This window comes from Mesocricetus auratus, unplaced genomic scaffold (assembly GCF_017639785.1).
Source record: "Mesocricetus auratus isolate SY011 unplaced genomic scaffold, BCM_Maur_2.0 Super-Scaffold_100013, whole genome shotgun sequence".
NCBI lineage: Eukaryota > Metazoa > Chordata > Mammalia > Rodentia > Cricetidae > Mesocricetus > Mesocricetus auratus.
The window spans coordinates 72,933,983-73,180,092 of NW_024429196.1; the positions used below are offsets into that span (position 1 = coordinate 72,933,983).

Genomic DNA, 246,110 nt, shown 5'->3' on the forward strand with positions numbered 1-246,110 from the left:
TCCATCTCTGCAGCACCCTGACTTCAGGAGAATACCACTCTGCCTAGCTTTCTATGTGAGCTCTACAGATGGAACTCAGATTTCCATACTTGCGAGGCAAGCGGTTTACCAACTGGGCATCTCCTTCTAAGCCCAGAGCCCTCCATCTTGGCCAAAGTTCAGGCATGGTCCAGCTTCAGGAGATGAAAACTGGTTTTCTGCACAGGGCTCACACAATGTCCATTCGCTGAGGCTTCCAGCGCGTGAGAGAAGAAGCCGTCCCAGATCCCTCAGCCAATGGTGGAGAAGTGACGCAGCTTAGGCCACTGCGCCCTCCGCACGACGGCTGTCCTGGAGCACCTTGTGTGGGGAGACGCCCCTCTTCCTGCATCACAGCAAGAGCTAACGAACTGCGGATAATTAGCAGATGACACAGCACCCTTCAGGCGTGACAGCGCAGCAACCCTGCTCCAGGGGATTTCCAAACACCAGTGACTTGATGAGCCTTACAAGATACACAGACTGTGCCAGAAACCATCTAAGGGGCTGATGCCAGCGCCAGCCAGGCGAAAGCAGGCCTGAGCGACTGTAGATCCTTATCTCTCCCAGCAAGAGCTGTGCTGCATCCAGGGGAGAGTTAATTAGTGATAGAGAGAGAAGTCTAGTGTAATTAGAGAATCCTTCCTCCTGCCTATATGTCATGCCTCTCCACTAATGAGGCAGCCACTTGCCCACAGTCAAACCATGCAAACACTTCATCCCTTCCCAGTCCTCAGATGGACTCACGGAGACTCCATGGGACCGTATCCCAGAGGGTGACATCTGTTAGCAGTGAGACTCAAACCATGACTCTGTGGCCATTGAATGGAAATGAGAACAGGTTAAAAATACAGTCACCCACATTTCTATAGGTTTCACTTTCATGGGTCAGTCAGCCAACGATAGTTTGCAATTATTAGAAGAAAAAAGGCCTTGTCACTGAATGTCTAGTTTTTTGTTTAACTAAAATCGCGCGTGTGTGTATGTGTATGTGTGTGTGCACTGCAAGCATATAAGCAAGCATTTGCATATCACAGTGCACACGTGGAGGTCAAAGGACTACTTGAGGGAGTCAGTTCTTGGCTCCACCTTGATGAGGCAAAGTCTCTCTTGATGTTTCTGCCACTGCCTGAGGGATTCCAGGCTAGTTTCCCTCCTATCTCACAGTAGGAGCAATGGGTTTACAGACCACACCAGTGCATCGGGCTTCTCACTTGTGTTCTAGGGATCAAACCCAGGACATCAGGCTTGCTAGGTTAGTGACTTTACCCATTGAGCCATCATGGATTTGTTTCTCGTCATTTTCACCCAGACAATGAAGTAAGTCATTGTAAGGCATTTGTAGTACGTTAAGTTTTATAAGTAATTGAATGGGGGCCAAGTGTCAGCGTGTGTGGAGATATGTGTTGGTTTTGCAAACGCTTGAGCATCTGCAGATTTGGGTGGCCATAGGTGGAGGTAGGGGCTCCTGGAACTACTCCCATGTAGGGATCACTAGCTATAGTTCCCAGAGTGCTGACTAGGATGAAGCCAAAGTGTGGTGGGCCATCAGTGCCCACCCCCCAGTAGCCCACATGTGCCTTGGTTAGCTGCAGCACTCCAGAGAGAGGCATGTTGCAAGGAGCACCAGGTGAGCCATCCTAAGGTGGTGTGGGCAAGCCTTCTCCCACATGTGATATTCTGCCAGAAAGAGCTGAGACGCTCAGAGACATGTTCCCTGGCTGAAACATCCAAAGGAGATCTGTTAACAGGCCAGGTCTCCGTAGCACCAACTGTTGCCTTCACAAACCTTCTATGAATGAAAGTCCTAAGGGCAGCAGGAATATGAAGACAGGAAAAGACGGAAGGAGGAAGAAATTCCATGGAGTATCAAAGCAGTGACCAGGACCACAGGGGGTGCCATCGACTCTGATGATGTTGCCATGCTACCCATCAAAGTCTAGAGGGAGAGTGTGGACCACTGGTCAGGCCCACTTCCACACTCGGAACTCACAGTGGGTGAGTTTCACTGCTCCAGGCTTCACTGTCTTATCCAGAAGAAACCTTCTTTGCTGACATTCCAGAAAGCAGTGCCCAGTAGCTGTTCATGAAGTCACAGATGCCTTTGTTTTTCCTTCCCTTGCCCTCTGTGAATATTCATATGTGCCAGATGAGAACTGTTTTGTTAGCGTCTGTGCACCAAGTCCCACTTCAGCTATGTGGGTTGGAGTGAGCAAGCTTGGCTGTGGTCAATGGCTTGGGTACATGCTGAGGAGCCAATACAACAGAAATGGCCTGCTTTCTTCTGCCATCTTGTGGAATGAATGGTGCATAACACCATAGGATACCAGAAGTTTAGTGGTAACTTCTTGTCCAGGAAGCAAAATACAGCAAACTAAGGGGTCAGGGGAAGCACATGATGAAAACATCTCCATACGTTTGTTTACCACACTTGGATTTTTATTCCATCCCCCCCCCTCAAGTTAGCTTTGGAATGTTCTAGACCCCCAAAGCTGTTTCTCTGCCTGGGCCCTGACATTCAAACCCACTGACTCCCTGTCAGTGTTGTGTTCTCTGAGTGGCCCAGGAGCTCAGTCACTCAACCCCGATTGAACTGAAACGCTTGATGAGGCCCAGCCTTAATAGGAGCCATATCTGCTAATGATTTCTGTGGAAGACAGGACAGGACTCAGCCAGGGCTGTGTTTGTTAACTGCTGTGTCAATCACTTTTTTTTAAACTTTTTTTTAAGATTCATTTTCTTCTATCTGTAGGCCAGAAGAGGGCACCAGATTTCACTACAGATGGTTGTGAACCATCGTGTGGTTGCTGGGAATTGAACTCAGGACCTCTGGAAGAGCAGACAGTGCACTTAACTACTGAGCCATCTCTCCAACCCCTCAATCACTATTTTTGTCCAAGAGTTTCTGTGCATTCTAACCAAACCTGCCAGGCAACACTTGGATGCTCCAACACAACAAACTCCAGTTAGATGAGAAACACTCACTGCTTTACGCGGACAAACTTTAGCCAGGGTAAGATTCCCCATGAGCCTCCATCTCACATGTAATCATATGTTTTGCATCTACTAGCCACAATGTAGAACATCACTGTGATTTATAGGTTTATGGTACATGTACTGCATTTGATGTATGATGTGCTGTACAGGCTATTGTCTATTGCAGAGCTGGGCACACTGGATCAGCAGGGAAGAGACTTTATTTTTTTCAGTAAGGACACGCAGCCTAAGCAGCAACTTCTTAAGCCTGCTGCTTGCTACAGCAAGAAAAGTCATAGATAGTATATGGGTGAGGGGGTGTGGCTTTCTTTACAAAAGAGGGTGAGCATCTCTGGTTTTTCACTTGTTAACTAATATACTTTGTTGTAGTCTACATTTACAATCTATTACCACATGCTGAATATTTGAATATGTCCATATGCATGTATACACACACATACATATTCACATAATACACATATCCACATATACATACATGGATACACATAATGTATACATTCATGCATATACACACTCATGCAAGCACACATGCCTGTGTACACACATATACACATACATATACTCATACATGCATACACATACGCATGCATACACACATGCACACATTTCAAATAAGAAATCTAGAGTCAGCGGATGAGAAAAGAGAGAGAGGAATAAGACATGCATTCTAGTGTGCAGTCATGTGGGGAATGCTGATGTTCCTTAGCATTTGCTCCCGTGTCTTAACATTTCTCTACATGGCTGTCAGGCCTTGGTCCAGTCATACATGGTCCTGTCTTGCTGGGCACCTGAGTGACTGAAAATAGTGCAACTGAGTGTTTCAGAAACCCCAAAATACTGCAGTGTGGCTATGACCCCCAAAGCTGAGGAATTGTGAGGGAAATATATAAGCCTAACGGTCCCTTCCTGCTCCAGGGTTCTGAAACTAAGCGACAACACAGAGTTAAGCATCACTACTCAGGCAGCATTATCAGAGCGATAAGACATGGAGTCTAGTGCTGGGTGGGCATGGCAGAATACTCCTTTAGCCCTAGCACTCAGGAGACAGAGGCACAAAGATCTATCTCTGTGAGTTCCAAGCTAGACAGGGCTACAGACAAGCAAACCAAAGGACATGGAGTCTAGAGAGTTTATGTCACTTCACAGTGATGGAGCCTGCCAGTGCCAGCAAGGCTGATAATAATAGGATTTCCCACCCACATGGAGTAATGAACTATCACACTCTCAGAAACGGACAAGGAGTGTTAAAAGGTCTTTGCTGCTGGACTCAGTAACACACATCCTTAACTTCGCTCAGGAGGCAGAGGGAGATGGACCTCTGTGAATCTGGGTCTACAAATGGAGTTCCAGGCCAGCCAGGGCAACATAGTAAGACCCTGTCTCAAAGAAAAACAAAATGAGACAAGAACACAGGTCCCTTGCTGTTCTGAGTTCGCACCAATGACCCTGAAGGGGGCCTGTAGGCTCACAAGCCTGCCCCTAACTCCCACGTTACCTCACCCTTATTTCTCTGATCCCTTCTCTTCCCATCCTACAGCCACGGAGGACTGGAATGTTCTAGAAACCCTGACCAGGATGCACAGCCAACCAATGTCTTGATTTCCTTCTCTCTGAGGAAGTAAATTCCTCCTCTTGGCCAATCATACTCCCTGGGCTGTTATGGTGATCACATGATTCCATGTGAGTCCAAACTTTAAGAACCATTTGTTAAGGAGCTGTCACAACACTAAGCAAGATCACCTGATCTCAGTCTATAATGTATACCTGTTTCTATGTAAACAGTGGAAGCGTGGGGTGGTGTAACATGGAGGCCAAGGAAGAGGAAGAGCGGAATGCAGGCTAAGGAGTTGTGCAAGGGGACGGTGAATCGCTCTTCCTAGTTTTCTCACTCTATCCTGTTTTTTTTCTCCTTTTTGTTGGGGCAGCAGAGGATATGTGCAGAAAAATGTAATTGATGATAAGTTGTGAAATCTAAGTGATGTTCCAAGGCTGAACTGCCATTCTAACTGTATGGAGGGTCACTGAGATGGGTGGGGCTTGGGAGTGGGCAAGTATCTATCTGTGGTGCCTGTGCCACGAGCAAGTCTAATGTATCAGGAGAAAGCCTGGAGGGTTAAATGAAAGACAAGACATCTGGATGTTTATGCTAATAGAGTGTGTGTGTGTGTGTGTGTGTGTGTGTGTGTGTGTGTGTATTGCAAGGAGGGAGCAGCCTTATATACAGACTTACAGCACAGTGGAGAAACCCCAGGTGTAAGAGTTTGTATTTTCATAATTACAGGTTGATGCCAGTAGGGCAAGGCCGGGGCTGTAAGCCAGCTCTAGAAAACAGGATGCACCTGTGGTTATTGGCTGACAAGCAACTCACAGAGACCCCGTGGGGGTTGGGGCCCAACATCTATCCATGTGGGGTTTCTGTTTGTGAGTTCATTGTGATGTAGTGATTTTGTACAGTAAGAGAAGCACTTTTCATCATGTGTCCCAACCCCTGTCTGAATCTGAAAACACTTGGCAAGCATCACCTTCTAAATCCCCTTCTACAACAGTGTTACTCCATTCATCAAGGAGGAAACAGAGACACCATCGGAGAGCAGCACCAGGATTTTAACGTGGCTCAACTTAGGCCCAAATCTGGGCTCCTCCCATTCCTTTATGACTCATTTAGCTTGGACAGAGGCAGGGAGGGCCTTGTGGGAAAGTGGAACAACACACCCCTGTATTAGCCAGCTTTCTGCTACTGTCAAAGTTACCTGAGACAAATCAGCCTGATGACAGAAAAACTTTACTAGGGTTGATGGCTCTGGAGGAGCCAGGCCATGGTCCCTGGGCCCTGTTGCTCTGGTGATGTGGCGGGGAAGCATACTGTGTCAAAGGATGGTGGCAGCTTTTTACATCATAGCAGTCAGGACAAAGACGTGACGGGCAGGCAAGGGTACTGCCATTTCCTTGAGGGCATCTCTCCAATGATGTGACTTCAAAAAATTGTTTGTGTGTTTGTGCATGCGTGTGTGTAATGTTTACATATGGACACACATCTCACGGAACACGTGTACTTTTACATGACTTCCAAGAATGAAACACAGGTCACCAAGCTTGAGTGGCAAGCTGTGCCATCGTCACTGGTCCCTGACTTGACTTCTGGCAGCCTCCTACTATACGCTGCTATTAAAAATGCCACTACTTCCTTGGAGAACCACAAGCTGAGGACCAACCCTTTCACATACATAAACCTTCAGGGGACAGTTGTCCAAAACAAAGTATCTCAGATATAAAGCTCTTGAATTTTGAGGGAACTCACCTAAAAAACTGTTTATCAAGGAACTAGAAACATAGTATAGGAGCTGCTACTAAAGACATGTACAGTTGTGCACACACACACACACACACACACACACACGAGAGAGAGAGAGAGAGAGAGAGAGAGAGAGAGAGAGAGAGAGAGAGAGAGAGAGAGAGAGAGGCATGTACATATACTTACACATACCACTGGGAGCTGAAGCCAGGCTGGTGTGAGTGGTGAAGCATGCTCTGACAGTTGTAAGATGCTGGAAGGATTTAATTACACTGATGCATATCTGTTGGAAGCCTTCCCAGAGACTCTCACACCCATCAACAGTCTGTAGCCAAATTAATCAACAGATTGTTATCAAGACACAAATCTGCTTGCAAAGATATTTTTGTGAAGTTTAATTCCACAAAGAGAAACATTGCTGCTTGCTAATGTAAAAGAAAGACATAAATACTAAGAGAAATCACGTGCTTGGCAGTTCCCAGAGCCATCAGGAAAGATTAGGAGTTTAGATGACAAGGGGACTCTGGAATTCTGGGAGTAGGATCTACGGGGGGGCTAGCAGGCTTCTTTTCCTAGTTTGCTAAGCTCAGCATGGGGCTTACTCAGCACAGGGTGTTCTCTCTGGATCCACCCCACTGCTTCAGAGTGTCAATATTCTCCATAGCATTTGTGTGTGTGCATGCATGAGTGTGCATGAGTGCGTTGAGTGCGTGCGTGCGTGCGTGTGTGTGTGTGTGTGTGTGTGTGTGTGATATCTATGCCGATGGCTAGATTATCTGGGATCTTCCTGTCTGCTTCCTTGGTGCTGGCATTACATGCACACACCACTACACTGTTTTGTTTTGTTTTTCACATAGGTTTTGGAGCTCAAACTCAGGTCCTTGTGCTTGTAAGCTAAGTGTGTTACAAACAGGAAACAACAGGAAACAAGGCAGAGGTTGCCGGCAGCCAAGGGTCCTTGGGAAACTTTTGGTCTATGGTCATCCAATTCTTCCTGTTCCCATCCAAGAAGGCACAGCGGTGGCTAGCACGACTCAGACCATCCAAGAAGGCCGCTCTCCTTTCAGGGGTGCCTTGTCTGACCCCAACCCCCACCCCCACCCAACGAGTGCCGAGGCATGTCAGCGGCATTGTCTCTTGCTGCTTCCCTGCCTCCTGGCCGTGTGGTCACAGTCACAGAATGACACTGTCGCTTGGGAAATGTCAGTGCGGGCTCCGGGTGGGCATGAGAGCCACAGGGCAGGAGGATGAAGGTGCTGATCCAGCAGCCGTGTCCATCGCTTTCTCCCCTTCCCCCGCTCACCTTGTCTGCGGCTCCAGTGCGTTTTCCTTTTTTTCAAGCCATTTTTATTCTTTTATCTTTTTAATAACATCTTAATAAATTTTGATCACGTTCCCTCATCCGCCAACTCCCCACTGTCCACCCTCAACTCCCTATCCGCCCTACTTTGAGATCCCCGCTCCCCTCCCCACGAGACTGTGTTCCCTACTCCTCCTGGGAGTGGTGCCAGCCCTGGGCTGTGATCACCCCACCAGGAGTCACAGGTCATTACAGAAAGTGGACTCTCCTTCTGCAGCTGTCAACCTCCAATGGCTCCCAGGTTCCTGCCCCCTTCCCCCACCCCTCCTCGCTGGGATTTTTGTCTGGCTTGCGCTCGCGCAGGTCTTGTGAATGCTGCTGCGGTCACTGAAAGCCCAGTTACGTCTGGAAAACACAGACACCCTCACCTGGTAATGTGCAGAGATTAGAAACCGTGTGGTTCTCAGTCCTAAATGGGACACACGTGTGACTAGCTTCCCCAGACCCCAAGGCTCAGAGAGCTTCCCGGAAGAGGGGGCAGGAAGTTTGTAAAACCCAGAGGTGGAGGATCATGTCAAATTATATTTTTAAGGGAGACTTTGAAACCACAAAGCTGTGGAAGGGGTGAAACTGAATGCTTAATTAATTGTCAGTGTGTGTAGTAGAAGCTTAAACAGCTTCCTCCTCAAAATTCAAGGTTCATCTCAACTGTTCCTTCTATATTTTCATCTATAATATATGTGGCTTTGCCAAACTAACTTTTGGTCTGCATGGTATTCTAATGCATGGCCACACCTTGTTGTACGTAAACCACATCACTAGTGAGTGAAAGATGAAAATGTTTCTAACTCAGACCTCAGACACAATGCTGCAGACCTGGCTTGCTCATCCTTGCTCCACCCAGTAATTCCATGACAAGAACTCCTAGAGCTTAAGTGGCCCCAAGGGTCACCATATTTTTATTTGTTTGGTTATTACTAAACTGGTATCCAAAGAGTGATCTTGCCCATTACCTTGCTACAAGCACTCATTCAGCACACCCTTGAACACAAGGTTCTGTTAGTGCTTGAAATCTCCTCTGGAATGTTCTAGGACACAACAGCACCTTCCTCTGAGGTTCACAGGTTATTTGTACAGAGCATAATCTGTCATAATCTGTGTATGGTTCCTGTTTCGATTTTCCTCTACTTCCTTGAACTCTCTCTCTCTCTCTCTCTCTCTCTCCCCCTTCTTTCCTTCCTTCCTTCCTTCCTTCTTTTCTTTTTCAAGACAGGGTTTCTCTATGTATTTCTAGCTATCCTGAATCTCATTCTGTAGACCAGGCTGGCCTCCAACTCAGAGATATGCCTGCCTCTGCTTCCCAAGTGCTGAGATTAAAGGTGCGACACCATGGCCTGACTGATTGCATATGTGATGGACCATGGAACAGAACCAGTATTGCTAAGTATCAACTGTGTTGGCCTTCCTCTAAGCTTCTGCATTCTACAGCCTACCTGGTAGGAAGACAGCCTATTCTTTGTAGTGCTGATCACTGGGGTTTAATTCCTTGGCCCTTCTGGAATTTGTGTGTGTGTGTGTGTGTGTGTGTGTGTGTGTGTGTGTGTGTGTCCCTGAAAATAATCTAAGTTGTTTTGCTCTGGACTGACAGTCTTCTCAATTAAAAAATAAGTCTGTATTGTTCTATATTAACATAAAAAACAATTATCACATGCTAAATGTCCACACTTAGGCCACTGTAATTGTAACTTTCTATAATGCTGTTTTAAAGCCTTCGGATGTATAGAGACCATGACATTTTCAGAGAGAGCAAAGAAAGGTCCCCAGCACATCCCAGCTTCTTCCTATGACAACATAAGAATAAGGAACTTGGCATTGAAAGGAGTGTGTCACTTTACCATAGGAGCATTTTATAGTTACTATTATGGTTCAGAAAGAGTATTCCCTCCTTGTAATAACCTCCCTCATGCTGTTCTTAGAGTCACACTAACCAGCATTCTTCAGTCCTGACAACCACTCGTATCTTTCCCATCTTGGTAATTTTGTCATTTCAGGGTTGTGACACAGATGAGATCACAACGTGAATTCTTTTGGCACTGTCTGTGCTCTGTGTAATGCCCAGGCATTGAATGCCAAAGCCATTACTACCTAGTGCACGAGTGGTGTGTTTTACTTGTTCCTAGCCAGTCACCCTGTGAGGAGTGCTGTAGCTGGTCCAAATGAAGTTGCTATCCACAGTTATTCCGTGGTTCTTGCAAGAATCCCAGATTTCGCTGAGTGGAGTAAGATGAAGGCTCAGGGCATAGTGTTGGGTTGTAGCTGTGTGCAGTGTGCTGTGTGTTTTGCCTTGCTGGTGACTAAATGAGACCATCACCCACTTTAGGCGAGGGCTCTGCCACTCGGCAATTCCCAGTGGAAGTTTCTACTTTTGAGAAGCCACTAAACCACTTTGTACAAAGTATCTGCATCATTCCACTGCCTCACCCACAAGGTACATATTCCCCTGACCCTGCAGCAGCATTTATGGTTACAACCACCATTCAAATTTAATTTTAGCTTGTCTAATAGATACAAAGTGATGTCTAACATCCTCTTCTTTCTTTCTTTTCTCTTTTGGTTTTGCAAGACAGGGTTTCTCCATTTATTCCCGGATATCTTAGATCTCACTTTATAGACCAGGATGGCCTCAGACTCACAGAGATCCTCCTGCCTCTGTCTCCCAAGTGCTGGGATTAAAGTCATACACCACCACCACCCAACTCATTTTTTTCTTAATAATCTGACAATACTGAAAATCCTTTCAATGAGTATTTTCCATCTTCATATCCTCTTCTTGCCTCCTGGCCACTTTCTAATGTTTCTTTCAATGTTGACTTTGGGTGTTATTATTCTAGGCATGAGTTCACATCAAATACGTGGTTTGTGAATACTTAATCATGGTAAGCAGCTTGTCCTCCCACCTTTCAGAGCAGAAGTTTTAATATTTTATCACGTTTAAAAATTTATGTGTATTTTGCATATGAGAGTCAGGGAGGGTGCTTGCCCCACTCCGTGTGGAGGTTAGAGGGCAATCTGTGGAAGTTTGCTCTTTCCTTCTGCCATGTGAGTCCCGGGGATCAAACTCAAGTCACCAGGCTAGGTGGCAAGCACCCTTGCCTGCTGAGCTGTCTTGCTCACCCCAGAATTCCAACTTTTGGTCTGAAGTCCACTCTCCCATCTTTTCCCTCAATGCAACACACTTTGATTTTACGAGTGGGATACTTTACTGATCATGGTCCCCCAAAGACTTCCCTCTATGTTCTTTCTACTTGTATAAGCTTTACATTTTATTTTTAAAATGTGGTATACTAGTCAGGGTTCTCTAGAGTAACAGTACTTACAGAGTAAATTCTCTCTATATGGAAAGGGTGATTTATTAGAATGACTTGCACACTGTGGTCCCGCTAATCCAACAATGGCTGGCTGTGAATGAAGCAGACATCCAAGAATCTAATAGTTCTTCAGTCTGTGGGGATGGATGTCTCTGCTGGTCTTCGGTATTACAATAGGATCCAAAAGAAGTGGGCTCTAAGTCCAGTGGAGGACTGGACTTGCTAGTAAGGCAAAGTAAAGCAGGCAAAGAGCTAAAGTTCCCTCCTCTCACATCCTTACATAGGCTTCCAGCAGAAGGTGTGACCTCCTGCCTCAAGATTTGGATTAAAGCCATGTACCTTCATGCCCCATGACCCAGATTAGAAGCAGACCTTCCTACTTCAAACAAATTAAGCAAAAATCCCTTACAGGTATGCCCCCAGTTTTTGGATTTTTAGATAATTCCATATGTGGTCAAGTTGACAATCAAGAATTGCCATCACATATGGGATCTATTCTGAGTGGGTGTGGGATTGAGGTATGAGGTTGAGGTTGAAAAGTCTATCCTTCCTCCATCAAACCACTATTGCAACTCTATCAGAAGTCACTGGGCATCTGGAGATATGGCTCAATTGTCAGAGTACTCACTTAGCAAGCAAGAGGGCCTGGGCTTCACACCCAGCACAGCACCCAGATAGGCATGGTGGTGAGCATTTGTAATCCCAGCACTCAGGAGGTAGAGCAGGAAGATCAAAAAGTTAGAAGTCATTCTTAGCTACAAGGCTAGTTCAAGGCTAGCCTGGGCCACACATGATCTTGTCTCAAAACAAACAAACAAGCAACTCCCCAAACAAACAGACAAACAAAACAATTGTTCTTGCTTGGGAGATTATTCATGGGCCAGTCTTTGTTCAACTAATCTAAGTCTCCCCCTGAGCAACCACATAGGGTTGACGACTGTGACTCACAGTGAGCACACAAGCCCAGGTAGGCTTTCCCAAACCCAGTTGACTCTGAATGGCTGTAAAGGATATAGCAACTTAAGCCTGGCTTGCCACAATGAGTTTGACTCATATATCAAGCTAATAATATGAGACACTGTGAATTCACTTATTAGTTCCAAGCACTTGGGGGTTCTATAGCCTATTGGTCATTTATTTTTAATCTCCACTAGCTCTCTGCTAGCCATCATGCCATCTACAAAGAGGAATAATTTTACATCAGTCTTTCCAGTTGACCTGACCTGTAACGCCTTTCCCACCTCCTCAGAGAGCCTGGAACTCTGGCGGTGTATTGAATACAACAGTGAGAGGGGGCCCTTGGCTCACCGCAAGTCACAGAAGCTGATAGGACTTGCCCCACTCTGTGCGGCTCTAGCTGCCAGGTCCTTGCTCCTGTCCCTCATGAAGTTAAAGATGCTCCTATGATGCCTGGTTTCAAAGATATTTCCAGAACCACTGGCAACTGCCCAGCCTTTTCAGCTTCTTCACTTGATGTGATCACGTGGTTTCCCGTCTCTATATCTGGCATCAGATGACTCCAACTTTCATTATCAAGCCAGCCTTGCATACCTGGAATGACCTGTGTATTTAAGTTTATATATTGAAGGATTCTGATCACTAGCAATCTCATTAATAAGGTTTGCCTCTTCAGGAGAATATGTGTTTGTATGCATACAGTCTCTGTGTGTATAGACTGCCTATTTATCTGCATGTAGGTATCATGTGTATGCAGATGCACACATGTGCTATGGCACATATGTGATGGTTAGAGGACAAGTTCTAGTATCAGCCCTCACCTTCAACCTTGTTTGAGGTGGGGTTCTTGCAGTTTTCTGTTACATATACTATACTGTTAATATGTTTGACTCTTATGTGGGTTCTGGGTACTTTCTGGCAATTTTTTCATGAACTGTAAGTTATCTATAAGTGTGTCATTCAGACCCCAAGAGAAGCATCTGTAAAAGATAAATTGCCAGCTATCTCTGTTGTTTATTTCTAGTTTAATCCTAGAATGTCCAAGATCAGTATCTTTTTTATTTATTTAAAGTATTATTTTACATACCAAACCGAGTTACCCTCCCACCTACCCTCCCACCCCCGTCTCCCCCTCTTCCAGTTCTCAGTGGAGGTAAGGCCTTCCTTAGAGAGTCCACAAAGTCTGGATTACCAACTTGAGATAGGACCAAGCCTCTTCCCCGTATCAAGGCTGAGCAAGGTATCCCACCATAGGGAATGAGTTCCAAAAAGCCAGTCCATGCCTCTGAGTTAGGTCCTGGTGCCACTGCCAAGGACCCCCCCCCACCACCACACAAAACGATGAACTCACATAACTGTTACCTATATTCAGAGAGTCTAGTTTGGTCCCATGCAGGTTCACCAAGTGTCTGTCCACAGTCCATGAGCTCCCTCTTGCTCAGGTCAGCTATCTCTGTGGTTTTCCCCAACATGATCTTGACCCCCCCACCCTGAACATAGAAGAACATATCTTAGGGTTTCTATTGCTGTGAAGAGACACCAGGGACACAGCTGCTCTTATAAAGGAAAGTGTTTAATTGGGGTGGCTTACAGTTTCAGAGGTGTAGTCCACTGTATCATTGTGGGACATGGCAGCATGCAGGCAGACATGGTGCTGGAAGACCCCAGTTTTACATCTTGCTCTGCAGGCAAGAGGAAGCGTCTGAGACACTGGGCGTGGCTCGAGCATATATGAGACCCCAAAGCCCACCTCCACAGTGACACACTTCCTGCAACAAGGCCACACCCACTCTAACAAAGCCACACCTCCTAACAGTGTCACTCCCTTCGAGGGCCGTCTCTATATAATTGCAGTTGCTTTAATGTGCTGAAGGGGGGCTGGCTCAGCTAAGAGTGCTGCCTCGTGTCCACTCTTCCAGAGGATTAGGTTTCCATGCCCAGGACCCACATCAGGGGATTCAGAAGCACCCATAGCTCCAGTTCTGAGGGGATCCGATGCCTCTGGCATCTGTGGTCACCTGTACTTGTGTGCACATACCCACACATACACACAATTTAAAATAATAAAAAATAAGCCTTAACAATTGCCCAGGCTCACTTTATGGCTCAGAGTCTGATCTCTCTAGGGTGTGTTCTCCATCTCTAAAAGGAAGGTATACCCTGCTGCTGGGAATGTGCTGGGTGTCAGTTAAACCCTGGTGGACACTGCAGAAATTATTCTGTCTTTCCTATCTTTGAGCCTAACTCTTTCTCTTACTCCAAGAGGAATGTCAAAGCCTCCAACTGCAAATGTGAAAATCACCTATTTCTCTTTTCAGTTTTTTTTAACATTTGTTTTATTGCATGATGTTTGCACTAGAAAAAGCAGTCTTGGCAAGGCATCCTGCAGTCACTGGTAAGATTTTAACCGTACACAAGATAGGTGACAACAGAAAGTTGAAAAACTATTTTCATAAAGTACATAAAAGCTTCACACAGTGAATTTTTAAGTATGGTTTATATTTGTAGTTTCACACGATTAAAAAGTGCTTCGAATGTACCACTGGGAAAGTGATCTTTATAAGCGGTGACAAGCTGATGTAAACTGTAGAAACTGTCAGTATGGAGTTAGACAGCTAACATTGTGACATTCAGACTTACATGAATCGGCTTACAATTTCCACTCAGGTAGATATATTAATAATCTAAAAAGCGTCTATTCTGAAGCCAACAAAAGTCTATTGAATTCAAGTAATGCAGGCTGGGGATGGATCTCGAAGACTTGGCTGTGAGTGGGCAGGGCCTCTGCTAATCAATGTTCTGTTCCATCCAGCGCAAGCCTTCTCCATAGCTTTGCCTTTTCAGGACACTGCCCACAAACACTTCCGGAGGCTGGACATTCAGCTCCTTCAGCGCCACACCGCCCTTTCCTGTTCTCTGACCACACAAACCAGACATCTCTCACTCTAACCTCCTTCATCAATGGCTTCACGTGTGCTGATCTATTTCCAAGAATTAGCACAGGCACATTGCCAATGGTTTCATCTGTCCTTAGTGACTCAAGTTCTTCTTATAACTCTAAAAGTCTTCCATGGTCTGTACAACCCACAGAAATAAAATGCTGTTGGTGGCAGAAAGGTAGTTTCTCCATGTTCTTGGGTTTGGATGTGTCCACCCAGATCAAAGGTTATAAAAGTCATGCCAGCAACAGTGAGTTCTTCTGAAGGGGAACATAGCTTGGGGAACTGCTGCCGATGCCTGTCATCTGTGGCATGTGTAGCAACATTGCTTCCCCTGCATCCAATCCAAGGCATACCAGTTTACCGATTTGTCTGTTTGTTTCTACACATTCCTGGGAACTGCAGCACACTGCTGAAACCACTGTAAATCGAGTCAAATGAAGGACAAGTCCGGATCTTACAGGGTCTGTGCTCCCCAACATGCTCCCGAAAGGCTCTGCAAAGTGCTTGGGCTGCCCCCCCCCGCTTCCGTTTTGTCCATTGCTTTCCTCATGGATTCTGTAGCTGTCTGGTGTGGTTTATTCAAGCTTAGAATCATTGTTTCTTTTATATTAACTTTTCCATCCTAGGCAATATTTTTTCCTGCTCGTGTGGCATTTTCTTTGCTCTAAAGTCCACTTTATCTTATACCAACCCAGACATTATTTGTTGTCTTTGATATTTTCATGTATTTTCTGTTTTTAATTCCAACCTAGATCTTTATATGTAGTGATATTTTGTTTGTGATCAGACAAAGTTTACCTGAAGATCAGAGTGCAGAGTCAAGCCACTAGTTAGCTATAGAGGCCAGGCAGTGGTGGCACACTTTTAATACTAGCACTGGAGACAGAGGCAGATGGATCTCTGTGATTTCAAGGCTACCCTGGACTACACAAGACTGGATCTGTCTAAATGAGTAACAGAGCTCACACAAAGGTGACGCCAGCACTTGAGATCCTATGCCTTTAATCCCAGCACTGGGGAGGTGGAGACCGGAGTGATATGGCTGGGCAGAGAGAGGAACATAAGGCTGGAGGTGACAGGAGCTTAATGCAGTCAGAGGATTCAGTCTGAGCATGCAGTCTGAAGATTCGTAGAGACTGAGTCAGTCTGAGGAGGCAGACTGAGGACAGGATCACACTTTTGTCTGAGCATTGGTAGAGGTAAGGACTCTAGCATCTGGCTGCTCTGCTTCTCTGATCCTTCAGCTTTCACCCCTGATATCTGACTCTGAGTTTTTACTATTGAGACCAATCAGGATTCATGCTACAATTATATGTGGAGAGACTTTTTTGAAGACTACATAGTTGGGTTATGATTGAAAAGATTTGTTTTTTATTTTTTTAATTATGTGTTTGTGTATGGGGGATGGGGATATAAGCGTGTGTGAATATGGGTACCTCAGAAGCCAGACAAGGACACTGGGTTATAGCTGGAGTTTCTGTTCCATCTGGTCCCACAGCCGGTTAGCCCCAAATAAACACACAGAGACTTACATTAATTATCATATTAATTATTAAACTGTGTGATGGCTTATGCTTCTCATTGGCTAGCTCTCTCTCTTAATTATTAACCAATTTCTATTAATCTCAGTATTTCCATGTGGTCTTATTTTACCGGAGAATATTGCTCCCTTAGTAGCTACATAGCGTCTGCCCTGGCGACTTCTCTCTGCGTCCTCTCCCAAGAATTCTCCTCATCTCATAGGCCTGCCTACACTCGATTCCCTGGAGATGGAGTTATAGGCTCTTGTGAAGTGTCCTGGCTTAGCCCCAACTCAGTTCTGCTCAAGAGCCCTACAGGGTCTCAATGCTAAACATCCTCTCCAGCACCTTGGTTCTGATTTTAAATCCACCCTGTCAATCTCTGTCTTTTAGTTGATGTACTTAAAACATCTACATTTAGCTTTAATCTCTTTTTGTTTGTTGGAGACAGGGTTTCTCTGTGTAGCTCTGGCTGTCCTGGAACTCTCTTTGTAGACCAGGTTGGCCTTGAACTCACAGAGATCCGCCTGCCTCTGCCTCCCGAGTGCTGGGACTAAAGGCGTGCGCCACCACCGCCAGGCTGACAAAGTCTTGATGATATGTTGGGACTTTCATCTGGCATTTCTTCTTTTCTTTCTTCAGTACTGGGACTTTAGGCAAGCTGCAGCCCCGGTCTCCTTTGTATCTTTCATCCACTCATCTCCTACTTTTATTTTTCTTGGCTTTCGTGGCTGTTCGACTTCTTTTAGAACTTGGTTTTATTTACTCACGTGACTGTGTTGTGCTTTTACCATCTGTTCCAGGTGTGACTTCATATACCTTAACTTACTGGAGTCTACTAATGTTGTTTTTGCCCGAGTCAGCTGAAGTGAGGACAGTTGACTTTCCATGCTGCAGATGCAGCTTGGTGCTGAATGGCTCAACTAGAAGGTGTGCAGTCTTGGGTTTGATTCCCAAAATAGCGAGAAAAGAAGAAAAAAAAGTAAAGTTAGCATGCTTTTCTTTTTACCCCCTTTCATCTGTGATTCCCACCAGGACACTTAGGCAACCTGGGCTACTTAATAAGTTTCAGGCCAGCCTGGGCTATATAGCAAGACTCTGACCCTATGGGTAGGAGACAGAGCCACAGCTTCTTCAGTGGTCTAGCCTTTGTCATCCAGCTGTGTCTAGTAGAAGAAGGTCTTGAGGCAGACCATTTGTGTGGGGTGTCCTTGTTGAGAATGATGTCTAGACTCTGACTGTCGCTGGCTTTCTTTCTCTACAAAAGGTAGACCAAGATGAGCTGGAGACACAGGTCAGTTGGGGGAGGGTTTGCCCAGCACATACCCCGTCATCACATACAATTAGTGACAGTGGTTGCCCTAATTAGCATAAACTGCCAACTTGACACAGTCTAGAGTTACCTGAAGAGAATATCCTAGGTTGAACAATCGTCGTTATCAGAATGGTCTGTGGGCATGTCATAATTTATGTAGGGTGGCCCAGCCCACCATGGGGGCTGACATTCCCTAGGCAGGTTACCCTGGGCTGTATAAGAAAGCAGTGGAAACATTCCTCCATGGTTCCTGCCTTGACTTTCTGTCATGCCTTCATGGACTGTGATGTGGATGTGTGAGACAAATAAAGTTGCTCTTGGTCAGAGTGGTTTTTGTATTGTTTTGTTTTTTATCACAGCCAAAGAACGAAACCACAATCTGGGCATAGCCTGTAATCCTAGCACCTGGGTGGCAGGAGGATCAAGAGTCATCTTTGTCTTTATAACTTGAGATACATGTGATCTGGTTTTTAAAAGAGAAAACAACAGAGCAGGCATGACTTTTTACAAACCGAGCAAACTGGAGCTTCCTGGTGGCAGGGCGTGTCAGCATTTGCACCTCAGGGACGTTCATACAACTCACTTGACAGGGAATTGCTGTCTCGAGTGCTCTCAGGAGGAATGCCACCTTTTCACTTGCTTCTTCCGTGAGAATGTGACAGCAGGAAGGAGGGGGGTAGTGACATTAAACTCGTAGTCATGACCGCGAAGGCAGAAAGAACATTTTTGGACAGATGTCAGAATGGAGAATTTCTGGTCTGGAGAGCCATTTTTATTTAAGAGAATATAATTTTTTTCATTGAAATTGGGAAAGGCAGGATTGTTTATGCCAATGTGTGACTTTCAGATTCAATGAAAAGTGCATCCTTCTCTCCACAACATGGCAGCAGTGTGGGCGGAGCCTCCTCTCCTACCCACGTACACAGTCCATCTCAGCAACAGTGAGGGGCACACAGGGAGCCTGTGTCCAGGTGTTGGGCCACACTTCATTTCACACACACCTGTAGCATGGCCTGATATGACAATGTCCCGTTTCACTTCTTTTCATTAATACATGAAATACATATCAGATGATAACATGCAAACACTCCTGGGAGTCTTCCCATTGTCCTTTCTAGACATCTGAAAGGAACTGACTGGTTGGAGAGCAAGGGACCCTTTGGTTCAATTACACACAGGCAGTGACAGCGGCTGTTAGTAGGTTTTCTGCTCCGCCCCCCATGGTACGTTTCTCCAACAACAGGTATATTCAACAAAGCTGCTCCCCGGCAGGTTCACTGGTCTCCAAGAAGGAGGCCAGAGAAATCTCAAACCCAAGCTAAGGCAGGGAGATTTTAGAGCTTGTAGGGGAGGGGCGATGTCCTGTCAACCACAGCTGGGTTTGTGCCCAAGTATGGTCAAAAGCCAAGCACTTCGGCAGGGACTTGGGTAGCTGGTAGCATCAGGGGAGGAAGTTGCAATAATTATCAAAAATATAGAACTTGACTTTTTGGTACCTTTCCTATGTTTTGAGACTCTCTGAGTGGGTGGGGTTTGGAGAGAGACAGACAAAGGAATGGGGCTTTCCAGACCATACAGGGGTGAGCCAGAGGCTCCAACTAAACATCTGTTCTCTAGAGGAGGACACTGTATGCATAGTGACTTACTGCTTAATCTAGTTGAATTTGACAGGGGTGCTCCCAAAGTTTCAAAAGAAAACCTATTTTCTCTTTTGTCTTAAGATTCTTTGGAAATGATATTTGGACAAAAGCATTTACTTGAGTAGAATGCCGTGGGTTATATTGAGGCCCCCCCACCCCCTCGTCCCAACCTATTTGGCATTCATTTGTTGTTGTTGTAATCTCTAATACAGTCTCAGAAGTGACTGTGTTAGCAGTTAAGGGGATCTTCAAAAGTATGGAGTAAAAATGAGGTCCCTAGAGAGGGCCTGGATCCTGTTATTGATCAGATAAAATCAGGATGCAGAGAGACTAACTGGGGGCAGACGCGTCTACTAGACAAGGAATAGGCCTCAGACTTCCAACATCCAGAACTGGGAGAGAATACCTATCTACCTATCTGTGGATCCAGGCGTTCACTCTGGGATGTTTTATTATAGCACCCTGAGCTGACTGATGCAGGAAGCTGACTAATTGCAAAAATAAATGAGCTTTAAAAATAAATTTAAGTTTATAGACGAAGAACAAAGAAGTGAGTCATTCCTTTGATATGGTGTCATCAGTTTGGGGAGATGGCTCCATTGTTAACGTGCCTATTGTGTAAGCATGAGGACCTCAGTTCAGATCTCTGGCACCCAGATAAAACCTGGAAGTGGTGACCTGTGTCTGAAATCCAATGTAGGATGGACACAGGGGCAGAGACAGGCAAATCCCTGGGGCTCGCTGGCCAACCAGCCTAGCTGAATCCATGAACTCCAACTTTCTTAAGAAAATAAGGTGAAGAGCAAAAGTTGAATCCTGCTTGACCTCTGGCCATCACATGTGTACACACTCACTTTCCAGTGCACATGCACACACACATACATACATACACACACACACACACAGAGTGCACATGTACCTACCGCCAAGCATACATACACTCACAGGTATGTGTATACACCTATGGATACATGTACATAACACACATGCACACACACACACAGACTGCATATGTACCTACCACTAAGCACATACACACTCACAGGAACATGTATATACACCATGGGAACATGTACATCACACAAACAGACACACACACACACACACACACACACACATCAAACATCTCACGCTAGCATCTTCCTGGGATTTTCATGCAGAGCATATTCCCTGTACTCTGCCTGGCATAGACAGCCCAGATCTTCTCAGTGCCCTTTTTGGACAATGCTGATGCTTCACCATGGGGGACCTGGCACAAACCCAGATTACTGTTCTACTTCAGATTGTTCCTGGCACCACGGCACTCTCTATCAGCAACTTTCCCACAAGACTCCAGGAAATCAAGTCCTGTATTTGGGTACCACATTCTCAATGTTGAGCACAGTCACTCGACTCATTAAAATATGTGTACCTCCAAAATATTGGGTGGGAATTGGGTGCCGTTGGTGGAGTGCTTGCCTGAGCCAGCAGACACCTGTCATCCCAGCACTGCATAGACAGGACATGGTGGCACACCCTGTCATCCCAGCACTGCATACATAGGACATGGTGGCACACCCTGTCATCCCAGCACTGCATAGATGATAGGACATGGTGGCACACCCTGTCATCCCAGCACTGCATACATAGGACATGGTGGCACACACCTGTCATCCCAGCACTGCATAGATGACAGGACGTGGTGGCACACACCTGTCATCCCAGCACTGCATACATAGGACATAGTGGCACACACCTGTCATCCCAGCACTGCATAGATGACAGGACGTGGTGGCACACCCTGTCATCCCAGCACTGCATAGATAGGACATGGTGGCACACACCTGTCATCCCAGCACTGCATAGATGATAGGACATGGTGGCACACCCTGCCATCCCAGCACTGCATACATAGGACATGGTGGCACACCCTGTCATCCCAGCACTGCATAGATAGGACATGGTGGCACACACCTGTCATCCCAGCACTGCATAGATGATAGGACATGGTGGCACACACCTGTCATCCCAGCACTGCATAGATGATAGGACATGGTGGCACACACCTGTCATCCCAGCACTGCATAGATAGGACATGGTGGCACACACCTGTCATCCCAGCACTGCATAGATGATAGGACATGGTGGCACACACCTGTCATCCCAGCACTGCATAGATGATAGGACATGGTGGCACACCCTGTCATCCCAGCACTCAGGAAGTGGAGGCAGGAGGCTCAGAGATAGGTCATCTCTGGCTACACAGTGACGTCAAGGCCAGGATAGAATACATGAGATCCTATCTCCAAAAACAACTTTGTAAGGTCTAAAAATTAATTGATAAATAATGGGTCAATTACATGTAAGTCGATGCATGCTCCTAGAAATGAAAAAAGTAAGAGATCTTGGGCATGCCTCTATTTGTACTCTCCTACTCTTGATGAGTCTAATGAGCCCAGAAAGACCTTGTGTGGCAGAGACAGGAGGAAATGCAGTCCACATACTCTGCAGGTTACACCAGAGAGCTCATCTCAAATGGCAACCCCATACCAGTTAAATGCATGCTTTCTAAATAAGAACTGGGGAGAGCCCCTCCCTCCAATATGCTAAAAAAAGTGGGTGTGTCCAGAGAGACAAAGCATCTGGATGGTCCCCCAGAGAAGGGAATACCAGAGAAAAGGGAATGCCAGACACCGAGTCTAGAATGGTTAGAAGCCATCAGAGACAGACTCCATCCTGGGAAAGTCATTCGGCTAACCAGGGCATAGCAGTGTTGGCATCATTTAGACTATGTGGTAACTAAGTTATAAATAACCCATTGCCTCACTGGAGAATTATTACAAATTTCAAGGCAACATAGCAGCCCTGGATACTTGACAAAGATTCCGTAGTCAGAGGCCATTAACTACACGCCTAACAAACCAATCATAAAAATTCTGCCTTGATGCTTATTTCTTCATCATACAAACCACAACTTGTTGGATTTTGTTACAATCAAAATTAGCATAATTCAATTCTCAGCACGCGTCTCATTCAGTTTTGACCCTTGTTTACTTCTGGCAAGCACGTGTATTTAATGAAAAAGACTCTGTCAGTTCCCTCGTTATTTCTTAATTTCCTAGAAATGACTAATTCCAGTTAAGTGATGCAGTGGAGAGTGTGGATCATCATTCGCCTTTACAGAAGCTTGGGTTTCCTGCATCCGGTTATTAGGAGGGATCTGCTGTCCCCTGAGCTTTGCAGGAAGCCGTCTCGGCTTTCTCCCCACTAGCCCCCCTGCCACAGAATCCTACAGAAATCGGAGTTCAAAATCTCCCTATGCTGGCCCCTCTGTGAAATCCAACAGCTCGAACTCGGCATCTTGTTCACTTACTGTGACAGACTGGGTCTGGTGTGTGTTAAGTTGCCTTCCGTTGCCATGACAAGTTCCTGCGCTAATCAGTTTGCCAGAGGAAAGCCCCATTTGGCTCATGGTTTCCGAGGCTTCTGTCATGGTTGGCTTAGTTGTTTGTGGGGGGCTGGGGTGGGGCTGACCAGCACATTGGGGGTGTGTGGTAGACCCACAGCTCCTCCCAGGAAGGACATGGTCCCTGGAGCCTGCTGCCTCCTGTGAGCTGGACCTCCTATGTTTTGACCACCTCTCCACAGTGCCTTTAAGCTTCAACTTCATTTATGGGTTAACCTATTCATGAGATAACAGCCCTCAAGACTAAATCACCTCCCAGAGTTTACGTCTGGACACCGCTGCAGTGAGGCTGTAAGATTCCAGCATATGAGCATAGGTCCTGGTATATTTCTACTGCTGTTTATGATGACCGACATAAGGAACACCTGGGAGCACCTTCCCCACACATCCTCAGTCACATGTCACTGCCCCTCCCCGACCATGCGCCACCCTGCCTTCAGCCCTCCACAAAAGGAGACCTGGCCATAGTCAGGGACAGCCACACCTTCATCCCTTAGGTCACAATGTCCAAAGCGAGGGCTGCTCTGCTCTTGTCTCCACACCATTGGCTGCCTTAGTCTTTGCCTTTTTTTTACTTACCTCCTTAACCTTTTCATGTGAATATTGTATGTGGCACATGTCCCTGCTTATTCTTCTGTCGACGTAGACCGTTCCCATCTACTTTCTACTGTGAATAACACGTCGGGGGACACTGATATGCAGCTATCTCTGTGGTACTGACTTCCTGTTTCTTTAGAAGAGCTTTGCTCTCTGGGCCCCGTTTCCTTCTCTTTGTGAGGGTGTAATATTCCCTCCTGGGTGATGGTGCTGTTCATCAGGAGGCAAAGCTAGTCCTGTACAGTCAGCTGGTACGCCCCACTCCATCCCCATGCGACCCGGACCTTGTCTGTTGACCTTTACCCACCTAAATCAGGTTTGGGAATTGTTGGGCAGTCTTTTGTTTCCTTTCTGGCACTTCCCTTCATACCATACCCACCGATGAAGAATCTACTGCAACCAATCACCCACCTGGGTCAATTCTGAAAAGAGCTAAGGACTTTGGGCATAAATACAGCTGCACAGTGGCGAGGACTCTAGCGCCACCTGCTGCCCACACAGGTACTTGCAGGGGGCTAGAGGAGCCCGAAACACGAACTTCTGGTTCCAGTGAGCTGCAGAAAACATCCCTTTGAAGAGATCAGTGTGCACAGGAAGGAATTTGCCCTCCTACTAAGGACACGAAAATATTTATATGTACATATATAGGTCTTAGCAATAATATGCATATATATATAGTTTCCTATAAAATATAGATGCTTATACAAACACATGTAAAGAGTACCCAGGATGACCAACTACCAGCAGTTAGCTGGCCATGGGCTCTTCTGTTCAACCTGGACAGAAATGGTCCAAAGGCAGATCTTTAACCTCAGGTGACGGGCCGACCGCAGTGAACCTCCCAGCAGGCCGGTGGGAAGAGCAGTGAGAGGCTCCCTGAGACACAGGAGGGCCTGTGCAGGGCGTGAGTACAGGCCCCATGGCCCGTGGCGGAGGCCATCGCTATAGCGCGTCCTGGCACTGAGATCCTCTCTGGAGCTCTTCTGCAGATCCTCTTCATCATCTAACCCCACCCTATTCCATCATTTACTGCACTGTGTACTCTTCCGGCCAGCCGCCTGGGGATCCCGCCGCTCAGTCCCCAAATAACACAAGAGACACTGTATTAATTATGAAGCTGTTGGCCATTTGCTATGGTTTCTCATTGGCTAGCTCTGACTTATTAACCCACAATTACAAATCTTAATATTTTTACAAGGACTTATCTTACCGAGGACACAGACTCATGTGTCCTCTCTACCTGAGATCACATGGCTGCTCCTCTCTTGACTACATTTCCCAGGATCCTCCTCGACTCCTAGTCCCACCTATATTGCTTCCCTATTGGCCAACAGTGCTTTACTTATCAACATATACACAGAAGGACTTTCCCCATCAATCTACTCCTTCACACTCCTGCCCTGGGTGCAACTATTACACCATGCACAATCTGCTAACAGCCAGTCCAACAGTTGAGGGAGAGGAGTATCCAGGGGAGGATACCCCCCCCCCAGCAGGACCACTCAGGAGAGGCCAGGAGACCGGGGAGCCTACTGGAAGTCTGGCCCGAGTCCTCAGACTTCTTGGGGCTCCTCGACATTTCCCTTGCAGTTCTGCAAGCTGTTTGTCTGCTCTAATAGTGCCAGCCATGTTTGCTCTTTTTCCTCTCTGTGGCTGGTGCGTCTTCCTTTCCTGTCCGTCTGTCCCTGTTGCTTTTGCTTAGGGACCTTTATGATTTCTGCTACTCACTCTGGGGTTGCTTTTGTGTCCCTCACCTCATCTCTGTCACCCTCTGTCAGTGGCTCTTCTCTCTTCAGCTTGTCACTTCACTTTAATGTGCGAGTGGGCTTTCCAGGACCTGCAATTCCATCTATGGATGTCATATGGCTAGAACACACAAGTACCCTTAGACAACCACACTTTCCCCATCCCCGTCTCTACTGGGACGGCATGTGGGAGTCCGGCCCTTGAGGAATGTGCTGGAGCAGGGACGATAGGTGCCATTAGGATCGCCCTGGCAGTCAGGTGTAATCCTCCTCCTGGGAGGGCAATGCCCCAGGTGGATGGGATTGCTAGGTAAGATCAAAGACAGGGATAGGAGTGCTGTCTCACTGGGTAAAGTGTATTTTACAAGCACCAGGAGGACCTGAGTTTGGATTCCCAGCACCCACATATTAAAGCTGTTGAGACGTGTCTATAACCGTAGAACTTTGGTGTTGGGGACAGGGACAGGCATGTGGATTCCTCTGCTGGTTATTGGCTCAGCATGCACTATGGAAGGTAGACCTGACACTAAGTGCCAGGACAGGAGGCACAGGGGAGCATCTTCCCTGAGTGGGTCTGAGCAGGGGTGTTTGGACCAATTGAAGCCGCTTGTTTGGCCAATCACAGCTGTTCATTTTGAACTAATCAGCCAAAAGGTTTCAGGCTTTGGACCAACCACAGCTTTGCCAATGGTCACAGTAGTTCAGTGACCAGGGCGTGTGCTTCTCATTTGGGTCATTGGGATTCATGATTGCAAAGGGCCTGGTACAAACTGATCCAACAACACCCTTGTCTCCAAAAACAAACAAACAAACAAACAAACAAAGAAAAAGGTGGAGAGCAATGGAAGAGGACAAGGTCAGCCTCTGGCTTCATTATTACTTTTCAAATTCAAAATATTCCTAATGAAGGCAATCCCCAAAGTCCTCATTACTGTCATGGTGCAACATATCCCCAGCTTTTACCATATACATTTAGGACTTACTTATTATAAGGAAAACAAACTGGAAGCTGTGGAACTTATTCCCCAGTTGCCACTTTGCGACCTTCTCCCTTCCTCCCCCTCCAGGGAAGACAACTCCTGGGTGGGTGGGGTGGCTGGAAGGCTCATTCTTTCGCTGTGTGAACATGTTCCTGTATTTCACTTTTGTCTAAGTCGTATCACATTTCATGCCACCTCTGCAAATGGCTTTCTCTGTCAACATGAACAGTGGTGATATTAATTCATTTTAGTATTCTGAAATCCAGCTCACTCATCTTAATGGCTGTGGTATAGACATTGCAACGATATGAATGAACTGCAAATTATCCACCGGTTGTCGGTTGAGGCTCCTGGGACTTTGCCAGTTATTCATTCATCATTCTGGAGCTCCATTTAGATGTCAAGCCAAGCCCTGACATCTTGTCAGGTAGACGCCCGGCTGCAGAGAAGTGTGGACATAATGGCAGCCCAAGCCGCTGAGCAGACAGAGGTGAGTAACCGAGAACAGGGACACTTGACCTTGGGTCGGAACGCCTCCTCTGAGAATTCTACTAAAGTTTGTAAGCCTTGCTTTGTAAACCCCTTCAGGTAACTAGTTAACCGGACAGTTATCAAACTTTAGGAGGTAGCGCCTTGCTGGAGGAAGGAGGTCACCAGGAGTAGGCTTTGCAAGTTTGTCGACTCACCCCACCTCTTGTTCATAGCTGAAAATGTGATCTCTCAGCGTTTTGCTCCAGCTGCCTGTGGCCACGCCTCCTTCAGCACTGTGAACTGCCACTCTGGAACTGTAAACCCAAATAAGTTCTTCCTTATGAGTTTTTACAAAGGTGTATTTTTTTAATTTAATTTAATTTATTTATTGTGTATACAGTCTTCTGCCTGCATGCCAGCAGAGGGCACCAGATCTCATTCAAGGTGGTTGTAAGCTGGGAAATGAACTCAGGACCTCTAGAAGAACAATCCGTGCTCTTAAGCACTGAGCCATCTCTCCAGCCCCCCCAAAGGTGTATTTTTTTAAAGTGCATGTGTGTCTGTGTGTGTGTGTGTGTGTGTTACCCTCAGAAGGGGGGCATCAGATTCCTCGGAGCTGGAGTTAGTGATGGCTCCATCCACCAAGGATGATAAGTCCTGAATGCAAAGACGATCCTACTCGGGGGCCCAGAAACACGTCTTATTAAATGATGCTACCAGTATTGTTCTATTAGAGAAACATATCCCCATCAGGACCTGAGCCTTCTCCATGAGGAGGAGCACCTGGCTTCTGGCTAATCCAGAGCCCATTATGAGTCCTCCTCTGTATTTTTTATGGAAAGAGCTTGGGCCAGCTCCAGATAGGAGCCAGATAGCAAAGGACAGGATGGTAGTAGGTATTCCAGGCAAACCATATGTCAATTTCTGTAGCCTAATTTTAGTTAGTTTACATCTCTGAAATGAATGATGGGTTTTTTGTTAACAAATTCCTATGGCTCCGCATTCCTGGTAGATTAGGCTGGCTTTCCTCCAAAGAGGTAGCTCCGGGCGGTTTTACAGTAAAGACCCCCACCATGCTAAGGAGAGGACAATTTTTACAACTCAGTAGAGTCTGGTGGTCCACACATGTGATCGCAGCACTTATGAAACCGAGATGGGAGGATTAAGAGTTCTACAGCCTACTGGCTTAGTAATAAGGCACATAGAACAGGTCTCAAGACACACACCAACCAAGCCTAGGGAAGAACGCCTACATTAAACACTGGGAACTGTTCATGGCCCGTAGAGGTGACACGACAAGAATGGAGGGGCGGCTGCTGACAGTGGCGTACATAACCCGAAAGTGATGGGGAGGAGCTAAGACTGTTCAGTACAGAGATGGCATATATGGGCAGTGGGGACACACGTGGGCAGCCAGAGCCTGTGGGGAAGAGGACAGCTGTCCCTGTCCTGGATTGTCTCTATCTGTGTGGGTGTCATTTCCTTCTGTCTATACCTGCAAGCCATCAATCATACACGAAGGTGACCAGTTGACCCTGATACACCTCAACTGAATAGTCACAGGGAATGGACAATTTTGGAGCATTCTGGGGAAGGGGTGTAAGTAAATAGTTGATATAGACTTACATTTCCTTTTTGTTTTAACTTTTCCTATAAATGCCCTTCTGCCTTTCTCTTCCCACTGAGCAGTGAGTCTTGCCCAAGCCTAGGAGCCCTGAGCTCTTTAAGGGTCTGGAGTAGAGATGAGACAGACACAGGTTCTCCACAGCAACACTGGTTATGACAGCCACAGAGGGAAGGCACCCAACCTATTGTTGCCTTCTGAAGTTTCAAAGAAATGGTAAATTTCCTGGTCCCTCTCTGGATTCTCCCAGGTGTCCCAAGAGCCTCGCAATACAAGACTGGTTTTGAACTTGTTTGTTTGTTTGTTTGTTTGTTTGTTTGTTTATTGATGGGGGTAAAATTTCTCACTGAAACCCAGTTCTTGGGAGAATGTGAGAACAAAGCCAGCATGCTTATCTGGCCCGACTTCCTATATTACGGTGTGTACTCGGGTTGAGAGTTCAGGCATCTCCAGGCCCCTTCATGCACCTCTGCCTGCAGGCCGAGCCCCATCCCAAGCTGAGAGGATAAGTGCTCTCCATACTCACACACCATTGGTTTCCTGGGTTCCCACTTTCACAAGTGAGGGCAACCCCAGGAATGTCTCCACAGCCCCACAGATCTGCAGGAGGCGGGGACAGGTTCTCCACAGCAGCACTGTTTATGATAACCACAGAGGGAAGCCATCCAAGCGTGCAATGGGTCAAGTCAACCAAGAGTCACTTCAGCCTCAGCTTCCTAAGGTCATGGTAAGACTCAGAGCTCCTGGCCATGCATAAGACTCACAGCTCAGTGGGAAGAAATAGGCAGAAAAGAATTTATGGGGGGAGCTGGAGAGATGGCTCAGAGGTTAAGAGCACTGACTTCTCTCCCAGAGGTTCTGAGTTCAATTCCCAGCAACCACATGGTGGTTCACAACCATCTACAATTCAATCTGGTGCCTTCTTCTGGCAGAACACTGTATATGTAATAAATAAATAAATCTTAAAAAAAGACACCAAAGTGTCTTTAAAATGTAAAAAAAAATAATTATGGGAAGAGTTACCACAGAAAAGAAATATAAGAATATATTAACTAGTTACCTGCTTGTGTAACGTATTATTTATTACTTATTTTAATTATTTCATTATGCTATTATATAATCACTAATTGCTAATTAGCAGCTAATATTAATATGTGAACTGTTTACTTGCTTGGGCCTACAGAAGCCCTGGGAAGATCCCCACATAACAGTGGTGTCCGTTATATGAAAAAATGTGGCAGGAAGTCTGGGAGTGAAACTCACTGCTCCGTTGCATCTCTGGGTACCGGAAACGCACCTGTGACTCGGTGGCCAAGAGAGTCAAGCCAAGCCAATGACATGCAGCGGCAATCAGACTCCCCTGGCCTCAATGCTGGTGTCTGGCAACTAGGTCTGGTCATTTGCAGACTTTTCTCCCCCAGCAAACGTTGCTGTTTCCCTTCCGGTGTCCCTCCCGGGGGACTCATCCACTAACGTCAGACACTCAAGCCTCAGCAGCTGTGGGGAATGACGAGGGGAGGACGCGGGTGGGGCGGAGGTGGCCCTTAGGAAGCTCACTGACTCCAGCTGTGGGGCTGGAGGCACAGACACCTCAAGGGAGGTCACTGGCCTCGACGCACCCCAGCCCCCACGCCCACCTAAAACCTCGCCTGAATGACATCTTGTTTGCTGAGATGGTGGCCCCCTTGCTTTGCTCAGGCTGGTCTCAAAGGACAGGGCTTCAGGTCATCCTCTTGTTTTAGCGTCCTTGTCACTGTATCTGGCTTCCAAGGGACCTTGGATGTTAAATGTGAGTTCTCATACACACTCACAAGGGACTGGCGGTTTTCATGACGCCTGTTTGAGACAGTTGTAAACCCACAGACCGTCCCCGAATTGCTACTGCAGCATTTCCAAAGTGAGGCAGAAGTCGTGTCTTACAGAGAACAAGATGGCCCTAGGTAGGTAACCCTGGCGTGTACTGTAGTCACCCGCCATAAGTCAGTACAGGAAAATGTATCCAGTGCTTGGACAGACGGCTTTAATAATGGTGGCTCACTCAGAAATGTGAGGTGCCGCTCTTGAGCTGTGAGAGCATCAATCTGGTGGGCACGAGCACAGAACAGTTACCCACCAGTGGCATTCTCCTGAACTGAGTCCATGGTTCTAGAATATTCCAACTAAACCACCATTGCTCAACCACAGGAGCTTTCAAAGGTTGATAGCCTTTCCTCAAGTTTCACACTGAGTTTATGATTAGACCAAGGGGAAATGAACATTTTATATTTAACCTTCATGAAATCCCCAAACACGTCTCCCCCACTGTGACAGAAATACCTCCCAACGTTTCTGTAGAACTTCTGCTTCCATGTCCCCACGGCACCGGCGGTGGTGGCCAGGCTCGGTCGACTGAAGTGGCTTCCCTGTTTGTGGAGAAGCACAAAACGTCGTTTCCCATTTTCACCCTGGGGTCTCCACACTACAGTTAACCCACCAGGTGTTCAAGTTAGAGACGAGGCTGAGTTCCTCTTTCAGGCAATGTCACTACCCTCCTGAAGGCACCTTCAGACCCGCCAATGCCCCTTGCGGACACCCTGACCCACGCCGGCACCCCATCCACACCCCAGTCACATTCCTTCTTTCCCCCAAAGAACCACCCACGCTGACATCAGGGCACACATTACAGCTCCCTGCTTCTGGGTGGATTTAAGCAGGACTTCACTGGGACAGCAGAGTAAGGGGAGAACCAGGGCTGGGGTAAGGACTCGGCTATCCCATCAAGGGCACTCTGGCCCCTTCTGCCTCCCCATGCCTATCTCCCATGGGCAGGCCACCAAAGAACTCTCCAGACTTCTCTGAGGCACAGAATAAGACGCCTGTACTAGAGGGGATCACTTTATACCTAGAGGAATGGACATGCTTGTCGTGGAATACCAGGAGAGCCTGGACCCCTCGCTGACCCCAGCCTCCCACCATAAGCCCACACACCTCTACCTACTTCTACACCTGTGCATACATCATAGAAACAACAAAGCAATACCCTCTGGCCTTTCATTCCAGACGGTTCCCGGGTAACCTACCTTACTTCTGTTGAGGAACTCTGAGGTTTTTGTGCAATTGTGACTTTTGTTATTATTTAGTCCTCAGCCATGGTCTCTACACCAGTTATCCCCTGCTTAGTCAAGAAGACAGGAGGGGCTGGACAAGGTCAGTTCTATGATCTAACACAAGGCAGGGGGCTTGCTGCTAAAAGGTGGTTTCTGCATAAGAGTTCTTTCCCTCAAAAGTGGTTAGACAATCCCCGAGGCTCTGTAAGGCTCACAGTGTGAGTTAATCCAAGCCCATGTTTGAATCTGTGCAGTGAAGGAAACTGGGGGGTGGGGTGGGGGCTAATCCAAGGCAGAGTAACGGATATAATGGTAGAGACCTGGTTCAGCATGTGTGGAGGGAAGGAGGGGGAGGCGAGAGGAGAGGGGGGAGAGGGGAGGGAGGGGCTGAGGTACTTGGCACCAAGTCTGATAACCTGAGTTCAATTCCTAGAGCCTGAATTGTAGGAGATAACTGAACCACACACACACACACACACACACACACACACACACACACACACACACAGTAACACAAACTGAAGGAGAAAAAGAGCAATGAGAACTCATCTCTGTCATTTTCCTGTCCTTCATTCTCATGGAGCCGCTGGTCCTAGCTGTGGGAACAACAGACCTTGGCCGGAGGCCCACTTTCCCATCAGCCTGGGAGCAGGCAGCTGTAAGACAATGTTTACTAAAAACACATTTACTAAAAACAATACAGTGCCCTAAGAAATGTTTACCGGAGCATTAAGCTCCCGATAAGGGCTCGCTCACTGGAACACCCACATTTTGATCTTTCCAATGGCTAGCCGCCTCTTCCTGACATCCCCACCCCCTACCCCACACCCGCCCCCTCGCCAACTCTGGTGTCAGAGCAGAACCAGCCAGGGGTAAGGAAGGGAATGGAAGCTTTTCTTGAGGGAAGCCTTTCTTGGGAAGTTTTCTTGAGCCTCCTTGGTGCCGGTTAAAAGTTTTCTTTGCACCACTGACTGGTCTCTGTGTCATCAATCCGACATCCTCCGTACATTCTCGGATACAGGCAGCTCAGAGGGCGCAGCACCTTGCAAAACTGCAAATCCACAAAAAGGCTCAGCCCAAGCCCTATTCAAGTCCTCCCTCATCCAGCAGGTGCCTGCTTCAACACAATGCCCCTCCAACCTGCAGAAGCGCCAAACAAATATTCATTTATTGGGTACTCCAGGCATGAGGCCTAGAAAGGGAACTGACAACATGCGCCAGGCAGCTGACCTTTCGTGGCACTCCGAAAGGAACGAATCTCACTCACATGTGGCAGAACGAAGCCAGACACGTCCCTAATGTGATGACATCCAACATAATACGCACAGTTAAATTACTAAGTCATTATTTAGGATCAAAATACTTCCATGAAAACTGCACACAGAAAACCATATAAATTACATTTAAGGTCTGCACATGATTCTTTAAAAAAACAAAATTAACAATACTGTTTTCTGTACAATGTTGCTTCCTTTTGAACATTCTAAACCCAGGAAACATTTCCCCTTAAATTCCAGAAAATAAGGCAAAATACATACGCAGTATAGTTAAACCCTTTGCAAAAATACAAAATTCTGTTGGTTTCTGTAAAGGCACATTTTTTTCTTGAATACAAGGCACTCGCAACTGTTTTTCTGAAGCTGCTCTATCTCTGGGCGCCAGCAGGTGGCAGCATCCCGCTACTGTTGGCCCTTGGCTGTTACAAAGAACGCCGTCAGCCAGCCGGAGGCTCACTGGGGGGGGGATGTCTCAGTACCAAGGTGCCTCTCTGCTGCCCATTGCAGCCCTATTTTCCCTGGTTCCTGAGTCCTCAGTGAAGACACAGCCTGTTTCTTTGCACACCATCCCTCACTACCTATCTACCATCAGGATGCCAAAGCAGGGGGTGGGGTCTCCCTGTCCCGTCTCTGAGGAGGTCATGCTGCTGGGACGGCTGCCTGTGTTAGACTGCTGTCTGAAATGCCGTCCAGCCAAGCCGGAGCTGCAGTGGCGACTTTAAGGGCCCAGAGTGCAGGAGATAGTGGAGGATTTCTCAGTCTCAGGTGGGCAGGCTCAAACCAGCTTGCCAGTCCCTGGGCTCTGGTGATGGGACGCTGTTTGCGACTCCTCAGAGCCATTCTGAGGGTCCCCATTTGGTCACATCGGGGACTTCTATCCTGGTGCGCCAGGCCCGGAATACTCGTCAGGCTTCAAGCTGGACATGGGGCTCGTTCACCTGGAGAGTGTCGCTGTCTCCCAGGAGCTCAGTCTCTGGGACAGAGCCCTCCTCCTCCTCTGCCGCTTCCTGAACAGGACTCTGAGCCACGTCTTCCGGGATGTTCTGTGCATCCTCAGTGCCCTCGGCCAGCAGGGCTGCCCTGTCCGCCACGGATGTGTTGGAGGGTGCCGTGGTGACGTAGCCTGTGCTGGTAGAGCCACTGCCACTGTGGTGTGAGCTTGGCTTGGGGACCATCTGGGGGGGCACTTGCTGTGGGGCCATCTGCATGGGGATTTGGACCGGGTAGAAGTTCGGCAGGTAAGCACCGTAGGCTGGTACTGGCTGGTAGCCATTGACTGGGATATACAGCTGAGCTGGGGGCACCAAGGGTCTGATCTGACCCTTCACGGGAATGAACTGAGGCTGGGGGAAGGGCTGGGCCTTCTGCTTGGGTGCTATGTAGCGGGCATTGCTCACATTGCTTACGGGGCTGGTGCTCAGGGAGCTGGTCTGTGTGGTGTTGCTGGCTCCCGAGGTCTGTGCTGAGCTATTGTAGTTGGATAGGTTGCCCCAGGCCCGGAGGCGGCTGTGGATGTCCTTAAAGCGGGGCCTCCGGCTGGGGAACTCATTCCAGCATTCAATCATGAGGGCATAGACCCAGGCGGGGCAGTCATCCGGGCAGGGCAGTACCTGCCGGCCGCGGATCATCTCCACCACGTCCTGGTTGGAGTACCCACAGTAGGGCTGCAGGCCGTAGCTGAAGACCTCCCAGAGGACCACACCATAGGACCAGATGTCAGAGTCGATGGAGAACTTGCCGTACATGATGGCCTCGGGTGACATCCAGCGGACGGGCAGCAGCGAGTTGCCCATGAGTTTGTAGTAATCTGCAGAGTACACCTCCCGGAAGAGGCCCAAGTCTGAGATCCTCACATTCAGCTTGTCGTACACCAGCACGTTGCGCGTGGCCAGGTCTTTGTGGACCACATGGTGGCTGGACAGAAACTCCATGCCCGCAGCAATCTGCGCCACCACGTGCACGAAGTCAGGGGGCTCCAGGGCCGACTTCACCGTGCGGTCATCATCGGTGCTGCCCACATCCGAGTGTGGTGAGCGCATGACCAGGAACTCGTGGAGGTCACCGTGTGAGCAGTAGCTGAAGATCATGCTCAGGGGTTGGTCCTTGGTCACCACACCTAGCAGGCAGACGATGTTGGGGTGCTGCAGCCGTGCCCTTAGCATGGCCTCTTGCCGGAACTCCTCCCGCAGGGGCCCCTCGGCCTTGTCTTTCAGCGTCTTGATGGCCACTGCTTGGGTTGGTTCTCCTGGGGCGGGCCCAAACAGGTGGCCTTTGTAGACTTTCCCAAACCGGTCCTCACCAAGCTCCTCCATGAACCTCACCGTGGACAAGCTGATCTCTTTGAGTTTGGCCTGCCAAAGAAGAAAAGTCAGACATGATCGTCAACGCAGTACCAAAGCAGAGTGGATGGGATTATCACCATTGCTGGCATGGGCTCGCTGGTCCTGTCTGCCCCTAATTACAGCTCCCATGCCATGAGGCCACCTCCATCTGAAACCCTCCCGAGTCTCATCCCAACTACAAGTTAGGTCTCTCCAAGTGTGAGCACGCCTTGGTGTCCCCGCCAACACCTCATGCACATCTGTGCACACATCGTTCGCACACATAGCTGAGCCCGCAGCCCAGATTTCCAGTCATCCAGGGACCCTACAGAAGTCTCGTCACACCTCTCCCAGCAGGCCCACATCATGGCAAGACGCTCTGTTTTTCCCACAGGCCTGTGGTGCCCCGCCCTTAACTTTCTGCCTGTTGGAACTTGTTTAGTTCAGGGCCTAGCACTGTGTTCTACAGAGCCCGCCCCATGTCAGTCTCAAGCTGTCCTATGTAGTAGATAGATAGTATTCTTTGGGTAGAAGTGACGGACCCCGCCTCTCTCTCCTCCCTGCCTACTCCTTCTGGGTGAACTGTCTGCAGGCCCCAAGCCTTGTGTAGCTGCACTCCAGCTAAGGGCCTGTGACTTCTTCAAAGCCAAACCGTAGCAAGCATTAGGAATGCTTGACCGAAGGGCTGAAGGAGCAGGCTCTGTCCCCGGCAGCCCAAGCACTCCCTTCGAAGTCACCTGCTCCCCAAGCCAACCGTGAGCTAAGTGTGCATATGTGTGCGTGGTGAGGCTGTCACCAGGCATATTTATTTCAGTGTCTCCTCTCACTTCCCTGGCATCTAGAACTCTCTTAGTGGGGCCTGCCATTCCCCGATTAAAGGGCTGGCAATCTCCTGAAAAACAGAACAACAGGAAAATATCCCCACTTTCAAAAATGCCGTGTAAATCCTCAAATGGTGGAGCAGTCTGAATTCTCCTTTGTCACCCTGATGGCAAAACTGGGGCAGCTCTCTGGGTCAGGGAGGTCCTGGGGCAGGTGGAGGGGTAGGGCTGCAGTCTCAGGCGGTGACCGTGGACACGCATGTTCCCAACTATTCTAGAGAAGCAGCTGCCGAAGCTACACTCCCTTCTCAACTCCAGGCCACCTACTCCCATCCCTCCCCACCCCCAGGAAAAGTATTCAAGTATGGTCGGCTGTTCCTGGTTCTGCTCTTTTATTTTTACCTAGGGCGCCTCAGTTCAATGTGTGGAGGAAATTCAGAGCCCGGGGTCACAGCTACCCCCATCCCTGAGCTCAGACTAGGGCACACCAGAAGGCCTATGTATGCTGGCCAACTGACACCCCATGTTAGTGCAAGGCTCTATCGGAGCTGCCTCCTAGGGTCCTCCAGGAGGACTTGTTTGGGCTGGCTGATACTCCATCCCGAGCCTGGCCGGGAAAGAGCTGTCTAGCTAGGATACTGGTCGGAGGACCTGTTTGTGCTGGCTGATGAGAGGCATCTCCATGTCCTGGCTGGGCGAGGCCATCAGCTGCCGGCGCTGTGGGGTGGAGGCTGAAGCCTTCTGTTTGTTGCGGCACATGCAGACCAGGAAGAAAAGGCAAGCGATGACCAGGGGGATGGCGATGCTGGGGACCAGGATGTACAGAATCCCCATCTTGCTGCCGTCTCTGGGACCTGGGGGACCACAGTGGGGATCCCATCAGTTTTCAGAAGACACCCCTATTTCAACTGTAGGCTCCCCACCCCACCCCCTCCCACCACCAGGTAACGTATTCAAGTATGGCCGGCTGTCCCCACGTTCTGCTCTTTCATTTTTACCCAGGGTTCCACAGTTCATTGTCCTTGATAACCTTTCCCCTACTTAACATCTTGACAAATGTGACACCTTTCAGGATAACGATTATAGATGCAGTTACTGTGCAAGGAAAAAGAGTTAAAAGGTGTCCCAAGAGCTTGTCCTCGCCACAGTATGCAGCAGGGAAAAGAATTCTGCACAGACAATTTGGACCAACAAACAAGGGCTTTCTGATTTTCCCTTCACTCTTGTCAAGGAAGCCTTTTCTCTCTGTAGAGGACTTGCAGGAAGGTACAGAGGGGCACACAGGGAGACAGACTGAAGGACAATAGCGTTGGCAGAGGGCTGGTTGTCCCCCCCATGGCTTCCCACCCCCACTGAATTTCAAGAGTAGCTGGTGGGTTTTGAGAAATTAAGGCTAACCTTACCCCCTTAAAAGGTGAGGCGGGCTGTCCAGAGGGACAGGCTTGGGAACCATGGGGTTCCTCCACTCCCTTGAGCCCCATAAATAATGACATCAGACTTGGGTGCTCTCTAGTCAGGAAGCAATGAGCTCCGTGTGCAAGCAAACCCTTTCTAGAGACTGTGGTGTCTGAAGGAGACCACTCAGTGCGCGACACAGGCTCAGGTGTCACCTTGGGAAGGAACAAAAATTACCACGTCCCAAACCCAGTCTTGTCACCAGGCCTTCTGAAACAGCCAACATACAGTGAGATAAAATCACGGACAACACCCTCCTCTGAACTTATGCAGCAACTTCCCTCGAATGTTTCAGAAGCTGGGGGCGGGGCAGAGAAATCAGACTTCAGTTCTGGCTTTACTTTTAGCATGGGTGTGACGGTTTGTACTGCCAATGGATACGTAGGCTGCAAGCCTCCAGGCACGCCTGTGAGACCATCAGATTAAGGGACTGTCTTGGTTAAGATAACTGATGTGGCAGGACCCTTGCCTGGGTTGGGACCCCTGGTCTGAGCTGAGAGGGTGAGCTAAGCACTTGCTGATCCCTCCCTGCTCCTGCTGCATGGGATGCCCTGTTACCTCGACCTCCCCGAAATGATTGACTGACATGGGATTAGAACCCAGAGAAACCCACTCCACCTTAAGTAGCTTGTGCTAAGAGTATTTTATCATAGCAACACAAAACAAAACTAAGAGCAGTGTGTGGGGGGGGGGTTTCACACCCCTCCCCCAAGAGCAGATACATGCATCCTGAACATTGTTTTATGGGTTCATTTGTTTTACCATCATCATTTAAAACTTACCTTACCAACACAGCACACACTTACTAGGGAAAAAGACTGTACTAGAAGAAGGGGGAGGGGCTGGAGAGATGGCTCAGCCGTTAAAGGCTAGGCTCGCAACCAAAAATACAAAAAAAAAGGGAGGGGGGGGGTCTTTTTCATAGAGATGCTTGTCACCAAAGGCTGGCTGGCTGCTGAAGGATTGGTGCCCAGCCTTCCATGTGTAGTTTCAGTGGAAGAATACAGAATAACTTGTACTTAACTATTCCAGCATACCGAAAGTTCACTTTCCTAAGGTGAGTTTGGAAATGATTTTAAATAGAGGCATGAAATCTATACTCTCCTGGCTTTGGAGCAGAGTAAGATATTTTGGTCTCTTCCTGTCAGAACAGACAAATCTGAGCTCCTTTAACTGCATCCCATCCCCCGCAAGCCATCCTGGCCTCCCTGAAGCCTCCTCTGACTCCCAAGGTGCTCAGCTACCTGACTCTCATTAGCAAGTCTTCAAGAAGTCTCTTGCATTTCTGTCCCATGAGTTTGAACCTTTCTGTAACTCATGATTCCAGGTCCAATAACCTATATATTTTTCTTTAGTTTTTTTTTTAATTGCAGGAGGAAAGACTTTACAGTATGGAAGAATCCCCTCAGAACTAGACTTGACTTGGACATGGCATCATAAATTTCCGTCCGCAAGGCGCATTCCGGCACTGAACACATGCTTATTAAGAGGTGTGGCTCAGTGACCCCAGATTGGTGATGGATAATGCCTGTGGGTAAGGGCTCCTTAGAGGGGTGGGGCGTGCAGACATAGCTGACTATAGATGGTTTTAAATTTTTTGTATGATTCCTTTTTTATAATAATTTTTTTAATTTTAGAAATACTCTTATTTTACATAACGATCCTCCCATTCCCTCACCCTCCCATGATCCTCACCTACCCTCCCCACCCACCCCAACCACTCCCCTAGGATAGTGAGGTCCTCCACGGGTGGGCATCCAAGTCCGTCACATCACTTGGGGGAGGGCCTAGGCCCTCTTTCGTGTATCTGGGCTGCAGTAGCATCCCTCCACAGGGAATGGGTTCCCAAAGTCCATTTGTGCACTACGGATAAATACTGGCTCCACTGTTAGAGGTCCCATAGACTTCCCAGGCCTCCTAGCTGGCGCCCACATTCCGAGGGCTTTGTATGATTCCTTTTTACTTTTTTATGTGCATTGGTGTTTTGTTTGCTGTTGGATCCCCTGGCACTGGAGTTATAGTCAGTTGTGAGCTGCCATGTGGGTGCTAGGAATTGAACCAGGGTTCTCTGGAAGAGCAGCAGTGCTCTTGACCTCTGAGCCATCTCTCCAGCCTCAACTGCTGATGTTTTAAACCAGTAATTGCACATCCGTCTCTCATTCATGACATAAAAAAACACCTTGGGGGGGGGATGTTGAGACCTGAAATCTACTGTCTTCTTACTCTACTAGATCTATGCATACGAGGCAAGAAACAGGACAAGGGATATGGAGAATTCCTTCTACCAAGCCTAGAAGACCCCATGCAGTCACACTGACGCCTTAACTCAGGTGCGAAACTGAATGTCCCAGGACCACACACATAGGGACCTGATGGAAGGAAAGTTCTAGAATGCACGCAGCAGTCATCGTTGGATGGTGAGATTAGGAATGCCTGGCATAGTGTTCAGACTTCTCACATCCTAATACATCCTATGATGATCTGCTATTACCACTGTATTCAAAACAAATGATTATGACGGTAAGATGGGACACCAGGGTCCCCACTGTCCCCTGGTAATACCCAAAACTCTTACTATAGGCAAACTCAACAGTCAACATTTTAAAAAAATATATAGAGAGAATACATACTACACGGGGGTACGTCACACAGTTCCATGCGTACGTTTTTATTCTGCGTAAAGCACCACGGGCCTTCCATCTGGCCCCCAGGGTTCCGGCAGTAGGCGTGGCCTCCTCCCAGCTCTGGGAATTCTGTGCTGGACAGGTGATGGCTGTGGGGGTGCTGCAGTGCCCAAGGCTGGCACTGGTGGCCGGACTTGGTGGTACTGGCCATGCCCCTGTAATCTGCTCCGGAGCCGTTGTAGCACTGGTGGTCTGAGACAAGCAGAGAGTTAGGGGCCTGAGGACACGGGGCACTGGCAACGCTGCACGCAGAGTCCTCCTGCCCTCGGGCTTTCCAGGAAGCAACAACAAAGGACATCCAAGAGTCCATGACCTGGAGAAGCAGCACTGGAGGCACAGAACCAAGTCCCAAGCCCGCCAGTGGCACAGGTGCAAAGGGACTCATGGGAAGGAGAGTTACTGCAGCTGCTGCATCCCCGAGACTGCCTACGAGACCCACCAGACGCCCACACCCAACCGCCAGGGCGGAATGCCGATGCCAGCAGCAGCCTCCTGCTGCCTTGTTCCAGAAGCAAGATGGAACTGTACAAACAGCTGGTCCTGCACCCTCAGAGGCCACCTCTGCTGCCCATCCAGAGTCTGCTCAGCCACATTTGAGAGCGCAGTTCCTCCACCTCGACAAAGGAGCTACAAGCCAGGGTGTGCTGAGAAGCTTCACCTGTGTTTGTTGCGGATGCTGTCCTAACCCTGTCTAATTCTTAATTCAGGCTCCATCCAACTCCACAAGGCTAGTGACGTTACCATCGCCCATCGGAACAGAGAATTTGTAAGTTTCAGCCTCTGGCTTGGGTCACAGCATAAAGTCAAGGTGAGGGCGTATACCACCCTGGGCCACAAGCCTGACCACCCTGGTGAGGAATTGCTACTTCTATAACACCCAGGTGAACTACAGATATTAAATATTCCTAGGGTCCACAGGAAAGAAGCCTCAGGCCTGGGTCTCCCCCATCTGCTTTGGCAGCACCTGTGAAGGCTTCAACGCTGTAAGGAAATGGCTTCCCTCACTGATGCTGGCAGAGCCATGCTACACATACTCTGGCCGGCCTCTGTGTCCCCTGCCAGGGCTTGTGGAGCTGACTAACCCTCCAGAGCCCAGGGGTGGGGAAGATGGGGAAACATGAGGCATGTTCTCATGGAGGAGAGAGGGGGGCATGCCTCTGCCCTGTGCAGACCCGAAGAAGGGCCACCCCCAGGTCTCAGTGCCAGAAGAATGGATAGTCGCCATCTCTGAGGTCAGATGTTCCGAAGACAGGCACCTAGGAAGGCTGCTCAGCCCCAACTCCCTTCTCTGGGGGTGCATGGACTTTCTGAGCTCTTGAAAGTTGCCCAATGCGAGGAATCCTTGGGGTTCAGGAGACTGGGGGCTGCAGGACCCTGGAGGATCATTAAACAAGCTGGGAGGATGACCCTGTCTCCCCAATGCTCCCAACATCGCTTGGAGTAGGAATCAAGATCACTCTCTTTGGAAATCCCAGGTTCAAGAAGAACCCAGACAAGGAAGGACTACATACAGCTGGAGTGAGAGGCTGGGGCCGTTTAAGCCCTAATCTCTTAGTTCCCAGCTAGAGGGCTGTCCTGGGACTGTCTGCGCTGTGGGCTCTGGCTGCCAACCTGGGCCTGTTTAGCAGGGCACAGAGACCTTAAGAGGCGGAGAGGAGGTGTGTAATTGTTTTGTCCTGTACCCTCAGCTCCGCACCCTCGGGACACTCACAGCGACCCAGCCTCTCGGCGGGGATCCCGATCCGCATGCAGTTGGCCGCGTCGGGGCTCTCGGGCATGGGCAGCGCTTCGCACTTGGGCAGCTGGAGCCGCATGAGGATGAGCGGGTTGGAGCGGGCGATGGTGTACTCCTGGCGGCACAGGTCGTTCTCCAGCACCTCGCACTCATCCCGGCACAGCTCTCGCGGCTTGGGCACCCGGGAGCGCGCGTCGCAGAGAGGGAAGACAAAATGGCAGAAGGATGGGATGGCAAATTGCGAGCACTGGTCTGACAGGTGTGTGGAGGTGCCAATCATGGTGAAGGCAGCTGGGGAAAAGAGACCACGGTGAGCGGGAGCCTGCCCGGGGTCAGCTCAGCCCCGCCCCTGCCCAAGACACCCCGCCTTCAATCGGTCTCCCTCCTGGTCTCTGATCCGCCTCGCCCCTCAGTCCTGCTCTTACCACAAACACCAAATCCAGACACACCTTCCGACAAACTCTGGCCCACACCCGTGCCCTAACAGAATCAATACCCCAAGCACACACACCGGCCCGCGCTTTGCCCAAACCACAACCTCAGCGGCCTGCTCTACAACCTCGAGCCCCGCCCCCATGTCTCGCTCCCATGGGTACCCTGTGCCCTGGACACCTTGTCCTTCACCTCATTCCAGCCCTGGAGCCCTGGCTGGGCTGGGGAGCCCTGGCTTCACCCCACCACACACACACCCGGCTCTAGAATCTGTCTCCTGTGTGTGGTTCTGCACAGTGTGGGCTACACAGAGCCTGGAGTTGTAAGGTTCCGGAACACAGCACGGAAAGAGGCAGGGCTCTAAGTGAGGTCTTCCGGGTGCACCGGGTTCACCCCAGAGGCCCAGGCAGAGAACCCACAGACAGTAAAGGGGATGGGCAAGGCGGGCTGGGAAAAGTCAGAGGTGAGACCAGGCATCCAGAAGAAGCGGAGAAGAAGCAATAGGGTCCCTCTGTCTACACATCCTGTAGAGGCTGTGTTCTGGGCAAAAGCTCAGAGACAGAGTCCCTGGGGTGCTCACCCCTCTGGTCCACATTTGTGTGTACTATCACATGTAGCCAGCAGGTGGTGCTGTTGTCGCTTCTTTATTCCCAGGCTCCAACTGCAACTGTTAAGTCTGGTTCCAGCCAATTCTCATTTACTATATGAAAGTGATAGTTTGTCCCTCCATCCTTTGTGGGCCTGTATCTATATAAGGTGATTAGCTGGGACCACGCAAGGAAACAAACTAAAGTTCGTGCAGTACCTAAAAGATGGGTGGGACATGAGTAGCCCCGGTGACTGGCTGGCCGGGGGCTGGAAACCACAGGTTTTGCCCTTGTATGGGGACCAGAAGTCAAGGAGTTGGCTTAACTGAGGAACGAAGTACCCTGTACAGACTTGGCAATGAAGGAGACGGCAGGTAGAAATGTCAGCCTCGATGCCAGGCAAGTAAAGCCGAAGAAAGGCAGGGTCGGCATTTCCTCCAGGGAACCAGCTTATGACGTCATGGCTGTGTTTGCAGGACTCTACCTCCAAGTGCATCATTTGAGGGCTAAACAGCTCCAGGGAGGGAGGGAGCCTCCACAGTCCCTGCTCATAGTCCAAATGTCACCCATCACCGCCCTCCACACAGGATACAGCCATGCTAATGTGGTGCTCTGTAGGCAAGCCTGTGGGACATTTTCTCGATTAGTAATCAATGAGGGGAGGGCCCAGCCTATTGTGAGCGGGGCCATCCCTGGGCTGGTGGTCCTAGGTTCTGTAATAAAGCAGACTGAGCAAGCCATGGGGTGCAAGCCCGTAAGCAGCTCCCCTCCATGGCCTCTGCCATCAGCTCCTGCCTCCAGGTCCCTGCCCTGTGTGAGCTCCTGCCCTCACTGCTTTTGATCATGAACTGAGGAACTGAGACCCTTTCCTCCACAAGTTGCTTCTGGTGTCTCGTCACAGCAACAGTACCCACGTCTAAGACACTCGGTCTGCACAGTTGTGTTTTCAGAAGTCAGAAAATCTAGAGTGACATCACAGTTCTGTGTTTCAGGCTGGGGGTAGAGCCAGTGACACGGAGAGCTTGCCCCGCACAAGCCAGGCCCTTTTGATCATCAGAACAGCAAAAGGATCTGTCCCTCCCCCAAAGCCACAAATCTAAAGACCCCCTTATTCTACACCACCCTCCTCTGCCGTCCAGAAAGGATTAAGTTCCATGGCTCTGCTGGTCCCTCAGACTCTGGGGAGGAAGGCACCCTGCTTGGAGCAGGTAAAGAAAGGGACCGAGGGCTGAAGGACTCGGTCTGACTCATTTTCTTTCTGGGGTTTCTTCTAATGAAGACCCCGTCAAGGGACCCAAGGTGGGATGTGGAGGCCTCACGGCCCAGCCCACAAAGTCCTGAAGAGACTGAGGAGAGCTGCTTCACTTCCTGTCTGACCTACTCCACCACACAGACCCAAAACCCGGTCTCCGAAACCCTGGCTTTGTTCTCTGGAAGCTAAGGACTGAGGCATCCCTCACTGCTTCATCTCCGCTGCCCCCCCTGCCTCCCTCCCCAAGCAGCTGGTGCCAGACTGTGTACCCGGGGGCCAGGCATGGCACATAGATGACACAAGAGTCTGGGAAACTGGGGCTGGAGAGATGGCTCAGAGGTTAAGAGCACTGACTGCTCTTCTAGAGGTCCAGAGTTCAATTCCCAGCAACCACATGGTGGCTCACAACCATCTACAATTCAATCTGATGCCCTCTTCTGGGATGTAGGCAGAGCACTGTATATGTAATAAATAATAAATAAATTAAAATCTTTAAAAAAAGAGTCTGGGAAGCTACAGAGCTACAAATGTGACACCCCCGGCCTGGTGTCTGCACATGTGTCAAACAATCTGCATTTGTCAACTGTGGCTTACAAGTGGCCTGTCCCCTAGGGTTCTTGTGCTTACTTTCCAGTCTGGTGGTCCTGAGAGACAGGGGCACAGGGGACAGGGCATAGTATTGGTTGCTAAGTGGCACTCTTAGAGTAAATTGAAGCAGTTTTCATGCTCTGTTCTCACAGGGTTGTTGCGAAAGGACAGGTTTGCCCGTCACCCCATGGTGTACCGTTCCAGCCTTCTCTCTTGCCAAGTGACTTCCCCTTCGCCTACGGGCTCCCACCATGACGCCTCCCACTGTGATGTGGTGAAGCCAGGGAGGCCTCAACAGGCTGGTGCCATGGAGCTTGGGATCTCAGTCCTGAAACTCTGAGCCAAAGAGACATTTCTTTATGAAGTGTTTAGCTCGGAGTATCTCATTATTATAAGGGAAGAGAGACTAACACACTAACTTTAACACACAAGCTGGGGGTATTTTAGGACAAAACCCGTTAGCAAGTGCAACGGCTTCTAAGACCTCGTAATTCCTACTGCAAGAGATGGCGGAGGGGCTTGCTGCCTGTGCCACTCACTGACAGAACACTAGTGTGGCGGCCATCTGTGCACACAGGTGCCTGCATAGGTGTTTGCCATGTCCCGAGGGACCTGTGTGCTCCCTACCTGTGATTCGGTTTTCAATCTCCCCCTGCATCTGGAGAGAGTCCACGTAAATAGTCCGGTTCCCAATGAAGCGTGCACAGGCGATCCCCCGGTAAGGCTGGCAGAAGCCATCTTCCTGATAGTCATCCCTAGACAGAGAGAGACAAACCTCTGTAAGTGATTGCACAGGACAAATGGGTCACGAAGCGTCTCTAATCCAGAATTCTACAAGCCATCAACGTTTGCTTTACTCTGATTTATTTGTTTATTTCTGTGGCAGGGCCTTTCTGTTTAGTCCAGGCTGATTCTGAGCTCACTCTGTGGTCTAGGCTGACTGTGTGAACTCTCGGGGATTGTCCTGTCTCAGTCTCCCAAGTACTAGGATTACACTGCCAGCAAATTTTTTACTTGGTCCAAAAGTTCAGTCAGCATGAAAAGCAGCACACAGTGGCTTTGTTTGCAATTACCCAGCTTTGGAAACAGATAAACAGAGAGGCACTTCCACACAACAGGACGCAAGCCAAGGAAAGGATGTGACGGTTAGCAGAACAAGGAACCCATCCCCAAAGCTCTGCACTGCGCGTGCGCCCCCAACTCTGCAATGCTCTGGAAAAGGCAAAGTCCAGAGCCAGGAACCAGATCTCAGGCTACTGGGTGCTGTGGGGGAAGAAGACGGATTTGAGTTCCTAAGAGGAGTCTGAGGACTGGAAATTTCTAAATGCTGACATCGTTCTGGGTACATCTGCCTAAACCCATGGAAAGGGAAACTTAAAAAATGAACCCTAATGCACACCGCCCAATTCACTCATGTTGGTCTGTTGATACTGGTTCCATCAATGTGTGGAGTGAGAGGAGGGAGGAGGGATCTCTAATGTCTAGTCAGGCTTGCTGCAAACCTAAAAGGAGCTATTTACAAACATACTAGTTACTTTGTAGAAGCCTGGACTCAAGTAAATGTGACTCATGGAAAGATGTCTTATTTCCTTTTGAGACAGGATCTCACCGTGTAGCTCTGGCTGGCCTGGAATTCGCTATGGACATCAGGCTGGTCTCAGACTCACAGGGATCACTGGTCTGCCTCTACCTCCCAACTGCTGAGATCAAAGGCGTGCACTACCACCTCTGGCCCATGGGAAGGTTTCTTAAGGATAAGGAGATGTGTATGCTTGGTGTTCAGGCCCCTAGCATGCGGACATTACACACCCAACACGTTTCTCTCTCGAGCTACATCGGAGACTTTGTGGCACTCCCTGAACCGTGTTCTTTGGAAACAAGGATGTTATGAATGACAAAAATCCATGAGGTGTGTTCCAGAACTGAAAGCTGGGGGTAGACTTTGAGAAGAACAAAGGTAGCCCATATGGTACCCCTGCCTTATCTATGGCAATGGAGGATATTTCAAAGGTCTGTCCCTGAGAGACTGGCAAGGTGGTCTCTACACATGACCCAAGAGGTGTGGCCTGGGGCCCACCATGTGGCTGACACGGATGATGCTGACACCCATGAAGGGATAGAGAGGGCTCAGGATGGTAGTCCGTCCTCCTTTTGCCACAGCCTGGTCTTTCTAGAACTCGGAACCGTGATAAAACATTGGACAACAGTAATCTGAGGAAGGGGGTTTATTCTGCCTTGTGGTATGAGGGTTCAATCCACTGCACAGCGAGGAAGTGATGGCTGCAGGGGTGGGAGGGGACGGTCACACTGTATCTACAGTCAGGACAAGAGCGGTGCTGCTGCTGCCTTGCTGTTTTCTTCAGTCCTGGACCCCAGCCCGTGGGATGGACGGTGCTGTCCACATTCAAGCTAAATCTTCTCACCTCAGTTCACTTTGTAGAAATCCCCTCCTGGACACACCCACAGGTATGTTTCCATGGTGACTCTAAATCCCTTCAATGCTGCATCTGGTGACAATGAAAAGTAGGAGATGCCCCGGAGGTGTCCTTGAAGGAGGCAACTCTAGTGGGCTGCAGCAGGACTATTGGGGCTGCTGCTTTGGGGCGGGAATGGGGCAGCAGAGGAGCGGGGCTTCTAATCAAGCCTCTGATGTGATCCCAGGCCTGTATGTCAGGAGCATGAACAAAAGTAGTGTGTTCCCACCTCACAGAAGATCCTCAGAGGTGTGCAAAGCCTGTTATAACCCCCGCTCTGCCTGACACTGCCAGGCTCAGACAGTGCCTAGCCACGCTGGAAGCCGGAGAAGAAACAGCTACTGGGGGAAGCTACAGACAGGACGGGAGGCGACAGGCGAGCTAGAGCTACAGGTAAGGAGATCCAGACTAGAGACTGCACCAGCATGGTGGCTGTGTGTACAGGGGGAGGGGATCCAGGAAGAGGCCCGGACTGGAATATGTAATGCCCAGGCAATGGCTTGTAGCTATTGTCACATAACAACCTTCACAATTACTTTTAAAGATTGAGTTATTATGTATATAGTGTTCTGTCTGCATGTATGCCTGCTGGCCAGAAGAGGGCGCCAGATCTCAATACAGATGGTTGTGAGCCACCATGCAGTTGCTAGGAATTGAACTCAGGACCTCCGGAAAAACAGCCAGTGCTCTTTAACCCCTGAGCCATCTCTCCAGTCCCTAAGACACAATTTTTATTCACTACAGGAGTTAAGGATTTTATTCACTACAGAAATTACCTCTCTTTTCCGTGTGTACGTGTACTCCTGTGTAGGAATATGGGTGCATGCATCTTTGTCCTCCACCTGGTTTGGGACCAGATCTCTGCTGCTCACCACTGTGTCCTCCAGGCTAGCTGACCCATCATCTTCAGAGCTTCTCCTATCCTCTCTTCCCATCTCATAAGAGCAACGGAGTGCAGATACACACACTACCATGTCTGGTTTTCATATGGGTTCTGGGGATTTGAGCCTCAGGCTCTCATGCTTGCGTAGAAAGTGTTTTTATTCACAGGGCCATCTCCCCAGCCCAAGAGCTACACTTCCTATGATAACAAGGTGACTTTGAGTTAAAAGCTGAGACCAGTGTCCCTCCTTCAAGTTCTAATTGAGGTTGAGCTGAACTTCTGAGGACCGCTGGTCTAGGTTGCATTAGCATCAAATGCTAAATTGATACTTGGTTGAGAACGCCCCTTATGATGGATCAGCCTGACTTTTCCTGAAGTCATCTTTAGTCACTGGCTTGTCAATGGCAATCTAAATCGTTTTTATCCTGTTATCTTCCTGTAATTAGGAAAAAGTCTGGACTTAAGGACATTTTCCTGAAACAGCAGTGGGGGAACTGGGGGAGAAGCCAGAAACACTCGGCTTGGACACAGTGGAGCACTTGTCAGCCAGGCACAGGGAGATGGACACTCATTATTCCACTGAGGTCCCAGGTATGCAGACCACCAGGTAAGTTGGACTTGGTAATGGAGATGCTTGGGCCACAAGTGTTAGTATTCAGGCATTTGTACTGGCCTGTCCTTGGGGTTCTGACAGGACACGCCCTCAGCTGCAGCCACCAAGAACACTACCTGTGCACATTCACTATGTTCCCTTTTAAAAGGGCCCTGCCCACCTCCCATCCTCTCTCTTTTTCTTTCTCTCTTTCTGTCTGTCTCCCCTTTTCTCTCCTCCTTTCCTCTCTCCTGTTGCTCCAACCCCCCAGTCTCCCGTTTTTATGATTCCTTTCCCTAATTAAAAAAAAACCCTCTGCTTGAACCCTGTCGCATGGCATCTTTCTCTCGAGAGTCACTTTTCTTTAATTACACAACAAGCATGCAGCTGGAGAATAAGGCGGTAGTCTTGGACGTGCTCGGTGTCCAAGTAAGTCAGAAAATACTAGGGCTTACTACATGGCTCCGAGAAAGATGACTTTCAAAGTACCAAGAACTTTTTAACGACTCAAAAGTACAAGGAGCTTTCTTGAAGCAGATACACACGCGCGCACGCGCACACACACACACACACACACACACACCAAGATGGGGCTCTCTAATGCCGAGGCTCCGGGAAGCACTGTACTTTGCCATGCTGCCTGTTCCTAACCGTTTGTAGTTTGGGGCATATGGCCTGATTATAATGAATGTGAGCCACCTCTAAATTAACACAGCAGAAACAAAGCTACGCCCACATGTAAAATGTCAGGCATGTGTGATCCTCTGGGCATCATCCCAACTGCTACCTGAGGGAGCTTACAAGAAAGGGAGGCGCCGCCCTTTCTTAAAGCTTTTGTTCCCTGCATGCACCCCCCTTCCCACTAATTGAAGGCAGATAGAGGATGGCAGTAAATCCCTTAATCACCCAAGGCACCCACCCGCCTGGCACTGCACAGCAGCAGAAACCAGGGGCTGCCAGCACCAACGTGTGCTCTGAGGGCAGAAGGAGGGTGGGCACGGGGCAGTCAGTCACACTTCTGTGTAAGGACCGACAACCGTGCCCCCCCATCACTCCAGGATGAACTCAACCTCCTCTTGTTGGTCACCACCCCAGCTTGCTACCCACACCTGCAGGGGGCCAATTGACCAAGGAAAGCTTGGAAGGCCACGCCTCTGCCAAGGAAACAGACCCACAAAGGAGTCCCCTAGCAGGACGGACTGGTCATTCCTAGAGCACAGGGAGAACCAAGAGGTCATATACTGTAATAGGTTCACCATTTTGCTTTTTGAGTCTTCAATTTGCTGAACTCCAGAGACGTTGCTATGAAGGTCAGTGTGAGGCTGTCAAGAGCAATAGGACAAGCTAAGTCCTGGCCACAGAAAGGCCTGTCACTTCGGTCTACGGGGACATGACCAAAGACGGTCCTCTGTCCATCTTTGGCGGCCACCAGAGTCTGGAGTCAAACAGCTTGAGGGACTGAAGAGCGCAGCATGAAAGATTTAAATTAGGCATGAGGATAAGCCTAGCCCAAGCAGCCTATTTATAATACTGAAAGTATAGTTAAGAACAATGTATAATCAAGAATTACTAACAGATAGATTTTACCTGTTCTCATCACAAAAAAAATAAAGATAATGCATATGTTAATTAGCCCGATTAGGTCATTCTACCACAAGAATCAATATATCAAGACATCATGCTGCTTTCAGTAAACATACGTAAGTTTTTGGTGCTGACCCCAGGGTGTTTTGAGTAATAACACGTCTACTGTCGAGCTACACTCTTAGACAATACACAGAAATTTTACTGTTTACTCTATTTAGTCATTGTTTTGTGTGTTGTATCTGGAATCCAATCTAAGGCCTGAGAATGCTAAGCAAGGGATCTGTTTGTTTCTTGTTGTTTTGTTTATTTTTTAGAGTCTCAAGAAGTTGCCCAGGCTAGCCCTAACTCATTCTAAAGTTCAGGTTAGCTTTGAACTCTCCTCCCCCACCTCAGCTTCCTACATAACAGGGATTTACAAACCTGCACTAAGAGGCCTGGCTGTACAAGTTTTCATTTGGCAATTTAAAAGTGAATTAATTAAATTCAAAGCCAGCAGAGTCAGGTTAATCCAGCACCAAGTTAGATGAATAACTCACTACTAGTCTCAGTCTGTGACGTCGTCTCACAATAGGAAATCTGTTAACATGTGAAAGCAACAGTCACCTTTGTGTCTGAAACTGTGTCTATAAGGACTGGGGCCTCTGTTGCTAGCTGTAAACAAGATACATTGTAAACACTGAGGATATCCACACTGGTGTGTTTTGGGATGGATAGGGGTGGTGTGAAGCTGTCTGTAACATACTGCGAAGTAAGTAAGAAGTCAGGTGGATGGACAGACGGATGGATGGACGGACAGACAGGCAGACGGATGTTGCTAGGAAGACACGCTCAGGCCAGCAGAGCGGATTGTGAGTGCTTGGTTGTGGCTGGTAGCGCCTGGATGCTTACTCTAAAACTCCTCCCAACATTTCATGCTATGTTTGAAATATTTCATAATAAAACGTTGGGAGGGAATACTTTAGAACATGCCAGAAGTGGTTCTAAGAGGAAAACTCACTCCTCCCCCATTTACCTGTGAATTCATTACTAGTGCAGTCTAAACAGTACCAGAGTAATTCAAGGGCCTGGGACATTCTGTGAAAAGACACCACACGAAAAGCCCAGGAATTCTCATAAACAAGGAAAACTTTTATTTCCACCTAGGAGTTGGCTGAATGGCTCAGTGAACAGAGGCACTTGCTTCCAAGCCTGACCGAGTTCTAATCCCCTAGGACCCACATGGCTGAAGAAGAGAACTAACTGTTCCAAGTCATCCTGTGGCCTCAACATGTTCATTATCGGTGGGTCCCAAGGCCACCTGGAAATGGGAACCAGCGAGAAAGTTCTGCTCTTGCTCAGAAATCCAAAGGGGCCTTGTTGTAAAGGACACCCCCACTCACAAATGCAGACAAGGGAAGGAGTTCTCCAGGCAGAGAAAAACCTAGCGAGTCACAGGGCAGCGACATGCCAAGTGGCTGGACTGTGGAGGAGCGGTGTTTCACTGGGAAACAAAATCCTACGCCAGAATCCATCAAGGGTTCCCCTAAGGACCCGTGAGCCTCAGGTTCCTCCTCACGGTGGACTGGAGAGCCTGCAGCCGAGGGTGTCCTGAGGCTCAGTGGGTGTGTCTGTACACGGCAGGTGCAGGTGACAGGGATACAGTCCAGGGACACAGCTCAGTGGCAGAGCCCGTGCAAGACCCTGGGTTCAATCTTTAACACCAGAAAAAAAAATATGAACTGCAGATTGGTGGTGCTGGGTGGCAAAACGAGCATGACTTCCACGTCAGTAAATACTCCCATGAGAATCGGGCGAGCAGGCTTAGATAGCCCATTTCTTAGCCCTGTGCAATTATGGGAGCTGAAAGCAATTAACATCCGTTTTTATGATACTCTAAGTTTCCCAACTCCAATTAAATGCCTGTTCAGCTGAGTGCCAAGCCAGCTTCCAGAAAACTCAGTATAGACACAGCCGTTTTAGGGTTCAAACCCGGCATTCTCATGTAAAAGAAAGGCTGGGATGTCAGTCGAGTGACTGGAGACAGATACTTACTGAAAGTTGTGGTTTGGGCTGTGCGTCGGACCTAGAAACGCGGAACAAAGAGACGTTATTAATGTGGCCAGTGGTAAACATGGGCAGTCCAGCAGCTACTCCGTGGTCGGCTGTCCTCAGGATTCGGACTCTCCTCTCACCCATGAGGACATGCCAGTGACACCAGACACCCCAGAAAGAGAGCTTTCGGAACATGAGCATGTGTGGGCTGCTTTCTTGTCTCTGCTTGCTCCTCACCTAAGCTATATGCACAAAATCTGCTTTGCTCATTAGAGCTGGCTCGACTGTGAGCCCAGCTCACAGGACCAAGGTGCTCACTGCCGGGACCTTCCCCTACTGGGACAAAGTGGGATGATTGACTTCTGCCATTTAATCCTTTTGTCCCATGTGTCACAAACAGAAACTGAGCGCTGGACCCTGTGTTCCTGCCCAGTCAGGGTAGCTTTGCCCACGAAGGACGGGTGTGCCCCTGGGACAGAACCACGGAGCTTTAAAGAGCAGCAAGTTGAGTCCTGCAGTGAGGTGGAGCCACGGATGGGTCTAAGGCTCCGGCCCCTGCTGTCTGCGGCACGCCGCCAGCATCCTGCGACCTGGCCTCCTGCAGCGTGGCATTGCTGTGCTCGTCCCGGCTCACCTTGCATAGGATGCTTTTCTGTGGCCTGGGTTTACAGGCTGCTCTGTTTGCCACCATTTTCCTTCATTAGCTGTCAACAACTCGGGAGCTCTCGTGCTCTACCGGAGAGCCCCCGGGGAAGGTTTTCTGGATTTTTGCTGACCTGTGCACGCTCAGCTGCAAATACCAAACATGCCCCCTGCTCTGCACTGTGAACACTATCTTCTAGCATAACGCCTCTGCCGTCCCCACTCACCGAGCCGCACATACAGGACTCCAGTGGCAGTGATGGTCTTCAGCCCGTTGGTAGCCACGCACTGGTAGTAGCCCGTGTCTGTTGTGTCCAGATCTTGGATCCGCAGCCTAGAGCCATACTCTGTCTTCCGGATGATGACTCTCCGTGGCTCCTGCACAACTGGGGCATCGTTCTTCAGCCACCGCACGTTGGGGGGTGGGTTTCCTGCCACCTTGCAGTGTAGGATTGCCGTCTGGCCCTGGACAATGGTGATATTGTTGACTGGCTCCAGAAAATTCAGAAAGTAACCTGCAGGGGATGGGGTGACAGAGTGCAAACATGGTGAGGTCAGGAATGGCCTGGGCTCCCGCACGGGTCACCTCGAGGGACGGTGTCCCTCTTCATTTGCATGCAGCGCATCCTAGGACACTGCTGGGGACACTGAGTCAGTGAACTCAAATGATGGCTTCCAGTTTGAGAGCCACTGGCCACACTTTACCAGCCTGCCCGCAGATGGCGGTCTTAGACATGGTTTCAGCATCTGTGTTTTCCTTGAGGCTGTTTTACTGACAGTTCTTACCCAATAGCTGGAGCTGGCCCGGAACTCACTATGTAACTCAGGCTGACCTCGAACTCACAGAAATCCTCCTGCCTCAGCCTCCCAGGTGCTGGCTGGAATACAGGTTTGGGTCACCACGAGTGGCAGGTGGTTCTGATTTAGAGGGCCTGACTGAATGCACATGGCTGGGGCAGTCATGTTCACGTCCTGGTCACAGCCCCGGGACTCCTGCCTGGACAGAGCCTCTCTGATACACACCTTTGCTCTAGAGGGCACACTGCAGCCCCTCCATACTGTCTGAGGCCCATTTAGGTTTGTTTTATTTGTTTGTTTGTTTGCTTATTTATTTTTTGTTATTATTTTGAGACAGGGTCTCATGTGTCCCAGGCTGGACCTGACCTTCAGAGTCTCTGTCTTAAACTCCAGAGGCCTGGGATTGCAGCCACATGCTGCCATGCCTGGCTGGGGACCCCTTTAAGCAGGAAAATCACCGGCACAACCCACAACACTAACTAGGCCACAGTGCGGCTCCTCGGAAGGTGTTCCCTGGCTGCCGTCTCTCCGTAAAGGGAGATCTATCATTCCGCCACCTTCCTAATGCCCATTGCTGTGTCGCAGCACATCTGTAAGTCACGATGAGTCACGCACATGTTGACAGCAAGAGTGACAGCTGCTACTTTGGGAGCATTCTCTCTTAGATTAAATTATGGATCACCTTATTAAGTTCCCTGTAACAACGGGGCTCTGATGGAGAAGGGCCTGCAGTGTGGGCACGGGTCAGGGCTGAGCCCCAACGGCACTGAAGCAGTACAGTCCAGGTTTCCTACTTTAGACCTCATCTACTCAGAAGAGAGCTATAGTTTTATCCACACAGATCTTCCTGTTTTACTTTGCCAGTAGGTCACCTGCCACTCGGTAATTTTCCTTAGTGATGCACATCATTTTTTATTCTTATTGTGTTTTGGTCACATGATTAAAGGTTTGTAAGAAAGCTACAAGGTAGCAATCTTCCATGGAATGTTCTCGCTTCCTATGATCATTCTTAGCAAATGTCTAAAATGTGACGGTCTGAAACAAGTTTGTTACTGCACACACAGGAGGGGCACAAAGATAAAAGTCAGGGTGTTGGCGAAGCTGGCCCTGTCCTGAGGGTCTGAGTGTGAATCTGTCTGCCTTTGTCCCTCACCAGGGAACACCCTTATGCCTCGGCTCCAGGCTCCATCCTTGATTTTGCCTTCAGACTCCTCCTACGGACTCTGGTTCTTCCGCCTCCCTTGTGTAAGTTAGGCTCCTTGGTTACCCAAGGACCATCTGGACCAGGGTGATCTCCGCATCTACAGTCCTTAATCACAACTACAAAGGCCTTGTGCTATGCAAGGAGATACAGTCACAAGATACAGAAATTAGGGCACAGTGAACTCTGAGGGTGCCTTTACCATCCACTGAATCCACTTTTCTCTCGAGCCTTTATCGTTCGGTCCTATTGGCCACAATAGTTTCTGAGCTGCTGTCTTGGAATTTTACACAGCTCCCAACTTCACTAACAATCAGTCTTTTGTTGTGAATCCCCACCTCTCTCCTGCCTTTTTGACACTTGTTTTGTCCATTATTCTGGTAGATTAAAAACCAATAAAAGCTGAAATACTGCAGCACACAGAAATCAGGGCGAGACATATCTCTACAAGTAACGTAAAAAAATTGACGGCAACCTTTTGCCCTACTTGACCTGGAACATTTACGACGTCTGGAAAACAATGGAAAGCCTCTGGTCCCTTGTTCCCCCCTCCAGGGAGTGGCCATCCATCATCCCGTTTGTATTATTTGATAGTTTCGGGAACTGTCTTTTGACAGGCCACCTTCTCTAGCTGCCTGCTTTCACTCAAACTGGTTTATGTTGGTACCGTTCTTTAGTTATTGTGTAATAGTCCACTATATAAACACACCATGGCTTTGTTGCTCATTTCCCAGTGGAGGGGCAGTGAGCTGTTCCCACATTTGGGCTTTGGAGGGTTCACTGACCTTCTGTGTGCACATCTGGTCCTGCATGTGTTCAAATGTCCTCCAAAGGTACCTGCTCGATGCAGAGGCAGAAGTCCCGGGAGCTATCGCTTGTGCACGTCTCTGCAGATGAGTGCTCTATGAACATCTGAGTTAGGGTGCCCTCCACCAAGACTTCAACAACACTTGGCCTTGGGGGGACGTCGGAGTGTCTGTCATTCTGCTGCATATGGCCAATTCCATATTGCTGTGTGCAGTTAGTGTTTATAAAAGTCCTGGTAAGCACCAGAATGTTTCTTGGACATAGAGTGTCTATTCATCTTAAGATCTCTTGTTTTTTTCCCCTTCTGCAGTTAATTCCCTCACTATTAACAAGTTCTTTAGCCACACAGTAAATCACTTTAATCCTCCGCTATTTGGTCAGACGCATGCGGCTTGTACTTCACTTTAAGATTCTTTTTCTTTTGCCTATGAGTTATTAAAGGTGTGCCTCTTTGCATTTGTTATTTTATTTGAGTGTGCGTGTGCACACACGCCAGTGCATGCATGTGGACATCAGAAGAAAACGGAGTCAGGTCTTCCCGTCATGTGGGTTCCAGGGACCAAATTCGTGACATCTGGCTTGGCCCACTCACCAGCCCTAAATTTTTGTGGGTTTTTGTTGTTGTTGTTTGTTTGTTTTTAAGAAAAACAAGCTTTAGGGACTAACGCTTAGGGGATTGAGGTGCTTGCCACCAGTCCTGATGACCTGAGCTTAATACCAAGGATGGGGTATTACACACACACACACACACACACACACACACACAGAGAGAGAGAGAGAGAGAGAGAGAGAGAGAGAGAGAGAGAGAGAGAGAGAGAGAGAATAAATAATAAACATAATTTATGAAATTGTAAAAACAGGCCGGAGAATTGATGCAAGTACTGGCTGCTCTTTTAAAAGAACAAAGTTCAATTCCCAGTACCTACACAGAGGCTCACACCTATCTGTAATCCCAGTTCTGGGGCATCCAATGCCCTCTTCTGGCTTCCATAAGCATCAGTTATACACATGGCATACGGATAGGCATAAGGCAAAATGCCCATTAAAAGAGGAAGGCATGACAAAAGCATCCCAAAGACAGCCTGATTTTTTTTGAAAACAACATATTTTATATAATGTTGATTCTTTGAGGCCAACCAGATTCTCTCCACAGCCCAGCCTGGATTTGGTTCTTGTAGACAGTCCATGTATGTTAGGTAGCAATGTGTTTTCACTGCCTGTTCCAGAAGCCCATTCAGTCAAGCTTTGCCTGCTGGTTGTTGGCAATTTTTCTGTGAGTTTCAGTTGTTTTGATGAGGTATTTGCTCACTGATTCTCTGTTGTCAAAGAGCTACCAGCAATTCTCTTGACTTCCATTCAACTACTAGAAACCTTGTGGCATCGAACTTCAAGTTTAGTCTTTAGGCCACCGTGGAATGCATTCACCTAGAAAACACCTTGTGATTCATCAAAGGCATCCCAAGGTACTTCTGGTTAAAATAACTCTACTTTTATCTCCTTAGTAGTTTATCATTTTATCATAATATACTGTTTATGAACCTTATAAATTATATATAATTTTACACATAAACTTACTAAGTTTTAATGTATGAATTTTTAATCGATTTTAACATTTTCATTTTGCCTCTGTATTCTTATTTAATTAAAATGAATCTTTACAAACTCTCCATTTCTCCGCTTAACTAGGTTGACAGTTATAGTTTATTAATTAGTTTAATTAACTTTAATCAGCATCATGTCTTATTTGACAATGCTTCCCCAACACAAGAACCTTCAAATGCTGAAATACAAAACCTGTCTCCCTCTCTCCTAGACCTTGCTCTCATGAGAGAAGCTTTGGAGTCACTTCTGTTTTTAATCATAATCTGGCTTTAGTTGCTCAGTTGTGATCGTTAGTGTTGGTTTCTACTGTCAGAGTTCCTTGGCACCAGCCAAATTATTATAAACTTTCCTCACCATCACATCTTGTCTCCTTCCTTCCTCTTAGGTTTGGCTGAATTTCCCCAGAATCACATTTATGCCTTGGGTGATGGGTTGAGGTTGTAAACACTCTTATTCTTAAGTGTAAAAATATCTGTCCCTTTTACTTTGAGGAGTAGTTTAGCTGGGTATAGAACCCTAGCTCAGCAGTGATACTGTCTTTTGCCTTATTCAGGAAATATTAAAAATTCTGCCAGTTCCCATTGCTTGCAGGCAATCTGAACTTACTAATTATTAATGTTGTTCCACTGTCTTTGCCATCCTAGGCAAGTGCTACTACAGCCACACAATTACTTTTATGTTAGCCTCTTCAGATCTTAGTTCTCCTCCTTAATTCTGAAAACTCATGCATTTATCAGAGCAGTAAATTTATCTCCTAAGGTCCAGTCTAATTCCTTCCCCTCCATTTCTCATCTGGGATAGTCAGTGTATATACTGGTACTCCTCCTATGTATCACTGAGGTTGTTTCTAGACTGTCCAAACTGCTCTGTTGCCTGTCTACCCAGTTTACTTCTACAAGGTCTGCTTGGTTCCTCTTAGAATCCATCACTTGCTCTTCTGTGTGGGTTTCATTCTTTCCTTAACAAAGAAGTCCCCTGGCTGCACTGTTTACTGGCCAACCACTCACCCTGTGTCTCTACCACTGTGCTTTGCAATTCTTCAATGTAGGATAACTTTTCTTTGGAAGTAGCTTAAGGATGGCTGTCCTCAATTAGACTGTGCCGTGTTTTATTTTAACTCTCTCTGACTTTGGGTTTCCCATTACATCCTTGGCCACAGGACTCTGATTCCCAGAGGTACCAGCTCAAGTTTGCTTGGGTACCTTCTGGGGAATTCCCCAGGCTGAGCTGAGCTCTTCTTGGCTGCCTGGCTGGGAGTGTCACAGGACAGGAGTTCTTAGCTTTGTGTGAGAGGCTTGCACCCAATGCCTCAGTGCTGTGGGCCCTGTGGGTTTATTTTCTGGCTTGATAGCGAGACTCAAGACACTTGATGAAACTGAAGCAGCGTAACTCTCCCCATAGCTGGAAGAAGATTTCTCAACCCTGACATGGAAATTTCTTTATTTTGTCAAAAGGTCACTTGATTTTTATCTTGACCCATGACTTCTCCTTGAAAGTAAACGTTTGAGATTCAGATCCGAGTGAATCAGAAACGTTACTGCACTGCTTCTCATCAGGACCTTCTACTGCTGTGTAGCCTCCACCACGACTACTTTCTGGAGCTGCTCGGCCCCACGGCTTTGGCTTTCACTCATGGGTGCTCTTTGGCCAGGGCACCTATGTCTTCCCGGAGTCTATCTGCTGAAGCCCACAGGCAGGTCAACTCTGCAGCGTGGCCACAGGGCTGCCCCATTCTTCACCACGTGCCCCAACCACGTGGCGGCGTCAGAATCGAGTTTCCTGTCACAGGTCACTGAAACCCGAGGGCCCAGGAGAGTCAGGCTGCTCTCCAAGGCTGCAAATGTGGAGAGCTGCTTAGAGCTGGCAGACTTGGGCTCTTGCTTTTAATCCTTTCTCTTTCTGGCTCCTGGGCACCGCTCCATCTTGCTTGTACATTTGCCAAAGCATTTATATCGTTTCCCAATGTTTTACCAAGCACGTGTGTCGCTGACCCCAGAGAACGCTCTCCCCAATGTCAATTCTCCTGAGGCCAGAAGTGCAAGCTGGAGAGGGATCTCCTGAAGACTGCCCACAATCGCGCTTCCCCTCGGGGTTGAGTCTGCAGCCTGCCCCTAACCTCTCAGCTTTGTTTCCCTGGCATGCGAAATACGAGGCTGGCACTAATCATTTTCTAAGCTCTCCACCAGCTCACAGAAATTCCTCTGGGCAGCCCCAAACTTCTCTAGACAACTGATCAGGCTATAAAAGAGCCAGGCAGCACCGGCTGAGAATTGCACTAATGTGGACCCGCCTAGCACTGTGCACGGTTAGGAATAGAAATCCCCCACTTGGATTCATCCAGATGAGTTCCCATTCTGCAGCGAGGCAGCCGTAACTGCTGCTACAAAGGGTCTCCTCTCTGCAGTGGCCAGACTGACCCTGCAGGGGCAGAGTCCTAGCATAAAAGACCCCAGAGACTAAAGGAGAATCACATCACCAGGCAGCTGCTCCCCTCTCCCAGTGCACACAGATCAATGATTAATGATTTTTTACAACTCAATCAACTGCCCAGATAGTCACCAATGTTGTCAAGTGAGTTAGGAGACCTGTGGATTGGCTTCCTGACCAGGACAACCTGGTGTAGGAAGGAAATAAAGAAAGCCTTCTGTGCTTGGGGTCACAAGGTCACGGGGTTTCGATTGGTGGGAAACAAAACAGACAATTTCCTGGAGGGACAAGTGAGGAGACCCAGAGGGTCACAGGAGGGATGTAAAGCTGCCAGCCCCAGAGGGAAATATTTACAGGTCAATAAACCAGCCAGAGGCCAGAGCAGGGGCCTGGGTTCAGACTTCCCTGACTGAGCTACCTAGCAGTCTGCACAGAGCCAAATAATGGGGGAAACAGAAGGGAATCAGGGATGCTGGGGAAAGTCAGAAAACAAACGGTGGGTGTGGGGGCTTGAGAGAGTTCAGTGGGTGAAGTGCAGGAGGAAAGCGGCAGAGTTCCACCCTTGTACCCCAAGATACCCCAAGACACACTTATAACCCCAGCACTGGGGAGGCAGAGACTGGGTGACTCCCGGGGCTCACACTGCCCAGCCAGCCAGCCAAATCAGTGAGACCCAGGTGAAAGTGAGAGAAACTGTCCAGAAAACAAGGTAAATAAATGGTGTCCAAGGAACAAACACTGAGGGTTTTTTTCCCTTTGAGCTCTTCATGCACACATGCATGTGAATGTATAACTCCATGGGCAGGCTTCACATGTGCATACATACATGTGCATATATAACCTCCCACAGGTACACCTGCACACACATGAATGTGTAAATATGTAATACACACACACACACACACACACAGAGAGAGACAGACAGAGAGAGAGAGACAGACAGAGAGAGAGAGACAGACAGAGAGAGAGAGAGCTCCTGAGAAATAAAGAAAAAATATAAGAAACACAAGACTGCATTTTAGGGGGCAATGGTGTTTTGCTATTGTTATTCATTCCTTCATTTAGAGTGGGGGTTGGGGGCTGAGTCTCTAGCCCTGGCTGATGGCAAATCATTTATGTTGCTAAGAATGACATTGAATTTCTGCTCCTCTTGCCTTTACCTCCCAAGCGCTGGGATTACAGGCGTGGACCTCCCTGTCCGATCTATGCAGTTCTGGAAGTTGAACTCAGGACTCTGTATGCTGGAAATTACTCTTCATCTGAACTACAGCCTGAGCCCACTCCCTGACCCCAGGTAATTGTGGGTGCAGTCTTATCTGTGGTCCCTCCACTTAAGACAAGCTGAGTGGACTCTGAGCAATGACCAGTGTCCTGCTAAGCAGGGGTGAAGCTGGACACAAACCCAGAGCAAAGGAGTCCAAAACTGGAACACTGCTACCCCAAGATGAGAAGTGCCAAGGGATGCCAAAGGTCACCTGCAACTCCTAAAGCTCAGAGAGACAAGGGACGGACGGATAAGGTCCCTGGAGCCTCAGAAGAGACCGATGCCACCGACATCTGGATTCTGAGCCTCTAGAACTGTAGACAATGCAGCTGTGCTGTGCTGGGCTGTGTTTCAGAGTGTGGGGATTTGTTACAAGACCCTGACCTTTGTTCAGCTTTCCTCATCTTGGGCCCTCAGCCTGACGACCTGAAGATGAGGAGAAGGAATATGGAGGGAAGATGGGCCTGCAAACACAGTTGACACCCACGTCCTCACAAAGGGCCATGAGCACAGGCTCGGGGACAGACTAACACGAGCAGCCTGCTGCTGCATGGTGTGGACCCCAATGGCGTGAAGAAGCAGCACTGTGGTCTATGCCCCCTGAGGTAAGTAACGTCAGGAAAGACAGGGGCTGTGGTGACTCCACTCAACTGAAATTCCATCATTCTGGGGACAATTCTGCCCATCAGGCAGGAACTTTACTCAGTGTGTCTCCCTAAGAGTCACCTGAGGGTGGGCGGCACCAAGGCCCAAGACACACTCATATAAGTGGACAGGTACCTGAGCACTTGGCCTAACCTTCTGGGGAGTGTCACACTCAAGGGGACAGCTAGCCCATGACAGTGCCAGAGACTAACAATCGGGGTGTAAGTTGGGTAGAGTAATCTTGGGAGTGGCACTTGGAAGATGCTCGAATGGTAACTACCCGCCAGGAAAGCATGAGGACCCAAGTTCTGTTCCCAGCACCCACATCCAAAGCCGGGCACAGCAGCACACAGCTGTAATCCCTGCTCTGGAGAAGCAATGAAAGACAAGCTCTGGGGCTGTCTGGCCAGCCAGCCTAGCCACACTGGCTACCGCCAGGATCTATGGCACACTGCTTCTCAAAAATAAGGTGGGAATCCAGAGGAGCTGAGGTTGACCACCAGCCTCCATGAGCAACTGTACACTAAAGTCCGCACATGCACACACACACACACACACACACACACACACACACACACACACACACACAAACACTATGCGCAGCACACTCACACCCAGAAAGAACCCAGAGCCTGGAAAGTCTCAGCAACCTCTTGGGAGTGGTTGGTTTTATAGGTGCAGTTCAGAGCTGAACATGGAGTCCATGTTCTCAGTGCTCACACACAGGCTACTTCTGCTTGCAGTCAGAATCCTATTTTCTTTCTCACCTCAGTGGAACCAGGGACCTATGCTCCATGCAAAAATCTAACGAACAATAACATACACAGACTGTCACAAACCCTACAAGGTCCAGAAGCAACCAGAAACAGACTCAATACATTTGCATGCAGGTCCACACGGCCTACAAGAACCAGGAAAGCCACAGCGGCCAGATAGCAACCAGCATCACCTCCATGGCAACCCAGTGTCTCAAGTTCTATTGGCAAAAAAAATTTGGTTCTGCCCTGGCCTGGTCTGTTGCAGCAGTGGGACAGCCCCATCAAGCAAGGGGTAGATGGAGAGTGAACTTTTCAACCTGTTATTTAAAACTCACCTGCCGTCCTTAAAGCCACAAGGTGAAGAAACGGAGTTAGGAGCTCCCCTAGCCTCAGCACAGAAGCCAGCAACTCTGCTGACAGGACACCCAAAGGCCCTTGTTCATTTTATCTGAGCCAAAACCAGGAGGGTAGGACCCCTTCACCCCAGCCCTGTGTTTCCACCCCAAAGAACTAATGAATGGAGCATGAGCTGTGGGACACACATTTGTAGCACAGCCTTGCTACGGAGCATGGGTAGTTCCCAGGCTAACCAAAGGCTTTTGTAAGCAATGACCAAACAAACAACAACCAAACAAACACACTGAATATATCTATGCACACAGGGGCCTTGTCTCTCATGACTGAGGATATACAACTCAGACTCGACATCTGCTCCAAGTTAACTCGAGCTGGCTCAGACCTGACAATGACAGCACCTGCCATGTGGAACCTGACAGCAAGCTCCTCATCTGCAAGTCACAGTGTCCTCAAGGGGCCACACTGTCATCTGCACTGGCTCTATGCTGTGCGTCACCCATATCTTACTTGTCTTCCCAAACCCCTCACCCTGCTGCAATTTTCCATTAGCATCTTCAGAAGAAGGGCTCAGGACACCCCCACCCCAAAGCTCTGGACACTAAGTCCTGTACTTATTTTTGCACATGTAAGTATGTGTGGTGTTTAAGTATGTGTGCTTACATGTGTGTGTGCCTGTATAGGGACACCCAAGGTTGACCACATGAGTTTGATCAGAAGGACACTGCCGTGGAAGGAGAGGACAGATTCCTGCAAATTATCCCAACTTCCACAACTGTGGCATGCCACACACAACCCCCCGCCCCAAGAAAACAATTGTAATTTTAAAAACTAAAAACAAAAACCGTAATGCATAAATGGTCAAAATGCAGAAAATGAGAGACAGCACTTAAACTAACAGGACACCAATATCCATCCGCACATGTATATCCTTCCCTTCCCAAGGCATCACTGCAGGAGTGAAACAGACGTGATAGGCAGAGGTTGGGGAGAGGGTGCAATGAGGGCTGCCTTCTGGATAAAATGTGACCATTATACTTGTGACCAAAAAGTTCTCGTCACCCGCTGCAGCCCTGTTCTACAGCAAGACAGGCGAAAGCCCAGGCCAGACAAAACAGCTGACCCCAGGCCCCTCCCTTGACTAGGGAGCTACCGGCAGTTGACAGTTTCTAGGGGAGAATAATTCTGTTTTGAAGATGTGGCTACTAGTTGGGTCCATATGATCATATTTCATTGTATACATGTATGAAATTTTCAATAAAGAAATAATTAGGATCATAGAAAATAACCAGTATTCATAACCCAGAGAATCATAACGCTTCTATTTTCAATCATCGTTACTGTTACTATTGCTTTTCTTAATATTAGTGTGGAAAGGGCTTCCTTTTTCTATGGTGGAGCACTTGCTGCCTGGTTGGCAATGCTGCTTGGGAAGTCGTGGGATCCGTGGAAGGTGGGGCTAGTCGGGAGGGTGGGGCTAGTCGGGAAGGTGGGGCTAGTCGGGAGGGTGGGGCTAGTCGGGAAGGTGGGGCTAGTCGGGAGGGTGGGGCTAGTCGGGAAGGTGGGGCTAGTCGGGAGGGTGGGGCTAGTCGTCGGGAAGGTGGGGCTATTCGGGAAGGTGGGGCTAGTCGGGAGGGTGGGGCTGTGGTGGGGGAGACTCCAAAGCAATGCAACCAGTTGCCTCTCATGCGACTTCCCAAGCCACCAGCCAGTCCCACCACCATGCTGTCCCAGGATCCTCAGCGGCTGAGCTAAAACAGAGCCTTGCTCCCTCAAGTGGTGTCTTCTCAGGCATTTGACCTTGGCAATGACAAAGTAATGAATGCAATTCTTGGAGACAGAATTGGGGATCCACGTTGGGTTTTGCCCTGTTGGGACTGCCTGTTTCTTGTTTTGACTTACAAGGAGCTATTATGAGGAATGAAAGACACCTGTCCCATGCAAGGCACCGACTGCGACTGAGTTCCGTTCTTATCCTGTGATGCTGTTGGCTGGCTGGGGGTTGCATTTCAACCTTGTATATTATTGACCTCTTGGAGCCAGAAGGCAATGTCTCCCTTGTACACAGAAAGCACAGGGATTTTATCCAGGGAGCTTGGACGCATTCATAGATGGGTGGGTTCATTTGTGAGCACGCTCAGTGGAGGAGGACACGAAACTCCTGAGCATGCGCAGTTTAAAGCCACGGTGCTCATGCTTAAAAGATTTGTGATGGGCAGAAATCGCTGTGGGCACACTCAGTTTGAACTGTAATACTGGTGCTGGAAACAGGGGAAAGGACACTGTAGAGGTGTGCTGATACAGAAGTCGGCCACAGATGGTGCCTGCCTGGCTTTGTGGCTGACAGTGCCACAGTGGACATTGAGCTAGTATTGCCACTGCTGGGGCACAAGGCTCACAGTTTGAGGTATGAGCAGCCATTTCTCCTAGACTTCACATTCAAAAATCACTAGTGATCCATGACTATAACACTCCCCGAAGCTAAGAACAAACTATAGTTAACACTACCAGGAGGTTCTTAGTGAAAAACAACAGAGACCGTCAAACTGTCATAGTTTGTGTCCATCGTGTCCACTATGGTGAACTGGACTTCTGAACTGAAACAATTAAATGTTTCCTGTATAAGAGTTGCTATGGGCCTGGCAGTGGTGGTGTACACCTTTAATCCCAGCACTTGGAAGGCCGAGGCAGGTAGATCTCTGTGAGTTCAGGTCAGCATGGTCTTCAGAGTGAGTTCCAGGACAGTCAAGACTACACTGAGAAACCCTGTCTCAAAAAATCAAGAGTTGCTGTGACCATGGTGTCTTCTTAATAAAAACCTAACTAACATAACACACCTACCTTGTGAAAATTACAGGCACCAACTGATTCAGCAAACTGGTCTGAATGGATAGGTGCAATGTGCCAGGCAGAGTGGGAGGTCTGGTTAAACTACAATAACCAAGATGCTATCCTATTCAGAAACCAAACAAGGCTGAGGATGCATTTTAGAGGTACACACACTAAACATACATGGGGTCCTAGGAGTCCTGAGCACATGTGGACCTTAGTGTGTGTGTACAAGTACCAACACACAGAGAGATACACACACACACACACACACAAATACACATAAGCTCACATACACAGGCACACACAGGCACACACAGACACACACACACAGAAACACACACACGCAAGCACACAGACAGACAGACAGACAGACAGGCACACACACACACACACACACACACACACACACCAAAGCAGGCATTCCTAGTGAAGTCAGGGTGATTCTGAAGTACCATTTGGAGAAAGGAGCTGCTGCAGACTGCAGAGCCTCACTTTCCTCTTTGGTGCTGGTGACCAAACAGAAGGCCTTTCGTGTGCCAAGGACACACCTTGTCACTTTGCAAGTTTTGTTTACGTTTGTTTGGAAACATGCTGCTCAGGCTTGCCTTGTACTCCAGGATCAAGCTGTCTCCCCACCTCATCCTCCAAACTATCGGAGCCCACGGCCACACGCTATCCCACCCACAAAAATGCTCTATGGTTACTTTTAAATTTAATGTGCATGGGTGTTTTGCCTGCCTGTGTCTGTGCACCTCTTGCACGCAGTGCACACAGATGCCAGAAGAGGGCGCTAAACCCCTGGGACTGGAGTCCTCCCTCTGTAAGAACAGCCCGTGCTCTCAGCCACTGACTCATCTCTCTAGCTACAACTCTTCTTTTAATAGAATTTTTATATCATGCCTCATTCCTTGAAATGCTTAATCTTTTAATTTCCCCTACAGAATCTTCTTTTCTTTTTTCTTTTATTAGTGCTGGTGATCAAACTCAGGTCTAACAGTCTAGACACACGCTTTACCGCAAACCTACATAGCCGTTCTTAACCTTCCCCTCTCAGCTTTCAGAACTGTTCGCAAATGAATGCCTGGCATTGTGCCTGCCCCGTCTGTGGGATTCTGGCCTGGCAGCCACAATGACTAAGATACCTATGGATACATGGTAAGGATGTGAATTTAAAATGGCATAATTGCCCCAAACCCCTCTTCTGACCTAGCCTCCCAAGGGATATCTAACTCTGAGGATGTCTGGGAAAGGCATATGGAAACCTACTATTTTATAACATATGTAAAACATACTTTGTTTTCATATAGAAGAGCTTAATTGAAATCACCTTACTTAGGGGATTATGCTCACCCCAAAAGCCACAGGCTGCCAAACAAAAAAGCCAGTGACAAGTTTGGGTTATCTCCCTATAAACTGTTGGTCAGAAATTCTAGAGATCCCCAAAATAATACAGGCAACTTGATAGTAAGACCCTATTGCTCAAGGTACCACATACACCGAACACACTGAGAAATTGAATAGGCACTGTCCAGGAGGCCTCTTCCCTGCTGGCTAGCTCTCTCAGTACTGGAAGGTGCTGTGCAGGCCGCTGGCGGGGGGGGGGGGGGGACGGGGGAGGGGAGTCAGTCTTCAACAGTCTCACCCAGCTGTGAACCCCGGAACTGCACAGCAAGATAAGCCCATGGGTGTAATAGTGGCATCAATGTCATGGGTGCAGCCAACCACTTTCTGCTTGGATTTAAGACCTGCTCCACGATAGGAAGCATAGGCCTCATACTGCAAATCTGGCCGAGAGCCTATGTTGGGGAGTTCACAGGCCTCATACTACGATTTGCTAAATGGGTCACACAGTCCTCTAAATTCTTACTTCTGTATTCCCTGATTAGTGCAGCTATCAGACTCCACCAGAAAAAAAATTTCTTTGTGCAGCAGGTGGTGGTTAACACAGGAACTCAGAGCTGGCCAAAGTGCAGAGAGTAAGCGGCTGTGGAGTGCTTGGCCACAAATGAAACATACACATCGTACCTATCTATGATGGCTGCTCTTGGTTAATGACCTGACTGCAACTGAAATAAACTAAAACCCAGGTAGATGGGTACACATGGAGGGCTACTCTTGAACTGACTCATTTGAAGTAGGAAGACCCACTCTTAATCTGGATCTTTTGAGGTGGGAGAATATACCTGTAATCTGGGCCGTATTTTCTCGAGGTAGCCCATAGGACACAGAAGAAGGAAAACTTGCTTATTATTAGACAGTCAGACCATGACCTGGTGTGTGTGTGTGTGTATGTGTGTGTGTATGTGTCTACACACACACACACACACACACACACACATACATACATACATACATACATACATGGGAACCAATATAACATCCCTCTATAAGGCTCAGGGACCATGGCAGAAGAGGGAGGTGGAAAGACTGTAAGAGCCAGAAGTCAGGTTGACTGCAGTAAAACTGTGCCCTCTGGACATAGCAGAGTAGCTGTAGCCATGATCAGCTGTGGTTGCCTGCACGAGATCAAGCTGGACAACATTCCTGCACAGGACAGGAAGGGGTTCATGAGCCTCTGCTCCCAAGGAGCTATGAGGGGGGTGATGACTTCTTGGAGAGGAGACTCAGTCTTCTTTAAGGATGTGGCTCCTATTTGGATAACTGATGTGGGATAATGCTCTTGTTCACTGTAAAGATTTGTCACTCGTATTGGTTTAATAAACACTGATTGTCCAGTAGCCAGGCAGGAAGTATAGGTGGGAATACCGACTAGGAGAATTCTGGGAAGAGGAAGGCAGAGAAGCAGTTGCCAGCCAGATGTAGAGGAAGCAAGATGAGAATTCCTTACTGAGAAAAGGTACCAAGCCACGTGGCTAAACATAGATAAGAATTATGGGTTAATTTAAGTTGTAAGAGTTTGTTTGTAATAAGCCTGAGCAATAGGCCAAACAGTCTATAATTAATATAAGCCTCTGTGTGTTTATTTGTGACTGAACAGCTGCAGGATGAGGCAGGACAGAAACTTCCATCTATAGTCAACCACGTTCCAGTGGTTGGCTCACATCCAGAAGCATATGGACAGTGCAAATTGGAGATGATGATTATTTAAGAAAAGAAAAGCTACTGCTTCTTCCAGAAAGTAGACCACATTGGTAACACTTGTTGTCAATAAGGCATGTCTAATGCCTATGAAGTATGACAGGTAAGCATGGTACCTACAGCAAATTTCCAGGAAGGACAGGAGCCACCATGAAGGAACAAGAATCCTCTTTCAGATAGCAGCACAGGGAAGTGTCACTCGCTGAGACACCGCTGCATGGCTATTTCATTAAGAAAGATGTGGAGGAGAGACGGTTTCCTGCAACTACTTAACAAATGACCAAGATGGGAGTCTCCGCTCAGAACCTCTGAAACCCTAAGACCCCTTCCTCCCAGCCAGCTGCATTTCCTGCAGCTTCATCTGCTGGTTCCCACCAGCCTCATCATTCCCCAAAGCCTTTCCTGGGAGGTAAAAGAATCCAGGTAGGGATCTCACCTGCCCAGCGATGGAGCAGCCCCAGGCCATGGGGCCCCATTATCTGCTCAATCAGTCAGGTCCAGCCCCCATCACAAGGGCAGAGCAACCAGACTATGACATTCCATAACCACCACAATGGCGGCTGCCCTATCTTACCTTTCAGAGTGGGAAGTGGGCTGTCTGGTCCATCAAGTTGTCCCAAAGTGTCAATTGCATCCGAATCCTCCACTTCACCTGGGAGAAGAGCACAAACACATGAGCCGTGGTTTTCCACCAGGCAGACCCTGTGAGCACAAGTCCATGCAGCACCAGCTAATGCACAGGGAGAAGGTGCCATGGCACTTTCTATTGACCTCCCGAGAATCCGATTTCATGCCATTGTAAAAGCGGTTTTTAGTTTAATTCCAACCACAGACCGAGAGGACTTGGAAGAGAAGCCCTCGATGTCACCAGGGAGGAGAGGGAATGGGGGAAAGGCAAAGAAAGGCAGGGACTGGTTATGAAGGCTATTGAGCTAACTTGCATGGAGGTTCCAGGCAGGTAAGAGAAAAATCTGAGGCTTCCCCTCTTTTTGTCTTCCTGGGCCTCAAACTCACTATGTAGCCAAAGGCAGCCTTGAATTCTCGATTCTCCTGCCTCTGCCTCCCAGGTGCTAGGATGATAGGTGTGTGTCACCACACCAGGCTCTGAGAATTAAAACTTTCTTAAGCAACTCATCCCTTCCAGGTCCCCAGAAAGACCTAGTGTGATGTCTTAAAACTGTAAATATGTTCCTTTCTTAAGGGCAGTTGAATACCACCTCTGATAGGACAACCATCTACCCCAGAAAGCACAGAACATGCTTGTTGGGACAGCCACCCAATTTCTCGGACACTAAGGACAAGTGTAGATTCAGTTTGTCTGGATTGAACCCTCATCTCCAAACACAAGCAGGAAGAGATTCAGTGCTACTCATTGAGGGGCAGGTGCACTACCAAAGCAGGAAGCCACAAGAAGCTCCTACATAGCCCCCCAATCTCCAACTGACCCCCAATCCATCATGTTTACTTCCTGCCTACACGCAGGATCCAGGAATCAACAGGGTCCTGATGGCTAAGGGTAAGAAATGGTGAGGTTTGGGGTGACTCGTACATGTTGTATTCAGACATGGATTTAAAGTATCAAAGACAACAACAGATCTGCCAACATAATGGTCTTCAAGGGGTGACTGTGACACACGGTGCCGTATGGTGACCCTTGAGGACACTGTTGTAAGTAGGACAGACAGGCACAACAGGAGGAATTCAGTGTGTCTACACTCATCTGAGATCCCTAGAGTTGCCAAAGTCATGGAAGCAAGGAAGAATGGTGGATGCCAGGTTCTGGAGTTACAGAAATGGTGGAGCCAGTATTTAGTAGATACAACTTCAGTTCAGGAAGAAGAAAATCGTTCTGGAGAGAGATGGTGGCGTCTGCATGACACGGGATGTAGCCGACACTGCTGCGGTGCAGTAAGAATGGTAAGGACGGCTCCTTTCACTTTAGTATACTGACCACAACTCAAGACAGCCGCTCTGCAAGGCACTGAAAGCAAAACGCCCCCCACAGGCTCAATAGCTGAACACCCGGTCTCCAGCAGGTGGTGCTGTTTAGGGACCTTACGGAAGCTTTAGGGGAGAGAGGCAGCCTTGACAGAGGGAGTAGAGTTTATAGTGTTACTCCACTTCCAGTTTGCTTTTTTTTTTTTTTTTGGTTTTTCGAGACAGGGCTTCTCTGTGGCTTTGGAGGCTGTCCTGGAACTAGCTCTTGTAGACCAGGCTGGCCTTGAACTCACAGATCCCCCTGCCTCTGCCTCCTAAATGCTGGGATTAAAGGCGTGCGCCACCAACGCCCAGCTCCAGTTTGCTTTGTATGCTCCGTGCTCGCGGTTAAAGGTGATTGCTCGGCGTCCTGCTCTACCCACCTGCTGCCATGCCTCCCCCGCCCACCTCCTTGCCATTATGGACTCTCCTCCTGGAACGGTGAGTCAAAATAAGACCTTTCTTCCACAGGCCACGTGCACCTGGCCACGGGGAGTTTATCACAGCAACAAAAGGTAGCTGCTGCAATATCAAAGCTTCTAATTTGGTGTTGGGTGACTTCTGGTGAGTATGGGAGTCAAGAGCTCTGCAAACAGCTTCACTTCCGAGACCCTGTAGGAGGGAGCTTTGCCTGGCAGAATAAAGGTCCGGCTGTGACTGAGGCAGGGCTGGGGACCAGGTTCTTCAGCTTGTCATACTGTGGAAACAGTGGCTCACTTATTCTTGAAGGCAGAGTCCCTAAGCTGGTTCTTTCATCTCTCCGCTGGGACGATGGCCATTATGCCACAGGGCATCCAAAACCCATGTCAAACTGTGGTGCCCTTGGCCTCCATCTTCCTGCCTGCCAGTACAATAGACTCATGTCACCACAGCCCGCATGGCAGATTTGTGTCTGACCAACTCCATTTCTAATTTTCTTCCCACCATCCCTGGTTAAACTCACACACACCAATTTTCATAAACTATTTCCGGCCTACTATTGGGAACTAATGTTTTTATTCTTTGACACCTTCCCACCCGCAACCCTACACATCCCTTGGAGAAGTCAGGTGGATCTCTCTGGACCAACAGCAGAAACTCTGATCTCATAATCGCTAGAGGCAGCAGGTGCTGAGTTAGGGAGGAAGGACCAGTAGGGTTACCATTGGAACCAAGATGGGGCATCTGGAGAGATGGGCCCTTAAGCACTTTATCAACTGAGCTGAATCCAATCCCCAGAATTCACAGTTAATATTTTTTTAAATCCATCTAAGAAGCCCATGTCCCATGTCTACTGCCCGTATGTAACATGTAATTGATACATTTATTTTTTTTAAAAAGAGACTTGATAGAGCACTTGCAACCCAGTATTGGAGCAGTAGAGACATGCAGGTTCCAGGGGCTCATTAGCCGGCCAGCTGTGCTTATTTAGGGAGTTCCAGGATGGTGAGAGACCCTGTTGTAAACATCAGGGTGGAGGGCACCTGATGAATGAATGGTGGTCAAGGTTTGTTCACCGGTTCCCGCAAGCATGCATTTACAAACACGCATGCGTGCATTAGTGCAGACATAATTTTTAAAAAGGCAGAAGTGGAAAGGACATAAGATGCCAACAAAGGTCTGCCTAAGAACTGCACGTCAGCTTGAAGTTTCAAACTGGCACACTCCACAAACTGTCACTTAGCACTATTTAGACCACATGAAATCAAACACACTGACGCTGTGTACACACACACACACACACACACACACACACACTCATGATGAAAGAGGCATAGAAGTTATTAACTTCCTAGAAATCCACAAATGGTATGAAACAGTCAAATAAATATCCACCCTGGTGCAAAAATGAGGGCTGGTGCCCAGCTCCACCGGTAGGGGTGGGGAGTCCCAGCTTCTTTTGGTGGGACTTTGGATGGGGAAACAGAGGCATGTTCCCCAGTGGATGCCGCCTGCAGAGTGGTGGCTCCTGAGCGCAAAGTCACAGCTGTCACTCAAGGCTGATCTCTGGGACTGTTCTGTCCTTAGCTTGTACACTGAGGTTTGACTCTTGTCCCTTTTGACCTCATGTACTACGCCAATGAGGACATGTAAACAATCAAAAGCATCATCTAAAGTATCAACGTAATTAGAAAACTGGGTGCTGGATCTGTCATGATCTAAACAATTAGAAAACTGGGTGCTGGATCCGTCATGCTGAATATAGACACCACTCCCCCCAACACACGAAGCTCTGGGACTCAGATGTGAGAGAGTCCAGGGGTTGCTTCCTGTGCAGCTACAAGAAGCCAGTATTTCCCACCTCCCCCCTTCCCCCTGCCGCAGAAGAGGTGGACACTGGCTGGGCAGGAGCCTGGAGGAAGGCGGCTGTCCGGCAGCTGTAACTTGGACACATGTCACCTGTACCTCTCCCTTCCCCTCTCTCCACGCCGAACCACACAGCCTAACGGGCAGGCTCTGCTCATGGCTTGATAGCTTTCTACCAACTCGATGCAAAGAACCTGCAGTAGTCACCGATGCTGGCCCAGTTAAACTGGTGGCTGCTCACAGTCCTTCCCAATAAGTGTTCCCGCGTGCCCATCCTGAGTACAACACTCTTTTTCTTTTCCGTTTTGAGCTCCGCATTTTGAGCCACCTACAGTCAACCGGTAGAAAAAAGTTGCTCAAACACTCCCCGCACGAATCTTTCGTATGTTTTAAATTGTGCCCAGCTGTGACCAGTGTGATCCCATCTCGAGCTATCACGAAGATGTCCTCCCTGCCATCAGTTAGCTGTGGAGGACTTAGTCATCATACTGCCTGCCTCTGTAACACTCTACATCACGATGCCTTCCTCGTTCCCTCACTGTATCTCGCCGTGCAGACCTCATACCATCTCCGATCAACACCAGGGAAGTGACTACAACACAAATGATGAACTCATGAGAAGAGAGACCCTGCACAGAGTTCCACGGCACTATAGTAATCATTCAAGCTGCCCGCCTGACATTAGCCTCTCACTGCACCTAGTTTATAAACTGAATGTTTTCACAGGTACACAGGCATGGGAACAAAGACGTTCTACAGCAGAGCCTGCTACCATCTGTGGGTTCAGGCATCTCTTGGCGTCTTGGAAGATGCCCTCCCCAGTAAGAGAAACTGTTTGGGCTTTACATCAAAAGCCACGTGGGCTCTTGCTGTTCAAAGACTCTGTCCCCAGCCAGCCGGCAAGGTTATGAGGCATGGCCTGTGCCGCGTTACTCAGGTGGACATAACTGATAGGGTGATGCATTGGTTAAGTCACTCATAGTGGGAACAAAAATACCAACTTAAAGCAACTTAAAGAAGAAAGGGTTACTTAGTTCAGTTTGGAAGTGCAGTCCACCATGGAGGAGGAAGGGACGGTGGTGGCAGCATCCTAGTCCAGTTGGCCACACAGCATCAGTTTTGAAGGCAATAAAAGATGAACAGTGGTACCCGTCGGTACAGAAACACAGGCCACGGGATGGTGTCACCCACATGCAGGATGTGCCTTCACGCTTCAGTTAACTCACTCACTGGAACGGGAGATACGCTCAAGAGATAAGAGCACTTGTTCCTCTTACAGGAAACCTGGGTTTCAATTCCCAGCACCCATACGGTGGCTCACACTACCTGTAACCCAGTTCAACACTCTTTTCTGATCTCAGGCATGAGGCACATATCTGGCATATATACATGTATGTAGAGGATCCAACACCCTCTTCTGGCTTCCAAGGGCACCTGCACTCATGTTTATATACCCACATCCAGGAGCACTTAATTTAGAACCTTTTCAACTTTTTTTTCCTTAAAAAGAGTAATGTATCAGCCAGGCACTGACTCGTGTCTGTTGTTCCAGCACTTTGGAGGCTGGGGGCAGGCTGCTGGGAGATCCAGGTCAGAGCAGGTTGCATAATGAGATCCTGTCTCTCAAAAGAAGCCCCCAAACCCAACCAAACAAGTGGGATAACATGTCCACATTGTGTGACAAATGTACCACGCTGATAGAAATGCCAAGGAACGGGGGCTGGGGGTGGCAGGTGTGCGGGATATGAGTGTTCTACCCAGCTAGTCACACACTCCCTCACCGTTCCAGCCGCGCAGGACACAGCGAGCAGTCTAAAGCATCCTGCCTCCCAACATCTTACACACTCCATGCAGCGCCCCTGGAAAATGATCCAAGCATGAAGCTAGTAGGCAGAACACAAAGACCCACATGCATGGGTTTCATTTGTTACTGTCTGATTCCCAGGGCATTCCTACAAAAAACAAAATACTCAGGGGACTGCTGAGGGTCTTAGCTGAACCCCACCCCAACTGCCATTGGCTAGGTGGCGGCAGTTTTCAGGCAGGAACCTGTGGCATATCCTGACAAACACATTAGCAATGGGTGTCCTTTGCATTCGGGACTGGACAAATCACTATCTCTGTGTCACCACAGAGGATGCCAGTAGCAGGCAGTGTCACACGGGAGCACCCAGTAGCCGGAAGCCCTGATCAAGTGTGTGTGAATTTTGAACAGACGAACACTGTCTTCTAGTCAGGCAGCACTGTTCCGCAAGTCTTCCTGCAACATGGCCTCTCATGTAACACTTTGATTGGCAGCCTCAATGAGAGATTCTCGGGCTCTCCTCTTCATAGCGCCTCGCTCTCATCAAGGGCAGAGTCAGAATTTTCTAATGAAGCTGAGCCTATACCCTCGATGCCAGCCTAGCTCTGGTTTGTGCTTCTCTCCAGCACATTTCGTTGGCAGCCTTTTCAAGCAGGACTCTTCACCTGGTGATCCGAGTCGGCGTGCTCGCTGGGATGTGATTAGAGGCTGTCTGCAGAGGACCCAGCACACTTCAAAGCTGCCTCCTTTTAATTAGCGGAGGGTTTTATTCTCAAGGCTTGACGCTCTTGGATCTGGTCCCCATGAAAAAGGTAATTTCCAGGATGTGAGAAAGGAATCGGTGCAGAGACCAGAGTGCCGCCCGCCAGCAAGACCCTTGGAGCGCAAGGACAGCTCTTACGATGAGCTAGGCTGTGTGGAAATTCAGACAATGTAGCTTCCTGCCAACCTGTGACAGAAACACTAGCCACACGTGGCAAAGTGATGCTATCTCAACAACAAACAAAAACAATCCAGGAGTATGCACAGTGCTGGAAACGTAACAGTTAAGAGGAAAGAAATGACTACCTAGAATGAGCAAGGTCCAAAGTCTTGAAATGGTGGGTGGCTAGGGACCGTGTTTCCGGGAACACTTATTAAGTGTGACACCGAGAGTTTTCACTGCCAGCTGGAAGCCCACACAGCACTGGCGGTGAGCTGTCAGTATCTAATCGGTAATGGTCTTAATGGTTTGTAATGTTTTATTTTCATTATGTCTAACTTTAAGTTGGGTAAATATTAGCCTCTGGCTCTATATTCCTTAAAGGGTTGCTTGCCTCTGGTTTAGAAATATGATATAAAATTCAGCAACCTGAAGATAGAATAACCAGTGTCTCTTGCTGGCCTCACCTTGGCTTTGATCCCGCTTCTACAGCAAACATACTAAACTCCCAACGAGTCCACATACCAGCTCAAATCCCTTGAATATTGCTTTCATAATGTTTCTTCTACCTTCTGCCTCTTGCAGCCCTTAGTCCCCCAACAAAAGCCTACTGTCAGGGGTCCAGTGAATATGTGGCTGAAGGGAGAGAGGCTGAGAGCTCCTGAATTGGGGCCTTTCATGAACTTTCTCTCTTTCTGACACTATGGTTTCTGGCAGTTAGGGGCAGGGGGATTGGCCAGGCATGCCCCACTATGTACTTGGGGAAGGTGTGACTCCATCCTTCACAGGGACATGGACTCGGGGGCCTGCTTTCTGTATGGCTGCTTTCTACACCGGAAAGAGTAGAAAGGGGGCCAGCAGGAATGCCGACAGCACACTCCGAGCTCATTGTGTTTTCCCACTTTGTTTTCATAGAGAGGTCATTTGAAAATGAGTCATTGCCATCAACTTACCATTTGGAATCTCTGGGAAATTTCAATTAAAGGTGGAGAAAGACATTTAAAAAGCAAAAGATTGAAAATCAGGAACTAAGTTGCCTTGTTCCATGAAAAGAACATTCCTTCATTTGTTTAGTGGAATCGTGAAGCTAGGTGACAGGTGGACTCCCTCAAGGATCAGTTGAAGGTATCAGGCTTGACATGGCTCCACCAGGAATCTGTGGCCTGCCTTGTAGGGGGACAGTACCTCTCTACCCAGAGTCCTAAGCCAATTCAGGCTCAAAGTTCTCTGACAACCATGACCTGAGTCTAGAAATGCCATCAAAGGCAGCAGTTTCAACTTAGAAAACTATTTTTATTATTATTATTACTGATTATTATTATTACTGAGACATGGTTTCACTATATAGCCCAGACTGGCTGGAACTTGGTATGTAGGCCAGTAGTCCAGGGTGGCCTCCAACTCATAGAGATATACCTACTTGTGCCTCCCAAGTGCTGGGATTAAAGACATGTTATATTTTATTTATTTATTATGTATACAATCTTCTGCCTGAATGCCAGCAAAGGGCATCAGAGCTCATTCAAGGTGGTTGTGAGCCACCATGTGGTTGCTGGGAATTGAACTCAGGACCTTTGGAAGAACAGTCAGTGCTCTTAACCGCTGAGCCATCTCTCCAGCCCCTAAAGCCATGTTATACCACAGTCAGCAGCAATGACTTTTATAAGAAGTTCCTGTAGGGACTGGAGAGATGGTTCGGCAGTTAAGAGCATGTGTTGCTCTTGTGGAGAACCCAAGCTTGTTTCTCAGCACCCATATAAGGTGGCTTACAACTGCCTGTAACTCTGGCTCCCAGGGTTACAAATCTACAGTCAAGGTCAGAGACCCAGAGGTGAGGATCCACCAACACAGACATTCCGTGCTGATGCAATTCAGATTGTAATGGGTATTGGTATTTATCCCCATTGCATTATTGGAGCTGGAGTTCTTGGACCCAGAAATGGCAGGACCAAGACAGGACTCAAAAAGTTTTACTAGGACAATCCACTCAAGCTACATCTCTGTGAAGCTCTGACCAAGAAAAGCAAGTCAGGAAGGCAACTCCCCATACAGGGGACAAGGGGCACCTTATATGGGAAGAATTCCCACTCTGTGTTATCTCAAGCAAAGTAGGCATTCAACCACGCAGAGGTCGGGTCCTGACTGCTTCAATGTGAGCTCAGCTGGGGCTCAGCTTAAGATTCTCAGGGTCTGGCAGAGTTTCTGGCGCTGGCCCTAACTCGACCCTGACTGGCGTGCACGTGAGAAAGGCCACTGAGGTTCTAATTCTGGCTTGCATGGGGACCATCAGCTCACACTTAGGTCCTTGTTTGGCGTTGCCTTGGGGAAGACAAACAGGTGAGACTCCTGTGGGAACCCCTTTCCACACCCTATCATTTTATTCCCCTTTGGGGTGGTTCCAACTGTCTCAAATGAGATCTTTATAATATTAATGTTGGCTTCAAGCAACTTAGATGACAGACAGGCTTGGGTGGACAGAGAAGCCTCCATGTCCCAGGAGGCGGAGCAGTCCTTGCAACTGATTGTCTCACTGACTGCCAGCACCTGCTGGGGACAGAAAGACCCTCACCCTGTCTTTGGACGCCAGCTTCTTACAGACGGATGTCACTGCCAGAAAGTCCAGCCCCCAGCAGTTGGGGCAGGTGTGACCCACGGTCCTCCTGTGGCATTTCCGGCAGTAGCTGGTGTGACCCCACATTCCTCCTGTGGCATTTCCAGAAGTAGCTGGGCATTGCCACTTGTCCCAGTCTTGTGTCCAGATGAATTCCTCTTTCCTTTCTCCCTGCCTGACGTTCCTTTTTCTCATAATATTTACATGACTGCCATTCCACTCTGAAGAGCAGCATGCCAGGCCGTGGGCACTGCGTGGGGCCCGGTCCGGCACGGCCACACTGGCCATGTTTGGTAATCTCCTTGTTGGACACTCATGCGGTCCATGCTTCCCCGTTTATGCACAAGGTCGTCACAGCTTCCTGCACCGAGCTGCCTCAGTCTCCCTCACCATTCTCCTCTTCCGCAGTCCTCCACATAGAAAGGCTTCCCTCCTCTAGCCTTAATCCTTGGATGGCTCACTTTGAGTGACATGAAGATACCCTCAATCCCCGAAGCTAACTTTGCAGACCAAACGGCTCCCTGCAAAGGTAGACAGGTACCATAGCCCGCTCCCTCCTCCACGCGCATGTCTGAGAGATAAGTCACACTTGGCTTGTCCACACAGGAACAGGCCTCCTCTCCAAGTCTGCCCTCGGCAGCTCTTTGACTTTCTAGACCTGATCTCCACTCTGCTCCTAGCTAAGCCCCAGACACTGAAGTTTTATCTGATTCCTTTTGCCTCAAATTCACCAAATGCAGTACCCAGTGCACTTTGCACCGTCTCCCAACCACTTCCAGAGCCCACCCCTTCACTCTGATAACACCAGGTTCCAGCTATTCTCCTTTCTGCAAGATTTCACTAGAACTGCCTCCAGCGAGGCCTCTCCACAAGACCGCTAAACCAGCCCCATCTGTGGCCCTCCACACAGGCAAGGCATCAAGTGCCAAGACTGAAGTTCCAAAAGCAGGGTGAGAGCGCGCAGGAGTGCTACAGTCCACTCAGGCCCAGGCAGGAGGAAGTCTCTCTAGAGGTCCTCAGAGGGTGTTCCCTGAAGTCTTGCCTGGGTAGAATCCTGAGGAAACACTCCTTCTTTGTGAGATGCTGGGGAGGCCGGTAATTAGGTGAGAGTGCACACCCCACAATATACAGCTGGAGCTTAGGAACTTTGAGCATATAAACAACACTATGTACAATATAAATGAAATTTTAAAAAAGGCTCACAATGCCACTTCCTTGAGCAAGGCTCTCCCTGATCCCACAAAACAACCAATGCTCCCCTTCCCACGTACACGCCCTCACGACTCTAGCGACCTCCCTGTTTCATTCCATCCCTTGATGCCTTCTTTTCTTTGTTCTGAGGCAGCTCAGTTGGCAGGGTAGCCTCACTAAGCAGCCAAGGGTGTTGACCTTGAACCTCCCCGGTGCTGGAATTGTGGGTGTGGACCACCACACCCAGTTTATGTGCTGCTGGGGCCAGGTAAGCATTTTACCAACAGAGCTAAGGCCCTAACCCTTCCTTGACACTTTGGAAGTGGCTGCTCATCTGATTAGGTCCCGTCTGCTCTTCGAAGCAGTAAGAGGGTCTGTGTCTTTGCGTATTGCCTGGCCCAGAACCTGGGAAGTGGCTCTGTGGGTGAATGAAGACTGAAGTGAAAAACAAAGTAAAATACACCAACTCAGTGTCTTCCAGCATCTTCTCATGTATATGAGAGCCAAAGCCAGAGCCCTGTGAGCGCCTGCGCGCACACACACACACACACACACACACACACACACACACACACACACAGAAAGACAGAAACAGAGAGACCAATCGCCTCTGCCCTGACCCTGGACGCACGTGTCTCAGTCTCTCAGCTCCAGCCTGCAGCCTCGGAGTCTGCAGCCACTCTTCCTTCTGACTAAGAGACTTCAGATACCAGGAGGACACCAGGCATCCGTAGTCTCCTCCTTCCTTCTTCCCGATCTTAGCTCATTCTGGCTGCTGCATTTCATATGATTTGGCCAGCTTTACTGACGATGTATGCAGGGTGCGTGTGTGCGCGCGCGTGCGCACAGGTGTGCAGAGCGCATGCACTCATTTGCCTCTGTCTTGCATCAGATAAGGCTAAACTTCAGAGGGCAGTGTCTGGTCACTGTGTGGTGTGTGTGAACTGGGAACTGTATGCAGCTGACCCCAGTCACTGGGGCAACAGCTAGCTGACAGATAAACTTGCCCTAGTGATGACAGATCCTATCGCAGCAATTTCAGAAGTCTCTGAGCTGGAGCCAGAGAGATGTTTTAGCCAATAAAAGCACTGTGTGAAAGCTTGAGACCCGAGCCCAATCGCCAGAACCCACGTGAAAAGCTGGATGTGGTGGCCCACATTTGCCATGGTGGTTTGCACCCGTGATCCCAGCGCTCCTACTCCAAGACGGGTGGCAGAGACAAAATCTCCGGCACGCTCATGAGCCAGCCGGCCAGGAGCCTGCAGTGGAAACAACAGAGACCCTACCTCAACCAGGACCCTGCAAGACGCCAGCTCCCAAAGTCATTCCCAGACCTCCACACTCACTGCCTGGCACAGATCTGCCCTCAATACGCATATTAGGCGCATGGGTAAAGATAGAGATGAAGAAAATAAAGCAATGGGTACCAGTGAGATGGCTCAGCAGGTAAAGGGACCTGTCACCAAGCCTGACAACCTCAGCTTGATCCCAGAAACCACATGGTGGAGGTGTTACTGCACAGGGCTCTTCATCTAGTTTATTGGTTTTCTCTAACAGTTAAGGTATTAAAAGGGAGGAGAGCTCTCAAATACAACAGGGAGCAACAGGTGACAAACTTTATTAAGAGTGAAGAATCAGGCATAAGTATGAGTGTGAGCACGCACAGAGAGAGAGAGAGAGAGAGAGAGAGAGAGAGAGAGAGAGAGAGAGAGAGAGAGAGAAAGAGACAGACAGACAGACAGACAGACGTCCCCACAAACTGGGAAGAGGATCTGGAAACCCAAATCCAAGTTCCCCAGGCGGGCCTGGGACTTCTGAGTGTTTTGGTAACAGAGGGCAGCTCTCCTTCCCCTAATTTTGGATCAGTCAGCTTGAACGAAGAAAGGGGAGCAGATAGTAGGCCTGCAGCCTCAGGCAACCATGATCACGGCCAAACCTGAGCACATCTGACCCATCAGGACTCCTCAGCTGAAAGAAGGCTCTGCTGTCGAGAGAAAAAGCCCATCAGGCCTGTGTCTGGTCAGGAAGGCGAAGAAGCTGCAAATTAGACATCATGTTTATTTATCACTGGCCCGTTCACCTGTGTGTGCCTGCCAGGGCCCTATCTAGTTCCTGGTCCCTCAGAAGGAGATGGAGAGAGCCGACTGCCATAAGCTGTCCACTGACTTCAGCAACCACGACACTCTCAGCCTCACCCCCACACTAAGTCAATAAACAAGTTTTCCTGTTTTTCTTTTGTTGTTTTTAACTAAACCACTACCACTACCACCACCAACAAAGAGCTTCCGAGGCTCTACCAGATCTAAAGTCAGGATTCACACGTGCCCTAAGGTGGAGTAGCCCCTACAAGCTGTGTCCCCTCCTCTCCCTAGGGGCACGCCTGAATCTGCTGAAAGAGCTCACTTGTACACTGCCCTCCCCTCTGGGGCTCCCCCCACTCCTCAGCAGTTCTACCTGCTGAGGCGCCACGGCCTCCCGGAAGAGTCTTCCTTTACAATGCCCACCCAGACCTCCCACACATACAACTGCAAATGGGTAACAAGCAACGTTACACTTCAGACTACACCAGATGCCCCTCAACCATGGACCGCAGCGCCTCTGAGGCAGAGACCACATGCCAGCGTGTTACAGATGGCTTTCACCACAGAGAGGACAGGACAACCCGACTCTCGCCCTTCGACAACAAAAACACACAGAAAACAACAAAAATCAACCATTTTATACCTCAGAGCCACGGAAGCAGAAAATCTCCAATCCGACAGAACCCTCTGCGTCTCAGGAGGCATGTGTGGCTTGGCACAGACAGCTCCCAGCAGCCCATCTACCCACTCCCAGTCGAGAGACTTAAGCTCATCTGTAACACCCCATGGCACACATCATTTCATGTTTAGACTTTTAGCTTTCTGAGCTCTCTCTGGGTCTGACCAGCTGGGGTACTTGGGGGTAGCTCGAAGAAAAAGTGGCATTAGCTAAAACAATAACGTCAGGGCTAACCTCAGGGCCTCGTTCTGTGGCTCCAAATGTAGGAGAGATGAGCTTGGTCCAGACTTAAAGGGAAGTCTGAAGAATTGGTGAAGGGACACTGGTCCTTTTGAGCACGTAGTTCTGGCAGGCCTTGTCCTTGACATTCCCTCTGCCTTGCTTAAAAACCATTAGACGACATTCCTGAAGCCAGCCACCAAGGTCTATTCCCTTATTTGGCCAATCCCTCCTCCTGAGGCTGACTACCAAGGTTCAGCTATCAAATACTGAAGTCCAGCAATCAGAAGCCCCCTTTGGCTCACCTAATTAACACGCCCAATTAAACACCTCATCCTAACACGGGGGTTTTCCACTTTACCTTTATAAGCTGCCATTTCCCTGTGGGCCACGCCTGTCTCCTCTCTATCCAGAGGCAGTTCTTCCTTCCTCCGGGACAAAGACCTCGGCTCAATTTCCCTTGTTCCCTTCCCTGTCTCTTCCTCCTCCATCTCCTGTCCTCGACTCCTATTCCCTGCCCTCTGTCCCTCTGGCGCACATACATCTCTTTTGTGCTGAGAACTTGGTCTTGGGGGGTCCTGAGCCGACTTCGAGTTTCCCTACATTCGTGGGGGACGTGAAGAACAACAAAGACTCTCCCATTTGTGGGGGAGAAGAGATGGATACCAAGCGGAGACTATTTGTGTATGCAGCAGAGACCTAGGACGGAGAGCAGGCCACGCAGACTGGGCCACCTTCAGGCCTTGCTGGACCATCAGAAACTGGGGCCTCAGGCTGTGCTGTAGCAGATCCCCTGAGACTCAAAGGCCTGCGACGAAATCCGATCAGCGACTGGCTAACCAGACAGTGACAGATTCAGATATGGCCCTGGGGAATCGAGGCTTAAAAATAAATAAAAAGAACTTGAAAAAGTATATAGCAAGCAGGTCAGTGCTCATGCATTCGTCAGTACAGAAGCCAGAAGACTAGGCAAGGAAAGATGCTAAAAAAATGAGTTTAGGGGGATGTGGAGGGGAGGGGACAAGAGGAGAGGGGACAAGAGGGAACAAAAAAGCTAATCAGAGAAAAGAATCACTGAGTAAGCTAAGACTTTGGACGAAGAAAGACTTTAAGTCATTGAACACATTCTGTGCTAAGAAAGCCATACGGACTCACAACAGCCTTTTCTTCCCAGAAGGAGTCTATATCAAAAGGAATGAATAAGTCACAGGAAACTCTGAGTTAAAGGGACCAGATCTGACACTTAACAGCTAAGACAATGACAATTAGAACAGAACCGAAGAAAGAAAAAACAGGCAAAGATTTCCCAGTGAGAGGAAAAAGGAAACAAAAGTATGAAGAAAACTCACCACAGCCTATGAGACTGTGAGGCATGACCAAAAGACCAGCTCGCCAGTGCTGGATCCAGAGGACACCAAGGTGGGCCATGCATACTGAACCGCTCCTGCCGTCCACAAACCCAGAACGCTGAGGCTGGAGCATCACTGCAAATGCCAGTCTAGCCAGGGCCTTATAGCAAGACTGAAAACAACGACAATTCTTAAATGAAGTAATAAGCAAAGGCTTAGCAAGCATGACATACTCTGATTTCCGTATTTAAGGCACTCAGAAGAGCTCTACGTAGGATAAACTAACTGCACGTCACAGTTAACCCCAACACAGTCTACCGAAAGACCAAGAGAGACAAGCCAGAAAAGCACACGAGGGACAGTGGCACCGTTAGGAATTCCTTTAGAACCCAGAGAGACAGAGCACTGGCCGAGCTGGAGAGACTGAGGTTATCAACACGGAATTCCACAGTAGGTAAGGGGTGGGACATTTCAGGACAAACAGAAAATTAGAAATGCTTGTCGTTAGCAGAGTGCCCTCGAAGAAAGATCAAAGACCCGTGTGAGATGAAAGGACACCGAATAAAGGAAATAAAGAGAGTCATTAAAAAGAATTGTGCAGTTGAGCTGCTGGGGGAGGGGGACATTTTTCTTTGGGGGCGTAGCCATTTAGAAGGCTGCTCATGCTTTGTGAGCGGCCCTACACTGATTTGCAAATAACCTGTGCCAATTAAGTCCGACGGGCTATAAAGAAGGGGGGAGGAGAGGAAAACGAGGACGAAGAGGAGAAAGTCAGAGGGCTCAGAGGAAATAATACTAAGTATTAAATATATGTGATTATATATCAGTCAGCAAAAGAGAAGTAAGAGGCACTGCATTGACAATTAAATTAGGCGTAAGTGGTTTTAAGAGAGCAAATCCAAACCCAAAGGCTAGCAGAATGGACCATCCCTAAGAGCATCACCCAATCACACCACAGCTGCAAAGATCCGCATCAGAATCAAAACACAAAAGAGCCAGAGAGCTACAGCAGAGAATAACTACCATGAGAAATGCAGAGTGGCCACCCAAGAGGCAGACAGAAATAAACTCTAAGGGGGAAAGTCATTAAAATCAAAGAGAGGCACTTTACAGTAAGAGGGCCAATACATCCATAAACATGTATGACCATAACATCAGAGCTCCTCTGTGCTTGCAGCAACAACAACAAAACAACTTGCAAAACTAAAGGGAGAAACAGATAATTCAGCGACAGCAACCCAGAATGTCAGTACCCAGTCTGCGAGCAGACTAACACACTCGGACATCACAAATGAGCAGAGCTAACACTGCAGGAATAGAGTACTCCTGCCCAAAGCAGACACACATTCTTCTACAGGTCCCACGGATGGAACACGCTTCAGTATGCCAGACTATAAAATGAGCTGCAATAAACATGAATGGACCAAAAATCCTAAGGTAACCTCTCCCGTCAGAGTGGGATGGCATAAAAACGCACAACCAAGGAAAACCTGGGAAACTGGCCAACATGCAGAAAGAAAACAAGCATCTCCAAGTGACGGTAGGTGGGGAGATCACAGGACACCCCCAGGGAGCAGCTGAAGCAGGGCTCAGGGAGTAATTTATAGCTTGACATTTTTTGTCTATATTGAATTAGATGATTTCAAACTGATAAGCTTTATACCTCAAGAATTAGAAAAGGCTTTGTGAGTTACTTAACTCTTGACACTGTGACCCTGCCATGTGAAGAAATTGCTGTTGTTTTTGGGTTTGTGGCATAAAGCTCGTTGGTGTGTAAGGTACTGAACACGGCAAAGACAGATCATGAGCAATCATGGTAAGAGGAGATCCCACGACTGTGGCTTGCCCCGCTGGCCGCTATGCACACCATCCGTGTTACTGACTGAGCAGGGCAGAGAACCAGGCCAGCGGCATCAGGATAATTTCATCCCTATGAAGGATCTCCTTTTCTTTTAAAAAAGATTAATTAACTGATCTATGTGTATCATGAGGGTTTGCCTGTATGTGTGTGTACACCACACGCCTGCAGCTGCCTACAGAGTCTAGAAGCGGGAGCTGGAGTCCCAGAACTGGAGGAAGAAGCTGGGAACAGAGCTCGGGTCCTCCGTGGGAGCAGCAAGTGCTCTGTAAAAGCTGGGCCATCACTCCAGCCTAGGCATTTCCTTGTCAAGTACGAGGAGAGCATCTTCCTTGATGTTTAAAAAAAGACGCTGAATACTTCACATCGGGCAGTGTCTAACAAGATGAACTCTGCTTCTGATGATGCTAAAATGTCAAGGACATGACTCAAAATGTCAACTACCCCAAAACAACAGGCTGCTGCTACACTCAGACTCACTGTCCCACCCATGTAGTGCGACACCTGGAGGACAGTCCTGGGTCCCAGCTCCTGAACATCCCCCCATCGCCTCAGGAATTATGCCTGCTTTCTGCAACATGAATCACAAGGACTGGTCAGAGACAACATAGGCACTTGTGTCTTACAGTGACAGTGTTATGTGGCGAAGCTGACAGTATGACAGCAATCTAAGCCCCTGCTGGTTAGTGGTCACTGTAAAAATGCACGTAGCTGCCAAGTACGTGTGTTCTCCTTTGAATGAATGTCTGTGTCACCTCTAAACTTCTCCCTTTAAAGGAAAAGAATTCATCAACAGATGGGAGTTAGAAGTGGTGTTGCCAGCCACGACTTACTGCCAGCGCCCCAACTGATAAAGCTGGGGAGGCGACCGTCAATGCGATGTTTTACCAGAGACTTGTAAACTCGCAGTAGCGCTCACGCTCAGTTTCTTTGCTGTTTTTTTGCTTTCTTTTCACAGACAGAAGCACTAAACAAATCAATCATAGCTCAGGATCTGTGTCACCGGTGGGTGCGGCTGGTCCCGAAGGTAGGCTTCCTGCTCAGGAGGCAAAGCACTTTTGCCTTACAGCCAAACGGCACCCAGGAGTCTGTTATTATTTCAAAGACATGTCTACCCAGAGGGGGTGCCCAGGGGAGACAGCACACTTTTGGAGCTGCGGTTGCATTCAGAAGCAAAGCGGTGAGTGAGAATAAACTCTTACGGCTGCCTCCATGCATGTACCTCCACTGCGGAGCCTGGGTTCCCCAGCAAGGGTTCCTGGAGAATCTGGTTGGCAGGCCATCTGAACCTCCTCTAAGGTGTGTGTGTCTTCATGTCTCCAGCAGTCCCTTTCCACATTCTTGGAGCATGTTTCAACCTTTCAGCATTTCTGTATTCCTCCAGAGCAACTTCCAGAGGTGCCTGTAACAGGCTTCATTTTTGCAACTCCAACACCATAAGCTGGCTGGCTGGACACAGAACGGGGTTGACATTAGGATGAGGTGGGGTGGAGGGGAGGTCTCAGTGTCCTTATCTTTGGCACTAGATGATTAGAGACTTCCTTTCAGTTTCCAGGCACTGAGTTCTGTTCCACTCAATCCAATCTCTGACAGCATGAACCCAGAGGAAGATCTGTTTCTGTCACAGTCTGGCTTTATCTAGGAGTCTGCCTGGGGAACCATGGGGGTCAGAGCGGAAGGAGAGTGGTTTCCTGTCCACATGTGGAGGGGTGGAGGGAGTCCCATGTCCACATGTGGATGGAGGGGTGGAGGGAGTCCCATGTCCACATGTGGAGGGGTGGAGGGAGTCTCATGTCCACATGTGGATGGATGGGTAGAGGGAGTCCCACGACCACGTGTGGATGGGTAGAGGGAGCTCCAACACAGTCTGGTTCTGTTTTCTGTTTCCTACTCCAGGTTCTTCTAGGGACTTTGGACACATGTGGCAATATCTGCAATCCTCTGAGTTTGTGGAGGGGAAGACAGTCAAGGATGCAATAGAATGTGCTCTGCATAGAACATGCCCCAGCATAGAGGCCAAAGCCTGAGGCCCTCTGCTGTGCTAGCCTATCTGAGCCTCGGCCTAGAAATTACAACTGCATTGACCCATCCTGAGGCTGAGCCTGGAGACGTCCTGGTGTGTTAGAAAGGCCCAGAACCTTCAACCTTGCTTCACTGTCCTTAGGAGATCAGATGGACTTACTGCTCGTCTTCTCTACCCTCTCTTGTTCTGATTTATTCCTCCTCTCAACTCATTTACAAGACAAGCCGATGCCATTAATGCCCTAGGGCTATGGTGGTCTTTTCCTTTCAGGGTTATGACTATATCCTCAGGGGACCCCCTGTATACTACACCTAGAACCCAGCCAGCCCAGAGTATGGAATTTGACATCTAACACCTAACATGGGGGGACTGCAGCTAAGGGAAAGGACACAGTAAGGTAAGATGCATAATTAAGACTTTCCCCTCTTCTTTGGAGTTGGCGGATTTTATTATCTTTGTTTCCTCCTACCAAATGAGGTAGGAGGAGAAGGAAACGGTACCCGTAGGGAGAGATCTCACGTACCTGCAACACTGACCATGCCCGTTTGGGTGTAGTCACCAATATATGGGGGAGGGGAGGACAGAGATAAAGGACAAGGGAGAAGGGATCGCGCTCTCTTTTGGGGTTCCAGCTGAGGTCGGAGACCAGCAGATCGTTGACCTCAGTTCTCGGCTTCTCTTGTAAGTGACTTCTCTCTAATAAAGTACCATACAACTTCCCTTCCTCATATAGTTGGTGTGGCTTGATGTCCCTCGTCAGGTACCTGCTGAGAATAATGCTGTACCCTGAAATATATGCCAGGTTTCTGTTTAGTTTTTGTTTCCATTTTGAAACTTAAAAAAAAATTTATTTTGCTGTTTGCATGAAAGTCATGGTAGGTGCACATATGGGGCAGAGTCCATGGGGCCAGAAGATGGTTTCCAGAAATGGGTTCTATCCTTCCACCAGGGCTTCCAAAGATGGAACCCGGGTCACCGGGCTTGCACAGTGTGGTGGTTTGAACGTAACTGGCCCCCATAAGCTCACAGGGAGTAGCACTATTAGAGGTGTGGCCTTGTGGGAGCAGGTGGGTGTGGCCTTGTTGGAGGAAGTGTGTCACTGTGGAGGCGGGGACTGAAGTCCGTTTGGCTCAAGCTATGCTTAGAGTGGCAGACAGTTCACTTCCTGGTGCCTGTGGATCACGATGAGGACTCTCAGCTCCTTCTCCAGTACCATGTCTGCCTGCGTCACACCATGTCCTCCCATGGTGATAATGGATTAAATCCCTGAACTGTAAGCGAGCCACCCCAATTAAATGTTTTCCCTTATAAGAGTTGGAGTGATTGTGGTGTCTCTTCACAGCAACAGAAACCCTAAGACACACAGCAAATACTTATACTCACTAAACCATCTGAAAAGGCCCTGTTCCTTTGTGTTTTGTTTCACTCTGCCTTGGGGGGGGTTTGTTTAACTTATTATTATTAATTATTTTTTGAGACAGGCTGCTCTGGCACTCATGTACACCAGGATGACCTTGAATCTGAGGCAATCCTCCTGCCTTGGCTCCCTGCGTGCTAGAATTACCAGCAGGGGCTTCCTGTCCAGCTTTTGTGTTTGTTTCTTTGGGTCCCTGGCCCTGGAGAACAGCAATGTGCATGCAACCCCATCTCCAGTATCATTTGCTCAGCTCATACTGCTCTAAAAGAGACCGAACGTGTAAGAACTGTGCTCCTTATCTTTAACCGTGGCAAGAAGCAGTCTGACCCTCTGTCAGCATCCCACCAGCTCTGTGATCATGAGGAGAAATGGCTGACACCACAGTTTTCAGCCTGGCTCAGCCAGCATGCTCTACAGGTTAGCTGTAGCTGGTTTATCAGCGGGTTTATCACGACCTAACGCCTTCCGTATCTGTAATGTAACTTCTGCACTCAACCTATCTTGTTCAGAGGTGGGAGGGACACACTGGCTGACTTCAGGATGCCAGAAACACTATTTAAGGAAACACTTGACTCGCAGGAAGAAGGCTGTGACTTCTTTGCAGCCTTCCCTTTGAGAGTTGTCTTGTGTAGCTATTTAGCCAGATGGAAATTTTCCCTCCCTGGAGTGAGGCAATTTAAGACTCAGGAAGTAAAATTTACAAGTCTCAGGAAGTTCCTGAAATTATAAGGTTAGTAAGGTTATTACCCAAGCAAAGAGTAATGACTGTTGGGGTTGAGGTTCCCCCCCTCAGCCTTACTGAAGCTGCACAGTGAGCTCCAAGGATGGAGTTTTCATGTCCATCACCCATGCTGGGGTGGGCTTTTCAGCGATGCATCTGCTTTTGAGTCACCCCTGCTCCTGTAAGTGACCCCAATAAGCTCGCTGTGTCACTAAGTTAGACTTGGCTGGAACAAGTTTATTGGTTTGCCTCAGGTGCCTATCTAGGGTAAACAGCCATTTATTTGTTCAGCTCCCTAAGAAAAAAGCCACACAATAGTTACTGAGTAATAAAACCAAATGCACTGTGGTACACGGCTTTAATACCACCACTCAGGAGACACAGACAGGTGGATCTCTGTGAGTTGGAGATAAACCTGGTCTCCTCAGCTAGTTCCAGGTCAACCAGGGCTACACAGTAAGACCCTCCCTCTCTTAAAATGGCTGCCTTTGAGGAATGCTAGAGAGATGACTCAGCAGTTCAGAGCACTTGGTTTTCTTGAAGAGGATCTGGGTTCAATTCCTAGCAATCACAAGACAGCTCACAGCCATCTGGTAACCCCAATTCCAGCAGATTCTATGCTTTCTTCTAGCTTCTTGTAGGCACCAGGAATGGCACACAGGTAGTGTTCATAATATGCATGAAGGCAAACGACACAAACATAAAATAAAAATAAGTTCCTTTTTAAAAAGCAAACAAAACGGACAACCAGAGGGATAGGACCAGGGCCTGGGTCGGGAAGAGAGAGAAGCAGGAGGGACCAGAAGTTCACAGCCCTTTAACAGCTGCTTCAACAGCTACCCACCCCAACTCAGGAACTTGACATCTGTGTTTCCAAAGAGACTCATTATTTATACAAACAAGCACTCCTCCAAAAGCACCAGCTCCAAGACAGCAAGGTACCCTTAACAGGCCACAGCCCCGTTTAAAATATTTACCCAAACAGATGCCAAGTCTAGCACCATGTAAAGTGGATGGGCGAAGAGGCCTGAAACACTTTCATCCTGGAGGTTAAAAACATGCAGACAGGAGGGTGTAATGAGAGCCAGCCATAAGGGGCCTCCTGCCACTCTCCGTGGCCAGGACACCCTCTGCGGGGGAAGGCTATCTCCCCAGCGTCTACCCAGCTTGCACTTCCCACCAATCGTTATTTTTGCCTATCAATAATTCCAAGCATGGGGGAGGGGCAGACCATGGCATGTCAGGGAGCCTAGTTCTGTCTTCACAATACAGGCTAGTTGCCACCTTGACACTCCTCTCCTCCTTTCTCCACGGAGACTATCACCTTGAGTTTTCACTACCCTCTAAATTTCACAGCCCCCTTCTCCATAACTACCTGCCCAGGTTCAAACCCCAGTCTCCTGCATGTTGGAGTCTCCAGCACCTTGCTCACCCCAGTATACAAGGGTTTGGCTCAAACTGCTTTGAGTCACTGTTTGCTCGTGGGAGATTGTATGTCTGTGTAAACTGAGGCACTCAAGTGTCCCCTCTGCGCTGCCTGAAGTTAGTGGAACCGGGTGAGGCCCAGCCAGACAATCTACGGAGAGAGGGAGAGGTACTGCCATCTGGGACGAGGCTACCGATACAGGTGTGTCCTGTAAGAAACAGAACACTTCTGGGGATTTGTGTGCAGCTGGGTTCCCTTGAGACAGGCCCCCTGACTGGACACTTCCAGTTAGAATCACCCAGGCTTTGCAAGGCAGATTAAACCATACGGCTGGTTGGAAGTCACAGACTGCGGTAATTTGAGATAATTGGTGGTGAACAGGATATGCTGATTCAGGGTTTTGGAGACTGTTATGAACTCAGGTCATTTTGTATGATCTGTGACACGAGGAACCAAGAAGCAGCCATGGAAAGTGGGGGGGGGGGGGCGTGAAGGGCTACACTTAACAATCCCAACAATGGCCGGGCATTGGTAGTGCACGCCTTTAATCCCAGCACTTGGGAGGCAGAGGTAGGTGGATCTCTGTGAGTTCCAGGCCAGCCTGTTCTATAGAGCAGTTCCAGGACAGCCTCCAAAACAATACAGAGAAACCCTGTCTCGAAAAACCGGAAAAAAAACACTAAAAACCAAAAAACAATCCCAACACTGGAGACAGACAGGCCCCTAGGGCTCTCTGGCCTGACAGCTTTCTCGGTAAGTTAAGAGTCAATGAGAGACTGACTCCATCTCAAAAACGTGAGGTAGTTAACACCTGAGGAAAAACAGCTGGAGTTGACCTCTGGCCTCCTTATGTACACACTGAGTGCACATACATACATGCACACAGTGAGTACACATATGTGCACGCACACACTAAATTAAATATATAGTAATAAACTGACTGGCACCCACCTCGAGGGCAGGGTCACAGGGTGTTTAGTCAGGCTAAGGGTTACTGGGAGCGCTTCCACCCAGGTAAGGTGACAGGACTGCAATGAGCTCCACTGTAGACAGTGGCAGAGCTCTCAGAATGACGCACACCCCACAGACCCACCAACTCCAACTCTCAGAACCTTCTAGTCACACAAAACAGTGTCTGTTCATGCCACAGACAGCAGATCTGTGAGCCTACATGTTCTGTGTGTGATACAAGACTGGGTCTTCAGTGTTCTAGTATGGAGATAGATGCTCGAAGCAGGCTAAGATAGACCCCCACACACACACACAAAAAGACAGAAAACTATAGATCTGAGGAGATGCCTCAGCAGACAAAGGACTTGCTTCACTCTACAATCCCAGCACCTCAACACTCCGCTACTGTGCCAAGCGAGCTAGCCTCGGGGCACACTGCATGCTTCTGGAAATGGCCTCTTCTCTGGTAAAAGCAACTGAAGTTTATTTTAACTTACTGGGCTCAGAACCGCCAGACTTACTCTTTCTTCAGCCTCTGGCATCAGGAAGGCTCCTGTGGCTCAGAAGGGGTTAACCGTACTGTCAGCCCCATAAAGGGGCTGAGCACAGGCACAGGGTCACATGGTGCTTGCCCTCAGCCCTGGATTCCAGCTGAGGCTGGCGGCAGCAATGCAGTACAGAAGAACCGGGGGTGCAGGGGGCCCTGAGTACATCTCTGGCAGGTGGAAAGCGCATGTCTGCATGCTTCCTGCCTGGTGCCCTAGGCCGTCTCTCTCCGTCGACTCTTTTCCAAGAACACTGACTTTGTTCACGAACCTCCGAGGACTTGTTTATCACTTTCTGAAGATCTGCCTCCTGGTCCTATCGAATTACGGGTCAGAACGTCAAGGTAAGAACTTGGAAAGACACAAACATCCAGTCCCCATCATGGGGCAGCTGAAAAACTTTAAAATAAAAGGAAGAAAGAAAAGAAAGCCATGGACTGGCAAGTGCTGTGGGAATCTCCCCTTTGTTGCTGCAACAAAATACTTGTGAGAATCAACCTAAAATGTAGAAGGCTGTGTTTGCGCTCAGGGTTTCGAGGTTTTAGTTCATGGTCCCTTGAGCCTGTGGCTTTGGGCCTGTGCCAACACAGCCCACCATGGTGGGAGATTACCCCTTGGTGGTCAGAAGCAAAGAAAGCCTCACCGATGGACTGCAGTTCCATTACCAGTAACCTAACTTCTTCCCACCAGGCCCAGCTTCTCAAGGGTTCACCCCTCCCATCAGAACTACAGACTGGTGACTAAGCCCTTTTGGCAGACTCAAGAGCCAAAGCAGAGCACAGCTGACCGAGTCTCAGCTATCCACCGGGTGACACTCATATACTTGTGTGATGGGAACTACAGATAGCACCATGAATGGTTGGCTATGCTCCCAAACCAGCTTGTTCCAGTTGTATCTGCTACTGCAGTTATGCTGCATAGCTGTCTGTGACAAAATGTGACAGCAAATAAAGACAGACAAGAAGGAGGTCCTTTCTACAAAGCCTAAGTGCCAGGGTGCTGCCTTGGCTCAGGTTTACATGGGAGGCAGAGAAGGCACGCTGGCACAGGAAAATTCTGACCACCAGGTGGGCTGCACTCAAGCGGCCCCAAATAGTCCAAGCTGTCTTTATTTATGCTTTAACAGACCTTTCCACCAGGCTTACACGGACAGCCTTATTACCGGCTTCTGTTTTTAGCTTTTAAAAAAGACACCACAATCATTGTAAAAGCCCCAATGCTCCTCTTTATGCTTTCCCAGATACACTTCCCACCCCCTCCATAACCTTGTTCTAGACAGAGAGGTCAGCATCTCTGCTGCTTAACTGAGCATCGAGCAGACACATCCTGCTCTGGCAGCGCTGATGTCAGCTGGCAGCTACTGGCAGTTACAGAGTTAAAAAGTAATGGACATGGGTTCAGTGCTTAAAGGACAACAGTGCTCAGACCCAAACATTTCTCCCATGTCTGCAAGACATGCTTTTATACCATTCCCATTTCTGTTTGAGGGTCCTGTGCCACAATCTCTCTGTAAAGGGCAGATTTAGACGGTACTCTTAGTCTCTCTGTAAAGGGCAGATTTAGACGGTACTCTTAGTCTCTCTGTAAAGGGCAGATTTAGACGGTACTCTTAGTCTCTCTGTAAAGGGCAGATTTAGACAGTACTCTTAATGTCTCTGTAAAGGGCAGATTTAGACGGTACTCTTAGTCTCTCTGTAAAGGGCAGATTTAGACAGTACTCTTAATGTCTCTGTAAAGGGCAGATTTAGGCGGTACTCTTAATCTCTCTGTGAAGGGCAGATTTAGACAGTGCTCTTAATCTCTCTGTAAAGGGCAGATTTAGACAGTACTCTTAATCTCTCTGTGAAGGGCAGATTTAGACGATACTCTTTTCCCGTCCCACTGTTCCACACTTCTTCCACCAATACAAGCTCCTGTGTATGGCAAAGATGGTCTATCCATCCATTGTTTTACATTGCATTATTTCCTCACTGGACCATACTAGATCCTGTCATTGATTCTATATGCTTGGTGCCCAGGGAACTTACTCTTAACAGTTGGCATTATGTGTATTCCTGAGGCTTTCCCCTATTCGGTGTATGCATGCCTTACTCTCCTTCCCAGAGCTGCGAGACATGGCTAAGGCTCCAAGTGTTGTTTTCTCCTATGTGCCTAAATGTCTCTATTGAGTCAGAAAAGTTCCCAGAATTGGGAGTTGCAGTTAGTAATTCCAGGTAAGAGATTTGAGAAACATTAGCCCCCTGCTGAAACTTAGGGGGAAAATATTTGAGGCAGAACAGAATTTCCAGGGACAATTAAAACTTGTGCATGTGTGACTGACAAAATAAAACTAAAAACCGCCAAAAGAATCAACAGTATATGTAAGAGAAAAGAACTTGCAAGCTGCACAAATTTTGCAAATTCCCAAACTGTCCCATGGTCTACTGAGAACCCATTTCCATGGGTGTCTTACCCTGAGGACACCCATTGGTCAGATAGTTACATGCTGATCCTAGACTCAGCTACGGGGCTCCTGAAAACGAAGCTTGAGGGTTTAGATAAACAGTAAAAGTGGGATGCTTTCAAAGTGACAATTGGGTATGCATGTGACAACAGACATTTCTGTGGTTAAAGGAACAAAAATCTATTCAGTTGCAGGATTTTTTCTAGAGCTTAGAGGGCTTACAGCAGTCAAAGAACTCAGCCTACAAGTTGCTGGCTATACCCCTGAGGGTGGCTCACACAGTCCTTGTCATGTCACACATGAGGACTTTTACAGAGTCAGCAGGAACCACCAAGCTGTTCCTTGGTTGACTGTTTCTGCTGATATGTAGGGCTTCTGCCTGCAGCTGTCAGAAGCGCAAAGCTGGGTAGCTGGTGTGGTGGTATGTTTGGGTCTCCGCAAGTAGAACCAAATGACTATGTATTACAGCAGGTAATGCCGGGGAAGCATCTGCTTGAGCAGAAGGCAAAACCACACCTGTCAATCCTGCAGGCGCTTCAGGGTTCAAACTCGCTTCTCAGAAGGTGTGTGCTGACGGCTTTTCGTGTTTGCCTTCTAAATCCTCTCTCAGGATCGCTCTGGGCCAGGCGTGGTTTTCACCGTGAAATAGATGACATGACAGTGAGAACTCTTCCCGGAAACCATACCAGCCAGCAGCCTCTTGAACCTCAGGAAGTTGAACTCCAGTCTGAATTTTGCTATCACCACAGCCTGGGGCATGATGGGAAGCTGCTTAGTCCCTCAGAGGGAGGTGCTGGACTAATCGGCTTTACTGAGAATTGCTGAGAATGGAATTAGAGTGAAGAGTCACCTGCATGCTGCCCCGCTCCTGCTGGGCAGGAACCTACAAGAGGTAGGAATGCCATTCCTCAAATGAGCCTCCAGGAGCCACACTGCAGGGAGCAGGAGGAGATATGTGGTCAGGGGTGTCTGGGGAAAACGGGGTGGTCCTGGTTCATCCCACTTTAGAAAACCAGCTTTTCCTGGGGGTTTTTCCTTCCAGCCTCCTCCAGCAAGGTCCCCCTTAAGGAAGAGGGACATTAATTATGGGTTGCAATAGTCTTTGTTTTCTGAAGTTTGTCATCTGCTGCCTTGCTGGCCCTAGAGAGACATCTTATTCCAAGGGTGGCTGACGCTTAGAGACAGCAAACAATGGCCTGTAAGTTATCTCCTTCATTCCAGGCCAGGGATTGGATGACTGGGACAACTCAAGACACATGATCCAACCCCAAATACGCTTTGTTTATTTAGGAACCTTTTCCTCAGAGCTATAATCAAGGGGTCCACACAGGTCTTCTCTACTTACTCACTCCCGGGCTTCGCAGGCCCTCTTCTCTCTCTACCTCCTCACTCCCCGGCGTCCTACATCTTGAGTTTGTGAGTATGAAAACTTATTTTGTGACAATAATGTCCATATCTGCATACCTCATTATCCCTGATTAAAGCAAATGCTGGCCAGATGTGGTAGTCCACACTGTACTCCTAGGACTTGGCAAACTGAGGCAAGTGGCTTCAAGGGATTCAAGGCCAACCAGGGAAACCTGAGCAACATCGTGTCTCAAAATCAAATTGAAAAAGGGCCAGCTCAAGTGCTAGAACTCATTTAACATACACAAAGCCATGGCTTTAACGCTCGGGAGTGCTCAGTTCACGCTCGGACACACACACACACACACACACACACACACACACACACACACACACACACACGCACACGCGCGCGCACACACAGAGAGACAGAGACAGAGACAGAGACAGAGACAGAGAGGGGGGTGAGAGGAATTTTCCTGATAGTCCAAGAGCCCTGACGCCCTGTTTGCTTTGGTGTTGTTCAGATCCTTGAATTCTTCATTTCTGCTACCGCCTATACAGCGCCTCCATCTCTGTTTACCTGTATCCATGTGAATCACCCAGATCCAGTCTCCAGAAATGGAAGCGTAGATGAAAATGAGCAGGCTGAGTGAATTACTGGTTGGCAGCATCCAAACCTCACATTTCCCACATAAGTAACCTCAAAGCAATGATGCCTTTAAGCCCCTGAGCCAGGCACCTGGGGAGGCCTCAGATGCCAGTCAATCTGGAGTCAAAGTGAGTGTGAGAATCAACATTGAATGTGGTTTCCAAACACAAGGCAGAATCAGCACCTCTGGGGGGAATCGGGCACTCGCACGTGGGTGTGTGTATGCGTGAGTGTGTGTGAGTGTGTGTGTGTGTGTGTGTGTGTGTCCCGACTTGTACACGGGGTACTCATAAAGGGCACTTGGAGCCGTCTGTATGTAAACTGCGACAGTGGTCAAGAGAAACTCAGTGACCTGTTAGACCTGCAGTTCTCTGCTGAGTCCCGTTCTTCTTGAAGAAAAATGCCTCCCTTTTCAGGTCTTCTGACCAAGAAACAAAGCAAGGACTGTCATGGCAGCAGGAGGCAGCCAAAGCTTGCCATGTCCAGGGACCCACTTCTGGAGCTCTGAAAGCAGAGGCGTTCATCGGGTTCGGTCTCTGCCGTCAGCCTCGAGTTGTGACGTCAGCTGACCTTTTGTCTACTTTATCTCCTTAATCGAAGAACTGTGACTTATCCTGAGGTATGACGTCGCCAACTGCAGTCCTTAGCACAGTCAATCTCTATTGCCCAGGTAGCCATGGACAGAAGTCACCAAAACATTTACTCTTAACAAACAAAGCATAAAATAATAATAACAACAACTCAAGGCCTGGAGAGATGGCTCAGCAGTTAAGAGTGCTTGTTACTCTGGTAGAGGACCCAAGTTTGGTCCCGAATACCCTGTGGGTAGCTCACAATCACCTGTAACTCCAAATATAGGGAATCTTCTGCCTCCTTCTGGCCTCTGCAGGTACTGCACTTGAGTGCACATTGTCGCCCCCCCATACATGCACATATTTTTTGTAGTTTTATAATAAAAAAGTGAATTTTTTTGGCAAGTGATCCCCCCTTAAGATGAATTCACAGAGAAGGAAACGGGACAAACTTGAAGCAAACATGAAGCAAACACTGGCTTCCCACAGTTTACATCACTCACCCCTGGGAGTACAAGCCCTACAAATTACAGCTGGTGGTGCTCTCACAAACCTAGACCTTCACTCCACAGGACTTCTGCTTGTCTGAATGAATTTATGCTCTCAGTCACGGAGGGCTCATTACACACATGGATTGTTTAATTGGTACCCTGCCTGTTCCCGGATGTTGGATCCAGGCTGGGGAAGGTTTACCATCATTGGAACAGCACGCAGAATCCACACAGTGAAAGAAGTCAAGCAAAGACTCAGGGTGAGACCAAGACACAAGAAAGCATCTTTGTGGCTGTAAACAGGTCCTCACCGTAGGACTTGCCTTCTGGGCCCAGGAGGAGCCTCTCAACAGTGAGGTGTTAGGGAAACCAATCCCAGCCATGAGCCCAGAGCACCCTTCAGGAAGATTCTATGGATACCAGTCAATATGAATTCTAGGCTAGCTCTTGCAGACCTCAGAGGCTTTTCTGACTTCCCCTTGTCCAAAGGAACCATCAGAATCACACAGTTCTCAGAGACAGGTATTTATGGCCTGAGAAAAAGCAGGGGTCCCCAAGCAAGAGCAGCCCTTGGATGCCAGGAAAGAGCAAAAACCACAGGGAAAGCTCGGTGTGGCAGAAAGCAAGAGCCAGGTAAGCACAGCAACGGTGCTACACGCTCACTGTGAACCGCGTGGCATGGTCTCTCCCAGGAGAGACGCTCGAAACTAAAATGTCTTATCAGGTGGCTGGGAAGATGGACCAATCAGGAAAGAGTTTGCTGTCCAAAGCACGAGGACAGGGATTTGCACCCCTGACACCCACATAAAAAGCCAAGTCTGGGGGCACACATCTGAAACCCATGTTAGAGAGGCAGAGACAGGAGCATCTCTGTAGCTCACTGGCCAGCTTGGGTGAGACCCACTTTTAGTGAGAGACGGTGTCTCAAAAATAATATGGAGGGCAATGACAGAAGACACATGCTTGCACGGGTACATATCACTTTCACACGTGTGCACGGGCAAACAGTACACACACAATAAATAATTAAATGTTTAACCCTGGCTTGTTTCTGATACTGTAAAATGTCTTCCCCCAGTAGTGTGGAACAGCCAGGCTCTGCCATTTTCCTGTAGAGGACACTGGCCCTGTCCTTAGCTGGTGTGCATTCTTTGAGGACAGTGATGGCTCTGGGCTGCAGCATGAGAGACTCTGGATGACCAGGGCAGGACAATGGCTTCCTCACAGCCCAGTGGCTGAAGATACTATCTAGCCATGTCATACGAACAGAAAACAGAAACAAACCTTCACACTAACCAACTAGGGAAAGCCGTCCAGCTGCTAAGTTCACACTTTGGAAGAAGTCCACAAACTTAAAAAGAAAAGCCAAACTGTAGTTCCCTGGGGTTTACAGACTCCCTCCACCAATCAAACTATGACGTGACCACATCGTGCTCCTGACTTCTCACAATAAGAAAACATCCAGCTTCTCTCTTGCAAGGGTCAAGATGATGCAAAGACGATGGGACTCCATAGAAAGGAAGGCACTGAGTCCAAAGCTAACACAGTCAGGTCTGCGTGTCCTGGGATTCAACCAACTGCAGCTTCAAAATGGAGGAGGTAACACTGGGTCCTATGAACGCAGTGCAACTAGACCCATAACGGTTGAATCTGTACTAAACACACACGGACCACTGTCCTTGTTGTTATCCCCTAATTAATACAGTTGTGGTGGTTAACAGGACCTGGGTCACCCAAGAGGCACGCCTTGAGTCACAACTGCAGGGGGTGTTCTAGATTAGGTTAGCTGAGGTGGGAAGACCTCATGTGTGTCAGGCATTGTACCGAGGGGTGCAGTCCAGACTACACAAAAAGGAAAAGTGGACTGAGCACCAGCCTGTATTTAAAGTATTTTGGTACCAACAAGGGAGAGGGAGTTAATATGCAGGAACTAAATCCCTTCGGACACTGAGGGGCAGTTCACCCTCAGAGCATGGCTGTGAAATAAGAAGCTTTAGAGTATAAAATGGAAAACAAAGAGCTCAGTCCAGGCTCTGTTTGTCTCCCCGGCTTAGCCAAACTCTTCTGTCACTTTCGATGACAACCTTGCAAAGCATCCAGCCAAGAAAACGAGGCACAGAAAATCGGGGAACTGTATCAAAGGCAGGATCGGCGGGCGCAGGCAGCTTGGTTCTGGAGAACTGTGAGGGTCTGCTTACACTAAGGACTTAAGAGAAAGTTCAAGAACGAACAGCACCACCAACCACCCTCTCCATGATAAATGATCTGCAGTGCACTTTTAAATGACTGACAGCCTCTGCCCAGGCGTGTATGATATGACTTTCCTCCGATGAGGAATCGCTACAGAGCTTACAGCGTCTCTCGTAGCAAAGAAACTGCAGGCATTTCCTTTTGTAGTAAAAGACGGAACATGGTTTAAAAAAAATAAAACAACTTTTAAGGCAATTATAATACAGGGACCAAGAAAGTTCATGTTCTAATACAGGAATGCTAACTATATATGTTTACATATATGTATTTAGACAAGTGGATGTGAGCGTGAGTATAAGCTATGAAATTTAATAAGAGACCACGTTTTCAGGGATATGTTGGGGAAGGGGGAACATAACACATGTGCTATGAAAGCTGAGAGGAGACTTCTGAGTGCAGAAGGGAACAATGGGGGCCGGGGACAGAGGAGAATTAAGGGGCAAATAATTAATGGAAACAGATTTTGTTTGAAATTTCTGCAACAAAATCTAATACACTACGCATTAATTAAAAAAAAAGAACACAGGTTTAAGAATGATGCTAAACAGACCACTAAATATTTGCAGGTAAAGAGGGTGAACTGGACAGAGGCATTAACTTGACTCTTGCTTTTGACAGGATTTTCACTAATCTTCAGATAAACACTGTAAATACTGTTCTTGCCTCAGACAGCATCAGCCGGCCAGAGAGGGGTCTTCTTGTTGAAGAACGGACAGGACCTCATCCATCAGCCTTGGAAAGGAGACAGTCTTCCGAGGAGATTCCCCATGAACAAAAACTGTAATGGCATCTGAGGAAATCCAGGACTGCTCACAGCAAAGCAGCCTCCAGCCCACCTTTATTGGTTACTCCAGGGCATCACATGGCCTGGCAGATGCCTAGAGACAGGAGATGCTTCCAAAACCCAAGAACTATACAGAAACAGCCAGTACCCATGCGGATGGCACACATATGCAAAGGGAAACCCACACGGGAGGATGCTGGTACGGACGGTGCCATCTCAGGGTTCATCTTCATGAGCCCTGGTTTTCTGGATCTTTGTTAAGACTGCTCATGGACACTCCGTTCCCAGTCTGGGACTCTCCCATTTTAGCAAATTCTCCAGTGTACTTGTTAAGCAGCACTGCCTTCCTTCCAGGTGCTGAGGACCATCTCTCTCCCCTTCCTGACTTCCCACGGCCTGTTCTTCAGTCCCCAGTTCTCTTCCCAGAAGACACTGCAACCCAGCCTCTTCCCTCTGCCCTGCCCACACCTAACAGCAGACCGCGCTAGCCTTGCTGCAGTTTAACCCTAACCCCCCAGGCCCACACCTCCTCACACACAACCTCCCGACAAAGATGTCCTTACAAGGGGTAAGTTAAGCTGTCCTCCACTCCTGAGGCAGACTCACCTTTTCCACCAAGCAGCCGCCTGATCCTCCTACTGGGATTGGCGGAGCATGGCCTCTCATCTAAGATGTAGATTTGTGTACTTTATGCCTTTAGCGTAACTTCATCTCAAGGCCCATCTCCCTGCAAACGCTACCTTTTCGAAGAAGTCTGCAGCGTCACCTTTCTGAGGCACCCCACCCTCCTCACACTCCATCAGCCTCTTCCTAACCATGTTCACTGGCATCTTCCATCCCCTGTCTAGTTGTTACTTTACTGCCGGCTGCCCTAACCGGGCTGATGCCGTTATTTCTAAGGAAATGGCATGGAGGTCTCCTGTGGTTCACATGTGGCCTGTCCCCTGCAAACTGATACTGAGACTTGGTCCCCAGTGTAACAGCAGTGAGATGTGGCAAGCCTTTAAAGGTTGATGGGGGGGGAGGTAGTGAGACGGCTCACTGGACAACGGGTTGAGCACGCGCCTGATGACTCCAGAACCCATGGACAGGTGAAAGAGGAGAACCAATTTCATCCAGTTGTCCTTTGACCACACACACACACACACACACACACACACACACACACACACACACACCACAAGTAATGATAAAAAACAAAAATCTTTTTGGGGGATTTTGAGACAGGGTTTCTCTGTGTAGCTCTGGCTGTACTAGAATTCAATCTGTAGACCAGGCTAGCCTCAAACTCACTGAGATCTGTGTGCCACTGCCTCCCGAGTGGGATTAAAGGTGTGTGTCACCATTGCCTGGTAATAAATAAAAATCTTAAAGGTGATTAGGTCATTAAGAGGGATCAATGTAGCCAGGTGTGGTGGTGCAGGTCTTTAATCCCAGCACTTGGGAGGCAGAGGCAGGCAGATTCCTGTGAGTTCGAAGCCAGCATTGTTTATATAGTGAGTTCCAGGACAGCTAGGGCTACACATAGTGAGACCCTGGAGAGAGACAGAGTAGGGAAGAGACAGAAAGACAGAGCCGCACAGAGGGGAATATCAGTTCATTTCTTCAGGGACTGAATTTGCCACTTCAAGAGTAGGTTCCTAACAAATTTGTCTACCCATGACCCTGCCCCCACCCCACCCATGCAATCCTGCCATGACACTTTCGGTGGGAAGGTCACCAAGGGAAGTCATCCAGGTGCTGTGTGCTGTGCTCTTGGACTCCTGGGTCTCTTTTCCCTAAGTCAGTGACCTCTTGTGCTCTAAAGGGGGACCAGAATGACCAGAATGCCATGGGGGGGTCTGCTAAGGAAGCATGGGTATGGAGAGTAGGGGGCTTTGTCAGCAGCGGGGAGTACCCCAAGGAGACCTGTACAAGGTAAGGCCCATTAACTTTCCAGATGAGGGAGAAGTACTCATGAGCCCCTGCCCTTCAAGGATTTACAGGCCATTAACAGTCACAGGGGGAGGGCTTATGAGGCCTCTCCCATCCCCAAGATATATAGGTGGTTATCAGTCATTGGAGGAAAATGTCTTTAGTGGTCTAACCACTCACAAGTTGTGCATGCTCCTATAAATAACCCTAGTTAAACCCACTGGTTCACCGAGCTGCTCTGGGATAGAATTGTTACATTGTTTCTGTCGTGGGTGTGGTATGTATATGAGTAGACATTCATTTCTCCTCGGGGGAGAAAAAGTCATACAACAGGGCAAAGACCTCCAGGGACCAATTGTAACTGCTTTTGAGGCTAGTTTTTTTTTAAAAGATCAAGACAAGAGGAAAACTCACAACCGTTTCATGAGCAACCTGGACTACTCAATTCTGTTCTTTGAAATCTAAAAGTGTGGAAGGGGTGTGTACCCTCTGACATCAAGGCTTTCGAGTTACTGTAGAGACACTGAGCAGGAGGGGCCTGCGGGTGGGACTCAGTTGACCAAGTGCTTGTTTAGCATTTGTGGAAGCCTGGTTTTGAGCCCCAGAACTTTATAAACTGCACGTGGGCTCACCCTGTAACCCCAGGACTAAGGGAAGTGGAGGCAGGAGGACCAGTGGCCCGCCCTGTAATCCCAGCATTAAGAGGGGGGAGGTAGGAGAACCAGTGGCTCACCCTGTAATCCCAGCACTAAGGGTGGAGGGTTGGAGAGGCAGGAGGACCAGAAGTACAAGGTGTTCTTCCTACCAATAGGTAGTTCCAGGCTAACCCTGGCTACCAAGAATTCCTACCAGGTAAAACACTGGGCTGGGGCTCTACCTGTCACCTGGATAACTCCTACCTCCTGCCACAGGGCCCTGGAGTAGGCAGTTGGGCAATGTCAGCATCTGCCTTCAGAAATGACACAAACTTGTCACGCTACTCCAGGCTCTTGGGACTAGTGAAGTGCTTGACCTCTTTTCTAATGTAGCTGACATTCATGAAAAAGGTAGACTGTGACGTATTGAATTGAAGATCCCTGTCTCAGACAACAGTAACAGACCTCCACGGTGAAGCCCTTGGCTTCATAGTGGAAGTCACCAGTGCTGTCAACCAACAAAGCTTGTAAAGGGAAGCCTTCCCGCCAGCCTGGTTCCAGAGCCGCATCAGTCCCAAATAAACACACAGGAGGCTATATTAATTATGAAGCTGTTGGCCTTGCTTGTTTCTTACTGGCTAGCTCTGACTTAAGTATTTATCCCATAATTGCTAATCTAAGCATTTCCCTTACCAGAGAAGTTTCCAGGCTTCCTACCCCCATGGTGTTACATCTTGACTTCTGTGTTTCTCTTTTCCAGAGTCCTCCTGGACTCCTAGTCCCACCTATCTTGGTTCCCTATTGGCCAACAGTGCTTTATTGACATATACACAGGACTTCCCCCAACAAAAGCTGAGTCCAGCAAGTCAGGACAAGCCTACCCTTGGATATATTGGTGCCTTAGAAGACACTGTCATTACCACAGGGAGCCAGAGAAGGGCCTCTGCTCACTGGGCCAAACCCTGGAGGTCCAATGAGCAGCACATTCCACTCCAGGCAAGCGGTCCTCATGTGGTCCACAATGATCTAGGCAGTAGATATCAGGACCAACATGTCATGGCCACCCGTTCAGAAAGCAAACACCCTGTCCACCACCCACCAACAGGGATCCCTTGAATGAACAGCCCCAAGGTCATCTCACAAAGATGAGGCCCTCATCTGGCATCCCTGGCAATGGAAAGAAAGCCAGGGCTAGGTTTAAAGATCTTGACTAGGATTTACTGGAGAGTAAAAGTAGAAGGAGAACAATGGCCCAGCTAGCTGTTAACAGAGTGATGAGGAAGGGGAGCAGCCACAGGGTTTTGTTTATAACTGTCCCAGACTAAAATCCTCAGGTGGGGGCAGGGAACTCACAGCCCTCCAGCCCTTGGGTGCACTGACAAAGCATTTCCTTTTCTCCAAGGCCAGGGCAGGATCACAAGAGCCTTTGCTGTTCTCAACCCGTGTTTGTTTTTGTAGTTTCTGCCAAGTTAAATCAATCCCGCTTGCGGCTGCCTTCAAAAATCACGACTCGCTCGAACGGCCCCCGTCTTTGACTTCTTTCCAAGAACGGAGAGCAATGTTCGTATAGGTTTCCCATGGCTGGCGATCAAATCCTCTAATTACTCAAATCGGTGTCACAGAACTGCACATTAGCCACTTGCAAGATGACAGATTGCCATTATCTGATACGCACGGCTAAAGTTCTTCCTTCCACTCAGTTTTGCTTGTAACTGCACAGCCTTGTCGTATGCCACACACACCCCAAGCTGCAGTCTGGGCCTCCGCCAGCCTCCACAACTGGCTTTGTACCAGCCACATCTCTCGGTAAACCCCAGCCATCTCCTGGAACCCAGGTCCAATAGCATGATTATAACAACGGAGTCATTCTTTCCAGATCGCCTAGAGCAGGAAGAGCAAGAAAAGCCCCGTGGTTCTCTGTAGAACAAATGTGTGCCAACTTGAGACCTGGCACAGTAGCTTAATGGTGCATCTATGAGAAAACAGAGCCAGTGGGTGGCCTTGGGGGCTCAGCTACTGGCCAGTGGGTTAGAAATGCAAATGCAAGTAGCAAGATCTCTTGGGCACCTGTGATGACTGAGATCTTCATTTTGATGGGATGGGGAACTGGGATAAAAGTCTCTATGTATGCCTATGAAGACTGTCTACATTAGGTTACTAACGTGAGAAGCTCTGTCCACTGTGGGTGGCACCATTCTGTAGGCTGTCCTCTTGGTAAAAAGGAGAAAGTGAGCTGAGCACTACCATCTCTCTCTCTCTCTCTGCTTCCTGACTATAGACACCATGTGACTAGCTGCCTCCTCAAGTTGGGGGTGGGGGGTACAGGAGGAGGGGAGGGACAACTATGGTGAGGTAGTTGTTAGTTTCCCTGTGTAGGAACTGTTATACGGACACAGAGAATGGAGCCATCCTTTTTTTTTTTTTTTTTTTCTTTTTGGTTTTTTCGAGACAGGGTTTCTCTGTGGCTTTGGAGGATGTCCTGGAACTCCCTTGGTAGTCCAGGCTGGTCTCGAACTCACAGAGATCTGCCTGCCTCTGCCTCCCGAGTGCTGGGATTAAAGGCGTGAGCCACCAACGCCCGGCTGGAGCCATCCTCTTTAGGAGACGCCTGCACACTTCTTAGGGGTGAGGAAAAACCAAGATGTCAATACTCAAATGGTTCCGCAAAACATTTGTAAACTGTATGCGAAAAAAGCAGGAAATGCCCTGAGATCCAGAAACGGATGAACGACTGCCAGGTGGAGCTTGTTAAGAGTCCTTTAATTTTCCATAATCAAAAGCCAGAGGGAGCTGTGTGTGGAGGCGCACACACGTAATCCCAGCACCTGGGACATGGTGGCAGGAGGATCCAGAAGTCAAGGTCAGCACTGACATTTTATTTCTCATATGAAATGCATGTGTGTGCGGATGCATATGGAGGCCTGAGGTTGATGTGGAACCATCATGCTCTACGACTCTTCCATCTTAGTCACTGAGGCAGGGTCTCTCAATCAAACCCAGAGCTCATCAATATGGATGATACCATTAGCCAGGTTGCTCTGGGGTTCTCCTGCCCCACCTTCCAAGGCATTTACATGATAAAACGGTCAGCTTGACACAGCCAGGAAGAGAGAATCTCAGCAGAGGAACTGACGCTGTCAGATTTGCCCGTGGCCGTGTCTATGTGGCATTTTCTTGACTGCTAATTGATGTCATACTGCTGTGGGTGGTGCCATCCCTAAGCAGGTGGGCTTGGGCTACACAAGAAAGGTAGCTGAAATCCCAGCACTCAGGAGGCAGAGGCAGGCGGATCACTGTGAGTTCGAGACCAGCCTGGTCTACTGAGCGAGTTCCAGGACAGCCTCCAAAGCCACAGAGAAACCCTGTCTCGAAAAACCAAAAAAAAAAAAAAAAAAAAAAAAAAGAAAGGTAGCTGAACAAGAGGTGGGGGACAAGCCAGTAAGCCGCATCCCTCCATTGTCTCGCTTCAGGTTCCTGCCCTGTTGGCATTGTGCTGATTTCCCTCTATGGTGGACTATAATCTGGAAGACGAAATAAACCATAAACCATTTCCTCCCCAGATTACTTATGGGCATGGTACTTTTGGAGTTTTGTTCGTTTGCATATGGGTTGATTTGTTGTGCAAGAACAGCCACTGCTTTCAATTGCTGAGCTCTGACTACAGTCCTGGGCATGGTGCTTATCTCAGAAACAGAAAGCAAACTAAGGCGTGTGAGTTCTGGATCCAAACTCCTGTCCTCATGCTTGCACGACCAACTCTCCAGCCCCGTCCTTGAATATCAGTGCACAGTGAGTCAAAACTAGCCTGGGCTATACGAAAGCCTGTTTGAAAACAATCAAATAAGTAAGGCCGGGCCTTTTGGACAGCAAGCCTGTGAGATGCCCCTGACACACTCACGGCTTTGGAGGTGGTAGCATCCCTCTCTCCTGGAGATTCCAGGTCCACAGGGCTGCAAGGCCCTGCTCGGCCCATCACAGGGAAAGTGAATAGGCTTCTCTCAGGAGTGGGAAGGAACACACATGCGCAATGTGGAAGGCCTCCCCTGTGCAAGACAGCACATTCGGAGGTCTGTAATCACAAACACATTGTCAGGGAAAGGGGGGAAAGGAGAGATTTCAAAGGCCTTCCCCGTGAGTACTGCAGGAAATGGAGGCAGACAAAATGCAAGCAAACGCTGTTGTTCCCCACCTGAAGCAGCTGTCCTCTGACCCTGCCATATGACACCCCGGTTTCCTTGACAAAAAACAGGACACCAGGGGTGGGATGCACACAGCCCTCATCAGGCGTCCTCACAGTGAGACCAGCCCATGTGTTTGCAATTAGGGGGCTGCAGGCAGCAGGGAGGGGCTGTGGTGCCCTGCCAAGCAGTGTTTCTTCCAGCAAAACAAGACCCCCTTTACCAAGGGGCAACCCCCCCCCAGAATGACAGGGTCCTCTGGACTCACAAAAACAGGAGAAAAGGCAGCACCAGGCGTCAGTCATGTTAAGACATGCAGCCGGGACCCTAAGTCATTATCTGAGGCCTCAGACACAGGGACCAAAAGGAAAAACACACACTACTTCTATCATTGGCAGAACAATACACAGAAGCCCTCTCTCTACATGCAGAAGAGGTGTTTGGGAATAGAAAAAGGTTAGCCCTAAGCAACAGAGTGAGAGTTCCCCACTCAAGAATACCCCGCAAGGAGAGGTGGCTTATGGAAACAGGGGGACAGGAATGGGACTGTTATTCACCTGGATTTCAGACATCCTTATGAGGAAGTGACGCTTGCTGGGTGACACTTCTAGCTTCCCATGGCGAAAACACACAGCAGCATATAATAAACTTCTGTCCCCTGATCTCTGAGACATTGTACTGGGCATAAGTGGATGGCTGCCAGTCCCATAAGATGTAGGCCAGGCTGGCCTCGAAGAGATCCACCTGCCTCCTGAGCGCTGGGATTACAGATGAGCACCATGTCTGGCCAGATTTACAGAGGTTGTTTGTTTAAACATGACCTGGGGCCTGGGGAGAAGAGGAAGGCAACTGGCAACCAGCGGTCAACTCCAGTATTTTTAATTTCTTGCTATTTTTGTTGTGAGTTTTGTTTGCTGGTTTGGTTGCTTGCTTGTTTTGTTTGTGACGGAATCTCACGTATCCCAACAAATTCACTACATAAGCCAGGATGACCTTGGACTTCAAGCCCCTTTGCTGGATTCTGGCTGTGTGAACTCCTGCACTGACTAGTATTATGCTAACTTGACACAAACTACAGTCATTACTGAAGAAGGAACTTCCACTGAGAAAATGCCCCCACCAAACTGGCTTTCAGGCAAGCCTGTGGGATATTTTCTTTATTGATGATTGGTGTGGGAAGGCCAAGCTCACTGTGGGTGGGGCCATCCCTGGGATGGTGGCCCTTGCTTCTATGAGAAAGCAGGCTGAGCAAGCCATGGGGAGCAAGCCAGTGAGCAGTGCCCCTCCATGGCCTCTGCATCAGCTCCTGCCTCTGGGTCCATGTTCCTGCCCAGACCTCCTTGGATGATGGACTGAGCCAAGAGTTATAAGTTAGACTAAACCCTCTGTTCACCAAGTTGCTGTTGGTCATGGCATTTTATCACGGCAATGAAAACTCCAACTAAGACAACTACCATACCCTGTTTTATGATACTGGGGAAAAAAAACCCAGGACCTTTCATGTATTCTCAGTCAAGCACGCTGCCAGCTCAGCCGCATCCCATCTCTCACAGCTCAAATATTTTGGAACATCCTGTGGAATGGGACATGAGACCAATGCCACAGTCCTCAAGTCACGGGACACCTGAATCAGCTCGGCATGGGATTCCCTCACCAAGAAGGGCAGAGGGCGAGTCCTGAAGAGAGGGTGAGGAGGGTTCCCCGCACGATTGGAAAAATGAGGGGAGAAGACTTCAATCAGCCACACCAGAGATGTCTCTGACTGCATTTCCACAGACTTCTGTTTGCCACAAAGACAAAATAGACATCTCTCAGTCCCTCCCTACCTGTTTGAGGGCCCTCCTGGCCGGCATACCCCACCTTACCTTAAACTTTTCCTGCCCTAGGGAGAGGGCTGGGCTAAGCTTCCCTAGATAATCCAACCATTTTGGTTACCTGGCCTTTTTGTTTACTCTCTTTTGGGCCTCCTGGCTGCTGCACCTAGTTCTCCCCTCTCTCCGCTCCCCTGTCTCCTCACATGACTCAGGGTCATGTCCACTCTGGACTCTCCCAGATGTCCCTACCTCTGGCTATGCTCTTCCTCATATCTACAATAAACCTTCTCCTCGGCTATTCCTGGGACTAGTCACGCTCATCTCCTTTTGTTTCTTTTTTTTGTTCAGAGATCAGCCAGGTCTACAGAGTGAGCTCCAGGACAGCCAAGCTTACATGGAGAAGTCCTATCTCAAAAACAAACTAACAGACAAATAAACAAAAAAATTGAAAGTAGAACGCTACATTTTCTTTCTGGCTTCCCAAATTACATTATATACTCCACATATTGGTACAAACACTTTTATTAGACGATTAGAGTCCTTTAATAAAGTCAAGTCTTCATTATTGACAACAATAACATTATATTAATAATCTTATCATGCCCCCTCAGGACTCCATCTCACAGGCAATTCTTGTATACGCTCAATACCCCTCCACAGGCCTGGCACACTGCCTTGTGGATAAACACACTTCCGGTGTATTACCTGATGAGATTAGCAGGGTACTGTACAAACATTCCTGTATCTTTATAAATGAGTATGACACTAAAGATGCTTGCTGTATATTTTTTGTGACTTTGGTATTTTGCATGGCTACATCTCTACGGCACTGCCACAGTTAGTTTCGGTTGTCACTTGGAAAGAGGGAATCTCAATTACCTCCATCAGATGGGCGTGTGGACTTGCTGACTGTGGGAGGTGCCATCCCTAGAGAGATAGTCCTGGGCTGTAATGATGGGATGGCGTTCATTCCTGCCTCGTGGGCTGTACTCCATGGAGTGACCAGCCTGCAGTTCAGTTTGTTCAGAAGTGAGACGGTGTGTGGTGAGTCTCATTAATGTCCGCCCCACAGGAGGCTGCAGCCTCGTGTGTAGCAAGTGATTTCCCACATCACCTGAGATCAGTGAGAGATGGCAACTCACTAGACAGGGACAAGGAAACGAACACCCAGCCATTGATCTAAGCAGTCAGTACCTTCTCGCCAAGGAACTGGGGTGTGGAACATTAGTGGCGACAAAGCCAGATCTGAGAGCCACAAAGCCTGACACACAGCTACAGCAAATACTCCATGCTCTCTGGAAACATCACTGGACCACAATTTATCTGCTGATGTAGAGCCCAATACCCCACCCCTTCTCTAAGTGAAAAAAAAAAGCCTACTGACCGCTGTTTGCATTACTTTCACCATAAATCACCTATATTTTATCATCCACTTCCTGACTTGGTTTTCTTAACAGCGAAGTGTTTAGACACACCTACGAGTCTGAATACAAACCCTGATCAGTCTGCCTTAGAACTCAGACTTGGGTCAACAGAAATTGTTTAAACAAGTTCTCTACATTTTTTTTCAAAGCCTTTACTTTGAGCATTTCCTTTCTTCTGCCCCACTGGACTTATGGATTATGTGATTAAGTTATATCTTACAATGCAAGCCCAGTTCCCAGGAACAAGTCAGGGAACACACAGGGCTAACAGCATACAGCCCGCTGCTCTGTGGATACATTAGGGCGAGCCCACCATCCTCCCGAAACTTGGGGGGTAGAGGGTGGTGGTTTATTTATAGAAGGAACAGGGGTCTTATTATTACTATAGTATATCTAGCCACTGACAGACATTTATGCTGCAATATTAACAGGAAAAACGAATTTGCAACAATCAACTTAAAGATTTTATGGGGCAGGGAAGGTGTATGTGTAGAAACTCTAAGTTGGAAAAACAGCTATCAAACTGCTACAGTAATTATATTGGGCTCTGGATAAGTAGAAAGGATTCCACAAAACATACTTCCTTAAAATGTTCGTATAGCATTACTCACACAACATGCATTTGTTAGAGGTTCTAAGAACAAGAACTCAAGCAGGACCTCGCACATGGGGAGAGGCTGAATCTAAGAAAGAAGTTGTTGGGAGGAAGCAAGGATTTCTGTGCTACTTTCCCTTAAGAAAGTTCGTGACTGTTTTTTATTTGCTTTGTTGAGACAGGGTCTCATGTAGCCCAGGCTAGCTTCGAACTTGTCAGGTAGCAGAAGCTGGCCTTCAACTCCTTATCCTCATGCCCGTACCTCCCAGGTGCCTGGATCACAGGTGGGCCTCACCACACCCAGCTTTGAAATACACCTATGAGTGTGAGTCTGAAACCTCAGTCACTTTCCCAAACTCATACACAGGTCAACAGAAACGGTGGCAATAATACCAAGCTGTGTGCTTTTCATGAAGAAATGAAAGGCTGCATGCATCACACCAGGGGAGGTACGTTTTCCACCCCTGAAGATGGTCTCTAAGACCAAATGAAAGAACGCAAACTTCATGACCCAAGAACGGGAAATCCCCAGGCCAAAGACACCTGGGGCAAGCTGGGCCACAAGTCGGCCTCCCGTCCCACTTGGACTTGCATGGGTACCTCTGGTGACCTTGACTGTACGGAATCACTACAGAGCTAACTGAGTAGACCTGGGCCACAAACAGAGGCTCCCTGAGCAAATCTCTCACACCGCCTGGCACAGCAATGTTCACTGACCTTCCACGGGTGTGACGTTGGTAGGTTCCACCAGTTTAAATTTTATGATGCCAGGATGCAACTCAGGGAGAGAGCACTCCTCTACAGGAGGCCTTACTTCCATCTCCTGTGCGTGTGCATGTGTGCTCCGTGGTGTGTGTGTGTGTGTGTGTGTGCACGCACGCACGCACGCGCTCGTGCTTGCACTAGGGGTATAAACAGTCATTAGCTATATAAAAGAAAAACTGTTTCTGTAAAACATCCTTGAGATGTTATCTGAGGAAGTCTGATGACTGTGGTCCAACTCCAGACACTGAAAGGCCAACTGTATTCCTTCCTTGTGACAGACGGGGTCCAGGCATAAAGCAAAAGATACCTAGCCTACAATCCACAACCCCAGAGAAACTTGAACTCTCTTACAGAAATAGATGGAAGCAGATACAGAAATCCACAACTAACCAATGGACCAAGCTCCTGGAGTACAATCCAAGTGAGTGAGGAATGATAATATGAATGAAGGAGTCAAGACCATAATGGGGAAACCCACAGAATCAGCTGACCGGAGATAGTGAGAGATCACTGACTCAGGTCTGACAAATGGGGAACCTGCATAAGACTGAGCTAGACTCCCTTAATATAAGTGACAATGGTGTGACTGGGACAATATATGAGGCCACTGCAGTGGGTCCAAGATCCAACACTAATGCACAAACTGACTTAATGTAGCCCATTCTATATGGAGAGATACCTTGCCCAGCCTAGACACAGGGGGGTGGGGGCGGGAAGTGCCTTGGTCCTGCCTCAAGGAGATGATGGGACAGACTTAGTAGACTTCCTAGGGGAGGCCTCACCCTCTCTGTGGAGAAGATGGGAGGAAGGGGGTGGGGGAACGGGAGAAGAGGAGGGAGGGGGAACTGGGATTGGAACGAAAAAAAAAATTAATTACTAAAAAAAAAGAAAGGCCTGGACTTTAACCAAACAGCTGCATCTCGAGGTATGCAGTGATGTGACTGGAGGTTTTGCTCACTGACTTTAGGCTTTATTTTTACGTTTAATTTAGAGTGTGTGTGTATGTGCGTGGGTGTGTGGGTGTGTGTGTGAGAGAGAGACAGAGACACAGAGAGAATGTGTGTAATTGTATGTGTGTAAGAGTATGTGAGTATGTGTATGTATGCATATATATGTGCATATGTATGGTCTACATATGGAAGTGAGATAAACTGTGCGAGTTGGTTCTCTCCTTCTATCATGTGGATTCCAGGGTCATCAAGTCTTGGTGGCAAACACCTTAACCACTGAACCATCTCTTTGGGCCCATGTGGCAATATATTGTTTAGGTGATACATTGTTTATGATCTAATAAAGCTTGCCTGCAGGATCAGATTGCAAAGCTAGCCACAGCCATAGAAGCTGGGCAGTGGTGACACCCACTTTTAATCCCAGGACTTAGGATACAGAGGCAAATGGATCTCTGTGAGTTCAAGACCACCTGGGCTACATGAGAGTGAGTCAGTCTAAAAGAGAAACAGAGCTCACACATTTAATCCCAGCACTAGAGAGTATATAAGGAGTTCAGCTCAGTCTCGGAGGGCAGTCTAGGATTCTGAGGCTTGGTGGAGAGAAGTGCAGTCTGGAGATGCACTCTGAGGTTCAGGGAATCTTCCTTTTGGTCTGAGCATCGGTAGAGGTGAGAACTCTCTGGTGGCTGGCTGCTTTGTTTTTTGATCTTCAGCTTGAACCCTAATATCTGTCTCTGGGTTTTTATTATTTGTGCTACAGGCCCACATTGACTTTAAATAGAAAGCATGCCCAAGTGACCCGGGCAAGACGGCTGACCCACTGAGCCCGTTCCTCAAAGGCATGATAGAGACTTTCCCAAGGGAGAAGTAGCCTAGCCAGGGACTGAGCCTCCCTCTCCACCCTGGGTTCCAGCTGCCTATCCACACCTCTGCCCATGGTACTTGCCTACAGTCAAAACCTGAACATGCTTTGTCCCTTGAAAACTCACAGAGAGGTGTGGTCACCAAAGGAGCAATGCTGGGAAGTGGGGGGAAGGCGGGAGATGGGGTCATGCGGGTGGAGCCCCATGGGTCAGTCAGTGCTCTTCTGCTGGGAATTCTAGCTCTGTGGGACGGAAGAATTAACAGAGCAGTGAGCTATAACAAAGCAAGGCAGACCCTCCCTCGTACCCAGTCCTTTCTGCTTTCTGACATGAGCCACAGTCCTCACTAGATACGGTCACCTCGTCTTGGATTTCTTGAGACACATGAACTTCTTTCCTTTATGCTACTAGTCTAGTGAACCTTGTCATAGCATCATGTTGGATGCTACCATCACAAGTCAGTTTCTAGTGACACATCCTCATCCTTAGTTCCTACCACTTCTCACTTTTCTAGTAGAACCCTGGCCACACCCATTCAGGTCACCCAAACATAATGGTAAGAAGCAAAAGTGAAAATTATTTTTAATATCCCTTAAAATTATTGTTTTGTGTGTATAGGTGTACCCAGTATCCAGGAATGCAACTTCTACCCTAGGGAAGATAGAGCTACCTGGAGCCCTGGATGTCAAGGGAGATGGTGTTCCACACATGGGGAAAAAAGGACACTAAGGGGGTCATGGCAGTGCTGGCCCCAGAGACCAGCCTAGCACAGCTCTTCCAGTAGGAATCCCCCAAGAGCCCTTAACTGAATAACAAAGCCATGTACACAAGTCAGCATAGACAAACCCTGCAGGCCCTGCACCAGCTTCTAAGAGCAACAGGAAAAGTGAACTGATGACAAAGCCCCACCCCCTCTCTTTCCAGAAGGGACAAAAGCATGACACACTACCACTAACTCAACCATTAGACAAGCACACAACCTCACCATTGACCGCACAGCTACACAGGGCTCCAGGACCCTGGCTCGCTGTAGTTTGCATGTTCCTTCTCTTCCAGGTTGCTGCCACATAGTAGGTTTCTATGTGACACACTGTGCCCACATTACTGCTGGGAGCTTTGGCTGAAATCACCATGTGTCTCTCCCAGAAAACAGCAGTCAATCCTTTGAGACACTCAAACAAAATTCCTGTCCTACCTTCAAACTGCTTCAGACACAGTGGATACTCAGCTCTCTTTCGCGCAAGAAATTAATCCATACATACACCTGGCCCAGCAACTCCTTTCCTTGGAGAAACAGCTCACGCCCTAAGCCAGCGTGCAGAAGGGAGCTAGCCAGCCTCTGGTGTGCATCAGTTCTCCTGGTGGTCTTCCCCTGGGCAGCTCTATTTGGCCCCCAAGGGGACCCCGAAGCCCCAAAGCGGGTGGGCTTGGATGCTCACTCTACACCCTCTACCCTGTGAGGCCAAAGACCAGAGCTGACCCCTGAGCCTTGCCAGGAGGGGGGCAGTGTGATTTAGAGGGATGTTCACTCATCGTGCCTTTAATTACGGCATCTCAGGATGGGAGACAGCTTAGTCGGTAAAGTGCTTGCCTTGTTCAATCCCCAGGACTCATATAACAGTACTGGGCATGGTAGTGCAGGCTAGTAAGTTCAGAGACAAAAACAGAGGGATTCTGGGACTTGCTAGCCAGTCAGCTTGGCCTACTTGGAAAGTTGCAGGCCCAGGAAAGAACTTGTCTCAAGATGCTGTAAGGACAGCTCCTAAAACACAACACTCCCCTCTGGCTTCCACACAAGCATATATATATAAGCAAGACACACACACAAGCATTAATTTTTTTTCTAAGAACTGGGTTCTCAGTCCAACTCTTAAGAACATGCATCACATGCACAAGCAGTGTGACCTCTTCCTGTGGCCTTGCCCCCAGCCTCAGGTGGCCACCTCCTAAAATCAGGGGTGCCCATCTCAGAGATGGGCTGGTTGGCCTAGCTGATGAGCACAGAATAAAAACAGGCCTCATTCCAAAGCATACTGATGGCCGTGGAAACTCCCTGTAAATCTTGCGACCAGGAGAGAATCGCACCGAGGAGCTCGTGGATGACAGGACAAGGAGCCCCACTCTCAAGGACTAAGACAGCACAGCAAGGACTAAATGCCCCTGAGAGTCACAAGAAGCAACACCACTGGCAAGGATCCATGTACCCAAGATCAAGTGTGACCTGGGTAACAGAATTTTTTCTACCACAATCCCTAGAATTCCAAGGAAAACCTGGGAGACCTTCTCAAAGGGTGTGGGACTCCTTTGTGATTTAAAAGTTGAACAAAACTTGCTATCACTGGCTGGAAACTGAGGAAGGTGTGGCCCGCTGCACACGTGCAGGTCCACTAAAAGGTCCCATTTGCTGTGGCTGTAGACTCCCATGGGGCCCAAGACAAGCACAGCCCCAATAAAACTCCACAGCGCAGGCTCTGTTCACAGGAGACCACTTTATAACAGCACCGTGCTCTCTGCCAGGAAATGACTGCTTTTCCAGTCTGGCCCAGGAATGTGTCCTGCCTTATGTCTCTGGGAAAAAAAGAAGCCATCACTGTGAGTGTGTGGGCAGGAGGAAAAGGGCCCCAAAGCCAGTGGGGTCTCTCATGAACACAAGAAAAGCAATGAACGTTCCCAAGAAGGGCTCTGCAGGCACATGGCCCTGGGATCTTCAGGAACACCTTCCTTGTGGGAGGCAGCAGCCTCCCTGTTATCAATCAATCAAGTATTTCTCATGTCACTCCCTGAGTTCTCCATCAACCCAATGGGGCCAGAGCAAAGACATTTGCTAAGGCAGTCAGTGTTGTGACTGGATTCTCAAGTATGCTGTGCCACCCTGAAGGCAGCTTACATGGCTTAAAGCGTCCTAGCCAGAGCATTTGTGAAAGCAGCTGAACAGATACCATGAGCGTTAGTGTCGGTATCGTGGGGCCCGAGGAGGACCTGCGACGTCCTGTCCCCTGCACCTCATCGTCAGTCCACGAAGCTGCTCTGATTCAGGGTGTGAGGCAGAACGAACATCTTTGCCAGTTCACAGACCTCGTGTCATGAGCGAGAAGCCTCCACATCCTGCCTGGAAATTCCCGTCCCCAGCCTGGTTGGCCAGGCAAGAGGATAAGTGACCTTTACCAGCCTCGGGCCTGAGCCCAGGGCTCAGAAGAGGTCCCCTTCAAGGGGGCAGCCGCTATCCAGAGAGTCTCCATCTGGAATACTGCGGTAGAGCCTACAGGACTGTCAGTGTTAGGGGATGCTGTCTGGAACTTTGGTCAACCAACGGCATCCATGGGGGGAAAAATCAGTGATTTAAGACTATTTGATTTGTGAGTTATGAGAGAGAACCTGTGACATCTCCCCTATTAAAATTAAGCTCTAGTATTTTTAAACATTATATATGTATATGGGGGGGGGGGAGATGGCTCAGCAGTTCAGCACGCTTTCTCTGCCAGAGGACCTGGGTTCCATTTCTAGCACCCATGTAGTGGCTCACAAACCACCTGTGACTCCAGTTCCAGATGATCTGATGTCCTCTTCTGTCATCTGTGGGTACCAGGCACGTGAGCAGGCAAAACACTCAGATACATGAAATAAAAATTTTAAGTGTGGTCTTAAAGCAAACCCCACACAATGAGAGCACACCATGCCCACTATAAGGAGCCCAGAAGTTGTAAGAATACATGAGCATTATGAAACATCATAAACCAAAAGTTAACTGTTGAAGAGGGAAGGAGGAGAGGAGCCCCCACAGAACAGCAGCCCTCCACCTCTGTGTTACTCACAGAGGAGAGAGAGCAGACCTTAAGGGGCTTGGATGAAGGGGACAGTCAATTAAGGGGCCAGCCAATATTCTCAAAACTATCTCATAAATTTTTTTCATTTCCCAGTTGTATCTTTTTCAAAATTTCAAAACTGTTTTAAAATGAGAAAAAAATCCAATTGCGTAGAGTAAATATATATATATGTGTGTGTGTATATATTAAAAGCATATATATATATATATATGCTTTTAATCACCACTGCCGCTTCAATCTATCCTCCCTGTATCTTGCATTTAAACAAGGCAGAAGTAAAACAAGAGACATCAGTTAAAGTGCCACGAGCTCACACGTTCTCACTGCAACACATAAAAGGGGGAAACCCTCAAATTACAGTTTTCATTGTCAAACTGCCACTTTAAATACATATTTGGGGGGGCAGAATTACCCAGGCTCCCTTTCTCCTCACAAAGCTGGTTTCATTTTTGCATGCAGACATGTGGATTCTGCTTGGCCCAGGAGCTTCTTTTGGGACCCATACTTTATTAGGCAGTTAAAATCCCTGCTGTTCACTTTAACCTGGCCATGGACCTGTGTCTCTGCCTCCCAGTTTGGATGCTGGAAGTACACCACTCACCTCAGGTGGAAGAAGAGAGGGGCTACTGGAAGGATCCACTGTGCTACATGGTTTGGGATGAACTGGACCAAGCAACTTCCTGGGACAGGATGAGCCACCAATCATCACCAAGTTTAAGAATGCGGGTGGACCTGAAGGTCCCAGAGGCAGGACAGGCTGAGCCCTAGCTGGCTACCCTCAGGCTGCCGTCCTGCACAGCCACCTGATTGATAGCTGCTGGGCCACCTGGAAAAGCTCCCTTGGGCCGTAGGACATGTGCAAGACAGACTTGGGATGCGACTGACATCAATCCCAGAAGCCCTCCCGTGTAAAGCCTTTATTTTATGCTTAAAATATTTATTGTTTTATTTTACAGCGCTCAAAATGAAGCTAGAGCCTCCGGCTTGCTGGGGCAAGGCTCTTCCGCAGTCTAAGCCAAATTGCAAATCCTTCATTCCCTGTGGGCCTGCTCAGGGCGAGGTAGCAAGTCCCCAAACAAAGCGTGTCTTCTCCAGAGGAGCTAGACCCCAGCACACACATCAGGGTACACGGCCAAGCCAGAGACCCCACTGCGTGTGTGTGTGTGTGTGTGTGTGTGTGTGTGTGTGTGTGTGTGTGTTTGTGTGTGTGTGGGGGGTGATCTTTCCTATGGGACTTTAAAGGAACAACATAGACATGATGTTTCTACCTCTGTCTAAATGTCAGAGTGTCTGTGAGACCAGTGTTCACACAAGCATGCACTTCCCAAGCAAGGTTTAAATAAGGAACACAGAAAATAAAAATAATTTTCCAATATGCAGCGGCAGTTCACCTTGGCAAAAAAAAAAAAAAGAAGAAGACATTGCTCTTTGAACTCTAAGGGAAAATTGGACAAAGTTCAGTTTGTTGGAAAGGAAAAACCCTAATGTATGAATCCGGAGCAGAGAATTGTAAACCACCAAAAGCCATGCCCCATACAAAGGTTCAGGGCCCTGGGGTGAGTCCTACTACAGGGCAGCAAGGCAGAGATGGCTGATATCCCAGGGATGGATGGAGTCATGCCAGGCAGTGACAATGACAGATGTGTGACAGTGGTCCATGAGGATTAACTGCTTTATATCTTAGATGGCTGAGTGGGTCCTGCTTCCCTAAGAAGGCGAAGTAGCTATGGCAGTACACTGGGTGACAAGTGGCTTTATTTTTCCTTATGAAAATAGTTCCCCAAAATCTGGCAACACCCATTCCTAGTGTTCTTAGAGGTGTGTGTGTGTGTGTGTGTGTGCATGTGTGCCTGTGTGTATCCTGAATATGCAGTGCACTGTACATGGTGTGAATGTGTATGTGTAGCGTGTGTTATCCAGATATGTATGTACGTCACATGTGCATGGGGTTTGTGCTGTCCATATGGGTCTGTGTAGTATGGTAAGGTATGTAGGTGTGACTGGTTTCTATAAGTGTGTGACGTGATATGTATGTGTGGTGTGTGAGGGTGCGTGGTGCACACAGGTGTGTCACATATGTGTATGAAGCAAATGCTGTATGAATGCATATGGTGTGTGTTGTACAAGTACAAATCTTATTGCAAGTGTGGTTTGTGCAGCAAGCACACACGGTTTCTGTGTGGTGCGGGGTGCAGATGTTTCTATAGTGTTTCAGTGGGATGCCTATGGCATGTCTATAAGTGAGTGTGTGTGATGTGAGTGTGGTTGTGTATGTGAGTGTAGCTCACGTGTGTGCGTCTGAGTATGAACATGACTGTGTGTGGTGGACTTGTAGGTGTGAGTATGTTGATGTGTCTATGTGAATGTGGCATGTATATGGATGAGTCTGGTGTGTACAGTGAGAGCATGGTAGTGTTTATACGAGCATGGCATACAGTGTGTTTGCAGATATGCATGTGACAGTCTGTGTGTGCGTGTGTGATGTCTGTGGACGGGTGTCGTGTATCAGCTTGAGTGTGATAGTATGTATCTGAGAGTATGGGGTACATGTGTGTCTGGAAGCATGGTAATAAGCGATGTGTCTGTGGCGTGAGCACATTGGTGTGCATCAAGAGAATGGTGCCATCTGATGGGACTGTCATCTATGTGGTGGGATTGCCATCTATCTGGTGGGATGGTGGGATTGCCATCTATCTGGTGGGATGGTGGGATTGTCATCTATCTGGTGGGATGGTGGGATTGTCATCTATCTGGTGGGATGGTGGGATTGTCATCTATCTGGTGGGATGGTGGGATTGTCATCTATCTGGTGGGATGGTGGGATTGCCATCTATCTGGTGGGATGGTGGGATTGTCATCTATCTGGTGGGATGGTGGGATTGTGGGATTGTTATCTATCTGGTGGCCCTGTCTTTCTTGCCCACCTTTAATTTCGTATGCAACACTGACATGTCTCTCTTTATTAACATTCCATGCAGAAATGCCTGGTGGGCTGACTGCTCTCCCATGATGATTCCCAAGACACCCATGAGCACTTTCTGCAATGGGGCTGCCTGCTTTGCCTTCCTGGTCCTCAGAAGTACAATGAGGCAACCCCCCCCACACTGAAGACGCCAAGCCTCCAAGGCTCTGCGTGTCTCCTTAACAGTACCATGTGGGTCCAGCAGACACGGGGCAGGTGCAGGTGCAGGGTAATAAAATAATGGTTCTTGCATGGGTGGCTTAAATGCATCAGGGAGGATGTGAGTAATTAGAACAAAAGCAACCAGCTGTACAGGGTTATCGCGTGTGACCTCATTAAAACGCCACGAGGACCCAAGGTTGCATTACCGCATCCTCCTCTCGCTAGCCCTCTACTTTTATGGATGAGGGAAGCCAGAGTTCTGTGGCTCAGTAAGGTCCCACTTACAGGAGGCAGATCCACGACAGACACTCACTGCACACGCTGCCACACCAGCTTGCTTCCAGGAGCTCCCTGATCACTAAGGGCCACTCTGTTTCCCTTCCAGCCATGAGCTCAATCTGCTCCCTCCTCAGGCAGGGAGCCTCCCAGGAAGTCCTGGATGAGGGCCTGCTCGGGGTCTGAGGAGCCCGGCCAGCAGCCAGCTCATTCCCTGGCCCTCCGCTGGCACCTGGCACCTGTCCTCTCCTCTTGGCAGTCAGTACTGGCTACGCACAGTGAGAAGGAGAGAACGGCAAACACTTCATCGCCGGCTGTCCAGGAAGTCACAACCGGAACCAATGACAGCTTGGGTCTTTTCTCAACTTTTCCTCAGCACGCCACATGCCTGGCTGAGTGAGATGCCAGGGACACAGTACCTGAGCCCAGACCTGAGAGGCCCAGTCCCAGAGGGGTTCTACCTCTGCTTCTGTCAAAGTCACAAATACAGTAACAGCAAGTGGTGTGTGCCCACAGGCACGTTGGGGCTGAGGCGGGAGTTCCTGGTCCAGGCCCACCTGAACACAGGTTGATGAGGGGCCAAGGTGGTAGTCCAGTCCACCTGTCCCCATACCGTCTGCCATCAGCTGGGAGCCCTGAAGCACACAAAACACAATTCCCTTTGTCCTTCAGTGCAAGGCTCACAGATCAGCACAGGTGACCTGAGGCCCCATGGGCACGTCTTACTCCTGAGGACAACAGCTAAGTATTGCACAGTCCCTCTCTTCAGGTCCACACAGAAGACATTTTCTGGAACTTTACCAGGATTCTTGACTTACCAAAGATGACCGCCCCCAAAAGAAAGGCTACTCATTTCTATTTTTGCCATGTCATCACTTTAAATGTCCTTCCTCGAGGCAGGTGTTGATAGACTCCTGTAGCACAGTCTGAACATTCTCTGACAGTCCCTATGGTCACACGGACAGGTGCCATCAGGACACACAGACAGACCCGAAGCTGGTGAATATACAACCTTTTAAACTGTACTCATTTGGGGAGTTGGAGAGATGGCCCAGGAGTCAAGAGCACTTCCGGAAGACCTAGGGTCAATTCCCAGGACCCACACGTGGCTCATGACTGTCTTTAACTCCAGGTTCTGGGGATCTGACGCCCTTTTCTGGCCTCCAAGGATACTGCATGCATGTGGTGCAGACAAACACGCAAAGCACCAGTACACATAAAATAAATAAATGTAATAAACTAAAATTTAATAAAAATAAAAATATTCAAAAACGTTTAAATGCTGTTTTTTTAAAAGAAAAACAATGATTGTCAAATTAATTCTAAAGTTTCACTGGTTTATTCGAAGTGATAAAAATTTAAAATCTAATCATTGGATTACTTCTAAATGAACTTCTATAAAGAATAGGACTTGGGGTAGGGGTGTGGCGCAAATAGCCTGAGTGCTTGTCTAGAATGCACACAGCCTTGGGTTCTTTCCCTGCGCCATAGAAAAGTCATCATGGTGGCTAGTGTGTGCCACTCAGTCACATCTCTATGCTACACATGTCAAAGTCTACAGGTAACAAGTCACCGCGGTGACCCTGCGGGGCATGAAGAATCGATGTTATTCGTCCGCGTCCATCGTGGCCTTTCCTGGGTTCTGACCTCCTGTCCTGCCCCCTCACCCAACCGCTTCTGATGCCTGGATCCAAGCACCACAGATGCCATTCTACTCCAGAGCTGAAGAATAAGGAGGAGAAGCCACCAAGAATAGATATCAACAAGGGAAAAGAGAAGGGGTAGCCTGGACCAAGGACATGGGAACAGCATGGGGGGGGGTCTCATTCACCACACCCTCACCATTCTCTATTTGTGTCACCCAGCTGCAGCATAAGCCACAGTCCCAAACTCACCCGATTCCTGGGAAGGAAGTCCCCCAGGAGAGAAAGCTGCCCCCAAAAGGCGAATGTAAGAGTCCATATCCTAGGGCCCTGCACATGCCACTTGGCATGTATAGACCACATGTATGTCTCTTTGAGGAGGGCAGTCCCAAAGCAGTGCCACGCTGACTCTGGGGGTCAGAGGCAGATAGCACAGTGTTATTTCTGATCGCTGACTCTGGGGGTCAGAGGCAGATAGCACAGTGTTATTTCTGATCGCTGACTCTGGGGGTCAGAGGCAGATAGCACAGTGTTATTTCTGATCGCTGACTCTGGGGGTCAGAGGCAGATAGCACAGTGTTATTTCTGATCGCTGACTCTGGGGGTCAGAGGCAGATAGCACAGTATTATTTCTGATAGTCTCAATCAGGAAGACAGCTCTGCTGGTAAAGAGCTCCCAGTACGTTAGGAGGACCTGAAGGTGAGCCCTAGAACCCGTGCCCACCCCACCCCAAAAAAGCAAAAAGCTCTGTCTCAAAACACAAGGACGCCACTGCAGGTTTGCCCTCTGGCCTCCACACACACTAGCGCACACACTCACACATACAAGCACAGATAAAATCACCTCAGTTCAATCCCCAAACAATGCAGATGGCAGCCCCATCGGCTTCAGAGCCAGGCTGCAGGGCCACCCGTCAGCACAGCTTGCCCCAGTGGCCACTTCCCTGCAGACCGGGGCCTTTCAACAGCCACTCTCCGGCCCTGGAGGCCTTCCACAAGCTTCCCTTCGTTAAGCCCTTTTCATCCAGCAACCGGTGGACAGGCGGAGGGGAGGGGCCGTCATAACTCTGAGCTCCACGTTTCAACAGGCTGCCCCGGCCAACAGCATAAATCAGGTCGTGTTTTAGTGTTTCGGGCCAAAGGAAATGGTTCTCCAGCTAGGTTCCCTACTGTTTCTTAAAGTGATTATTTTGATTTAAACCGCTGCCTGGTGGCAAGTCTGCTAGCTACCAGCTCCAGTTCATTTGTCCTGGGAGCTCAGAGCACAAAGAAACCCTGTCTGCTGGTTTCTGAGGGGACCTCCTCCAGGCCACTCGAGGTGGGCCTTGGGTACTCACTCCCCCAGACAGGAGAACTGGTGCCTCGCCAGAGGAACCGCCAACCCCAAAGACACCGTGTGCTTACTGCCAACGGCTGACAGACCTTTGGACTGTCTTCAGCAAAGCAGCGCCCTCCATGCCTGTAACTCACAGGAAAAGAGGAGGCCCTGACTCAGCCCCTGCCATCTGGGATCTGCTGGTCTTCTGGTCTAAAATGAGCAGACAAGCCTGTCTTGTTTATCCATCCACATGGGGAACCCAGCAAGCCCTAGCTGGGCCCCACGTCTACCTGCAAGCCTGATAAGATGCTGTGGTCCCGCTACCAGGACTTCACAGTGTTTCTGGTTGGAAAAGAAAGGCAGGAAACCAAGGCTGCATGCAGAGCAGGGGGGTTGCTCCTGGCTTCTGCGTGTTCTTATGGGAAGAGTTGGGAGGCAAAGAGGAAGAAATCCTTGCCCATTCTCTTCGCATCTGTCCTAATTTAAAGCTGACATTTCACGGCTTGCAAAATGTTGCTAAATAAAGCAAAATACATCCATGACACAGTCCAAAATTATGAATCTTAAAAAAAAGAAAAAAGACAAGGATAGAGCCTGTCCTTGCAGGGGTGGGGGTGGGTGGGGGGAGGGGAGGGCTGACTCACTCAGAGTGTCCATTCTAGAGACTTCCAGTCAGGGCTGCAAAGACATGCTTTATTCCAAATCCTAGATTCCCAGGTCATCCTGCAGGCTTAACCCCAGACCACAGGTTATTTCACGGATGTATGTGCCCCAGCAGCCATCAGCATGCAATTCTTACCCAAAACCGACTTGCTCTATTTAATACACAAGAAAGAAGCCAGATGGTCCCAGAGGTCCCCAGTTGGTTCCTGTCTGGCAGTGAGCTCACTCATGCCCACCATATGACCATCTTCTATCAAGAAAGGGGCTAAGTGTTGTTTGCACACTTAAGGGTACATGCCAATGAATTCTACATACTATACACCAATGCAGTCACAGTCACAATTCCCAGAGGGCAACCCATAGATGAAAAATGTCACAGGGAGTTTTCTAGGCAGGCGATGGCTGGAGCAAAGGACTCCACCCTCTGGGGACACTGCCTGGGTGGGCTGTTACAGTCATCTGTGTGGTGGGGACGCAGTCCCCCAGAGGGCTGATGTTTTCCACTGGGTCCCCATAAGGAATTAAGCCTCAATCTCCTCATTTTAAGGCTGGGAGTGCCGGTCTGCGGTTGTGGCTGCTCAGTAGCAGAATGCTTGTTGGCGTGCCTAAGGCCCTGGGTTCTATGCCCAGCATAGAGGAAAACAAAAAGAAGAACTAAGAATGTTGGCCAGGTGATAGCTCAGATGTAAGCATAAAGACCTGTCTTCAAACTCCAGGATCCCTGACAAAAAAAACTTAAGCCAGGCAAGGTGACATGCGCTTATAATTCTAGTACCAGGAAGGTGGGCATGACAGAATTTTTGGGGCTTGCTGAGAAACACAACCAGGCCAATGAGGAAACCCCATCTCAAAAAGCAATGTATAGGACCTGAGTGACGACTGTCTTCTGCTCTCTCTCTCTCTCTCTCTCTCTCTCTCTCTCTCTCTCTCTCTCTCTCTCTCTCTCCTCACACACACATATACACACACACCATGAGCACTGGCATAAGCTAACAACAATATATAATAGGTTTTAACAGGTTGACTATGTCTACAGTTGTGTTCCCCCAAAATAAAATGAAGCCCAAACTTCACTGTGATTACTTCTGATGCCAGAGACTATATGAAGGTTGGCAACTGTAAGGCCTAAGGGAAAGGATCTAATCCCAGGCCTCTTGCCCTTATGAGGCAGGGAGAAGCACTTGAGCCTACCTCTATCCCTCCAGTGAGGATACATCAAGACAGCTGCAGTCCACAAGCCAGCATGAGCTCCCCCAAAAGGAACCGAGCCAGCTGGCACCTGGACCTCAGGCTTACAGCTTCTAGACTGTGAGCAATGAGCATGTGTGTACTTCAGCTGCTCAGTCTGTGGCTGTCATATGGCTACCAAGGATGACAAAGGCAGGCTCGGTGGAGAAGCAAAGGTTTCCTAGGAAGTCTCAGGTGCAGGATTATCCCCAAAACATCAGGGAGCCAACTACTCAAGTGGACAAAGGGCTGGCGGTTTCCAGACTTGCCTGTCCCTGTGGTCCCTCCCACAAGCACCCTTCTGCTGCTGACCTGATCGTCATCTGGAAAGCCAGTGGGCTGAAGGATGTCTTCCCACTGATGGCCCCAATGCCTCCTAAGGGACATGACACCCAAACATCCAGGACTTCCGTAACATCTATACTTCCTGAAATTAACCGCACAAGTCAGAAGGATGTGCGGAGGCATGTCCCCCCGTAGACAGGACACAGTGTGGCGGTACCATTGAGCAGAGCTGAGGACGTTGAGCGAAAGATGAGGCAATGGGGCTGCAGATGCCTAGAGATGTCAACGGTATCAGTTGTGGTGGGGGTAATGGGGAAGACAGACGCTAATCCAGGGAGGTTCAGAATTTGAGTGGGCACAACATTCTCAATACATAATCCAACAGAGAGAGTACAAGTGTTGGGAGTGGCCAGTTCTACAGACTTCTGGGAGCCAGGAGCATGGTGGCTACTAAGGAGCTGGCCACCCACCAGCAGAATACCAATGCCTTAGGGCTGGCAAGATGGCTCACGGGGTAAAAAAATACCTGCTACCAAACATGATGCTTTAAGTTCGATCCCCAGGAGCCACATGGCAGAAGGCAAGAACTAACTCATGAAAACTCCTCTGACTCCCCTACATGTGTGCCAAGGCATGTGCATGCACACACATATAATTAAATAAATGCATGTTTTAAATGTTAAAATAATACTTGACCAATTGACAGGTCAGTGGCTACTGTGGCTTCATTTTGTCCTAAGAACCAGAGGCCTGGCCTGACTCCTGGCCCATATATGGGTGGACAGTCCTTTGAACACAAGATCTGTCACAGAAAATGCATCTCAAGTCCCATAATGGAAGATACACCACCAAATTGGGAGATAGTTTCTATTGGCAAGCCTCATAAGCCCTCTACTAGAAAGGGTTCCCGGACTAACCCCTACTCCCCATTTTCCACAGAGACTGGATGATGCCAGAAGAGACAGTTGGGGTCGGCTTCCATTCTGTCTGTTCCTCACAGCCAGGCTGAACGTCCAGACCCCAAGCACCCTGCTCCATGGTAGGTCTTTCCAGGGCTGCTTTTCTCATTTCCAGATGGAGCATGCCACGGCCTAGGGCAGGAAGGGGAGGCTGAGAACGCCCACCCAGCACTGGCTTGGGACCCTATTCCTCCTTGCCAGGGTGCTGCAGACAGGAAGGCTGCCTTCATGTCTCCACTACCACCCAACTAGCCATTCCCTGGAGTTCAAGTTCCTGTGTTGGGCTGGGCGTGAGTGTGTCTTTGATCTTGAAAGCAACACCCACTAGACTCCCTGTCCAGGGCACAGCGGGGCAGGATCCAGCTCTGCAGAGCTCTCAGACCAGCCAGCATCCCCCAGTCTGCACCCCTCCCCCACCCCACGTGCTCACAGCCACCTTGGAATGGAAAACAGATGAGCCTGCTGCAGGAAAAGTTATTTATATTATGGGATACTTCAGAGCAAGCAGAGACTAGAAGAGGTTTATCACCTGGGGCAGGAGTCTAATGATAGTTGAGTCTTCTCACACCGAAGGGGCAGATGTGTTTTATGGAGGATGGAGAGGAGGAAACGCCTTGGTTTGATCTTATTTCTTGATCTCTCTTTCTAATGGCCTGTGCGCTGGGCGATTCCAAACCATCAAGTACAGATAACACTCAACTCAGCAAGCCAGCGGAGAACTCTCTTCCCAGGAACCCCGTGAAAGTCAAGACTGACACTGAAGCGTAGAATGGATTGAGTCTGTACCTGCAGTGTTTATTTTCTGTATAGGAGAGCTCAAGCTACAGATACAGATACAGTAGGCTCTGTCTGTGCCCTGCCATTCATTTTCAACTACACTAGTAAAGTTTTGTTTTGTTTTTTAAATAACAGCTGGGTATGAGGCGCTGGTCGTCACACAGTGCTGTCTCTGCTTGGGACATTTTTATAATATACACAGTGCATGAAGGAAATAAACATTGCACAGTACTGTGTTCAAAGACCTAAAACAATTATTGCTCCCACAAAAATACCCCTTTCCAAGGAAGTCTGGACTCCTTTTTAGGTTTTCATGAGTGTGTGTGTGTGTGTGTCAGCGTGCGCGTGTGCACATACCTTGTACACGCATACACACACCTCACAAAGCTGCAGTTTTCACTTGGAAGCGGAAGGCCATGTTACTTTGTGGAGTCAGCTCTCTCCTTCCTTTGTGTGGGTTCTGGAGATCTAACTTGAATCACCATGTTTGTATGGCAAGCATTTTTACCCTCTGAGCCATCTCTCTGACCCTCAGGATTCTTTTCATTCTATTACAAAGATGCTCAACTTCACTAGCCACAAGGAAAATTAATTTCAGAACTATATCGGGGACTGGGGAGATGTCTAGGGTATCTGGGCAAGCATAAGGACATGAGTTCAATAGCCAGCACTCATATTTGTAGCCCCTGTTTGCAATCCCAGGGCTGGGGGCACAGGAAGAGACAGAGTACTCCTAGGTCTTGCTGGCTAGCCAGTCCAATGGAATTGGCCAGCCTCCAGGATGGGTGAGACCCTGCTTTAAAAGGAAAGCGAAGAGAAATCAAAGAACACAGTCAGAGTTGACCTCTGGGCTCCACCTGGGCAAACACATACACACACACACACACACACACACACACACACACACACACACACACACACACACACCACATACACACACAGAGATATACACACACACACCACATACACACACAGAGATATACACACACCCCACACACAAACCCCATGCACAAACACCACACCCCGCCTCCCCCTCTCCCCCCACACAATGACATTGAAGTTCCACTTCACCCCAGCCAGAAGAGAACAATCACGAACACATGTAAGCATCAATGCTAAAGAGGACGTAGAAGAAAGGAAGTTTTTACTCTACAATGTGGGGATCCAGAGTGCAGCCACTGTGGAAATCAGTTGGGAGGGTCTTTAAAGACTAAAAACGGGACTCTTCACACCAGGCTTGTGACCCCGAAGGTCAGTTCTGCCTAAATCCCTTCATAGGCCCCTCAAACAGGGCATCTTGTCCTTCAATGAACATTCTAGACGCTGTCATTTGGAGGTGATGAGAGTAGTCACTGAATATCAGCCTAGCTGGCCTTCTTGGAGGGCCAACTCTTCATGGTGTGCTTTAGTGGTTTCAAAAAGATCACACAAAAAACATCTCTACTAACGCCTGGGTTTCAAACTGAAGCTGCATTATATGTGGGTTAGTGCTGAACAGTAACAGTTTCCTTGCCAGGTAACCCAACCACCTTCAAATCACTGGCTGAAGTCACCAGTGTGTTGTAAGTGTCTGCTAAAGTCACTCTGGGGTATCTGCATGGCTTTCTTTCAACTGTTAACTGCACGTTTTCCATGACCTGCTTCTCATAACTTATCACAGGTATGTAAAAATGACATTCATGAGCTGGGTGGCGGTGACACACACCTCTAATCCCAGCACTCAGGGGGCAGAGGCAGAGGAATATCTGAGTTCCAGGACAGCCTTGACTACACAGAGAAACCCTGACTGAAAAAACAAAAATGGATGGATGGATAGATAGATAGACAGACAGACAGATAGATAGATAGATAGATAGATAGATAGATAGATAGATGGGTTGATGGATGGATGGATGGACAGACAGATGGATGGACACTCATGTGACCCCAGATAAGCCATTGGCTCCCTAGACAGGCACTACAGTTGCAATGATGGCTTCAGGCTCTGTGCACGGAGTATCATCTCATCGTTTGAAAACCGCACACCTAGGCCTGGGGGTGAAGCTCGCTGGGAGTGAGTGACAGGCTGTAACTAGCATCACACATGGTAACAAATGTAACTTCTTTATTAAAGGAAGGCCATTCTCTTTCTCTCTGAGACTTATCATTCACATGTACACGGGGGTATGTGCCGGTGCATTGGAGAGGTCAGCAGAGTGACCCGACTATCCTCCCTGCCACCTTCACCTACTTATTCTTGGCACAGTCTCTCCCTAGGACTGGCTGGACGCCAGCAAGCCCCAGCGACCCTTCGGCCTCCGTGTGCTCGGTGAGCATTGCAGGCACATGTGGAACTCCCAGCTCGTTATGCCGTGTGGATGCCGGGATACGAACTCTGATCCTGACGATTGTGCAGTAAGCATTTGCAAACATTGAGTTATTTCTCCAACCGTACCAAAATAGGACTTAAAAAACAAAGTAAGGGCCGGTGGTGGTGGCACTCATCTTTAATCCCTGCACGCACACATGCGAGAGACACACACACACACACACACACCTCTTTCAGCATGACCCCCTAGTACATATCTCCAATCCAAGCACAAAGGCAGCTGAGGGAGAATCATCACAGACCTTCCTGAGGAAAGCCTGGACTACATAGCAGGGACCCTGCATACATAACAAACAGGGAGGGAGGAAGAACAGGGAGAGGGCAAGAGGGAGGGAGAGAGCACGTGAGGACGCGGAGTAGGAGGCATCAAAGACAGAGGCCTCTGCAGAAACCAACCCAGCGCACAGTGCACGTCTGAGCTTCTACCTCGAGAGCCATGAAACCTCTGTTGCCTAAGCCGTCCTGGGTGCGGCTTTTGCTATGGCAGCCGTAGAGCACTGATGTGATGCCCCGGTCTGGGGCTCTACCTCTGTACAGACAGCTACACCAGCATTTGGTGAGGGCCCGGGTCACCAACAGAACCCCACGCTGGGCTGAAGCTCAGTCGGTAGAGTGTTTGCCTGGTGTGCACAAGGTCCTGGGTTCAATCCTGACTCCAGTGTATGGAAGCTGGAGGCAGGAGGACCGACTTCAAAGTCATCCTCTGACTACACTCGACTTCCGGGCTGGCATGGGACGCACAAGGTTACGCCACGGGAGCGGCCTCGTTACAACAGACAGAAGCGAATCCCAGCTGGCTTCTTCAGCCTGCGTCGCCATCCCCTGCTTCCTTATGTGACCCTGAGGTGCCAAGATGCAGGTTCTGCCCTGGAAGCAGCCCCCACCTCGGGGCACCCGGCGCACACTGTATGTGGTGTGGCCGAGAGAGAAGCAGACTGCGATGTTTGAACCCACCGTCATTCCGTGTATACAACTCTGCAGGGTCCAGCAATTTGTAAATCCCAGCCTGGCCTACAACGGGTGGCAGGAGAATGGTGGCTACAGGCAGACATCAAGATTAACACAGACAGAAGGGCAGCTGGCAGGGAAAGGAGAGAAACCTTTCCCTACCTAGACCTCGTCGAACCGACAGAGCCTGTATGAGAAACACTCCAGAAACACAGCCCTGGAAAATGGGAGTGCTGTGAAAAGTCCCATAAAGAGTTACATACTTCATGGCCCAGCACTTTGGGGATCTCTTTTCTCAGCTCACTGTCTCTCTTCTAGTCTTGGGAGAGCTTTTCCTTTCTTCTAATTTTATTTTTATTATTATTTTAAATTATGTGCATGTGTCTGCGGGTGTGTGCATGTGTCTGACTGTGGGTGTGTGCATGTGTCTGACTGTGGGTGTGTGCATGTGTCTGTGGGTGTGTGCACGTGTCTGCGGGTGTGTGCACGTGTCTGTCTGTGGGTATGTGCATGTGTCTGTGGGCATGTGCATGTGTCTGTGGGTGTGTGCACATATCTGTGGGTGTGTGCACATGTCTGTCTGTGGGTATGTGCATGTGTCTGTGGGTGTGTGCACATGTCTGTCTGTGGGTGTGTGCATGTGTCTGTGGGTGTGTGCATGTGTCTGTGGGTGTGTGCATGTGTCTGTGGGTGTGTCTGCCTGTGGGTGTGTGCACGTGAGAGCAGTTACAGGGGCCGTCAGGTCTCCCTAGAGCTGGGGTTACAGGTGGTTGTGAGCCACCTGATGCAGGTGTTGGAAATAGTACTTGGGACCTCTGGAAGATCAAGATTTGCTCTTAACCACTGAGCCGTGTCTCTTTCTTAATGAACTGTCTCTGTTTATGTTTCTAACCTGTCGTCCATGTCTGTGGTGTAATCCTTTTGCCCTGGGACATGCAGGAGAGCCTGGAACCAGGTGCCCTCTCATCTCAGGCCCTCACCAAGCTTTAAACCTGCCTTTCCTTTTCCTTCCTCCCCTCCCCCACCTCCAAAGGCCTAAGCATGTTTTCCACATGCTGGGCTTTCTTTGTTTCTCAGCCTGGGTTCCTAACTTAAAAGGTGGCCGCTTTTGTCCCAAAGCCCTCATTCCTGCAGCTGCCTATCCTGTTGCTTTTCCCTCCTACTGTGCTAAGCCCGTCCTTCATCTGCCTTCGGAGTTCATTTTTACATTCTTTTCTTACTGAGACTAAGAACCTCGGTTTCCTGAGTAAGAAAACCATGTCAGGGGCCACAGCAAGGCCTTCAGCACAGAGACCACCCCACAGCCAACCATGGCCATTGCGTTCTGACCAGCAGAGTAGCCACTGGAATGTCACACAGCCTTGCCTTTATGAGACTGGTGACCTGTGCACAGGGCACTGGAGCCAAACCAATTCCCAACGCACTTATAGAAAAAACATTCCAGCAGGTTCCCCAGGAAAGGGTCTTCACAAACTGAGACCTGATGCCATTCCTAGCAGAGGGCGACCCTGGCCAGCTCCCAGGAGGATGCAGGCCAAGGATGACAGGCCTGGGCAGAGCCGCTGTCTCCTGCCACCTTCTGAGAAGGCGGGCAGGGAAAAAGACTTCCCCTTTGAGCTGAGGTTGCCTCCTGTCTGTGCCCAGTGGAGGAGGCTCCCGGGGCGGGGCTGGGAGCAACAGGGCGGCCCTTGTTTCCCTGCAGGTTCAACAATCTGGTTTTCATTGAACAGAGTCCTTAAGGCTCTCCCACCACATTTTTCTTTAATTATGATAAAAGAGGGTAACTTAATCAAGCATAAATCCTGTTGAAATGAGCAGGAGAAAATAAGGGGGTTAGCGTGATGGAGGGGGCAGGGTAGAAACTTCACCCATGGATCCTCCTCTGGATTTCGGAGGGAGCCTGCGTGAGGCCACCCAGCCCAGCAAATAAAAACACAGGCTGGTTCCCACCCAGAATCCAGTCCCAATCCTGCCCTAGGAAGAAGAAACGAAGGCCAGGCACCACCTGATTTCTTGATGGAGACACCTGAGAACAAAGACCACAGTTCACCTGGCAGGACCCAAGGATGAGACCTGAGTTCCTGAAGCCACCAACCTAAGCTCCTTGTCTCACATTGGGAACTAACCAGGAGAGAGGCGCTGACAGTTGGTGACTTACGACTGCAGGCATACATGCACAAAGTACACGCACATTCACAGGAATGCATGCAACATCAACAAATAGACATGTGCCATGCTTATAAGAACACACAGCAGTGGCTGTCCAGACATCTAATGGCCAGCAGCCACAACAGCTGCAGCCCTTAAGAGGTCTCTCGGGGAGCAGAGTCTCAACCCTACTCTCTGCCTACAGAACCAAACACTCTCTGGTGGGGATCAGGAAGGGCCCAGCCTGGGTTCTAGACTGAAGACACCACCCGGGCTAACATCAAGGACCCACTATAGCTAAGAATGCTCCTGGACACAGAAGCAGTCCTGATTGAAAACAAGAGAGAAAAATCACACCCACTCACACAAAGAACACTTAGTTCTCGGCGTTTCCATATGACACAGGGAATTCTCATTACAGATGTGACCCAACTCACCATGCTTCCAGATGAGGAAGGGTTACACAGGAGGGCTCAGTCCAGCAGGGCACAGGGTCAGGAATCAGAACCGAGAACTGCCCTCCCCAACCTGCAACATACATACCTAAGCAGCACACACAATACAGTTGTCACACAGGACTCCAGGTAAGCAAGTAAGTCCTCCCGTCCAGGGAGTGGCCTCTGAGAATGAAGTCACTCAGCCTGGATCCAGAGGAGTATGAGGCCCTGGTGGTCATCTGGGGGAACTTGGGAGGTCCCTGTAGAGAGTGACACCATTGCAAAGGGTCTGGGCAGGGCCTCAGCTGAGGAGTATTTGAAGGCCTGTCTCCTGCACACACTTGGAAGGTTGGAGTCTTTCTTTCCAGTGGACAGGAATGGATGGGTGTTGGAATTACTTAAGGGGCACAACTCAACCTGGAGTGATCAGTATCAGGAAAATCATACAAGGTCTCCCTCAAGAATATCCTATGGGGTACAAGCATATATGTAGTCCGCAAGCCCAGGGTATTGCTCTAGAAGGGTCCATGGGGTCATTCTGGAAATAGGGACAGCCCAATGGAGGTAATTAAGAGACTCCAATTGGGGTAGATTGAGTAAGGCTTGGGAAACAAGCAAAAACAAAAAGCAAGGCAGCCCTGAGGGCTTGGCTTCTACACTGGCAGAGAAAGAGAGATGCTGACCAGCTCAAGGAGGCCGTCACTCCATGAGAGCCCATTCTTGGCACATGATGGGGAAGCAACAGAGTCCCAAGGACAGATGGAATTGTCGTGGGAGCCTTCTGCAACACTCAGTGACTCCTGTATGTGAAAGAAGCCAGCAACCAGATCTGTCCCCACTCTAGACACACAAACAGACACTCGCTGAAATCTAGGAGTGGGGACAATAGGAAAAATCCCTCTCTCTGGGAACAGGCAGGTGAATGTACACAGGGGAGACAGCTTGGTCAGCAGACCCCAGTTAGAGACCCAGAACCCTCATTAAAAACAAAACAAAACAGGTGTGTTTTGTGGCGGCATCTGTTTGCAATTCTAGCACTGGGAAGAGAGAGAAAGGCAGGGCCCTGGGGCTCACTGCAATCAGTCCCTGCTTAGGACGTTCCAGGTCAGTGAAACCAGAGTGGGGAGGTGGGGGGTGGCGGGTATCCTCTGGCTTCCACACATGTGCACATGTGCTTGACATAGTATTCTCTCTCTCTCTCTCTCTCTCTCTCTCTCTCTCTCTCTCTCTCTCTCTCTCTCTCTCTCTCTATCTATCTATCTATCTCACACACACACAGAGTGAGAGAGAGAACGAGAGAGCACATACATCAATAGACTGTTTGCATTTCTCCTAAATTCATGAGAGAGCACATACATCAATAGACTGTTTGCATTTCTCCTAAATTCATGTTGACTCTCTAACTACCATAATGCTATCTATTTAAAGGTGTAGCATGGGGATCAATCAGGCTGACCCGGAATCCACATGGGTGGGGTCCTGGCATAGGATTAACTGCAAAACTAAGTGGAGAGTCTGCTGCTCTCTGTACCATAAAACACCGAAAAGGTGGGCCTGGCCTTACCGACTGTATATAAGCTCTCAGCCTCCAAAAGGGCCTGAGGTGAATTTCTGGTGTTTAAGACAGCTTGGTCAAATACAGCAAAAGGATGTAAGTGATCAAGGGGCACTCACAAAGATGTCCGATGCTGGTAGCCACCCATGAAGCGCAATTCTGGACTACTAAGAAATATCACTTCCCACCAAGTTTGGGTTAGTTTTCAGTGTCAACTTGAGACACTACAGAATCACCTGGGAATGGGACTGTCCAGGTTAGGTGGCCTACGGACATGTCTGCGGGGGACTGTCTTGACTGTGTTAAGGTGGGAAGACTCGACCTGGTTTGGGTCCTGGACTCTGGTGAGAATAGAGAAGGCAAAGCTGTGCACAGCGTGCATGCATTAACCCTCGGCTCTCTGGTCTCGACTGTGAACACGATGTGACTCACTCTTCAGCCCTTGCAGGGTCCTGTGACAGCCTGCACCTTGAACTGCGAGCCAAAACAAACCCTTTCTCTCAAAAATTGCTTTTGTGGGGCGATTTTATCACAGCAACAGGAAACAAAATGAAAACAGATAATTCTACTAAAAGTGGCTGAGAGTAAAAAGAATTTAACTGAGGCTGATACCCCGGCCTCCACATGTACACATACACGCATGCACACACATATACATGTACACACATACATATACACACATGCATACACATACATGAGAATGTGGGAAGACAAATGGAGGAAGGAGAAGGAGAAAGAAAAGAATGTGAAAGAGGCAAGAGATGGAGGGAAAGACTGGGGAAGGGAGGGAGGAAGGGAGGGAGGGAGGGAGGGAGGGAGGGAGGGAGGGAGGGAGGGAGGGAGGGGAACAGAGGATGATGGTTAATGGGCACAGAGTATCTCTGTGGGGGTCAGGGGAATGATCTAAAAATTTCCTGTAGTTATGGCACAACTCAATGTGTATTTTAAACAGGAAACTGAATGGCATGCGAAGCCTTATACTGAAGCAGAAGACCAGCAGGGACTAGAAGGCCAGTGGCAGAGTGCTTGCCTAGAAAGAGTGAGCGTCTAGGTTCAAGCCCAGAACCAAAGACAGACAAAGTAGAGAAGCTAGGTGTCTTAGGAATGACTAGAAGCAGGTAGGCAGGAAAAAAAATCTGCAATCCCAGCATGGACCAGGAGGAGACAGGAGGATTTGGAGTTCACATCTAGCCTGGGTTATACAGGAAGATCCTCTGTCAAAATAGGGGAGAGGGGTTCACAAGACCCCACCCATCCCTCTGGATCTGTAGGCAATTTCCAATTGCTGGAGGAGGAAAAGACATTTTCTTCAATAACCACAGGCAAGATGCCCCTGCTCGTGTGGGAAACCCCTCACCCATACTACTGTAAGCAACTCTAATGAAATGAATCACACATCCTGTGCCCCCCCACCCTTCAGACAGACAGACAGACACACACACACACACACACACACACACACACACACACACACACACACTCAGGACCTTAAAGTAGAAAGGGGATTAAAAGAGAAACAAGAGAGAGTAATGGACACTGAACAGTCATACATATGTGTGAAACATAACAAAACCCATTTATGTGTTTAAGTAGTGTATGCTAATAAAACATCAGTTTAGAGATGTGAAACAGAAACAGAGGAGAACAATCCAGACAACCACAAAACTAGAAGAAAAGAAGGGAGGCCCTGCAGACAATGAAACCAAGTGGCCAGTGAGGGAAATGAAGCCTCTTGCCCTGACCCTCGGCCAGTGAGGGAAGGAGGAGAGGGTGGAGGCCTCTCGCCCTGACCCTCAGCCTCAGCTGAGGTGTGAGCTGTGGTGTTACCTGGAAGAGCACAGGGTAGAGAACAACTCCTCCCCTAATGGTTGCCAGGAAGTAGAAGGAGACAAGGAGAGTCTGGAGTTGCAATACCCCTCAAGGACACACCATCAGTGACATAACTTCCGCCCACTAGAACCAATTCTTAGAGGTCCTCACCACTTCCCAACAGCAACACAGGCTAGGAACCTTCAACACATGGGTTTTGGGAAGACATTCCTGATCCAAATCATGGCAGTAGAGTTTGGGGACTGTGTACCCAGGTCCCCTTGAACCTATGAGGTGCTCATCCTGGTCATATGAGATTAATGGCCCTTTCCACAACACACAACACACAGCTACATGCTTGGATTATCTAGGTTATGGGACACTTTGCCCCGAAAACATATAAACTAAAATAAACCTTGTGGCTTTCAGCCGGAATACATCTGGATCTTTCAGTGGAGAAGGCACTGGAGGCTAGAGGTGTAGCTCAGTGGTAGGGTACTTATCACAGGCGTAGAAACCAGAGGCATTTGGATAGTTTCATCTCCCAGTCCGTGAACACACCATGTGTCTCCAATGCCCCCCCCACCCGGGATGCTGGGACATAGCCATGGACATTAGGCCTCTAGAGATAGACAGGGAAATAGGACCAGTATCAATGCACACAGAGGAGGGGCAGGAAGTCTAGTCCTTAGTACTTAAGAGCTACACTCCCAATTATTCCTTATATGTTATAAATTCCCCTGCCAAAGTATGCAGGGAAACACTGCCATAGATCAAAGTGTGTGAAGGGGACTTGGCCTGGACTGTGAATGTCACATGAATCAGACGTCTGTGGCAAGCTAGCCACCTTGCCAAGACAGTCTCGGGTCTAGCTTCCCACTCCAAGCAGAAGTGCTGTGAGCCATTCCCCTCATCCCTGGGGGCTTGCCAAGACACTGATGAGGATAGAACGTCTTCAGGCCACTCTCATTTCAGACAACTTACTTAAAGGACTAAGGAAGGACCCGATAAATCACATCTGGAGCATCCTCCAGGGCCGTATGTATGTCTTATTTATGCTGCTGTTACGCACCCCATTCCATCTTCCCCCTGTCTGCTCCAAAGGGGAAGTGGGGAGGGTCTTGAAGATAAAATTCTTTAACAGTGACTTAACCTGCAAGCTTTGTAAGTGGAGGTAAGTTCAAGGGCATGGGAGTTGCCCTTGGCGGGATGTGTCCAGCTCCTTGCAAAATGCTCTTCCCAACAGCCAACTCTTCCACGGAATTCTCTGTAATATGCAGTCTCCAACGAGCAAGCTAAGGCTCAAACCTTTTTCAGTAAGAATTTCAGATACAATGATTCCACACAGAGATAAGGGGACCACTGCAAGAGCGTTCTCTTGAGTCCTTTCAAAGGACAAAGGGAGAAAAAACATGAAGCCCCCCAGCCCCTATTCTCAAGCCATGAGCTGGCAGATTACAAACTTGCTATCCACAGGAGGTGTCCCGAGTTCCCAGACTAGGGACTCAAGGAATGAAAAGATTCAATGGCAAAACTCACTTTTACCCAATTTATCTGAAAACATTATATGCTTTGTGGTAGTTTGGGTGACTGGCGCCTGTGATATAGGGTTGGTCCTGTACCTTGGGCATTACCGGGAGGTGGTGGTTTCCCAACAGTCACAAAGTAATCAGATCTCCACTAGAAGCTCCCATGAGCTCTGTCTCATTATAGGCCCCAGAGCCTAGGGCAGCAGACCACAGAGTGAGACTGTGGAAGGATGGGAGACAATATACCCTTCCCCTCTTGTTTTAATATGTGTGGTACATACATGTGCATGTGTATTCACATGTGTGGGCCTAAGTATGTATACAGGAACATGCATGTTGGGCCTAAAAAAGGCTCGGATGGGAGGCCCAGTGTAACATCCTGAGCCTGGCTAGAGTTTGGTGACCTGTCTCTGACCTGTAACCTCCACATGGGGGTGACTCAGCCAGACCTGATATAAGATTGCCCCCTGCCTAGCTACCTGCCAGCTTGGTGGAATATTATTAGCTGTACTCCTCATGTCACCTTACCCTATCCTAAGATTCCCATCCCCTATACAAGTTCCTGCCTGTTGGAATAAATCAAGATCCTGCTTCGACAGACTCCTGACTCAGTGTGTATCCCCCACCCCGTAACTAGTAGGGGGAACCGGCCCTTCCCTCGCTCTACCTGCTGAGGGGAGGGGGACCGTGCACATGTACACGTGTGTATGTATGCATGTGGAGGTCCCAGGTGAGGCTAGCATCCAGTGTTCTTCACAGTATTCACTAAGGCAGAGTCAATCTCTCAAATGAACCCAGGGCTCACCCATAAGGGCTAGCTAGCTAGCTTGTCCAGGGGACTCCCCCCTCTCCACCTTCTGAGCACCGGAATTACAGGCGGCTCCCGTGCCTGCCCAGCATTTACATGGGTTCTGGAAATCCAGTCCTACATAGCAAGCACTTCGCCCACCAAATCACCCTCCCAGCTCAACCCTTCCTCTCTACAAACTGACGACCAGGGGCAGTTTGTCACAGGCACGGGAAGTTAACTTTGCTAACACCTCCCTACTCTTTAGAGACTAAGGTCCCAGGACAACGATTTGGTAATCATAAATAATAAATAATGGGTAGGAAGGCAGATGCCAGAGGCCAGGGGCAGGATGGAGCAAGGGGCAAGGACAGTAAGATGTCAACCAACATCTCAGACTAGGGAATACATTTCAGTTCTGCACGGTGACCACAGTTCAAGGTGTGTGGTATATTTCAAAATAGCTAAAGTGGATTCTTCTCTCTCTCTCTCTCTCTCTCTCTCTCTCTCTCTCTCTCTCTCTCTCTCACACACACACACACACACACACACACACACACACACACACGCGTGCACACAGGTTCATACAAGCCATCAACCTGGTGATTTATATGCTAATTAGGTGACAGAATCTCCATCTAATGCATTCATAAATGAAAGCCTACACTGAGCCCTATAAATTTACAATTACATCAGCCAATAAACATTTGTGGAAGTCAAATGAGGGAAGAAAGAGTCATTTCGCCTTCCCCCTAAAAGGGTGTGTAGCTCTGCAGCCCAGGCTGCCCTTAAATTCCCAGTCCTCCTGTGACAGGAGAGGGGCTGAGGAATGCTGAGGAAGATTAGCACATGAGGGGTAGAAGTAGACCCACTGGTTTAGAGCATTTGCTCCTCTGGAAGAGGACCAGAGTTAGGTTCCCAGCACCCACATGGTGGCTCACAGCCACCTCTGTTCCAGGAGATCTGATGTTCTGGTTTTTTTTGGGGGGAGGTATCAGGCATGGGTATGTGGTACATATACATATATGCAAAGAATCACTGATATATGTTAAAAAAACATAAGTAAGTCTCTTTAAAAAGAAAAGATCATGTGAAATAAGGCAGTTTGCAGAGGACTGGCAGCCGGTCCTCACCAGTCAGTATCTATCTAATGAACTGAGCACGGCTGACGCAAAGCCCAAGAGGCCCGACACCACACAGGATGTTTCTGAGCTCTCCTCGGCTCCCTTGCCCACGTCTGCTCTCAGGGGTGTTTTCCCTTTCTCAATAAGCTCCACATTACTCCGAGTCTGACTTTAAAGGCACAACTTTTCCCCGACTCTTCCTAGGGGCTGCCTGGATTTTCACCTAATCTGTATCATGCTTTTTCTCTTAAACTCTAATAAAGTTTTCCTTCTAACCTCCTTCTGAGTTCACTAAACACTTTTATTAACGAGGCTAAGAACCCCCGAAAAATTTTCCTCAGTACCACACCTGCCCTGGTCCTAAGATTTCAGGATGTCCCACCACACCTGACTCATCGCTTTTTTTTTCTTCTTTTCTTTTTCTTTTTTCTTTTTTTTTCTCTTTGAGGCAAGGTTTCTCTGTGTAACAGCGCTGACTGGCCTAGGAACTGGCTGTGTAGACCAGGCTGGCCTCGAACTCACAGAGATCCACCTGCGTCTGCCTCCTGAGTGCTGTGCGCCACCACCGCCCAGGATCACTTCCTTTTTAAAGGGACATCATGTAACGAAGGTAATTACGTAATGTTGTCATCTAAGCAAGAAAGAAATCAACTTTCTATAGACGAATCCTTCCCACTGCGTATGGCTGAACCAGGAGACAGGCATGGTAGCTCACAATGCAATCCCAGCACTCAGGAGGCTGAGGCAAGATTGCCATGAGCTGGAGGCTACAGAGTGAGTTCTAGACCAGCCCGGGCTGCAAAGTAGGACCTAGTCTCAAAAGAAGCTAGACAAGAACAAGGTAACATTACATTTTTAAAATATGGGCCCTTGGCATTAGCTTCCCTGGGGCTGTGAACCAGCTAAATCCAAGTTGCCGGTGCTCTCTAACCAGGCTCTACCTCCTCCCAAAGTGAGTCACAGCACGTTTCCCTCCAAGTGCTGCCTCTAGGACGCTGTGCCACCCAAGCACGGGCACACACGGAAGAACAGCCCTGTCCCACTTTTCCTGAGTCAAACACTCCAGTACCCGTGGTTATGACAGCGGTGCCACAGTGAAATGCTTCTGGTGCATGGGCAGGGAATAAACACACCCACTCGTACACACACACACACACACACACACACACACACACACACACACACACACCTGCCTGCTGGCTGTTTACGGAGCGGCTTTCCACAGGAGAGCACCACTGCCCTGGAGCTGGGACCACCGGATGCGCGGGGCCTACGAGAACTTTGCAATATTAAATCAGCCTTTTTAAAAACAGGCATCACGGGGCTAGAGGGATGGCTCAGTCAGTAGGGTGCTTGTCATACAAGCATGAAGAATGTGGTTCGGATCCCCAGCGCCCATGGAAAAGCTAGAGAGGGCCTCCTGCCTGTAATCTCGGCACCTGAGAGGGAGAACACTGAATCCGTGGAGCAAGCTGGCTAGATACAGTAGCCAAAACAGTAGGCGAGCTCCGGGATCTGTGGCAGACACTGCCTCATAAGGTTGGGAGGATCCAGGAAGACACTTGAAATCAATCTCCTGAGATTACAAAAACACATGCACCAAAATACATGCATGGACATATGTCCAACTGCACATACTTGTAAACACACACACACACGCACGCACTCGAGCCAAAATGAAAAGCTTCACATTCACTGAGAGATCCTGTCTCCTGAAAGAAACGGAAAAAGAAAGGGAGAAAGAGAGAGAGATGGAGAGCAACTACAGATGTTCACTGTCTGCCTCTGACCCTCTGACCTCGATATGAATACAAGCACACACGTGTGCACATGTCCATACCAAAACATATCACACTCAAACTTGCATGCAAACAGAACAAGTTGGCCTCAGGCCATCTGTGCATCTACAGCAGCACAAATATATACCAGGGGCCAATTTGTAAAGAACAAGTACTTACTTCTTACACACCTGGGAGCAAGGAAGTCTAAGGCTGAGGGTCCCACCCCTGGAGAGAGCTTTCTAGCTACATTCACATGGAAGAAGGCAGGGGGACTGCAGAAGATGGGGAGGGGAGAGGGAGGAGATAAGGAAGAGGGGGAGGACGGACGGACGCAAGGGTGGAAAAAGGAAAACACAGGGGACAGTGCACTTTTGGCAACGTGAGTTTTAACTCTCATTTCATTTTCTTTTTCTTCTTCTTCCTGTTTCCCTCTGGCCTCCACACAGCACTACAGACACGATGGCAGTGGGAGGCGGGTCTCAATAGCAAGGGTGGCAGCAAGTGGCCACCCTAACACTCAGAGAAGAGCCCATGTGTGCATACAGAGGACCTGGAGTTCAACGTGTACCCAAACCTGTTGCTGTTCTCTTTATTTCCACAACCTCCAACTACGTGGCACCAGATGTGGGTGTGACACGGGTGAGCAAGGCAGCTAGAGCCCGAAGCCTGGGGCTGTGGGGTGGAAAGGGACCCCAGGGGACTCGAAGGACCAGGGACATGATAAAGAGGCAAACACTCTCCCCTGGGCTGTTTATAGACTCTGCAAACCACCCATGGGCTACACACGTGCAGCTCGCCCCTGTACACATGTTGAGAACAGAACTACAGCACAGCACCACCCTGGCCCTGGACTGGTCTGAGTGTGTGCACACGGGGCAAAGACCTGTGGCTCTGCACAGACAGTTCTGCCCTGATGTCTTTCCTTGGGGCACTAACACTTCCTTTACATAGCATACGCACTAGTCCCCATCCTACGTAGAGAAGATAAATACATATGTATATATATACACATACATACACATATGTATATACATTCACACATACAGATGAAACCAGGTATATTACATATATATGCATAAAGATTAAATAAGATACGCATATATCGTAAATGCCATAGATGGCATATTTATATTTATATATACTATATACACAAAAATCTCATGCTCTTTGTCTTTCTCTGTCTAAATCACTACTTGTCTTGAATAATCTTTTTATCCATATACCTCATCTTACTACTTATTGGTCACAAGGCCACACAAAAGGTACTGGCTAAAAGGTGTTTGAATAATGAATGAGCGCGTTTGCAAACGTGAAGACTGTGTGTGTCCACATTCTATAACAGGAAAGGGTGAGTACCTATTTCAAAGTGATCTGATATTCAACTTTGACCTTCCCTTCTGACATGCCATGCTTCCCAGTGTTTCATGTTTACGTGTTCTTCTGCGAGGCAACTTTGGCTCACTCTAGTCATGAGCAGTTTTCCCATGAATCACAGCAGGTCCAGTGTGGAAAGGAAGTGGTCCTTGGCAGTTCAGGATGGAGTCTGACTGCCCAGGTTCCACTTGCAATTTTAAAGACCCTCTTGGGAGAATCCTTCCTGGAACCTGGTTGCTAACCCATGAAGAAGACAACCTTGGAGGTGTCCGGTGAAGGAAGCCTGCATCCTAGTTCTGAAACAGATTCCCATCAGCTGGCCCAGTCAAACCTAAAGGTCCTCTCGCACAGCTGTACCTTGCCAAAGCCACAGGAGAAACATCAAGCCGGAAGCCAACCCACAACTATGCGGCACAAAACATCATCACTTTCAGGACTGGGGAGATGGCTTAGCGGTTAAGTGTTTGATGTGCAAGCATGAGGACCTGAGTTCAGATCCCGCCGGCACCCAGGTAAAGTCAGCCATGATGGTAAAGGTGAGTCCGAAGAGACGGGAATCCCGGTACTCCATGCTCAGCAGATCCAACCAATCAGTGAGCTGTGAGTTCAGTGAGAGACTCAAAAATAGTATAGGGAGGGCAGCAGGATCGCTGGGTGGTTAAGAGCCCTTGCTGTTGCAGAAGACCTGAGTTCAATTCCCAGCACCCACATGATGGCTCACAACCATCTATAACTCCAGTTCCCTCTTCTGACCTCCATTGATATCTGGCGTACACATGGTGTATATACATGCATACAGGCAAAATAACCATGCACATAAAATAAGTAAATCTAAAAAAAGATTTAATTTAAAAAAGTAAGGTAAGCAGTAATAGAAGACATTTGACGTCACCGCTGGCCTGCACACTTGCACACGTGGGGTACACACCTTCCACAAGCATACAACAGACGCACACAAAACCACTGCTCTTTTTGAAAAACACCCGTAAATTATAGTGTTGCTACACTGCAGTAGATAACAGAATGCTTACCTGTAGGGGTTTCATAGTTCCATAAAATTCTAAAGAGTTGCCCGTTCATTGTTTACTCATTTATGCCTGATTAGGTTGGCTTATTCTTGCCATTTGCTTTGAAAAAGTCTGTGTAAGAAGAGATTTCCCAGCTAAATGGAGTCTATGGTCTGTGGGATGCTCTCTAGCTGTGGACTCCCACATAAATACATGTATACACAGATATGCATGCAGGCAAAACATTCATACACAAAAATAAAAAAATACATGCATAGCTCCTGTATCCAGTTAGCACTGCTCGTCACAGGAGACCTCTTGTCATGTCAGTGAAGGGGCTGAACTCTGACATTCCCAGTGCCCCTAGTCCCTTCCCACATGGGACACCTCAAGGAGGCACCAGGAGGGATTTCTAGACCCAAATCTGTGTCCACCAGCAGTCTGTGGGGAGCCTGCTCATCACTGGTCCCCCATCACTGCCACTGGTACCCACCCCTCTGTCAACCGCAGGGCGCTAGTTCTCTCTGGGAAGCACTGAAAATGTCACAACAGGAAGTGAGGAGTAACAGGGTCTGCTGTGCTGGGATCCCAAGCATAGGCAGTGGAGGTGCGGGACCCAGGGGAGATGCCATCCCTCTTCACAGAAGCGTACTGTGCCTGGCCTGGCAATACCCAGGAGCTGCCCTGACAGCCTGGAATCCACCCGCTGCTGAGCAGCTGAATCCGGGGTCCAGAACTGAGATCCACAGAGAGATGCCTTCAGGGAAGCGGTGTCCTCCCCTGAAAATTCAAACTGTAAATTACCTCTGACAAATTAACCCTCACCCCCCCGCCCTTCTCTCTTGAGAGAGAAATTTGAAAAGGAGGAGGGGCCCTGTTGGAGCATGTCTGGTGGTCTTGTCAGAGCTGTCGGAAGGGGTGTGTGCATTTGGTTTGACAAAGACTTACTGTCTATAATTCTGTCTCTACCTGTTGAAAATCAAGTTGTGGCATGGGACAGTGATAGCTGGCACCTGGAAGGCAGCTGACAAAGCCTCCTGCCCAGGGAAGGCCCCAAGTCCTCATTACAGTCGAACCCACTCAAGGAAGACAGAAATTCCTTCACCCCCATGCTGAGGTCGAGAAATGAGACACCTCCCACCCACCCCCCCCCCACCACCACCACCCCCGCTTCAGACCAGAAGGATTTGGCCAGCATGCTGGTGAGTCTTCTGCCATTGAACCCAACACCTGAGATCCACCAATGTCAAGAAGAAGAGGTTGTTTGGGGCTCAGTTTCAGGCGTGGGTGCAGGAGCAATTGGCCCAGTTGCTTCCTTCAAGTATGGGATGAGGAATTGCATCGCGACCAAACACATGAGGAGCAAAGATACTCACTGTATAGCATCCAAGACCCAGAGACAAAAACCAAAACTAAACACCAATAGGGGCTGCAGTCCCAGAATCCCCTCCCACAGCATACCCCCAATGACCTAACTTCCTCTCCCACCACAGGTGACAAAGGCTGGCTGTTGAGATCCAAGGAAGGCAGCCATCTCCTAACACAAAAGGTACATGAAGCAATGGGTAGAAGCTGAAGCCATCATCCGGGACACCAAGCTAGGGTCATCGATAAAGCCAGCTATGCCACGTCGCAGTTTTTAGTGTTGTTGAAACAGATCTCCATCGAAAGAAGAAGTCATCTAGGGATCTACAGAGGGGAAGGTGGTGACTGGATTCCAAACTTCAAAGCACAGACCAACTGATAAACCAACACAGCAGTGACCTGGGCCCTGGAAGATCACATTAAATCCACGGTGGCGGTGTCCCCTAAGAGGAAACAAAGTCAGGTGACAGACATGGTGGTTTGCTAAATATTCCAGGCTCACTGTCAAGACCTGCTGCTCAGAGAAAAAAAAAGGGGGAACAGTGAATTTCCTCCCAAGCTGTGACTGATCACTGAGAAGACAGTTAGCCCTGTGTGCTCTGGTGGACATGTACGGTGAGATTATTGTTTACAGCCTTCAACACCATTTTTATTCAGTGGTCCCTGGACCAAGGAGTCTGTGATGATTAATTCTGACTATGAAACTGACAGAATTCGGAATTACTGAAGACACAAGGCTCTGGGCATGTCTGTGGGGGCATTACCTAGGTTAGGTTAATAGAGGAGAGAAGACCCACCCCAAATGTGGGCAATGACATCCATGGATTGGGGTCCTAGATTGAAAGAGAAGGAGAAAGAAAGCCGAACATCAAGCATTCATCTGTCTCTGCTTCTTAATAGTAAATGCAATGCAGCCGCTGCCTCATATTCCTATGGCCATGACTTGTCCACCACGACGACTGTCCCATCTAACCATGGACCAAACATGACTTGTCCACCATGACCACTGTGTCATCAAACCATGGACCAAACAAGACTTGTCCACCATGACCACTGTGTCATCAAACCATGGGCCAAACAAGTAAAAAACGAGGTCATTCTGAGTTTTCATCTTTATCAAGACATACTCTGTATGGCACTGTTGTAACTGCCATTGAGGTTGATTGTTCTGAGAGACCTGGGCAGGGGACAGTGAAACCCTTCTGGAAGGACTTCATCATCCTTGGTGCTAAGCACACCTGTGACGTAGAGGAGCCACAGGGGCAAGAGTCTGGAAGACGTTTCCTACAATCATCATGGATGACTTGGAGGAGGTCAGGACTCCAGTGAAGGAATAACTATAGACAGGAAGGAGAGCAAGGAAGACCATGGGGAACCATAGGTGAGGGGCTGCTTGTTATGAATGAACAAAGAAACCGGTTACTTGAATGGAATCTGTTCTGAGGGAAGAGGCTGTGGTATGGCTGGAATGACAACAAAAGGATTTAGAATATTGCACAGACTTGAGGTTGAGAGATGTCCCCAGCAGTAAAGTGCTGTGCAAACCTCAGGACCTGTGCTCGATCTCTAGAAGCCACATCAAAAGGCAGGCATGGAGCCCGCACACCTTTAGTTCTAACACCTGGGAAGCAGAGGCAGGCGGATCTCTGTGAGTTCAAAGCCAGCCTGGTCTACATAGTGAAACCCTGTCTTAAAAAAGAATAATAATAATAAATTTTTAAAGGCACACATGCTAGTGTGATTGCAATACCAGTACTGGGGAGGAGGAAACAGAGTGATCGAGTGACTGCTGAGACTCCCCTAGCCTAACAGGTAACCTCCGGGCCATTAATGAGATTCTTTTAAAAAAGAAACGGTAGACCGTACCTGAGGAACACGACCCAAAATTGCCCAATGGCTGCTTCCTCATTATACAAACAAGCACTCCCACACATATACATGCACACAAACACACAAACGAACATTGCATGAACTTAGCTGACAAGCAGCTGTAGATCTGAAGACCAGCTCTCCTGTCTAGAACACCAAATCCTGGTGGTTAAAAATTCTCTCAAACATCATCACACGCTACAGAGAAATCGATCACAAAGCGAAGGGTCCTAGGATGCGGTACACTGTCTTATTTTAAGGAACTGCCACCACCACCCAGCCTTCAGCAACCACCACCCTGCTGAGTCAGCAGCCATCGGCACTGAGGCAAGACGCCCCGCCAGAACAAAGATTATGACTCGCTCTTCTTGGCTCAGATGAGCACAACATTTTTTTAAGCAATAAAGAACTTAATTACAGTATGCTCATTTTTTAGACATAAGTCTATTTTACTCTTAATAGATCTGAGTGTAGTAGTATCGACATACCTTTCATATTACACTGAGAAGTCAGAAATTTGTGTGTGATTCCCGTTAGTGGGATAGTCACTTCTCTGTACTAGTCCTAGACCCAACTCCGCAGTGTCTCCAAAGCTTCCCTATATGCCTGATTCCGGTTTCTTCTGCTTAGACAAGCCGCTATGTCTCTCAGGGTTATAGCTACAGCGAGCCAGGAGGAAGGGCCGGGGAACCACAGTACCTGTCCCTGCCTTGGGGCAGCCCCGACAGGGCTGTAATTAGATTGAACTTGCAAACTGCTCCTGAGCTCAGGAGAAAGGCTATAAATACCTCCAGGGATTATGAACCCTAAAGATAATCAATTATTTTCTCATCAAAAGAAGACCAACAAAGAGGCTCTAAGGGTGGGGGACCCATCATTTACTTAAGCCTGGAGCTTTAAGAGGGCTCCCATAGAGTTCAGATTGCCACAGGGTCCTAGTACTCAGCCTGTCTTTCTCCAACAAAAGGCCTGATGAGTCCTTTCATAGCTAGGGGAAAAACACTTTGATGGTACACATTCACTAGATTCACATATGGGCAGGAGAAAGGAAGAAAAAGAATGAAGGAACCTTGCCCAAGAGACCGCAAAGGCCACACTACTTGACGGTCCTTAGGTCTCGTGACTGCTCCCATTCCTGAGGCCATCCCTAGCCTTCTCCATGGGTGAGCATGGCTGGCCTCACAGTACTCCACACAAACCAACCTTGCCACATCTCCCAAATAAGCAAGCTTGTTATCTAGCAAATGTGAGTGTCTTGGACAACACCTAGATATGCTCACTGTCTGGGGTTCTGGAGGCTCCCATCGCACTTGGCTGGCCTCCAACAAGACACTCAGAGCACATGCCAAACTACCCACGGTACCCAGCCTTGTCTATGAGGCACACGCAGAAGGAAAGACCTTCGCTCTCCACAGATGAAAACTATAGTCTCCGACTCCTCCAGGAAACTCCTAACTATGCTTTTCCAGGCAGAGGAGGTAGCTCCCATGGGTAAGGTGCTTACAGGCAGACAAGCATGCACAAAGTACACCTTGGTTAGTATTTAATATTTAAATAAAGGTCGCTCAAATTTGGTTTAAAATGGTGAAGCTTTTTTTTTTCTGGCTATGTCAGGATTAACAGGTGTCTTCCTCAATTCCTCTCTAATTGTTTTGAGATAGGGTCTCTCACACTGTTTGGAGCCTAACCCTTTCAGTTAGACTGACTGACCACCTGTCTCTGCCTCCTCAGCCCACGTATTATTATGAGGGCTCATAATAATACGTGGCTGAGAAGCCAAGGTGGGAGGGAGCTGAGCTTTCCAGAACCTCTCCACCCCTCCCCGCAAGACACACCGGGCACCACCATATCCACTGGAAAGCAAACTCCAGGAAAGGTGTGGGGGTCTTATGGGATTAGGCCCCAGAACTGAGTAAGGTCTACCTCTCGGAGGTCCAGACTCTTACAGCCAAAACTTGATTACCTCATCCCCCTCCCCAAAATAGTTTTTCTTTTTCTGACTAGTTCTCTGGCTCTGTGTCCTAGCAGATGTTTTGACCCACCAGATTCCTCCAGGAAGGACACTGTGGTGTTTACCCAAGGGGTACAAACAACCCAATCATCCTTGGTCACTTTTTATAAAGGAAAAGCAGGTCTTCCAGAGACAGAGTCAGTGTTTCACGGCCTGTGTTCTCCACAACTGCTTCTTTTTTTAGTGTGTGTGTGTGTGTGTGTGTGTGTGCGCGCGCGCGTGGGTGTGCGTGCACGCGAGCACTAGCACAGGTGCCATAGAGGCCAAAAAGGAAGGCTTCGGCTCCATTGAGACGGAACTACAGGTGGGCATTGGGATTCAAGTCCCAGTCCCTCAGACAGATCAGAAGATGTTCTTACCACAGCAATTTTTCTGAGACAGTCTGAGGGGTGTTTGAGGGCTGGGGTTGGAGTCCGGGCCTGCCATACGCTGAGCTGCACCTCAGCCTCGAAGACAGTCTCTAACTCAGTCTGGATGGTCACGCTGAAGGGCCTCCCGAATCACACCCCTCCATCTGACTGCATCTGGAAGCATCTGGCAGATCTAAGGAACTGGTTCCTCTCTCGGCTTTTTTTTTTTTTTTTTTTTTTGCTGGAGTCTGCGTGAGCTGCGGATCCCTGGCAATGCTGGTCCTAGCCAAGACCACTCCCACCATGGAACGGAACAATCTTCCACTTCCAGCCTGGCAAAATGTGGGCTTTTTCTTTTCTTCTCTTTTTTTTTTTTTCTTTCTCTCTCTCCTTAAGTGAACGGCAGGACTTAATCAGCTGGAAATTTGCATGCACTGAGTTAAGTCTGGAAAGACTTCGGACCCTTTAAACTCACATTTTCTAAATTGGACTACAGCTTCCTATGCTGAGAGGTGATTAATGGTCTGGGAGGCAGTTTTACTGCCTTTGCCGGGTAGTTTCCGTGTTGCCAGGGAAGGCTCACTAAGCCTTCTAACAGAACAAGCTAACAAGACCCGGAGCCCAGGAAGCAGACCAAGTCGTTCCCAGCGGCTCTGTTCCCACCCTCTGCAGAAATTTCCCAAGAGCAAGCTCTGGAGTTTCTTTTGCCCCATCTGTCAGTGTCCGTGTCATCTCCCCCCCCCACCCCCACCCCTGTAGCCTTCCCTGTGGCTTCCCCAGAACAAAGGGAGGAGAAGAACAAAGGGGTCAAAGGGGTTAACAAAGATGCCTAGGCAGGCTGTAAGAGGAGGTGGGTGGCAGGGATGAGTCCTGTCACTGACTGACTGCAAGAGTCGTCCTTCCAGAACCCTGCCTTGAACAAAAGCCTGCCTTCTCAATAGGTCTTCATCTCTCCCGTGGGTGAGGTGGCAGAGATAAGGGGGGAGGTGAGCTCAAGAGTGCCCCCCCACCGGGCAGCCTGTGTCTCCAGCCACCTGGGCCTGGGCCACTGCATGGGGGGGTACGGGGTGGGGGTGTCACACGGGACACAAAGGAGAGGGCCAAATGCCTGGGTGAGAGAGGACCTGAAAAGACCGGAGCCCTCACCAAAATGTGAGGTGGGGACGGCCATTATCACTGGAACTGGGGAGGGTCCACCACCTGGGGGTGTGACAGTTCCTTAGGAAAGCGTCCCTGTCCTTCTCACCCCCTTGTAGCCTCAAGAGATCCAAAACAAGACCAGGGTGGCCTGGGTTGAAGCCCATGGGCATGGATCATCCACATCTGTCTACACAGCTGGCTCCACACCAAACTCGTCGTCACCACTGCTGTCTGCTCCGTGACTCTCTGCACGGCGGGCTCCGTCTGTAGTGTGATCTAACACCAGGTTGTCTGCACTCACGGGGTCTCTTCTCCCACACCAAACAAGGGCTACATCGCCAGTTCCGTCTTAACCTCAGAGTGAGTTACCCTCTCATCCTCCCCCGGGCTGGGTGGAAGCCTCTTTCCGGTCCCATTGCCTTCCCTCTAGGATGTGCAAGAGAGTTAGGAAGTGCCCTGGGCCTGCAGCTTCTCTGGAAATACAAAACCTAACTCCATGCTGGGTTGAAGTTTCTCTCCAAAACAACAACAACAACAAAAACCCTAGGCTTCCCATCTGGGGGTCGGAAGGGTGTAATTGCAGGGCTCTCGGTGTGCTGCCCAAAGCTGGGAAATTAAACAGATGAAAGGAGTAAATAGCTTTACCTGGCGGGCATCTTTCTTCTCACCACAGGTCACGAACCCATTACTTAACATTTAAAAGCCCCAGGAGGAGCCTTGGGAATACCGAAGACTGATTCCAGCAGCTCCCAGGGAGGAGAGACTGTCTGTGTTCCTTTAATTCTGGATGGTCCGGGAAACTCAAACCCTTTCACAATCCCCAGGAAGGCAGTTTTTAATGTCCCTGCCTCCTACCGCAGACCTTCAGAGGGAAGAAAGGACTAGCAGGACCCCCGGGGTCAGGGCTTTGCTGAACTGGAGGGAAGAGAGAAAAGCCCTGAGCAGCCCATTTTCTGAAGTTTGAGGAATCCTCTGGCTTCTCCAGTTTGGGGTTATTTTAATTTAGTTCATAATATTTCAATGTACCTAAGAACTGGCGCAGGCCCTCTTCCCCGGATTCTAACTTTGTATTAATAGCAATCCTCTGCCACTACTGTTACCCGAAAGTGACACACAACATCACTTCACCTGGATTTGGCCTCTATGTAATTAAGTCGAAGCTGAGTATACACTTTTCCCAGAGAGGCGCGATCCCCCCACCCCCACCCCCAATCATTCTGTCAGGGCGCATTTGGGCTATTTTCTTTTTGTAAATCCCTACAAAGCTATGGACAACATTGCCATCGCAGTGACCTCCTGTCTTGGGGTGGGTGGGGTCTGATAACCACCTGGCCTGGGTGGACACGCTCATTCTCCCGGCTCCAAGGGCTGTTTACACCTCTGAGCGTTTACTCCACCCCTTGTATCACCTCTGGGCCTCCCATACTTGAGGGCTGGATTGAAGCCTCCTTCCAGGATGGAATTCTACGGTCCCAGATGCTGGTAAATTGCCCCAAGGCCTGGGTGACTGGGCCCATGCCCGACTACCCTGCAGCAGAAGCCCCTCCATGGGCACTTGGTATCTCTGATGGAGACACAGCGCTGTTTCCTGGGGATCACATTTCTTGACTTAGGGGTCTCCCCAAGGCCTCTTCCCCTTTACCAGCTCCGTTTTATGTTTAGAAACTCGTGCCGTTTCTAAGTGATTGTGGGCTTAAGGGAACAGACTTTTAAGTACAAACCACTGGCCTGCAGGAAGGAATTCATCCCTTACCCTGGATGCCATCTTCCAATGAAGTTCAATGGGGACATCTTAGCGCTACCCCTCATGGAGACACCCTCAGGGCTCCTTGATTTAAGTCTCTGTCCCGGGCAGGCAGACACAAGTGAGGCTGGCAAGGAGGGCAGGGAGGTGGGAAGGATGCTCCTTACCTCCTCAGGGAGGACATGACAGACCACATGTCCCTGTGCGAACAGGAGATGAGGTAACCCAACAAAACAACTAGGGAGAAACCAGAAGCCTAGGTGGGCCCAGGACTCCAGGGTGTGTCCTGCTTAGGAAGCGGACTCCTTTCTTCTCCAGGGAAGCATGCTGGTGAAGAGGGCAGGACAAGCCCAGGCAGTTTGGTGATATCCTTTTCCCACTTTTAAATTCATAGCTCGGCCCATTTTTCTTTGCTCACTGGCTCCGAACAGCAAGGCTCTCCCCGTGGTCACGGGATCACTTTGGTTGGAAGAGAGGCTGTAATAAAACAGAAAGTTGGGCCTGGTCCCCAACACCTACCTCACCAGTAAAAGGGAGCCTGGAGGTAGGCTCAGAGGCCCCAAGACACTGAGGGAGTAACGCTTAGTCCTTAGCAAGCTGTCTAGTGCTTGGTCCCACTCCCAATGCTGAACAAAGCAAAGCAGAGCAAGGGGGACAGGCTGAGGAGAGGGGTGTCAGCGTCAGCCCCTCTCAAGTCAAACCTGCGAGAGGACACTCTGTAATCTGTTCGGCCGGCCGCTGTTGCTTATGGGTACTGTCAAAAAATGACCACACTCACAGCTGGTGGCCACATGGCACCTTAAGTAGTGGGAGAGGTGGGGGAAGCATCTCTCTTGTCAGGTAATCTGAGCCCAGGGCCTGCTGGTCTTCCCACTGAAGACATGGACAGAAATGATCTCCAACACCCTCCCTGCATCTCTGTGACTCCTGGCAAAGCCACATACAACTACTAGGGTGGTCCAGAAGATGTCAGTAGGCCCTTCAGCCAATAAAACAACCCATCGGCTTATGAAACACAAAAGGCATGGCTGGCGATGTAACCACACTTGTAGAGTGCTTCTCTAGCATGAAAAAGGCCCTGGTTTTGATTGCCAACACCAAATAAACCAGGACTAGTGCACACCTATGATACCAGCTGTGGGCAAGGTGGAGAGGGGGCAGGGGTCAGAAGTCAGAGGTCAGTCTCTCCTAAAAAGTGAGTTGGAGGCCAGCCTAGGCTGAGACTCGGTCTCAAAAGCCAACCCCAAAGGTGGCATCGGGCTCAAACTCAGCACGGACCATCCTATGTATCTAAAACGGGGCTCCAGAAAGGGCCGCCGCTGGAATTTCTTGAGACCTGGTCAAACGGGCACCTACTTTTGTGGTTTGTCAACCTTTGTGTGTTCTCTGTAAGGAGCCCCCAGCATGAGAGAAGGGACGTCGTTATATGTAGCTGGCACACACAGAAGCACTCCCCTTCTCCCTCGCAGAAGCTCCCAAGCAGTCCTCGTTTGGACCCTGACCCTCACGCAGCACCGGGGGATGCTTCTGCTGAGCTGACCTGATCCCTAGACTGCTGATTGCTGCCTGGAGCCGCAGGGGAGGGGGAGAAAAGGGCTGCCAGCCAAGCCCAGGGGCAAGTCAGAAAAGCTGGAACCTCTTTTCCTCAGTTCTGGCAAAGTCCAAAGAGAAAATCAGGAATCGGACCAGATCTCAAAGACCACCTACGGGGTACCTCACAGGACAGCAGTACCAAGTGTCGGGTTCCCTAAGATCCACTGTGTCAGCCCCTGTGTTAGCCTCTGCAACAGCCACCATTTCCCACAGGGCCAAGCAAGAAACCCAACAGCCTGGCCTTGTGGACCATGGTGTCCTTTCTGTTCATTGAGCAGCTATGCCCCACCCGCTTCCAGTCAGTTCTGCTTCCACAGGCTATGGTTCTCTCTGGGCTGGTGGGGGGTCACACACAGATGGTTCCGCTCACCCAAATCTTAAGGGTGCCACTAAAGGTCTCGGCTGACAGTGATTACAACTCAGAGAACCCTTGGCTGGGCTTCAAAGGGACCAAGACACCACACACTAACAAAAGCCGTGTAAAGAGCGAGGCCCACAGGGCTGACTCCATTAAGGCGATTCCACGGTTCTTCCAACCGGGAGGGAGCCCCTTCTGTCTCACGGGCCATCTCCCTTGCCTGTTTGGGGGTGAACATCTCAATTCTACGCCTGACACAGATCATTTGGAGTGATACTTCTAGAAGAAACACTGGCTGTGGTATCTGGCCTGTAAACAGGTGGGTTGTAGTTGGCGGGGCACAGAGCTCAAAGCCCTGGCCTCCAAACTCCCGGGGCTCCACTGAAGGAGAAAGACCACTGAGCTGTATCTGTAAGTGGGAATTTTCTCTAGAAAATAAGGGAAACAAGAACCACCCACTTGAAGATGTCCCCTGTCTCAAGCGACCCAATGGCCTGGGCTTCTCCTGACATCTGCAGAGTGTCACCCACTTCAAAGGGCCTCACCAAAAATGGCTGCCACATTTGGACTTCACATCCTTCAAAACCAGAAGCCCAGGACTATGGAGGTTCAGGCAGGAGGCTTACAGCAGGCGGGTTGGGGTTTGTTAAAAAAATGTCTGGGGGCCGACCAATCAGTTCATACGTGTATCATTTTCTCACAACTCTTTATTCTTCAAGAAATGTTCCTCCCGAAAGTTCTCTCAAAAAGCTCTCTCTAAGATTTCTCCTCAAAAATTCTTTCTCTAAAAGCTCTCTCTTAAAGTTCCCCCCTTTAGAAGTTCTCCTTAAAAATTCTCTAAAAATTCTCTCCAGGTTCCTTCCTAGATCCCACAAGGCCGCTAGTTTTTATACCCACAGGCACATTTAACAACTCTGAAAATAGGGCATGCATATTTCTCAGAGCCCGGAAGGCCAAAAAGTCTTGAGGAGAGTAGGTGCTTCAGGGCCTGGGGGGTGGGCATGATGTGCTATTGATTGATTAAAGAGGGCTGTCAGCGCTGTATCAAAGGGAAGGCTTTGCATTGTGAGATGAGGAGACTGCAGCTCTTACTGCTGATGTCCTGGTGAGAAGGGACTCCTTCTTCTGGAGAATACGAAGCACCCAGTATGTATTCTATAGACAGCCAAATTCATAGTAACAGATATTCTGGAGTTGATACCTAGGACATTAATTGCTACTTCTGTAATAAATGATAAAGTTTCCCAGCATCTCACCCTTTTTCAGTTTATTAAAAAGGGTGTGTACATTCTCTCCTTGGGCAGCTTAAACTGTGGATAAATAGAAGTCTGAAGATGACTTAAAGTAGAGTAATTGATTAATACACTGCTGGGGTTATTTGGGATGAATTCCACTATGGAAAGGGGGAGTGCTGTAACTCACAAGCGTTCTACAGAGGTGACAGTGACGATTCAAAAGGCCAGTATCCCCAAGTGGGGTTCAACTTCGATCTCATTGCATGATCCCTGTGGCCTGTAGCATAGCACACCTTTATTCTTAAGAAATTACCTGCCCCCCAAAAAATGGGGAGGGAGAAAAAGATAATTCAGATGCAGTAGAGCGCACCTTTAATCCCAGCACTCAAGATGCAGAGGCAGAAGGATCTCTGTGAGTTTGAGGCCAGCCCAGTCTACATAGTAAATTCCAGGACAGCAAGATTCTCAAAAGTAGCCAGGCATTGGTGGCGCACGCCTTTAATCCCAGCACTTGGGAGACAGAAGCAGGCGAATCTCTGAGTTGGAGACCAACCTGGTCTGCCGAGTAAGTTCCAGGACAGCCTCCAAAACAATACAGAGAAACCCTGTCTCGGAAAAAAAAATATTCTCAAAAGTAAAATAAAATAAAACTGGCCTGTCTGTAGGGTTCTGTTGTAGCAACAGAAAATGGACTAAGACTGGCTTGCTTTGGTACCTAGGAAGACGTCGCTCCTCTTTATGGCTGTTAATTTTCAACAAAGCTTTGACTTCACTCTTTAAGCATTTAGTTATTTATATGGGGGTGGGGGTGTGGTACAGCGCATGTGTGGAAACCAGAAAACAACTTGCTGTTTCCAGCTCTCTCCTTCCACCAGGATGGTTCTGGGAAATCAAGCTTACACTGCAGAGCCATCTTGACAGCCTGGCCTGGACATTTTTAATCTTTATGTTTCCACACGCATCTTTGAGTCAACTTGGTGAGTCTGGTGGCAATGCCTTTGGGATGTGAACTAATCTTCATAGGTGAGGTGGCAGGAAGTGACATCTTCACCAACGTAGTAGATACCCCAAGCAGCACTGTAGCTTCAGCCTTCACTTGGGACCCTTAAAGTTGACAGTTTTTTCTATTTTTTTAAAGATTTGTTTATCTTTGTGTGCACTTGTGTTTTTCCTGCATGTATGTCAGTGTGAAGGTGTCAGATCCCCTGGAACTGGAGTCACAGACAGTTGTGAACTGTCATGTGGGTGCTGGGACTTGAACCTAGGTCCTCTGGGAAGAGCAGCCAGTGCTCTTAACCGTTAAGCTGAGCTATCTCTCCAGCCAGGAAATTTTTTTCTAATAGAGATGACATATTTCTTACTAGACTTGTCTTGGGCATTTTGCAATTTTTTTCAACACCTCTCTCTCTCTCTCTCTCTCTCTCTCTCTCTCTCTTTATTTTAGAAGCACTCTTATTTACATAGCAATCCTCCCATTCTCTCACCCTCCCACCCTCCCATGCTCCCCACTGATCCCCCAACCCAACCCCACCCACTCCCCAAGGATAGTGAGGCCCTCCACAGGAGGCCATCAAAGTGCCTCACATTATTTGGGGGAGGCCCTAGGCCCCCTTTCTTGTATCTGGGCTGCAATAGTATCCCTCCATAAGAAATGGGCTCCCAAAGTCCATTTGTGCTCTAGGGATAAACACTGGCTCCGCTGTTAGACTGCCCTGGCCTCCTAACTGTCACCCACATTCAGAGGACTTGGTTTGGTCCAATGCTGGTTCCCCAGCTTTACTACGGTCTCTGTGCTCTCACTAGATCAGGTCAACTCTTTCTGCGGGTCTCTCCAGCACAGTCTTGGCTCCTTTGCTCATTTCTCTTCCCTCTCTACAACTGGATTCCAGGAGCAACTTCTGGAGGCATCATCATCCCTGACTTCAAGCTCTATTATAGAGCCATAGTCCCGAAAACAGATTGGTAATGGCACAAAAGTAGACAGGTAGACCGATGGAATCGAATTGAAAACCCTGATATTAACCCACACACCTAAGAAACACCTGATTTTTGACAAAGAGGCTAAAGCGATACAATGGAAAAAAAGAAAGCATCTCCAACAAATGGTGCTGGCATAACTAGATGCTTGACATGTAGAAGACTGCAGATAGATCCATATCTATCGCCATGCACAAAACATAAGTTCAACTGGATCAAAAACCTCAACATAAATCCAGTCACACTGAATCTCTTAAAAGACAAAGTGGGAGGTACCCTTGAACAAACTGGTAGAGGAAATTACTTCCTGAACATAACACCAGTAGCACAGACATTGAGATCGACAATTAATAAATGGGACCTCCTGAAACTGAGAAGCTTCTGTAAGGCAAAGAACACAGTCAGCAAGACAAAACGGCAGCCCACAGAATGGGAAAAGATATTCACCAACCCCACATCTGACAGAGGGCTGATTTCCAAAATATACAATGAACTCAAGAAGCTAGCCACCAAAGCACCAAACAATCCAATTAAAAATGTTTGCATCTGTGTTTTCAAGTGTTCAGTCTTTCGGCATCCTGCTGCTTCCATAGCAAACGTCAGCACAGAGCGAGCAGCTTAAAATATCAGCAACCGACTGGTGGAAGCTTCCATGTGTGAGAAGTCCCACATCTGAACTCAGTTTCTTTGGAGTGTAGGACAAATGTCCCCGACAGTCAGCACTAGGCGCCTCCTTCCGTGGTAAGTGGTTGTCTGCATCCTTTTCTTTGTCAGGCCCAGGCCCCTCAAATCGCTCTCTCAGATTTAACCCCTGGCTTCCTATCTCAGTCACAATGTATAGATTTACAGGGCTCAGCCCAATAAGGAGAGGGAAAGAAACCCTTGTTCTATTCCGGGGAAGCACACCATGACACAGCGTGCTCAGACTCGGCCAGCATCTGCATCCACCCACGGATGCAGCCCACCACTTACCACGGTTGGCTCTGACCTTGGACGGCCCCTTTCTCTTGTCTATGCCTCGGTTTCCTTGTGTGTCAGGTGGGATAGTTGACAAGGATTGCCAAAGGAACCAAATGCATTAGTATACATGAAACGCTCAGAGTGACATCAGGCACTTGGTGGGCTCTACCTACATGCTGGACAATGGCTTTAAGCGTGATTGATGCCTTGCCTCCATGCCTCCCTCATGAGGGGCCTCTGGTATCTGTAGCATAGAGTAGACTGATCAATGAACAGTGAACTGATCAGTGGAGACAGCAGACTAATCAGTGAACCTACAACAGCTGTAAATTTCTCCAACACCACGGGGCACACTGCTCAGCTCTGCCTAACATGACAAATACGTTTCATGTCTAATCTCCTTCTAGAAGTCACTTTTTGGCAGACAAGGCCTAACACGGTACATGTGTAATATACCTAGGACCCCCTCGTGCTGTTCACTCTGCCTTCAAACTATATCTCAATCCCCCTGGGACCAACTGCCCCCATCCCCAGGGGTCTCCTCCACCTAAAATTGTGGTTAGGAGATGCACAATACAAAACACACCATTTTCAAGTGCATGGTTCTGGAGCTTTCATTCCGACTTCGGTTTGAATCCGAGGCTCCCCACTGACTTACACTCTCCACATTCAATGCCCAGTTTGTGTTTCAGCTTGAAAGGTTGTGAGGCCTTCGGGAGGAGGGGCCTGGCCAGCCAAAGGAGGTCACGAGGCATGGGCTTTTGAAGGATGTAACTCTGCCTGGTTCCATCAATGGTCTCTCTTGCCACCAGGACAAGGACAGCCTCTGCCGTGCGCTTCTACCGCCTTAGTCCAACTTGGTGAACCAAAGAGTTTACGATCACTGAGAGGAAGTGGGAATGGGGTTAGTTACAGGTTTGTGGAAGACTCAAAGGCCCTGCATCACTGGAATCCAGTCTAGCACAGGTGATGGCCCCAAGCTAGAACCTTGGAGCTTTGATACCTTGCAGGCAGCTCCAGGCAGCTCCACTGGGTGAGTCCCCTCTCCCCAGACATACTTACTGCTTTTATAAACTCAGGGAGGGAGGGAGGGGCATTGTGTAAGTTTCAGGGACTTCCTGGGACTTCTGAGTTGTTTGCTCCCTGAGTGGTAAGGGGTTTCTAGAGTCTTTATGTGGCTTCTATGCAGGATGGAATACTTTAAAGTGAGGAAAACGCTATATAACAGCACTAAAACAGACCAAGGACTGGAGAGACAACTTTGGTAAAGAGCTTGCCACGCAAGTGTAAAGACCTGAGCTTCATATCCAGAAGCCACATGAAAATCCTGGGTGTGGTGGCACACCCTTGTAATTCTAGCACTAGGGAGGCTTATTCCTTGGGGTTTGGTGACCAGCTGGGCTAGTAGAATTGGGGGATTCTACATAAAACTGAGAGACTGTCTGGAAAAAACCAAGGGAGACTGCCTGAAGGGGAATGAACATCGAGTGCTGACCTCTGACCTCCATATGCATGGCACATATACGAACGTACATATGCACCCACACACATGCACAGACACACATTTCTTAAAAAAAAAAAAAAAACAAGCAATGCCCCTCAAAGCAGATCTGTGTAAATGGAGGAAGAAAGATATCCTCCCTCTTAGTCTGTGGTTCAGTTGTTTGTCAATATGATCTCAAGCTCTTTTCACCCCAACACCATCAACTCCCGACAAACATGTGAGAACCGGAATTGCTTGCGTGTCATTAACACATGTCAAAATCTCCAAGTCACCCAAGAATATTCAACCAGCTCCACTTTTGGTTAATACCAACGTTTAATGTTTCCAGAAAGGATAAAATCCACAGGGCCCCAGAGAAGCTAGGACTCAGACTGGAAAGGCTTTCAAAGCTGTCTCCTTGCCCCTGGAGGCCAACTTCCCGTGAACAGATGGAGCAGCACCCCACTGAGACCACAGCACCTCAGTCTCCCCGCCTGTCCTTGCTAGTGGTCACTGTGTTAGCACGGCCACAGCCTCCCACCCAGCCCACCCCCACCCGCTCTCCTGCATCTTTCAGGCACACCTTTGACCCTGTTTCTCCACAACTCCATCCCCAGCCACTTTCTCCCCAGAAACTCTAAGACAACAAAAGTCTCACTTTCTTCAGATACCTGAACCTCCTTTGTAAAGCGATGCAATCCCAGGTATCCCCTTTCCTCCTCCAGTGAAACCCAGCCCTTCCCAGACTCCGTGTAGCCCAAAGAAGAACCCACCCCTCGTGGGTACCTACCCACACCAGCAAGTTCCCCACTCGCTTTTTTTCTACCTCTGGTTCCCATTAGAGAAATTGCCTCATCAGACATAAGGAGAGAGAGACTCACCTACCCCCTCCTCTTAAATGGTAAGCTTGTAAATGGGACGAAAGAAATGTTCAGATGTATATCATAATCCCTATAAAAGATACTTCCAACGGTACTTCGCTTTTTTTTCTTTTCTTTTGGGCTTAGACCTGATTAAAGAAAACAATGTTCTGTCCAAACCTGCATTTTTCTTATTACTTTCTAATCATTTTACCACCAGCATAAAGGTCTGTTCTTTTCCAGCACTGGGCTCTTTAATCATCCCTGACAGGCCTCAGCTTTCTGCTTGGCCAGCACCCAGCAAACACCGTTGGGCTCCAGTGCACTCGCTCGGGCGGCCTCCTCACATCCTCTCCTCCGGGTAACACAGCTCATTGAAAGAGTGAGTGCCAGAAGAGGGAGGGCAAGGCCCCTGTGCCTCCCTCTTGAAAGCTGTCCTTCCCTGTAGGCTGGGAGTCTGGGTGCATTCAGGTGACTGTCATACTGGAGGTGCATGTGGAATGGGGGAGCTCCTGCATCTCGGCAGGTGCCGAGGTAAAAATAAACACACACACACACACACACACACACACACACACACACACACACACACACACACACACACACGCACGCGTGCACACACACGCACACACACACGCACGCACGAGCACACACACGCACGCACGAGCACACACACGCACGCACGAGCACACGCACGCACGCACGAGCACGCGCACACACACTAAGTAAGTGGAGGGCTAGGAGTTTTCAGCTCTGTTGCATCTCACAGTCAAGTTACCTAGTTTTTTTTTTTTAAGATTTAAAACTATCCTATTACATTTTCTCTGTGCATTCAAATACAGCCTCTTCTTTGAGGTCGGGGCAGATGTTCTTATTCCACATGTGTAGAGGAAAGAAGGTGAAGAGGGTTTTCTGGAACATTCTATTCTAAGGCGCCGCCAATGGCTATAAAAAGTATAAGTCATCCCGGGGAAGGGGTGACAAATTTGGGTCAAAGTTCTGTCTCTGGATGAAGATTTCAACACATCAGAATTTCAGTGGCATCCAGTGGGTGCCTTGAGGATGCAGGGCTTAGAAGCAGGGAGAGCCACCACCTGGGCAGATGCAGACGAGCTGGTGACAGGGAGGACCTGAGCCTCCAGTGGGCGGATGACAGGCTCCCAGAGCTTTGAGGTAAAGTATAGCTGATCAGACACTGAGGAATGCCTGACAGGAAGTGTGGGGCCCAGCCTCACTCAGAAAATCACTCTTGTAAAGGTAAACACTAGAGGCCTTGGAAGGTCCGCGCCAAAGCTCGAGGAGGGAGGTCGGGGCAGAAGCTAACTGAGGGTACCCCGGCTTCCTGTGAGGTCCGCCTGTGAGGGAGCCCCTAGGTCATTCCACCCCTGTGAGAACTAGGGCTGAGGAAGGTGGATGTGTGCACAGAGGGGCAGCCCCGTGCCCAGAGCTCAGAGGACAGAGGGAGGGAGGAAGGACGCCTGAAAAGTGAGGCAGGGCCGCACAGCAGCTCGGTTCAAACCAGACCACAGCGAGACTCACACACCCCATGCCCCGTTGGGCGGCACCATCAGGTCTCCCTGACTTACACAGAGGCCACTGAACCATGTGTGATCACATAGTTCTGGAATGTCAAAACAGCCTTGTCTGTTTGGTGAAGTAGCCCATGTTCCGTCCCTTGTCTGCAAACTGTGTTTAGAGCCCCAAGAACAGCATCCATGCCAGTCTCCTAACAGAAGGAAAGTCACCCGGAGACAAACGAGGGCCAGATGCCAGAGGTGGACACCGCACGCACGCTCACAAATCACCAGAGGACATTACCTCACATTACAGACAAACCTGAGGCCCCACAGTCTCACAGTGCCTTCCAGAAAGACAGGGCCCCCTGGGATCTCTCTGTGCATGTCCCCATCCAGAGAAGCCTCAGACACCTGGGGCCACATGGCTTGAACCTACCCTCCTGCTCTCCACCCCATCACCCCCTTTGTTCATGGAGCAAGCGCTAAAGCTCCTCTATAAGAACCCAAGCAAGGGGGCCTTGACAAGGATGCATGAAGGGCCAGAGGGAAAGGAATGAGTGCTTTGAAGCGGGCGAACATGAATCAAGTGGGCAAATTAATTGAGTGGCCGTGCGTACTGGCAGCCTCACAAAGGAGAGCTGAGGACGCAAGCACTGTAGAGAAAACAAGGCCAGTGAAGACGTTTTCTTAAATATTTGAAGAGAAGCAACAAGGGCAGGGCCTTGGGGTCCTAGTGTGTGCTCAGTGTGGGACCCCAAAAGAGTGGCCTGCATCCTACTCTACGAAAAGAAGCTGGGAAGGCCTGTGAAGTCTACATGTTGGCAGCATGTGGATGTCACCCTACTTATTCCTAGAGGTCACAGGAGTGCACACAGAGTAAGGCTGTCATTGTCAGATGGTCAGGGACAGCAGGTCTTCTCTGGAGCAGGGCAGTCAGCAGTCTGTACAGCTGCAGGACACAGCAGACCCCTCCTCTCTGTCGTGTGCACAGGACACAGCAGACCCCTCCTCTCTATTGTGTGCACAGGACACAGCAGACCCCTCCTCTGTCATGGAGAAATGGGCAAGGCAAGAACAGGCCAGGAAACTGCCCCGGGTTCTTCAGAGCTCTCCATATTGCCTTCACTCCAAAACACAGATGCCAGAAAACCATACATAAACACACATGCACATCCCCAACACAAAATACATACCACACACCATGTGCACACACTCATAAAGACACGGACCATAAAAAAGAAACCACTCATAAAGATAGGCATAAACTCTACACAAATAAGTATATTCATACCACATACAATATGCACATTGCAAACATACATACATCAGGAAATCACACAAGTGCACACATCTATACTTGCGTGCATACATGTACATGTCTACACAGCAAACACTTAGCACATACCCATATGCATGAACAGACCACCAAACTACACACACACACATTTAGACATACAAGCACGTGTACAAGTGCACACGAGCAGTACATGTGTATCGGTGCACACTGGGAAACAGAATAGAAGAATTAAGCTTACAGAAGTACAATATCTATGTACCCATGGATGCAACCTTGATAATTTGGTAAAACATTAATCTCTAAGTACCTAGAGACCAAAAGATCCCACTGCCTTCACTCCAGAGTCGAGTGGTCCTTGAGATAAGACACACTTTGCTGCACAGGGTCCCACAAAGAGCCCTGCCCCACAACCACTTTCTGCAGCGCGTCCTGGAGCCAACACAGACAAGTGGCTCCTGGAAGACCATTAAGTGCCAAGGTTGGACCACTTGAGCATAGGTGCTGTGGAGTCATTGATCTTACATCGTGTGCAAGCTGCCCTCCCAGGCGGGAGGGAGCCAGAGCTGGCCAACCAACACTGAGGGAAGGAAGGTTGTGAATGCCTGGCAATCCTTCTCTTCTGGGAACTTCTGAAGGAGCCTAGAGAATGCCATCTGTCTGTGGGTGTCGCAAATGAGAAGAAATTGAAGCTGTACTGCAGACTAGGGCAACTGGAGGCATGTACTTTTTTAAATGACCACAGTACTAAAGCCAGTTAGGTGGCCAAGGAAAAATTAAGAACAGCAAGCATCCAGGGATAGAAAGGCTGTCGAGAATAGACAGAAGAGGGTCTGGAGAGATGGCTCAGTGAATAAAGCACTCTCTCTGCAAGCATTAGGACATGAGTTCAAATCCCCAGGACCTACATAAGGCTGTGCATCTCAGTAACCCAGCACTGGGTGATGGAGACGGGCAGGAGCCTTAAAGTCAGTTATCAGAAAGCGAGGTGCCCACGCCAGGGACTGGAATCTTGACTGTATAAGAAGGAGAAAGTGAGCTGGACACCAGCTTCCCTGACTGTACCTTAGGCCCCAGCCACCTTCTTCCCCACCGTGACAAGCTGTAGCTTCAATTCTCATCCACAACAACCCGTCCTTCCTTTGAAGACTTGTGTTGAACTTCTTCGTGTATGATGTGTGCATGAGAGTATGGAGGTCAGAGGGCAACTTCCAGGTTACTTCTCTCCTTCCACCAAGTCTGTCTCAGGGGTCAAATTCAGATGGCGAGCACAAGCACCTTTACCCACCGAGCCATCTTGTCTACCCCACTTCCTTCCCAAGTTCCTTTTGTGGGGCATTTGTCACAACAAGGAGAAAAGTAACAAATACAACATGTAAATGTACACACACCACAAGATCAGTTGTTTCCAGGGCCTCACTGAAGCCACTGAACTTTAGAGCTGCTCAGGTTCCTTGAATAAAACAGCGAAGTGTTTATCTATGCCGAGCCTATGTGGAGACTCCCATATATACTTTAAAGTCGCTCCACATGATGAATGCCTGACACTGCAGAGACACCGTGGAAACGTTGTGACACTGGCCTGTTCAGGGAATAACGTGAGAAGTCTGCACAGAGCTGCACAAATGAAACCCCTTCATCCTGTCTTCTGTCTGCTCTCACTCAAGTCTACAACTGCACATACAATGTAAACTACAGTCCATGAAGCTGCACCCATCAGAAAGGCAGATCCACATACAGCGTTTTTACCCATGTTTCAGACACCTCCCAGATGTCATACAACACAGGCACTGGCAGTGCCGTATGCAGGACCAAACCAAACGGCTGCCGTAGCCTATTCCAATCCGTATCCCAATTCAGAACTAACCTTGTTCTCCAGCTAGAGAAAAAGCCTAGTGGCATGGCCAACTATGGTTTCCCTGCCTTTCACAGAGCTTGAAAGCAGAAGTGCCCTGACCCTTCCAAACCGGCCAGAAGTTTTCTGTGTTTTTCCAGGACCCTTGTACCTACTAACAAGGCTTGTCACGAAGGGGGTAGTTCCTAAGGCCTGGAATAACAGGCAGGAGAATTGAAAGCATCTGAATTTTCTTTAAAAGCATGGAAGAGGCCCTTTGACTTACTCAACAAATCCTGACGTTTTAACCCTAACTTTGAAAATGCAGAAACCCAGGCACCCACCAAGGAAGTCCAACACTCAGAAGCTGGCATTGGCTTTCCCAAGTCTCACAAACCACAGCCAGCAGGCTTGAGATTCCTTCCAACTTCCCTGGGGTGGCCGGATGTCAGCTGACTGGAATGCAAGTTGACCGGCTTCCCAGTATCCCACCGATAGATAATTAAGCTACAAAGGGTCTCACTACACCAGAGAGAAAGCAGTCAGCAACATTTAGGAAGCTAGCCTCGTGTTTTCTTACCTAATTGTTTCTCACATGACAGACTATATAACTCTTTTCCAAGCCAAAGCAGAGTGGACCGTTTTTTAACTGGAAGTCTCACTACACCAGGGAACTCCCACACACCCTGTAAAAGTCCTTCCTTTGCTGTACCTCTCAGTAAATCCAATCCAAAAGTCTAAGCTACTCTTCCACACAACACTTAGTGGATTTGTTTGTCGTGGGCCTCTGAGTCACGTGACTTGGGCTACAAACCCTTTACCTGCCACCAGACACCACGGTCTTTACTGGGACTCAGCCTAGTGTTTGGGAAGGTTCTGGGTTCTCAAGAAAATGACCACACATAATCCAAAGCATCTCAGCAAGGCAACAAGTGTGACTTCTGCATAAAGGCCTCCACCTTTGTCTCCCAGCTGCTGGGACTGAAGGCATGTACCACCGCTGCCCGGCACAATATGCCGACTTTTTAAGAAAAGGATGCAACCTAAGGCAGATACTTTGATCTTACAAAAACATTGACTTGGGGGTGGGGAATTTTTACTAAGGTGATAGTTATCAGTTTGGCACGGTCACTGGGAGGACAGAGCCTCTACTGCAGAATGGTCTTGATGAGACTGACCTATGGTCATGTCTGTGAGGTGTTTTCCTAATGGGTATGGGAGGATCCAGCCCGCTGTGGGAGGTACCATCCCTAGGCAGGTGGGTCCTGCTGTGTAGGAAAGCTAGCTGAGGACAGAGTCAGTAAGCAGCGTGCATTGCTCAGTGGCCTTGGCTTCAGGTCCTGCCTCCAGGATTCTGTCTTGAGTTCCTGCCGGGGCTTTACTCAATGACAGGCTGTTGCCTGTAAGATGAAATAAACCCTTTCCACCCCTAAGGTGGTTTTGGTCCTGGTGTTCATCACAGCAACAGAAGCAAGTTAGAAAATAGAGACGGACCGACCTTCCTTTATCTCCTTAAACTCTGGTAGAAAAGACTGCATCTCATTTACATTTCCCACAGCCAATCATTTTGGGAGCTTCTGAATTTTCTAATGTCTCAAATGAGGTAATAATAAGAGAACTGGGTGGGAGAGTACTTGCTCTGGGTCAAATCCCTAATACCTCCACCCTTCCCCCCAAATATACCAAAATCAGTTGACAAAAGTAGGGCTGGGCACACAGCTCAGAGACAGACGGTTTGCCTAGCATGCACAAGACCCTGAGTTCAATTCACAGCATTGAAAATGAAGAGGGAGAGCACTGGGGAGGTGGGCAAAGTGATTGCACTTCACAAAAAAATGAGGACTTGAATTTAGAGGCCCAGAACCCATGTGAAGCTGGGCTCAGTGGCACGCATCTGTAATCCCAGCACTCTTTCAGTGAGATGGGAGCTGGAGACAGGGGAATACCTGGAACCTCATGGTCACCGCATGGAAGCAATAAGAAACTGTTTGGAATAAGGTGGCAGGAAAGGGCAGCCACCAAGATTGTGTGACTTCCTCTGAAGGTGCACTGTGGCCGGAGCATATCGACACATGAGGGTAGCACACACAGCCATACCCAAGAGTTCGGTCCTTCCCATAAGGGCAATAAACAACAAATCAGTTAAAGTAAATAGGGCCAGTGAGATGGCTCAGTTGATGACAGTATTACCACGAAACCCCACAGCCTGAGTTCAAGACCCAGAAACCCACATGCTGGAAGGAGAGAACTGACTCTCACAAGCTTTTCTCTGATATCCATACACATAGAAACACACACACTAACTTAGAAACTAAAATAAATAATAAAGATTACTTTAAAACCCATAAAAGATGCCCAGTCATAGTGGTGCCTGCCCTCAATCTCAGCACTTGGGAGGCAGAGGCAGGGTCAAGCCCAGACTGGTCTACATAGAGAATTCCAGGATAGGCAGAGCTATGTAAAGAAACCCTGTCTCAAACAAACAAAACAAAAAAACAATACTGGCATTGCTGACATGATCGGAAACGAACCTGATCAGACTGAGTTAGCACAGGAACGTTTTATCTGAACCTGGAGACAAATGACCCTATGAAACTGATGAAGGACTGCCTGCCTAGCACACTAGACTCTGGGCTGCCTGCCTAGCACACTAGACTCTGGGCTGCACACTCAGCACTCTAAGAAACTAAAGCCGTATACTCAGGGTGGAATTCCGGGACACCCGCTACAACGTGGACAAACCCAGGGGACACTGGGACATAAGGCAGGCGAGATCAAAGGCCATAAGATACTTCCTCCATGATGTTCCTGGCACTGTCACAGAAGGAAAGAGTGATTGCTGGCAGCTGGGGGCAGATGCAGCATCACCCGGGGACAGGGATTTCTACTTCAGCTGTGAAGCAAGCATTCTGGAGATAGGCATTGATACCCAGTGACGAGAGGACCGTGAATCTCACTGGAGGGGAAGGAAAAGTGTGCAAGATGGTAAATGTTACATCATGTGGACTTTACAATAAAAAGACAGAGATGGAAAACTGCACACGCTCCAAGAAAGAAAAAAATCTCTAATCTAGGAATGCTCAGAGAGCGAAGACTGGCACTTTTAAGAGGGCTAAGAGAGTGGCGACACATGCCTTTAATCTCAGCAGACAGGGAGGGGCAGGAGGGCGGAGAGGAAGGAAGGAGGAAAAGCCAGGGGAAGAGAGGGAAAGGAAGGGGAGAGAGGAGGAGAGGGAGGATCTGAGCAAGGGAAAGGGGGAGAAGAGTAAAGGAAGGGGCAGAGGGAAAGGGAGGGGGAAGGAGAAAGGGAGAGAATGAGGGCAGGCAGGCAGACAGACAGACAGACAGACAGACACCCACTGCCTGGCCTTCCTGCCCCAGCAAGTCCAGGACCACTGTTGGTTACAGGCTCCCCTATAGCGTATGCTCACCCACTCACTTCTGCTACCCAACCCCCACCCTTAACCACAGGCACTCTCTGGGCAGCCTGTGCCAATTCATTATGCAGTATGTTCTCCCGAAATGAAGCCCAGTTCCCAAGTGCCTAGACTTCTCCCCGGAGTATTTTAAGGGCAGACACTTATTAAACTATTCTAACCTGAGTAATTTCTGTAAAGGTAATACAAAATTTTCTCCTAAACCCAACACATGGGCTCATTCCACAGCTCAGCCCACATTCTCCACATCCCGGCACTTCCGGAGAACCTTCCAGCAGCTCACAAACAAAGAGGAATTTTGAAAGCAAGCACAGTGAGTTTCTAGAACAGGCTTGCTGGGAGCTCATAAAAATACCTCGGCCTGGGGTCTCCCGGAGCGTACAGCAATAAAGCGTCCATGTTTGCACCATGTCGTTAAGTGGACGCTGCTGTGTTCTTAGGCACAAAATCTCGTCTACTTTCCAAGCAGCGGCCGTGGGTGGATGAGATATTCACATTTCATTTTGTGTGTTCATGGATGTACATGTATGCATGAGTGGGCCAGAGAACAACCTCGGGTGAATCAATCTTCAAACACCCCAGTCTTGTCTTTTTTGGGGGTCAGGGTCTCTCATCAGCCTGGGCCACACCCAGCTAGGTGATGCTGGCTGCCCTGAGCCCCAGGAAGTTGTTGCTCCTGCCTCCCCAGCACTAGGGTTTAAAATGCCCAGCACTGTTTTTACATGGGTTCTAGAAATTGAACCCAGGTCCTCTTTACTGACTGAGCTATCTCCCCAGCCACAGATGAAACATTTTAAAAGAGAGACTTCAGATATCAAAGGAACACCAACCCCCAAAATGTGAACTGTTTCAGGAGGGGTAAAAATCACCAACTGGAGCCGGGCGTTGGTGGCGCACGTCTTTAATCCCAGCACTCGGGAGGCAGAGGCAGGCGGATCTCTGTGAGTTCGAGGCCAGCCTGGTCTACAAGAGCTAGTTCCAGGACAGGCTCCAACGCCACAGAGAAACCCTATCTCAACACCCACCCCCACAAAAAAAGAAAAGAAAATCACCACCCGATGCGCCCTGTAGTTTCATCCTTTATATCCAGACTCAGAAATCTGGCACCAGGCGTAACAAAGGCTGTTAGGCAGGGTCCTCAGATCAAATCCTGCCGTTCTCCTAACAGGACACTGTATCCTGCCTGGCCCAGGGACAGCACATCACTCTCAGAGGTAGCAGCCCATGTGTCTCAGGCAGGGACTCAGGCCACAAAGAAGAAGCACAGGCCTAGGGGAGTCACCGAAGTGTCCAGCTTCCCTCTGGAAGTGAGTGACAGTACTCAGGCCAAAAGCCAAGGTGCCACCATCCTGGAGTCCAACGTTTCTGTTCTTTTCACTGGGGCATCTGAAACAGTAAGTGTGTGGTTCAGTCTAGAAGTTGGAGTAACGATTCTCTGCTCACCCTAAACCTCATTCAACAGATGGTTAGGCCAGTGGAGTGTCACCCACCAGAGGTTGTAGACAGGGGGACACATGCCCATGACGCACAGACTCTAAAGTCAGCTCTTTCTGAGCTTAAAGACTGCAAACCGTTGTCCCACGTGCTCTCTTGAACAGTAGGCGGATGGGGGAATCATCATAGATTTGAAAAGTAGAAATGAGGAGAACTGAAGAGACTGAGGTCAGCCTCTGACAGGAGAGATGCCTGCAGATCAGCACATTCATTATTTTTCCTCTTGAACTCAGCGGTGCTTTTCTGGGATATCCCAGATGCCCTGAGAAGACTCTCTATCAAAGGAAATACACAAAATTACAGACTACAGTATGAACATCTTGGAATTGCTGGTTCTGAGAAACTATTATTAATGAAGAAGGATACACTGCTATTTGAAGAGAAGTTTGGGGTGGGTGGGGCGCCCTAGGGGGCGGGGTAGTACTGATTGCTGAGCAGGCAAAACGAAGCTAAAGCCAAAACAGAAGACTTGAACCACAGCAAACACCAGGATGGGTCAGTTTCCCCTCTGCAGGAAGTGGGTAAGGAGGAAGTGTTCACCCCAAGATGATGATGCCGTTCTAGGGTGTTGGGAAAGCTCACAAGTGCCCACAAAATTGAATACTTCTCTGGCTCTTTCTTTCCCACGTGTGGAGTTGGGATGTCTACAGCCTTGACCCACCCAGCCCTTGTAGAACAGCATCTGTCAGGTGTGGTCGCAAAGCCCTCAAGGGTCTCAGGCACAGCTTCAAGTCCCAGGCTCTGCAGGAGGCACCTCTACCAGCACAAGTGACCGCTGCTCTCACTGCAGAGCTTACAGATGCCGCTTTGAATTGTCTCCAGGGACTTTCTTGCCCTGGAGTTACTGTCAGTTGTCTCGTACAAGTAAGTAGATTTCCTATCTTCTTTTATCTTTATTTTTCTATGGCTCCTTTTGGTGCACTTTATTGTATTTTGAAGGGACAGAAGGTAAGCTCTGCTTTGGTTTTGTTTCTTACCACGACAGTTTGAAAAGTACAAAGCGATGTCGAATGGCCTGGTTCCTGCATGGAAGTCCGCGAGGACTGGGAGTGAGGCTTCGCAGAGGACAGACCGTCTGACACAGAGGGGGCCCAGGTTCTAGGCCCAGGGCCACCCCCTAAAAGTGAATGTCTGTAATTCCGTAGATGTAGCTCAGAAGTCCCCTTTCTCCTGGGGTGGTCTTTAGGTGCCGTCCCACAGCATTGAGGACACTCGGCGTTCCACGACCATTGCCACCATCCCTCTGCTCCCCTCCACAGCCTTGCAAACGGAAGCTCCACCCCCATTGAGCAACAACTCCAATGGAGTTCTTGTCATTTTTTTAAATCAAGGGAGAGAACTTGAAGGGGGCTTGAATATAGCAACACATGAAGTCCACAAAGAAAGGAAGGAAAGAAAGAAAACAAAACAAAACAGCTATCTGTTCACCTTTCTTCAAATGTTAAATAGGAAGCCATTATGCCAAGTCAAACGCCCCTGCCCCTTCATGGCTGTAGTTACTCCTCCAGACCAAACCGCAGGTGCCTCCATTCCCCTCCTCACACCACCAAATGGCACCAGCCCTGGGTCCTCAGGGGGCAATAACCATGAGATGCCCTTCACAAACACATGATGGCTGGGCCTGGGTGGCTGGCCTTTCTCTAGCCACCTCTATGCTTCTTTCATTATTGGAAAGTCAGCTTTGTGCAATGAAAAGCCAGAAAGACCGTGACGATAGAATGGCTAGGTGTCTTTCTGAGAAATGCACACCGGAGCAGCTCCGCTAGGATACAGGGTGCTTCCCATCCGACATCTCAAGCTGGGTGGAGCCACCTTTGCAAATTCCTGAGATGCTCTACAACCCACTCCTTAAACAGAAGTCACCTTCTCAGCGCACTACAAGGGGACAATTCTCGCCTAAATGGCCCTGAAAACAGTAGGTTCCTTAGGGTACCACAGGGAACCAGGGCTGACCCACTCCAAGCTCAGGGTGTATCTGGCTGGGCTAGCCACCCACACATGCTGCCTCTAGGGGAGAGTGGGAAGGGGCCAAACCACACAGAGTCTAGTCTCCAGGCCACCACTGGGCTTGTCAAGAATTAGCTGTAAAAGGAATTTCCTTGCTAATGTCACAATGTAAAAACCTCGGGGGAAAATGAGATAAGACACAGAGTGGATCCAAAATTAGTCTGGGGGTACTGGTGACCTGGCTGGGTCGGGCAGGGGAGGTCTGGAAGCAGGTCCCTGGTTTGAACCTTGAATCTGGAGGCAAATGCTTTCAGTTGCTATAACTGAAGTCACAGACTGGACAACTAATAAGAAAATGGGGTTTATACAAAAACCAAGCACTGCCTCCCTCCTTTCTGGCTACTGGGGACTCCGTAGAATAGCAAGGTTTTGCAGGAAGGACATCATAGACTATTTTAACTCATATATTTCTTCTTCTCCAGCAGTCACAGCCCCATTGGATTAGGGTCCACCCTTACTGCCTCAGTTGATCTTAACTACCTGTCAAACACTCTAAATACCACACATTAAGTTTCCACCTTCTTAAAACTCACAATGGTCTTAATTTCAATATGAAGGCTGGAGAGATGGCTCAGCAGCTAAGAGCACCTGTTGCTCTTCCAGAGGACCAGAGTTTGGTTCTCAGCATCCATCATGGTTCTGATCACTGCCTCTAACTCCAGCTACAGAGAATCCTATGCCTTCTTCTGGTCTCTGCTCTCTCTCTCTCTCTCTCTCTCTCTCTCTCTCTCTCTCTCTCTCTCTCTCTCTCTCTCTCACACACACACACACACAGAGTCTCTTTCACAAAAAAAATATTAATCTGAGCTTTGATGAAGGCTAGTCAGACCACAGGAACATTACCCATGGCTGAACTTGAGTGCACAAGTTAATTTTCATAGAGTCAGTCATTGAGGTACCTAGAGACATATCCTGTGCCATCTTCAGTGGTAAATGGTAAAAACAACAACAAAAAACCCCACCACCAACAACAACAAAACAACCATTGAAAGCATATCCTAGGGCAATGGTTCTCAACTTTCCTAATTCTGGGACCCTTCAATACAGTTCCTCATGTTGTGGTGACTTGAACCATAAAATTATTTTCATCGCTACTCCATAACTATAATTTTGCTACTGTTACACATCACAATGTAAATACCTATGTTTTCTGATGGTCTTAGCCGACCCTTGTGAAAAGGTTGTTCAGACCCCAATGGGGTCGTGACCCACAGGTTGAGAACCACTGTCCTAGGACTTGGGGTTTAGCACAATAGTTCTGGGCTGGGGTGTGTGTGTGTGGTGTGTGTGTGTGTGGTGTGTATATGTGTGTGTGCAGTGGTATGTTTGCGTCTGTATGGTATATGGGTGTGTGGGGTGTGTGTATGCTTGTGTGACTGTATATGTGTGTGTATGTGTGTGTATGTGTGTGTAGTGTGTATCTGTGTGTATGTGCCTGTGTGCATGTGTCACTATGAGTGTGTGTGTGTGTGTGTGTGTGTGTGTGTGTGTGTGTGGTCTCAGGTTCAATTTCTAGCACCAGGGGGCAGATCTCACTATGTAAACCCAAGTGACCCTTGAAAGTATAATAAGAAAAATATAACCTTTTAGTGACTTTTGAACAGGAAATACAAACAGCCTTCAAGAAATCATCTTAACAAATACATATCACACTCTCTCAAAGCCAAGCCCTGGCCCCAAGCGCTTCCTAACAACTCATTTAATCCCACAAAGCAAGCCTGCAGCAGCACTCACCCCAAGAGAGGGGATGTTTATACGAGATGTTTACAAGGTGCACAACGTCACCATGGAGATCAGTAATATTGGCCCAGAAGAAAAATGTTTAAAGTAAACTCAGCATCTTACCTCTGTAATTTCAAAACTGATATTAATAACAAATAAAATTAATGGCATAGTTAAGAGATTACCCAAAATGAACTCCGCTGAGATTTTAAAACATTCAATGGAGCCAAAAGAAACAGCACTGAGATCTCAAATAGAGGGTGCCAATTAAGAAAAGTGACTCAAATTCCTTGAAATGTAAACACCTTATAACTTCATTATGAAAACCCATAAAACCTACACATTGGACAGTTAAAAGGCCTGGACAAGCCTGCCTTCCATATCACCCCAAATTAGTACATCGGGGAAGATCCGGCTGTTGTCAGCATAGCACCAGCGAGAGGAATTTAAGAATAAACCACAATGACCCCAAACCTCTTGAGTTTATAGAGCACCAGAGGCCACAGGGCCTAACGAAACCCACTGCTTTGCCAAAAACAACCTATAGAATTTCTCTCTGATGAGAAAATTAGAGTTGCTCGCTAATTACTTTCCTCCTCGGTAGAAGAAATGATCTGTCTTGGAATGGCGCAGTCATCATGCAAATCCGGAGGCCAGGTTAATGAGAGCAGGATGTGTGCGCTCTGACACAAGGACGCTTGCTGTGAACTCCCTCTACATTATCAGAGAACCCTTCAAGAGATGTGGGCCAAATACACGACTGAGAGATGCAGGCTCGCCATATGTAAAGAACAGCGTGCGCGCGCGCACACACACACACACACACACACACACACACACACACACACACACACACACGCCTGTAATCCGTTCCACTTCTACTCTGAAAGGCCAAACAGGGACTGGCAAGACGGATCAGTCGAGAAAGTGCTGCCCACACAAGCACGAGAACCTCAGTTTGATCCCCGGAACCCACACAAAAGCCTGCACTGTAATCCCAGTGCCGGGGAAGCAGAGACAAGGGTTATTTCCTAAGGCTCACTGGTCAGCCAGTCAGCCAAGTCTAACCAAAAGGTCCAGGATGTGGGGGGGGAAGCGAGTCAAGCAACTGCTCTTCCTATTAAAAACACCTGTGCCCTGCACCTAGATAGCCAGCAATGAATGGCAAGCCCGCCTTCCCTGCCAGGTTCCCATGGTTAAGGCAGGAAAGATCTGGCCTTGCCTCCATCCATCTGTGGATTTTAATCCATTGAGTATCTACATTTCCTTCAACAGGAAGGAAGTACTTTGCTTTTTCTGCAAATCATCTGTTCTCATTTTAGGTGCAGTCATGCTTATTATTTTTGGCTGTCGATATATCAGGAAGAAACATAAAATGGGTGTGTCTGGCACTGGCAGCAGTGTGGCGGGAGAGCCAATCCCAGACCGCTAAGTGTAGAAGAGGAACCAGTGACATGCACTGGAGGCCGCCTGGTCGGCTCTGTCTGTTGCAAACATGCAAGACTGACTCAGCATATCTGCACCTCCAATCCTCTAAAGGATGTGCTGATTCCACGTATGGGAGCTCGGCCTCGGGGATTCACCCGACATGGACATTAAACACACAGACAAGAGCAACCCACAATGTACTGAACCGAAGAGCCTGTACCCAGCAAATACAAGAGAAAACGAAAATGACCACGGCTGCAGGAGGATCCAACTTGGATTGGCTGCTTTAGGCCAACACACTAGAAAGTTACCACTCTGGGCATGCATGCTCTGAGCTTCCCAGGAGATACTACAAACCTCCCGTAGAGGGCAGGCGAGGAGGTTCAGTGGGTAGAGCAGCCTAAGTGTGAGCATGACCTGAGTTCACATTCTCATTGGTCATGATAGCATGTTTGCCATCTCAGCACTCCTAAAAAGAGGCAGGAGACAGAGACAGGAAACTCTCTCTCTCTGTCTCTGTCTCTGTCTCTGTCTCTGTCTCTCTCTCTCTCTCTCTCTCTCTCTCTCTCACACACACACACACGCACACAGCCCACTTCCAGTAACACTTCCTCCAGCCAGGCTCCACCTCCACAGGTTCCCACAATCCCACATCTCTCTGAACAGTCCACCAGCTGGGAACCGAGTGTACAAATGCATGTGCCCTTCACTCTAAAACACCGCGCCTGTGACAGAGAAGGTAGAACTCAAGGTACAGCGGGCTGGCTCTACCTCACTGGGGGTCATGAAAGAGAGCTGGGGATTGTGACTACTACGCACACACACCCAGCAACATCTACGTACCTGATGTGCAGGAGTCACCCTTCTAGAAGGAATCAGTCTCCTCTCATGGCAGCCTTCAGAGTTCACTATGTCTACACCACCCCCTCCCCGCTTTGGAGAAGGAAGAAGTGTGCAGAGAGCTGCCGGCCTGCCTAACTTACCGAAGGATCCAGAGTTGAGTGCTGGGTAATTCTTAGCACCTCTTTCTTAACTCTACTACAGCACGGAACAGTGTAGTGCCTCTGAGAACATCTTTAAAGGGACTTCCGGAAGCCAGCCGCTCCTGGGGTCAACATGAAGTCCCATCTTGTCTGCACTCAAAAGAACAAGACCAGCTGGAGAGTGGCTGTGGCTTGGGGCCAAGGCTGGCCTGATCTAATCACAAAAATTTGTTTCCTAGGCCACTAATCATTTTGGCCCCAGGAAATTTTCCATATTCTCTCCGGGAGTCCAAACCCCTGCTCTAGGGATGTGGCTTGGTGGTAGAGCACTTCCCTAGGCTCCCAACACTGCCAAAGCAAAGACACAGAGCCTGCAATGCAAAGGACTAATTTCCAAGCCCTGCTTTGGGAAGCAGAGGCAGGAGGATCTTAGTGAGCTCAAGATCAGTCTGGATTATATAAGGAATTCCGGGCTAGCCAGAGATACACAGGGAGACCCTATCAAAAAAAAAAAAAAAAAAGACAAAACTATCATGCTTTCTCTTATTGTGGAATCTAGATCATACAATTTTATATATGTGGAATGTAGAACGGTGACTGTTTAAAGAAGAGGGTAGAAACCAAACCAAGGGGGAAAGGGTAAAGAGGGCAGGAACCAAGGGGGAAAAGGCAATGGGGTGTGGGTGTGTGAATATGGGTATATCATAAACACATATGTAAGTTATCATAATCCAACCTATTATTTTATATAATGAGCATATGTTAATAAAAAAACACAACATGCAATAAAATGAGACCCTAACCCTCTGGGCACACGCTTTGAGATTTTACTGAACATCCTCTCCACTGGCGTGTAGCCCTGAGAAGACCCTGGGTTCCTACCTCCCCCATTTCCCTTGGGCCTCCTCCTCCATCTCAAATGCCAACACCAGCTGAGCTTCACACTCCTTCCATCAAAATAAAAAAGTCCAGAGGATTTCTAAGCATCAGTCGGCCAAGCCCACCTGTTCATAGGATGGTCATTTTCTTCCCCATTGTGGTCTCGTGGACACCAAGCAGTGCTTCCAAACACCGACGGTGGCTGTGTTGAGAGCACTTGTCCATGTCTCAGCACTGAGATTTCCGAGAGTTATTTCTATTTTGTAACTAACAAATGGGGTTTGGCAGGAACTCTTTGAGGATACACAGGCTTGTGAGTGAAGATAAACGACCACTGTCTCCAAGTAGCCAACAAAGAAGAAAAACAAGATCTTTTGCAAAGTCCTCAAAAATAACAGGCATCCTAAATGCTCAAGGGTTCCCACATGCTGTGGAAAAGCTCTTAAGACTAGGGCAACCAATGAGTCAACAGACTCATCCCTTCTTCCTGGCTCTCCAGCTTTTCCCCTTCACAGGGGCTCCAAAATTAATCCCCTGTGTTTACTCATGTGTTACTTATCTGTTCTTCATCACCTTCCATTCATGGAAGGTCATTCATTTCTCCACGACCCCTCTGCATTCTTCCCAGTTCCTTCAACAGCTGGAGAGCAATACCACAGCTCAGCCACCGTGGCTCCGGCACAAATTTCCAACACCCCCCTCCGAGGGGAAATCTCTGTTCTGTCTCCCCTACTGTCATGTCTCCCTTATCCTATTACTAACATGTCCTCCATCTAAACTACTCAGCTAAGGTCACCTACAAATCAACTGAGGAAAAATAAACAACAGACACTATTTGTAGAGAAACAATGCCACCCCCCCCCAAAGGCTGAAGCCCATAAAGAAAGCACAATTCATGGACACCCTGAGGCTGGGGACACACACATCAAGCAAACGGCAGAAAGCACCAGGTATCCTCACCAGGAATGGCCCTGTGGGCCACAGCCTTCCACAATGAAAAGAAGTACTCCATGTTGAAAGAGGCAGGCCCAAGTTACAGAGCAAACAAGGAACATGCTGGAAGACTCACTGACGGTCTGAGGCTTGGCCACCGGCCTTGCTATTGGAAGAGGCAGGTCTGGTTGGAAAGTCAGGTCAATGGGGACATTCTCTTGAAGAACATGCTGGAACCGTACTCCTTCCTCTCCCTGCCTTTGCCTCCCAGCTGCCTCCAGCACGTTTCTGCAGCACAGTCCCCCATCCTGATTCTCTGCCTCACTACCAGTCCTCCAAACAGAGCCAACGAACCATGAGTGAACCCGCCACACGTTCCTCCTAATGAACTAACCATCCTAGGTATTTGTCACAGCAACAAAAAAGCTGACTTAGATGGACCAGCCAGAAACACAAATAAGACTACCCTGTGACCCGGATGGCAACACCTGCCACCCCTTCCATACGCTCAGGGGCCAGCTAACCCTTCCATCAGCATGGTGGAAGCTGCCCTAGAACTCACAATTCACAGAGAGTGTAAGGAGGTCTGATGGGGGAAGTCCTGTGTATATATCAATAAGGCACTGTTGGCCAATAAGGAATCACGATAGGTGGGACTAGGAGTCGAGGAGGATTCTGGGAAAGAGAAACCCAGGGAGACATCATGTAGCCACCATAGAAGTAAGAGGTCCGGACCCTTTCTCCAGTAAGAGAAATAACAATTATGGTTTCAGAGATAGCCAGTAAGAAACCAAGCAAATGGCCAACAGCTTCATAATTAATACAGCCTCCTGTGTGTTTATTTGCGGACTGTAACACGGCTGAGCCTAGGCAGCTGGTGGGGGGAAAAACCAAAGTGGCTGGCGGAGGAAAACTACACGTTACAGAGGTCATCTTCAGAGTACACTGGTAACCCTCTAACGACAACAAAATCAAAAGGACAGACAGCACAACAGAAGCGTTAGTGTGGCTGTGGGTAAGCTGGGACACTCCTAACTCAGTGGGCAAAGATACTACCAATCCATGTGTCGGGGCACAGACATACCACCGCCCCACCACACACACACACACACACACACACACACACACACACACACACACACACACACAGAGTAATAAAAATACTTCAAAAGTAAAGAAACCGGAACCCTCACACGTTAGTGGGACTCACTGTGGAAGCAGACACGCTGTCACGCTGTGTGTGGGTGGGAACATCTTCCTTCAGCCTCTGTAGCAAAGTCTGGCCACTCCCCTAAAGAACTAATCGTGCAGTTCCCACAGGTCGTGACACGTCCACTTCTAGGCATATACCCAAAATGACAACAAACAAGCTACAAAAAAAGATGCACACGATGTTCATCAAGGCAGTGTTCTTAACAGCCAACCAGAGGCAACCCAGATGCCCAGAAACATGTGACAGATGACCACAACAGAAGATCATTCCATCATAAGAAAGACAGCAATGGCAGTCCTCCACAGCAGGCACTCTTGGTGTGAGATACAGAGGATGGCAATACAAAACCCTGTGTGTAGTGGTTCGAATGAGAATCGGCCCCATAAGCTCACATGATCAGGGAACAGAGCAGTACTCTTTAGGAAGGATTAGGAGGTGTGGCCTTGTTAGAGATGGTGTGTCACTAGGAGGGGGCTTGAGGCTTTAAAATCCCAGTCTCTGTCTCTGTCTCTGTCTCTGTCTCTGTCTCTGTCTCTGTCTCTCTCTCTCTCTCTCTGTCTCTCTCTCTCCTGCCTCTGGATCAAGATGTAAAGCTCTTAGCCCCATGGCCGCCTGCTGCAAGGCTCCCCGTCATGATAAGAGACTAACCCTCTGAAACTGTAAGCAATCCCCGAATTGAATGCTTTATTTTAGCAAGAGTTACCTTGCTCATGCTCTCTCGTCAGAGCACTAGAACAGTAACTAAGACACTGCGGGTTTCCCCCAAACCCATACTTTCCATCAAACCAGAAGAAAAACATACCAGCCCCAGCTGTGGGGTGCTCTGTCAAACACTGCCAGGCCCTTCAGAGCCAGGGCACCACACAGGTCAAGTGTGAGACCCCGTTACAGTAAAGAGCAGGAAAAGAGGCAGAACAGCCATGGCCATGCCATGACCCGAGTGGAACCCTGAAAAGAAAAAGGACACCATGTGAAACCCAGGGCGCAGGACTGGAGGGCAGATCACTGCCAACATGGCGCAGCCACATGGGTTGCCCAGTTTTGAGAAAAGCACTACACTCACAGATGTTAGTAAGTAGAGAAGGGGGGGGCATGAGTGTACCTGTGTGTGCACTCGTACAGGTGTACATGTACACACACAGTTTAGGTGTGCATGTGTGGGCATGTGTGCTTGTGTGTACTCCTGCAGGTGTGCATGCGTATGAGTGTGCGTGGACTTGTGTGTACTTGTGCAGGTGTGTACACAGTCCACCTGTGTGTGTGTTTGTGTATGTGCATACAAAGTCCACCTGTGTGCCTGTATATATACAGTCTATCAGTGTGTGTGTGTGTGTGTGTGTGTGTGTGTGTGTGTATACACATGCATGGGAATGTACATATGGATGTACACACCCTTGTGTGAACACATGGAGGTCAGAAGTCTGCAACTTTGCATTAGATGTCTTCCTCTATTGGCCTCCACATTATTATTATTGTTGTTATTATTATCATTATTAGGTAAGGCTGCTCATTGAACCCAGACCTCACTGCCCCAGCAAGACCAGCTAGCCAGGAAGCTTGGAGGATCCCCCTGACTCCCTACCCTCCTGGTGCAGGGGTACAGCCCCACACCATAGTGCCTGTATGTACGTGATGGAGACTCAAACCCAGGTCCGCATGCTGTGTGGCAACGACTTCACCAGCCTAGCCATCTCTCCACACTCGACTTCATTTTTGTTAAACACAGGGAATGTCACTGACCTGGAATTTGACAATTTAACTATGCTTACTGGCCCCAGAGATCCACCAGACTCTACCTCCTCAGCCCTGGGATTGCAAGAGCATATGACCCATATTCTCACATTCTGGGAATCGAACTCAGGTCTCTGTGCATGACTGACTTATTCATCTCAGCCCTGTGAATGTAAAACTATTCTAAAATTTAAAAAAAAAAGTCTTACTTCTGAAAGGAACAAAGTGCCAACACTCATAGGACATGAATGAACCTTGAAAACACTGTATTGCATGAAAGAAATCAACCACAAAAAGCCACATATGGAAATGATTCTATTTATATGAAATATCAGAAAAAAAGAGCTCTTGGAGCCCAAAGGACACAGAGCTGCCAGAGTCCTGGGAAAGCTATGATTGCAAGAAGTACAAGGTTTCTTTAGGGGGCAATGACAACATTCTAAAATTGATTATGGTGTCAGTTTCAGGACTGTGAACACACTAAAGAACACTGGGCTGTGTTCCTTAAAGTGCTGTTTTCTGGCATGTGAATCATAGAAAACTGTTATTAAAATAAGAGCCCAACAGTGGAAAAGTTGAATCACACACTTCACACAAACTTGATATTCAATAATGCATTCCATTTGGGGAGCCCGTTTAAGGGTACAGAGGAGCAACGTGAAGTTCTGTTACCATGTCTCCTATCTCCTCCCTGGGTCTGCCTTAGTTTCCCCTTATTAACATCAGGCATTAGCCTGCCACATGTTATATCAACAAACCAGTTTTGAGGGTGAAGAGAGGCCCATGCCAGCCTCAAATGGAGAATGATTGATGCTGTCTCTTTTTTAAGTAAATGAAACTCTCTCAATAAGAATAATAGACAGACAGACAGATCAAGTAAGAGCTGGGTAAGGGACTAGGGCAACCATTCCTCAGGGCAAAAATAAGAGGGCTGGTAGCTGGGGCCACAGTTCAGTTGGTAGAACGCATGGCTGGCATACAGTGGGCCCACAGTTCAACGTCCATAACTTCAACGAACAATATATAGCAACAATCACATGAGAAGACCCTCACAGCACTAATTAGATGGTTGTTTAAAGAGAAATGTTGACGCTGGTCGAGCACCACACTGTGAGTCAAATGACCTGATCCAGCAGTGCCACCCTCTGCCCTCCTCCTTCAGCTGACACTCATCTGTGCACGTGTCACACCCCTGGGCCCTGCTGGCCGCACCCCGGGCCCTGCTGGCCACACCCCGGGCCCTGCTGGCCACACCCCTGGGCTCTGCTAGCCACACCCCGGGCCCTGCTGGCCACACCCCTGGGCCCTGCTGGCCACACCCCGGGCCCTGCTGGCCACACCCCGGGCCCTGCTGGCCACACCCCTGGGCCCTGCTGGCCACACCCTTTCTGATCACGTTGAGTCTCCTCCCCCGCAGCCCTGCTCCACCTTTATCTCAAGCCAAAGGTTTTTTCCAGCTTAAAAAAAAAAAACCAAAATCATCATTGACAACAAAACAAGGAGGCAAAAAAGCAGCCAGTGAACAATTAGCTCTCAGGAAGGCAGCAGCCACTCAGCATAGGAGGAGGTTGGTGTTTCGTGGAGTCAAGAAAGCAGATGCACACAGCCTGTTCTTGTAGCACAAGTGACTGAAATGATGGGGCAAAGGCATGGTGGAGCCTGGGTGTCTGAAAGAAATGGTGACAATGGAGGGTCCCATTGAACAGTGGCCACCAAACTCTTTGCCTGGCTGGTGCAACTGAGAGACTCACTTTGTATTTGAATTTAATTTCTCTAAATTTTAATGAAATAGCCAGATCAGTGAATGGCTACCAACTAATTACACAATATTACAACAATAATAAGCAAACTTTGGGCATCTTGATACTTCATTCCAGAACCTTCCAGGATAAGGAAATGTCATTATTTAAATAAATTTTTAATTGGCAAGCAAAACAAATCTATGGCAAAGGGCTAAAGAAATGTCCAAAAATCTGAATAATTTTGTCTCAGAATAACATGAAAAGCATTAGAGGACTTCACAGACTACCTCATAATTAACAATAATGGGATTAGGAGAGCTTGTCAGAAAGAAAACCACTCTCACTCATCCCACTCATTGTACGGTTTTAGGGAGGAGCCTGAGGTGTAGCAGCACTTCAAAATCCAATGGTGACCAACACATGGGCAGAGAAGCCACCAACAGGATCTTGGAGACAGGGTTATCTCCTCGGTAAGGAACAAATAACATGGCTCCCATGTACTATGTATAGTTTCCTGTTTTCCTTTTGAGAGATGGGGGGTGGGGGGGGTTGGGGGGTATGTTCATGATACGGTGGTGTACATGGTAGGAAGCCAAAGGCCAACCTTGAATGTCATCCTCAGGGAAGCCACCCACCTCTGGAGCTGGAGTCTCTTGCTGGTCATTTGTGAGAGGTCAGGCTACCCAGAGACCTCCAGTGATCCACTTGCCTTTCTGCCCTACCCAGCGCTGGGATTAGAGGAACGGGCCACCATGCCATCTTTATTATTTAGGTTTTTGTCTGTTGATTTCTTTGTTTTATTTTGGTTTTGTTTTAGGCGGGTTAGTGACAATTGAACTGAAGTCTGCAACAAGGGATTTACTGACTGGGCTATCTTCCCAACCTCCCTTTTCTATTCTTTTTTTTGGGGGGGGGGTTCTTTGGTTTTTCGAGACAGGGTTTCTCTGTATTGTTTTGGAGGCTGTCCTGGAACTCACTCTGTAGACCAGGCTGGCCTCGAACTCACAGAGATCCACCTGCCTCTGCCTTCCGAGTGCTGGGATTAAAGACATGTGCCACCAACGCCCAGTCCTTTTCTATTCTTGATACATAGCAAGTGAGACCCTGCTGACTATGGAGACTATCTCACCAAGGGTGGTGTATGCCTTTAATCCCAGCATTCAGGCGATAAAGACAGGTAAATCTCTGTAAATATGAGGCCAGCTGGGTCTGCAGAATGAGTTCCAGGTGAGGCCCTAAAGCTACAGAGAAACCCTGACTCGGAAAAAAATCTTGGGGGCAGCCAAGGGCTGGTTCATTGACCTTTCCCAGTGCACCCCGGAGCCCTGCCATAAGTCATCTCTGGCACAAAATCATACCAGAAAGTATCTCTACCAGCAAAACTCTGAAGCTAATCACCAGTAAACCAGACATCTGGAGACCCCAAGGTTCCCCAAGTTAACAGAGCTACCCAGGCCAGTCCTCATTCTCTCACACACCACCTAACCCTAACCCCAACCCTAGCTCTCCCCTACTCTCCCCTACACCACCTAACCCTAACCCCAACCCTAGCTCTCCCCTACTCTCCCCTACACCACCTAACCCTAACCCCAACCCTAGCTCTCCCCTACTCTCCCCTACACCACCTAACCTTAACTCCAATCCTAGCTCTCCCCTACACCACCTCACCCTAACTCCAACTCTCGCGCTCCCCTACACAGCCTGTCCTTACTGAAGAAACCCAAGTACAGCTTTCTCCTTGCTCTGTTCCTCTGCCCTTGCCCTGTTCCTGTCCTCTTCCCTTGTTCCCCTCCCCTTGCTCAGTTATCCTCCCAAGCAAAGCTGATGTTTCTTGGGCTGCCCTGGGTGTCTTGTTGGAGGGAATGTGTTTCCTTCTCACCAGCAATGAAAACAGCAGACTCTTCCCGTGTAAGCACAACTAAACGGTGCTGGAGGATGACGGCTCAGAGGCTAACAGCACCTGCTGTTCTTGAGAGAACCCGGGTTTGGTTGCCAGCATCACATGACAGCTCAGGACTCTCTGTTAACTCTAGTTCTGGGGGATCCTGTGCCTTTTTCTGACCTCTGTGGGCATCCTGCACATATGTGTTGCACATACATATATGTAAACACACACATAAAGTAAAAACAAGTAAATATTTTCTTTTAAAAAAAATCACACAATTCTATGATAGACCACACACCACAATGTGGAACTGAGCCCTGAGGGCCACAGGGAGAAAGAAAGATATCACATTCCTGGGGACACTCCCTCCCACTCACAGGAGCTGGTGGGTAGAAAGACCCACTCTCAGAAACTCCAACTGCCTTGCTGGATTTGGATTCACCATTCAAAGGTTCTGACTAAGCCATGCTAATGCATTCCATGACCCCACCCCCTGGATGCCTGAAATCACGGACAGCAGCAACCCCTATAAATACTGTTTTTTCCAGTACACACCTACCTGTGGCGAAATTTAATTTAGTGAGTAGGCACAGTAAGATTAAAAATAGCTAACAGTTGGAGGGATGGGTGAGAGGGCAGAAGCACTAGGATGTGAGTCTAATGGCTGACACTTGGATCCCTGAGCCCCATACAAAAGGGGAAGAGACTAACTTCAGAATATTGTCCTTTGGCACACACACACACACACACACACACACACACACACACACACACACACCATATACAACAATAAAACATAAAACGAATTTTAAGAAAAATAACTGACAATAAAATAGAAATTATAATACTGTAACAAAATTGCCAGCATTATTCCTCTTGTGTTTGGAGACATTATTAAGTAAAGTAAGTTATACTTTGTAGCACAAATAATAAAAGACCCAGAGATAGATACTGGGGTTCAAGCTTTAAGCTAAAGATCAGAGAAGCAAAGCAGCCAAGCCAGTAGATCTTACCTCTACCCAGCTGAAATGGTAATCCTAGTTCCACAAATCCTCAGAGGCAAAAGACTCTCAGTTCCTGTCTCCTCCAGCTTTTTATTCCTTTCTCCACCCAGCCATGTCCCTCCTGTCTCCACCTCTCTAGGGCAGGGATTAAAGGCGTGTGATCCCAGGTGCTGTGTGAGCTGTTTCTTGTAGGAATGGATCAATTTCATGTAGTCAGCGTGGCCTTGAACTAGCAGAGACCCATCTACCTCTTAATCCTGAGTCATGGGATTAAAGGTGTGTACCACCACTGCCTGGCTAGCTAGTATGGTTACTGGGAGTAAAGGTATGTATCACCACTGCCTAACCTTTATAGCTTGTGGCTGGCTTTGCTTTCTAAATCCTGAGGCAAGCTTTAATAAGTCATAAATAATATATCACCGCAATACTTGAACATAAACAGTGCAATATTACAAGAGTTGACATGATAACCAAAGGCCTGTGAACGCAGTCACAGGAAGGGCAGCATTCATGCTGAGCATACATTAGACAAAGATTCTGTGTGACACTGTTCCTGGGAAGACATGAACAAATGTCTCCTCATCCCAAATAGGGAAACCATAACAGATATAAGTAACAACAGCACCAAAGTCCCACTTGGTGAACCAATGAGTTTTACTGGGGTTACTTACAGGGGTAAGGGTAAGGGGTACTTAGAAGAGCAGGGGTGACTCAAAGTCCATTCCAGCAAGGGTCCACTCATGAAAGTTGGAATCCTAAAGTTCTCCACAAACTTAAAGGCAGCAGACACTAAGATTGTCTTCTCCCCTGGAGTCCTTACTACTTACATAACTTTGGAGAGGGAGGGGCCTTGTGAATCTGGTCAGTTTCAGAGACTTCCTGAGATTTTGGGGTTGCTTACCTTCTGAGTCTTAACTAGTCTTGCTTCAGAATTTTCTGAGTTTTAAGGAGCTTCCTACCAGGAGAAACACTTGAAATCAGAAGAAACTGCTGCTGTACAACAAAAATGGAGGTGCCCTAAAGGGAGAGGAAGGAGGACGCGGAATGGCGTCACTCCTCTCAGCGTGGTTGGCGTACAAGTCAAATTTAGAGCTTTCTCACTTCTGGAGTTTTTCAGTTTATATGTAGACCATGTTTGACTTCATGTAACTGAAATCAGAGAAAATGAATCTTCACACCAAGGAGCTCCTGTACTTCATGATCTGACCAAGGGACCCACAAGAACGAACGAACACACACACACACACACACACACCACACAGACCACACACACACACACCACTCCAGGCCTATTCAGAAGGTCCCTTAGCATTTGTAGCCTAAAGAATACAGAGCTCACCTGACATGACTGAAGGGTTGAGAACCAATTGAATGGAAATTCCGTTAATCAACACCCTGCTGAAGGGGAAAACCAGGGAAGATTACTGGCAGTGGATGACAATGGTCTCTGCAGATTGCTGGGTCCATGCTACTTACTTAGTATGTTTGCATGCTGCAGCTCTGAGTGACCTGTGGAGAGCGATCATCCTCTTGTGGTTTCTATAAACCCAGACACAATGAACCTCCACATCCAAACTTCTCCTAACAGTTCTCAAAACAAAATCCTCCAGGGGTCCAATTTGTGAAACACAGTGTCAGAAAATACAAAGCAAGTCACTCGACAACTGTATGCAAAGTTTCCTAAACCTGACCACACCAAAACAAAGAAAGAAAGTAAGGCTGTTTCATGTGTTGCTTAAGAATCAGAAGACCAGCTGGGCATTGGTGGTGCACGCCTTTAATCCCAGCACTTGGGAGGCAGAGGCAGGTGGATCTCTGTGAGTTCGAGGCCAGCCTGGTCTACAGAGCGAGTTCCAGGACAGCCTCTAAAACAATACAGAGAAACCCTGTCTCGAAAAACCAAAAAAAAAAAAAAAAAAAAAGAATCAGAAGACCTGTGAAATAAGTGATGCTCACATGTGACATGAAAGTAAAAATGAACCTGCTGGGCATAGAGTTACCAGGAAGGATGGGCAGGGGAGGTGGAGGCAGGAGGAAAACTGAGAACAAAGTAGAAAAGAAGACGCCCCGTGGAGCCCATTGTCTTGTATGCTAACTTAAAGTTAATTAAAAATAAACTACACAATATCTAATGACAATGACAGATAGTAGCTATGGTTTGTGTGTGTGTGTGTGTGTGTGTGTGTGTGTGTGTGTGTGTGTGTGTGTGTGTGTTTTAATAAGGGAGCTGGAAATACACTAATAGGGAAAGGGGCTTTAGGTTTTGTTTTGTAGAGCTAGGTCTCGTTATCCTGGGTTGGCCTTGAACTCAGCATATTCTCAAGGGTGACCTTGAACTCCTGATTGCCCTGGGCCTTGCTCCCAAGTGGTGTGCTGGCAAGGCAGCAGAACCTGCATAGCATGGGAAGACCCACGGGAACGGTTATGATGAGAAGCCTCTCGGTGTGTGGTCTAAAGTGGCTGTGCATAGAAACCATTATGAAAAACAGTGCTAAGTGGAAGAAGCCAGTTTCAAAGACCACATGGTCCATTTAAATGAAATTTCCAGAACCGTCAAGTCCTCAAGGACAGAAAGTAGATTAGTGCTCACCAGAGACTGGGAAACAGGAGGGGGAAACGAGGACCGACTGCTAATGGGTGTGGGGATCCCTCGGGGGGGGGGGGGGCGGAGGAAAGGTTCTGAAGCTGTGTAGTAGAGACAAATGTTCTGACAGCCTCGACTGCCCACTATGGACTGCCGGGGAAGGGTGTCTCAGTGACTTTTATAGTTGGTTCGGGGCTGGAGAGACGGTTCAATGGTTGAGGGCACTGTCTACTCTTCCAGAGGACCCAGGTTCAGTTCCCAGCATCTAAATGGCAGCTCACGGCTGTCTGTAACACCAGTTTCAGGAGATCTGACACTCTCTCCTGGCTTCTGTGGGCACCAGGCACACAAATGGTGTGCAAACATACATGCAGCCAAAAGACTCAGACACAGATAATAAGTGGATGGATGGATGGATGGATGGATGGATGGATGGATGGATGGATGGATGAAGAAACCGTTAAAGAAATTAAGGAGGAAGTCCAAGCCAAGCAAAGCTTGTTCACCTCTCCATTCTCTATCCCTGTTTTTTTTTAAGTACACTTATTGGTCCAAGCCAAAGCTCACTCAACATCACAACCCCCCTCCCAACACATAGCCAAGTTCACAGCAGGATCCATTGTCTGGTTGGGAAAAAAAGAAATAACTTAATCTTGAACAGCTCCACGCTGGCCTTCACTCTTTCTGATTTGTGTTTCATCAGTCACAGATTTTACAGCCTGTGGAATTACAGTCGAGTAGCAGAACTCTGACGCCTGCTTCTTCTCACAAGTACACTTCTCTCGGATAAGGAGATAGATGCATTCAAAGTGTGGCATAAAATGAACCCTATCTGAACTCTGGAAACATAGTCAACCCTTCACTAACAAGGGGTAGGTAATTGGTAAAGTGCTCTACCTTGTGAAACAACGGATTTTCCCATTGAAAGAAAGGGTGAGTGTGTTTTATGTTCAAAACGAAGTTTCCTAACAAAAAGGGTAACACACTGCATACTGCAAACAGCAAGGGAAAACTGAAGCCCATCCAAGTCAGTTGACTCATGAGAGAAATTATGCTCTGGGCAAGACTATTAACACCCTCAAAAGACAGAGTCCTTCCAAGCTGCATTCCTGTTCTGAGGAGTCAGTAGGCTCCTTTGTAAAAAGCTGTCTTCTCTCAAGTCTCCAGAGCCACCTGGGTCAGCTTCAGTAACCTAGTCCCCTGTGCCCAGCTCCTGGGGCATTCACTTCCATCACCCACTGATGTACTGACTCCATGCTTCTCCCAGAGGCTCTGGCCAAGCACCCCTGCACCCTGCTCTCACCCTGCCTGAGGCATCCCCTTCTTTCTCCTGCAAGAGGATTGTCCCACTGCTCTAAAGACAGGAGAGTGCCAAGCTACCCAAAGGACAAAGGTTACTTCCTAGAACCCCTTCCCCTCCTTTCTGTTGCTACACACACACACACACACACCAGGAGCCCAAGCCTTCCTACAGGTCCCAGTCCCCAGAGGCGAAACCACCTGATTCTTACTTCAAAGGGCTCCCAAATGTCCATAAATCACAAGGGTCGACAGCTGCATCCCAGCAGCAGTGAGGATGTTTGCTTTTGTTGGCTTTTGCCTTTGCCCAGTCCTCTGCAAGGGGAGCAAGGGCCAAAGGACAGAAGGGAACCTGGTGTCCTAGGCCTGGGTTTGGGCATAGGCATCCTTGGAGGATCCAGGCAGCTGGTGAAGCTGGTGGGCTCTGAAACCTGAGAAGACCCTATGAAGAACTGCCTACCCCATCACAACTTCAAATCTAAACATGGTCCTCCTCTCCCTAGACAGCTACACTAAGAGGACACTGGGGCAGGCGGGCAACTGATCCGGGAGCTCTGGGGAGAAGGCCTCTGCTGCATAAGGGCCTGCAAAGAGACGCGCCCTGTATACTCTGGCCATGGGGTAGGGGGAGCAGTCCCAATGCTCCCTGCAGGACAGTCGTGCCCTGATCCCAGAGGACCTAAATTGTCCAGAAGCATGCAGTGACAGGCAATCCAAGCAGCTGAACACAGTGGAGAGCACTGCCTTCAACCACACTCACTCCAAGACTTGTGTCTCTGACTCACTCCAAGAGCTGTGTCTCTGACTCTCCATGATACCACTGGCCCGTGCTGGGGGCGGTGTCAATCAGCTCCCACCTCAGGCCCCAAGCTCAGCGACACTTAGCCAGCAGTGGAGACCTCACACCTACGAAATTCTTGTGCACCGACTGAAAGCAGACTAAACACCCAGCAGCACTTGATGGACACCTGCTCAAGTGTCTACGTCACTTCCCTGGGGCTCGAGTGTGCACCTCAGAAATTCACAAACACCGAAAACCTAATCCTCAGAGTTTACGTTAAAGTAGTTAGAGGTGGGCCCATTGGAAGATAATTAGGTTAGATGAGATTGAGGAGAGGGGCCCATCATGGTACTGGTGGTAGCTTTGTAAGAGCAGGAGTGGATCTCATCTGGAATGCCTGCCCTGTCTCTCCATGAGGCCCTCACCACATACCAGCACCAGATTCACGAACTGCCAGCCTCTATACCCAGAAGCCAAACATTTACTTATTCATGACCTGGGATCTATCACAGCGGCTTATGCACACTGGGCCTGCACTAGCCCTTCCCCCAGCCCTATTCATCACAACTTAGCCCAATGCTCCCTCTGCTGAAGCTGCCAAAACAAAGCACTGGCCACAGGGCATCTACACAGCAGGCACTGGATCGGAGCCAAGGTGAGAAGGGAGATGTCAGAGTCACAGGGTGGCCTCTTCCAGTGCCCATGAGAGCCACAGTTGAGTCCACTCCTTCACCCTAAGCCAAGTGCTGCTCCCTGGTCAGCACTTTCTCCACCGTTTCCTCCTGTGTCTCCTCTAAACCTCCCTTCTGTTGTTGTTTCCAGACAGTTTCTCTGTGTAGCCTTGGTTGTCCTGGAATTCGCTCTATAGACCAGGCTGGCCTCAAACTCACAGAGATCCACCTGCCTCTGCCTCCCGAGTGCTGGGATTAAAGGTGTGTGCCACCACTGCCACCACCACCCAGTAAACCCTCCCTTTTGTAAGGACACTGTTCCTCAGGAATAGGACTCATACCAAAAATGTCATGGTATCATCTCTCGAAACCCACTCTCCAAAGGAAGGTCACAGTCTGAAGAACCAGGAGTCAGGACCACAGAGGGAACCACTATTCAACCTTACTATTATAATATTCATGTTATAAAAAAAGTCAAAATGACCCTCATTTTTAATACCCCTAAACTGGAGAGTCGGGGATGGGGGTGGTTCTATGGGTAGAGAGCCCGTTTACAAAATATGAAGACCTAACCTAACCTGGATGAGGTGGCATTCATCAAGGCCAGTACTGGCTGAGGACCAGGCAGATCCCAGGTGCTCACTATCTGTAATCCAGCTGAAACAATCAGCTCCATGTCAGTGAGAGAATCTGTCTCAAAAAAGAAGGTGTGGTTTCCACACATGCTTACTGGGGGGGCAAATACACACGCACGCACACACATACACACTCGGGGGCAAACACACGCGCGCACGCACACACACTCAGGCACGCAGGCACGTACGCATGCAGACTGGAAACTTGGGGCTCCAGAAATAGCCATACACCCCAGATTGCCACTCTTGTGGCCACCTACTGAAGGAAAAAGAATTCTTACAGTCAAGGTGTAATGTCCAGGATTTCGATTAAGCAGAGCTGGCCAGGGAAACAGACTATCTGGGGAACACCAGGAGACATGATGGGCTTGGGTAGGGACAAACTTACACAGCATACATAACATGAAATACGTCTGGAGCAGAATGAACACCAAATGGTTTAGAAAGCTCAGACAGCAACCAGCCTCTCCCCAACTTCCCAAGAGCAATCTGAAAACCCAGAGGAACCAAGCTGAATTTCTGTCTTAACCTCCACCCTTCTAACTGCTCACAGGACACCCCAAAAGTCCAGCTGCACCCCTGACGCCATTAAGAATTGTCAGAACAGGGTGTAGTGACACTTGGCAGAGGCAGGCAGGTCTCTATGAGTTTGAGGCCTGCCTGATCTACAGATCAAGTTCTAGGACAGCCAGGGCTACACAGAAAAAGCTTGTCTCACAAAACCAAAACCAAACCAAAACAAAACAAACAAATCCGAATTGTTGGGTTACTCACTAAACTGATTCACGCCTGCTTCCTCACAAGCTCTGCTTATTCAAAACAAGATGAACGGCGATAAGGTGAAGGGCTCCGGATGTCAGCAGCCTCCTCTCCATTAGTCTGCCCAGGTCTATCCACAGCTCATTCCAGGACCCACAGGGTACCAAAATCCATAGACAGTTAAGTCTCTCAGAGAAAAAACTAAACGGTCTGACCTAGTCCATTCTTTCCACGTGAGGCAATCATCCCAACATTGCCTACAGTAACCCAGCACCCACAGGAGCCCTCGTCCACACAGCCCACATAACCCTGTGAGCACAGAGATCACACGCAACCCCTCATCGACACAGCCCATAAGACACTTTGTCCACACAGCGCACGCAGCCTCTCATCTACACAGCCCCCTGTCCACACGGCTCACAAGGCCAAGTACACACCTTGTGCACACAAAGCACTCCTGAATTACACGCTCTCATTTTGACTTCTGAAACTTTCCTCAATTTGCTTTTTGAGCATTTTCAATCCATAGTTGACTAAAAGGGGGTACAGCATCTTAGTATAAAGACAGCTCCCTTCCTGGATCTCTGTGAGTTCGAGGCCAGCCTGGTCTACAGAGCGAGTTCCAAGATAGTCAGGGCTGTTACACAGAGAAACCCTGTCTTGGAAAACAAGCAAAACCAGAAAACAACAACAAAAACATAGTTGCCTTCTTTCACTAGGGACCTATAGGAAGGACACAAGATAGGGCTCTCTGGAGCTCCTGAATCCCGAACCATACCTGAAGGCAGCTTCTTTATTAGAATGAATTAGAACGGTTAATGTAAGACGCCACTCTGCACCCTAAGTTTTTATTTCAAGGACAGCCGGTCAAAAGCAGAGCAGAGAAGGGTGGGAAGGAGCAAGTGCATTGAGAGCTTTAGGCCCACACACAGGACACATCACACTGCTGGCACAATCTTACCTTGTCCTATTCAGGAAGATTTGAAAATCCCTCTGTTGGGATCCACAGAGCCCTGGGCTCATGTGTAGTCACTGTATCTGCTGTGTGACCCACACTGGAGAAAAAATACACTGCGTATTTAGCTTCCCAGCATGCAAATTGTCTATGGTTTCAGTATACGAAAGCCTCATGCTCATTGTTCAGCAGACCACGGAGTATGTGCGAGCAGGCAGTGCCCATCAGCCCTGAAAGTGGCAAGCAGCTCGCCAACTGCCACACCCCCTACCCTGCTCTGACTCCTGCCACTCACTGTCACTTAGTCTCGGGAAGGGGTCAAGAGCACAGGAAACTGCATTCTAGCTTATAATGACTTGACGGCTGAGTCAAACTCCTTTTGTAAACTAGTGACCCTCCATATTCATTGTTCTGCAAACGACCTACCCTATACAACATGGACAGTTACTAATACAACACAGTTGTCCCAAATAGGCCCCTCCCCGAGCCTGCCAATCTTGCTTTACGGTCGGAGTCTTGTCCTGGGTTAGGATGTGATCACCCGAGCTAGAGACATTTCTGGTCAGCTAGAGAAGGCCATGACGGCTCTCTCTGGCCTACCTGTTTATCATCCCCTCGCAGATAAGGGAAACTATGGAATGGAGAGCATGCGCCTTTCTTGCTCAGCCCATCACCGATTCAACGCTCACTCAGCCAGTACCTACTCAGAATCCACACTCAGGGACGGCCCCACCCAACTCAGTCCACGTAATCTCCACACTAACTAGGAATCGTCTTGTTCAATATGAGTCCCCCGGCTTCCTTCAACCTCACCTAGTCATTTATGTGCTGAAGTCCAGTGTTCCCTCAAAGTCCATGACCACTCAGATTTCAGATGCGACCCACCCTGAAAAGCATCTTTGTGGCAGGAACAAGGGATCTGAGATGAACGCATCCAGGAGCCAAGGTTAACTCTAGTCATGGCCATCTGAACTGGAAGAGCAAGGCCATGTGAGGACAGAACAGGGGTTAAATGGACACTGGTGCAAGACGGGAAACCAGGAGCCACCAAGAAGAGGAAGACGGAAAGAAGACGCCCAAACAATTTCCAGCTGTGGCCCTTCTCGCCTCCTGTACATCCACCTCCCAGAACTGTGGGAACAGACATCTGTGAGACACCACAAGTCCTACAAGACTCACACATGTTTTTCTGACTTATTTTCTGTCAGTATTAGATTTCTACATTGTCCCACGTTTGGCCACTGGAGAGCCTTCAGGCTGGCCGGCCCCTGTGTGCTCTCAGCACGCCCATTGTCTCAGACCACTGACTCATGACCCCAAGAACATGTCCCAGGTTTGGCTTGATCATCCCTATCATGGTGATATCTTCAGCCACCACTCCAAGGCACTCTAGCTTCTGTAATGTGCAGCAGGGTTTAGAGGAAGAAAGATTTGGGAGCTGGGAACACTCCATGATAATGAGGCACTAAGAACAGCTGTTACGAAAAAAAAAATGAACATGGTTTAAAACTATGGGTCTGCTATTGAGTATTCCATACAATGTGGTCACATAGGAGTCGTGAGTCATAGTGACACCTCCAATTCCAACCCGCTCCCCCAGGTCTCTCCTCGACTTCCCCATTGCACATGTGTATCTCCACCCATTCCAGAGAGATGCCTGGTCGCAAGACTTAGCATGTTTCCCATTCACTCAGTTCTACCATTTCTACAAAGTGCCCATTCCCAACGGAGACCTATGCTATCATGGTGAAGATGGTGTTTGGTTTTCCCATCAGCTGAGGCTACACAATCAAAGAATCACTGATAGGAACTAGTTCTCTCTCTTTGATCCCATTGCTGTCCTGTCACCGTTTATAGTAAGACTTGCTTACCTACTGGCATTCAGTTCTAGTTTCCTGGAGCTCTTCAGGACTTAACATTACATTTATTTAATTTGAAACAGGGTCTCTCTACATAGCCCTGGCTGGCCTTGAACTTACTATGTAGACTGGGCTGGTCTCGAACCCACAGAGATCCACCTGCCTCTGCCCCCTTGTGCTGAGATTAAAGGTGTACGCCACTATACTGGGCTTTGACATTACAGTTTGGATAAGTAGAGGTTCAACGTGTTCCGAAAGGCAAAGCAGACCAAGGGTTCAAGAAAACACTGTGAACAGAAGGAAAGTCTCTGAACACATGGAGGCCGAAAGGTTTCCCTGCAAGATCAGAACCAAACAGGGGTGTCCTCTTTGAACCCTGTCCAACCCAGCGGTAGAAGGTCACTACTGAGCAATTAGACTAAATAAATAAATGAGAAGTACAATTGTCTGTCCGTAGCTACCTAATATGATTTCATACAGAGGCTGAGGTTCACGAAGGGCTAGCCCAGCAAATACATTCTTCAATCTCACCGGAAAAAAGGAATCAGACTGTACAAGCTAACTCCTGTAAACTTACTAATGACAAATAACACACACACACACACACACAGGAAAAAAAGAAAGCAGACTGTACAAGCTAACTCCTGTAAACTCACTAATGACAAATAACACACACACACACACACAGGAAAAAAAGAAATCAGACTGTACAAGCTAACTCCTGTAAACTCACTAATGACAAATAACACACACACACACACACACAGGAAAAAAAGAAAGCAGACTGTACAAGCTAACTCCTGTAAACTCACTAATGACAAATAACACACACACACACACACACACCACACAGGGAATTAAGAAAGCAATTTCAACTACAATAACACAAAAAGAGAGACAGAAAATACCTAGACATTGTTAATTGTGGAAGCAAAAGACTCGAAAGACTGATGAATGAAATGAAAGACTTAAATACATCAGTGCTTATGAACTGAAGACTAAACTGTAAAGAAACCAACACACTGAACACAGCGCACAGATTCAATACAACTCCTCACCAAATCACAGCTGCCCATATGTGGCTAAGGACATCTGCCATGAGCCCAGTAAGGCCAAAGAAGTAAAGGTATTTTTTTCAATTTAAATAATTTTCAGCTTAAATAGTCACATGTGCCTGGCAGCTCCTATATTCCACAGTATAAAAGTTACAATGAGTTCAAGCCAAAATGTTTCTGTCTCTTAACTGTACATCCTGTTAGCTGTCCTTCCAGGAGGGTGTGGAAGCCATTAGGCTGGGGGTATTGGTGATGGTGGGGGAACCCTCCCCCTCTCCAGGAGGTTCAGGGCAGCAGCCACATTCTCCTGGTAACATCTCAGAAGTGGCAGGGTGCTTGCTTACCGAAGCTCATTCCAACACAATTAAACACACACACACACACACACACACACACACACACACACACACACACTTCCCACAGAGGCTTAAGACCCTCTAGAGGCCAAGCTACTTAGTCAAATTAGGTTCAATTTTTTTCTGTAATTATTTCCTTCCCTTTAGCTTTTTGATAGGGGTGGTATCAGAATCAGAACTTAAAGAAAACACCCCCAAAAATCTCATCAGTGAACTAACCAAACACAGCACACCCCCCTTTTCAAAAGCGTTATGAAAACCTTCAGCATGGTCTAACCAACCGCTTCTTGGCCTCTCTGTCAATATAACTTCAAACAGATTACACCCTAGACAGTTTTTATGAGCACTGCACATGTAAGCAGAGCTGTCCCGCCCTGGTTTCCAACTTGGCAGGCTCTTCAACAAAACCAAATAAATACATGGTAGGCGAAGAAGGGCCTCGGCAGCACCAGCCAGCGGCCACCATAGTTCCCAGGCTGCAGCTCCTCTAGTTATTCTGATTTTTTTAACTCCAAAATTGGAAATGTTACACCAGCCATTGAGCCCTCAATGGGACTAGTGGATCAATGGAACGGTGTAAATCTAAGATTCCCCCAAAGCCACAGTGGCCAAATGGGTCCCTTTTACCCAACGACCCTTCACACAAAATGACTAGTAACCACACACACCCTGGAAAAACGTAACTCCAACTCTGCTTTAAAACCCTGTGTGTTTGGCATTGGGGAGAGGGGTCCCCTCTAAGCAGTCACTGGAGATCCCCCAGGCAGGGAACCCCGAATGGGGTGCAGCAAGGCAAACCCAGTGCTACAATGGGTAGCAGGGAAAGATGTCTACCCGTGTTTCCCCTCCAGGTCCCCAGATAACCAGCAGATAACGTACAGGAGACCTATGTCCCCTTAGGGGACCCTTCATGAACTTTCAGGCAGGCATAATAACATACCTGTCTGTTCCCGGGTGAAATAGCTCCCCAGAGGATTCGCCTCCCCTACCAGTCAAAGGATCCAAGCCCTGAGTTTCTATCCCAATTCCTTCAGAAAAGATTCCTCCCAAAACAGGCCTGCAGGAAGTGCTGCTCCTGCTAGGATTCTCAGTCCCCCAAGTCTAGACTGCTTAGAGGGGGAGAGCAGAGTGAGAGCCTCAGTGCAGGTCACACAAACACCAATGACAGCCAGGCTCCAAGCAGCCAACAGGCACAACGGTCACCAATAAAAACAGACTTCAACCTGCTGCCTTCATAAGTGGCCAGAGGACAGCCATTAAAACTGCTCCCAGAAATGCAAACGTTTAAGCCCGTGGCTTTGGTTTTGGTCTTGTTTGCCATGCAAAAATACCAAGCAGAGTTCTTGTTGGCTTTCTAACTATACCAGGTTAACTAAATCACGTGCAGCCACAAGGCTTGGGGATGCCGCTCAGTGGTAGAGCGCCAGCCTCACATGCATTCGGGCCCCTAGTTCTTTGTCCCCAGGAGAAAATAATGTCCGGGGCTGTTTTGTTTTAAATGGGACCTGGTTGGTTGAACCCCTCTCCTGACACTGTGTATCCCACAGGGGTCCAGGATGCTCAGACTCTCGGGGTGTCAGTCTTCTCCCCTGGAGGTCAGGGCTCAAGTAGAAATTGTCATTCAACACTGAAAAGTTTCAAATGTGTAGCCATTCCTTCCTTGGTACTCTGCCATAATAAGAAAAACATGTTGTACTACGTAAACAAAATCTTTTCTGTTTCCACAAAGTCTTCTTACATGAGATAATCTCATTCCTTATCTTCTAAAAGAGTGTCATCGGGTATTGTGACCACCACTCCAGGGATCTAAGCCAGACGCAGACTGGGCCCTGCCAAAATGAGTGGCAAGAGAAGGCTTAAGTTCATCACTCCTGCAGTTCCCCCACCAAATTCTAAGTCCAGAATCACAGAGCAGGTATTTGTGTCCTTAGGGAATGGAACCTTCCTATGAAAATATGGGAAAAGAACATATACTCTTTTAAAATAGCCTTTCCATCTCAAATTATTTCAATATAGAGCTCCCAATCGCTGAGACTCACTCCTGCACAACAAAAAAGATCCCAAATACCCCAATTTCCTGTATAATTTCCCAATCTGCGTGTGTGTGTGTGTGTGTGTGTGTGTGTATGTCTGTGTATGTGAGCCTGTGTATATTGTATGTGAGCATGTGTGTGTATGTGTGTGTGTATGTATGTCTGTGTATGTGAGCATGTGTATGTGTGTGTCTGTGTATATGTGTGTGTGTGTGTGTTCTGTCGATTTAACTAGCAAGCATCCAGAAAGAAGAGAAACACAGCTTTCTCTTTCTATAGAGGGAGTTTCATTTCACTAACAAAGAAAAATTACTTCCACATAAGGCTCAAAAAAAAAAAAAAAGGAAAGCAAAAAGGAAGGAAAGAAAGAAATAGCCTTTATGACTTTCTTCACGAGACGCATTCCTTTCCACCTGGATAAAGGCTGTACTCAAACTGCTACATCCAAAATGCAGGAAGGACCAAGGCTTCACACTCCATCTCCTGGGACCTCTCACCATAACAGACCCCATCCCCCACTCCATCTACATCTCAAGAAGTCCCCAGGCTGTAGGATTAGCAAGGAACTCTTTGTTACCTGCAAGACCGAAATCCCTGTGGAAGCGACCAGTTTACGACCCCCTAGTTTCAAAATAAATTCTTGACGGTAGAGTAAGGGAGAATTCTTGCAGGGACAGCTTGGTAATGACAACATTACCTGCACTCAGCGGTTCCTGCCTTCGTGGACAGAGGTATCAATGCAAATCAAGTCATCAGAAACGGTGGACGACATCAGCATCAGCGTAAGCCCAAAAGCCCCCCGCCCCACACACACACAAAGGCTGCTCATCATTTCTAAGAGAAAGCCCACTGCACAGCAGGACTCGGGAAGAGCCCGGAACCCTGCTGCCTGCCCCTGCTCCCTAATTCTCACCTGCTTGAAGGAATGCTGGAGGCTGGGGGACACTGACGCCCCTGTCCCAGTATGATGCACCTCAGGCAGTTAGGAAACAAGGCAAAAGTCTTGAGTCCCGGCTGCCCCTGGGCCTGGAGGCTACGTCTTCCCTCACCCAAGGCAGCAGGGTGCGGAGATTCAGGCCACAAACCTGCCGGCCAGTAGATGCTCTGGGGTTAGCACACTGGGAGGATCGTAGCCACCTCCTCAGGCCACCACAATCATTTCTGCCCAAGTATTCTCCAAAACACTTCTGTGCTCATTGACGGGGCCTCCTGAGCCCTGACAAGAACGCGCAGACTCCCCCAGAGGAGGAGGAAACACTACTGGGGGGGGCACTCTCCTTTCAGCCACGCAGTATCACGTCCTGGGGGCCAAGCCCCCACTACGCAGGGCCCCCCAAACATCACTTTGGCAACAATTACAACAAAAGGAAAACCAAGACCTTCGACCATGCGTCCCCCACTGCCCCTGGGAAAAAGACTAACTCGTCTGGGGGCAGAAGAGTTACAAGGAATGCCTATGGACTGGAAGGGTGACCTGGGAAGAATCCACGAGGTCCGGGTCTTGGGACACACGGAGCACGTCTATGGGTACATATCCCGACTGGAAGGCACTCGAGAAAACCCCCCTGCCGCTGCCCATCCCGGCCTCTGGAAACACTTAGAGGTCCCTACAGCGCATCTCATTGGAACCAGCCTCAGGCGACTAAGGGCACGGGCCCAAGCTGGCGCCGAGCGCGCGGAGCATGGCCTTGCTGGCGCCCCTCGATCGGGAGCACCGGCGCCCGCGAGGCGGCCGGTTTGAGAGTGGCTGAGGATTGGGCGATGCTCGGAGCGCACATGCAGGGTCCTTACCTGCGGTCCAGGGTGTCCAGAGCAGGAGTGCCGCGGCCGTCCAGATGGCCCTGGCGCACAGAGGCGCGCGCCTCGGCCGCACCCAGCCCCGAGCCACGCTGCGGGCCATGGGTGCCGGGTCGCCTGCTGAGCGCTCGGCCTTCAGGCTTCGCGCCAGGGCGCCTGCACCCCTCCCCGCCACGCGTCCGCGCTTTCCTCCCCTGCGCTTCACAAGCTGGTGCCTTCGAAGGCCACCCTGCCGTCCCTTTCTCCCAGCCCCTATGCGCCGCTCGGCTGCGGAGGCTCGGGAGAGCGGGCTCGGGCGTCCGGCCGGCGGCCGGGACGAGCACGGGGGGCGGAACGCAGGCGGGAGCGCAGGAGGCAGGGTCCCCGGCTCGCCCGCCCCGATGGGCAGAGAGGCCAGCGCCGGCGCCCTCTGCCGGAGCGACTCGAGGGCGGCGACCCCACCGCGCGGGAAGGAGCCCTGTCCGATCCCCTGTGTTGTCCAAGGCGCTGCCTGTTGCCCATGCCCTCCCTCCATGCCTTGGGAGTTTTAAGCGAAAAAAGTGGAACCTCTGGTTTGCCCACTATCCCAGGGACCCGAAACTGTTGCCACCCACCATCAGGGGCCTGAAAACCTGGGGACTTGGGTCACAAATCAGAAACTAGACAACAATTAAGGAAGTCAACCTCAACTCCATGAGGTCTTCGAAATCCTGGGCAGGCATATGCAAGAGGTGAGGAGTGGACTTTGCACAGATGTTCCGGAAAACAACTGGCCGGGTCCCCACAGGCACCCTGCCAAGCCCCTTGGGGACAACGAGGACCCTCCAAAAAAAATGAGCAAAAACTGCAAGTGCAGCCCACGAGGAAGCTGCCCGAGGGAGGGCGATGGTGTCTGGAGTCCCAGTGGCCTGCAGTTCACTGTTGAAAGCAGTGTCTTTTTACCCACAAAGAGCAGAACGCTATTTGTTCTCTGCAGAACCCCCCAAAACATGCAAATGTATTTTGCTTCACTTATAAAAGACATTTGTACGCAATTCAGATCGCATGCTTTCTTGATTATTCTTGCTTTTGCTTAGCACATGTACAGATCTGGATTCAGAAGGCCTGGCCGTCTTGTTTGGAGCCGAAGAAATGTCTTTGTTTTTTTTCTCTCTCAGAGATAGTATTTGGAGTCGCCTGCCTCTCCGCTGTTTGCTTTGTGCTCTTTAGAGGACTACCAACTGATCATTGTTTGCTGGGGCTCCGGTACCTGTCAATTGAGGTGAGGGAGCGAGGCCTGTGGGTTTGTTCGTCTGAAAATGACCCTCACAAACTCAGGCGTGCCAGATAATGAGTCGCTGTGGTCTATTCACAGAAAAGCCTGAGCTGGCCCGGGCCCCACACAATTTGGCTGAGGAACGTCTCTCCCAGTTCCACAGTCTTAATTCCTAAGGTGCTTTAGAGGGACCGATTGTAGCCCTGCCAGGGGCTACTTGGGAGGAGATGCCAATCCATCCCTGGCCAAGCCATCTTCCTGCAAGCCCAGGTCAAGGGTTGCTAGAGTATCTTTAGGGTTTTCCTCTTCATCCTAAGTATTGCTTGAGAATAAGCCAAGTCTAAGAGTCGGTTTGGAGCACTTGTGTGTGTGTGTGTTCTAAGAGTTGGTTTAGAGCTTGTGTGTGTGTGTGTGTGTGTGTGTGTGTGTGTGTGTGTGTGTGTTTCATGCATGTGTAATGACCCCCATGTGTTTTGTGTGGAGGCTACAAGTCAACATGTTCTTTCTTTATTGCTTGTCCCCTTACCTTGATAAGACAGTCTCTTTCTGAGTCTGTAACTGGTCCTTTAGCAATCCCCAAGTCCCTGGATGAACCTGTTTCTGCACATTCTCTGCCACCGTGCCACTCTCCTGCCCCAGCGCTGGAGCGACAGACGATCACCAGGACACAGCTTTCACCTGGACGCTGGTGAGTCACACTCAAGTCCTCAGCTCACGCAGCACTTTACCCTCTGAGCCATTTATTTCTCCAGCCCTGACCAATCCCATTGAGTGCATGTGGGGGAAACCACACAGGGGCTGCAGAGAAGGGTCCTTGGAGTCTCTGCCACCTGTAGCATTGAAGCTCCAGGCCCTTTGCCTCCATAGTTGTGTTTTTTTTCCTGCGTGACTTTCAGGGAAAATCTCTCGGTAACCATCTCCCGCATCTGCTTGCTGTTTCCACACAACCACATCCCACAAACGGATTTGGTTTGGGGTTTGTTTGATGGGGGTGTGTGTGTGTGTTTGTTTATTTTGTTTTTGCTGTTGGTGGTTTTTTCCGTGTGTGTGTGTGTGTGTGTGTGTGTGTGTGTGTGTGTGTGTGTGTGTGTAAGAGAGAGAGAGAGACATGGCCTTGCACATACAAAATATACACATACACACACAGTTTCTGGCCTGGGGTCAGAAGTGCGGGCTGTTGAACATGAGTCTTTTACAATTACCTTTGCACAGTTTCTGGTTCCTCTAAATTTCCCTATCCATAACTCTGGCTGCTTTCCCTTAGGTCTTATTCCTGTTGACTCACAGCAGGAGGACAAACACAAGTCAAACTGAAGATGTTAAACCACAACACAGTTAGCTGAATGTGACTTCGAACAAAAGTGACCAAGGAGTTTCATTTTCCTGCCTGCCTGTGTTTGTTTCCAATTGCGGTTTAACAAACTGCCCCAAACACAGGAAGGAGCTCCAGTCAACATGTATTGTTTCACATTTCTGTGGATGAAGAATTCAGGGCTGAGGAAACAGCAGGAGAAAGGAATCCTTGTGGTTGACTATCCCATCGCCTATATAGGAGACAACCGTCAGGACGCTTCAGGATTGGCAGCCAGAAAGAAGGGAACCAGTGTACTCTCTGCTAAGAGGGTAGGACGATGGGAGTCTACCAAGGCTGTGACGGCATACACCAGAGAAGTGAAGAGCCCAATCGAAGGCTCCTGGGACAGAGCTTGACACAGGTCGAGTCCTTAAATATCCAAAGAGCAACCTGGAGATCAGGGTGGCGACAATATATGAGCTAATCTGAATTTTCCTAATGAAGAGTAATGTTGAGTATCTTTCCCGTGTTTCTGTTTGTTTTCTGCTTTGTTTTGGGGGGTTTGTTTTGTTTTTATTGTTGTTGTTTCGAGTCAGGATATCTCTTTGGAGCCTTAGCTGTCCTGGAACCCACTTTGTAGACCAGGTTAATCTCAAATTCAAAGAGCCACCTGCATCTGCCTCCTGAGGTGTGAGCCACTATGCCTGGCTTGTCCTGTGTTTCTTATAGGCTGTTAGTAAACATCTCTGGGGAACCATCTCTTCAAATCTGTTTCTATTTATTTGAAATGGAGGGGGCAGGCTAGTAATTTAGCTTAAGATCTTCTACGTGTTGGACAAGAACTTTGATCTACAACCGCAATTGCTGTTGTTGTTAGACGTATTCATTTTTGATATGTGCGAGTCCTGTATGCTTGTTTGTTTGTGAACTGTGTGTGTCCAGTGCCAGAGAAAGCTAGAAGAGGGCATCAGATCCCCCTAAACTAGAGTTACAGATGGTTGTGAGCTGCCATGTGGGTGCTGGGAACTGAACCCTAGTCCTCTACAAGGGCAGTCAGTGCTCTGAATTGTCGAGCCATCTCTCCGGCACCACCACTACTTCTGTTCGCCAAGGCTGACTTTGGTTGGTTGGTTAGTTAGTTAGTTAGTTAGTTAGTTGTTTTAATTTATTTAACTTTATTTTATGTGCATTGGTGTAAAGGTGTCAGATCTCCTGGAATTGGAGCTACAGACAGTCGTGAGCTGCCACGTGGGTACTGGGAATTGAACCTGGGTCCTCTGGAAGAGCAGTCAGTGCTCCTAACCCCTGAGCCATCTCTCCTGCCCCATTGTTGTTGTCTTTTAAACAGGGGTGCATATATCCCAGACTAGCTTCAAATTTCTTATGTAGCCAAGGATAATCCTGAGTGTATCCTGCCTTTGCTTCCTGCGTGCTGGGATTGCATTTTATGTGGTGCTGGAGACTGAATGCAGAACATTCTGCATGCTAGGCACCCACTCACCCAGACACCCACCCCCCCACCAAGGCACAGCTCCAGCCCCCAGGTTTGATTTCAATTGAGTTGCTTGTCTTCTTAGGTTTTCTGTTTTAATAGTTATTTGCAGCCAGCTGTGGTAGTGTGTCATTTTAGTTTCTGCACTTGAGAGGCCAAGCTATAGTTTTGAATCATTTCCCCTGTGCTATATGACTTCTCCCAGGCAGTTGTGAGCACACACCTATGAAAGCCCCAACAGGTTTACTTCTGACAGGTCAAAAGCATGTTCCACCCTAGCCATGCTTACAGAACCAGTGGGTTAACTGGGGTTAATTACAGGCACATGGGTGATTCGATGGCGGCTGCATCTCTGAAAGCCCAGCATCGTGACAACAGGTAAAAGCTGAACACTGGAATCCTCTGTATTCTTTGCAGCCAGTACCACTGAAGAGCATGTGAAATCTCATCTTAGGGAGGGGGAGGGGCTTGTGAGGCTTGTAAGTTTCATGATCTTCCTGAGGCTTAGGAGTTTCTCTCTTCCCTCCAGGAGGAAAATTTGTAGCAAAGAGTTGCAGAACACCTGGTAGAGCCGGCTAGACCCCATGAGTGAAAGGCTGGTTGACTAGTCTCCGGAGCTATAGGGAGGCTGTGGAACACTGAGGAGGTGGAGGTGAGCTTGAGGAAGGTAGATCAGAGGGCACACTCTTGGGACATCGGCATTCATCTCCTTACCCCACTCCCATGCACTGTTAGATGAACTCTCACAGTGAGGTACTGTGATGTCACAGGCACAGAGATACAGGGGCGGCCAACCAGGACTAAAAGCTATGAGCAAAAATAAACCTGTCCCCTTATAAGCTGTTTGTCTCGGGTGTTTTGTCACCGTGGTGGAAAGCTAGCTCGCCTGTGTTCTTCAGCTTCCTTGCTTTAGGTCTGTTTTCCCTCTGGACCTGAAGAAGCTCAAAGATGCCCTGGTACAGCTCCAATAGTACTCAAGACATTACAGCAGTAGACATTGCAGCAGTAGACATTGCAGCAGTAGACATTGCAGAAGGAGACTTTCCATGTCGAAAAGAGTGGGGGAGGGACAAGAGGCCGCTTTAAAACAAACACAATAAATACTTTCTCTTTCCCCTCCACTGACTTTCTAAGTTAACAGCTCTTTATAAAACGATGCCCGTGGCTTCTCTGTCTCCACCCTGCATAATCACATCACCCTTTTCACAGGACTGTCCTGAAATTACAGGCCACTTGGAACTACAGCGTTTTCCTAAGATATTTTACCTCCCGGTGTTTACCTCTCTGTATGACTGTTCAGGTCATCTGACCCATGTCTCTACTAATTCAGGTCCGGGATGATGAAACAAGAATCCCAGTTTTTACACAGTAGGGACAACTGTTAGTTCACAAAACTTGAGTGTTGTAGTTTGAAGAACCGTCTGAAGGGCTGGAGAGTGTTATAAGAGCACTGGCTGCCTTTCCAGAGGACCAGAGTTCAATTCCCAGCACCCACGTGGCAACTCACAACCATCTATAACTCCAATTCAGGGGGACCCAACACCCTCTTTTGATCGCTGCGTTCCCTGCAGGCATGTGGTGTACAGACATACATGCAGGCAAATGCCCATAGAGCATACAATAAAAATAAAGGAACACACTGAAAGTAAACTCTGAAATTTTAAGCCTTGTACAGGTCACAGGAAGGTGCTGGTGGGACATAGCTTCCCATCATGTGTACAGAGATGAGTACCACCTGGCATGACATGTATGTGGACAGGGTCTGCTCCCAGGACTCATTATGTGGTATCTGTCAATACCAGTTGTCTGGCTCCAAAACCCAATTGGGAATCCAACAATTTCCTCGTGTTCTGACACTGACAACCCAGAGTTAGCCTGGGCCACTGACAGCTTAAGGGACAGGACCACCCCCACCCTGACCCCCACCCCATCCTCTCAACCCCAGCTTCCACCCCTTAACCCCCCCACCCTGGCCTTTGGTGCTGTCCATAGCGTCAGCTCTGACCTGGACCACTGGAAGTTGGAGACAATCACTTCTGTCATTTAAGCCACTCAGTTTTGTGTACTTGGTTGTACAAGGCCCAGAAACTCACAGGAAGTAGTAAGAACACAAGCAGGAGAGGCAGACATTTCAGCTTCTGCTTGTTAGAAGAATGTCAAATATAACAAAACTTGCCTAGAAATATTACCTCACTTGGGGGACTGGAGAGGAGGCTCAGCAGTTAAGATCACTGGTGGCTCTTCCAGAGGACCTGAGTTCAATTCCCAGCTCACAGCCATCTTTAGTGCGACCCGATGGACCCGATGCAAGGAAATACAAGTGTGACGCAGGGCCTTACATGCGAGTAGAGCACTCAAACACACAGAATACGTAAACAAATGAATCTCTGAAAAATTACCTCACCTGGCCTAAACACACTGCTCTAGAATGCTGGGAACGAAGAGCAAAGTCCCTTCCCCTTGGAGTCTGGGCATCGACTGCCTTGTAGGCATGGATTAATTTACTTCTTACAGGTGGTCCTTGATCGTTCTCATACCACATCCACCCAAAGAGGGAGATTCAGACCCCGGGGGGGGAGAAACTGGATCTGCAGACCTCAGATAGGTAGAATGACAATTTGCAGCCCTTCAAGGGGTGTGGGGGTGTTGGGAGTCTTCACACTAAGTAACCCCCAAGTGCTGGTGTGAGGTATGACAGGTGCATCTGAGGACTCTGTGTGCCCGTATGCAAATGAGGGCGTTCTGCGACGTTCATAGGATGCAGAGATCCTCTCTGGGACTTGGGCAGTCCTCAATCGTGAGGTGACAAAGACATGGGTGATGATGCCTCCTACAGTTCAGAAGTTCTGTGTGTGGGAGAGTGACTACATAGCGCTGTCTCTCATTACCCTATGTCTTTGGGGAGTTTTCTGGGAGGGAGGGGTCATAGGTCAAACCCAAACCTACAGAGATGGGTGCTCGCGGACGTAAAAACAGCCTTGCAGATGTCAGCTCCAGAGAGCGGCATGCCCATGCTGATCCAAGCTGGAACGATGTGGGAACTAAGGAGGCATGGCAGAAGTCAGGCAAGTAAGCAGCCCCCTCTTCTCCAACATGCACAGTGTGCGCGGTCTACCAGGGCCATTTCATGCGCAGGGCAGATACCTGACTTCCTATTCTCGTAGTCAGTTTACAGCAGGGCACTGAGAGTTACTATATATAAAACTCCAGAAAGTGTACAATGTGACAGCAAAACCTGTTCTGAATATAGTTCTCATCTGTTATGCTATTGCTTCGTTGTTTAAGCTGGGATTTACCAAGAAGGACATAGTTTCCATCCCATGTGAATACTAATATTTCTTTCTCATCTTAAGAAGAAAAACATTTTTTGCTTTATTATTTCACCAAGTTATCAATCTTAGTTTTCAACTAGTCCTCATAAATTCTAGTTGTTAGTACTCATATCATTTTTATGACATGGCACTAGACTCTCAAATAAATACTGACAGGAGCCAGGCTGGAATTCATGGCACAATGTGTCATTTGTATAATCTACACCCCCCTGGAGATACATAAATCATGCATTCCTGTGTGACAGGACAGGGGTACCCGTGTGCTCCTGCAAGGGAACGGCACATCTGTGGAGTGTCAGAGCCCCGCTTCAGGAGCAAAAGCCCACTTGATGTGGTCATCTCATAACTGGGATATAACATCCAAAGGCAAGTGGGAACACATTGCTCTAAAAGGCCAGATCCTTGCAGGGAGTGAATGAGTCCACACACCACCAGGGAAGTAACCAGCCATCTGTGTGGGTTTGATATCTCGTTAATGTCTGATGGTGGAACAGAGGGAGGAAAGAGAAAAGTAAGAGATCATTGGGACCAGTTCATACGGGGAGTTAAGTTCTGAATAAACACTCAATAAAAATAAGTCAACTTAGGTTCTTTAGGTAGAGATGCATGCTAAGGAGACAGCATGTCCAGAGTGGGGTTGAGTCTGGAGTGGTGAGTAGGAGGCAGAACAGGACCCTGACAGAGGAAAGTGTTCTGGACAGAGGGAAGACTGAGGAAGCTTTGTAGAAGGGGCAAGCAAGGGAGGGGTAGGAGTACCACAGAACATATCAGGTCAAAGACAGATCACACGGGTGTGCCTGCCAATGGGAGGGGTTATTGTCCTTTCTACAGAGGAGACAGCTGTGAGGAAAGTTAGTGAGAAGAAACAGACATGAGTGAATAGTTTGAAGTCAACTCGCCACCACCTAGAATCAGCTGGGAAGACTCTTTCATTGTTGTTCTTGTTTGTTTGTTTTCTTGAGACAGGGTCTCACTGTGTAGATCTGGGTGTCCTGGAACTTGCTGTGTAGATTAGGCTGGCCTCAAACTCATAGAAATCCTCCTGCCTCTGCCTGCCAAGTACTGGGATTAAAGGCATATGCCTCTACACCTGGAAGGGACCTGATGGGGGGATGTCCCTCTGTATATGTGTTTCTTTTATTGTTGGTGAATAAAACACTGATTGGCCAATAGCCAGCCAATAGGCGGGGCTATGAGAAGAGGAGAATTCTGGGGAGAGGACGCAGAGAGAGGTCTCGAGGGGGACACCGTGCAGCTGCTGAGGGAGGAAAATGCTGGCGCCTTCTCCGGTAAGATAAGGCCATGTAGAAACACATAGATTAATAGTTATGGGTTAATAACTAAGAGAGATCTATCCAGGAAGAAGCCTGAGGCATTGGCCAAACAGTTTATAATTAATATAAGCCTCTGTGTGTTTATTTGGGGCTAACCGGCTCTGGGACCTGGTGGAACAGAAAACTCTATCTACAGAAAAGACCCTTACTAGAACTATCTAGGTCAGGTTAGCCTGTGGACATGTCTGTGGGGAGATTGTCTTCATGGTTAATTGATATGGAAACACTCAGCCCATTATGAATGGCACTGTTCCCTAGGTAAAGAGGGGAGAAACTGAGAGGAGGCAAGAATAGATATATTCTCTCTTCTTGAATGTGAAGACGAGGTGACTGGCTGCTTGAGTTCTGCCTTGACTTTGCCTCAGTTTGGTCTGTGACCAAGAGTTGTAAATCCTCTCCTAAGTTGCTTTTGGTTGAACAAGATGTGACTTGAATTTTGGTGTATCTTCTTAGATGTCAGCGTTAGCACAGGAAGTGGAGAATCCAAAGAGCAGGTACAGGATGTTGTGACCTCCAACTCTCTGGTTGGTAATGGAAGCAATGTCCAGGTCACATAAATTGGTTAGTTTAGGGTTATCTTTAAAAATAGAGCCAACATATTTCCTTCAGGATTTAACATGTAAGAAAGAACTAAGATCCAGGAAGGATACAAACACTCCTGCATGAATATAAAAACCCAGAGACAGATATTGGGGTTAAAACTGAAACAGAGTGCCCACCACCAGGGGAGCAGGGTATTCCAGCATTTAGAAGTTACGATGGTGTCAAGAACAGTGGAACATGCCTGTAATCTCAGCACTGGGGAGGCAGGAAGATCATAAGCTCCCAGACAGCCTGGATTACATAGTGAGATCCAGAACAAGGAGGAGGAGAAACAGAAAAGGAGGAGGGGGGACAAGGGAGAGAAACAGGGAAAGGAGTGGCGGGCGGCAGTAACCGTGTCACACCCACGGGACAGCTTTTCGGCAGTAACCGTGTCATACCCACGGGACAGCTTTTCACATTGCTCTTTTCCATCCTCTGACTCTTACATTCTTTCTGGCCCTTCTTCCAAGATATTCCCTGAGCGTTGGGGTGGAGGGTGGTATAGATGTTCCTCTTGGGGCTGGGCACTCAATGGCCGCTTGTTCTCAGCACTTTGACCAGTAGGAGACTCTGCACTACGAGCTGGAGGGATGGCTCAGCAGTTAGAAGCACTGGCTGCTCTTCCAGAGGACCCTGGTTCAATTCTTAGCACCCACATGGCAGCTCACAGCATCTGTACTTCCATTTCCAGGGGATCTGGCATCCTCACACGACATACACGTAAGCAAAGCGCCAATATTCTCTTAGTTTATATGCCAATGCATATGATTTTTTTAAAAAGGTGTCTCTGCAGTAAGTGTTGCCCATTGCAAATGGAAGCTTCTCGATCAAGGCAGTGAACAGCATTAGCTCTCGTTTGAATTCTCCCATAGCCCTTCTCTTCTGCTGGGCGGTCCTCTGCAATAGGCCAACTTAGTTTTTAAGACAGGGTTTCCCCTTGGCTTTGAATTTTCCAGGCAACCTAGGCTAGCCAGCAAGCCTCAGGCTCTGCCTGTTCCTGACTCCCCAGTGCTGGGTTACAAGTTCATCTACCATGCCTTGTTCTTTACATGGGTTCTGGGATTCTAACTTGAGCCTCTGTGGTGATATTTTGTTTATGATCTAACAAACGAAGCTTTTCTGAAGCTCAGAGTGCAAAGATTGCCACACTAGTTAGCCATAGAGGCGGTGGTACACACCTTTAATCCCAGCACTTGGGAGACAGAGGCAGAAGGATCTCTGTTAGTTCAAGGCCACCCTGGGCTACAGGAACTTGATCCAGTTAAAAGAGAAAAGCTCACACAAAAGTGATCCCAGCACTTGGAATGACACGCCATTAATCCCAGCACTAAGTATGTGGAGACAGGAGTGATACGGCTGGGTGGAGAGAGGCTGGGTGGAGAGAGGCGTATAAGGCAGGCAGAGACAAGAGCTCAGGGAAGTTTAGGCAGAAAGCAGTCTGAGGAACAGTGCAGTCTAAGGACAGTCTAAGCAGTCTGAGGACAGTGCATTCTGAGGAACAGTGCAGTCTAAGGGCAGGATCGTCCGTTTGGTCTGAGCACTGGAGAGGCAAGGACTCTCTGGTGGCTGCTTTGCTCCTCTCGTCTTCAGCATTAACCCCAATGTCTGACTCTGAGTTTTTATTATTGAGAACAATTAGAATTTGTGCTACAAACCTCCATGCTCACAGGACAAGTTCTTTAACAGCTGACCTGTCTCCCCAGCTTTAGAGAGGATATTTAAAATAAGGAATAAATCGTAGCCCATTTGATTTGTAATGAGATTAACTCAGTAGGGCTGCAGAGGGCTCCGGCTGCAGGAGACAGCAGGGAGAGAGCGGATCAACGAAAGATGGGCTTTGCTGACCTCTGATGTGGTCAGTGCCTGGACAGGGAGGAGAAAGGGAAGATTCTGCTCTGAAAAACCTGCGGAGGGTGGAGACTTGTGCTCCTCTCCACGAAAGGAGGCGGAGCTCTGCAGCTGAGAGTGAGGAGGCAGGGGGTCTGTGGTGCATTGGGGAGAGGAAGAGCAGGCCCACAATCCACTGGTGGGAATCTGGGGACTTGGGTCTGTGGCCCCACGTGGGGGCTGAGTTTGTGTGGAGTGACTCGGTCCGTCAGAGAGCTGAGCTGGGTGAGTTCTGTTCTGCTCCAGGGTAACCATGATACTGGGAGAGCAGGCCAAGAGGTGGGCTGAGCCAGGGTTTCTTCTAGTTTGTCTTTCAAGAAAACCCTGCCTGGGTAAGCCTTGACTGGGGGTAGTTGTCTTCCTTCCTGTTCGCTGCTGCTTCTGGATGGCTCAGCACCCACTTCCCGTGGTCTCGACTCTGTCCACCTCTGCTAAGGTTCAGTCTACCCTCTCCACCTGCCTTCTCTTATGGCCTTGCAGATTCCAGCCCCTGGTACACTGCCCCTGCTCAGACAGCATCGTTGCTATTCTACGAAACCTGGAGGAAATCCTTAGATCTCGTTGCAGGTTGTCACCCGTCTGGATTGGCCTTTCCACCAATCACCTTACCCCGTCACAGGCAACACAAGGACGTGGGCACAGATGGAGCAATGAGAAGAATTAGTTCTACCAGTGGTCATGAAATGCTAAATGTGGGGTCTGTGTATGATTTATTAAAGCTTGCCTGAGGGTTCAGAAAGCAAACTTAGCCTCAAGCTATAGAGCTAGGTAGTAGTGGTGCACACCTTTTATCCCAGGACTCAGGAGAAAGGCAGATAGATCTCTCTGAGTTCAAGACCACCCAGGGTTACTGGAGAATGAATCGGAGCTCAGGCCTTTAATCCCAGGATTTAAGAGGTATGAAAGGTGGAGGCATTCGGTCCAAGAGTTAGTCTCTGGCCACGCTGAGGAGAGCATAGCAGTCTGAGTGACTCTGAGGAGCAGTGAAGTTGGGGACAGTCTGAGGATCGCTCCTTTGGTCTGAGCTCAGGTAGAGGTGAGAGCTAGTGACTGGCTGATTTGCTTCTCTGATCTTCAGGCAAGCTTTAATAAATCATAAATAATATAACACCACAGCGGGAAATAAGTCACAAAACAAAAGCAGGGCTGTGGGCCAAGGAAGCTAAATATTTAAAGCTGATGGAATACTGGAACTGACACAGATGGCCAGGAAATTAAAAAGTCATGTTGATGCCAATCAGCAATGTTCAGAGGACTCGGGGGTGGGGAGCGAATCTTCAGGTAAGTGGAGAAAATGTTACAGAATGCAAAACTCGGAACGGAGTGCCAAAGAGAGATGGGTGAGATGAGGGATGGCTGCACATATGTTCAAAGGCAGTTTCTGGAAATTTCTGGGGATATAAATAACGATGCAAGGCAGTAGTGATGGCTAGGACATTTCCAGAAATTAAGATGTGAATCTTTAGGCTGGAAAGGCCTGCCAGGCTCCAGGAGAAGAGATGAAAGTAAGATCACGTCTGGGACACTGTGGCATAGCTGCGGAACTGGAGGGGTAAGGAGAATCCAGCCATCACCAGGCAGAGAAGACAAGCCGCTGGAAGAGACTGCCAGACACACAGCCTACCTCTCAGCTGCACGAATGCAGGGAGGAATGGAGGCGGGGGGGGGGGTCCAGTAGGGCAGGGTGAATCTCAGAGAATCTAACACCATATTCCACCAGAAGGTAATGACAAAATTATTCTGATGCCTTAGTGTAGCATGAATAATAAGAACCCAGAGGCAGATATTGGGGTTCAAGCTAAAGATCAGAAAAGCAAAGCAGCCAAGCCAGGAACTCTTACCTCTACCTCAGACCGAAATGAGTGATCCTGGCTTCAGCAGTACTCAGAGTGCAAGCCAATGCTCTCCCTGTTTGGAAACAGAATCTTTTTCTTTTTTCTTTTTTCTTTTTTTGGTTTTCCAAGACAGGGTTTCTCTGTATTGTTTTGGAGGCTGTCCTGGAACTGGCTCTGTAGACCAGGCTGGCCTCGAACTCACAGAGATCTGCCTGCCTCTGCCTCCCGAGTGCTGGGATTAAAGGTGTGCACCACCAACGCCCAGCTAGAAACTGAATCTTATATGAGACCCTTTGCTTCTCCCTTTAAAAAAAAAAGATTATTTATTATATATACAGTACTCTGCCCACATGCCACAAGAGGGCACCAGATAGAATTGTAGATGGTTGTGAGCCACCATGTGGTTGCTGGGAACTGAACTCAGGACCCTTAGAAGAGCAGTCAGTTCTCTTAACCTCTGAGCCATCTCTCCAACCCTGCTTCTCCCTTTTATACTTCCCTAGTGCTGAGGTTAAAGGCGTGAGCTCTGTTACTCTTTTTGGCTGATTAACTTTCCTGTATCCCAGGGTGGCCTTGGACTCACAGAGATCCATTTACTTCTGTCTCCTAAATCCGGGGATTAAAGGTGTGCGTCACCACTGCCTGGCCTCTACAGCTAGCTAGTGTGGTTGTTGGGATTAAAGATGTGTATCGCCACTGCCTAGCTAGGGCTGTGGTTAGCTTTGCATTTTGATCTCCAGTGGCTTTATTAGATCATAAACAATGTATCACCACATCTTAGTCGGGGTTTCTACTGCTATGATGAAACACCATGACCAAAAGAAAGTTGGGGAGGAGAGGGTTGGTTTGGCTCTCACTTCCACATCATTGTACATCACTGAAGGAGGTCAGGATAGGAACTCAAACCGGAGGCAGGAGCTGAGGCAGAGGCCTCAGAGGGGAGCTGTTCACTGGCTTTCTCCCTCTGGCTTGCCCAGACTGATTTCTTATAGAACCCAGGACCACCAGCCCAGGGATGGTACCACCCACCATGGGCTGGACCCTCCCTCATCAGTCACTAGTTAAGAAAATGCCCTGCAGCCGGATCTTATAGGCATTTCCTCAATTGAGGTCCCCTCCTTTCGGATGACTCTAGCTTGTGTCAAGCTGACATAAGGCCAGCCAGGACAGATGTTGTCACTGTGGTATGTTAGTTAGGGCAGGGAGACGGCTTGCTGGATAATGCACTTGCCTCCCACGTGGAACAGCTTGACCTCAAGATTGATTTTACTGTAAATGTGGTCGTTTAAAACGCAATTCAGGAAACTTAGCAAGGGGCTGGTGCGATGACTCAGAAGGCACTTGCCACCAAGCCGGGCCGCCTGTGTTCGAGCCCCAGGTGGAAGGAAAGAACCAACTATTGCAAACTATTCCCTGACCTCCACCCATGAGTCCACATGCACACATACAATAAACATAATGAAAAGTCAAAAACTGAGCAAGCAGTGATAATATAAATAAAAAGTCCCAAGTTCTTAAGCTACAGTAAAATACAAGGCAATGCCTCTCTCCTGGCTGTAGTCTATAAGTTTTATCCATAAGTGTTTCAAATACAGCAAAACAAGGGATAGGCACCAAAGGATACTTAAAGGAAAACAGAAATATTAAAAGCAAAATTTAAAAGTCAGAAAATAATGCGCTATTTGAAAAAATAGAACACCCAGCAAAGTAATGTTAACATCCTATAAGATAAAATTTAAGGAATAGAGCATAAAAATGGAGGATTTGGTCATTTGAGGGGATCAACTAGGACCTTGTGGCTATAATAAAACCTACAATACTGACTTCAACCAGAAGGGCCTTCCAGTGGTGCAGGCAGACAGAACACTGCCAGGCCAGTGAGGGCCACCTCAGAACCGTGCCATCTGCAACGTCCTGGCTCCTTTCAGAGCGTCCTCTCATCCTCAAAGCCCCCTAGGATCCTAACAGGACAAAGAGGGGGAAGTATCCAGGAGGGCCAGCTCTTACAAACATGTTAGTGTTTGCAATTGTGACTAAACACTTGACATTAGCAACTTCAAGGGAGGAGTTGTTTCTTTAGCTGATGATTTCTGAGGTTTCTGGCTACAAAGTTCTGTTGCTCTCAGGTCCGTGGTGAGACAGCACACAGAGAAGCAGGAGCACACGCTGGAGGTCACTTACCTTATGGGTGACGGGGAGCAGAAGGGGAACCAGGAAGGAGCCAGAGCAAAATGTAGCCCCAGGTACATATCTCCAGTAACCTGCTTCCTCCAGTCTGGCCACCTCCTAAAGTTTCCAGAACCTCTCGGGTAGCTTCCAGCCATATACTGGTGACCAACCATCCAGTACAATATGAGCCTTTTGTGTCTCATCTGGAACAACACAGCTACTCTTACATAGAAGAGAAAGCAAGAATTATGTTTAGTTCTGCATTTGACTATCTCCACAGAAACTGGAGTAAATTTGCTAAGGAGTAAGAGAAGCGATTATAGGAGATAGGCTACTAGCACTGTTTTAACCATTGGATAACAAGATAAAATTACTGTAAATGTGTACATACCTGATAACATTGCTAAGAAATACAGAAAGCAAAGGTTGACACAAGTGTATTATGAAATCCCAGTCATGGTGGGAGCTGTGAAGCTTTGTCAGGATCTGACAAATCCAACAGGCAATAAGGGAGTAAGACAAGAGAGAATTAAACACATGCTTCTCAGGGTTTGCTCTATATACAAGAGAGCTCCACACACAGGAGCTGGTGCTGGGGTCTAAGTCAACAGCGTCAGCAGGCTCGCCGTGCAGCTCGGATAATACTTCTCAAGCCAGTTCCTCGATAAGGGGACCCATGCACTGCTTTACACGCTGTCTTGTCACAGATGTGAGGAAGCCTTCAGACTACCTCCTGAACTGAAGTCAATCCACCTGTCCTCCCTTCGTCACAGACTTTTGGCCCCCGAAGATTCAATAGCATGCCCCATGCTTTACTAATCTTGACAAAAACAGTCAATCAAGGGCACTGAGATGGAAGAGTTGGGTGAGAACCCTGATAAGTTAAAAGCCATTACTGCTCAGCACTCCACTGATGTACACCCGGCACACGGCTGGCTCTACACACACAGGCACAAAGTAGCACACTTCCTGCTTGTGAGCAAGATTGGAGGTTTCAGAATTTCACTACACGGAAAATAGTCAGTAGACGTTTTGCAAGTCTGAATGTCAGATTTCAATCTTATTGCATATTAGCTTCATCCACTAAAGCAGTGAAATGTATTGTCAGAAAGAACTGGCCGTGGAGTTGGGAAAGAGATTTTTATTGGTTGAGCTACATTTGGGCAAAGTGAAGGTAGGGGTCTTTCTCATGTTCTGTTGCTCATCCTTAGGGGACAAGGAGGGGGCCACAGCAAAGACAGACTTTTAGGGTTCCACAGACCTTCTCTATCTTAATCCTGGGCCTTTGGTTTCCTGTAAAGTAAGAGTTCAAGCCCAGCCCGGTCAACAGAGCGATTTCCAGGCCAGCAGGACTACATAGAGAGCCCCTAACTGTGGGCATTCCTTGCCCCTGGCCTTATTTTTGTGTACAGTTAGCCATGCAGCCTTCAGGTCCTTGTTGTGTGCTCTTAAGTAGCTCAGGTGGGTGTGCCAGTTAACCCTCACTGCTAACTAGAAAACCAACGTCAAGCCTTCTGTTTCTCCATTAATTTGATTTTTCCTCATTAGGTGGTCAGTACAGACAGCTCAGTCTTACTCTTTCATACTGGAGTGTAATACAGAGTGTCTGTCATCTACTTACATATGGTTTTGAATGGTATATTAATTAACTTAGAATTCACCTACAGTGGATATTTAGACAGTTTTTTTGGGTATAAAAGAATACAGAGCTGGCAAGACGCCTTAGCTGGTAAAGGCACTCACCACCAAGCCAGACAACCCGAGTTTAGTTCACAGAACAACCCTGGAGGGAGAAGAGAACTGACTCCTACAAACTGTTCTCTGACGTCCACACGCCTGGCATGGTGTGCGTGCTTACGTCTATACACACAGATACACATACACACAGATACTCATGCTGGAAAACAGCCCCCCCCCACGCAAAATGAATAAGTAAAATGTAAAAACAAATGAATAATAGACTATGGGTGTGCTTTCTGTTTTATCCTATTCCTCCTTGACCACTCATGAGGAAGAGTTAAATGTTTTTATTGTCATTATTTTACATCATGAGACCATATTCATTTTTACAGTTGAGGGTCCATGCCTGCTCCCTGTCTCCAAGACAAACTCACTAGCGTCATCCAAAGCAACTCAGGGAGGGAAGGGTTTTTACATGCCTCAATTATACTTCCACCGCTGAGGAAAGCCAGGGCAGAGATTTGAGGCGGGAGCTGCTGCAGAAGTCATGGAAGGGCACTACTTACTGGCTTGCTCCTCGTGGCTTGTTCTGCTTGTTTTCTTACAGAACCCAGGACCACCAGCCAGGGGTGGCATCGCCCACAATATCCTGAACCCTCCAGCATCAACCATTAGTCAAGATAATACCCCCACAGAGTTACCCACGGGTCAATCCGATAGAGGTGTTTTCTCAGTGGAGGTTCCCTCTTCACAGATGACCCTAGCTTGTGTCTAGTTGGCCTGGAAAATTAACCAGTACAATCCTAATGTCTCTACTTAATTCTTTCTCTTCCATTTTCATGAATAATTGTCAGTTGTAATTACAGACTGCCCGTTGTACAGGTGGGAAAGACGGCTCAAGGGAGCTGGTAACTCCAGTTTCAGAGGATACAGTGCCCTCTTCTGACCTCTGTAGGCACTGCACACATTTGATGCACATACAAACATACAGACAAAACACTCATACACATAAAATAAAGGTAAATCTTTTTTAAAAAACGATTTATTTATTTATTATGCACAGTGTTGGGTCTGCATGTATGCCTGCAGGCCAGAAGAGGGCAGCAGATCTCATTACAGATGGTTGTGAGCCACCATGTGGTTTCTGGGAATTGAACTCAGGGCCTCTAGAAGAGCAGCCAGTGTTCTTAACCTGTGAGCCATCTCTCCAGCCCTAGGTAAATCTTTTTTAAAAGTACAAAAAAAAAAAAAACCAACAACAACCCAACCTATGCTTCTGCTGTTGGAGGAGACTTTATTTAACAACTGAAGTCTCCTGTGAGCTATATCACTAACAACTTTAGGTGTAATTTAATTTTTTTCATTTCTAGGCTCATGGTTCTTCACTTCCAAGTGAAATCTTCAGTTTTATCAGTCACACAGATGCATAAACTTTACATGTAATAACTATGATTTAGATATTCTTTTAGCAAATTTGCTCTGAGTTCTGCTTTTGCATCTGTCCATTCTGCTGTACCGCTTCAGTGCACGCCTGAGCTTGAGGACTATTGTTCTAACTCACAGTAATAAGAGTCACTTTTCATAAGTGTGTGTGTACACACACGTGTTTGTGTGCACTCATGTGTATGGGGGACAGAAACTAGTATCACATGTCATCTTATTCAGAGTTTCTATTGCTATGAAGAGACACCATGACCATGGTAACTCTTATAAAGGGAAGCCTTTTTTTTTTTCAATACAGGGTTTCTCTATGTAACAGCCTTGGCTGTCCTGGAACTCACTCTGTAGACCAGGCTGGCCTTCAGCTCACAGAGATCCACGTGCCTTTGCCTTCTGAGTGCTGGGATTAAAGGCATGCACCACCACCGCCTGGCTAAGGAAATTTATTTAATTGGGGTAGTGGTTTACATTTTCAGAGGCTCAGTCCATTATCATCATGATGGGACACAATGGCGTGCAGGCAGACGTGGTACTGAAGAAAGCTCAGAGTTCTACATCGTGCAGCTAACAGGAAGTGAACTGAACACTGGGCTTAACTGGAGCATATATGACCTCAAAGCCCACCTCCACAGTGACACACTTCCTCCAACAAGGCCACAACTTCTAATAGTGCCACTCCCTTTGAGGGCCATTTTCTTTCAAATCACCACAGATGTCTTCCTCTACTACTCTGTCTTTTAAAATATTTGTTTATGTATATGGGTGCATATGTCTGTGACTATGTACATGCTTGGTTCCCCCAGAGGCCAGAAGGATCCCCTGGGACTGGAGTTACAAATGGTTGTGAGCCACCATGTGGCACTGGGAACCCCTGTCCTTTGGAGAAGTAGTCAGTGCTCTTAACCACTGAGCACCCTGCATTACTGAGACAGGTTCTCTCGTTTAATCTGGAGACCATGGAATGGGAAACACTGACTTTCTACACAGATTAGTAGACATGGGTTAATTCATAAGAGAGCTAGTCAATAATAAGCCCAAGCCATTGGCCAGTTATAAATATGCATTAAGTCTCTGAGTGGCTATTTTATAAGCTGCTGCAGGCTCCCAGTGGGCAGAAAGAAGCCAGTCCAAGTAGGACTGGGGGGATGGAGAAAATTCTGCTTCTAGGGATTCTCCTTTCTCTTTCTCCAGTGTTGGGATTACAGATACATACAATGATGCCTAGTCAGTCAAAGAATTTTCAGATGAAGAAAAGATATTCTGTGCTTTCTAGTTTCCATTGTTTACTTATACAAGGGGTTTTATTCATTTGTTTTTGTTTTATTTTGTATTGTGTTTTTGAGACAGGGTGTCATGTAGCCCAGGCTAGCCTCAAGCTTTCTTTGTATGAGGATAACCTTTAACTCCTGATCTTCCCAAGTTCTAGGATTACAGGACTGTCACCTAACCATGTTAAGGGTGTTAATAGAAAGAATTAGGGCTCCCATAACTATTGACAGGTGAGAGGACAGAGATTCACACACGCATTAAAATTTTGGCCTGTGCCAGCAGTGGTGGTACACGCCTTTAATCCCAGCACTCGGGAGGCAGAGGCTAGAAGATCTCTGAGTATGATGCCAGCCTGGTTTACAGAGCGAGTTCCAAGACAGCTAGGGCTGTTATACAGAGAAACCCTGTCTGGAAAGAGATTTGATCCGACTCCCAAAGGGATCTTTGTTAACTTGCTCAGCAGATGTGCAGGGGTGGCTAGTACAGCCTGGGAAGATGCACAGAATTCAACATCTGGCCACTTGGTCTGTCACTCTTACTGTCGCTCCTCTTTTGTCTTTCATGAGCAGCTAGGGCGAGCTTCTGGGAGCTGAGGACTCAGGCTCTTTTGCAATGTGGGGGCCATGGATGGAGATGACAGGCGTCACTACATCCCATCGGGTCCCCTGCTACTTCTTTTTCCTTCCAAGTCCGGTGTGCTTGCTCATCTCCATGACTCCTGGCCACGCATCTTCATGCAAGGTACCAGAAAGACTTCTTTTACTTAACCTTAGTGTTTGTGTGTGTGTTTTTTTAAGATCTTTTTTTGTTACTTTCAATTGTGTGTTTGTGTTGGTGTGTGTGTGTGTGTGTGTGTGAGAGAGAGAGAGAGAGAGTGTGTATGTGTGGTGTGAGTGTGGGTGTTGTGTTCTGTGTTTGTGTGTGGTGTGCTATGTGTATAGGAGCTGTGGATGTGTGTGTAGTGTAGGTAAACTTACATGCGGCAGAGGCCAGAAGAATCAGCTCCTCCTAGACCTGGGGTTACAGGAGGTTATGAACTGCCTAACATGGGTGCTGGGAGTTGAACTTGAGTCTCTGAACTTGGTTTTTCTAGAAGAGCAGTCCATGCTCTTAGCCACTAAGCCATCTCTCCTGCCTCTAGGAAGACTTCTTGGTTGTCTATCTGCATAGTTTCCAGCCACCCTCTTTTCTGAAAGTGTGACTGGGGAGCAGGACCACATGGCACCTGTTTTTTGGTGGTGAGCTGCATTCAGCAGCAGCATATGGTGCCAAACTTGCTGGATCCTCCTTTCTCTATCTCTTGAGTTCTATGATCACAGGCCTGTGCCTCCATACCTGACTACAGAAATGGTGTGCATGTATGTGCATGCATGTGTGTGCATGTGCATGTGGAGGCCAGAGGCCAACCTCCAGTGTTGTTTCTTTTTTTTTTTTTTTGGTTTTTCGAGACAGGGTTTCTCTGTATTGTTTTGGAGGCTCAGTGTTGTTTCTTAGGAGACTTCCAACTTGATTTTTGAGACATGGTCTTCCACCAAAACCCGGGCACACTGATCAGGCTAGTTGACAAGTGAACCCCAGGGGTCTGCCTGTCTCCATCTGCCAAGTGCTCAGATTCTAAGTGCTTTATGACACACCTGGTTTTTACATAGGTTCTGGGAATCAAACAGGGGTCCACAGGCTGGCCCAGCAAGCACTTTGCCAGCTGAGTTATTTCTCCGGCTCCTATAGAAATGTTTTATCTCATGTCATTGGGACTCATAAGGGAACCCAGGACAGCATGTTGAGAGGCAGCCATGACCATTGACTTTATATACTTACTTGTCTGAACCACGTTTTGACCACATACCTGGTTAAACATTGTTTACGAAGGTGTCTGGGGGTATATTTCCAGAAGAGATGTAGCTTTTGAAGTGGTGGACACGTAGAAGGCAGACTCGCTCTACCATGACCCAAAACACTGGTTGTTATCCAATTTATAGTGTTTGAATTGACCAAAAGGCTGGAGAAGCTTGGGTCCCTTAGTCTTGTTTAGGACATTTATGCTTTCTTGCCCCTTGAACTCCTGGTCCCCCAGCTCCAGGTTCAGGCTGAACTCTGCCAGCTCAGCTCTAGGCCTTGGAACCGTCCATGACTTTCTGTTTTCAGCTTGCAGTCTGGAGACTGCATAACCTCAGACTCCATGTCTTAGGGCTTCTATTGCTGTGAAGAGACACCATGACCATGGCAACTCTTAAAAAGGAAAACATTTAACTGAGGCTGGCTTTTCAGAGGTTCAGTCCATTGTCATCGTGGCGAGAAGCATGGCATCATGCAGGCAGACCTGGTGCAGGAGAAGGAGCTGAGAGTTCTGCATCTTATTCTGGAGGCAGCAGAAGCAGACTGTGGGCCACACTGGAGCATAGGAGACCTCAAAGCCTGCCACCACAGTGACACACTTCCTCCACCAATGTCATACCTACTCCAACAAGGCCACACCTCCTAATAGTGCCACTCCCTATGCGGCACATGATTCTATGGAGCCATTCATAGTCAAACCACCACACACTCCACAACCAAATGAGTCAGTATCTTACAGTAGTAAACCTCAGGAGTTGTTGAGATGGTTCAGCAAGTAAAGGTCCTTCAAGGCTGAAGACTTGAATTTGATCCTTGGAATCCACATGGTGAAGGAGAGAACCAATCGATCTCCACACACATGCCTTGATACAGGAATTGCCGCTATCACCACCCTGACTCACAAGTAAACACATCTAAAAAGATAAATAAGTAAACTGCTGGGAGCTAGAGAGAGATGGCTCAGTGGTTAAGAGAACTGGTTGCTCTGTAGAAGACCTGGTTTGATTACCGGCACCTACCTGGTGGCTCATGACAATCTGTAACTCTAGTTCCAGAGGATCTGATACTCTTTTCTGGTCTCTGGAGGAACTAGAAAACTATATGATGCACAGATATACATGTTACAAGCATTCTTTCTCACCAGCCTGTACCCACTGCTGCAACAGCCCCAAATGAACACATAGATGCTTTATTAGTTATAAATCTGTTGGCCAGTGACTAGCGTTTCTTATTGGCTAGCTCTGTCTTAATTATTGACCCATTTCTATGAATCCATGTATTTCCACGTGGTCTTGGCTTACCAGGGAATGCCCAACCTACAACTCCTTTACCTGCTACATGATGACTGCTCAGCATCTCCTTAGAGAAGAGAGTGATTTCCTGTTTGTCCCTGCTTATATTCTGATTCTGCCCAGTTATGTCACTTCCTGTCTGGCCAATCAGCCAATCAGTGTTTTACTCACTAACCAATAAGAGAAACATATACACAGAAGAATATTCCCCATCACATACATTCAGGTAAAATACCCATACACACAATAAATAAATAGATAGATAAATAGTTGAAAACCTTCATGTGTGTATATAAGTGTGCCTTCTAATGTCTCTCTGAGGTTTTATATAGCACCTTAAGTGCATTTTCCAATGTACCAGAGTCTTCAAGTCCTTTTGTACTTAGCTCACTGAACATAGAGGAATTTACTAAGAAATGTAAGACTGGAGAAAGGCCAATGGGTAAAAAGCTGAACTCACTATTAGAAATTTCTCAGGAAAAGATTAGGAAAGACTGTTGTTTATATATTTTATCATTTTGTCTGGGACACATGGTTATTCCATTTGTATTGTTTGCCTAAGAATTTAAGACAGAAAAGAAATACCAAATAATAATTTTTTTCTCTAAAGAGCCAAATACTCCTCCCTGTCTCCTAACTCCAGATATTAATAGTCCTCACAGCCATAAACCCGGGTTATAGTACATGGAGGTAGAGCATTCGATATAGTAATTACAACTCTTGTCAATAACAAGAATTCATGTGGGCCTCCACGTGTGCAGCACATGACTCAGAATGTAGGGCAAGCAGAAAGTGGCAGAGAACACATGGTCTGCTTGGTTAGATGCTGTGATCTTGACATAGGTGAGATGAGCTTCGTGGGTCCAGCATTTGAGACTCAGGGCTTTCAGTACCAGAGCCCACTAGTCTACTTAGCCTGGTCCTGAGGACGGATCTTGCTTGAAACATGGACACCATGTATGAGGGATAGATTAGTCCAATTCTGCTGAATAAAGAATGACCCTCAAAATCAGCTTCTTAAAACAGTGTCTGTTTATAATGTCATAGGTTCCGTGGGCTGCAGGTCCCTCATCCAGGTGGTACACAGGGCTGGGCTCCCCTGAGGGCTCAAACAGGGAAGGATTAACTTCAGTCATGCAAGTGGTCCTCCCGCTGACCCAGGGAATGACTACAGACCCTCATTCATTCTTGGCAAACACTCTACCACTAAACTATACCCTTTCTGGGTTTTTGTTGTTACTATTACTTGCTTTTTGTTTTATTTTTTTCTTTTTGAAATAAGGTCTTTCTAAGTTAATGAGGTTGGCCTCTTGCCTTAGCTTCTTGAGTGGCCACCATGCATAGCTATTACTCGCATAGCTCTTGGAGGGCCTTAAAGTTTGTAGAACTGAGAATCCTGCTCCTTATTGACTTTTAGGTGTGCTGGCCACACCCTCCCTGCCTTGACACATGGTAAATTTGCTTTTGCAAAGTCACTAAGGACACAGAGCAGTGGTACAATATGGGTTTAGAATACTCCAGGCAGCCAGGTGGCTCATGTCTTTAATCCCAGCACTTGGGAGGCAGAGGGAGGCAGCTCTCTATGAGTTCCGAGGCTAGCCTGGTCTACAGTTGATTTCCAAGACAGGTAGAGCTACACAGAGAAACTCTGTCTCAAAACAAAAACAAAACAAGCAAACAAATAACAACAACAAAATACAAAAGCCAAAAGAATAATCCTAGGAGGAAACAATCTGAGAAAAACCCTAAACGCTGCTCTCCACGACAAGTGATGAGGCCTCAGGGTCAAGTAAATGTCCAGACGAAATGAGCAGTGGGGTGGGTTAACACAGCTTCAAACAGGATGTGGTGGGTAGACCCAGTTTGGCTTTTTTTGTTTTGTTTCAATGTTTTATTTTACATCAGCTAGGTAACACATTGGCACGTTTGAGGGTACACACACTGTTGCAAAACCTAACCATCATATCTGTGAATCTCAGGAGACCTGGAGTCTGTTTATTAAAGACTTATTTGTTTTTCTTTATGAGTTTTTTGCCAACATGTATGTCAAGGCGCTTCATGCATACCTGTTGTCTGAAGAGGCCAGCAGAGGGCACCGGATCCTTTGGAACTGGAGTTATGGACGGTTGTGAGCGTAAGTTCTAGGAACTGAACTTGAGTCCTCTGCAACAGCAGCCAGTGCTCTTAATCTTGAGCCACCTCCAGAACATGGATCCTGGCATTTAAAAAACAAAAGTATAAATGGGACCACCTAAACACTGACTGGAAGTAGGGAGTGGAGTTTATGTGGAAATCACACTTGTTAAGCGCGGTAACGGTATCATGGTTATAGAGGTAGGGTGCAATTCCTCTCTCTGTGTCCACAAATTCTTTACCCATGGATTCAAGTAGAGCTGATTGGAAGAAATAATTGAAAAGTGTTCCAGAGAATTCCAAAAGCAAAGCTAAAGTCACCAAGCACCAAGCAGTGTTCCATCCCGGACAGTGGGGATGCTGTCCGTGGTGCTTCGCATCTATGTCTTGGTGAGTTCTGCCTGCAACAGCTGCGCTGTGTGTGTCGGGTATGTGCAGATTCAATCTTGTCATCCTCTAGATGACTGTGTGGAGAGGAGGGTGCGTGGGCTCTGCGACCTGAGTTCTCATGGTTTTTGACTCTCTCCAGGGTGATTCTGGAGCCAATGCCTGATGGATACCAGGGGGCAGCTGTGTGTCTTATTTCTTGGAAAGGTGACATGTCATAAAGTCTGTAACCCGTTTTATAACAACACAGAAGAATATATACATAGCCCTGTGTTATCAGGAAAAAAAATAGATTAAGACGTGAGAACCCAAGAATACTGCCAACAGGGTTTTTTTCCTTTTTAAAGAATATTTGACTTTCTTATAAATCTTTACAAAGCTACTTATTTTCTTGTCTGTTCTTAGCCTTGACCAGGCTTAGCCAGCCTGTGACTTTCCCCTCGAGCGAATGCTGGGCTCACCGACATCTGCCCTATTGCTTCTTGTTGAACTGGGAGTGTTTGCACACACTCAGCTTTTCCCTGGAGGGAGCAGTTGGTTCTTCATACCATGTAGATTCTTCTATATATTCTATATCAAGCAGATTCTTTTTTCTTTTTTGAGACAGGGTTTCTCTATATAACAGTCATGGCTGACCTAGAACTTGCTTTGTAGATCAGGCTGTCCTCGAACTCAGAGAACTGCCTGCCTCCAAGGCAAGTGCCACCACCACATGGCTACCATATAGATTCTATACCATGGTGTTCTCATAATACAGGACTTCTCATGATCCTGCACCCTGGTGGGAGAAATGTCAGATCTGCCATTGGTTGTTTCTGTCCATAGGTGGCAGAAGCGGAAGGGGCAAATCAACACCTTTGTTTCTCCCAGAGAATCTTCGCTGGTGCAGTGAGGTCAAAACTGAACCACATAGCACACTGAGTGTCATGGAAACGGAAACCCGGGAGAGCAAATCTTAGCTATTCTAGCCTCTACTAGAGGTAAACGGGGAGCAAGATTAGGAATTGGAGCTGGAGAAGCCAACAAAGAGATTTTGTTCTTAACCGTTTCAGACAATGTCTAAATGGACTTCTGAGCATATTTCCTTGGCAAAGCATCTACAGTGTTGAAGCAAAACCTGAAAACTGGGGCGGGAGAGTTGACTCAGCAGTTAACAGCATGTGTGGTTCTCCAGAGGACCCAAGTTCAGATCCCAGCATCCACGTCAGGCAGTTCATAACCGCCTGTAACTCCAGCTCCAGGGGATCTGAAGCCCTCTTCTGGCTTCATCTGGCATCCACAGACAGGTGCACATACCCCCCCACAGTCTCATATATATAAAGTATGGCTAAAAACAAAACACACCTGAAAAACAATCAAAAGCCACTGAATTTACGGCAGATTACAGCAGTAAAGTCCCCTTGTAAATATTCAACAAGCCACAGATCTACACAGCTCCACATCACACATGGGGCTAAAAAACTTCATTAACAAAAATCAGTAAGTGATGCTGCATGTCTTCAGAAAGTTTATAGTAGTAGTAACAGGTCTACAAAACATAGCCAGAATGTGAGAGAAACCCGATAGAAACAAACAAAATAGCCGACATTCTCTGTGGGCACAGAAAGCTGAGGACTCGGACATTTCGGGGTTTTGGTCCAACGGTAGAAGAAGACAGTACAGATGGCTAGAGTGGGCACCAGGAGAGCAGCGACCTGTTCATGCAACTGCTGGTGAGAGAGACCGTTTGCAAGTGACATTTAGATAGAAAATGAACAGGGAGCTCCTTATCACCGCAGCCCTCCAACCCTTCTGATGTCCTAAGCACAGCGCAAGGTCTGCACTGAGCTTTTCAGCTGGGCAGCTGACACAGTGCCTAGAGTTCCGTCCATCTGCTAGTACTTGTGATCCCCAGCCACACCAAACAAGGCAGGCATTACTTCTGACAGCAGATATGTACCTGGAAATCTCGGTGCTGGTGCATTACACGTGCTCGGCAGTCGTCTAGGAAGCCTGGTCCAACATTAAGAAAACTTGAGTTTGTGTGGAAACTTCCCAGGGCCACACGGAGTGGCTAGTGCCTGGCAGGACTGAAGCAAGTGAAGACCCGAAGGGGAAGGTGCCCCGTCAGGAAACAGGGAAGCAGCCTTGTGGCTGTCAGATTGCGTGTGCTCACACACCGTCATCTGCACTTCAAAACAAATTCAACGAGAGAAAAAAATCCCTCACCTCTCCTTTTTTGGTCACTTCAACTTTTCTCTGGTGGCGTTAAGAACGTCTTTTCTTCCATGACACACTAGGAAAGGCACTTTTGGAGCTGCGGCGACGTTATAAATGACTCCCCCACAACTGTTTTTTATTTCCATTTTGTTTCACTGACTGAGAATGTAAATTGAACTCCAGAGCTATTGTGCTTTGTTCTGCCTCTCTTGTGTGGAAATGTGTTCCGAATTAAAGTCTGCGGGTAAACCAGAGGAGTCCTGAATGTAGCCCTGCAGCTTTTGAACGGCCCCCAGAGCCAAGAAAAGACAGAGCGCGATTTTATGGGCCCCAGATGGTGTGGTGGGTGTCGCGGATGTCTTTATGTGGGGAGGTCAAGGGTTCAGGTTCCATCTGGAGGGGACACGGAGGGAGCCCTTCACATCTAGGGACGAGAGATGGGTGCTTGAGCAGGAAATGCAACCACCTGCAGGCTCAGCATGCTGCTTTCCTGGCCCAGCCTTGAATTCCCAGCATGCAGCTGTGGGAGAAGAGGTTGAGAGGCTGGGAACAAAGGAAAAAGCCTCCTGCTGCCACCTTCAGTCTCCAGACACTGTGCAGTGAAGATTCTTGAACCAGCTTTTCTCTTGTTTGCTCTCGGGGGTCAGTATGGTTTCTCTTTAACTCATTCCTGAAGCAAGTAGAGCTGATTTCACATCAGGCCCATGGGGAATGCTGACTTTTTGACATTGGGATATGATGTTGTCAAGATCAAGTTGGAGAGCCATGTAATTGAGTAATAAAGTTTTTAAAAAGTAGCAAAAACAAGCAACTCATAGTACTCTACATATCTTTATGATTGGGGGCCATATTTATGGCTATGTCTGGTTGCATGCGGCTGCTGGAGGGTGTGGGTGAGGTAGGTGTGGGTGAGGTAGGGGTGGGTGAGGTAGAGGCGGGGAAAAGTTGGACATGGTTGCTTAGGCCATCAAGACACAGCGGTCCTTAGAGATGAGGTTGCTAAGTTGGACATGGCTGCTTAGGCCATCAAGACACAGCGGTCCTTAGAGAGGAGGTTGCTAAGACCAGTCTGTGTTGAGTAAATGCTTCCTGGTGACATGGTTTGATTTCACTGAGTAACACTGATGTGGCAAAGGTGAAATGAATAGCTTTGTGGCCACACTTAATTCATTCCTCCTCCTCCCCCTCCTCCCTCTTCTTCTGCCCTAGCCTCTAACTCAGGGTGCTAGATTTAATCATTTATTTTAGGTTTTCCAAGACAGAGTTTCTCTATGTAGTCCTGGCTGTCTTGGAGCTTGTACTGTAGACCAGGCTGACCTTGAACTCAGGGATCTGCCTGCCTCTGCCTCCTGAGTTCTGGAATTAAAGGTGTGCATCACCACTTCCCATCAAATTTTAGTGATTTTTTTCTGCTAGTGGTAGCATTTGAATCCAGGGCCTTATGCAGTCAAGATACACTTCCACTACACTCTGTCTCCAGCTTTTGAGTGCCACATGCCAGAAAGGGCTCTAGCAGGCCTGAACATGCTAAACACGCAGCCAGATTTGGCCGTGTGTGGGTCTGCTACAGCACCTTCAATGCCTGGCTCGTTTTTTTCCTTTCTTTAATTTGGAGGCCCATCAGTGGATAAAACAGTTGCTGAGCGATCCTGAAGACCAGAGTTTGGATCCCCAGGACCTATATAAATGCCAAGTAGGCATAGCAGCCATTTACAATCCCAGCCCACACTAAACACAGACTATGGGGCAAGTTGGCTAACTAAACCAGATGAGTTATTGAGACCCATGTCCAAGTGAAACTGTATATCAATATAACATGAAGAGAGATAAAGGAAAATACCTACAGCAATCTCTGGTCTCTATATGTGTGGGCACGCACATGTACACACACTCACATACATATGGATGTATATATGTGCACACACCATACATACGTATAGACACATATGCCTAAAAGTTCACTGGATACAGCGGCACACATGCAATCTCAGTACCTGGGAGATTAACACAGGATTGGAGTTTGAGTCTGGCCCGGGCTATATGGGGAGATCCCATCTCAGAAAACAAACACCCTAGCATGGTGGTAAATGCCAGAAATTTCAGCACTTGGTAGGCAGAGGCAGGAGGATCAATTCAAGGTCTACAAGTTTGAGGCCAGCCTGACCAGACTGATCTACATATTAAGTCCCAATCTAGCCAGAGCTACATAGTAAGATAATGACACAAACAATCAAAAAACTGCCTTGCTTGGTGTAGAGCACACATCAACCTAAATGCACCATCATAACCATTTTTAAAAGATTTATATTATTTTCAGTCACATGAATGTGTCTCTCTGTGAGTGTGTGTACCTGAGTGTGGTGCTTTGGAGGCCTTGGAGTTGGAGTCACACGGGGTCGTGAGAAGCTGGATATGGGTCTGGGAAATGAACTCTGGTCCTCTGTAAGAATATCAAGCACTCTTAGCTGATGAGCCATCTTTCCAGGCCCAAAGTATTGCCAGTGCACCCTCAAATGGATGGCTAGAGGATTTCTTCTTCTTCTGGTGTGACCAGGAATCGAATCTAGAACGTCACACATGCTGGCCAAGTGTTCTACTACTAAGCTACATGTCTCAGTGGTCATTTTAAGTGTTTTAAACGAAAAGGTTGAGCAGTGTTAGCCTTCACTACAACACACAGCCCTGGCAATCCTTTTGTTGTTGTTGTTGTTTTAAATGGGGCTTGTCTTGAATGTGGTCTGTTTATATAGCTCAGGCTGGATCTGAACTCTGGAGCCTCCTTTCTCTGTCTCCCGCATGCTGGGATTACAGGATGTACCCTCGGACACTCTTACCTCACACTCTGGCAGATTGTTACAAATATTTATTACTTTTAGGTCATGTCTGGGTGAGTGTGTTGGGTGAGTGTGTGGGTGTGAGTGAGTGTGTGAGTGCAGATGCCCTTGGAGGCCAAAGGCATGAACCCTTCCTAGTCAGGCAGTTGTGAGCACCGTCACCACAAAGTACAGAGACTGAACCAGGTCCACTGGAAGAGCAGCCGCTGCTCTTAACCACTGAGCCATCCTTCCAGCCCACTTTTGCAGACTTCCAGCGGTGGGTTAAACTGAGATGCGTTCCTCAGGGAAAGAAATATTTGCCCTTCTTTCACTTAGGCTCATGTTTTATGATCCTGTAAATTAAGCTGACAGTAAAGCAGATAACAAGAGAAAACCAGCTAATTAGAGTTTGTGTTTGCACATACATGGGGGAGGGGGAGGCACCGAGCCAGAGAATCTTGCAGACAGTTTAGAACTGGGGCTTGTTTCTCATCATAATCCAAACTAGTAGATTATAGAGCAACCACCAGACAGAGGTTTCAAGAGACAGCAGCAGGTTGTGAGAGGTAGATGGATGGGAGAGTGGAAAAGGAGAGGACTTGCTGGCTGTCACGTAGGACCCTGGGGCCTCCCCAGGACCACGGGTGTGTTGGAGATTAGTACCAGCTCTGTGGTTCCCACTCAGAGGAACGAGGCAATGAAAATACTTTTCTATTTGTTTCCTCTTGTATGGGGGTGTGGGTGGGTGTGGGTGGGCGTGTGTACCTTTACCCATCCAAGTCCTGCCTTGAGGAACGGGATGAAGACAAAGCATTTCCCTGTGTCCACCCTTTCATAGTTGCCTGTGGCTCAGAATGGTCCTAATGCAAAGACGGCAGATGCTGGCCAGTGTGCTCCAGCCTTTAGCCATGGTGTGGAGTTCTCTGCCCTCACTCTGCCTATGCGAGGGAAGGGAAAGCATTTCCTACATGTGTTGGGTGAATTCCATGGCATCACAGCCCTGGATACACTTTAGAAATAACAAGTTGTCCAGGAGATAACTGCCTATTCCTCCACCATCCTGAGATGGGAGGAGATGAATAAACTTGGAGAAAGAAGAGTGGGTCCCCATTCCATGTGACCATTAAGGTGGGGGTCAGCCTCCTGGTGACTGGGTGGGTGTCAGCTCTAGTCTCCTATCCTGGATCCAAGTTGGTCCTCTGTGATTGCTGGGATTCCCAAGGCAGGGGTGTATGATGACGGAGTCCGTTGGTGGAGTTTCCTTAGGCTGATGGCGAGTTAGTTCCTGCATGGATTCTTCCCCAAGTACCCTTAGTGGAAACTCCAAAGTGTTGAAATGTGGGGTGGCCTTTCCTTATTTCCTTCCAAGACAGTTCAGCCAACTAGCCCAAAGATGTTTCTTTACATTTCTGCTTAAGTCAAGGGTAGCCTCTGGCCAGCATGAGGCAGCTCTTGTTACCTGAGCCCGTGTCTCCTTGTGTTTTACAGAGCAAATATACTCCTCCCTCTGCTGTGGTTTCTATGAGGAGCAACAACCAGATCACTGATGAGTGGTGACAAATGGACGGCAGCTGCTTGGATTTAGACCTGAAGCTTGGGGGGGGCCCATCTTCTACGTAGCCATTGCTTCGTCCCTAATGTACCTGTAGACACCAAACCTCATGTGAACGTGGGGACCAAGTCTCATGAATACACAATGGATTCCCTGCCAGGGACTTAATGTCCCACATCACCCTACCCTATTCCATTTTCTTATTTGGAAACAATGCTGGGTCATGAGCTGGGGGATCGCTCAGCCAGGACAGTGCTTCAGCCAGTCTAGCCTACTTGCCAATGAGAGGCCCTGTCTGAAAATACAAGTAGATCGCACCTCTCTGAAAATATAGCTGGGGCTGCTCTCTCGTTTCCATGTACGGCTGCCCACACACACATGTGTCCAACACAGACACACACACACACACATACACACACACAAACACACACACACACACACACAGCCCCGGATTATTACACCAACAAGAAGGTTAAACACACAGAACAGAGAGTCCCAAAATTCCTGCTTCCTCAGTGCTGGCAGCTTGTGTAACAGAGCCCTAAGCACAAGTCCCTGGGACCAATGCGATGCTGCTAACGAGCCACAGACCTGATCAGAGCTTTGACACTACTCCTGCTGTCTGTCCAGGGTCATCTGATCAGAGCTTTGACACTACTCCTGCTGTCTGTCCAGGGTCACCTGATCAGAGCTTTGACACTACTCCTGCTGTCTGTCCAGGGTCATCTGATCAGAGCTTTGACACTACTCCTGCTGTCTGTCCAGGGTCACCTGATCAGAGCTTTGACACTACTCCTGCTGTCTGTCCAGGGTCACCTGATCAGAGCTTTGACACTACTCCTGCTGTCTGTCCAGGGTCACCTGATCAGAGCTTTGACACTACTCCTGCTGTCTGTCCAGGGTCACCTGATCAGAGCTTTGACACTACTCCTGCTGTCTGTCCAGGGTCACCTGATCAGAGCTTTGACACTACTCCTGCTGTCTGTCCAGGGTCACCTGATCAGAGCTTTGACACTACTCCTGCTGTCTGTCCAGGGTCACCTGATCAGAGCTTTGACACTACTCCTGCTGTCTGTCCAGGGTCACCTGTGACCTTCCACCTCCTTAGTCTGCTCCAGTCTGAGACAGGTCCTCTGTCCTTCCTCACCTGCCTCCCCAACAGTGGCCTAGGTGCACATTAAAAGTACAGTGGTCAGTTCTTCCTGTGGGATGTCCCTGAATGACGCTCCTTTGATGTTTCCTTCAGTTACGTTGGGGTCCAGCCAGAACAGTAAATACTACCATGAGCATTAGCATTACTGTCCCATAGACATCTGTGTTTCTTGGTCCTGTCAAGGGGCCGGTGGCTCCTGCAGAGTTTCCCACTCTATGGTATAATCAGGGAGACATTTGTTCAGAAACACAAGCATCCTGTTCCTTGCCAGGTTCCCTGTAGATGTTAGTCTCCATGCAGGAGTCATCATTGACCTAAGTGCCTAATGGGACCTTTCTCTCCCCACCCTGGGTCTATTTTAATAATCGAGTTGGCTTGTAAGAGAGCATTCCTCCTTCTTTTCCCGGATTATTTATTCATTCATCCAGTCTTTAGCTTGTGTCTGCTTGAACCCACTGGTGTCACCTTACTGTTCCTGTCACTACTCATTCGTGACTCTGATGGCCTTGGCTGCCCCTCGGGACTGAAGCCTCGCTGCTCTTCTTCAGGGTGGCACTGTGACTCAGCTGCACCTCCCATGTACCTTTTCAGACATCGTCTGCCACCCACTGGGGATTTCGCGGGAAAGACACTGTATTTACCCCCAGGATCTTTTTTTTTAAAGCTAATGTATTTCTTTATTGACTCTTTGGGAATTTCACATCATGCACCCTAATTCCGGTCACCTCCAGTCTGTCCATATCTTCCCCTCGCCCCTGAAACACCTCCCAAAAGAAAATTTAAAAACATCAAAACAAAGCAAAATGAAGCAAGCAAACAAGCAAACAAGCAAAAACAAGAAGCAACGCGCTCCCCTCCCAAACCTCATGTCTTCCCCTTCTTTCCTGCCTGCCTAACACCTGTTCATTCCCCTGGTGGCATTGGGAGCGGAGTGTCACATATTATATGCTTTTGTCTAATCATTACAACGAGTAACTGGTCTGGTTCAAGGCCTCTGGCTTCTGGTACACCATCCTCATTGGATCCTCACTGATATCTTCTGGGATATCCCGTGGCCACACTTAGTCATGGAGATCCTGCCAGTGTGGATCCACAGGACCAGAAACTTCATGGGCTCCAGCAGGTCCTAGATGGGGTAGATGTCAGGTTGGGCTAACTCAAGGCCTGACTGTGGGCCTGGATGGAAGTTGACCTGGTCAGTCCAGACCACTGGGGCCACGTGTCTCAGGTGAGGATCCCCTATGCCCATGCCACCAGGGTCTTCCTGGCCTGTGGTGAGGTTGGGCCATCTCTCCCGACCGCAGGAACAGCTGTCCCGTGAGGGTCTGTAGTGCCCAGTGAGAGGCAGAGTCAGGGAAGGGCAGAGTGGATCAGCATAGTACTTTATCACACATGATTCCTATGCTCCTTGAGGTGACAGAGTCCATAAATATCAACAGATCCCAGCTGCAGCCAGACCACGGACCCAAACATGGCCCTGTGCAGTAGCCTGGGCCTTGATGTCACCATGGCCCTGGGTGGCAGCACAGACCTCTCAGATCTGTATGGCCAGGGCTGCAGCATAGGCTCCAGACTTCAACAAGACCACAGGCTGTGGCCCAGACAACTGGCCTTCATATGGACCCTGGTGACAACGTGGGCCAGAGACTTCAACACAGACCCCGGTTGTAGTAGGATCACGGACCCAGGCATGGTCCTCGGCAGTAGCCAGGGTCTGGATGTCATCATGGCCCCAGGTGGCAGCAAAGGCCATCCAGATCTGCTTGACCGCAGTGACAGAGTGACCCTAGGACACCAATAGGGCCTAAGGTGGCAGGCCAGACCCCTGGAACCAGCATGGCCCTCAATTTACCCCAGTATGCTAATACCCATATATTGTAACTAAGTGATCTTATTTACATATTGAGTCTGTGAATGGGTGTTCGTTTGTGTGTATGGTAAAGTCAGAGATTGCCCTTTCCCGGCATTCCTCAGGAGCCACTCGCTTTTTTTTTTTTTTTTTGAAACTCAGCGATCCACCTGCCTTTCTGCCTCCCTAGTGCTGGTTCTAAAGGTGGGCAACCCCAGCACCTACCATCTGCTTTTAAATCCTTAAACATTTTTTATTGAGAATTCCATAAATAGATTTTCATCCTGTCCACCCTTCCCCTAAGAGCACACACGTTCCCTTCAGGCTGAGCACTCTGCTGCCTCTCTGTAGTCTGGTCAGCATTTTATCCGAGTGCTGGGGATCTGAACTCGGGCCCTCACAATTGCACATTAAGCATCAACTGACCACCTCGTCAGTTGAAGGAGAGGCCTCCTCCTTCCTCAGCCTCCCCCCAAGTCATGTTTCACATGGTGAAAATCTTGCTTTGCTAGGTAGACACAGTGTGGTCCCTACTCCGGCAGCAAACGCACATAGTGGCCTCCCCTTGGGCACTCATTCACATGTGTTTTTACACTGGGATGGTGTTAGGTAAATTATTTTGATAGCTTGTAAAATATACAGAATTTATTCATCGTTCTTCTTTGGAAAACAGCATCACAAGGAAAACAGGATCTGTTAAAATTTGCCCAGTGCAGTAAAGAATTTTAATTTACTTATGTTTGGCTTTGAGAAACAGAGTTGCTTAAACAAACTCCCTCAGGACCTCAGCAGGTCGTGGGCCAAGTGCTGAATTAGATTAACCAACTCTTGTCTCCTTACCTAAGTGCAACCGGGCAGGACTATTAACTCCCCATTAAAACATTTGTTCACCATATTTCATTAAAACCTGGAATGGAGCTCTAACCAAAATCGATTTAATTCAGAAAGCTACTTTAAAACTTTTTTTAAAAAAGATACATTTTTAGTAAGGTGTTGGTGACACATACCTTAATCTCAGCACTGGGAAGGCAGAGGCAGGCAGATCTCTGAGATTAAGGCCAGTCTGGTCTGCAGAGAGTTCCAAGACAGCCATGGCTACACAGAGAAGTTGTGTCTTAGAAAACCAACAATCAAAACCCAAAACCAACCAACCAAAACATTTTCAGTGCATGTGTTTTTATATAAATGTATGTGTACCTCATGTGTGCCAGGTGACCAAAAAGGCAAGAAGATGGCATTGGGTCCCCTGGAACTTGAGTTACAAGCAGTTGTGAGCCACCAAGTGGGTACCAGGAACCTGGGGCTTCTGTAAGAACAGCAGGTGCTCTAACCACTGAACTATCATTTCTGATAGAAGTAAACCAGGATGGAAGAAGAGAACTGATGCCTCACGTTGTCCTCCCTACCACACACATGCACAAACACACACGATAACTACATCAATGTAAAAAGTGTTTAAAGAAATAAGCCTTCAAAGTTTTGTTCTTCCAAAAAAGCTGGGAGAAAGCCCCTCAGACTTAATTCTAGTTGACATGCAGTGAACGTGGTGGCCGTAACTATTTGTCCTGTTCCTCAGAGACTGACAAGGGTGGAGAAAAGGCCTCTCCAGAGACTAGGGAAGGGACTTCTGTGAGACGATCCTGCTCTGATTCCAGGCCCTCAGAGATTTTAGCTGTGTGGAAGGAAGGCTCCGTTCCAGGTTCCAGAATTAGTGCCTGTGACTGTGACCCTTGCCACACTGAGAAGCCTCAGAGCCAGGCCTGCCAGCCCTGACGCTTTGCTCCCTGCTCCCATAGGCCCGTGGTGCTCGAGAGTCTCCACTGTCACCCAGAGACTTCAGATGGTCCCCGAGGTAAGCAGGCACAGACTCGAGGTCAAGGGATTGCTATTTGGGGAGAGCAGAGGTTACAGAACTAAGTAAGCAGAACCTTTTCCTCAAAGGAAGGGCGTGGAGGATGGCCGGGGGTGGGGGAGTGGGGGTGGGTGGAGGGATAGGTGGATGACTTATGTTCCCTGACAAAAACTCTGATTGCAGAATAATGGGCTCCAAGCACACATGAGCAGAGCATCATGTTCAGGTGCCTGTGCTACAGATTAAGGGAGGTCGGTGACCCTGCCCTGTGCAGTGGTGGGCGAGAGTCATGGGGATGGGGACTCACCACCTGCTTACCTGCCTAACAGAAGGAAAACACACCTGTGCAACTCCTGCAGGGCAGGATCACTGGGAAAATGAATCCAAAGCAAAACAACAACAAAACCCTGCGTCTTAGAGTGTCTGTTGCTATGATAAATCACACGACCGACCGTCAGCAACTTGGGGAACAAAGGCTTTGTTTCCTCTTACAATTCTCAGGTCGCTTGGGGGCTGCTTTATCTATTGGTTTGTTTATATGATTTCTGCAGAGTTGAACCCAGGGCTTTACAACATGCCACACAAGCTCTCCACCACTGTGCCATGATCCCCAGTCCCCAGACAATTGTGATTTAACTGACATTTTAAAGTTGTATTCTCATTTTTTTAAATTTATGTGTTTATGCCACCATGATGTGTTGGTGCCCACAGAGGCCAGAAGAGGGCATCAGATCCTCTGTAGCTGTGGTTATGTGTTTGGGGGGGTCCAAAGTGGGTGCTGGAGTGTACCTAGCGCATTCCAAGGAGACTTCTTAGGCACAGCTGTGAACGCAAGGCCTCCACAGGACTGAACCCCTGTTGTTCATTGTGGAGTGTCGCTATCAACTGACCCCTCCATGTGCCTCCCTTCCTGGCTTCCCCCAAAGGAGTTTCCCAGAGTGTTTTCCTGCAGATCCCATTTTCTTGACTCTGCTTATGAGGAAGCTCAAGCTGAGACACAAGGCAATTGGCGTAAATTCAGCTAGATGCCCCTGGAGGGGAGGTCTTACTATCTTGCAGTGCTAGGACTTAGGGTCCACCAGCTGGGTGGGGGCTTCCCTGGGAGTCAGTAACTGTGCCACGCAGAGGAGGAGCCGGGGAGACTCGAGGGCTCTTGTAGGCGGATCTCATCTTCCAGTGGCCCTTCCCTAGCCCCTGCTTCTCCCCTTTGGATTGTTGGGTAGTTGAGGAAAAGGCGGGAAATTGAACAAAGGGAGACCCAAACAAGGTCTGACTGTTGGAGTTGAGGGGAGTTACTTTCTTTGTCTCAGTTTCCCTACCTTTAATAGGATTTTGTGGAGTTTAAATGGGATGTGATTTATCAGACAGTTTGAGACATTACCCTATGGGTATATACTCTATAAAAATACCCCATGGGTCTTAGAAAGGGCAGAGGACTCCGCTGGGTCCCCTAACACGTATGGGTGAGAATCTACACAAGCTGCCTGTCTTGTACCCTCTCTCTCCCTTGAGAGTTTTCACAGCATCCTTCATGAATAGGAAAGCCCTTGTAAACTTCCCCAGCTGTCTTCTGGAAGAAGCGGCCATTAGAGACCATCTCTGAGACAATGTGAGGGAAGGCTGTGGACTCCTCGGGTGTGACAGGCTCTCCTGAAAAGTGAGCATCTTTACAATGAGAAAGCAGGGAGTGGCTACAGCTGACTGTGTGGAGGGGCCGACTTCAGACTCTCAGCTGGGGGCGGGATGGATGGAGAGACTCCGTTGATCTCTTGACCACAGGAGGAGGCAAGGGACGAGGGACGTCCCTTAGGTGCCACCTAAGCTCACTGCGCCAGGTTATCATCCAGTGACTCTTCACTCATTTGATAAGTATTTGTAGAGTAGTCTGTTTCGTGCCATTTGTCATCCTCAGGGAATAAACGGGATACTGACAAGATGCTAGTGGTGAAACTTGTGTGACAGGAAGGCCAGGACTGCAGAAGCAAGGTAAGAGGTGGAGTCCAAACACCGAGCAGCTAGCTGAACAGCAGGGTCACAACTAACACATTAACAATTAGAACCCATACAGAGTTCCCCAAACATGTCAGGACACAAGGTCTGCCACAGCAGCACTCTCATAGGGGTGGGTAACAGAACCACAACCTGGCTTCAAGTAATCAAGTCCAGACGCTGTTGCCCAAAAAAGGGCTCTGCACTGTTCACAACCATGACCCAGATCCTATTTCAAAAGTGTCAAATCAAAGCCGCCCCACCAAAACCCAGTTCTTAATGACTCCCTTATGCAGTTCTCATCTTGAACACAAACGTGGGGTGTCCTTTGCGGGGTAGAGTTCAGACTTGGGAACACAAACCCTACACAGTTTGAGCCTTTGTGGCAGTGCACGGTGGGCTATTGCCGCCTCACTTCAACGTTTGCATTGGAAAAGCCGTGTCTCAGAGTCATCGTAGCATTTACAGAGGAAAAGGAATGAGAGTTGAGGACATTTAGTGAGAATCTGGACATGTAGGTGTATCAAAACCCCACTGAGGTTCTGTCACTGTACGCCAGGGCCATTAAGAGCAAGGGTTAAAGTCTTATCATGTGGCATGTGGAATCCTGTTGTCTTTTCTGAGGGACATTCCAGTTAGGGGACTTCAAGTTAATCAGCTAGACGGAGACAGACAGACAGATAGGCAGCTGGGGAGGTAGACTGTGAGATGGGGTACACAGAGGGACAAATGCCATTAACTTTTGGATAACAGCAGTTTCCCACGTTCACGTCACCAGTTCAACATGACTGTTTCTCACAAAGATGCTACTTACAGCCTTGGGAGGTGCTTACTCAAGACTTCAGGGACATGGGGTCTGTGTTGGGGGAAGTCCTGTGCATTTGTCAATAAAGTACTGTTGAGCCAATAGGAAACCTAGATAGGAGGGACTAGGAGTCGAGGAGAACTCTGGGAAGGAGAAACACAGGAGAGTCAACATGTAACGCCATGGGGGTAGGAAGCCCGGAACTATTCTCTGGTAAGAGACATACTTAGATTAACAATTATGGGGTAATTACTTAAAGCAGAGCTAGCCAGTAAGAAACAAACAAGGCCAACAGCTTCATAATTAATACAGCGTCTTGTGTGTTATTTGGGGACTACATCGCGGCAGAGCCCAGGCGACTGGCGGGTGATAAACCAAAGTGGCTAGCAAGGAAGGGCTTCTCTCAAGGAAAAAGCTTCTCTTTAACAGGTCTGCCTGCTGAAAGCTTTAAGGTTCTGACATTCTCGCATATGAACACCACCCAGTTCATTAATTCAGTTCACAGATACTAGAGTTGACTCTGCACCGAGGACAGAAGAAACTTGGTTCATGACATGGAAATGGCTAGTTCATGATGTAAGGACCATTCACGCCTTGGAAACCAGCACAAGGCCAGAACCACCATCCAACAGGAGAACAAAGACCTGTTCCATCAAAGTCCTCTGTTCTGGGAAAGTCCCTAAATGGACTGACCTTGCTTCTGAATTCAGCTTCTGACGGACTGTTCTTGCTGACTGAGGTGTGTCAACCCAGGATGTGTTGTTGTTCTTAGAACCCCATCCCGAGGAAGACTGGGGGACTTCTGGCCAATAAAGGACTCTCTGTTGGCTTGAACCCGTGTCTGAGTGGTCTTCTCTGGTGGACACCCCACACCAATTCTGGGTTACGGCCTGAGTCGGAAGAGCTCCATCGGAGTGTGCACACCCCACCTGCCCCCTTTCCTGTACTGCCTGTGTATCTGTACTTGCTTCACTTCCATGCCACCCCTAGTCAGGGTTCCAGACCCAAGCCAGGCAGGACACGGTACCCGAAGACAGGCCAGCTTGCTTTGCCACACACTACTACTTCTGGCCAAGGAACTCACTTCACAGCCAAAGAAACGAGGCAGGAGCCACGGAGGGCGCTGTTAGCTGGCTGCTGCTCAGTTAGCTTTCTTAGGTAATTCAGAACAATCCACCCAAGGAAGGGGGCTGTCCACAGTAGCGGGGGCCTCTCCTACATCAATTAACAACTAAGTCTGCCTTCTGCTAGACATGGCACACAGACCAGGCCAGTTTGATCTAAGCAATAACTAGATGAAGATTTTCTTCTCAGATAATTCTAGATTATGGCCACTTGACATTTAAAACTACCCCGCCTGCTTGCCTGCAGGCATCCTACCACTTGGGATGCTGAGGCCAGAGGATCACAGCTGAGAGTCCTCTGAACTACAGATGAGACCTCATATGAACAAGCAGAACAAAAATAAACAAATGAACCTCCTGAAGAATCCCTGGGCTCCTAGAAGGCAGACCAACAAGAACGCTTAGAATCCAGGTGAAACAAGGATTCCCATGCTTTCCTTGGTCCCACAAAGGACCTCAAACTGGATGTCAAAGAGGCCTGAAACCCCTGACAGACACAGAGGAGGAGAAGGCAAAAACCACATGGGAAGCTCTCCCCAGCCCCAAAACGGGGCACAAGTGAAGTGGCCTCCTTTGCCTTCAAATTCCTGCTGGACTGACCACCCGCTCTCCAGAACTGGGCAACGGGCTGTTGGGCCAGCCATCCACAGAGACAGTATCAACAAAGTGTACTGCGGTCCTGCTTTGAGTCTAATTGCCTGGGGGATGTAGACCCATGGCTTTAGTTCCTCCCATCTGCTGTGGCAGAAGGTTGCCTTGCCACATAGCAGCTGGGACAGAGAAACAACTTCTGGTCTTCCGGAAAGCAACAGCAGAGACCCAGGAAGAGCCCTAGAAATGCCAGAGAAAGTAGGCCAGTGAGCAGTATCCCAGAGCGGGAAAACACCACTGGTGTTAGAAGCATGGGACCCAGATGCAGGTCAGAAGCTGCCTCCTCTCTAGAGTGTGAGTCTCTGCTTACACGGGAGACTGAAATCCCACCAAGAGTCCCAGAGCACAATAGCCAACATGTCCAGGATACAATGAAAGCCACCGGTCCTATGAATACCTAGGGAAACGGAAAACAACAACAAAAATCTATCCATGCACTGAAATGAATCACGTGGACATCATTTCACAAAGACTGAAAGGGTCACAGGAAGAATGTTTCAACAGACTCCCTTGAGACAAATGAAAACCAGCCTCAGCCCAGCTCTCAGCAAAGAAACAGACACTGTAAAATATGGAAATCATTGGACTGAAAAACACAATTGAAATGAAAAAGTTGTTGGGCAGACACAGTGTTAAAGCGTAGAGGGCAGGAGACAAAACCTACACGCATAAAGACCTCAGCAGGATGCATCTGGAAACTAGAGAAAAACAAAGTGAAAATAAACGGACACCTAGAGCCCAAGCAACCTGGAAGAGCCTCACCTACACACCCAGATTATCTCACAGTCATATCATTAGAGTGCCAGAGAAAATGGGAAGAAGGTGGGGCTCCAGAGTCCCCAAATGAATGGTGTCTGTCAATCTCCCAAAGGTGGTCAGAGACGGAAAAGCCTCAGAGTTCTAAGGATAAGCAAAGCCAAATAGGATAAATCTAAACAAATTGGCACCAAAACCACTGAGTAATTCAATTGCCCAAAAACCAACTAAGAGCCTAAGTAAATAAATAAATACATAAACAAGCAAAATTTAGAGTCTGAGATTAATAGTACCTATAGAAGAAGGCCAGTTGAGTGACAAAGGATCTGAAGTCACAAAGATCAGAAGTTAGTGGCATAGTTTTCAAGTGATTAAAAAAGGAACTTCTGTCAGTCAGAGATCCTATAGCTGAAAACACTGTCTTTCCAAAATGGAGTTTGCGTGTGTGTATATGTGTGTGTGGGGGGGCGACGACAAGGGGCGTCAGTGAGAGGCTCAGTGGCTCAAGGCCCTTGCTGCCAAGTCTGATGACCTAAGTCCCATTCTCAAGTCCCACACAGAGGAAGGAGAGAAATGACTCCCAAGGGTACTGTTTGCACATGCATGGCTGGTGGCTTCTGAATTGCCTGTGCGTGACGCACGCACCAAGTAAACCTAATAAATCGAATAAAAACGAAAACGAAGAGGGCCCCATTGAGATGGATCAGTAGGTAAAACACTTGCTATGCTAGTTTAAGGACCCAAGTTCGAATCCCCCAAGCCCATGTGAAGCCAGATGTGGCAGCATGCATTTATCATTCTAGCTCTTCTGCAGAGAGATGAGAGATAGAGTCAGTGTTCTGGAAGCTTGTGGGCCAGTTAGCCTAGCTAGTCCAACAGCAAAGAGTAAACTCGGTCTCAACAAGGCTGAAAGTGAGGACTGACACCCCAAATTGTCTCTACCTCCACATGTGTTCAGTGGGATGTGGGCACCCACACTTCCATCAGACACCCACAGTGAAGGGACAAAAGACATTCTCACATGAAGCAAAGCTAAGAATTTGCTATTTGTTCCTCTCTGGGTTTAGGAGGAGGAGGGATGTGAGAGAGATGTTCTATTTTTGGCTGAGTACCCCATAGACATTAGTTCTTGGTATTTTGACCAGTTATGAGTTAGAATATAACTTTTTTAAGTTAATGAATGAAATTATTACCAAAAATAAAGAGAAAAAGAGGGGCATCCAGACAGCTCAGTCCATAAAGTGTGGGCTGGGTAACATCATGACCTGAGTCCCAGTGCTAGGACCCACACTTTAAAAAGCTGTAATCCTAGTCCTGGGGAGACAGAGATAGGAGGATCCCTGAGGCAGTGGAGTTTACTGCCCTGTCTGTTCAATACATGTGGTGAGAGTGTCCAGGACAAGTGTACAGTGTCCTAGAGGGACAGAGGCATATATAGTACCATGCCCCCACCCCCAGACTTGGGGGAAGGACTATGACCTAGCCTTTCCCTAACCCTGTAGTAGGGACAATTTTTGAAGCAGTCTTAGTTTATTTATGTATATGTGTGCTTTGCCTGCATGTATGTATGGGTACTTTGTGCATGCCTGGTGCCCTCAGAGGTTAGAAGAGAGGGTTGGGTGCACTGGATCTTCAGTCAGGGATGGTTTGTGAACCACCATGTGGGTGCTGGGAACCAGACCAGGGTCCTTTGCAAGAGCAGCTGGTGCTCTTAACTGCTGGGGGTGGGGAAGGACTAGACATAGGGAGAGTGTGGGAGAGACAGGCTCAGCAGAGAGAGCACGAGAGAGAAGAGACTGAGAGAAAGAGCAAGTGACAGGAGACTCAAGGACAGACGGGAATAATACTTAAGGAAGAGACGATGGGCATGGAGAACCAGCACCTGCCGTTTTGTTTGGTTGGTTTTGGTTTTTTGAGACAGGGTTTCTCTGTGTAGCTCTGGTTGTCCTGGAACTCACTCTGTAGACCAGGCTGGCTTTGAACTCAGAGATCCGCCTGCCTCTGCCTCCCAAGTGCTGAGATTAAAGTCATGTGCCGTCACTACCTGGCTAGCATCTGCATTTGTGCAGACCTGGAACACACATCATAGAAACTGCTATAGAATGGCTAAAGTTCTGTGCCCACAGATGTTTTTCTTAGCTTTCTTCATAGTAGAAAAAAAATAAAAAAGAAACTGAGATATCTACAC

The 246,110-nt window shown here is 48.4% G+C and overlaps 1 protein-coding gene, 3 long non-coding RNA genes and 1 pseudogene across 4 annotated transcripts; 3 read left to right on the plus strand and 2 right to left on the minus strand.

The window, feature by feature from the left end:
* Positions 1-14,719: 14,719 nt before the first annotated feature.
* LOC101831634 lies at positions 14,720-27,920 on the minus strand (annotated as a pseudogene).
* A 4,522-nt stretch (positions 27,921-32,442) lies between these two features.
* Positions 32,443-202,298, minus strand: Ror2 (receptor tyrosine kinase like orphan receptor 2). Its single transcript, XM_040755982.1, has 9 exons — positions 201,972-202,298; positions 69,020-69,097; positions 52,886-53,173; positions 52,017-52,047; positions 45,077-45,204; positions 41,567-41,881; positions 39,802-40,047; positions 36,368-36,570; positions 32,443-34,925 (listed from the first exon to the last, which is right to left on the minus strand). Exons 1-9 carry the CDS (start codon positions 202,078-202,080, stop codon positions 33,480-33,482), a joined length of 2,844 nt encoding a protein of 947 aa, XP_040611916.1. The 5' UTR covers positions 202,081-202,298; the 3' UTR covers positions 32,443-33,479.
* On the plus strand, positions 86,246-88,165 carry LOC121143660. The gene is made up of 2 exons (XR_005880958.1): positions 86,246-86,602; positions 87,319-88,165. It is a non-coding gene; the product is annotated as an uncharacterized LOC121143660 (long non-coding RNA).
* On the plus strand, positions 92,624-102,224 carry LOC121143659. The gene is made up of 3 exons (XR_005880957.1): positions 92,624-92,849; positions 95,559-95,840; positions 100,929-102,224. It is a non-coding gene; the product is annotated as an uncharacterized LOC121143659 (long non-coding RNA).
* A 36,210-nt stretch (positions 202,299-238,508) lies between the features above and the next one.
* On the plus strand, positions 238,509-242,192 carry LOC121143779. The gene is made up of 3 exons (XR_005881103.1): positions 238,509-238,597; positions 240,510-240,583; positions 241,890-242,192. It is a non-coding gene; the product is annotated as an uncharacterized LOC121143779 (long non-coding RNA).
* The last annotated feature ends 3,918 nt before the right edge of the window (positions 242,193-246,110 follow it).

Coding starts and splice junctions, on each gene's coding strand:
- Ror2 (XM_040755982.1), bottom strand. CDS start 202,080: ATGGCCCGCAGCGTGGCTCGGGGCTGGGTGCGGCCGAGGCGCGCGCCT. Junction 52,048..52,885: donor AGTCCTGTATGTGCGGCTCG/GTGAGTGGGGAC, acceptor CCGCGTTTCTAG/GTCCGACGCACAGCCCAAAC. Junction 36,571..39,801: donor GTGTGACGTACCCCCGTGTA/GTATGTATTCTC, acceptor GTGGTCCCCCAG/GTCCCAGAGACGGCAGCAAG.